General features: G+C 38.4%; 4 protein-coding genes across 33 annotated transcripts in view; 1 reads left to right on the top strand and 3 right to left on the bottom strand.

Annotated features, from left to right (window-relative positions):
* The window catches only part of ERC1 (ELKS/RAB6-interacting/CAST family member 1), a 519222-nt gene extending 498288 nt beyond the window's left edge, over positions 1–20934 (bottom strand). For 9 of the 11 annotated variants that reach the window (XM_046661678.1, XM_046661716.1, XM_046661704.1 and 6 more), the window contains exon 1: positions 20683–20934. The gene's annotated coding sequence lies outside the window, so the exon portion shown is untranslated. Of the gene's footprint in view, positions 1–9583; positions 9698–20455; positions 20539–20682 lie in introns of those variants that run through there. The other 2 variants (XM_046661687.1, XM_046661697.1) reach the window with 2 other exon arrangements.
* A 56807-nt stretch (positions 20935–77741) lies between these two features.
* RAD52 (RAD52 homolog, DNA repair protein) lies at positions 77742–101565 on the top strand. Of its 6 annotated transcripts, none has more exons than XM_046657064.1 (12): positions 77742–77881; positions 88002–88106; positions 89435–89536; positions 89940–90033; positions 90202–90269; positions 91738–91856; positions 92756–92831; positions 95908–96104; positions 96274–96416; positions 98437–98517; positions 98905–99129; positions 99808–101565. In XM_046657064.1, exons 2-12 carry the CDS (start codon positions 88020–88022, stop codon positions 99867–99869), a joined length of 1254 nt encoding a protein of 417 aa, XP_046513020.1. In that variant the 5' UTR covers positions 77742–77881; positions 88002–88019; the 3' UTR covers positions 99870–101565. The 6 variants fall into 6 exon arrangements, with proteins under 6 accessions (XP_046513020.1, XP_046513028.1, XP_046513014.1 ...); XM_046657072.1 differs by having other exon boundaries at positions 77742–77885; positions 92759–92831; XM_046657058.1 differs by having other exon boundaries at positions 77742–77885.
* WNK1 (WNK lysine deficient protein kinase 1) lies at positions 94584–257206 on the bottom strand. 15 transcript variants are annotated; one of them, XM_046656975.1, is made up of 30 exons: positions 256314–257206; positions 189770–189942; positions 180640–180860; positions 178339–178496; positions 149127–149215; positions 147319–147538; positions 145697–146030; positions 144717–144904; positions 136446–136529; positions 130548–130697; positions 128891–129349; positions 127889–128167; positions 127106–127203; positions 126832–126994; positions 126294–126410; positions 125795–125968; positions 125530–125587; positions 125268–125390; positions 123294–124741; positions 122048–122131; positions 119822–119905; positions 119142–119202; positions 115437–115510; positions 113792–114453; positions 112917–113119; positions 111016–111210; positions 110022–110114; positions 107678–107719; positions 104607–104794; positions 94584–95497 (listed from the first exon to the last, which is right to left on the bottom strand). In XM_046656975.1, exons 1-30 carry the CDS (start codon positions 257067–257069, stop codon positions 95465–95467), a joined length of 7011 nt encoding a protein of 2336 aa, XP_046512931.1. In that variant the 5' UTR covers positions 257070–257206; the 3' UTR covers positions 94584–95464. The 15 variants fall into 15 exon arrangements, with proteins under 15 accessions (XP_046512931.1, XP_046512880.1, XP_046512892.1 ...); XM_046656924.1 differs by lacking the exon at positions 94584–95497 and adding an exon at positions 101117–104100; XM_046656936.1 differs by lacking the exon at positions 94584–95497 and adding an exon at positions 101117–104100 and having other exon boundaries at positions 110043–110114.
* LOC124237426 (uncharacterized) lies at positions 136541–141738 on the bottom strand. The gene has a single exon (XM_046657049.1). The coding sequence runs from the start codon at positions 139989–139991 to the stop codon at positions 138690–138692; it is 1302 nt and encodes a 433-aa protein (XP_046513005.1). The 5' UTR covers positions 139992–141738; the 3' UTR covers positions 136541–138689.
* Positions 257207–288358: the final 31152 nt, after the last annotated feature.

Raw genomic sequence — 288358 nt, 5'->3', positions numbered from 1 at the left:
GCACCAGGAGACCAGAGAACAGAACTGATCCGAATCCGGATCAGTGCGTGAGAAAAACAGCCCCTCCCCCCCAGCAAAGTACACTGGGTGCCGCCATCTTGCCCGAAGGCGGAGAGCTCAGAACGTGCAGCTCTCGACCCCCATCTAGTGGCGACAGGCTGTAACTGCAACCAAATTCTACCATCATGCGAAAAAACCGCTCCTCTACCATCCAGCAATTTATAAAAGCCCCAGACCAGAAGGAAAACAATAAAAACACAGAATTAAGTCCTGAGGACTTGGAATTAGGTAAACTAAGTGAAAATGAGTTCAGAGCAGCTACAATCAAAAAACTCAATGAGGTAGAGAGAAAGATAGAGAAACAAGCCAATGAGTTCTGGAGTTACTTCACAAAAGAGATTGAAATTATAAAGAACAATCAAACAGAATTACTAGAGATGAAAAACACAATGGACCAGATAAAACAGAATACGGATTCCCTGAATGCCGATGTAGACAACATAGAGGAACAAATTAGCATAATCGAGGACAGACAGGCTGAATGGCGCCAGACAGAGGAAGAAAGAGAACTAAGGATTTTAAAAAATGAGGAAAATCTCCGAGAGACAGTGGATTCAATGAGGAGAAAGAATGTAAGGATCATAGGAATTCCCGAGAACGTGGAAAAGGAAAATGGAGCAGAAAGTGTGCTTAATGAAATTATAGAAGAGAACTTCCCAAATCTAGGGATTGAGGGAGAAATGTGTGTAGAGGAAGCTTTCAGATCTCCTAGATTTGTCAATGTAAAAAGACCTACTGCAAGGCATATAGTAGTAAAAACGGCAAAAATGAATGACAAAGAAAGAATACTCAGGGCAGCAAGACAGAAGAAAATAACCTACAAAGGAACTCCTATCAGACTTTCAGCAGATTTCTCTACAGAAACCTTACAAGCTAGGAGAGAACGGAGTGACATACTCAAAACTTTAAAACATAAAAATCTTCAGCCAAGAATACTCTATCCAGCAAGAATATCCTTCAGATATGAGGGAGAAATTAAATCTTTTCCAGACAAACCAAAGTTAAGGGAATTTGTAACCAAAAGTCCTCCACCACAAGAAATCCTCAAGAAGGCTCTCATACCTGAAAAAAGAAAAAAGGGAGAAAGGGGTCACAAACCACAGAGTAGGGAAATAGATAAATAGAACGAGAATAGGATAGCAAATATTCAACTATATTATTAGGATAAAGGGAAGGAAACTACCAATGCAAAGACGATCTTATCACCCTAACTACAAACTAGTAACACGAGCTGGAATAAGAAATGAAAATAATAATTTAGGAGGGGAAGAGCAAAGGGACTAAATCAGTCTAGGCCAAGTAAGCAAGAGACCACCAGAGAATAGACTATGTTATACACGAGATTCTAAATACAAACTTCAGGGCAGCCACTAAACTAAAAAACAGAACAGAGCCACAAAACATAAATAAGGAAAAATCTAAGAAACCCAGCATAAGAAATTGCAGTATTAAATGGGTAGGCTAAAGCACACAGGACGAGAAATGCAGGAAAACCAGATAACGAGCGACAGATTGCCAGCATTAAGTCCACATGCATCAATAATCACTGTCAATGTAAACGGACTGAACTCTCCAATAAAAAGACACAGAGTGGCAAAATGGATTAAAGAACAAGATCCAACAATTTGTTGCCTCCAGGAAACACACCTCAGCCCCAAGGACAAACACAGGCTCAGGGTGAAGGGGTGGAGGACAATACTTCAAGCTGATAGCAAGAAAAAAAAGGCAGGTGTTGTAATTCTTATATCAGACAAAGTGGATTTCAAAATAAGACAGGTAAAGAGAGACACAGAGGGACAATATATAATGATCAAAGGGACACTTCATCAAGAAGAAATAACGCTTATAAAGATCTATGCACCCAACACAGGAGCACCAAGGTTCATAAAGCAACTATTAACAGACCTAAAGGAAGATGTTAAAAACAACACAATAATAGTAGGGGACCTCAACACCCCACTCACATCAATGGACAGATCATCCAGACAGAAAATCAACAAGGAAATAGTGGAGCTAAACGAAAAACTAAAACAATTGGACTTAATAGACATATATAGATCACTTCATCCTAAAACAGCAGAATACACATTCTTCTCAAGTGCACATGGAACATTCTCAAGGATAGACCATATGCTGGGAAACAAGGCAAGCCTCTACAAATTTAAAAAAATGGAAATAATAACAAGCATCTTCTCCGATCGTAATGCTATAAGGCTAGAAATTAATTACAAGAAAAAAGCTGAGAAACGCACAAAGATGTGGAGACTAAACAATACACTACTGAACAAGCAATGGATCATTGAAGAAATTAAAGAAGAAATCAGATATAATGGGCAAGATGGGACTTGAGGAAAAGACTTGGAAAAAGAATTTGTGGAGCCATTAAAAATCATAATTCTCTTCTCCTTCAACCTGGGAGATTCCATTTTTCTCCTCTCTGTTACCATGCTTCTCTGAATAAACTCTACCAAAGCATTTTTTAAAAATAATTCTTTACATGTATATACCCAAATGAAGAATTACAGACTCTTAAATTCTATAGATTTAGCCCAGAATACTATAAAATCATAAATGTAAGAGTATCCAAAGAGATTCAAGCAGAATTCAGTGGTTTCTGGAATAACTAAGAAAGAGACCATAATATATTTCAAAGTTCCAGAATTAAAACAGATTTTGTATTGCAAAGTTTACCTAAGTGAAACTCTACAAGAGAAATACCATGTTACATAGGAAATTTTTTAAAAAACCTTTTACGTCATCATATAAAGCATTTAACACAGTATGTGGATCATAATGAGCACTCATCAGTATGAACAATAAGCATATTTCCTCTATTTTAAGATATACTTCTTTTCATAATTTAAAGTTTCTGAAATTGAGATTCAGCTTATAACAATATATATATAATTAAAATAGGTTTCTTTTTTTCCTAAAAAAGAATTATTAAATTGATGGTACACTCCACAATAAAGAAATGGCAACTCAGAAATAAGGAAACATGTATTATACATGTTAAATATTCGCCATGAATACTTCCTTTAATCCTTCCAGCAAACTTTTCAAGGAGAAAGATTTTATTATCCCATTTCTAGATGAGCAAACCAGGGCTTAGAAAGGCTCCATAGCTGACCAAGATCATACATCTGACTCTAAAGTCAGACTCTTAACCACAATATGCTGCATCCTCATCAAAAATTTTACTCTCACCATTTTTATATATGTATATTTTATGAAACACAGAGAAGTTAATATTGGTTTGTCCAAAATCACATCCACATTCCTCACAGTCCTTGCTATCTAGCTGTCTGTTTCTACACCTCTCTGCTGAGCTCCAGACATGAATTTCCAACCATCAAGAGAATGCACTTCGTTATTCCAGAGCTGCACTGTCCAACATGGCAGCCACTAGCCACATGTACCTGTTGAGACCTGAATTGAGGCCTGAGACTTGAGTGATTGAATTTTTAATTTTATTTCATTGCAATTAAAAGTTAAATTTAAAAGTGATACTCAATTCAGTTACTGGAAAACTTTTAAACATGTTTGGAACAAGTGGGGTATGTGAATCCACTTTTTCAACTGTAAATTTTATGAAATCTAAATACAGATCAAGTATTTCTGGTCAAAATTTAACATGTGAATTAAGATATGCTGTAAAAGAAAAGTATACAATCAATTTAAAAGACTTAGTATGAAAAAACGTAAAATTGCTCATTAGTAATTTTCTAAATATGTTTCAACATGTTGAGATAATATTTGGGATGCACTGGGTTAAATATAACTTATTACAAAAACTACAAAATCTAATAGTTTCTTTTTACTCTATAATGTGGCTATTAAAATTTAACTGCCAATTAATTTAATTCAGTTGGTCTAGTGCTTAAGATTCCACGCTCCACCTGCCACAGCCTGGATTCACTTCCCATTCAGGGAACCACACCACCCAAATTGTTGGATTTTCATACAGTGGTGTGTTGCTGTGATGCTGAAAGCTGTGCCACCGGGATTTCAAATACCAGCAGGGTCACCCATGCTAAGACAGACTAGGAAGAAGGTCCTGGCCACCTACTTCTGAAAAAACTGGCGATGAAAACCCTATGGATAGCAGCAGAGCATTGTCTGATGTGGCGACGGAAGGTGAGAGGAGGGCTCAAAAAGATCACGCAGGGTTCCGCTCTGCTGCACACAGGGTCACTAGGAGTCAGAATCAACTAGATGGCACTAACAACAAAAAAATTTAAATTACTGTGGTTCACATTATATTGCTGGTGAACAGTACTTTCTAGAGGTTCCTGTTGCCCCCACCACAGCCATTAATAGGTCAATGAATGACATCACTATCCCTCTAGCTCAGTGCTGTCCAACAGAACTTTCTCTCATCATGGAAGTGTTCTATACTGTTGCCTGGATGGTGGTGGTGGTGGCAGTGATGATCATGTCTGACTCATAGAACCTCTTAGGATACTGTGAAGTCAGAGTTCTCAGGACACTGAAGAATAACCTGTTATTTTGACTTTCCTCTGGAGGAAAAGGTAGTAGGTACCAAAAACTGCAGACCAGTGCTGTACAACAAAACGTTCTGCGACAAAGGAAATGTTCTATATCTGCACTGCCCAATACAGAGGCCACTAGCCCCCACTACTGAGCACATGAAGAATGGCTAGTGCAACTAAAAACTGAATTTTAAATCTTATTTCATTTAAATTAGTTTAAATTTAAATAGCCATATATGGCTAGTGGCTACTATATTGGACAGCACTGCTTCCGGCCTACTTGATCCACATGAAAGTCTGGGAGTCACCTTAGTCTCCTGTCAACTGTCCTTTCCCTACAAAAGTAAACACACACACACACACAGATACTGAACAGCCCAGTCCTATGCTCTTCAAAGTCTTCAGTTCTGTGCACTTCCCTATCCTCACTGTCACTCCTTTAGCTTTCAGGCTTTCACAAGATGAAGGCCAGTCTCCTTGTTGGTCTCCTCACTTAGCCTCCTCCTATCCACTCTTTGTAAAATGTAAATACAAACTTATTTCCTTTACTCAAAAGTCTTGCCACATCGCCCCAAGGTAAAATTCCAGATTCTAATATAATTTACAAAGCCCTTCATGATCTAAACCCAATCTCCAACCTCATCTTTTACCACTCCCTTCCACCTTCTAGTTCTTGCCCCTGTCATTAACACTCCCACGCTCTATGAAAATTGCCTGTTTACTTGTCTCCCTTCCCAGTCACTAGCATCCTGAGGGCAGAGACAGTGTCTCAAACGTTATATTGCTAAGACGGAGCACAAGAGAGTCACAGTACATGAAGGAAGTATACTAGATTTTCCATAAATACTTTTGAATGAAGGAAGAAAGGGGAAAAAAGAAAAAAGGAAATAGATGTGTACTCTTGGACAATTATGAAAATAAAAATTTTGTAAAGCAGATATTTTGCTATTCTATTTAAAAGAATTGTAATTTGGGGCTGGTGCCATAGCCAAGTGGTTAAGTTTGCATGCTGCGCTTTGGCGGCCTGGGGTTGCACTGGTTCAGATACCAGGCATGGATATGGCACCGCTCATCAGGCCATGCTGAGGCAGCATCCCACATAGCACAACCATAGGAACTTACAACTAGAATATACAACTACATACCAGGGGGCTTTGGCAAGAAGAAGGAAAACAAAAAAGGACTGGCAACAGATGTTAGCTCAGGAGCCAATCTTGGGGGAAAAAAAAGAATTGTAAGATGAATTTGTTAAGAATCAACTCCTAATTCTGAACTTTTCAAGGAAATCCTAATTCATGCTTTAAAAAAATTTTTTTAAATACACCTACAGGGGCCGGCCCCATGGTGTAGCAGTTACAGTCAGTGTGCTCCACTTCAGCAGGCCAGGTTCTTGGGTTCGGATCCCAGGCGCAGACCTACAATACTCGTTAGCCATGCTATGGTGGCGACCCACATTTAAAATACAGGAAGACTGGCACAGATGTTAGCTCAGGGCAAATCTTCCTTAGCAAAAAAAAAAAAAAAAAAGTACATACTTGCTATATAGAAATATATATTTACACATTATTACACATTACCTGCATTTGTGAATTTAAACCTAAAGAATTTATATCCATTTTCGATTAACTCTTTTTTTTTTCTTTTTGGTGAGGAAGATTAGCCCTGAGCTAACATCCGCCACCAATTCTTCTCTTTTTGCTGAGGAAAACTGGCCCTGAGCTAACATCTGTTCCCATCTTCCTCTATTTTATATGTAGGACATCTCCCACAGCATGGCTTGATGAGCGGTGCACAGGTCTGCACTCAGGATCCAAACCAGTGAACCCCAGGCCACCGAGCATGCAAACTTAAACACTACACCATCGGGCCAACCCCAACAATTAACTTATTTTTAATAACAACCAGGGAAACAGATAAAACTGCTACTCTATTAAAATTAAGAAATATCAAGCCCTAAGCATAAGAATAAATAATCAAATTATTTCAGAATGGATTCAGAAACTTAACAATACTATAAAATTAACTACCAGCAAACCACTAGAAAAGCCACCAGAAAAATCAAGTGAAATGGCCAATAACTCTACTTTCAATAACTCTTTCTACTTATGCAGAGGAGAAAAACATCAAGCAAAGGTTCAGCCTAAATTTAGTATAGCAGTTTAGAAAAGGGATGCAAACTATTTGAAATATTCAAAATTACCAGCTACTGATGAAAGTGAATGAACATTCCCATGAAGGCGGAAGTCACCTGTGTGGCATCTGAAGGGATGTATGCTAAATGATCAGAAGGGATGTACTCAAAAAGATGTAAGACATAGGGGGCTGGCCCCGTGGCCGAGTGGTTAGGTTCGCGCGCTCCGCTGTAGGCGGCCCAGTGTTTCGTTGGTTCGAATCCTGGGCGCGGACATGGCACTGCTCATCAAGCCACGCTGAGGCAGCGTCCCACATACCACAACTAGAAGAATCCACAACGAAGAATATACAACTATGTACCGGGGGGCTTTGGGGAGAAAAAGGAAATAATAAAATCTTAAAAAAAAAAAAAAAAAAAGATGTAAGACACAGCTACTTCTTGTTTCAGAAGAAATCCTGTGAGTCTCTTAGATCTTTAATAACTTCATATTGATTAATCTTAAATTCAAATTAGTCTTCTTCTTTGGAAGGGTCAGCAACAGTAAATTCTGTATGTACAAGGAGAAAAGTATATATATATATATACACAGTGAAAAAAAGGCAGGCAGCCAGAGAGAAGAAAGTCTCTATCAATTTTTTTCAAATAAGTGAAAGCTTTTAAAAGAAAAAAAATGCTAAGAACTTCTTTAACCAGTAGAAATGATTTTAAAAATCCATGTAGTTAGCCAGATTAACAGGTCAAAAGAAAAAAAATTATTTTCTCAACGGACATGAAAATGCATCAGGTATAGTTTAACATTTATTACTGATTAAAAATCTTAACAAATTAGGAATAAAAGGAAACTTTGTTAATCTAATAAAGGATATGTGCAAAAGCAAATAACAAGGATCTGTAGGGGAACAGCTCTGCTGTTCCACCCGTAGTGACCTGCAGTTATCTGACTCTTGGTAGAATGCCTTGTGATCCCCCTAGAACAGGACAGGATGCGAGGCCTACAGGATCCGCCAGCAGGCCATTTCCCACCACTTCCCTCTCTCCCCTAGAGGGTGTCATGAATACATTGCTGTCTGGACTCTAAGGAAGCATCAGATTCAGCCCTGCTCATCTCAGAACAGAGGTGTAGAATACAAAACCCCTTAGGAGAAAATCAGAACGGGCTCCTCATCAAAAGGGCATCTCACAGCTCACACTGTAGTTGTCGGCAATGTTTTTGTTTTGGCGTCATCCTTTTGAGTTACGGGTCACAGGGAGCTGCCACCTTTGGCTTATTTATGTTTCCATTGCCCATCTAAGTGATAAACTGCCTAAGTCTAAAGGGCCCACTGTATCTATACCAGTCAAATTAGTCAGGCCTTGGCCTTTGCCTTGCCTTGTCTTGTGTGTGTGTGTGCTTAGCAATATCATACTTAATAGTGAAAAGTGCAACAATTTCTCTTTGAGATGGGAAAATAACAAGGACGTCTCCTATCACCACTCTGTTCAACCACATGCCAGAGATCCTAGCCAAAAGGCAAGAAAAAGGTGTAAGAATTGCAAGACACAAAACAGTAATTACGCACAAATAACATGATTATATAAGTAGGAATCCAAGAGAATCTACAGATAAATCATTAGAATTCATAAGATTCTGGGAAAACACAAAGTCAATATTCAAATTCAATTTTATTCCATATACCAACAACAGAAAATAAAATTTATTTTAAAATCCCATTTATAATACCATCAAATACCTAGGACTAAATCTACAAAAGATGTGTAAGAATACTGCACAGAAAACTACAAATCATTACTGAGAGATCTGAAAAACATAAATAAATGGAAATACTATATTCAATGACTGAAAGACTCCATATTATAAAGAAGTAATTTTACCCAATTAATCTACAAACACAACATAATTTCAATCAGGATCCTGACATAATTTCTTTTTAACTTGACAAACTGATTCTAAAATTTATATGGAAATACAACAGACCAGGAATAACCAAAACATTCTTCTCTTAAAACAGCTTTATTGTCATAATTTACATACCATAAAACTCATCCATTTTAAATGTATAGTTGGATGAGTTTTACTAAATTTACATAGTTGTGCCACCATCACCACAACCCAGTTTCAGATCACTTCCATCACCTCAGTAAGTTCCCTTATGCCCATCTGCAGTTAATCCTCACTCCCACCCTAGCGCCAGAACTACTGATTTGCCTTTTCTAGAAATTCCATGTAAATAAAATTATAAACTGGCAGGGGCCAGCCCCATGGCCTAGTGGTTAAGTTGGCACACTCCACTTCAGCGGCCCAGGGTTTCGCAGGTTTGGATCCTGGGCGAGGACATGGCATCGCTCATCAGGCCATGCTGAGGTGGCATCCCACATGCCACAACTAAAAGGACCCACAACTAGAATACACAGCTATGTTCTGGGGGGCTTTGGGGAGAAGAAGGAAAGATAAAAAATAAAAACAAAAAAAAACCTACTTTTGTAAAAAAAATAAATAAATAAACTGGCAGTTTTTTCACTTACCAAAACATTTTTTTTTAAAGATTGGCCCTGAGCTAACATCTGTTGCCAATCTTTTTTTAAAAATCTTCTTCTCCACAAAGCCCCCCAGTCCATAGTTGTATATTCTAGTTGTATGTCCTTCTGGTTCTGCTATGTGGGACGCCGCCTCAGCATGGCTTGATGAGCAGTGCTAGGTCAGTGCCCAGGATCCGAATCAGCTTGAAACCCTGGGCCGCTGAAGTGGAGCACGTGAACTTAACCACTCAGTGACAGGGCCAGCCCCAGCAAAACATCTCTGAGGTTCATTTACATTGTTAAACTTATCAGTAGTTCCTTTTTATTGTTCAGTAGCATTCCATTATATGAATATACTATATTTTGTTTATAAACTCACCAGCTATGGACATTCAGAATGGTTCCAGTTTTTGCTATTATGAATAATGCTGCTATGAACATCTGCATACAAGTCTTGTGTGAACATATGTTTTCTTTTCTCTTGGGTATACATCTAAAAGTCAAATAGTTGAGGACATACAGTAAATATATATTTAACTTAAGAAACTACCAAACTGTTTTCCAAAATGGCTGTAACATTTAACATTCCCACTAACAATGTACTAGAGTCCCAGTTTCTCCACATCCTTGCAAACATTTGGTAATTCAAGCTTTCGATTTTAGCCATTCTAGTGGGTGTGTACTGATATCACACTGTGGTTTTAATTTGCACTTCCCTATTGATTGATGATGGTGAGTATCTTTTACAAGTGCTTATTACCGTAAGTACATCTTTGGTGAAGGGTCTATTCAAATCTTTTGCCCATTTTGGGGGAAGCTGTTTGTCTTACTATTTAGTTGTAAGAGTTCTTTAGATATTCTGGATGCAAGTCCTTTATCAGATATATCATTTGCAAATATTTTCTCCCATTCTGTGGTTTGTCTCTTTTTTTCTTAATGGATTCTTTTAAAAAGCAAAACTTTTGGGGCCAGCCCTTTGGCCGAGTGGTTAAGTTCTCACGCTCTACTTCAGCGGCCCAGGGTTTCACCGGTTCGAGTCCTGGGTGCGGACACGGCACCACTCGTCAGGCCACGATGGGGCGGCATCCCACATGCCACAACTAGAAGGACCTACAACTAAAAATACACAACTATGTACTGGGGGGCTTTGGGAGAAAAAGGAAAAATAAAATCTTTTAAAAAAAATTTTTTTAAAAAGCAAAACTTTTTAATTTTGATAAAGGCCAACTTACCAATATTTTTCTTTTATGAGTCATACTTTCAGTGCCATATTAAGAAATCCTTTCCTAACCCAAGGTCTCGAAGATTTTTTCCTATGAGGTAAGGTTTGAAGTTCATTTTTTTGGCATATTGACATCCAATTATTGTAGTACCTTTTGCTGAAAAGACTATCTTTCCCTCCATTGAATTACCATGGCACCTTTGTTGAAAATCAATTAACCATAAATGTGTGGGTTTATTTCTGGACTCTCTATTCTGTTCCACTGATGCATACATCCACCCCTATGCTGATACCACACTGTCTCGATTACTGATCATGACAGTCATTGACAGACATTGAATGTCAAAGAAGACATTCTTGCAAAACAAGGAGGGAAGCACACACTCTATGAGGCATTAAGCTTACTATAAAGCTCCAGTAACTAAGACTGTCTGGCATTGGACCAAGATAGAGAAACCAGAGGAACAGCATAGAGTGCCTTAATTTATTACAAAGCAGTTGAAAAAAAGGAAGGAAGTGTCAATAAATGGTGCTGAGAAATCAGCTAACAACATGGGGAAAAAATAAACCTCAATTTCTACCTCACAGCATACACAAAAATCAATTACAGGCAGATCACAGTGCTATATGAGAAAACTATAGCAACAACACTTCCATAAAATCATAAAAGAAAATAATTTCATGTCCTCAGAGAGGGAAAGCCTTTTTTTTTTTTTTTTTTTTACTGAGGAGGATTTGCCCTGAGCTAACATCCACTGCCAATCTTCCTCTTTTCATATGTGAGCTGCCACCACAGCATGGTCACAGATGAGTGGGGTAGGTCCACACCCAGGAACCAACCTGGGCCGCCAAAGCAGAGCATGCTGAACTTAACCACTGGGCCCCCGGAGCAGGCCAGGGAAAAACTTCTTAAACAGGCCATAAAAAGCACTAACCATAAAGGAAAACATTAATTGGACTACACTAAAATTAAGAATACTGTTCTTCAAAAGACACCATTAAGAGAGCAAAATGGCAAGCCACAGATTAATATTTGCAACATAAATAACCAACAAAGGGCTCGTATCCAAAATATTTAACTCCTATAAGTTAATTAGAATAAGAAAGACAAACAGAAAATTGAGCAAGATATTTGAATAATCACTTCACAAAAGGTTTTCCAAATGACCAAGAGATACAAAGGTGTTGAACTTCACTAGTAATCAGTCAATGCAAATTAAAACCAGGAGATACTACTATCAATAGTATAAAGTATACCTGAAGTATAAATAATTTCATTGGAATGGCTGAAATAATGACACTGACAACACCAAGTATTGGCAAGGATATATAATACAAGGAACTCTCAAACATGCTTTGGGGGATTTCAGTTCATACAGTCACCTAAGAATATCGTTTGGCAATTATCAACTGTATGATGCCGCACTTCCACTGCTGGCAACATAGGCATCAAAAATCTATGCACCAAAAGACTTGCACAAGAATGGTCATAGCAGCATAATTCATAATGCCCCCAAAGTGGAAACAATCTACATATCTATCATTAAATTATGGATAAATTGTGGTGTATTTATATAACGGAACGCTACTTAGCAATGAAAATGAACAAACTACAGCTACACACAACAAATCTTAAATCTCACAAACAAAATGTTCAGTCAAAGCAGCAAGACATAAAAAGATCTCTACAATATGATTTCATGTACATAACGCTGGAAAACAGGCAAAACTACACTATAGGTTTATATACAAAGAAAAGCAAGAAAATGATTCTCATAAAAGTCAGGACACTCTAGTTACCCTTCTGGGGGAAGGAGTGTGTTGTGACTGGGAAGGGGCAAAGAAAGTTTCTCGACTGCTGGCAAGGTCCTAGTGTTTGGGATAGATGATCATTATACAAGTGTAAGTTGCTAAGCTATACATTTGTTTTATATACTTTTCTATATGAGTGTTATTCAAGAACAGGTTCAAAGAGGAATTAATTCCTTCAATCAATAAGTTATATAAAATGCTTAAGTCCAAACTTTTATTTCTGGAAATATTTTCACAATTTCAATGATGTTTAACTGAAGTTCAGACAGGTTTTTTCCATTAGTTATCTAATTTCCATACAAGGGCTTTCAAACAAAAAAGAAAAACAAAAAAATAAGGAAAAAATTTAAAATATATATATGTATACACATAAAGGGGCTCTCAGGTGAAAAGCACTGTCTATTCACAGGGCACACCACAATGAAGCAAGTTAAAGGGAACACAAGGTTTAGTTTCATTCTTGATGAACCACTAAAAATAAGACTCATAAAGACTTTGGGTGATGGCATGTTAATGACGGTTCATCATTTATAATAAATGTTCCATTCTAGTGTGGGATGTTGATAATGGGAGAGGCTATGCACGTGTTGGGGCAGGGGGTCTATCAGAAATCTCTGCACCTTCCACTCAATTTTGCTGTGAACCTAAAACTGCTCTAAAAAATAAAGACTTTTTTTTGAATGCCTTCAAGAGTTGCTACAATTCTAAAGCACACCTCTGACAATGTGTCTCCTAAATTACAAACCTTCAATAGCTACCAATACAGTATCTCAAGATTGGAAGGAACCTTCAACTCACCTAGCAAACATTCATTCAATGCTTGGAACGTGACAGGGGATGCACTACCTCATAAAAACATTCACACCATCACTGGACAACAATGACTTTTACAAAATCAACAGGGAACAGTAAAATGGAAGGTGGAGCAGCAGGAGAATTCAAGAATTCACATATTTCTGGCTTGAAGAACTGGTAGTGTCATTTAATGAATTAAGGAACACCAGAGAAGAGCAGGAATCACACATTTAGTTTGGATGTGTTGAGTTTAAGAGGCATCCAAATGAAAATACTGAGTAACAATGGTCCTAAGGGGAGAGGTAAAGGTTGAAGACAGAAAAACGAATGCTCCGCATACAGATGGAAAATCAAATAGGAGATGAGTTCACCCACAGAAATTCAAACATTTAATGAATGGGTATAGAAAGATCAACAAAGGTGACTGAGAAAGAGACCAGAGAACAAGGAAGAAAAACAGGAGGATGATCTGAAGACCCCAAAAGAAGTGAGTTTTACAGGAGGTAGAGAAATCAGCTGTGTCAAATGCTGCTGTGGTAGGCAATGTTGCAAACAGCTCTGAACGATCTCTGCCTCCTAGCAGAATTCACGTTCTTGTGGAAGTCCTCCTTGTGTGTGTTGGACCTAGTGACTCCCTTCTAATGAACAGAATACAGCAAAAGTGACAGAATGTCATTTCTGAGACTAGGTTACAAATAGACTCTGGCTAATATCTCTCTTCCTCCTCCACAGAGCTCTCAATCAAGAAGCAAGGTGCCAGACTGCGAGTAGTCCTACCTTTGCTGTTAGTGCCCGGGGAACCGATTCCAACTCCCAGCGACCCCGTGTGCAGCAGAGGGGAACCCTGCCCAGCCTTTTTGAGCCATCCTCTCACCTTCTGACACTATAGCAGACAATGCTCTGCTACAATTCACTGGGTTTTCATGGCAAAGTTTTTTGGAAGTGGGTGGCCAGGTCCTTCTTCCTAGTCTGTCTTATTCTGGAAGCTCCAGTGAAACCTGCCCACCATGGGTGAGCCTGCTGGTATTTGAAATCCTGGTGGCAGAGCTCTCAGCATCACCGCAGCACACAGCTGCCACAGTATGACACAGACGGGTGGTGTGGTTCCCTGATCAGGAAACAAACCCAGGCCTCGGTGGTGAGAGCATGGAAACTTAACCACTAGCAGAAACCCAAATGGCAAAGAGACTGATTTCTCCAGCAACAACCAACAAGGACCTCAGGCCTGCAACAGCCACATGAGTGAGCTTGGAAGCAGACCCTCCCCTAGTCAAGCTGAGATGACTGCAGTCCTAGTCAACATTTGATTGCAGCCTTATGAGTGACCCTGAATCAGACACGCCAGACTCAGAAGTGTCTGACTTGCAGAAACCGTGAAACAATAAATGTTTGTCGTTTTACGTTTGGGGGTAATTTGTTGCATATCAATAGACATCTAGTACAGCCGCTAAGAGGTTAAAAAAGAGGACAGAAAACTAACCATTGGCTTTAAATACATTACTAACCCCAGCAAAACAGTTTCAGTGAAACTGTGGAAACAGAAACAAGACAGAAATAGGTTGAAAAGAATATTACAAGTGAAGAAATGGAGATGTATAGGAAATGTAGACAAACTCTTTCAAAAAAGTTTGGCTATAAAGCAGAGTGCAAGACTTAGAGAAAGTATGAAGTCGGAAAAGAGTTTTTTGTTAAGATAAGAAAGACTTTTTAAAGTTTAAGTGATGATAATAAGAAGCCTATAGGATGGAAAAACACACTTTCAAGGATTTCAAGGAACTTCACTGTGTTATCAAGAAACTCCTCTAAAAGTTCTTACTACCTCTCTGCCTTGGCTGAAAACTGGCATTCCCAGGACACCTCTTCCCACACAGCCCTTTAAAGGGCAAGCTATTAAGTCTCCCACACTCCACACCCAATGGAGCGAGGTGACATGAGGCTGGTAGCCTTCTTTCTTCCAATGCCACCTTCAGAACATTACTCCCGAACCCTCATGGAAAATCCCTGTTACTCTGATTCTTGTGCTCTTCAACAACACGGTCTTCCACCTCTGCCTCGTCACCATCAGCTAATGACCACCTGGGCATCTTCCACACTCAGTGAGGCTACACTGGCAACTAGTTCACATTGCCACTATCTTCTATGCCACTCCTCCTGGGTCATTTCAATACACACATGGATGAGTCATCTAACACCAGTTCCTCACACCCATCATCCTCAGTAAGCAACTCTCTATTCTCTGCATATAGCCATTCACAACCTGTTGTGAATTCACTTAATCGTATTATTATCCAATCATTCATCAAATATTTATTAGGTATCTCTTATCCGCTCAGTAGAGAACACGTGACAGATAGTCCCTGTTCTCCTAAAACCTAGGACATGTTTTTTCATATTTTCCACGAAGACAGCATAAAAAGATTTGGCTGAAGTCTAGAACGACTACATTTCCTTTATTCATCAGCCTAGGAATCACGTCAATTCTAGGAAACTAGAATTACTGTCTGATGTGACCTAGTGAATCGATGCTGTATCCTAATGATCATATTTTCCTTGACAAGGCTTCTAAAACTACCTCAAATCTATTTTAAAATATTGCCAGAGTTTCATACTAGATTCATCAATCTGTAAATGCATAATTGTGCTGTCCAATACAGTAGCCACTAATCACAGTGGGTATTTAAATTAATTTTAATAAAATTAACAATCCAGTTTCTCAGTCACACCAGCCGCATTTCAAGTGTTCACCAGGCACACACGACTAGTGGCTACTGTACTGGATGGCGAAGATACAGAACATTTCTGCCATCACAGAAAGTTCCACTGGACAGTGCTGGTCTAAGGTTTTTGGTATTCTCTTCCTTCTTCCCAGAAAAAAATTAAAATGATAGACGTCATCTCCCAGTCTCCTGAGAACTCTCTGGGGCATCACAATATCCCAAGGAATTCCGTACATCAGGCATCATCATCACCAACATCATAGTCACCATCACTACTCTACTGTCATCATCAGGGCAGTTGATTTTTATTGAGTACTTAATATATTCTAAGGACTTTATTAAAAGCTTTATGAGTATTATCTCATTTATTCCTCACAACAATCACACGAGGTAGGACTATTATTCCCATTTTATGGATAAAAAAATTAACTGAGTTTTAGACAATAAAATAACTCACCCAAAGTTATACAGCTAGGAAGTGACAGCAATGCGCAGAAAGTTCAAGCAAATTAATAATGTAATTATTTTGCCTTTTTAAGACAACACACTTTTTAACAAAAAGGAATGAGATCAACACCTCACACCAGCACTCAACACTCCAGCCAGACTGAACTATTTTCAGATCACTCAATTTGCCCTACAGCTTTCTTGCCTTTGGGTTCTGTACATGCTGTTCCCTCTGCTTCCATCCTTTTCATTTGGCCAAATCCTACTTATCCTTAAGACCTCAGATCCTCCCACAATCCAGTTTAGGGATGTATCCTGAGCTGATGCAGAAACCCGTATGTTACCTATTAAAGCACTTACCACAGCAGACACAGGCTCCTGTTCACTTTTCCTCTTCTCCCATTAGAATGAAACTCCTTAAGAATTAAGAGACCCTGTCCCTTATTTATCATGGACTCCATCTGGCCTAGCCCAAAACTTGGAACACAAAAGGTACTCAATAAGTACTTGATAAATGAAGGAATACTGAAAATAAGATGCTTAGATAATTAAATCATTTCACAAGTATTCACTAAACCAAATAAAACGCTATCTAATTTGACTTTTACACAAACTTATGCTTCTATTCAATCAGAGAATATTAATAGTACACACTAAATGGCTTCATTACCATTTAGTTGCTAATAAAAGTATTTCACGAACATTTTTCCCACACAATATGCAAAACAAAACTTAAGAACCAAAGATCAGGGGCCAGCCCGGTGGTGCAGTGGTTAAGTGCGCATGTTCCACTTCGGCGGCCCGGGGTTCGATGGTTCGGATCCTGGGTGCAGACATGGGACCGCTTGGCACGCCATGCTGTGGTAGGCGTCCCACATATAAAGCAGAGGAAGATGGGTATGGATGTTAGCTCAGGGCCAGTGTTCCTCAACAAAAAGAGGAGGTTTGGCAGCAGTTAGCTCAGAGCTAATCTTCCCCCCCCCCCAAAAAAAAAGAACCAAAGATCAGGGAGTAACTGCTAATGGGTTTGGGGTTTTGATGAAAATTTTCTAAAACTGATTGTGGTGATGGTTGCACCAAAAAGACTGAATTGTACACTTGAAATGGGTAACTCTTAGGACGTGTGAATTCTCTCTCAATCACGCTGTTACAAAACAAGAAGGATCTGCAGGAACCTAGACTTGAATTATGAAAACAATTATTAAGCAAAAAAATACCTATAAGATAAAATACTTGTTATATTTATACAATTTTAAAATAGCTAAATGCCATATTATTGCACAAAATCTCAATCGTTAAGAAAAACAAGAAAGTGGAAACAGTGTCTTCAGGAATAACCGGATGGGACAGGAGAGACTGACTTTTCCCTGGGTATTCTTTTACACCTTCTGATTCGGTATATGTATTACCTATTTTTACAAAATAAGTATACATAAGGTTAATAACAACAAAGTCAGCTCTCTCTTCAGTACTAGTATGCACTCCCAGGCTGCCTATTTTGTTCTGAAAAGAATAAAGAATGAAATATATTTTAAAAAATCATTCCAGGGAAGTAAAAAACAAAGATTCTTACATTTGTCTCATCTCGCACTGAAAAGCATTTAGTCATTTCTCTGTTACTAGACAGGATAATCAAGCAGAATTCTCTCTTACCCAACACTCTGACACATCTTTAAACAATGACACAGCTGATCGTTCCCTCCTCCTTGAAACTTCCTTTCCTTACTTCTAGTACAGCACACTCCCCTGGTTTTCCTCCGAACTCAAAGACCCCTCATCAATCTCCTTTGCTGGCTTCCTCTTCACCTCCCAGAAGGTATGTAGAAGGTAAGTTCCATGAAGGTGGGGATTTTTTTCAACTTTGCTCACTACTGCATCCCCAATATCTAAAAAAGTACTGAGAACCATAATAAATTACTGTTGAATGAATAAATGAATGAATCAGTGCCCCAAGGCTCAGATGTCGAAGAGCCATAGAAATACATCATATTCCACATAACCTTTATGCTAAGTTTACTTTATTACATTATATTTCTCTAAAAATTGATAATCAATGTACTATCATTATTTGATTAACCAAAATACTTCATTCCCTGGTCTTTCTCCAACAATGTTTTTGATACGGTATGTGTAAAATGCACATTTAACAGCTCTCAGAGAACCTTGCTGTAAGAACCTTCACTTCTGTTTTCAGTATTTTTTTTCCTGAGGAAGATTCGCCCTAACATCTGTGCTAATCTTCCTCTATTTTGTGTGGATGTAGGTCCATGCCCGAAAACCCAACCCAGGCCACCAAAGTGGAATGCCCCAAACTTAACCACTAGGCCACAGTGCCAGCTCGTTTTCAGTATTAATGTCGAATTAACACAGTGACATACTTATCAGAATTTAGTAATGAAAAAAAAAGGAACACCTCAGTAAACTCAACAAGGCTATCAGAGTAACAACTAAAAAGTGACATTTCTTGAAAAATAAAATGCAGGGGGTTTTTTTCAGGCATAAGAAATTCTAAAGAGAAATAGATCACTTCTACCTTACACTTTCCCCCAAATCATATGATTTCATTCCTACAAGGAGAAGGATCACATCCCACAGTCAGCCATGCAAATACCATTTTAGCAATATACAGTTTCACCCAGTGTCTTAGTTCGCATCATCTCCCTGTGTACCCAATTGAATCAAAGTAAAATTTAAAAGCCAAAACTAGATATGTGAACTTTAATTTTTCCATCTAAGTAATCCAAAATCAAAACTTTTCATTGTACCAACGTATAATTTGTTGTCTGAATACAGTCAATTAAACCTTTTATTTATAATTACAAACTGTACCACACCCTTTCTCACTTAATAGCTACTATATCATCTGTTTCCTATAAGTCTTTTCAAGCAGCAGTATTTGCTAAAGATAACAGTCTGCATGTTAAAAAAGGCAATGATCTGCAACTACTGACACTCACATCTGTATTTCTCTCTTGGGTTACAGGAAAGCACTTCTCTGGCTTTGTTCCCAAATAAATTGAGTAAGCCTTGGGAAAGTCATTGCTTAAATTCCATTTCATGATGGTTTCTCTTCCTCCATAAATGAATTATTGAGAGTCATGCCTAGTTCTATCCATTACATAATACATGTCCATTACAGGACCTGTTTTCTGAGCAAGAAATAGCTTAAACAACACTAAGTGATAGGTAAGGTCAATGACTATTAGATAGTGTAATCTAATAGGGAGTAGGAATCCAGAAAAGAAGATTCAGATTTAACGCGCTGTGAAACACTGATGGGAAGAATATTGAACGCTGTTTCCTCTTAGTAACATCTCCCTATGAAGTGACAGACACAGGCCCCCCAAAATGTTATTAAAGAGCATTTTAAAGGCACTTGACTCCAAGAACACTTCTCAGAAATTGAGGGACCTATCAGGAAAAAAAAACACCATTCTACTTCGTTTTTAAAGTGTTTAATAAAGATATCTGGAATTGAGAAATAAAAATAATCTCAAATAAGCGTTGAAGACTTAAAATGTCTAATGTCAAGGCCTACTGAAAAGCAAGCTGTAAAAGACAGCTGTGCTTTAAAACATTTAAGCATTTTTCATATAATTAGCTCCAAAAGAACTGTTCAAATTGTTCATTTATCCGCCCAACGCAGTCAACCACAACCACCTGCAACTATTACTCAGAAATATGTCTTCCAAAGCAACCACCTGATTCTCAGGCCCTCTCCTAAGGGGCCAGGATAAAGCCTGTAAAAGAGGTGGTAAAAAGAGATCTTTCTAGGTACAGAAAAAAGACTGGAAGATAACACCTTTAAGGAACTAAGCGTAATGGGACCTAATCCTTAATGTTGCTGCCAGAATGAAGTTGTCAACCCAAGATCTCACTCTTCTTGAAGGGTGTAAAACTTCAAATCCATCCACGCTCCTAATTGACCCATCCCGAGCCAAAAGCAGAGAGATTCTCCTCACCACCCCAGACCCACCCCAACCCCCCGACAGGATGATAAGAAGAAAAATAACCAAAACCCTAAAGGAGAAACGTGAGATCTAGTGCAATAGCTTCTCCAACTGCCTCAAAGGTAACATCCACAGCTCATCTTCCTTTTGAAATACCACCCTTCATCCCCTATCTCACCATTTCACAGAAAGAAAAAAAAAAAACCCTCATCTCTTTCAACACTTTACATCAGTCACCTAAACCCAGATCCACCCTGACCGCACCCCAAGCTCCTCATGGCTCCCCAATTCCTCCACCTCGCCCCTACCTCGCCCGCAACATCAGCCTCATAAACCGTCCACGCTCGTTTCTCCCGGCGCCCAGATGCCGCGTCTCCCACCTCCAACCTCCCGCCCGGGCTCCCCACAGCCCCCGCCTCAGCGCCCGCCCAGCCCCGAGCCCGGCGGCGGAGCCCGCGGGTGGGCTGGGGCGGGGTCCGCCGCTCCCGGACTTCCCCATCCCCCCGGCCGGAGGGGGAGGGGTCCGAAGCCTCACCTACGGCTCCGCCCCTGCCCGGGGGCGCGCTGCCCTGCCCCGGCCAGGGCCGTGAGGGAGCAGCGGGCGGCGGAAAGGCAAAGCCTCCGCGCCAGCGACAGGCGGGAAGCTCTGGGTCCCGCCTGACTTCCGAGCTGCCGCCACCGCAGCCGCCTCACCCCCCTCGGGGCTGCTGCTGTTGCGGCTGCTACCGCCCGGGCGCCGCCGCCACCGCCGCCGCCGCCGCCGCCGCCACAGCACAGCACGGCCCGGGCGCCCGCGACGTCACCGCGCCCCGCCCCTGCGCGAGACACCTAGCCCCGCCCCCGGGCCCGGCCGCCAGACGCCGCGAGCTCCGCCTCCTCCGGGCGGCCGCCTCGCCCCCCGCTCTCCCGGGAGCGCGGCTCTGCGCCCGCCGGCCTCCGCCGCCCCCCAGGGAACGCGGGGTGGGGTTGGGGAGCGGCGTGGCTCAGGGTCCCGGGGGCGGCCGCGCGCCGAAGCAGAGCAGCGGGCGCGGGGCAGAAACACGCACACCGCCCCCACGCGCGGCCCCCGAGGCCACGGGCGGGCAGAGCTCGGCCGGCTCCGGGGGAGGCGGTAGGTGGGAGCCAGGCCAGGCGGCGCTTGTCTCCTCGTGCTTGCCGTAGGAAGTGGCCGGGCCGGCCGAAGAGCGGCGGCGTCGCCTCCCCAAACCTTGGGGCCGCCCCGCCCCTCCCTCCCGGGGCCGTTACACACACCCCGGGGGCCGCCGCCGCCGCCGTCGAGCTGTCAGGACGTGCCTGGGTGCGCGCCCACGGCCGCGGCCGGCACCCTTTGTCCAGGGAAGTTGGACCTTTCCCCACCCTTAGCTTTTGCGAACGTGGCCGCGGAAGGCAGTAATGCGAGCTGAGACACTCGGGGCCGTCCACACGGCCTTACGGGAGGAATTCGGGCGTCGCGGAGGACCCACGCCAGTGGGCGTCGTTCCTCTGCAGTGGTGGTCGCGGGAGAGGAGAGCGTGGGCGGAAATGACCGTGCACGCTGTGTCCCTGCCATGTGCCAAATGCTGTGCTACAGTGTCTGTCCTGGTCCTCACGACCGCCAGGCGAGTCAGCCAGGCGACTGGGACCTTACTTGAGGCCGCCCAGTTTTCTTCTACTGAATCGCAGTCGCGTTTTCTTTTGTCGGAACCGTGCAAAGAGGGTAACTGCATCCATTAATTTAAGGATGTAGGCAAACTAATAAACCAAGAAAGTAAGAGTGACGTGAATTATATTTATTCCCAACCTTCTAGCGTTCATTAAAATAATTTAAAATGCCCTTGAAATGAGTTGAGTCATCATTTACCACTGCTTACTCTCCACCGCCACAATTAGCCAGTTTACACTCCCTCGTAATCCCACTAACATTTTCTCGCCTCTTGTCAGTATTCACGTTCATTCTTCACCAAATTCTGCTGTTTCGTCCTGCCCAGGCTCTCGAATTGTTCTCTCCCAGGATCACCACACACTTGGATGGTTGCAGTTCCCCATCCTGCTGTACAGTCGCCCCCTTCAGCACATTCAACAGGTGGCTACCAATTGTTACACTGCTGCTAGAGGACACTGACTCTGGCTCCCAAAGAAGCAACCTGAAATATTTCATTTTCTTGAGCATCTGGCTATTTACCCAGGAAAAGGCATCCTTCTTTTACTGTGTTTCAGGATCTTTCTCATCTGACCGCTGGTGTGCTGGTCCTGTTAGTCCCCAGCAGTGTAGTGAGGTAAAAGAAAAAGTAGGAGTTGTTCTATCTTTCCAGTTTCCATTCTGCCACTCTCTACTTGTGCGACCTTGGGAAGATCATTTTACTTCTCAGGCCTACTTTTCTTAACTGTAAAATGAGGTGTGAACCAGATGTCTGAGATCCATCAGATCCCTAAAATGTGTAGATCTGGATAGTTTAAGATGTTATACCCTGTTGTATATACACAGGAATACTGTCAATATCACAGACTCAGATTTTTTTTTTTCATTCCATTGGTTGTTTTTTCTTATTTCCTGCTCTGCCCCAGATAACTTTTTTGTTAACTGAGCACAAGCATTCATTGCCTCTTCTTCCTGAGCCCCCAAGTAAAATGATAAGGAGCCGGCCAGTGGCTTAGTGGTTAAGTTCACGTCCTCTGCTTCAGCAGCTGGCGTTTGTGGGCCCGGATACCCAGCCTGGACCTATGCACTGCTCATCAAGCCACTGTGGCTGCATCCCACATGCAAAATAGAGGAAGATTGGCATAGACGTTAGCTCAGCAACAATCTTCCTCAAGCCAAAAGAGGAGGATTGGCAACAGATGTTAGCTCAAGGCCAATCTTCCTCACACACACAAAAGGTAATAAAGGAATAGAAAATGAGTCAAACCCATACAAAACAGAAAATGGGAAGGGGGACACCAAAAGATAATTTATTTTTAAATTTTACACACAGAAAGTGAGTGCAGTCTGACTAAACAAAATGGAAGGAACCACAGTGTGGAATAGGTGCAGGGGTGCCGCAGCCTATCACGGGGCCTATCAGCCACAGGTGATTTAGAAAGACTGAAATTTGGAGACACAGACAAGAGAGAGAGCAAGAGTGAGAAGCAGGGCTGAAAACAGCGAGACTAAATAAAGGTCTCTATACAAAACAGCAGAACCCTTTCTCTATCTCAGACACAATGGCTGGGCATTTCTCCCAGGCTGAAAGTCAAGAGTTCTCATAATCTCTGGGGAGGACTCAGGCAGCTATTTGAGCATTTAATGACTCAGAGTAAAGCATTCTTCATTCTGGCACAATAGCCAGTTTCCTACCCACTTACCCTAGAGTGAAGTTGTGCAAGTTGGCAAGACCTTCCCAAGTTGACAAGATTCCTAATCAGCATTCCCACTACCTCATCTTAAATATGAACAGACAACCAGGATATTAGATATTTAAGGGAAGTCTCCAACTTGGGGGACAGGAGGAAGATAAACAGAAAATGTAACAGAGGAAACAGAAACTTCAGAGAACTTAAAAAAGCAAATTAGGATGCTCAGAGACTTCTATTACACCTATGAAAGGAGAATACTATATTCAGATGAAGTAACAATCCAAGAATAAAAAGTAGGTCTTGAAATTAGAAATAAGAAATTGCCAAAATTATAAATTCACTTGAAGTGTTGAAAAATAAAGTCAATGAAATTTTAAAGGAAATAGAGGAAATATGCAAAGAGATGGAAATTGCAAGAGGAAATATAGAAGAAATAAAGAGTTAATCCAATAAGACTAATATTATAAGAAAAAGAGAAAACGAACTAAATAAAGAATGGAAAATTATCTCAAAAATAATGGAAGAAAATTTTCCAGAGCTGAAAGCACCCACTACTGCAGAGCAAAAGCAAAGCAAAAACAACTTTGTGAAGTGTTAGAACTCTAAACATAAAGAGAAGGTCCTAAATTTCCAAAGAGAGAAAAAAGTGGCCTATAAAAGAACAGGAATCAAGCTGGCATTAGAATTCTTACCAGCAACACTAGATATGAGGAGATAACAGGCAAAGACCTTCAAGTTTCTGAGGGAAAGATTTCTTGAACTTCAAATTCTAAGAAAAAAAATTTGTTTCAAAAAACTCTCTATACCTAGCTGAATTATCAGGAGAAAGAACAGAATCAAAATATTTTCAGATATGCAGGGACTGTACCTTTTTAAAACTAGAGTTATTTGAGGGGCCAGCCCAGTAGCATAGTGATTAAGTTTGCATGCTCTGCTTTGGTGGCCCAGGGCTAGTGGGTTCAGATCCCAGGCGTGGACCTACACACCACTCATCAAGCTATGCTGTGGTGGCGTCCCACATACAAAGTAGAAGAAGACTGGCACAGATGTTACCTCCGCAACAATCTTCTTCAAGCAAAAAGAGGAAGACTGGGAACAGATGTTAGCTCAGGACCAATCTTCCTCACCAAAAAAAAAAAAAGTTACTTGAAGATGTGTTTGAGGAAAACAAGGTAGAAAAGAGGGTATCTGACAACATCATATCCAGGAATCATTAAATCTAATTCAGGAGAACAGTGAAGAGAAGTCCTAAGAGCAAGGCTGGATTCAAATGGAAGGATAGGAATTCTTGGAGAGAAATCTGAAAAAGACAGAATTCAACTGAATAATTAACTACTATGATAGCATAGAAAATGCTGTTTTCTGGTGTTCAACTTTTAGACTCAACCTATTAATAAATAGTAGATAATCTTTCTATAGTTAAAGCATAGTTTATAAATTATATCAATGTTGACAACATAGAGGTAAAAGTATGGCTGACAGTTTTAGAGTGGAACGTAGGCAGGAAATGTAGAGGTAAAGATAAAAGCATTCAAGAGATTGTCTCTAAAGTTGGCAGAACCAGAAACGGTTGTTGAAATGTATCGTTAGAAGTAGGAAAAGTGCCCAATGGAGGAGCAACCTAATAGGCTACACTGGGAGGAGAGGAAGACAGGAGTGAGGTGTAGGGCTTATAATTAAGCTGACTCATCATCTGTCTAGGTAGTTCAGCAAGAAATAGTAGCAGAAGACTTAATATTGCTAAAATGGTAGCACGCCCCTCTTTGTGCGGTAGACTCTGTGCAACCCTATCAAAATCCAAGCTGCCTTTTTTGGTGTGGAAATTGGCAAGCTGATCGTAAAATTCACATGGAAATGCAAGGGACTCAGAATAGCCAAAGCAATCTTGACAAAGGGCAAAGCTGAAACACTCATTCTTCCCAATTTCAAAACCAACTACAAAACTACACTAATCAAGATAGTGAGTGCTGGAATAAGGATAGATATATATATCTCAGTGGAAAAGAATTAAAAGTTCAGCAATAACCCATAGATTTACAGGCAACTGATTCAATGGCAAAAGGATAGTTTTTTCAACACAGGATGCTGGGACAATTGTATATCCACATGCAAAAGAATTAAATTGGACCCCTGATTCACATATACAAAAATTAATTCAAAATGGATCACAGACCTACATGTAAATGCTAAAGGTATAATACTCAGAGAAAGCATAGGTGTAAATCTTCGTGACCTTGGATTAGGCAATAGTTTCTTATACAAAACTAAAAGCACAAGTGGCAGAAGAAAAAAATAGAAATATTGGACTTCATCAAAATGGAAACCCTGTATTATTTGTATTATTGAAACCAGTGGACAGTTAGTCATTAATAACTAGTAACTAAAGTTTTCTTAGCAGTTATTAATTGTAATCTTTAGTTGTTTGCCTGCTCATTGTTATCTGTGCTGCTTATTTTTAAAAGATAAGTAGACAAGCAACATATTATCCAATTTCCATTAGGTTCCTCATAGATAACCTCTCCCTGACACTTGGGTCACCATGGTAACGGATGCCTAAGTTGTTTTTCAGGAACTAAGAGTCGACCCCTGTCAGGTTTGGGCCAGTCAAGATCACCAATACACCAACTGGGCCTGCACAGGTGTCTGAAAGGTGAACTCCTGGCATCAGGGAGCCAAAAACTCTACCCTCAGATCCTGTTAATGCCACCATTTTGTGAACATGCATGCTATGAAGAGCCATGAAGCTTGACTATGCTTGCACAGATCATCCATTACCTCACTTCTCCTTACCTTGGGAATCATCTATTCCCACACTTTGGACCACTGCACCCCTTTTCCTATAAATATTCCTAGTCATCATTTTTGGGGCAGTGGATTTGAGGTTTCTTCTCCCATCTCCTCACTTGGCTGCCTTGTGAATAAACCCTTTTTCTGCTGCAAACTTGTCATCTTAGTGATTGGCTTTTCATGTGACAGACAAAATGAACCTGGTTTGGTAACATTATTCAGCCTTAAAAAGGAAGGAAATTCTGACTTGCTACAACATGGATAAACCTTGAAGACGTTGTACCAAGTAAAATAACCCAGTCACAAAAACTCTGTATGTTGTATGATTCCATTTACATGAGCTACTTAGAGTGGTCAAATTCATAGAGACAGAAGGTAGAAGGATGGTTGCCAGGGGCTGGGGGACGGCAGATGGCCATCTGCAAGCCAGCCAAACCTGCCAACAACACCTTGATCTTGGACATCCAGACTCCAGAACTGTGAGAAATAAATTTCTGTTTTTTAAGCTGCTCATCTGTATTATATTGTTACGGAAGCCTTACCAGACTAATACAGATTTTAGTACTGAGAAGTGGGGTGCTGCTGTAACAAATTCCCAGAAAATGTGGAAATGGCTTTAGAACTGGGTAATGAGTAAAGGCTGGAAGAGTTTTGAGGTGCATGTTAGAAAAAGCCTAGATTGCCTTGAAGAGAGACTGTCAGTAGAAATATGGATGTTAAAAGTGATTCTGGTGAGATCTCAGACAGAAATGAGGTACATTGTTGGCAACTGGAGGAAAGGTGTCCCTTATCATAAAGTGGCAAACAACGTGGCCAAATTGTGTTCTAGGGTTTTGTGGAAAGTAGAAGTTATAAATGATGAACTTGGATATTTAGCTGAAGTGATTTCTAAGCAAAATGTGAAAGGTGGGGCCTGATTTCTTCTTATCAGTTATAGTAAAATGCAGGAGGACAGAGATAAATTCAAGGAATTGTTAAGCAAAAAGGAACCAGAATTTCAAGATTTGGAAAATTCTTAGCCTATCTGCAATATTGTGATTTATAAGAAATATATATTTGGTCATTCAGATGGCTAAAATATATTTCTCATATATATTTGGTCTTAATCCAAGGTTCTTGGCTCACAGCTCCCAAAACCTCCAGAATTTCCTGAGCCATAAGAGCAATGGGAGCATCTTTTGTTATAATATTTTGTCTCTTGTCCTCAATTCCTGAAATCACTTCAAAACCATAAAGTTGAAATGGGTGTCTTGTTATTCATAACAACCCCCTTTTCACTACAACTGGGTTTATGTTAATGAGGTGACTTTTGGAAAGCACCTAAGAAGGGGGGCTGGTTGCCAGGGGAACCAACTATGACTAGATGGTTGGAACTTTCAGTCCCACCCCCTGACCTCCAGTGAGGGGAGAGGGGCTGGAGGTTGAATTAATTGCCAATGGCCAATGATTTATTCAATCACAACTGTGTAATGAAACTTCCATAAAACCCAAAAGGATGGGCTTTGGAGAACTTCTGGGTTGGTGAACAGGTGGAGTTGTGGGGACAGCGGTGTCCCTGGAAAGGGCATGGAAGCTCCATACCCTTTCCCCATAATTTGCCCTATGTGTCTCTTCCACCTGGCTGTTCCTGAGTTATATATCCTTTTATAATAAACCAGTAACCCAGTTAGTAAAATTTTTCTCTGAGTCTTGTGAGGTGCTCTAGCAAATTATTCGGACCCAAGGAGGGGGTCATGGGAACCTCTGATTTATAGCCAGCCAGTCAGACATATAGGTAACAACCTGGCCTTACAATTGGCATCCTGAGTTTGAGGGAGTTGTTAGAACCTCCAGTGTGTAGCCTGTTGTTCAGAAGAACAGATAACAACTTGGGCTTTCAACTGGTGTCTGAAAGAGGGAGGGTATGGCCGTCTGTAGGACTGAGCCCTTAGTCTGTGGGATCTGATGGTATCTCCGGGTAGACAGTGTCAGAATTGAGTTAAATTGTAAAACATCCAGCTTGTGTCTGGAGAATTACTCCTTGATGATGTGGGGAAACCCACCTCCCTCCCCACATGTTTGAATGGGGTGCAGAATCCAATTACCATCCATATTACAGAAAAGGAAAAAGTATGTTCTAAAGAGCACACCAAGGGTGTGCTAAAAAATATTTAATAAAGAAATAATGGCTGCAACTCATGGATTTAATCAGCCATCTCAGAAGTAGCCAGGGATAGAGATGGGATCATACCAGCAGAAACTGCCAGCTTGGACTAAAGAGGACAGAGACAATAAAATAAAGAAAAACTGTTTGACTTCCAGGGTTCTACAGGACAGGACAGTAGAGCTATCTGGCTGCCAATTCACATTATACTTCAAGAAAAGGGAAAATGACACCAAAAACGATTCAGAGATCAGCAAAGCTGCCACTCTCACCATGGACCAGAGGGTACAGGTCTGGGGGGCAAGCCTGTCTCCTTGGTTTCAGTGGGCCAGACTGCTACCAACCAGTGCCTCAGGAACAAAGCTGCTGCCCAGAGCTGAGGGAGTGGAGCCACCGCCCAGGCCCAATGGGATGATGCTGCCACCCCCGTGAGCCCGGAGAGCAGAGCATCAAGCCAAAAAGGATTATTCTTGAGCCTTGAAATCTAATGGAATTTGCCTTGCTAGGTTTTGGACTTGCCTTGGACCCATCCTCCTTTCCTCTTTCTGATTTCTCCCTTTTAGAAGGAATGGGAGTGTCTATCCATGCCTGTCTCACCACTGTATTTTGGAAGCACGCAACTTGTCTGGTTTCACAGGCTCACAGCTGGAGAGGAATTTTGCCTCAGGATGAATCATATCTCAAGTTTCAGCCATACCTGATTTAGATGATATTTAGGTGAAACTTTGGACTTAGACTTGATGCTGGAATGATCTCAGGCTTTGGGATGGGGGTTAATGTATTTTGCATATGAGAAGGACATGAATTTTGGGTATCCAGAGGGCAGAGTGTTTTATACTGAACTGTGTTCTCCCAAAATTTGTATGTGGAAGCCATAACCCACAATGTGACTGTATTTGGAGACACGGCCTTTAAAGAGGTGGTTAAATGAGGTCATATCCAATATGTGGTATTTTGTTATGAGAGCCCTAGTAGACTAATTCAGACACTGTCAGGGAAGTGAAAAGACCATACAAAGAATGGGAAAAAATTTTTTAAACCACATGTCTGATATTATATCCAGAATATATAAATAACTCAATACTCAACAATTAAAAAGACAACCCCATTAAAAAATGGGTCCAGGACTTGAATAGATATTTCTTCAAAGAAGATATACAAATAGCCAAAAAGCATATGAAAAGGTGTTCAACATCGTTAGTCATTAGGGAAATGCAAATCAAGACCGCAATGAGATACTCTTTCACATCCGCTAGGATGGCTGTAATAAGAAAGACATATAATAAAAACTGTTAGTGAGGTTGTAGAGAAATCAGAGACCTCACACACCCCTGATGGGATTGTAAAATGGTATAGCCACTTTGAAAAACAGTCTGGCAATTCCTTGAAAAGTTAAACGTAGAGTTACAGTAATACCCAGCAATTCCACTCCTAGGTATATACCCAAGAGAATTTAAAACATATGTCCACACAAAAACACAAAAATTTATATAAGAATGTTACAGCAGCATTATTCATAATAGCTGAACAGTGGAAACTAAATCATGAATAAATTACAAAAAACCATAATTTTTAATAAATTGCTGGCTTGCAAGAAAATAAAAGAATTGACCTCAAAGACTCAGTGGCTTATAGACAACAAATATTTACTTCTCACTTAGCTGGAAATTGACAGCTGGAGGGAGGGGCAGTCAGCTGCTGTGGCTATACTCCAGATGCAAGTCAAATTCAAGTCAGTTCCACGTGTCTCCAATGCAAGGACCCAGAGCAAAGGAGCAGTAGTCACCTGGGTTATATTTTCCTATGATGGAAGGCAAGCACACAAGAGGCTAAACCACTGAAACTCATTTGAAGCTTCTGCTCAGATGTGTCATGTGTCCTGTGTGCTCACATTTCATTAACCAGAGCAAGTCACAATGGTCAAGTCCAATATGACAGTGTGAGAAAGTACTCTTCTCTTGGAGCAGAGGGAGGGAAGAAAAAAGGGAAGGAAAAAGACATGCCCTTACCTGTAAGAAAACTTCCTAGGGGCCAGCCCAGTGGTGTAGTGGTTAAGTTCACGTGCCCCTCCCAGGGTTCACAGTTTCGGATCCCAGGTGTGAACCTAGCACCGCTTGTCAAGCCATGCTGTGGCAGCATCCCACATGAAAGAGAGGAAGATTAGCACAGATGTTAACTCAGCAACAATCTTCCACAAGCAAAGAGGAAGATTGGCAACAGATGTTAGCTCAGGGACAATCTTCCTTGCAAAAAAAAAGAAAAAAGTTATTAGGCATTATCTAACAAAACTACATACACATGTACCCTTTGACTCTGCTATCTCTTTTCAAGGGATTTACCCTAAACAGGCACCTCCACAAAGTGATTAAAACATCAAACAACATGTACATAAGGTTATTCATTCAGGCATTGCTTGTGGTAGTAAAATACTGGAAACAAGAGTTGGATAAACTGTGGTAAATATGTATGATAAAGAAATGCAGTTGTCAAAAAGAGTAAGAAATATTTCTATAGACTGATAAAGAGTAATTTATAGGCTATATTGTTAAGCACAAAAGAGTATATAGTATGCTACCTTTTATGTAAGAAAAAAGGGAATGTTTGCTTATTTTCTCAAAAAGAAACACAGGAAGGATAAATCCTATACTAATTAATAGTTACTGTATTCATCTGCTAAGGATGCCATAAAATACCACAGCCCAGGTGGCTTAAACTACAGAAATTTATTTTCTCACAGTTCTGGAGCTTAGAAGTTCAGGATCAAGGTGCCATGAAATTTGGTTTCTGGTGAGGCATCTCTTCCTGGCTTGTCAACGGACGCCTTCTTGCTGCATCCTCACATGGCCTTTTCTCTGTGCATGTCACAGGAGGAGAGAGAGAGCACTGGAGTCTCTTCCTCTTCTTATAAGGACACTGGTCTTACCTGATTAGGGCCTCACCCTTATGACGTCATTTAACCTTAATTACCTCTGTAAAAGCCCTGTCTCCAAATACAGTTACGTAAGCAGCTAGGACTTCAACACATGAACTTTGGGGGAACTACAATTCAGTCCACAACAGTTATCTTTAGAAGGAGGGTGGAATGGATAGAGATACGAATGAGAGTTCTCTGAACATTCCTTGTTGTAAAGTTTAACATTTTTAATCACATAAGTGGTTTATATATTTTTAAGAAGCAAATTCGAAAATGATGAAACAAATGAACCTAATTATATCAGATTGATACAAAGCCATACTGACAAAAATTTCATTCAAGTCACTTTTGAACATAGTATTCTGACTGTACATCTTTAGTGGTATAAAGTCTAATAACTACAAAGAAATTTTGAAAGTTCCTTAGATTTGTCATTGGTGAAATTAATGGAATAGTAATTCTGGAACTATTTTGTTTTTATTGTAGGAGACAGCAAACAAATAAATATATTGATGTTATTATGGAAGATAGGAAATTCAAATATGGAGTGGGAGAAGATGAAGATGAACCCTGTGGTGCTGGATTTGGAATAAAGGCATCAGTGTGAACTCATGACTTTTCCCCTAGTTCTGTCCAGTGAAAGGGTCTAAAAGCAAATAAATTCCAATAGCAATGAGCATATCTAGATCTTGCTTTCTAAATACTATTCCCCTCTAAAAAAAACAAACAATAACAACAAACAGAGCTCCTAGGAGAAATGACAGACTCCAGGTCTGGGAGAAATAATTAATATGTAATCTGTAGGGTGATATTCTGAGACTATGTGAATGAACTGAATAAACAACTGCAAAAGTGAAAAAATATTTTGACTGGAGAGATCTGGCAGACATCACCTTAACTAAGTGATTAAACTTAGCATCTCTAATAATGGAAGAAACTGACATTATATGCCTTCACATGGGATGACATGGAAGGACACAATATCATCTACTTAGCATTCTTGAGCAAAAATTGTTTAACTTGAATATAATCATGAGGAAGCAATCAATCAAAGCCATTGTAAAGAACTATGAAGGGTCTGAGCCAGCCCCAGTGGCCTAGTGGTTAAGTTCAGCACACTCCACCTGGGCAGCCCAGGTTCAATTCCCAGGCACAGAACCACACCACTTGTCTGTCAGTTGCCATGCAGTGGCAGCGACTCACATAGAAGAACTAGAAGGACTTACCACTAGGATATACAACCGTGTCCTGGAGCTTTGGGGAGAGAAAAAAAAAAAAGAACTATGAGTCAGCATCATGGCAGAGTGAACTTTACCAGTAATCTTCCCCCTCCAACATACAACAAAAAAAAAATCCATACTCCAACAGAGGACATCCAAACATAACACAAATAACATTGGAGAGACACACGCAGCCACACGACAGAGGGCAGAGAGGCTGGAGCTCCCCTCGGAGGAGGTGGAATGGGGTAAGAGAAATCTTCACTCCATCCCCTAAAGAGTGTGGTCCAGGACAGTGGGAGGCCTCCAAGAGGGAAGGAAACAGGCAGGGGTCCTTCATTCATGGGAACATCAAGAATCCCTGAGGGCCCTTGCAGCCTAGAGGGAAGCCCTCTACCAGGGTGAGAGCTTTCCTGGGGGGTGACTTCATCAAGCCAACACCCCAGGAGAGCAGATAGCAAGAGAAGAGTGAGAAAACCCCCAGAGCACACAGCAGAAAGTGCCTGTCCCCCACGCCCAACCACTGTGGCCCCACAGCTGGGGATCTCAGCTGAAGGCAGAAAGCTCAGAATACATGGCTCTTGACCTCCACCCAGTGGTGATAGGGGTAACTGCAACCAAATAATACCAGGATGCATAAAAACAGAGCCACCCCTTGCAGCAATACGAAACATATCAAATCTCCAGACCAGAGAGAAAATGACAAGTACCCAGAATTCAGTCCTGAAGACACAGAAATATGTAATCTAAATGACAATGAATTCAAAATAGCTGTCATCAAAAAAACTCAATGAGGTAAAAGAGAATGTAGAGAAACAATTCAACGAGTTCAGGAGCTACTTCACAAAAGAGGTTGAAACTATAAAGAAGAATCAATCAGAAATATTAGAGATGAGGGGGCTGGCCCCATGGCCAAGTGGTTAAGATTGCATGCTCCACTTTGCCAGCCCAAGGTTTGCCAGTTTGAATCCTGGCAGACAGAGCACCACTCATCAAGTCACGCTGAGGCAGCATCCCACATGCCACAACTAGAAGGACTCACAACTAAGAATACACAACTATATACCAAAGGGCTTTGGAAAGAAAAAGAAAAAATAAAATCTTTAAAAAAAAAAAAAAAGAAAGAAATATTAGAGATGAAAGAAACAATGGAAGAGGTAAAACAAAACACTGATTCAAGGAATGGCTGAGTGGACATCATAGAGGAGTCTATCAGCATAATCAAAGATAGACGTGTTGAAATGCTCCAGACAGAGGAGAGAGAACTAAGACTAAAAAGAAGTGAAGGAAGTCTCCAAGAAATATCCAACTCAATGAGGAAATGCAACATAAGAATTATAGGTGCTCAAGAAGGAGAAGAGAAGGAGAATGAGCAGAAAGCTTGTTCAAAGAAATAATAGCGGAGAACTTCCCACACCTAGGGAAAGAGATGGAAATCCGTGTGGAAGAGGCTTCCATATGTCCTAGATATGTCAATGCAAAAAGACCTACTGCAGGGCATATAGTAGTAAAACTTGCAAAAATGAATGGCAAAGAAAGAATACTCAGGGCAGCAAGGCAGAAGAAAATAACCTGCAAAGGACCTCCTAGCAGACTTTCAGCAGATTTCTCTGTCGAAACCTTACAGACTAGGACAGAATGGAATAACATATTCAAAAAGACAAAAATTTTCAGTCAAGGATACTCTATCCAGCAAAAATATTCTTCAGATATGATGGAGAAATAAAAATTTCCCCAGACAAACAAAAGCTCAGGGACCTCGTAGCCACAAGACACCCCCTGCCACAAGAAATCCTCAAGAAGTCCCTCATACCTGAAAAAAAAAAAAAAAACCACACATGGAGAAAGGGATCACAAAGCATGGAATAAGGAGATAAATAGGTAGACAGAATCAGAATAGGATAGCAAATACTCGAGAATAGCATTAAACATAAAGGGAAGGAAAACACCAAAAACAAAGACAACAAGATAATCTTGTCATTTTAATTTGTTGTCACAAACTCACAACACAAGATGGGATAAGATGTGAGAAAAACAACTTAAGAGGGGAGGAGGAGCGAGACTGAATCAGTTTAGACTAAGGAAATAAGAGGCCATCAGAAAAATGGACTATCTCATACATGAGATTCTGAATACAAACCTCATGGTAACCACTAAACGAAAAAGAAGAACAGAGATATGAATAATAAATAAGAAGAAAACAAAGAAACACATCATAAAAAACCACATAATTCAATGGGTAGACCAAAGCATACAGGACAAGAAATGAAGGAAATGCAGGAGAACTGGAAAACAAGTGACAAAATGGCAGCATCAAGCCCTCACATACGGATAATCACCCCAAACGTAAATGTGTTGAATTCTCCAATAAAAAGACAAAGAGTGGCAAGATAGATTAAAGAACAAGACCCAACAATACGCTGCCTCCAGGAAGCACATCTCAGGTCCAATGATGATAACAGGCTCAGAGCGAAGGGATGGAAGACAATACTCTAAGCTAATGGCAAACAAAAGCAAGCAGACAAATGAGACTTCAAGACAAGACAGGTAAAGAGAGTCAAAGGGGGCAGTATATAATGATCAAAGAGATACTCCATCAAGAAGAAATAACACATAAACATCTATGCACCCAATACAGGAACACCAAGGTTCATAAAGCACCTAATAGCAAAGCTAAAAGAAGATATTAATAGCAACACAATAATAGTAGGAGACCTCAACACTCCACTCACATCAATGGATAGATCATCCAGGCAGAAAATCAACAAGGAAGTGTGGAATTAAATGAAAAGCTAAACCAGTTGGACTTAATAGACATATAGAGAACACTCACCCAAAAACAGCAGAATACACATTCTCCTCAAGTGTGCATGGGACATTCTCAAGGATAAAGCACATATTGGGAAACAAGGCAAGCCTCAATAAATTTAAGGAAATTGGGGGGGCCGGCCTGGTGGCACAGTAGTTAAGTGTGCACATTCTGCTTCGGCAGCCCAGGGTTCATCAGTTCAGATCCTGGGTGCAGACATGGTGCCACTTGGCACACCATGCTGTGGTAGGCGTCCCACATATAAAGTAGAGGAAGATGGGCGTGGATGTTAGCTCAGGGCTAGTCTTCCTTAGTGAAAAAAGGAGGATTGGCAGCAGTTAGCTCAGGGCTAATCTTCATAAAAAAAAAAATTGAAATAACAACAAGCATCATTTCCAATCACAATGCTATAAAGCTAGAAATTAATTACAAGAAAAAAGCTGAGAAAGGGACAAAGATGTGGAGACTAATCAACATGCTATTGAACAACCAATGAATCATTGAAGAAATTAAAGGAGAAATAAAAAAATATCTGGAGACAAAGGAAAATGAAAACACACCATACCAACTCATATGGGATGCAGCAAAAGCTGTATTAAGAGAGAAATTCATTGCAATACAGGCACACCTTAACAAACAGGAAAAATCCCAAATAAGTAACCTCAAATTACACCTAACTGAATTAGAAAAAGAAGAATAAACAAAGCCAAACTCAGCAGGAGAGAAATAAGAAAAATCAGAGCAGAAATAAATGCTATTGAAACAAAAAAGGCAGTAGAAAGGATCAATGAAACAAAGAGCTGGTTCTTTGAGAAGATAAATAAAATTGACAAACCCATAGCCAGACTTAGAAAAAAAGAGAGAAAGCTCAGATAAACAAAGTTAGAAATGAAAGAAGAGAAATAAGAATGGATACCACAGAAATACTATGGATTATAAGAGAATACTATGAAAAACTATATGCCAACAAAATGGATATTCTAGAGGAAATGGATAAATTGTTAGACTTTTACAACCTCCCTAAGCTGAGTCAAGAAGAAACAGATAATCTGAATAGACCAATCACAAGGAAAGAGATTGAAACAGTAATCAAAAGCATCCCAAGGAATAAAAACCCGGGCCCAGACGGCTTCCCTGGGGAATTCTACCAAACTTTCAGAGAGGATTTAATACCTATCCTTCTCAAGCTATTCCAAAAAATTAGGGAAGATGGAACACTTCCTAACACATTTTATAAGGCCAGCATCACTCTGATACCAAAGCCTGACAAGGACAACACGAAAAAGGAAAACTACAGGCCAATACCACTGATGAACATAGATGCAAAAATCCTCAACAAAATATTGGCAACCCAAATACAGCAATACGTCAAAAGGATCATACATCATGATGAAGTGGGATTTATACCAGGGACACAGGGATGGTTCAACATCCACAAATCAATCAATGTGATACATCTCATCAACAAATTGAGGAATGAAAACACATGATGATCTCAATAGACACAGAGAAAGCATTTGACAAGATCCAATAGCCATTTGTGATAAAAACTCTTAACCCAACGGGGATAGAAGGAAATTACCTCAACATAATGAAGGCCATACATAACAAACCCACAGCCAACATCATACTCAATGGGGAAAAACTGAACACCATCCCTCTGAGAACAGGAACAAGACAAGGACGCCAACTATTACCACTCTTATTCAACATAGTACTGGACGTCTTGGCCAGAGCAATTAGGCAAGAGAAAGGAATAAAAGGAATCCAAATAGGGAATGAAGAAGTGAAACTCTCGCTGGTTGCAGATGACCTTATTTTATATATAGAAAACCCTAAAGAATCCATCAGAAAACTATTAGAAATAATTAACAACTACAGTAAATTTGCAGGGTACAAAAATCCAGTTTCATTTTATACTCTAATAACGAACTTGCAGAAAGAGAACTCAAGAATGCAATGCCATTTATAATCACAGCTAAAAGAGTAAAGTACCTAGGAATAAATTTAACCAAGGAGGTGAAGGACTTATGCAATGAAAAGTATAAGACATTACTGAAAGAAATAGATAATGACATAAAGAGATGGAAAGAGATTTCATGGACATGGATTGGAAGAATAAACATAGTTAAAATGTCCATACTACCCAAAGCAATCTACAGGTTCAATGCAATCCCAATCATAATCCCAATGACATTCTTCATGGAAATAGAACAAAGAATCCTAAAATTCATATGGAGCAACCAAAGACCCCGAATTGCCAAAGAAATACTGAGGGGAAAAAAAACAAAGCTGGAGGCATCACAATCCCTATTTCGAAATGTACTACAAAGCCATAGTCATCAAAACAGCATGGCACTGGTACAAAAACAGGCACACAGATCAATGGAACAGAACTGAAAGTCCAGAAATAAAACCACACATCTACGGACAGCTAATCTTCAACAAATGTGCCAAGAACATACAGTGGAGAAAAGATAGTCTCTTCAATAAATGGTGGTGGGAAATCTGGACAGCCACATGCAAAAGAATGAAAGTAAACCATTATCTCATGCCATACAGAAAAATAAACTCAAAATGGATGAAAGACTTGAAGATAAGTCCTAAAACCATAAAATTCCTAGAAGATAATAAAGGCAGTACACTCTTTGACATCAAACTTAAAAGGATATTTTTGAATACCATGTCTTCTCAGACAAGGGAAACATAAGAAAAAATAAACAAGTGGGACTTTGTCAGACTAAATAGCTTCTGCAAGACAAAAGAAACTAGACTCAAACAAAGAGACTACCCACCAACTGGGAGAAAATATTTTCAAATCATATATCCGACAAGGGGTTAATCTCCAGAACATATAAGGAACTCACACAACTGTACAACAAACAAAACAAACAGCCCAATCAAACAATGGGCAGAGGATGTGAACAGACATTTCTCCAAAGAAGATACACAGATGGCCAATAAGCGCAGGAAAAGATGTTCAACATCACCAAACATCAGGGAAATGCAAATCAAAACCACACTAAGATGCCACCTTATGCCTGTTAAAATGGCTGTAATCTCTAAGATTAAAAATAACAAATGTTGGAGAGGGTGTGGAGAAAAGGGAACCCTCACACACTGCTGGTGGGAATGGAAACTGGTGCAGCCGCTATGGAAAACAGTATGGAGATTTCCCAAAAATCTAAAAATAGAAGTACCTTATGACCCAGCCATCCCACCTCTGGGTATCTACCCAGACAACTTGAAATCAACAATCCAAAGTAACATATGCACCTCTATGTTCATTGCAGCACTATTCACAATAGTCAAGACATGGAAGCAACCCAAGTGCCCATCAACCGATGATTGGATAAAGAAGATGTGGTACATATATACAATGGAATACTACTCAGCCATAAAAAAAGACAAATTCATCCCATTTGGAACAACATGGAAGGACCTGGAGGTAATTATGCTAAGCAAAATAAGCCAGACTGAGAAAGACAAACACCAGATGATTTCACTCAAATGTGGAATATGAACAAACACATGGACAAAGAAAACAGTTCAGTGGTTACCAGGGGAAGAGGAGTGGGGAGTGGGCACAGGGGGTGAAGGGGAGCACTTACATGGTGACAGTGAAGAAATAATGTACAACTGAAATTTCACATTGATGTAAACTATTATGAACTAAAAAAAATACTGAAAGACTTACATAGAAAGATGTGTAGTATTATCAGAAGATGAATGTATCTGGTTACGTAAGTATATAAAATGTGCACAACAAAATGATTTGCAAAGGCGTAATTATGTGATAAGTTTGGGGAAAAAAAGAAAAAGAGAACTATGAAGTGTCTGAGGTTTTACCCTACTTGCAAGGTAACAAATTAGCCTGCCACAGTTTCGTGATGGCAGAAGATACAAGAATCCTGGGTGAGTGAGAGACTGAGGACAGTTTATCGCTCATAGCTATAGCACAACCAAAGTATCATTGTTTTCGTACACCAGTTTCCAAAGACCCAGTTCCCAAAAGATGATACAAGAGCCAGGTGATGCCTGCACCTACTGTGGGTTGAGTTACAAGACAGGAATCCCAGGTTTAGGGAGCGCCCCCAATTTTTTCATAATGGGCAGCAAGCAAACATGCTTCACTTTTGCCTTCGAGAGAGACATTACCTTTATTATACTGTTTAATAATAAACAAATCTGTCCTGATGAGAGAGATTCTCTCTAGCTTCCAAGGCTGTTCACTACCCAGTTATCTTTGAAAAGATAATCCAGAACAAAAGGACTGTTAGTACTTCTGCTGACAAGACATGAAGGAACGTGAGACCATGAGAATCATCTCCCAGTAGCCAGTTTGTGGGACATTCTACAAAACAACTGGCCTGGAATTGTTTAAAAAGTTAATGTCCTTGGAAATGTTGTCAGTGTCCTGACCATATTCCCTCACTGTCCAACTTCAATGTGCTTCAGCTGATGTCTCACTCCCAGGTTTTTCACTTCTTTGTCTGAGGGCTTTTTTCCTAAACCTCTGCCTAAGGCAGGGTGTGGGGAATTAGTTCCCCAGGAGCAGCCCTCAACCAATGACTGATAAAAGTTAGCATAGAAAGGTGACAGCCCCGTGGCCTAGTGGTTAAGTTCAGTGTGCTCTACTTTGGCAGCTGGGGTTCGCTTCCCAGGTGTGGACTTAACACCTGTCATCAGCGGCCATGCTGTGGCAGCAACCCACAGACAAAATAGAGGAAGATTGGCACAGATGTTAGCTCAGGGAGAATCCCCCTCAGCAAAAAAAAAAAAAAAAAGTTAGCATACAAATATTTCAGTTCTCTTGCCCTCTGAGTGGGGTAACTCTGAGGTACATGTTTTACACTAATTCCCTGAGTTCCCCAACAGTATAAGGCAGTTTTCTTCAGTGGTAACTGACTTGATAACACACCCTTTACTGTCTGCTTTCTTTCCCTGTCTCACTTCCCCACTACTCTACTGCTGTTTCCTCGGATCACCTCTCAAATAAGCTACTTGCACCTGAGTCTTTGTCTTGGAGTCTGCTTCTGGTAGAGGCCAAAATAAGACTTGTCCATGTGGAAATGTCAGATATGTGGTTAGATACAAATCTGGAATTCAGAGGAGAGGTTCAGGAAATTTGTGAGTCATCAGCAAAGATATGGTATTTCTTATAGTTATCTGCTGCAGCAAGAGAGATCACACTAAAATTTAGTGGCTGAAAACCTTTTTTTTTTTTTTGTAACTCACAGTTTTGTGGATCAGAAATGTGAACCTGTCTCAGCTGCACAATCTTTCTGTTCCACACAGCATTACCTGAGGTCACTCACTGCATGGTATTCATCTGAATCTGCTGCAGCGTGTAAAACTATGAGCCACGATGAGAACACCAAAGGTGTGGATGGGATGGAGTCCAAGCACTGAAACTTCCAATGTTGAGACGAGCAAACTGAGAAAGAACCAGAAGCAGAGATTGAGTACTATGTCATATGTTGCCGAGAAATCAATAAGATGAGAATTAAAAATTGACATTGGATTTAGTAATGTAAACCTCATTAGGCACCTTGACAAGAACAGTTTATTCAGATGTCAAGTCAAAAGTTTGATTTATTGGTTCAAGAGACAATGGAGTGGGTGGAAATATAAGTTGTGAGTAATAGCAATTCTTTAGCGAATTTCTGTTATAAACAGGAGCAGGGGATGCATTAGGAGCTGGTGGGGAAAGTGAGGTCAACATTATGTTGCCATGTGCTTTTCTCCTATTCCCCGAATTCTGTTTGACATCATCCACTGCTGGTCACTTCTGGTTTGAGGCTTGTAGGTGAAGGAGATGTATTGGTTGGTATAATAATTTGGGATCCTCCTTTATTACCTATTTTATTTGCATAATAGGAAGATAAATAAACTTGCTTTAAGTATCTCCTAAAGCATTTTAAATCCAAAATTGCAGGGAGGAATATGAGAATGGTTTTTGGTCACTGTTTAGCCATACACAATATTATCTAAATTTACCCTCTGTATTTGAAGTTTTTTATACCTGATAAATGTCCACATTGTGTAGGTGAAAAAGAATTTGCCACAGTAAGATTTATAGTTGTAGTTTTATGTCAAATTACATAACCACAAATATTGAAAGGCAGTATAGCAGAGTAGTTATAAGCAAAGACTCTGGAATCAGACTTCCTAGTTTCGCATTAATGGTTTCACTTCATGCCTCAATTTCCTTATCTAAAGTGGAGACAATAATAGTAACTACCTCGTAAAGTTATTATAAGGATTAAATGAGAAAATATATGTAAATACTTAGACCAGTAAGCACTTACTTAGTATGTAGTAAGTACCTGACAAGGTTGCTACTATTGTTCTGAGCAGTGAATCAGGCAGGAATGCTTTCACTGCAAGTAGAGAATACCTGGACTTTCCCTGATAGTTGAAACACCACCAAGCATCGCACTCTCAAACAAAGGTGTTCAAAGGCTGAAAGCAGGGGCAAGGAAACACAGAGAATTTCCCCTCCTGTGCTTTTCTCTTATTAGAGAGGAAACCACCCCTCTGTGTGTCGTGTTATGTTTTTGTTTTTCAAGATTGTTAGTTTGAGAAAGCCCCTAGCCAAGAAATGGAGGTGCTGGCAGTTGGAGGTAAGCGTCCTGATGAGCTACAGTCAAAGGGTGTGGGTGAGGCACCAATTTGCTGCTACAGCTGTCTGAAAGGCATCTGAAATCTGACATGCTCAAAAATAAACTTCTGATTTCTATCCCAAATCTGCTCCTCCCACATCTTCCCCATCTCAGTAGATGGCAAGTCCATCCTTCCAGTCATTCAGACCAAATGTTGGAGTCCTCCTTAATTCCCCTCTCTTACACTTCACATTCAATTAGTTAATAAATCCTGTTAGGTCTACCTTCAGATTATGTCCAAAATCCAACCCCTTTCATCACCCCTATCATTGCCACACTGACCCGACCCACCATTGGTTGTTGCCTGGATTATTTCAATAGTTTCCTGACTGACTCCTGATCCCCATATTAAGTTGATGTTTGCATCTGGATGTCTAACAAACAAGACATCAACACATTCAAAATAGAACTCTCGACTTCCTCTTGAACCTGCTCCTTCCTCTGTCTTCCCCATTTCAGTACATCGTACCACTAACTACTCAGTTCTTCAAGCCAAGAACCAGGTATTATCCTCGATTCCTTTCTTATTTTATCTCCATTACCCAAACTATGGTCAAGTCCTAAGATTCTCATTTCCCAGATCTGTTATCTTTTCTCCAACTTCACCAAACCAATCCCCCTGCATCTCCACTCGTTCCCAACAAAGCATTTGCCACACGACAACTGGAATGATGTTTTCACCCAGGTCGGATCATTCATGTGCTTAGATTCTCTAAAGGGCTTCTCATAACACTTAGAATAAAACCCCAAATCTTCACTTGTAAAGCTGACATAATCTGACCTCTATGCCCTCCCTTCCCACGCCTTGTACTGATCTCCCTTTGGCCCATTCCCCAAACTCCTTCCCACTCCCTTACCTTTGTGTTTGCTGTTCCCAGAGCCAGAATTGCTCTTCCCCCAAATTAGCCACATCTGCCTCCTTCTTGTTACTCATAAAGTCATCATCAGACTTCACCCTCATTTACTGTCATCATAACATTACCTTGATGTGTTATCATTGTTCTTTCCCCACTAGAAGTAAGTTCCATGACAGTGTAGACTTTGTCTGCTTTTTTCACAGGTGTGGTCTTAGTACCCAGAACAATACTAAGTTATCATAGAGCCTAATAAATGCATTAAATGAATAAAATTATATATTTAAATATAATAGGGCAGCACAGTAAAGAGGCACTGGAATCAGATTGGGTTTGAGTTCCTACTCTGTTAACTCCCGAACTTTGCCAACTACCTCACTTCCCTAAAATGCACTTTCCTTACCTGAAAAGTTTTGAGTAGTTTTGAAAATTAAATGAAATAATGCATATTAGACACTTAGACTGTTGAATAAACCATAATGTTAATGTTATTTTTATTTCTTCAGGATTTCTCTGTGAAAGTATTAAATCACATGCCTAAATGCATCTTTCCCTGGTGAGTAGAGTGGCAATGACTTGATAAGCGGTACAGCTGCCATCACACAATAGAGAAGGACAGGAAACAAAAAGAATACTCTATCCCCTGGGGATCGCAGGCAAATCAAAGAAACAGAATGTTATTACTAGATTTGGAACCCGGCCGACGTACTAATACTAACATAGTGATGCCTGAGGGAAATGCCACCCAATCTCCCGAAGCCAGACTCTATCCTATTACTGAAGCACCCCGCCCACTTCCATTTTATGTACAATAAAAGGACCTCTGAATCACCACGTCCATTCTACACCACCCTTCCAATTCGGCCTGCATTAAATGTGAAGTACATAATAGGCTTGGCAACCACGTCATGTCCTGGCCCAAATCATTAGTATTCTGTGGTAGACGTTATTTTCCAAAAATGCCTGTCACGGTGTCTTCCATTTCACATATTCTTACACTGTGACTTTGCCACTCTCCCACTGAGAGGTGAGGTTATGTTTTCTCCCCTTGAAGCTAGGTGTGCTTATGGCTAGGGTGGATGTTATGTGACTTCTAAAGCTAGGTCATAAAAGGCAATGCATCTTTCTGCTGTTCTGAAATGCCCACTCTTAGAGCCCAGTCACGTGCCATGAAAAATCCCAAGCAGTCTGTCGAAAGCCCATATGGAGAGGAACTGAGACCCCCAGCCCCTATCCACAGCTGAAATCGGAGCTGAGAGCCTGCACTTGCTTGCCAGGCGTGTGAGTGAGCCATCTTGAAAAGCAGATCCTGCAGCCCTGGTGAGCCACCCCCGCTGATGCCACAGGAGCAGAGATGAAGCTGCCTTGCCGAGCACTGCCCAAAATGAGCAAAATAAATGATGTTTTCCTCTCCAGATAAACATTGTTTATAACAAAAGAGAAAATGAATATGGGTAATGCCCATTTTTGCCAATGTCTACACCAAAATGGTAATTCTTAATAAGTAAAAATTTTATTTCCTTTTTCAGATTATTTTAATTCTTCAACTTAAACATTGTTTATTTGTTGCTCTCTGAAATATTTGTTTGCTGTTCTTTTTTTTTTTTTTTACTGAGAGCAGAAGATAGTTTGTCCAAATTAGGACATTTGTCTGAGTGGAATTCTTATGCTTCTCTCCTTTTCCCAGGTGGCCTTATTGCAAGGTGTGGGATTGAGAATGAATGCAGCAGAGATTACTGAACACCTTTTAAGTATCAGATTTTAAGCTGTGTGCTTTACACATTAACTCATTTAATCCTCCCGCAATTCCGACTACTAGATATTATTTATTCTCATTTTAAGAAAAAGGAGCCTGTGGTTCAGAGACTTAAAGCAAAATGCTCAAGTTATAGAGCTGCCTAAATCCACAATTCATGCTTTTCTACTGTTTCAGTCTTTATCTCTCTGAGGTGAGAACCAGTGATTTTATAGGAAACACTTTTATAGGTGAATCTTGCCTCAAGTTTAAATACTGTATCAGAATGTGTTTAGCTACAAGTACTGGAAAGCCCAACCAACAGTGTTCTCATTCAGAAGCATATTAATTGTTAACAAGAGGTTTGGAAATAGGAGATTCCAGAATCTGACTGTCACTCTAATCAGAACTTGCTACATAATTTGTGAGGCCCAGTGCAAAATGAGAATTCCAGGCCCCTTGTTAAAAATTATCAATAACTTCTGGACAGAGACAGCAAAGTGTTAAACCAAGAGCAGAGTCATTCTGAGCGCTGAAGCCTGTGCGACTGGGCCCAAGAAGCCAAATCTGGTTCTAACGATGTCAAGACTCTGGGTAGGCACCTGAAATTTTCTTGTCCTTTCCCATTTGACACAAGGTGGTTGCTGTAGTGTCAGGAGATGTCCACTTGCATCGTGTGGGACAGAACTGAGCCCCATGGCCGCCTCTTGCTGAAGGGGTTCAGGGACACTGAGTCACAGGCAAAGGGGAACTGGATTGCCACAGCAGACAGATCAATCGAGATTAACTCTCTGAAGAAGAGTGCGCTGCTGTCTGAAGTCAGGGTTCTATCAGTAAAGGGGAAGGGTTGGGGTAGTAGCCATTGGGCAAGCAATCACCCTGTCTTCTACAAGGACATTTTCAGAGTGTCAGAGCACACTAAACTTTTTATATCCTATGGTTCAGCCGGATTAGACAAAACTTGTCCAATTTGGACACAGTCCTAATTTCCTATCCCTGCATTTCTACTGACACTTTTCCCTCTACTTACAAGTCACCACATGGTGAGCACAATGCAGTCTATACAGAAACTGATAAATAATAATGTACACCTGAAATTATGCAATGTTATAAACCATTATGACTTCAATAAAATAATTGGAAAAAAGTCACTACGCATGTAGTTTCTTATGTATCTAAACCTTACACATTAGTCTATTGAAAAATGTCATTTCTGTCATGAAGAATTATCTGGTTCCCCCAATAGGGTGAAGTTGTTCCCCCATCAAAACCCTTAAGAACTTTTACTTTTAAATTCTGATTAATAGGTGTATTTATCTTATCACGTCTATAGGGACTATTGTTTTGTCTGCCTAGCACTTGGTAATGCATCTTGCTAATCAAGCCATAATAATGAGCATGTGACCCAAGCCAGACAACCTTTCTCTATAATTTTTCAAATTGTATCTAGGATAAAGAACCCCTTTTCCTCATTGGTCAGAGAATTAAGAAGTTGCAAATACGGAATGCATCAGTCACATTCCTTGTGGATCCTTAACCAATGACACACTTAAGGGAAAATTCTAGATTAAAGACCTAAGTATGAAAAATCTTACAATCAAGATTTAATTTAGAATTTTTTAAAAAATAAATCAAATAATTTAGGTGGCCTTGTGGTTTCACTTTTTTTTTTTTTGCTGGGAAAGATTTGGCCTGAGCTAACATCTGTTGCCAATCTTCCTCTTTTTTTTTTAATCCTGCCGAAAGCCTCAGTGCATGGTTGTATATTTTAGTTGTTAGTCATTCTACTTCTTCTATGTGAGCTGCTGCCACAGCATGGCTACTGACAGATGAGTGGTGTGGTCCCACACTCAGGAACGGGACCTGGGCTGCCAAAGCAATGAGAGCACCAAACTTTAACCACTAGGCCATCAGGCTGGCTCTTAACTTAGAATTTCAATAGAAGATGTAAAAGAATATTTTTGTGATCTCTAGCCAGAAAGGGACTTTTAAATACAGTTTTAAAAGCACAAACCAATAAGGAAAAGTATCTATGAATGTCATTATATAAAATTTAAGAATTTCTGCTCAAGAAATGACACAATAGACAAAGCCAATAGGCAGCTAACAGAAAAAGAGAAGATATTCACAAAGTCAAAATCTGACAAGAGATTAATGTCTAGAATCTCAAATAATATACGTAAATCAACAAGAAAAAGGTAATGACCACATAGAAAAAGACCATATTGACAGAAGAATGACATAAACAGCCAATTTAAAGAATAGAAAACCAAAAAACTTAGCCTGCACAGGAAGAAATGCTTAAAATCTCTATTAACAGAAATGTAACTTAAAACAAAAATAAGGTAGATATTTCTATCTATTAGATTGCCAAAAATTAGAAAGCTCCATAATGTCCAGTGTTGGCAGGATATAAAATATAGGAACTCTCATGCACTGCAGCTATTGCAGAGCACAATCTGCCATTACTCAGGCAAATGAAGCACATGTCTATGACCAAACAATTCCAGTCCTGTGTGTATTTTCCAAAGAAGTTCTCACATAGGTTTATACAGGGAAGTGTATGAATATGTTCCCCATAGTATTATTCATGGTCACGGTGAGTTGGAAGCAACATGGATGCCCATGGTGGGGAAAGGAAAGTAGATAGGTGAAATGTGGGGGATGTTACACCATGGAAAATTTTGTGGCAGGTAGACACAATGGATTAGATATAACAGTGTATTAATTTTCTAGAATCACCGTAACAGGTTACCCTAAACTGAGTGGCTTAAAACAAGAGAGATTTATTCTCTCACAGCCAGGATGTTAGAAGTCCAAAGTCAAGTTACCTGCAGAGCCACTCTCTCTCCAAAGCCTACAAGGGAGGATCTTTCTTTGCCTCTTTGAGCTTCTGGTAGTGTTAAGTGTTTTTTGGCTTGTGACATCATAACTCCAATCTCTGCCTCTGTCTTCACATGACTGTCTGCTCTCCGTGTCTGGGTCTCTGTTTTCTTTTCTTATAAGGACACCAATTACATTGGATTAGGACCCACCCTTAATTGAGTAGGACCTCGTCTTAGTTTGATTACCTTGGCAAAGACCCAATTTCCAATCAAGGTCACCGTCACAGGTACAGGTGGGGTTAGGACTTCAACATGTCTTTTTAGAGGACACAATTCAACCCACAAAAAACATCACTAGGAACAGCCTTAAAAACATGATTCTTAGCAAAAAAAGAAACAGAATGAGATATTATACTCAATAGCGTTTAGATGACTTTAAAAATACACATAGTCAAACATTTATAGAATACACCTAAAGCAGTTCTTAGGAGGAAAATTATAGCTTTAAATGCTTATAATAGAAAAGAAGAAAGCTTTAAATCAAAGTCTTAGCTTCTAGCATAAGAAACTAGAAAAGTAAACGTAAATTAAACCTAAAGCAAGCAGAAGAAAGGAAATAACAAAGATAACCGTGAAATCCATGAAATTAAAAAATGGAAAAATAATTATAATAATTAATAAAACCATGAGTTGTTTCTTTGAAAAGATCAGTAAAACTGACAAATGTCTAGCTAATTAGGAAAAAAAGAGAAGACACAAATCACCAAAATCAGGAGTGAAAGGAGACATTACAACAGATACTATAGACATTAAAAGTATGATTGGGGGTCTGGCCCTGGGGCCGAGTGCTTAAGTTCGCGAGCTCTGCTTCGGCGGCCCAGGGTTTCACTGGTTCAGATCCTGGGAGCAGACCCACCACCACTAATCAAGCCACGCTGAGGTGGCATCCCACATGCCACAACTAGAAGAACCTACAGCTAAAATATACAACTAAGTACTGGGGGGCTTTGGGGAGAAGAAGAAAAAGAAAAGATTGGCCATAGATGTTAGCTCAGGGCCAATCTTTAAAAAATAAATGAATGAATGAATGAATAAAAGGATAATTAGGGAATACTACCAACCATTTTATGCCAATGAATTCAACAACTTAAAATGAAAAGATTCCTTGGAAGGCAACCTACCAAAGCTCACTCAAGAATTAATAGAGAAAGCAATATTTGCATATCTCTAAAAGGATTTGAATTTGTAATTAAAAACTTTTCCAGAGGGGCCACCCCGTGGCTGAGTGGTTAAGTTCACACACTCTGCTTTGGTGGCCCAGGGTTTCACCAGTTTGGATCCTGGACGTGGACCTAGCACTGCTTGTCAGGCCACACTGAGGTGGCATCCCACATGCCGCAACTAGAAGGACCCACAACTAAAATATACAACTATGTACTAGTGGGATTCGGGGGGGGGGGGGAATATCAGGGAAAAAAATTATGAAAAACTTTTCCAGGAAGAAAATTCTAGGTCCAGACGATTTCACTAGTGAATCCTACCAAACATTTAATAATGAAATAATATCAATTCTATAGAAACCTTTCCAGAAAATCAAAGCTGAGGGAGCACGTCTCAGCTAATTTTATGGAGACAAGCTTTAGTCTAATACTAAAACCAGACAAAGAAAGAAAACTACAGACCAATATCTCTCATGAACATAGATGCAAAAACCTTTAACAAATTTTAGCAAATCAAATTCGGCAATATAAAAACCATCATGATCAAGTGAAGTTTTTCCCTCCAAATGCAAGATTGATTTATCAGAAAATCAATCAGTGTAATTCGTGTTAACAGACTAAAAAAAAAAAATCATACGATCATCTCAATAGCTGCAGAAAAAGTCTTTGACAAAATTCAAAACCAGTTCGTGATTAAAACTCTCAGCAAAGTAGTAATAGAAAGGAACTTTCTCCATCTGATAAAAAACAACCAACCAACAGCTAATTTCATGTTATTTATTTATTTTAAATTATTTTATTGAGGTCATATTGGCTTATAATATTGTGTAAATTTCAGATGTACATTATTATCTTTCAGCTTCTGTATAGACTGCATCGTGCCCATTACCAATAGTCTAGTTTTAATCTGTCACCATACATGTGCCCTTTTGCCCTTCCCCCATCCCCTTCCTCTCTGGTAACCACCAATCTGATCTCCTTATTTATGTGCTGGTTTGTTTGTTTATCTTCCACATATGAGTGAAATCATATGATATTTATCTTTCTCTGTCTGTCTCATTTTTCTTACCATAATACCTTCAAAGTCCATCCATGTTGTCACAAATGGCACACTTTTGTCTTTTTTATGGCTGAGTAGCATTCCATGTTTACATACACCACATCTTCTTTATCCATTCTTCCACTGATGGGCACTTGGGCTGCTTGCAAGTCTTGGCTATTGTGAATAATGCTACTATGAACACAGGGGTGCATACATTTTTTTTGAATTTATGATTTCATGTTCCTTAGTTAAATACCCAGAAGTGGACTAGCTGGATCGTGTGGTATTTCTATTTTTAATTTTTTGAGAAATCTCCTACTGTTTTCCACTGTGGTTACACCAATTTGCATTCCCACCAGCAGTGTATGAGGGTTCCCTTTTCTCTGCATCCTTTCCAGTACTTATTTCTTATTTTGTTAATTATAGACATTCTGATGGGTGTGAGGTGATATCTTGTTGCCATTTTGATTTGCATTTCCCTAATAATTAGTAATGTTGACATCTTTTCATGTGCCTGTTGCCCATCTGTATCTTCTTTGGAAAAATGACTGTTCAGATCCTCTGCCCATTTTTGGATCAGGTTGTTCATTTTTTTGTTGTTGAGATGTATGAGTTCTTTATGTATTTTGGAAATTAACCCCTTGTTGGATAAGATTTGCAAATATTTTCTCCTAGTTGGTGAGTTGTTTTCTCATTTTGTTGACAGTTTCCTTGGCCTTGCAGAAGCTTTTCAGTCAGACATAGTCCCATTTGTTTATTTTTTCTTTTGGTTCTCTTTCCTGAGGAGACATAGTATTCAAAAAAGTACTGCTAAGACTGATGTCAAAAAACATAAATACGCATGTTTTCTTCTAGGAGCTTTATGGTTTCAGGTCTTACATTCAAGTCTTTAGTCCATTTTATGTTAATTTTTATGTATGTTGTAATATAATGGTCCACTTTCATTCTTTTGCATGTGGCTGTCCAGTTTTCCCAACACCATTTATTGAAGAGACTTTCCTTTCTCTACTGTATGTTCTTGGCTCCTTTGTCAAAGATTAACTGTCCATAGATGTGTGGTTTTAATTCCAGGCTCTCAATTCTGTTCCATTTATCGGTGTGTCTGTTTTTGTGCCAGTATCATGCTGTTTTGATTACTACAGCTTTGTAGAGTATTTTGAATTCAGAGAGTGTAATGCCTCAAGCTTTGCTCTTTTTCCTCAGGATTGCTTTGGCTATATGGGGTCTTTTGTTGTTAAAATTGATAAATTTTAGGGTTCTTTGTTTGATTTCTGTGAAGAATGCCATTGGGATTCTGATTGGGATTGCATTGAATCTGTAGATTGCTTTAGGTAATATGGACATTTTCACTGTGTTTATTCTCCCAATCCATGTGCATGGCATGTCTTTGCATCTCTGTATGTCTTCTTCAACTTCTTTCAATAATGTCTTATGGTTTTTATTGTGTAAGTCTTTCACCTCCTTGGTTAAATTTATTCCTAGGTATTTTGTTCTCTTTGTTGCAATTGTAAATGAGATTGTTTTCTTGATTTCTTTTCCTTCTAGTTTGTTATTAGTGTATAGAAATGAAACTGACTTTTTTTTTTTTTTTGCTGAGGAAGATATGTCCTAAGCTAACATCTGTTGCCAATCTTCTTCTTTTTGCTTGAGAAAGACTGTTCCTGAGCCAACATCTATGCCAATCTTCCTCTATCTTGTATGTAGGTCACTGCCACAACATGGCTGCCAATGAGTAGTGTGGTTCTGTGCCTGGGAACTGAACCCAGGCCGCCAAAGCAGAGCTTCCTGAACTTAACCACTAGGCCATGGGGTTGGCCCCAAAATGCAACTGACTTTTGTATGTTGATTTTGTACCCTGAAACTTTACTGTATTCATTAATTATTTCTAATCGTTTTTGGTGGATTCTTTAAGGTCTTCTATATATAGAATCATGTCATCTGTAAATAGTGGCAGTTTTACTTCTTCTTTTCCAACTCGGAAGCCTTTTTTTTTTTTCTCGCCTAATTGCTCTGGCTAAAACTTCCAGCACTATGTTGAATAAGAGTGGTAAGAGTGGGCACGCTTGTCTGGCTCCTGTTCTTAGAGGGATGGCTTTAGTTTTTCACCATTGAGTATGATGTTGGCTGTGGATTTGTCATTTATGGCCTTTATTAGGTTGAGGTTCTTTCCTTCTATGTCCATTTTATTGAGAGTTTTTTTCATAAATGGGTTTCAGATCTTGTCAAATGCTTTCTCTGCATCTTTTGAGATGATCATGTGATTTTCATTGTTCGTTTTGTTGATGTGGCATATCACATTGATTGATTTTCGGATGTTGAACTATGTCTATATCCCTCAGATGAATCCCACTTAATCCTGGTGTACGATACTTTTAATGTATTGTTATATTTGATTTGCTAATATTTTGTTGAGGATTTTTGCATCTATGTTCATCAGCGATATTGGCCTATAATTTTCTTTTTTTGTGTTGTCCTTGTCTGATTTTACTATCAGAGTAATTATGGCCTCATGACATGAGTTAAAAAGTGTCCCACCCTCTTCAATTTTTCAGAATAATTTGAAAAGGATAGGTATTAAATCTTATTTGAATCTTGGGTAGAATTCACCAGAGAAGCTGTCTGGCCCTGGAATTTTGTTTTTTGGGGAGGTTTTTGATTACTCTTTCAATCTCTCTGCTGGTGATTGGTTATTCAGATTCTCTATTTCTTCTTGATTCAGTTTTGGGAGGTTGTGTCATTCTAAGAATTTATCCATCTCCTCTAGGTTATCTGATTTGTTGGTGTATAGCTTTTGTTAGTATGCTCTTATAATCCTTTGTATTTATGTGATGTCCATTGTAATTTCTCCTCTTTTGTTTCTGATTTTATTGACTTGAGACTTCTCTCTTTTTTTCTTAGTGAGTCTGGCTAATGGTTTATCAGTTTTGTTTATCTTTTCAAAGAACCAGCTCTTGGTTCCATTGATCCTTTCTATTATTTTTTAGTCTCTATTTCATTTATTTCTGCTCTGATTTTTGTTATTTCCTTCATTCTACTTACTTTGGGCTTTGTTCTTTTTCTAGTTCGTTTAGGTATAGTGTTAGATTACTTATTTGAGAGTTTTCTTGTTTCTTAAAGTAGGCTTATATCACTATAAAATTCCCTCTTAGTACTGGTTTTTGCTGCATCCCGTAAGTTTTGGTATTTTGTGTTTTCTTTTTCATTTGTGCCCAGGTAACTTTTGATTTCTCTTTTGATTTCTTCATTGATCTAGTAGTTGTTCGGTAGCATGTTGTTTAGTTTCCACATATTTGTGACTCTTCCAGTTTTTTTCTTGTAGTTGATTTTTTGTTTCATAGCATTGTGGTCAGAAAAGATGTGTGATGTGATTTCCATCTTCTTAAATTTATTGAGGCTTCTCAACATATGGTCTTTCTTTAACAATGCTGCATGTTCATTTGACAAGAATGTGTATTCTGGGGGCCAGCTGGTGTAATGGTTAAGTTCAGAGTGTTCTGCTTCTGCAGCCCAGGTTTGAGGGTTCGGATCCTGGGTGTGGACCTACACCACTCATCAAGCCATGCTGTGGCAGTGTCCCACATACAAAATATAGGAAGATGGGCACAGATGTTAGCTCAGGGCTACTCTTCCCCAGGCAAAAAGAGGAAGATTGGCAACAGATATTAGCTCAGGGCCAATCTTCCTCACCAAGAAAACAACAACAAAAAGAATGTGTATCCTGCTGTTTTTGGATGGAATGTTCTGTATATATCTAACTTCCATGTAGTTTAGTGTTTCATTTAAGGCCATTGTTTCCTTGTTGACTTTCTGTCTGGATGATCTATCTGTTGTTGTTAGTGGGGTGTTAAAGGCCCTACTATTATTGTGTTGCTGTCAATTTCTCCCTTTAGGTCTGTTAACAGTTGCTTTATATACTTTGGTGCTCCTATGTTAGGTGCATATACATTAATAAGTGTTATGTCTTCTTGGTGGATTGTCCTCTTTATCATTATATAATGTTCATCTTTGTCTCTAGTTATCTTTTTTGGCTTGAAGTCTATTTTGTCTGACATGAGTATGGCTACTCTCACTTTCTTTTGGTTGCCATTTGCTTGGTTATCATCTTCCATCCCTTCGTTCTGAGCCTATGTTTGTCTTTAGAGCTGAGATGGGTCTCCTGGAGGCAGCATATTATTGGGTCTTTTTTTTTAATCCACTCAGACACTCTGTGTCTTTTGACTGGTGAATCTAATCCATTTACATTTAGAGTGATTATTGATAAATTAGAGTTTAATGCTGCCATTTTATCCCCCTTTTTCTGGTTGTTCTGTATTTCCCTTGTTTCTTTTTCCTCATATTTCTGTCTGCCATTTCTGTTTGGTGGTTTTCTGTTCATCAGTTTTCTCTTTATGGTTTTTGACTCTTCTCTGATTGTTCTGTGATTACCCTGAGGTTTCTAATTTCACATTTAATGATGAAGGACTGAATGCTTTCTCTCTAGGTTTGGGAAAAACTTAAGGATGTCTGCTCTTATAATATCTGTTCAAGAGTCTATTGGAATCCTAACCAGTGCGAGAAGGCCAAACAAACAAACAAAGAAAAAAGCATGCTAATTGAAAAGGAAGATATAAAACAGTCTTTACTCACAGGTGTGACATAATTGCCTATATATAAAATCTTAAGGAAACTACAAAAAAGCTACTAATAAGTAAGCTAAGCAAGGACATAGGACAAAAAATTCAATTACATATATGCAGACTAGTAACAAATAATTGGAAACTATAAAAATACCATTTCAATAGCATCAAAAATATGAAATACTCAGGGATAAATTTAACAAACTGCAAATATTGCTGAGAGACATTAACGAATACCTAAATAAGTGGAGAGATACACTGTATTTATCAACCAGAAGACTCAATATTGTTAAGATATCAATTCTCCCTCAATTTGATCTGTAAATTCACTATCATCCAAAGAGAATTTTCAGCAGAATTTTCTGTAGAAATTGACATGCTTATCCTAAAATTTATATGAAAATGCAAAGGATCTTTAACAGGCAAAACAATTTAGAAAAAGAACAAAGTTGGAGAATTTAAGCTACGAGGACTCACCATAAAGCTACAGTAATCAACACAGTGTGGTATTGGTGTAAAGATAGGCATATAGATGAAAAGAACAGAATAGAAAGTCCAGAAACAGTCTCATGTATTTAGCCAGTTGTTTTGTTTTTTGATAAAGGTGCCAAGGCAATTCAATGGGGAAAAGATAATCTGTTCAGTAAATGGTGCTGGAACAATTAAATATCTTCATACAAAAAAATGAATCTTCACATTTGCATCACACTATGTACAAAAATTAACTGGAAAAGAAATGTAGACCTAAACATAAGAGCTAACACTAAAAGATTTCTTGAAGAAAACTTTAGGAGGAAATCCTTCTGACACTGAGTTAGCCAACAATTTTTAAAATAGACGTTAAAAGGGAACCGCCCCATGGCACAGTGGTTAAGTTCACATGCTCTCCTTCAGCAGCCTGGGTTCTCAGGTTTGGATCCTAGGCTTGGACCTATGCCACTTGTCAGCCATGCTGTGGCAGCAACCCACATATAAAGTGGAGGAAGATTGGGACAGATGTGAGCTCAGGGCTAATCTTCCTCAGCAAAAATAAAATTAAAAAAAATTAAAAAATAGACATTAAAATCACAAACTATTAAAAAATTGATAACTTGGACTTCAAAATTAAAAATTATTGCTCTTCAAAAGACACTGTTGAAAAATAAAAGACAAACCACAGCCTAGCAGAAAATATTAAAAAAGCATATATCTGATCAAGGAGTTGTATCCGGAATATATAAAGAACTCTTACAACTCAATAAAAAGAAGATAATCTGATTTTTAAAAAATGGACAGATAGGGGCCGGCCCTGTGGCCAAATGGTTAAGTTCCTGTGCTCTGCTTTGGAGGCCCAGGGTTTCGCCAGTTTGAATCCTGGGTGCAGACATGACACTGCTCATCAGGCCATGCTGAGGCAACATCCCACCTGCCACAACTAGAAGGACCCACAACTAAAAATATACGACTATGTACTGGGGGGCTTTGGCGAGAAAAAGGAAAAATAAAATCTTTAAAAAAAAAAAAAAGGACAAATAGGGGCTGGTCCAGGGGCATAGTGGTTAAATTCTCACTCTGCATTAGAGGCCCAGGGTTCACTAGTTCAGAACACACCGCTTATCAAACCACGCTGTGGCAGGTGTCCCACATATAAAATAGAGAAAAATGGGCACGGATGTTAGCTCAGGGCCAATCTTCCTCAGCAGAAAGAGGAGGATTGGCAGTGGATGCTAGCTAAGGGCTAACCTTCCTCAAAAAAAAAAAAAAAAGGACAAATAATTTTACTGACACTTCACCACTGAATATATAAGCATGGCAAATAGGCACATGAAAAGATGACCACTATCATCAATCCTTAAGGAAAAACAAGTCAAAATCACAATAAGGTACAACAAATACATACCTACTAGGATGGCTAAACTTAAATTGATTGATAATGACCAGTGTTTGCGAAGATGTGGAACAAGAGTAATTCCCATACATTGCTAGTAGGAAATCAAAATAGGATAGCCACTCTGGAAAAGTAATTTGGCAGTTTCTTATAATGTTACCCTCAACATAGCCAATCCATTCCTAGGTACTTATCCAAGATTAATGAAAAATAAGTCTACACAAAGACTTGTTTTGGGCTGTCGATGGCAGTCATATTTATAATAGTCAACTATTATAAAAAAATGGATAAACAAATTGGGATGCATTCATACAATGGAATGTTGCTCAATAGTGTAAGGGAACAAACCCCAGATGCCTGCGACAACATGGGTGCCTCTCAAAAACACGTGCGTGAAGGAAGCCCGACACAAAAGACTGTGTTATTCTACTTATACGAAATTCTAGAAAGAGCAAAACTAGTGATAAAAGCAGATTAATAGTTACCAGGAGCTAAAGGGTGAAGGAGAATATAGGGAACTTTTAGGGGTGCTGCCTGCAAAGGGCACAAAGTAAGTTTTGTGGTGATAAAAATTTTCTATATTTTGATTGTGGTGGTGGTTGCATACAATTTGTCAAAATTGAAATGAATACTTTTGAATTAATTGAAAATTAGTATTTAAAATTGGTGAATTTTATTGTATACAAATTACACCTCAATATAGCTGATTAAATAAGAAAATTAAAAATATGCAATTTGCGAGAATTTACAAAAAAGTGATATACACTAAACACATCAAAATGATTGCTGTGAGAGGGGAGGGAAAGGAGGGTGGTTTATGGAGATTAACGGGAATAAACAAACAATTAAATAACAAGAAAAAAGGAGACTTACACAGACCAATGCCGATAATGTGTCATGAATCGTAGAGTGTGATGAACTCAACCTTCTACATCCAAGTGTAAGGGAAAGAAAAAGAACAAAAGACAATTCCTACAGAGACATCCTAGATAATTCTGGCGGGCACTTCTAGATGCATGGTCCAAAGTCTATTCTGGCCTTCTCCCTTACTGCCAGAATCCTGACCTTGCTCAGGATGGTATTACCCTTGGATGAAAATACCTTCCCAGGTAGGGGTGTCCATCTGACCTTGTTTTGACCGCTGTGATGTAAGTGGAATGCTTGATGGCAGTATATAATGCTTGTTTCCACAGAAGTTCCTAAAATTTGTCAGACTCAGCTAACACATCCTTTTCGTCTTTTTCCTCTCTAGAACATGGCTGTGAGGCTGACGTGGCGCAGCCGTATAACGATAAGGAGGCGAAAAACATGTGGAGGAAAGCCACGTGTTAAGATGGTGAATCCAAAAGATGGAAGGAGCCTAAGGCATTAATGACTTTATGAAGCTGCTGTACCAGCTTTAGGTTAGATCTCTAGACTACTTATTATGTGAGAAAAATCTACTTCCACTTTGGTTAAACCACTGTAGTAGGGTTTGTGATACATACAAATGGATGCATTCTTAATTGCTCTAATAGTCAGAGAACTTCAGTGACAAAAAGCAGGTTGATTCTTTTTTTTTTACTGAGGTATAATTGACATACAACATTGTGTAAGTTTAAGGTGTACAGCATGCTGATTTGATACATTTATATCTTTCAATGTGATTACCATTGTAGCATTAGCTAACACCTCCATCACCTAATTATGATTTCTTTTTTGGGGTGAGAACACTAAGATTGAGTCTCTCAGCAACTTTCAAGTATGTAATATAGTATTATTAGCTATAATCACAACACGGTGTATTAGAGCCCCAGAACTTATTCATTTTCTAACTGCAAGTTAATATCCTTTGACTAACGTCTCCCCAGTTCCTCCACCCTGCAGGCCCTGGTAACTACCTTTCTGTTGTCTGTTTCTACAAATTCAGGCTTTTTAGATTCCACATATAAGTGACATCATACAGTATTTGTTGTTCTCTGACTTATCTCACTTAGCATAATGCCCTCAAGGTCCATCCATATTGTCACAAATGGCAGGATTTCCTTCTTTTTTATGGCAGAATAATATTCAATTGTGTATATATGTATACACACACACACACATCATATCTTCTTTATGCATTCATCTCTAGACGAACACTTGGGTGGTTTCCATGTCTTGGCTATAGTGAATAACGCTGCAATAAACATGAGAGTGCAGGTATCTTTTCCATAGCCTGATTTCATTTCCCTTGGATATACATCCAGGAGTGGAATTGCTGGATCATATGGTGGCTCTATTTTTAATTTTTTGAGGAACCTCCATACTGTTTTCCATAGTGGTTGAACCAATTTGCACTCCCACCAACAGTGCACAAGGGTCCCCTTTTCTTCACATCCTTGCCAACACATTTCTTATCTCTTTGATGATAGTCATTCTAACAGCTGTGAGGTGATATCTCACTGTGGTTTTGACTTGCATTTCCCTGACGATTAGTGATGCTGAGCATCTTTTCATGTACCTGTTGGCCATTTGTAAGTCTTCTTTTGAAAATGTCTATTCAGTTCCTCTGCCTATTTTTAAATTAGATTATTTATTTTTTTGCCACTAGGTTATATGACTTCTTTATAATTTTGAATAGTAAGCCTTTATCAGATATATGGTATGCAAATATTTTCTCTCATTCTGTAGATTGCCTTTTCATTTTTTGATTGTTTCTTTTTGCTGTGCAGAAGCTTTTTCATTTAATGGGTCCCACTTCTTTATTTTTGCTTTTATTGCTTGAGCTTTTGGAATTTGATTCTTTTAAATGAAACATAAAAACTAAGGCATAAAAAGGACAATTTATGAAGGCTATCTTTAAGATTGGGACTGAGAGAGAAAAGTATTTCTATTAGGGGTCGGCCCAGTGGCCAAGTGGTTAAGTTCATGTGCTGTGCTTTGGCAGCTGAGGTTTCACCGGTTTGGATCCCAGGCATGGATGTGGCACTGCTCATCAGGCCTTGCTGAAGCAGTGTTCCACACAGCACAACCAGAGGCACTCATAACTAGAATATACAATTATGTACTGGGGGGCTTTGGGGAGAAGAAGAAGAAGGAAAACAAAGAAGATTGGCAACAGTTGTTAGCTCAGGTGCCAATCTTCAAAAAAATAAAAATATTTATATTAAGTCATTTATTCTCACCTCCTCTCCCCCTCCACATTAGGCATTTAGGCTAGGCTCTGTGCCTAGCACCATATAAGATTTCTACCAGGAATTCACAGTCTTAAGGAGAATATAAACAAATAAACAGAGAAATTACAGCAGACACAGCAAAAGCCTTACATAGACAAGGAATTTGTCAACAAGAAAGACTGAAATGATACCAGGGTAAAGCCCAGATTCTTGCAGAAGATTTCTTTCAGAACTTAAACAATGGCGCCTAAGGTTTTCTTTCTGTCACTGACATGCAAATTCTTTTCTTTGATCTTTCCTTAGCTTAAGAGCAATCGAGTTACAACCAACTCTTGATTTTGCTTGGGGCAATGAAGGGAACTGATATTTTGTCAAAATTGACTTTAGTGGAGCCATTTTAAAACGGAGTGAGAGCTGCCTTTCCAGAGAGACTACTTTGCTGTCTTGAACCTTGGACTGGGCCAAAACAGCAATTGTTTTACAAGCAACTGTTTGAGAAGTCGGCAGGACAATGGACATCCTGATCACAAAGACTGAGGATTGTGGACTTTCTGAAGATGTATCAATGTTTAGCCAAGACCAGCTCTGTGCTTCCAACTCCAATTAAAATTCTTTGTAATATGAACCTATCTTCTTTGCCTTTAAAAGTCCCTGACTGTTACTCTGTAGTGGGACATTATTTGGGTTTCTACCTGAATCTGTACACCCTGAAATGCAACTCTTTGATCTCAAATAAACACTTTACCTCTTGAACTTGTTTCTGATTTTTATAGGTTAACATATCTACCTGGAAACAGGTGAGAAACAGGTAAGATGCCTACATGAGTCCCCTGTGCTCACGCTTCCACCGACTGCCAATGCCTCCAGTTGTGAGTTCTCTCAGGCTCTGACCCCTCCCTTTTGGTTGAGGTCATTGCCTTTCTTTGGGATTTGGGGGGCAATAGCCCAATTTGGGGTCCATAGATCTGGAGACGCTTGTCTCAAAATTGGGTTATGGCTATTGCCGCTTGGAAGGGTTTTTATTCCCTCTTTGGTGAGTACTCACATTCTGTCTTTTGTGTTATTTGTCCAAGCAGCTGTGGCCTGTTGGTCAGAAGCACAGGTAATGACCAGGGGCATCCTTTGTCTGGCCATGCTTTAACATGGGAATTTCATCTTCTGAAAGTTCCTGAGAAACTCCTCCCTTAGGAACTCCCACTGGGTTTGTTTAAGAACCATGGTTCTTCCTCCTGTACATTTTTTCCTGGTGGACTCATAATACAAAAGATGATTTAAAATTACAGCGGCCACTTTGGGGCTCCTTTGAGCTTCCAAAACTTGTCTTTTTACACAGACCAGACAAATTGAATGCAATCTTTAATTTCTAAACGGTCAAGCTTGCCACCTTCTGGCACATCTTCTTAAAAACCATGGTCCCGGAAGCTGCAGATATTTACAAAAAACAGCAAAATCTTACTAAACTTGTTTCATGTCCTGACAGCTTGGCTTGGTAACTGTCAGGTTGGGGGCACCAAAATTTGACTGGACAGAAATGTGGGTTGCGGGGCCAGCCCCATTGCCGAGTGGTTAAGTTCGTGCACTCTGCTTCAGCAGCCCAGGGTTTCGCCGGTTCGGATCCCGGGCGCAGAGGCGGCACCACTCATCAGACCATGCTGAGGCGGCATCCCACATGCCACAACTGGAGGGACCCACAACTAAAAATACACAGCTATGTACCATAGGGCTTTGGGGAGAAAAAAAGGAAAAATAAAATCTTTAAAAACAAAAAAAGAAATGTGGGTTGCACTCCATTTGTAGCTAGGGTCCTACCAAACTGCTGCCAACCCTCAGGGAAATAACAATGGCCATTAGGAGGACTGTTCCATTTAGATAAGATCACTTAAGAAGTGCATTTAAAAGCAAAAGCTTCAAATTCCAAAATAGCTTCCTTGAAAGTTTCATTGCAAAAAGCTAATGAAAAATTAAAGATATAAGAGGTGCCTAAAAGAAAAGACCATATAACTGTAAACAAAAGTCTGCTAAATTAATGGCCTTACAGACATCCCACATCTACCTTCAAAGGAGGGCGCCTTGTATAGATTACGGCACACATGGATGAAATCCACTATGCTTCTGCAAAGAATCGCCCCTCATTGCCAGACTTCTGCCATCCTGATGTCCTTGTAATGTGGCAAAAGTCTGCTCCTGAATCAGAGAAATTAAGATGAGTAAACAATGCTCGCAAATTAAATGAACAATCAGGGCTATGGGAAACCCAGGACAGCTGCTCGGCTGTTCCTGGCTCCCTGGCAAACCCCACTTTTCAGTTTTTCCATTCCTTGACCCACCATTATCCATTAGAAAAAACAACTAGAGGCCTAGAGGCCTCAGATCTCCTCTCTCTGGACCCTTTGAGCATCTGCAGCTGGATTTCATTCTACTGCTTCTTAGCATGGAGCATCAATAAGTTCTTGTTATTGTATGTATGTTTTTTGGATGGGTTCAGGCTTTCTTTTGCTGCAAGGTCGATGCCCTCACAGTGGCAAAGAAACTATTAGAAAATGTATTTCCCACTTAGGGTATACCTTCCACAATCTCCCGTCATCGAGGCACCCACTTCACTGGACAGATCACGCAAGACTTAACAAAAACCGTGCAAATTTCTTGGAATTATCGCTGTCCCTATCACCCTCAATCATCAGGCGAAGTCAAGAAAACTAATGGAAAAACCGGATTCAAACAGAACGAGTATTAACCAGATGAGACTACATGAACTAAGGAGGATGCTCTGATGTTTGTTTTTCCAGATTTAAAGAAACCTTTTGGGGCCGGCCTCACGGCTAAGTGGTTGGGTTGGTGTGCTCTGCTTCGGCGGCCTGGGGTTTCACTGTTTCGGATGCTGAGTGTGGACCGAGGTCCGCTCATCAAGCCATGCTGAGGCAGCGTCCCACATGGCAGAACTAGAAGGACCTACAACTAGAATATACAACTGTGTACTAGGGGGTTTTGGGGAGAAGGAGAAGAAGAAGAAAAAAAAGAAGATTGGCAACGGATGTTAGCTCAGGGCCAATCTTTAAAAAAAAAAGAAAGAAAATATTCACAAGCCACTTATCCGACAAAGTGTTAATCTCCATAATATACAAAGAACTCACACTGCTTAACAACAAAAAAACAAACAACCCGATCAAAAAACGGGCAGAGGACATGAACAGACATTTCTCAAAAGAAGATATGAATATGGCCAATAGACACATGAAAAGATGTTCATCATTGCTAATCATCAGGGAAATGCAAATCAAAACTACACTAAGATATCACCTTACACCCGTTAGATTGGCAAAAACATCCAAAACCAAGAGCGACAAATGTTGGAGAGGTTGTGGAGAAAAAGGAACCCTCATACACTGTTGGTGGGAATGCAAACCGGTACAGCCACTATGGAAAACAGTATGGAGATTTCTCAAAAAGTTAAAAATAGAAATACCCTATGACCCAGCCATCCCATTATTGGGTATCTATCCTAAGAACCTGAAATCAGAAATCCCAAGAGTCCCTTGCACCCCTATGTTCATCGCAGCATTATTCACAATAGCCAAGACGTGGAACCAACCTACATGCCCAGAAACTGATGATTGGATAAAGAAGATATGGTATATATACACAATGGAATACTACTCAGCCATAAAAAAAGACAAAATTGGCCCATTCACAACAACGTGGATGGACCTCGAGGGTATTATGTTAAGCGAAATAAGCCAGTCAGAGAAAGACGAACTCTATATGACTCCACTCATAGGTGGAATTTAGTATATTGATAAGGAGATCTGATCGGTGGTTACCAGGGAAAAGGGGGGGTGGGGGGAGGGCACAGAGGGGGAAGTGGTGTACCCACAACATGACTAACAAAAATGTACAACTGAAATCTCACAAGGTTGTAATCTATTATAACATTAATAAAAAAAAATTTAAAAAAAAAGAAAGAAATATTTTCTCTTAAGCTATCAACAATTTGGTAAGATATAACTCTGTGAACAAAGATGAAACATTTACTTTTTCTCCCTGCCTGATCCTTCCTGAATTCATAAATTCTCAGTGGATGTTCTTATTTTCGCTTAACCAGACCAAGTTTTCAATATAAACAAATTAGTTTTACTGTGATTATTTTTGGTTAAAAAAAAAAAGAGTGTAATTGTAGACAGAAAAATTATGTTTTCACTTTTGTAGATATTAGATTCCAGTTCTGTTAATTGTCTTTGAGGCTTTGTTACATACCTGGAGACGGGGTTCCCCTGGCCTAAGGTATTGCTTTTGGTCTTACAAACCATTCACGGTATCCCTTTTTGGAAACATAAACTCACTCCACATGAGATAGTCACCAGCAGTTCAGTGTCTATTGGTATACAACCTTCTGATGATCCTTTGTTGTTTTATGCTAGTATGACCAGCTACTGTAAGTCTCTAATGTCTTATGCTCAAGCCTATCATGAACAGGTTAAAGAAACTTTCCTGGACCCCGATTTAAAGGATCCTGTTGGTCATAGTCTAGAGCCTGGTGTCTGGATATTCTGGAAGCATCATCAAAAGAAAACGGCCCTCGAGTCCCGTTGGAAAGAACCTTACCAAGTGCACCTGACCACTGACAGTCCTGCAGAACTAGAAGGCATTGAACCTCAGACATGCATCTCACAGCTAAAGAAGGCCCCACCTGACCTCTGCCATCCAAATCGAATTGACTAGGAAGAGAACCAGCCAACATTTGAGGCAGACAGCTTTCTCAAGATGGTTGGGCCAGGCCTGGACACTTTTTACTTGCTGTTGCTTCTTACCTTATTTTCTCCCTCTCTTTTTTGGAAAGAGAATGCTCTTATACACATCTCCCAATTACAAAAGGGGGACATCTTTCTGTTGAGTTTGTCATCAGAAGCCTTCTTCTGTAAATGAATCTACAGATTCTTTAATACATTTAATTACCAATCTCTCCACTATTCCTCCCTGAAACTCCTTGTGCTCAGTGTCTAGAACTTCTTGCTTATCCAATGCAAGGACTTGAAGGGTAATATTTATGAAAATGAAAAATTAAGAAAACTGAAATTTCTACCAATTTAATCATACTCTACCTGCAGATAACTTTCTTAATTGCTCGCACTCTTCAGATCCTTGGTTTAGTCAATTTTATTGTCATGACTCCATGATTTGTGCTCCCCTAGGGTATATTTTCACTTGTACTTGGCAGAAAGACCTATGGGGAGCAAACTATTTAAATGCCTATCAAACTAAGGTCATCATGCAGTTGGGTTACTGGTTACAGCTATTTCGTTAGGTGACCAATCAGAAACTCAGCGTGGGCATCACCTTTGAGTCTACTTCACAGACTAACGTGGGAAACTGGTTGCACACGTAGTCAAGGGTGTTCAATGCCTGGCAACATCAACCCCAGCAAAGCTACCAGATTTGGAAAAATATTTTTTCGTAGGGTAGGCACTGCCATGAATGAGTATACGATCAGAAATTTATCTAAAACCCTGGGGAATATTGCTTAATCTGTTGCTAAAGCCATAGCCACCCAAGAAAAGTATAGATCCCTTGCATGAGTTGTATCAGAGATTAGAATTGCTCTTTATTACCTTGTAGCTGAATAAGATGGGGTTGTTCTGTGATAACGCCTCTTGTTGAGATTGGGTAAACACCTCTGGTGAAGTAGAAGCTGAACTAGACAAAATCTGAGCACAGGCTGAATGGTTAACTGCTGTGCCCATCGACACCCCATGGTTCTTTGATCTTTTAGCTAGTTACCCCTGGGAATTTCCTCCTGGTTCAGGTCTGTTCTCCAATTCAGACTTAGCATTTTGTTCATTATTATAGGCATTCTTGCTGTTGTAAAACTTTGTCTCTTCTGCATGTTATAAAAACATGACTTGGATAATGGTCGCTCAGGGCTTTGAAATGACGCTAAGGCTTATGAGCCTTCACCTGAGAAACTTCAAGGGCCTGCAGACAACGTTTGCTCTTAAAGGAACCTGACAGTAAGGATTTTCTCTGCTATGGTGCTCTTGTTGCTCAAATGCGGCCTAAGGCTGCCAAGGAAATCACCTTCCTTTCTATGTGGGACATGACCTACCAAGAATGAGCCTTCCTGGCAGTGAGGGATCCTTGATGTTTTTCTAATAATGGACCAGTGATGCTTTCTAACAGCTGATCAGTGATGCTTTCAAAGAAACATGTTGATCAAAAGGGGAAAATGTCAAAATTTACTTTAGTGGAGACATTTAAAAATGGAGTCAGGACTGCTTTCCAGAGAAACTGCCTTGCTATCTTGAACCTTGGACTGGCCCAAACTTTTGGACTGGCCCAAATTGTTTTTACAAGCAATGTTGAGAAGTCAGCAGGAGAACAGACATCCTGATCACAAAGATTGAGGATTGTGGACTTTCTGAAGGGAGAATCAGTACTCAATAAATGTTTAGCCAAGCCTAGTTCTCTGTGTCCAAGTCCAATTAAAATTATTTGTAATATGAACCTCTCTTCTTTGCCTGTAAAAGCCCCTGACTTTTGCTCCCTAGCAGGACACTGCTTGGGTTTCTACCTAACTCTGGGCTCCCTGAATTTCAATTCTTTGATCCTAAATAAGAATCTTACTTCTTAACTGGTTTCTGATTTTCATAGGTTGACAATTTCATGGACAATTAACATATGCAGAAGTTCGCAGATCACATTGAAGGCAGTAATGTCATTCTAATCTAACCAGAACTGTTGCAGCCAAACAGGTTGCAGTTCTTTCCCACTTTCTGGTAGAGGTATTAATGGGTTGTGAAAGGACAAAAGTGTAGACATTCAGAGGGAAAGGGAAGCAAGCAGCCTGAATAACCCAACACTACACTATTAGTGTCAAAATAAATAGATAAGGAACACCTCCTAAAATATGCAATGGATTAGCTCAACTATAGGTTCAAACATAAGAAATTGTAACTACTCAACCATTTTTGACCTGAAAAAAAATGGCTATTCCTTATGATTCAAACTTATATGTCAAGCAAAAGAAGAACCACGTCAGAAATAGGGAGAAAAAAGTGGCTAGATCAAATTTGCATGAGTCCTGAACTCTACCTTCTAAGGTTCATTTATTTGATAAATTTTATTGAGCACCCCACTGTGTGCCAGCCTACTGTACTTCAGTCATTTAGCAGCTAGTGTTGAAATTAATTTCTGGCCCAAGATGGAGCCCCTCCTGCCTGGGTACCATGTCAGTAAACAGAAATCAACATAACTTTGTGTCCTTGTAAATGCCCCCCTTGCCCAGAAACGCAGTATATCTGGTCAGCCAATCCCCAAACACCAAGCCAACTCTGGACTCTATACTTATTTCCTTGTTCCTTATTCATTTTCCAGTTTTCTCTTCCTTGTTCCTTATTTTTTATCCTATAAAAGCTTCCTGCCTTCTGCCCCATTTTGCAGTTCTCTGGACCCTTGGGAACGGAGACTGCCAGCTTCACGAAGTATTAAGTAAAGTTTGCTTGTATCAGCTAAATTGTTGTTTGGTTTTTTTTTGAAGATTGGCCCTGAGCTAACATCTGTTGCCAATCTTTTTCATTTTCTTCTTCCTCTCCCCAAAGCCCCCCACTACATAGTTGTATTATTCTAGTTGTAGGTCCTTCTAGTTCTTCTGTGTGGGATGATGCCTCAGCATGGGTTGATGAGCGGGGCCATGTCTGCGCCCAGGATCTGAACTGGCAAAACCCTGGGCCGCCCAAGCGGAACATGCAAACTTAACTCGGCTATGGGGCGGCCCCGTAAATTGTCTTCTTTAATCATTTTTAACAATAGTATCAAAGAAAAGAGCACAACGGATCAGCCGTGGAATGATGCAGGGATGAGGAGCACTAGTCCTTCCACAGATAGCTTTTCTCAACTGCTTTTGTTTAATCATGAAGTTGCACTGTTGAAACGGGACTTGGAGGCCATGTCGTCTCAAGCAGTCGATACAGAACAAGAGGCAATTTTTCAGGATATAGATTTTCTGCAATAAGTGGGGTGATAAAGTTACTATTGATCCCTGACCCTCCTCAAACAACGAAACCAAAGGGCCATCCTTTTTGACCATAAAAATTCTTCTCTCAAGGGAACGATCATTGAGTTAATGGATACAGAACTAGACTTATTCTCTGCAGGAGCTACAAAAATGCAGTAAAAATAATTGTTTTACATGTGTAGACAGCCCTATAGTCTACGAAGCTCTTTTCAGTGATAATAATTATGTTTTACATTTGTAGGGAGACACAGTTTACAAAACTCTTTCATTCACAAGATTTTACTTGATCTTCCCCAAAATTCCGTGACGTGGATAAGACAGGTACTACCACCTCCATTTTAAAAGCATTTCATTTTAACATAATTTCAGCCTTAAAGAAAAGTTGTAATAGTACGAAGAATTTCCAGATACCTTACACTCAGATCCTCCAACCGTGAATATTTTACCACCTTTGCTTTATATCTATTTCCCCACAACATTGTGAGGTCCTTCAGAGTAGGTACGTTTCGTTCTCTTTGTATTCTTTACAGTTTCTTGCAGTATTTACAGTATTTTGCACATAGTAAGTGCTCAGTAAATACTTCTTGAATGAATTCAATACAATCAGCCCCTCACCATTTGGGAAACTATAACTAAAACACCGTCATATGAAAGAGGCATTCACCTTGTTCTGTGTGGTCCCAAAAGATGGATTAAGTGCAAAATTTTACTATACAAGCACTTTTTTCCAATTAGAGCTGTCCAAAAATAGATTTGCTGGTTTGTGAGGTGAGGACTCCTATCTTGCATGGTTTCCACCAGCAGAAATGGGGTGACTGTTGAAGACGCATAGCGTAGAATCTTATTCCACTCTGAAAAACCATGAACTCTGAGGCCAAATCACCTGAGTTCAAAGTCTGGCTAAGGGGATTTTTGGCAAACCACTAAATCTCTCTATGCTACAGTTTCTGTATCTGCAAAACGAGGATAATTTCTTTGATTCTAAGATACAATTATTTTAACATTTCTGAAATCAGGATGTTTAATACAATTATTGTCAGCCAGATGGCAGCTGTGACATAATTGTCAGTTTGTATTCTTTATAGTTGAAATGAGCTATGTGTACCACGCGTGTTGAGTTTGACTTCTAAAACGTCTTTCAAAAGATTACAGTATACGGGGCTGCCCCGCCGAGTGGTGAACTTCACGCGGTCCACTTTGGCAGCCCAGGGTTTCACCAGTTCCAATGTTGGGTCTGGACCTAGCACCGCTCATCAAGCCATGCTGAGGCGGCGTCCCACACAGCAGAACTGGAAGGACATACAACTAGAATATGCAACTAGGTACTGGGGGGCTTTGGGGAGAAGAAGAGAAAAAAAGATTGGCAACAGATGTTAGCTCAGGGCCAATCTTTAAAAAAAAAAAGATTACAGTATAAATTGGCACTGAAACTAAACATTTTTGACTATCCCAAAAGGCAAGGAAATAGAGCAGTGGGTGTAAATTTCAGATTAGTAAACAAGTATTTATTGTTGCTTCAAAGTTTTTTTTTCTTTCTTAATAATAAGTAAAATAATGGTAAATCTTAAACCTGACAACATCTTAGATTTGGTGAATCTGGTATCTCACTGGTTACCTCACGGGGTCATTGTAAAGACTGTAAGGATTAAATGAGTCAATATTTGTAAACTGCTTGGAAGAGCACCTGGCCCCAAGTTAGCTCCACATAAGCACTACTGTCATCATATTTTTATATCTTTAGTCACCATTAATTTCAACAGTTGCTCCCTCTAATCTAGCTTCTAATAGGGTGTCATACACAGTAAGGTCATGGAGATTGCAAGAGGAAAATTAGGGGTTTCTCCGCAGTGAAAATATAGCTTTAGAAATTAGGAACTGATGTGATCAAAGTAGAGGAAAGGCTCTGACAACACAGTAAGTTCTTGTAGAACCAGACTCTTTAACCTCTTTGCAATGAAACTGAATGCAAATAAAAAGACTCTGGAAATAAAAACATCAAGATTCTGGTGGCAGCATTGGCCTTATCTCTCTCTCACTTTCAACAGTTTCTGTGTTCACCCACATTTCTGTTCTGCCACTTCACTGTCTGGCAGGGGTTCACCGTTTTGAAGGGAAATCTCTTGTGAAAGACTCACTTCCTTCTGAGCACGGATGCTGCAGCAACGGGAGGAGAGCCAGTGCTGCCCCAAACTTCCTGGCTGCCATGGCCTCAAATGCAGCTAAAATAACTTTTCCCAGGGAGTAGATTATTTGGGAAAAGATGTTTTCACTGAGGCAGTGTGGTTCTGAACCCAGCTGGCTGCATCTCAGGACCACTTGTTTGGATACTCAGCCCAGGGTAGCTTTTGGAATGGTGTTTATTGAGAGAACACAGTATGGTGGTTTCCCCTTGACAATTGCTACTTTGACTTCTCAAAACCTCTTCTTTCTTCTTAAGGAGCAAGCAGTAGAATGCCTGGGAAGTTGAGGGCTAATTTGGTATGCTGCTTCGGCTGAGGCCCACCCCTATGTTTGAAATGTCTCCTAATATGTCAGCTCCTGCTTTCCAACAAACAGTAGTTAGCAAATCACATATTAAGATTTCACTAGTCTTGAGCCAGCCCTGGTGGCCTAATGATTAGGCTCAGTGCACTCCGCTTCAGTGGCCCAGGTTCGGTTCCTGGGTGTGGCACAGACCTACACCTCCCGTTAGCAGCCACGCTGTGCTGGCGGCCCACATACTAAAAAATAGTGGAAGATTGGCACAGATGTTAGCTCAGGGTGAATCTTCCTCAGGAAAAAAAAAATTCACTAGTCTTATTCCAGGCATTAAGTTCATTTCTGCCATAATTTTAGTTGGGTCAAGCAATGGAGGAAGAGCGGTAGGATGGGAGGAAGGAGTTGAGGGGCTAAAGAGAGATTTTGCAGTCTCTGTTGCTCCAGGGTTCCAATAGGCTACAGAAATGAAGGATCTACTGATCCTCTGGAAATATTTTAGATTGATATTTTAAATTGATAGATTGTCAATTTTAGATTGATCTGTCTTCTCCACATCCCTGAAAGACTAAAGATTCAGTCCTTGTTACACTGGGTTGACAACCCAGGTAGGAAAGATCAGTTTTCAACATGGCTGTGTGTGTGCTTGAAAGCAGATTCACAAAAGCAATCAGCAGCATGGGAAGAGGGTCGAATTTTCACAGCCCACAGGGCTGTGCTCTAAGGTGATGGAACAATGCCCCCGTCATGAGGTATGACTCAACCTGTCCTGTCTCCACCTCAAAGAAATATGCTCAGGGTAAAGCATAATTTTAAAATCCTGGAGCATGTTAGAAGGAAGTCGTTTGATAAACATCAGCTGTTTCAATCCGGCTATTTCAATTATCGTGAGGCACCTGGAGGAAGCACCAGGATGTCAGACTGCTCTGAAGTTGCATAGGAGGCATTGAAGGCATCTACCAGGAGAAGCAAAGAATGCCTCAGCCACCATTTAAACTCAAGCTTTCTTTCTGGTTCTAAGAAATAATACCTGCTTATTGTGGATGGAATACAGAAATGTGTACGTTTACAGAAAAAATAAAATCACCTAATAGTCCCATTGCCCAGAATAATCTGATGTTTCCTTTTTGTCTTTGTAAAAAATGAATACATACATAATACATATGGTACAAAATTAGTGTCATATTGCATATACAGTGTTTTTAAACTTTTTATTTGGAAATAGTTTCAAACTCACACAAGCTACAAAAATAAAAATAGCACACAGAATATTTGTATACCCTTTATCCAGATATGCTCCAAGGCTAACATTTTACTCCATCTGCTTTATCGTTTGTTTTCTCTCTCTCTCTAAAATTTAAGGGTGAGTTACATACATCATGGGTCTTTTACCCCTAAATGCTTTAGTGTGTATTTCCTCAGAAAAGGCATTTTTCTCTAACATAACCACAATTGTCAGCTTTATAAATTCATAAATGTACATTGATTTAAGAATTTTATCTAATCTACCATCCATATACCAATGTTATCAACTGAGCCCAAAATGTCCTTTATGGAACTTCCCCCTTCAGCACAGGATCCAGTCTAGGGTCAGGTATTACATGTGGTTGTCAAATCTCTTTAACCTCCTTTATTCTGGGATGTTTTCATAGCCTTTATCTTTTCTGCCATTGACATTTTTTTTTAAAGACTTTATTTTTTCCTTTTTCTCCCCAAAGCCCCCCGCTACATAGTTGTATATTCTTCGTTGTGGGTCCTTCTAGCTGTGGCACGTGGGACGCTGCCTCACCATGGTCTGATGAGCAGTGCCATGTCCGTGCCCAGGATTCGAACCAATGAAACACTGGGCCGCCTGCAGCGGAGCTTGCGAACTTAACCACTTGGCCACGGGGCCAGCCCCTCTGCCATTGACATTTTGAAGAATTCAGTGCCTCCCACCCCTGCCCCTAACACATACCTTTTTTCTTTCTTTTCTTTTTTTTTTTTTTGAGGAAGATTAGCCCTGAGCTAACTATTGCCAATCCTCCTCTTTTTGCTGAGGAAGACTGGCCCTAAGCTAACATCCATGCCCATCTTCCTCTATTTTTTTCTTTAAACGTGGGACGCCTACCACAGCATGGCTTTTGCCAAGCAGTGCCATGTCCACACCCAGGATCCAAACCTGCAAACCCGGGCGGCCGAGAAGCAGAACGTGGGAACTTAACTGCTGCGCCACCCAGCCGGCCCCCATACCTTTTTTCTTGTAATTGAATGCTCCTCATTTGGGGTTAGTCTGATGTTTCTTTGTGATTAGATTGAGGTTATGCATTCTCTGTTGGAACACCACATAGGGCATTCTGTCCTTCTCAGTTTATCACATCTGAAGACACAGCATCCTGCTATCCTTCATCGGTAGGGTTAATCTTGATCACCTAGTCAGGGTTTGCTTAGTTTCTTCACTCCATTATCACTGTTTCTTTTTCTTTTTCCTCCTTTGCGATTTATAAGTCTACGGAGACACAATTTAGGATCACGTGAATGTTCTGCTCATCAAATTTCCCCTTAAACTTAGCATCCATTGATGATGCTTGCCTGATTCAATCTTTACCATCATGGTTGCCAAATGATAATTTTCCAACTCCAGCATTTCCTCAACATTTGCTAGTTGGCCCTTGTAATTCTGATGTTAACAAAAGACCTTACCTTCCCCCAGTTATTTATCATTTTTTTTTTCATTGAGAAGGACTCATTAATAATTCTCAACACAACTTTTCCCCATGTCTAAAAAGTCAGATAATTTATCAGCACCATTTTTTCACCCCAGTAGATGTTCCATCTGGAGCTCTGCATCCTTCTCTCCACTCCAGACTGATGGTCCTCTGGCCTGCTGCATAGCTGCCTTCCTGAGGTTTTTACTTCCTATCATCTCAGGAATTCCATGAGCTTTCTTCTGTGTTGGATCCTGTTTCCTGAATCCTGAGCCTCCCTCTTTCTTAGTTTCTTTTTACCTTTGGATAAAGACATTCTTCTCTAACCTTTAGAGAAAAGGTGGCAAACAAGTTATATATTTTTGAGGATATGTGTATGTAAATATATCTTTACTTTTTCTCACTCTTTTTGATAGTTTGGGTATTGAAATCTAGGTTGGGTGTTATTTTCGGCCAGAATTTTGAAGGCATTGCTTTAGTGTCTTTTAGCTTCTATTTCTGCACTGGAGAAGTCCAATGTCATTTTGATTCCTGATACTTTTGATGTAACCTGATACTTTGTATGTAATGACACCTTTTTTGTTTTCTTTTTTTTTTAAGATTTTATTTTTCCTTTTTCTCCCCAAAGTCCCCTGGTACATAGTTGTATGTTTTAGTTGTGGGTCCTTCCAGTTGTGGCATGTGGGACGTCGCCTCAGCGTGGCCTGATGAGCAGTGCTATGTCCATGCCCAGGATCCAAGCTGGTGAAACCCTGGGCCACTGAAGCAGAGCAGTTGAATTCAACCACTCTGCCATGGGGCTGGTCCCAGTCTAGCGCTTTTTAAATTCATCATATTGAGCCCTGGGGTGGGACCTTTCAACATGAAGCACCCTTCTTTCAGTTCTGAAGCTTTTTTGATTTCTTTTTGTTAATTTCTTCCTGGTGTTTTCTTATTTTTTCTTTCCAGAACACCCATTTGTCAGATATTGGATTTCCTTGATTGATGCTTTAATTTTCTCATTGTTTCTCTTTTATTTTTTTTAGTTTTTTTTTTTTTGCTGAGGAAGATTTGCCCTGAGGAACACCCATGCTGATCTTCCTCTATTTTTTAGTATGTGGGTTGCTGGCACAGCTTGGCTGCTAACAGAGCAATGTAGGTCTGCACCGCACCCAGGAACCAAACCTGGGTCACTGAAGTGGAGCACACTGAACTTAACCACTAGGCCACCAGAGCTGGCCCCTGTTTCTCTTTCTTTTCTTTCTTTTTTTCTTTGGTGAGGAAGATTGGTCCTGAGCTAACATTTGTGCCAGTCTTCCTCTATTTTATACATGGGATGCTGCCGCAGCATGGCTTGATAAGGGCTGTGTAGGTCCATGCCCAGGATCGGAACCCATGAACCCTGGGCTGCCAAAAGGGAGTGTGTGAACTTAACCATTATGCCACTGGACTGGTCCCCGGTTTCTCTTTTATTACCCATCTTTTTGATCAACTTTATGGAAGATTTCCTTAACTTTATTTTCCAAACTTAAAAGTGAAATTTTCCTGTTATCATATTTTTAATTTCTAAGAACTTTATTTAATACGTTTTTCTTTTTCCTTAGAACGTACTGTTCTATTTATGAACAAGAATATCTTCTTACCTGAGAATATTATTTATATTTCCTTTGAAAAAATTTTTTTTCTGTTTGCCTTGTCTCTTGGGTTTCTTTTTCATTTGTTTTTATAGCTTTTATGTCAAAGATATTCACTGTGATCCTTTACTGTCCTCATGTTTAAGAATGAGGTATTAATCAGTTCATTGGAAGATTTCTGAGGGTATGAAAGCTCTCTGATTTGTTTAATTATAGGCAAGCTTTTAAGAATTATTTTAATTTAAATTTTTTAAATTGTGGCAAAATACACACAATATAAGATTTACCATCTTAACCATTTTTAAGTGTACAGCTTGGTAGTGTTAAGCACATTCACATTGTTGTGCAACCAATCTCCAGAACTCTGTTCCTCCTGCAAAACTGAACTCACTTTCCATTAAACAACAGGTCTCCATTTCCCCTTCCCCCAGCACCTGGCAACCACTCCACTTTCTCTCGTTACGAATTTCACTACTTCAGGTATCTCTTGTAAGTAGAGTCACACAGTTTGTGTCTTTTTGTGATGTGGTTAATTTCCTTAGCATGATGTCCTCAAGATTCATCCATATTGCAGCATACGTCAGAATTTACCTCCTTTTTAAGGCTAAATCATATTCCATTGTATGTTTTTACCACATCTTGTTTATCCATTCCTCTGTCAATGGACACTGGGGTTGCTTTCTCCTTTTGGCTATTGTGACTAATGGTGCTATGAACATGGGTATGCAAATATCTCTTCAAGACTCTTCTTTCAATTCTTTTGGTATGTACCCAGAAGTGGAATTGCTGGGTCATATGATAATTCTGTTTGTAACTTTTCGAAGAACCACCATACTGTTTTCCATAGTGTTTCACCATTTTACATTCCTACCAACAGTGCACAAGGGTTCTGATCTTTCTACATCCTTGCTAACACTTGGTATTTTCTTTTTTTTAAATAGTAGCCATCCTAATGGATGTGGGAAAGCTGTTTTATGTATATAGCTTTGGACTCTGTTTTTCTAAAGAAAATGATCTTCAACATTTTTCCATGTCAATAGACATTTTCCTGATCATGACTTCTAATGGTTGTATTATTTAACAGATTCCGTAATGTAGTATTTTAACTTGTTTCAGTAATTTTTCAGGTATAAATAATGTTGAGCAGAATATTCTTATAAGAAATCTTTGTGTCCGTCTTTGATATTTTCCTTAGTTGATAAGGTCCTGGAGGTTGCATCCCTGAATCAGAGGGTATATATTCTTAATGTAAATTGCCAGATTGCTTTCCTGAAAGGTTGCATCAGTTTCTATTCCTACTAGCCGTGTGAGAGTATCATCTACACTGAATATTATCAGACAAAATTATTTCAGTGTCTAATCATAAATACAAGAATATACATAGAGCAAGAATATACATCAACTGACAACCATGGCTAACTCTGAAAATAGGACTGGTTTTGCTGTGAGTGCTCAAAAAGTTGGTTTATTTTTATCATTTGTATTTTTCACTAAAAATGTGCCTATGTAATACATGTATAAAAATAAGTGTTTTAATTTCCTAATTTAAAATGCAAGTGGGTGAAATGATACTTATTTTAATAAATATGCTTTTAGCTTTTATTAAAGTTAAACCTTTTTTTGTATTTATTATATTTTTTCTTTTGTGAAATATCTACTCATTTCATTTGTCTATTTTTTGTGATTTGTTAGAACTTTTTCTATATGAATTCTCTTTACCATACATGTTAATGTTTCCCCCTTTTCCTTGTGTACTTTTAAAGTTTTATTTTCTATTTCACTAAGTTTAAAAAGTTTTATGTAGGTAGTTACATTTATCCATCTTTTACTTAATGATTTATTTCTCAATTTTTACATAATCCCTGACTTACGATGGTTGGACTCAGGATTTTTCGACTTTATGGTGGTTTGAAAGTGATATGCATTCAGTAGACACTGGGCTTTGAATTTTGAGTTTTGATCTTTCCCAGGGCTAGCAACATGCTGGAGGATACTCTCTCTCCGGATGCTGGCAGTGGCAGCAGAGCCACGGCTCCCAGTCAGCCACGCGATCAAGAAGATGAACCACGGATTTGCCTACAACCATTCTGTACCCAGACAACCATTCTGTTTTTCGCTTTCAGTACAGTATGCAATAAATCACATAAGATAGTCAACACTTTATTATAAAATGGACTTTGTGTTAGACAATTTTGCCCGACTGTAGGCTAATGTATGTGTTCTAAGCATGCTTAAGGTGGGCGAGGCTAAGCCGTGATGTTCAGTAGGTTAGGTGTATTAAATGCTTTTTCTACCTATATTTTCAGCTTACCAGGGGTTTATCTTGATGTAACCCACCCTAAGTGGAGGAAGATCTGTACTTAGAAAGCCCTTCTCCATCCTGAGGTCAGATATTCATCTGTATAGTTTTTGCTCTTGTTTTATGTGTAGCTAGCTGTGTGTGTTTAACATTTCACCCTTGAATTCCATTTTAATTTACTTTAGTGGGCTTTTTCCCCTCTGAGGGAGATTGCCCTGAGCTAACATCTGTTGTCCATCTTCTTTTTTCTGTATGTGAGCCGCTGCCACAGCATGGCCACCAACAGTGTAGTGCCCGGACTGGGAACCAGGCTGCTGAAACGGAGCCCACTGAACCACTGGGCCACCAAGGCTGGCTCTATTTTAGCGTACATTTTGATAAGGAATCTAATTCAAATACTTAACTAATTATCCTAGCACCATTTTACAAGTAAGCATTCTTTTCTTGGTTGATTTGAAATGCCACGTTTATCAAATAATTTGTGCATTGGGTCTGATTCTAGGCTTTTTACTCAGCTTCCGATGGTGTTACCAGGAAAGTGAGAAGTCATCCCGGAAATGACTTGCCCTGCAGTATTACTGCTCAGATAATGAACCGTCTGGTTAAAATGGGTTTATTGAAACAACCAATTTGAAAACGTAAGAAAATGACTGTTGGAGTCCTTAGTACTTAATTTGGGTTTGTGATGACTAAATTAATCCTGTTTTTTGAGCATTGGTAATAGGACATGCAGTCATCACCCAGTAACAAGGCACGGTTCCAAGGGACATTCTGAACTCCCTTCCAAGGCGGCACACTTCCCTCCGGTCGGTCGTAGCTAATGTAAGAAGCCATCCGACGCCGGGCAGGGGACGCGGCACCGGCGGGAGAGGAAGGCTAACGAACGAGTTTGTCCACACTGCCTTGGTTTGCCGTGCCCGTCTGGGGTGGGAACTATGAAGGGCTCTGACAACCACTCTTAATAAGACTTAGCTTGGTTTTCCTTTCCTGCAACTTCCCTGGTTGTGCACCGATAGCACCGGGAAGTTCCTCCCCAACCCTATCACCGCATTCTAATTGGGGATTGGGTTATGGGGTCGTGTGCGAAGGCGCGAGGCGAGTGGACCCCACGGGGCCTTACATTAAGCCACATGTCCCAGGCGGGCTGGCCGGACCCACCCCGGGGGCACCAGAGAGCCGGGCGGCCGCAGAACAAGAGCACGCGTTCCGCGAGTTAGAGGAACACAAGGCGACGCAGAGAGCGCGGCTCGGCTCCGAGAGGTCAACATCACCCTTCCAGCTTGCTTTACGGCTTTCCAAAGATTGCTTTGCGGCTTTTCTCCCCTTCCGACTTGATTTACGGCTCCTCCTCCTGTCTTTCCTGCCCCACCCTGGTCGCTCTCGATTCGGACCTTCTTCCCAGGGTCTCCTTGCACTTCCTTCCCAGTCTCCTCTGCGCGGCCCTGCCAAACCGCCGTCTGCTCGCGCTTGGTCTCGCCGAGCTCCGTGCGCGCCCGCGCGCTGCCCGAGGCGCGTAAGTGGGGAGGGAGGCGGCCGCGCTGGGGCTTCGGGCCCGTGGCCGCGGCGCGGGGCGGCGGCGGGGCTCGCCTGCGGTCCCGGCGTGGTGGCCCGGAGACTGCAGCGCCGTTCTGATTGATTAGTGCAGTGGGGGCTCAGGGCCGGGCCTTCCTGGGCGGGGAGTGGGGGGACCCCGCGTGCCGCGCCTTGACGGGAGTCTTGCGGCAGGAGCCGCTTCGCGTTGGACTGGGCGGCTGCGATTGGGCAGGAATTACTCATTTAAAAGGAATTTGACACTCAGTGTAGCCGCGGATTCAGCCTTTCTAGACCTTTAAAAAGAGATGGAGATACAGTTCATGTAATAGTCATCCTTTTAAAGTGAACAATTCAGTGGTTTTTAGTATATTCACAAGGTTGTGCAACCAACACCATTATCTAGTTCCAGAACGTTTTCGTCACCCCGAGAAGCAGCCCCAAACTCATCAGCAGACTCTTCTCATTTACCTCTACCCCCAGCCGCACTGATCTGCTTTTTGTCTCTGCGAATTTGCCAATTCTAGAAATTGCACATGAGCGGAATCCCACGGTGTTTGTCGTGGTGTGTGGCTGATTTCGCTTGGCTGCTTTGGCGCTTCGTCCGTGTCGTGGCGTGTGTCAGCGCTTCATTCCTTTTGATGCCTGAAGAGCAATAGTCCCTTGTTGGGATATACTCCATTTTGTTTCTCCACTAATTGATGGTAGTTTGGGTTGTTCCTACTTTTTGACTTCATAGACCCTTTAAGGTGTATACTCACAGATAGATTGGATTACATCAGAATGTAAAACTTCCCGTCAAAGACGACTCTAGGAAAATGAAGAGGCGAGCGCTGACCCCTGTCTGACGGAGGACTGATGTCCAGGGCACGTGAGGAACCGCAGGGGTTCCAGGCCTGGGCAGGCTCTGGCCTGCTGCTCCCCCCTGCACCTGTGGCTTCCTCTTCCACTCGTTCTTCCTTTTGCACGAAGAGCAGCACGAGTTTACAGCTGGGTAGTTCTCTCAGCCTATCTCCTACCAACAGTGTATGAGAATTCTGGTTACTTAACATCCTTGCTGACTTTTGGTGTTGTCAGTCTTTATTTTTAGCCATTCTAGTGGGTGTAAAGTAGTATGTCATTACGGTTTTAATTTTAGTCCTTGATGACTCATGATGTTGAGCTTTCCTGTGCTTATTGACATTTTTGTATCTTCCTTTGTGAAGTGCCTGACCAACTCTTTTGCCCATTTTAAATTGGCTTGTCCATTTTAAATTGGGTTGTCTTTTTATTTTTTTAAAGATTTTATTTTTCCTTTTTCTTCCCAAAGCCCCCTGGTACATATTTGTGTATTTTTAGTTGTGGGTCCTTCTAGTTGTGGCATGTGGGATGCTGCTTCAGCATGGCCTGATGAGCAGTGCCCTGTCTCCGCGCCCAGGATCCAAACTGGAGAAACCCCGGGCCCCTGAGGTGGAGCTCAGGAACTCAACCACTCGGCCACGGGGCCGGCCTGGGGTTGCCTTTTTATTACTGAGTTGTATATATATCCTTTTTATATCCTGGATATCAGTGCTTTGTGGTTGCCTGTTGTGGTTGCCTGTTCATTTTCTAAGAGTTGTTTTTGATAAGCAAAGTTTTACATTTTGATGTTGTCATATTTATCATTTTTTTCTTTTATAGTTATTGCTTTCTGAGTCCTGTCTAAGAAATCTCAGCCACTTTCAGTTTGTGAAAATACACTTCAGTATTTTCTTCTAGAAATGTTATAGTTTTAGGTTTTATGTTTAGGCCTATGATCCATCTCTAGTTTTTGCGAATGGTGTGAAATTTATTTTGTGAAAAACATTAAATTCTTTTCCCACATAGATATCTAGTTGTTCCATCATCATTTGTTGAGAATACCACTGTGTTTGATAGCATTGAAATTCAGATGTCTATATAAATGGCAGTTGATTTCTGGACTCTCCTCTGTTCCATTGATCAGTCCTTATGTCAGTAACACACTGTTTTAGATATTATAGCTTTATAGTATGTCTTGAAGTCACATAGTGTAGGCCAACAACTTTGTAGTTGTTTTTCAGATTTGATTTGGATAGTTTAGATCCTTTGCATTTTCTGTATAAATGCTAGAATCATCTTATCAATTTCTACAAAAAAGTTTGGTAGGATTGTGATTGGGATGGCATTGAATCTTTAGATCGATTTGGGAAGAATTAACATCTTAACAGTATCAACTCCTCAAATGGATGAACATGTGGGTCTCCCTTTTTATTTAGATCTTCTTTAATTTCTTTTGGTACTGTTTTGTAGTTTTCAGTGCAGGGGTCTTACACATCTTTTGTTAAATTTACTCCTAAGTATGTTTTTTTAAACTCTATTATAAGCTGCAGTCATCATTTGCATTGTTACTCTGTATATAATGTGCTGTTTTTCTCTGACTGCTTTCAAGATATTCTCTTGATTTTTGGTTTTAGAAGTTGGCCTATGGTGTGTCTTGGTGTAATTTTCTTTGTATTTATCCTGCTTTGGGGTTTGCTGAGCTTCTTACATTTGTAAATTCTGCCTGTCACCCAGTTAGGAAATTTCACGCCATTATATTTTTAAATATTGTTTTCCCATTCTCCTTAACCTCTTCTTTTGGAACTTCAATTACATATGTGTTAACCATTTTGATATTATCTCGCAGGACCCTGAGGCACTTTCCTTATTTTCAGTCTTTTTTTCCTCTTCTTCAGGTTGTATACATTCTGTTGAGCTGCCTTCAGGTTCCCAGACTCTTCTTTATCTCTAATTTTGCATTTTGTGAACAGGATTGGCAGTGGGGATGATTTTCGAGATTCCTAGTTCAAGAGTAGCTCCTATTTTGTAAGGGCAGTGAGTATGGTTGCTTTATTAGAAGGCTTTTTAAGAGAGATGGTCGTATGTCCCTTTTACATTTTCTCGTCTTACAGGATCCTAAATTTCCCCTCTTTTGCCCCTCACAGAACAGTTTCAAAGGGCGTGTCTCATTCTTTATCACCCTCTTCTCCCCAGAACATTGACTTTCCAAGGCCGTCTCACTGAGTTCTGTGCACACTTGTCTCTCTCTTCCTGCGCCGCCCTGACCTGCCGGAGCTCTTTGTCATGGTCTTCATACTTAGCATGGGTGTTCTCTTTCCAGGCGTGATTTTACTTGTATCTTAGACTCTCCATCCTCCTCTTCTCTCTTCTATGCATTTCCCTTCCCATCTAGGTCCCACCTTGCTCTCCTTAAAAAGTTGGGATGAGAATTCAAAAAATATCTCCACCAGAAATTGATGTTTATTTTTTCGACTTCCAGGTAATTTGAAGCTGTAGTGTGCTCAGTCTTCTCCTTATGTTAGAAGATGTGGGATAGCCGTGGTTTTATTGGTCCTTCTCGGTGGCCTGGATAGATTTTGGAGGACGTTTTGGGATATTCGGATTTACGTACCTGCCGTAATGTTGGCTATTTTATTTTATTTTATTTTTATTATTATTATTGCTTTGGTGAGGAAGATTGGCCCTGAGCTAACATCTGTTGCCAATTTTCCTCATTTCTCCCCCAAAGTCCCTGTACATAGCTGTGTATCCTAGTTATAAGTCATTCTAGTTCTTCTGTGTGGGACGCCGCCGCAAGCTGGCCTGAGGAGTGGTGTGTAGGTCGGCACCCAGGATCCGAACTGGCGAACCCAGGGCTGCCGAAGCGGAGCACGTGAACCTAACCACTCAACCAAGGCGCCGGCCCTCTAACATTATATTTTGAAAAATTTGAAGCTTTCAGAAAAGTTACATAATGAATGCCTGCATATCCTTCACCTAGATTCGTAAATTTGTTACTTTGCTTTATCTCTTCCCCTCCCTCTCTTTACACACACACTTTCTTGGTTGAATGATTTGAGTAAGTTGCAGAAAACAAGACAGTTTATTCTAATACTTCATATATATCTCCTGATAACAAGATCATTTTCCTGTATAGCCATAACATAATTATCACACTTAATAAGTTTAACAACAATACAATACCATCATCTAATATGCTCTCCATCATCAGATTTCCTCACTCTCTCAAGAATGTCCTTTATAGCTTTTTTTTTTTATCTAAAATCCTATCAGGGATCACAAAGTGCATTTTAGTTGTCATGTCTCTTTAGCTTGCTTTAATCTAGAAGAGTTCACTAGCCTTTTTGTTTTCCTTTGTTTTATTTTTTGAGACGTTGGCATTTTTGAAGAGTCCAGGCCTTGTAGAGTTGAACCTGTCTGCTTATCTCCTCGTGGTTAGAGTTATGCTTAGATTGGTAGAAATGCTACCTAAGTGATGCTGTGACTTCCGTGCATCCATCAGGAAGCACGTGATGTGAGCATTATTGGTAACGTTGTGTTTGATTACCTGCCAGATTTCTCCATTGTAAAGGTCTCTTTTGTTCCCTCCCTTTTTCCTCTAAGTGCAAGTGGCTTGTTTGGGAGATGACACCAGGACATACTGGTAGAGGAGAGAAGTGCAAGGGGAAAAATAAGGCAGTCAACAAGGGTGCGTTGTCCAGCGTGTTACTACGTGGGCAAGCAGACCTGACCTCACTGGCCAACTCCAGAGCCAGCGCACAACTCCCGGCTCAGCGTCATCTCACAGAGGGCTAAGAAATCCGGGCCTTTACACACCAGCTCCTGTCATCACTGTTTGAGGACTGCTCCAGGGGCGTCTGTTCGCTGGCACCTCCAGCTTCCATGGACCTGGATGCCAAAGCAAGCCGTCAGGGAGAGATGCAGATGTTGGCATTTGGGAGTTAGGCCAGGGTGCACTGTTGTGGTAGGAGCTGAGGGATGATTAGCTGCGCATCCACTAGGTGCCCCAGAACCTAGAGCTGGAGGCAAAGGCTCATGTGCTGTTATCTTTTTAGGAAATGCAATTCCAGGAAGCAGAAGCAAGGGAAAAGGGGATTGAGGAGAGATGGAAGACTAAGTCAGTTCACGGGTATGTTTTCTAGCTGGCCACCCCTTGGTAACAAGTACAACTTGATTGCTTACTCTCCTAAAGCTGTCTCCTAGGAACCTCTATAAAGAACTGCATCCCAGGACAATCCACCCACAGGAAGGAAGGGGGATTTACTCCTCACCTCTCTCTCATTGGTGAAATCTTTGCCCCGTGGTTCACTGACTTCCCAAACTTCAGGGTTCTGCATGTGTGGGCATCGGCTGGGTCCCACAGGCTCTCACACCTCAAAGGCAAGAGGGAATCAAAAGGTGGGAGGTGAGAGGTATCCAGCATGAGCAGGAAGTGAGGGCCATAGGGTTGTGCCTGTGCAGTTGGTTAGAACCCATTTATATTTGGTCCGCCTAATGGCAGCCAGGGTGGAAAAAGTCGGCAAGGGCCTCAGAGACAGGCCAGGCCAAGATTTGTGGGGCTGCATAAGATATGCCTGATACATTTGGATTCTACTTTTGTTTGACAAATATGTACATATATTCACACACACTACACTCATACACAAACACAATCAGATATGAAAAAAGACAACAGCCATCTCTTGCTGGTGGGGATCCAGCCACATTTTACTTACTCTCATATCTATTTTTAAGTTAATTTTTATTGAGTTAATGATAGGTTACAATCTTGTGAAATTTCAGTTGTACTTTATTGTTTGTCAGTCGTGTTGTAGGTGCACCCCTTCACCCTTTGTGCCCACCCCCCACCCCACCTTTACCCTGGTAGCCACTAATCTGTTCTCTTTGTCTACGTTTTTAAATTCCTCACATGAGTGGAGTCATACAGAGATTGTCCTTCTCTATCTGTCTTATTTCACTTAACATGATTCCCTCAAGGTCCATCCATGTGGTTGCAAATGGGATGATTTTATTCTTTTTTACGGCCGAGTAGTATTCCATTGTATGTATATACCACATCTTCTTTATCCATTCATCTGTTGATGGGCACTTAGGTTGCTTCCCCGTCTTGGCTATTGTAAACAGTGCTGCAATGAACACAGGGGTGCATGGGACTTTTGGAATTGCTGATTTCAGGTTCTTTGGATAGATACCCAGTAGTGGGATGGCTGGGTCATATGATATTTCTATTTTTAATTTTTTGAGGAGTCTCCATACTGTTTTCCATAGTGGCTGCACCAGTTTGCATTCCCCCCAGCAGTGTATGAGGGTTCCTTTTTCTCCACACCCTCTCCAACATTTGTTACTATTTGTTTTGGTTATTTTTGTCATTCTAATGGGTATAAGGTGATATATTAATGTAGTTTTGATTTGCATTTCCCTGATGATCAGTGATGATGAACATCTTTTCATGTGCCTATTGGCCATCCGTATATCTTCTTTGGAGAAATGTCTGTTCATGTCTCCTGCCCATTTTTTGATCGGGTTGTTTGAGTTGTTTGTTGTTGAGTTGTATGAGTTCTTTATATATTATGGATATTAATCCTTTGTCAGATGTATGACTTGCAAATATTTTTTCCCAGTTGGTGGGTTGTTTTTTTGTTTCAATCCTGTTTTCCCTTGCCTTGAAGAAGCTCTTTAGTCTGATAAAGTCCCATTTGTTTATTCTATTGTTTCCCTTGTCTGAGAAAACATGGTGTCTGAAAAGATCTTTTTAATACTGATGTCAAAGAGTGTACTGCCTACATTGTCTTCTAGAAACCTTATGGTTTCAGGTCTTATCTTTAGGTCTTTGATCCATGTTGAGTATATTATTTTGGTGAATGGTGAAAAAGAATAGTCAATTTTCATTCTTTTACATGTGGCTGTCCAGTTTTCCCAGCACCATTTGTTGAAAAGACTTTTCTCCATTGTAGGCCCTCAGCTCCTTTGTCAAAGATTAGCTGTCCATAGATGTGTGGTTTTATTTCTGGACTTTCAAGTCTGTTCCATTGATCTGTGCACCTGTTTTTGTACCAGTACATGCTGTTTTGATTACTGTAGCTTTGTAGTATGTTTTCACTCAGGGGTTGTGATGCCTCGAGCTTTGTTCTTTTTTCTCAGGATCGCTTTAGCATTTGGGGTCTTTTGTTGCCCCATGTGAATTTTAGGATTCTTTGTTCTATTTCTGTAAAGAATGTCATTGGAATTCTGATTGGGATAGCGTTGAATCTGTAGATTGCTTTAGGTAGTACAGACATTTTAACTATGTTTATTCTTCCAATACATGTGCATGGAATGTCTTTCCATCTCTTTATGTCGTCATCCATTTCTTTCAGGAAAGCCTTGTAGTTTTCGTTGTATAGGTCTTTCACTTCCTTAGTTAAATTCATCCCAAGGTATTGTATTCTTTTTGTTGTGATTGGGAACGGTATTGTGTTCTTGAGTTCTTTTTCTTCCCATATTTTTTGATGTATGTTTAAAACTTTCTACAGACACAGATATTTTAAATTCATAATGGGAAAATGGTTGTGGACAGTTTTAGAAAGGAAGACAGAGCAGTAAACATTTTTTTCAAAATAGGAACTAGCAAAAAACCAAATGATGCTGCGTTTTATCTTAGGGGCAGCGATAAGGTCCTTTTCTTCAATAAAAGGTTGAATCTTTTAAGCTATTGTTTAGAAAATTAGCAACAAGTTGCTTTTTAAATGTGAGAAGTGTAACTCTTGCCTTATAAAATCAGTTTCTAAAGAATTACGAAATATACTTTGTTTATATAGCTTGCATTATTTCATTCATTCATTCACTCATCTATTCATTCATTTACTTACTAAACATTTGCCTTCCTGACCCCCTAACATGGCACTGAGCTGGTCACTGAGGGTGCCAGGAAGAATCAGGAGGATCCCTCACCTTCTAGGGGCTCCTGTTGGAGTGGGGAAAATGGATATGGCAGAGAGTACTCAGCTAATATTCCGATGCCGTCTCATGTTTCCCAGCCTCCACTGCAGTTAAGTTGGGGCCATGTGACAAGTTCTGTCCAGTGAACTTGCCTAAGGCAGTTAGGAACTGGTGCGACTCCTCCAGCTCTCTCTACTTCTGCAGCGATGACCTTGGAGGTCACATGTGCTAGATGACACAGCTACAAGATGGACAAGGCCACCTGACTGCATTAGATCTTGCATGAATGATAGAAAAAACTCATTGTGTTAAGGTAGTCCCCCTCCTTTTTTTTATTATTGTGGTAAAATAGACATAACATCAAATTTATCATTTTAATTATTTTTTTTTTAAGATTTTATTTTTCCTTTTTCTCCCCAAAGCCCCTATAGTTTATAGTATAAACTGTACATAGTTGTATAGTTTAGTTGCGGGTCCTTCTAGTTGTGGCATGTGGGACGCCACCTCAGCATGGCTTGATGAGAGGTGCCATGTCCACGCCCAGGATCCAAACCAGCAAAACCCCCGGCTGCTGAAGTGGAGTGTGTGAACCCAACCACTGGGCCACGGGGCCAGCCCCCATTTTAACTATTTTAAGCATGCAATTCTGTGGCATTAAGTACATTCACAATGTATACCCGTTTTTTTTTTTTTTTTTTAATGAATAACCAGACAGGTGCTCATTTGAAACTTTGTGAATATCCTGTTCCCCAACAACTTTTTAGTTTCTAATGATGATTCTTCCTGGATGCTATAATTATCACATCCTTTTTTTTTTTTTTTTCTCCCCGAAGTCCCCCAGTACATAGTTGTATATTCTTCGTTGTGGGTCCTTCTAGTTGTGGCATGTGGGACATTGCCTCAGCGTGGTCTGACGAGCAGTGCCATGTCCGCGCCCAGGATTCGAACCGACGAAACACTGGGCCGCCTGCAGCGGAGCATGCAAACTTAACCACTCAGCCACGGGGCCAGCCCCTATCACATCCTTTTAATATGATAAATTTATGAGGTTGGTCTTGTTAACACAGTCATGTGCTGCATAATGACATTTTGGTTAACATTGGACTGCATGTAGGATGGTGGTCCCATAACATTAGTACCAGACAGCCTACGTGTGTAGTAGGCTCTACCATCTAGATTTGTGTAAGTGCTGTAGGAGAGGAAGTCATTTTCCTCCACCCTCTAGGTTCTTCTGGCTGGTCTAAGAATTAAATTGACATGAGACCTTAACAGGAGAAAGACAAACAAAAGTTTAATTACGTGTACATGAGAGAAACCCAGGAAAACCTAGTAACTTGTCAAAATGGTTGAAGCCCTGACCTTGAATACCCTCCTCAGCCAAAGACAAAAGATGTTGGCAGGTGGCGAGAATCAGAGACTTCAGAGGAAAGGAAGGCAATTCACAGGTTGGTGAAAGGGAGCCAGTGTCTGGCCACACAGAAACAGAAGTGCACAGAGGGGAACTCAGCCAACAGGCTTTTCTAGGTTCCTCCCTGCCTGAGGCAGACACAGGTAGGGGCCGTGGGGTGGTGGGTGAGGCAGTTGCAGACGCTTTTGCTGAGGGCGGTTCTTATCGTCTAATGGACCGCACGTTCGCATGTGCTCAGTCTAGCGCGTGGGCACTCAGACTTGAGCTTGTGCCGGGATGGCCTGGTGGGCTTGGTAAAGCACTAATTCCTGGGCCTCACCTCTAGTTTCTGATTCAGCAGTCTGGGGTGGGGCCTGAGAATTTGCATTTCTAACAAGTTCCCAGGTGATGCTCATGCTGCAGGGGCCCAAACTGCTCTAATGCTGTGGTCCTCTTGGACGGCAGGGGCTTCTGTGTTGCCTTCTCTTGTTTTTCATTGTTTCGTGTCCATTAGTCTTCTCCCACCACTGAGCTCGTTAGCTCCTGGAGAGCAGTTCAGTGACTGTGACTTAGATTTCTTTTTTAACCCCACCGACGCCAGGGTCATGTTGCTCATACAGTAGATAGTAATATGTGGATTGTTTGCTCTCCCATAGAGTGTTTTTGTAATTTTGACTTTTTCAATTATAAACTTTATGTCATTATAATACATTCTTATTGTAAAAATCACCTTTCATAGCACCACCGCCCTAGGAAAAATTTTAGCAGGAAAGTAGAAGACCCTAAAGGATTTTCAGTGGCTTCTTAGACTATAGCTCGGCACTGAGGAACTTAGTCCTTGATTGGGGTGGTGTTGAGAAGTACGTAAATAAAGTGACTTGTAGCTGCTTTATCTGATTTTTAGTAGAGGCTCTTGCCTTTTATTGAGATCTTTACATTCTTTGAGATCTTTTTTTAAATCTTCTGTTTATACAGAGGTCAACCAGAATCAACATGTCTGGGACTGAGGAAGCAATTCTTGGACGCCGTGACAGCCATCCTTCTTCTGCTGGTGGCAGCTCTGTATTATGCTTTGGTCAGGTAACTGGCTGTTTCATACCTGGAAAGAATGAGGTCAAGTGAAAGAGGATGAGGAAGCAATTTGGGGAGCAGTGTTGCTCTTTCTTGTTAGTAGTTTTTTCCTTTAGATGCATTATTTGGGAGTCTTTAATGAACTCTGAGGTTCATTGAAACTTTAACATCAAAAGACTAATAATACTGGCGATTACATTTACATTGACATTTTATTTATTTTTTGGATAGATTACATATTCATAGGATATAACATTCAAATTAGACAAAGACCCTGTGTGAAAAGTCTCACTATTTTGCCATCACCGCTGTCCATGGCTCACCCAGGTCTCTTTTTTGGAGGCATCCAACGTTCCTTGTGTCCTATTCTTTGTGGAGATATTGTATACATATAAGAGATTCTTGCTTTGTCCACCCAAATTCTGTCTTTGTCTTTGCTAGAGATCTGTTTGTGAGTATTTACTTTATTTGAATAGGGAAAAGGGAAAACTACCCGGGGACAAAAATCAAAACAAGCAGTCATGTGTTTATCTGTGAGTAGGATGGAAATGGCTGAGGTAAAGGAGAGTATAAACCTTTGGAGAGGACAGATGGGAGCAAGACTTCCTGTCACCTCTTCTCTCCCCACCTGCTTGCCTGCATAAACATCATATCCAGACTATGAGGTGAGAAGTTTTAGTTTCCCAATTCTGGCTTGAGAAATTGGTAAGGATGGTAGTAACATCTAAGGCAGAGGTTCTCAAAATGTAGTGCAGTGACCCCTGGGGGTCCACAAGACCTTCTCAGAGTCCGTGAGGTCAAAATGATTCTCATAATACCAAAATACTATTTGCCTTTTCCACTCTCATTCTCTCATGAGTAAGTGGTGGAGTTTTCCAGAGACTACATAGTATGTGATGATATCATTGCTCTGATGACTAATGTAATGTGTGCCTTAAAAGTTTCTCAGTTTTCGGGGCCGGCCCCGTGGCTGAGTGGTTAAGTTCGCGAGCTGTGCTCTGGTGGCCCAGGGTTTCGCTGGTTTGGATCCTGGGCGCGGACATGGCACCACTCGACAAGCCACGCTGAGGCGGCGTCCCACATGCCACAACTAGAAGGACCCACAACTAAAATAGACAGCTATGTACTGGGGGGATTTGGGGAGAAAAAGCAAAAAAACCCAGTTTTCTCAGTTTTAGTTCCCAATATTGATAGATATAATCTACCTCAGCAGAAGCTCTTAGGGTCCTCAGTACCTTTTTAATAGTGTAAAGGGGATTGGACACCAAAAATTTGGAGACTTGCTGATGTAAGGAATGGTGGAAATCTGAATTTAATTTTCCCTTTTTGGATTGTAGTACCAGTACACAGCAGAAGAGTACCAGGCCATCCAGAATGCTCTGAGGCAGAGGCTGGGCCCGGAATACATAAGTAGACGCATGGCTGGAGGAGGCCAGAAGGTAGGAGAGTTTATATGCCTGAAAAGTGCGTGCCCATATTGCTGGCTGCTCAGATGATCTTGCCGACTCCCACTCTGAGCCCTCATGGATTCAGAAGGTGTCTTGTTCATTGTTATTAGATGTTTCCTAGTGTCTTTGGGAGGGGATGGGCTCCAGCCGTCATTGTCATCTGAAGTGACCCAAGCATTGTCTTGAGACTCCCTTCCCTAAGACAGAACATTAGTTCTAACTGCCTCCTTCTGGAAGATCTTTGACATAAGTTCACTGAGAATTTCCCTGGAATGTTTAAGGGCAGTTTTGCCAAAATAGCTGGTAAGGAATAAATTAAGTAAATTTTGATCCATATTTAAATATGGCAAGGAATTTAACAAGCTTTTTTTTCTTTAACATTTTTTTTTTCCAGGTGTGTTACATTGAGGGTCACAGGGTAATTAATCTAGCCAATGAGATGTTTGGTTATAACGGCTGGGCGCACTCTATCACACAGCAGAATGTGGGTGAGTATGCCTCCTGGCAGTCGACTTCTTCGTTTCCCTTTGTTTGGCGTTGTCCGGTTTCTGATAAGGGCGCTTCGTGGCTGAGGATGTGGGGAGCTGTCGTCGACTACCAGCAGGAGGAACGTGGGAGCCGTATCTTCTTCAGCTGGTTCTCTTTCCCACTCCTAGATTTTGTTGACCTTAACAACGGCAAGTTCTACGTGGGAGTCTGTGCATTTGTGAGAGTCCAGCTGAAGGTGAGGGTGATGGAGCAGACTGCTGCCTGCCAGGATCGGGGCTGGGGTGAGAGAGTGAGCAGGGAGGGAGTCTCTGGACTGTGGCACAGCCAAGCCAGAGAGCTGGATCCCAGAGCTGTGTCTCGGCCAGCGTTCCTTTGGTTGGGGTATTCAAACATCTTACTCACATGTCCCCTAAAGAATTTTGAAAAACTGTGCTCTTGCACATTTTAAAATTGACCCCTAGAAGTTTTCACCATAAATATAAATAGGTGCAAGGGTATATTTTTTGGCATATTGTAAAATTTGACATTCTAAAATAAATCTGTTACATCTTTTTTAAATGTACCAATGGATTCTAAGTAACCATAGAGGATTAAATACTGTCATCCACTTAGAAAAATACATGAGCAAGCTATTCTTCAATCAGAAATTTTACATTGTTTCTTCTTGAGCTCATATTTCCATTCCATTTCCCCGTTGGCTTTTATGCTAATATAATATATATTTATGATTGAAAAGCTTTTATTAATAACCTTATACTTCTCTGCCTGTGTGTGTGTGTGTGTATATGAAGATAATTTTGGTGGGTAAATTTCCAGTGACCTTAAGGCTCTAAATATGAAACAGTTTCTTCTGGATTGAGTTAGTATCATAGGTATTATTAACACACAATTGATTAGTCAATTGTGTTTATGTTGAGACAACATACTATATCAAAATTTTTATGCTTAATAAAAATAACATTTATGGAAGCTGCATTTCTTAATGAGGTGGGCGAAACTGTTCTTCTTTTCAGTAGATAGTTTATAATCCATAGTTTCATACTGCTCATTCCTAGACTAAACAGTCAGCAGTAGTTCTATTCTGACTTCTTATTTTTATAAATAGTACTGAAAAACATTATTCACATAAATGAACTGGGAATGGAGAGAGTTTTGGTATGGTGTCCTTCATTTCTGTGAATACTCTCAGTTATATTTCAAAAATTACAGTGCTATCATCAAAAATTATGTTCTTTATCAGCTAACAACTTGATCAGGTCCACCTTCAGTTTTGGTGAAAGCCAAGAAATGGATACCACCTGACTTGCAAAAGGATTTGCTATTCAATCATTAGAGTCTGTTAAATGCAGTATTTCAAATTTTCCTTTTGTTTGGTGTCCCAGAGGTTTTTATACCTTGAGGTAATCCACCTTAGTAAGATTTGAGGTGGGTTAGATATGTGCCTTTTTTATGAAAAGAGGAGGTGAGAAAGGAGAATTGTCTGGACACTTTGACCACAGGCACATTTCCAGGCAGATCAGGTCTTGGAAATAGTACTGAAAATGGATTCTTTTACAACTCCTGTGCCCATGTGCCCTTTGACAAGTCCCCTGGGTTCTTTATGCCCACTCTGAACACTGCTGCCTGAGGAAAAGAAGAGTTATGGAGCCAGGGGTATGACTGCAGCTTTTCACGTAGGTTTTGAATTCCTTTTCTACCCCCAGGATGGCTCATATCATGAAGATGTGGGCTATGGTGTTAGTGAGGGCCTCAAGTCCAAAGCCTTGTCTTTGGAGAAGGCAAGGAAGGAGGCAGTGACAGATGGGCTGAAGCGAGCATTGAGGTAAGCAAAAAGGGTTGGAATCTAACCTGCTTCATTTCAGCTCTTATTTCAGAGGAGTCTCTTTTTTTTGAAAAGGTAATACATTCACAGGATTCAAAAAGTCTTGCTCTCCCCTTGTCCCTGTCTGCCCTGTTTTTCTACTCTTTTCTATTTTCCAAGGTCTTCTTTATGCTTAGTCTCCCCTTTTTGGGAGTTTGTAATAGATTACTATATTTTCTATCCTGTACTTTGCCTTCCTCCCTCCTCTACTCGTTACTGTGTCTTGGAGACCTTTCCCCATGAGTACGTAGACAGCTTCCTCATTCTCTTTAAGACACCTAAGCAGTTCTTCATCAGGTACATATAACATGGTTAACTTAGTTACATACAGCATGGTTTTTAACCTTTTTTTCAGGTCAGAGATGCCTTTGAGAATTGAAGTGAATTGAATCACCAGAAAAATACATGTATAAACATGTACTAAGAATTTGCAATACCATAACCTGAGGGGAGCCTGCATATCCCAAGTAAAGAACTTTAGGAGGATTGTGCCCCTCAGTGTGTGTAGCTCACTGTTACTGGGGAATTGGAGCAGTCCAGAAAAAGTCTCTGCTCTGAAATGTTCGCTCCATGTCCGGAGGTGGCTAATGGGATTTGTGTAATGGGTTCTTAAGTCTTTTCCTACTCATTGCGGCTCCTAGAGGGCGGGGATTACTGACTGCTGTGCTCACTGCTGTGTTCTCAGAGCCCAGTACAGTCAGGGCCACGGCAGATGCTCAGTAAACGTTTTTGAATGAACATTAGTGTCCATTTCCTCTGCTGCAGTTGAGAAGCAACTTGCACAAAGGTGGTAACTCTGTTCTCTGATATTTACATGTAACAATTCTCAACCCTGTTTCATTTGTTTTTCTTACCCTTAGAAGTTTTGGGAATGCACTTGGAAATTGTATTCTGGACAAAGACTATCTGAGGTCACTACAAAAGCTTCCATGCCAGGTATGTTAGAAATGGATGAATGGAACGCATTGCAGTAAAACTAGAACTAATTCCCGTGTGTCACAGGTTGAATATTTGGGGATGGAGAGGGAAGTGAAGACTCAACTATTTAGAGGGTCTGGAATGTGTATTTCAGACTTCTTTGAATATTGGCGCTAGCATGAACCAATCGCCTTATTTTACAGATGAAGAATTTGAAGCCTACAGAATTTACGTTAACTTGTCTCTTGTATAGAGAGCACTGTGGTTGGGAATGGTCTGTGAAACCTCGAAAGGAGCCCACAGTCCTCTGCCGCATCGCTGTCATTTCTTAGAAGCAGTCAGAACTCCCCACCTGTTCAACCTTCTTGCTTTTCCTTAGCTCCCGTGTCTTTAAGGTTCAGATCTTCCTTGTTTCTGTCAAGGCCTATCACGCGGTCTGAGTGTTGGGTTTTGGAGAATAGGGCCTGGACTTCAGCATCGCTGGAGGCACAGTTGACCTGGGCTGAGTCTGGCTCTAGAGTGTTCCCTTTGCCTGGTGGAGTGTGGCTGCGTCCTCTGTGGCATTCTCCGACATCCCTACAGTGCTGCAGTCCCTATCTTGTCCTTGAGGGGTTCTTTTTCTTGTGGAGCTCCTAATTGAGGTGTCTGTCAGTTGGCATCTGTCAAAACTCCATTTCTTTCCTTTTTGAAGGCGTTTTTATACATTATTGGACTCAGTTTGCTAATATTTTGTTACGGGTGTTTGCTTCTATGTTTATAAGGGATATTAGTTGGTTTTCTCTTTTTTATTGTGGTAAAAGACACGTAACCTAAAATTTACCATTTTAACCATTTTTATTTTTTTTAAAGATTAGCACTTGAACTAACATCTGTTACCAATCTTCTTCTTCCTTTTTTCTTCTCCCCAAAGCCCCCCAGTACATAGTTGCATATTTTAGTTGTGAGTGCCTCTGGTTGTCCTATGTGGGATGCCGCCTCAGCACGGCCTGATGAGCGGTGCCATGTCCGAGCTCCCCAGAATTTGAACCGGTGAAACCCTGGGCTGCCGAAGCGGAGCGCGTGAACTTAACAACTTGGCCACAGGGCCGGCCCCCATCTTAACCATTTTTAAGTGCACAGTTTAGTAGTGAAACAGACCTCCAGAACTTTTATCTTGCAATACTGAAACTCTATACCTGTAAAATGACTCCCCTGTTCCCCCTTTCAGCTGCTGGTAACCACCATCCTACTTTGTTTCTATGCATTTCACTACTCTAGGTACCTCACATAAGCGGAATCATAGTTTTTGTCTTTTTTGTGACTGGCTAATTCCACTTAGCATAATGTCCTCAAGGTTTATGTACATTGTAGCATGTGTCAAAATTTCCTTCCTTTTTAAGGCTGAATAATATTCTATTGTATGTATCTACTGCATTTTCCTTATCCGTTCGTCCGCCGATGGGCATCTGGGTGGGTTCCTTCCCTTGGCTGTCGTGAATAGTGCTATTGTGAAGGTGAATGTGCACGCACCTCTTCAAGACCCTGCTTTCAATTACTTTGGATATATACCCAGAAGTGGGGTTGCTGGATTATATGGTAGTTATATTTTTTACTTTTTGAGGAACTTCCATACTGTGTTCTATAACGGATGCACCATTTTGCAGTTCAACCAATAGTGCACAAGAGTTCCAATTTCCCCACATCCTTGCCAACAATTGTTATTTTCTATTTTTTGATAGTAGCAATCCTGATGGGTGTGAGGTGATATCGTATTGTGATTTTGATTTGCATTTCTCTGATGGTTAGTGATGCTGAGCATCTTTTCATATGCTTTTTGGCCATTTGTATATTGTCTTTGGAGAAATGTCTATTCAAGTCTCTTGCCCCCTTTTTAGTGGGGCTATTTGATTTTTTATTGTTGAGTTGTAGGAGTTTATCTTGGGAATTATTGGGTCAGGTCAGAGGTAAGCATATGCTTAATTTTGTAGATTCTTACAGTTTTCTAGTATGGTTGTACTAATCCACACTCCAATGGAGCAGTCTCTGAGAGTTCCAATTGTTCCATATCCTTGACAGTACTTAGCCTTGTCAGTCTTGCTCATTTTTTTCCCCACTGTTGCTCCCATCTCCCTACAGCCACTGGCAACCACAGTTCTACTTTCTGTCTCTCTGATTTTGACCACTCTCAGTACCTCATATAAACGGCATCATACATATTTATTCCTTTGTGACTGGCCTTTTTCTCTTAGCATAATCAAGGTTCATTCATGTTGTAGCATAAGCTCATTTCTTTTTAACTGTCTCATTTATTTTCTAATATAGATAAATTTCATAGTGTAATTTTCATTTTCAGGTTATCTTTATCAAAATAGTCATTTAAATCCTTCATATTCAGTTATTCTGTCAGTACCAATATTATGAATTGAGAACGAAGTTTTCCCAAATGAAAATGTCTGGTTTTTGTAGTGCTCGTGGCCTGGAAGTAACACAGTTTCCTTTATGCCGGGAAGCACACGATCATGACTTCTCACATTTGGTGACATGCAGGAATGATCCCAAGTTGGGAGACTTCTTGCAGCTTTGGCCTGCTGCCTATGTTAGTGCTTTCCCAGTTGTCGTCTTCCTGTCGTTTCAAGGACACATTCTTGTGCCACAGCATACCTGAGGCTTCTTCAGTGAGGAGTGTCGTATCTGCAGGGCAAGTCCTGTAGAAAGAGCAGAGGTGTAGGCCTCCACAAACAGTGTGTGACCGTTTCCACAGAAGAGAGAAAAGGTAGACAGCGTCAGACAGATCCAGTTGCCAAGGAAAGATTCAAATTAGATTTGACAGACCATTTGCCCTACATCAAAACTAAAGTAAGATTCCTTTTTCTGAAAACTTGATTAATACAGAGTGGTATAAAGTAGAAAATGAAATTGTTTTACTCCTCATGTAATTACAAATATTATTTGAAGTTGTGGATCCTTTGTCTCAGCTTCTCAGGACCTAGGAGGAATGATGCATAGAGGATTGTCAAATGGCATTTTTCAGGAATCTTTAAGGCGGGGAGAAGAAAGGAAGGGGAGGAGCAGTTGGAGGACGTTATTCTCCCCCTCCTCTTTCTTCCCTTATTAGTTGCCTCTTGAAGTGGATTTAACTAAAGCAAAGAGACAAGATTTTGAACCATCTGTGGAACATGCGAGATACAGCAGCTACCGACAGAACAAGGCTCTGGGACCCCCAGGACCACAGGAGGTGACCTCCCCTTGCAGAACAAACCACTCAGATGATCTCCACGTTGTGATCCGGGGGGATGAAGACAGCAGATCCCGGTATAGGCCTGAGTTCCCTCCCTTTCCTCTGCTCCTCATGTGGTCTAAGTCACCTCCATTTCTACCTTCAGAGCCAGCAAGTTGGTTCACGCGCTCCCTCAGGAACCGTGTACTGTCACTTAGGCAGTTAACTCGGGAACTCACTGCACCTTGTGCTCCTCTGATGCAGAAGCCTGGCCTCTGCTGTGGAGAGGGACGCCACATACCAGCGCAAGCTCCGGCAAAAACAGTTGCAGCAGCAGTTCCGGGAGCAAATGGAGAAACAGCAGCAACTTCAGCTACCTGCTCCCTCAGTTGAAAAGAAGGATGAGGGTGTGTGAGGAGGACGGGAGCAGAGGCTCTGGGGAGGGGCGCTCTGGAGCAGGAAGACTAGTCACACAGGAACCTGATCCTCTGCCAGTTAGGTCCCAACCGGCTCTCAGTAGGACGCTCTCCAGTTACACACAGGGTAGATGAGTCTAAGAAATTAAGATAGTGAAATCTTGCCAGGTATTTCCCCATGTCTAAAGACAGTGATCTTTTTTTGGGGGAAGGCAATGGGCCTTGACATAATCTGGAACTAGAAATTTCAGGGTACAGAATTTCTTTTGCTTCAGTTACTTTGGCTATCTCTGCATTAGAAAGTCTTTCTGGGCTATCCTTGAATATAATGCAGAATTGGGTTTGAAGATAATGGGGGCTTGGGGCAATTATTTATCCATGAACTTTAGTTTGTAGGCATACCTCAGAGATACTGCAGGTTTCGTTCTAGACCATTGCAATAAGGTGCATATTTGCAATAAAGCAAGTCACACAACTTTTTTGGTTTCCCAGTGCATATGAAAGTTATACTTACACTGTACTGTCATCTGTTAAGTGTGCAATAGCATTATGTCTAAAAAAATAATGTACATACCTTAATTTAAAAATACTTTATTGCTAAAAAATGCTACCCATCATCTGAACCTTCAGGGAGCGAGTCAGAATATTTTTGCTTGTGGAGGGTCTTGTCAAAATTTCGGTATCTGTGAAGTGCAGTGAAGCGAAGCACAATAAAATGAGGCATGCCTGTATTTCAGAGTCTAGATTCAGTGGGAGAAATAGATACATATTTTTTTTGGAGTCTTTCCCAGAGAGTAGAAACAAATGGCTTGTCCCAAACCAGCTGGACTTTTGCCCACCTTCTCCTTAAGAATTCTGAAGAAGATTCAGAGGACTTGCCTCATGCTCTGTTCATTAATATTCCCCTCAGTACTGACAGACTGAAATTAATGTAGGAAAAACCCAAAACAACTTAGTCTGCCGGGAATGTTCTAGATCTTTAGCTTCAAAATCACTGCAGAGGCTCCTGGAGGGTGAGGGATAGAGTGTGTTCTCCAGGACTTTCCCCCACCCCTAATCAGACAACCAGTCACTGTTGATACTGGTTTTACAGTCGTCCCCCTCATCTGCAGGAGCTGTCCCAAGATCCCCAGTGGATGCCTGAACCGGTGGCTAGTACTGAACCTTACAGATACTATGTTTATTCCTGTACATACGCACCTATGATAAAGTTTAGTTTATAAATTAGGCACAGTAAGAGATTAACAATAACCAATAAACAAACAGAACAATTATAATATATTGTAGTAAAAGTTAGTTATGTGCATGTGGTCTCTCTCTCAAAATCCCTTGTACTGTGCTCACCCTTCCTGTGATGTGGGATGAGACAGCGCCTGCGTGGTGAGATGGCGTGAGATGAACGATGTAGGCGTCTGACGTACCAATGAGCTACTACTGACCTTCTGGCCATATGTCAGAAGGAAGATCCCTGAGCCATGACGATGTTGATGGCTGGGGAGCCAACAAGGGGACGATTCACATCCTCGGATAGAGGAAGCCAGACCGTGCGGGATTTCATCACACTACTCAGAATGGCATGCAACTTAAAACTTAGGAATTGTTAATTTCTGGGATTTTCCATGTAACATGTCAGACTGGTTGACCATGGGTAACTAAAATTGTAGACAAGGAGGAACTACTGTACATATTGAATTTCTGCTTAAGATTTTGTTTGAACAAGGGTTATAAGCTTTAAAAAGTAAAAACTGGACCAGGTGGCTTCTAATAACCCTATTTTTGCTGCTAAAGGAGAAACAAACTTGTTTTTCTTCCCAATTTGGTGAGAAGAACGAAGAATACAGTATTTCTAACTTCATAGAGATCTGTAGGTAGGACTGGGACTCAGGAATCTTGAGTTCCACTACTGGCTGTGCTAGGAACCAGTGTAACTCTAGGCAGCTTTGCACCTCTGAGGCTGTTCCCTCTGTCACCTGATTCTCTGATTTTGTCTTTCGTCTTGTGTGAACTGTAGCGGCGCTGCCGGTGCCTCCTTTGAAGCACAGCACTCCTGTAGCTGCGGTTTCAGAGCCACTCACTGAGGACCTCCTTGCAGGTCAGCAGGGGCTAAAGGAATGACTGAAGTCTTGATCAGTACCTCGGAAGCGTGTGGATGCTACTGGGCTGTATACTTTTGTTAGTCATAAATACACCATAAGAGAGGCATAAAAATCCTCATTTCTATCCATGTTAGAGCCACAGGAAGTTTTAGGAAAAAAGGGGACCCAAAATGGACTGATGGCAGTTCTGACTGATAGCACGTGTTCAGCTCCTCTATTGTCCTAACCTAAGAGAAGCCTCAGTGTACTTTCAGGGCTGGGGGAAGAAGAAATTCCAGAAACATCATAGGGTACTTGCGATGTGAAATGTGTTAGGACCTAGTTTCCCACAACTTTATGTGAGAACACTTGTTAGTTGATGCTACATTTTCCTGTGATCTCAGCCCTTGCAGACAATCTTGAAATGTGGGATATGGCTCCAGAAGCAGGGGACAGTGTTGTCAAGCCCTTGGCTAAACCAGAACCACCCCAAACTGCTGCCACACCAGTCCCGAAGAATCAGATGGTGACCCGAAGCAGGACCCCACAAAGCCTTTGCCATGAGAATCCACGAGTAAAACCTGGACCCTGGCACCTCCAAGCTCACAATGTTAACCAACACACAACAGGTAGCAACTGTTTTAGGAACGAAAATTGAAGGGAGAACCTGGGTTTAATTCTATGAATTCTAAAGGACGAATGACATTTGAATTTAAGAAGTTGGATAGAATCATGCCAGAGGAATAAAGTGTAAGAAAATGGAAGATAGGGGCTGGCCCGGTGGCGTAGCGGTTAAGCGTGCACGTTCTGCTTTGGTGGCCTGGGGTTTGCCGGTGGGATATGGCACCACTTGGCAAGCCATGCTGTGGTAGGTGTCCCACATATAAAGTAGAGGAAGATGGGCATGGATGTTAGCTCAGGGCCGGTCTTCCTCAGCAAAAAGAGCAGGATTGGCAGCAGATGTTAGCTCAGGGCTAATCTTCCTCAAAAAAAAAAAAGAAAGAAAGAAAGAACATGGAAGATAATTGGTTTAAGAGTGAGAACTTTCCCTTTGGGGTCCTGACTTGGGCTGTAACCCTTTTAGCTGTTGATTGTAGTAGGAAGCTTGAGCATGACTGCATGAAGAGCTTCCGCTATTAAAAGTAGGCCCCTCGTGATTATTACTGCACTTGGTCTAGTGTTAACAGAGGATCTGTCCTCCTTCTATCAATCAATTGTCATTCTTGGGTTTTTAGTTTAAATTAGGTTAACAGCTGCCAGTTTATTCCGTATTTTAAAATAAATATAACCATTTTTTCTTTCCACAGCAAACTCTGATTCCTATAAGCAGAACCAGGACATGAAGAAAAGGAAACTGGATCCATCTTAACTGAGGCTCAGGTCCCATCATTGGACTGTCACAAAGGGACTTTCAAAAACCCCTTTTTAGTCATGAAATTCTTCATCATTCCTAGGGGATGAGCTTTATTTCCAAGGGTTTACCTTGCTTCATTCTGAACTCCACCAGAGGATTTGCCTGTTGGAACTGCAGATGCAGCTGAGCAGCTGGAAAACAAGCTCTTAAAAAAGCTAGTCACACACTGCAGTGGGGAGGCTCCAGGAAGATCACATACCTTTTCTTTGGCTCTTTTGAGGCTCTTCACTATTTATTTATTCCTAAACTATTATGTTAATAAAGAGAGAAATTTTAGGAATCACCTGTGGCTGCCTGCTCTCAAGCAATATAAGCCATACTACTAAGCACCAACTTTAACAACAGTCCACATTAAATTATTGTGAGTAATCTCTGTCTTCGTTCACTTTTGGGCTCATGTTTTTAACGTTGCTTACATGAGTGCTGTGAACAAAGGCTATAGTGGTATTTTACTACTTTGCATCAGTCCAGGCTACAATCTTCATCTGTGGTAATCTGTCATTTACAGGTCTGTGTCACTATCCTGCATTTTTTCCTAATCAAGGAAAGAATTATCTCACATGAAAGAAAAGGCATTTGAAGAAAGCAAAATAAATCCTTTACTTTACTTTGTAACCAAATAGAAAATATAAGTAGCTGTTTATATTTCCCCATTTCAGATGTGAGATATAACCCACCTTAACATAAATTATTTTTTCATTGTGTTCAGATGTTTCATAATTCCTTCTCCCAAATAATGAGTTTGCAATTTTACTTGTTAAGATGGATTTTGGGTCGTGCCTTTTATCTAATCATGAAACAGTGGCTTTTATCATTTTCTGGATCACAGGCCCATCTGTGGGAAGCTGTGATCCCGAGGCAGGTCCTAGCCGATGCTAAAGGGACTGGCACTGAAGTGCAGCAAGGCAGTCAGCCTTTCTGTTCCTTTGGAAGACGAATGGCAGGAGCTAACCCTCATCGCCCTTTTACCTTATCTGTTGTTGCATGGATTTGGCCATATATTCATCTTTTGATTTTGATATCCTTACCATTTTCTTCAGAAAAAATATCATCTTCCTTGTCTGCAGCATAATCTTAGTTCAGGTCAGAAGTGCCACTAAAAATAGTTCCTGGAATTGGGAATCTAGTTATAAATTGCACACAACTCAAAACAGCTAATGAGATCATGAAAAAGGAATTTGCTAGAAATGAAACCTCACAGCTCAACAAAAGCAAGTTTGGTTTATTTGAATGGTTTCATTAAATAAGTCTACAAAGGTAACAAACTGAAGCATAAGCGCAATCTTACAAGAAGCGCAACACCCAGAGTTAGTGCAAAATGTACAATTCACGGCTGCTGAGGAACCCCCAAGGTTTGAATTCAGTTTATTTGTTTTTTTAAACAGTGTACACTGTTAAATAATGTAAGGAAAACATTTATAATTCAGAAAGATTTTTTTTAATGTGGAAAAAGATACTCAAAGTGTACTATTAACACAAAAATAATTTAAACAGTTCAGTAGCACTAGTTCATTTCTCTAGGCTTCAGTTATTTCATCCACAGGAGGGGAAAAAAAAATCAACAGTAAATAAAACCAGTTCTTACTTTTTGTGTGTGAGTGAAGAGACCTCAAAATTATATTAAACCAAAATAAAACAATAATGTACTGCATTTGGTTCCCTCGTTCCTCTTGCAGAAAATATTGTTTCATTCGTCTCGGGTGGTCCATTTCTCATTTACTTGGCACCTTCTTTGTTCTATCCTTACTCTTACCATCTCCCCAAGAATTATAAGCAGAGAATAAATACGTAAACAATTTTGAAGCAGAGCTTGGAACCCCTGCCCTTTATTTCCCTACCTTCTTAAAACCTTCCACTTTCATTTGCATTTTTGGGACCTAGGCTGACAAAGAAAACAGGGCCCATGAAGGAATGATGTCAGATAGGATAGCCAGCCTGGCTCTTCATATTGTGTTGATTCCTGGGACGTACTGTTGAGGTGGGTAATAGGTCGGAAATATGTCAATTTCCCAACTCCAGAGTCAAGAGAAGCACCACCCAAAAAATGAAGGGTCCTAGCTTCTTTCCCCATCTTCAGAGATAAAAGGAGATCCCAAACATAGCCAATTAGGAGAGTATTTCCTGAAAGCTCTGAAAATAACAGAACTGCCAACGAGGCATTGCAACTAAATAATACTGGTTGGTTGCAGTTATTACTTAAGGGGAATATTTGTTTATATGAAAATGTGAGATCACTTGCAATTCTAGAAATAAAGGTGGCACAATAGATTATGATTCTGCAACCATCTGGACATCATATAGGAAAAAGTAGGAATCAGCGTTCTTTTCTACAATGCCTAATTTAGGTGTGGGTCCACTTTCCACAAAATATTGTACCCCAAGCTGAGAAATGGATTTGCAACAAGAGGAAAGCAATCCAAACAGTTTTTCTTAGAGCAACTTTCTCCATCTGTGACTTTTCCCAATCATGTTTCCCAACTTAAAAACTAGCCCCCAACCCCCTTCCCTTTATATTGAGCCATTTCTTCTAGGTCTCCTCTGTTCAAGCCCAGCTCGAGTAAGTAAGGCTTATGGCATCCACTGGCCAGGCATCACATATCTTCCAAACAAGCTTGTTCTCCCACTCTTTACTCTTTCTTTTGCCTTTACTTATCACACACTACCCTTAATCTTTTAAATTGCCCAATTTTATTACAACATCCCGCCTCACTGTTCCTGAAACAGAACTTTCTGCTTTCAACCACTGATGTCAACTTAACTTCTCACCCTGTTCATCTTACACCTGCTCTAGACAAAATTGTTGAATAACTTAAAAAAAATACTCTTTCAATTTCCCTTTGGCATAGTCTACTGCTGGGGTCAACTGGACCTTAGGTTTTCTTCCATATGCCCTTTGCTGATGTGGGGTCTGATAAGTTGATGCTACCGGCAGAAGCAATAGAAGTCCAAGGCACTAAAATATCCAGCAAGCAATACTGGGAAAACAGAAGTCTTCAAGTACAGTAATTTATACAATTTTACATTCACATTTATTTATCTAATACAATGGAAATGCAAAGGAAAAAGTTAAAGTGTCTCAATAAGTAAAGGACAGAGCTAGCTTTTTTTCAACTTTTTAAACCTTTCATATTTTACTCTTAAAACTACTGTTGTCCAACAACATTTATATATCACAGTGTTTCCACATCAAAACTGATGGCAAAGTTACATGTCCGCAGGGAACTTATTTTTTTTTCCTAATTGCTAATGCTGCAGTCCAAGCTGCTATTATCATTTGCTGAAAGCACTAATGACCTATCATAAGAAAGGGTTGAAACCTCAGTCCCCTGGTGTTTTTCACTGGGTTCTAAAGAGAAAAAAAAGAAGAAAAAAAAAAAAGAAAGGAAAAAAAAAAAAAGGAAGCGTGGGGACAGAGTAGGAGAGAGCCCCCAAGTGTTTTTTTTTGTCTTGTGGCTTAGATTCTTGAGGGAATGAGGGATTCGCAGTGGGTACCAAGATTAAGAGCTCCACCCACTTGAAAGTACAGATGGGGTGTGGTTTTCCATGGAGCTCTCCAGTAGCTTTCTGATAGACACAATTCCCTTTCCCAGCCCTCACTGTTACACATAAGCAGGAAAGCATAGTTTGAAGCTGCCCCATCACAAGAAAGCTGTTCTTTCCTTCCCACTCCAATAAATGGTGAAGGTGGAGGGAGATTCTCCATTCTGAGGGCTCTAAGCGGTATTAAAAACATTCCTTTCTGGCAAGAAATTACCAGTTAAATGCAGCACTAGTAGTTAGTATATAGGCTACTTTCCAATCCCCCCTCCCACCCACACTCAGCATTCCATCTCCTTCCCCCAAATATACTCAGTTAATGTCTCTAGGTCTAAGTGGTCCGCAGGTTGGAACCTGGGGGGTTGCTGATGGATTTCTGCAAATTGCTGATGTTGAAATTCTGTAAGGAGGCAGTTCCCACAGGCTGGAACTGGCCAAGTGGCTGTGGTGCTGGGCCACCCGTTCCACTCCACTGAGTGCCAAAGGGGGGGGCTGGAAAACCATACTGCTGTGGGGGGCACATAGACTTGGTGAAGTGACCTAGAGAGGTAGCTGATGCTGCAGAGATGGGGGCAGAGCCACCCAAGTTTGAGGTCATGGAGATGCACAGCTGACCAGGTGCAGAGAACTTCCTTGCCATTCCAGGGCCCTGAAAACAAAACGACTATACGTAAAGTCTGGTGTGGGTATAACACCCAAGGATGTGAAAGGAGTGGTACTAAAATATAATTCTGGAACTGGGACTGTTCTCATCTTACAGGGTATAGTGAAACAAAAACCAAAACAAAACCCTTCATGCTAATTATTGACCCTTTCCACTTACCAAACAGGGGTGAGAGTATCTACTCTGACTGGAAATGGGCAGAATCATGTGTATGTGCATGCATGGGCATGCAGTTCAGGATGGTGACGGAAGAGAGAAGAAAAAACTGAGTTGACAGATAGGGAGCTAGGGATTCATGGAAGGAAAAATGAAAGTGTACCTGGGTGATTTTTGTCTTGTTTTTCTCAAAGTGTTAAAATTCATGAGGTACTAAAGACGGTCATGGCATGAAATGTTAAGCACTAGCCTAGGTAGTTTCTATTGTCTCTGATTCAGATATGTGCTGAGTGATACTCTGATAAACTAGGAACATGGCAAAAGGGAAGACTCACCTCATAATTCATGTGTCCTTTGCTTCCTCTCCTGCCCGAAAGATTCATGGCATCTCGGGCCCAATTATCTACCAACTTGTGCAGGTCATCTGTGAATGTGCCCTTCCTGCTGGACGTCATGGCAGGAGGCTGAGCTTGGGCAGCCTGGCTGTTTACCGTGCCCCCCACGGTATTTGTGCTGCTGGTCCCTAGAGTTAGAAGAAGCAACAGAATACAATCCATTAAAAAGAGGTTGGGTAATAATTTTAAGAGGAGGAAAAACTTCACAGGATGATGAATGGCAAGCCAGAATGGGGAGAGGATGAACTGGGAAGCCATGCAAGAAAGGAAGGTTCCAAGGTTTTATTTAACCAAATGTTTTGGCCTAACAGGGTAATGAAAACAGATTCTCTTCAGGAGCTACAGATGAGGCTAAACAACTCAGGATGATGGTAGGCACAAAAGGCAGGGACCTCTTTCAGCCCATTCACATGGTAACTGAGAGTACTGAAACTTACTGCCAGTACTCTATTCCCAGCATCACATTGATGAGGGAGGTGGAGCATGGTCAACGAGCCTAGTTGCTCTAGAATATTGCAGAATGCAGGGCAAAAGAAGAGGATTTCTTGAGCATTGAGGCAGGGTTAAAGGAATGCAAAGACAGGTGCTTGGCCCACGAAAAGACGGGGTTCCCAATCCATGTAGACATTGCCACAGTTTTTAGCCATTCTTTAATAGGAAGAAGTAATAAGAGAAATAGCACTCTTTTTTCCAAAAACTTTTTCACCTGGACCCATAAACACAAATTGGTAAACATAAATCTGGGAGGAATTAAGGCTTCAACCTCTCCCAATTTCCCATGAGTAAAGAACCAAGATTACCCACAAGGATGGTTCTCTATGGTGTGCCTGAATCTTTCAACTCCAGGAAGACATGGTTTTCCTGAAGATGACCCCAGTTTCAATTGGTTCCAGGATTCTCACCCCCTTTCCCCTCTCTTCCCAGAAGAGCAAGCACTTTCCTGTGGAAGCAACAGGAACATTCAGCTGAGGTAGGGGTGCAAAGGGCAGGAGGAAGCTTTGAGGTTATGATGAAGGAATTCTATTTCTATGGTTTGATGACAAAGAAAGGAGTCTGTGTCCTGCCTGATTTCGGCTCTGCTGGAGGGCACACTGAAGATTATTCGAAGAGGCAAGTTTTAGGGAAGAGGGAAAGAAGAGTCACGGTCTTGTTTTTTCCCCTCACCCCCCATTTTCTTACCAGATCTCACATTTGCTGCAGAATAAATAAAAGCTACTAAAGTAAGCTGTGAGCCAGTAGGACTTAAGATATCCAAGTAAGGCTGGGGGCCAACTAAATAAATGCATACATTTTCCTGTTTTCAAGGTCAAAGCAGCACCAGAGCACAGCAACACACCTGAAGCAACTCTGCCATTTAAAAATCCTTTATAATCCATCACTGGTCTCAAGTCAAGTTTATAACCTACCACCCAGGGAACGGCACACACAAGCATGTCTGTGCTAGAATGACAGCTAATTCTGAGGTGAAGCTGCAGAGTGAGCGAAGTCACATGCTTCTTACCACCACGGCAAGACATGGAACTACTGCACTGTGTGTATTAGCTCACTTCTTAGTGCCCGCTGGAGCCACTAGGGGATTGCTGTTGCACATACAGTGTAAAGAAGAGTTAAGTTCCCCTAGAGGACAGGAAACCCAAGTGGAAAATTATAAAAGCACAGGAAACAGCCTTCCTCGAATAGCAAGAGTGAGACAGTAGTGGAGTGGGAGGCACAGGCAAAAGGACGGCAGTCATAATAATGATGACATCCAGAACAAGCGTATCACATGCATGAGGACTGTTGTCCTGTTTGAATGATTACTGCTTGGTGAGCTTGATGATGAGTGAGACAATCAAAACAAAAACCGGAAACAATCACAAGTGAGCAGAGCGGTCAAAAGCCAAATACAAGCAGCTTAGTCGAGGTGAACACTGCTTATTCACAAAGAGCTCATGCTGGGAGTCACACCTCTCTAGTCTCCTCCTGGTCACCTTTGATGCTGTGAGGCCCCTTTATAATCAAATTTCACTTTTCATTTGAATATATATTATACAATACTGCATTCTCAAAGTGGCGTTTATAGCACGAGGGAGAGTCAATCATACAGTTAACCTTCCTTTTCTAGCTTCTGAAAACAGGCTTTCCCATTGAAGAGGGAAACAAACAAACACATCCCTTCTGACCACAAATTAACTCCTGGGAAAGGTGACTTGACTACAAAAGCTCTGAGAACAGGTAGTGCATTTAGTCCATTTTAGTAGTAAAGTGTTTAACAACACTTGTAATACAGATATTTCTGAGAACGCTGCTTGCTTTCCAGAGATTATACTAACCTTTAAAAGCTCTAAAAAGCACTGTATGCTTTACCACCAAAAATCTGTTTTTGATTTTCTCTCCCCATAATACATTTCCCCCATCCCCATTCCCAAGCCACCAGATCCTGGTAACAATAACCTATCATGGGCCATAACTTACTGCTTAGCATCCCAAGTATGCAGTTTTCTGGTTGACCTCTGGTGGCCTGTTGGGTTGTTGAACTGTCTGCATTTTCACGAGGAGCCACCAGTTTAAGAGGCTGAACTCTACAACGCAGTGTTTCTCTCCTCACTGATCTAGCAGACATCTCCCACTATGATGTGAGGGTATGGACTTTTGTATGCTTTGATCACTGCTGATTTTCCAATGGGTAGAACGGTACATATTTGCTGACTAAATGGCTCCTCTTCCTAAAGGAGCCAGGTATCCCTGATCTCTCTACACAGATCACGAGCATTATCAATCTATAATCGTCACAGCTAGGTTCACAGGGGGTCATCACTGAGAGCATTTATTATGAGGTCATTTCTTAATCTGGAAGGATAGCTAATGGTCAGCAATTAAGCTCATTAAGGAGCCTATTAGAAAGGGGCGCAAACTAGACAGATGGAAGTTGGGAAATCAGGGAGTCACGAGGCTTCAGGGTTCAAAGAACTCATAGATAACAGGCTTTGCAATCAAGGACCAAAAGTAACAGAAAAAAAAAAGATAATTACTACAGAGCTGGTTGCAAGGACAGACTTTTTTCACCATCTTCCCTGAAGCACAAAGAGAGAGCAATGTGTTAAGATAAAGAAACATCAGTGTAAAATATTTAGAATCTCCAAACAGCACACAAAATCCCAGCAAGAAAAAGCAGGAGGGGAGACAGATTGGTAGGACCTGGGAGCCCTTGCCATAGATGTCGTTCGATGGGATGTATCTTACTGGCCTGTCAGCCTTAACATGGTTATCTAAGGGACTGTGGTACTACCTGGAAGACAGAAGTTGAGTTTCCATACCCAAGGTTTGTATCTAAAAGAGTAATGCCCTGCATCGAAATTCCGGGATGGAGGAGGAACACCATCTCTCAGGTCTCACTGCTTGAATTTCAAATAACCAAGCAGTCTTTCACTGATCTTGTCCCACTTTCTGTTTCTCCTGCTGGGTTGTTAAAAAGCACTCAATTAAATGCATTAGCAATTCTACCACAGTAGACTGATAGTACCATTGTTACAATTTTAAGTCAATTTAAATTGGCTAATATATTTCCACATCCTAGACATACATACTAACCCTTTCCCATCTCAAAAAATCTTTAAAATTATGTGGAAAACGAGCAACTTTTGAACATAAATAAAGCATTAAGCCAAGCCGTGCTTCCAAACCATTATCTATTTTGAGAGCATAGAATAATGCATCCAAAACTAAGACCCCCATGCCTATAAGCACCTGTTTTCTTTCCATATTTGCTTTACATTTGCCTCTTGCAATTTGTTCACCAAGGCTTATACGATGTATACTGATATGCTATCAAAAGATGAAAGGTCTCTCATCTTAGACTCAAAATGAAGTGACAAGATTTAAGATTTCTAACCACTTTCAATTGAGCAACAGTGTAATACCACCTACCTTTAGAGTGTGATGAGAACTTATTGAATTAATTAATTTTAAGTGGTACCTGTCACATTATACTACACAAAAAAGCAATAGTTGTCTTTCTTCCCTCTTAGACATTTCAGGCTGAATAACACAGGCCTGACATGTCACATTCTACTTCAAAACACTTGTCTCCTACTAAAGATGAAAAGATGCCTTTTCATCTTTCTAGCTGGACATATAAATTACATGCTTATATATGTGTCAAGGTGCTAATATGCTTGGTCCAGTCTAGTCTAACCAGAGAAGTTATTGATCTGAGTACTCAAAAATCATACATGCTTGGAAAACTACTAAATTGGGTAATGCCTTCCACCTTATTCTTTGTTAAACAGCCGTGGACCGGTGACATGTGAGGCCCAAGGACCTCTGAACTACACTCAGAAACAGTGACGGTCTTAGCACATGCATTTTTAAAGCACTTTAATAACCACATCAGAAGTTTGAGGCCTTAACAGAGAAGATCTTTATCCAAACTAACAAAGGTTTTCTACTTGAGCCTTATTTTCGTTTTTAAAATTTTTATTTGAACGTACATTTACTGAATACCTACTATGTGCCAGGTAAGCACTGGCTAATCAGAGGGAAATGATGTGTGTTTCTCAAGTGCTACCTGCTTTTGTGTACATGATCCAATTTGATTTGTACAACAACCCTAAGAGTTAGATGTCATCTTCGTTTCACATATGGGGAAGATGGGCTGGAGAGGTTGGGTGACTTGCTATTGAGCGGTGTTTTTAAGAAGAAAGCTGAGAAATCTCAGCAATCATGTTAAAAGACCATTTTCACTTGCGGGTGCTGGGCTGTGGTCTTTAATAGAATAAATGCTTTATCAGAATAACCACACTGAAACCCTTTCTGAACTACTCATTTTGTGGAGTTACAGGGTAGTGCTGGTGAAAGGATCCAGTGAAGAGATTCTACCATCTTTTCAACTACTAGATGGTTAGGCTTAATTGAGGAGAGAAAAAGATTTCAACCTACTCTGGAAAAAAAAAAAAAAGAAAAATAGGGTTTAACTTTTACCTGATGCCAAGATCTAAAGGCATCAGTGGTCAAGATGCTGTCTCTTCTAATGCCAGAACAAGGGGTAGTACTGAATAAGACTGTGGAGCTCAGTCTTCATTATCTGCAATGACCCAGCAGTCTATATAGCCTTGATACCATATCTACCCTCTGTCACAGATCTACGAAGAAGCAATTCTACCAGGAAGTTATTTTGAAGTTTATAGAAACCTATTATTATTTCTATATATTTTAACATAATTAACAAAGCGACCCAAACTTCTGAGGGTAACAGTAGTTCAGCCAAGCCACTGACTAGATGATTTTACAAAGAGACAAATGAAAATGGACTGCATGATACATCAAATCCAAGCAGCAGAAAAACAAGGACGAGGAAGGAGTAAAGGTGTTACACACAAAGAGCCAAGCAGGGCGTACTCAGAAATCGGGTCCTCCTGCCACCAGGTTTGAATGTCACCTGCTCAGATGCACAGTTAAACTTCGCACAGCCTGTGAGAGGGGAAAAACAGGGAAGAACAGAGAGAGAAGAGACAGAACACAACTGCAGGATGTTAGAAACTGGAGGCTGGAGTGGTGAGATGCGCTAAGACGGCACACAGAAGAACGAGCCTCCAGGGAGAGGTCAGATATGCAGGGCAGGAGACACTAGGCCTCCATTCCCTCTATCTGCGAGATGCTGAAGCTTTCCCAGTGGGAATAATGCTGGCTAGTTTGAGCTCCTACCAACAAGTACATTCATCTTGTGAAGAGACAATCTGATCTTTAATTTCTGTGATATTGTGGCAAAAGCACCTATGCTAGTTATATTTTTTTTCAATCTTTTCCACTCAGACACCCAACTCCTTTCAATTCTTGTTCTAATGTTACTAGAAGCTCTTTCCTCTATAGGAATGTTTTGAGTGATCATTAATAAACAAAACTATATTAAGTATACTATGGATAAAATTTGAATTGCAGGGCTATTCATCTCAGTATGCTACTCTCATACTTAGAAGTTGAAAAAGTCTACAGTGGCTAAGCAAATGCATTAGCTTCCAGACACATTTGGTCCAGGGAATCTCCAGTCTAGTATTAAAATATAAGTTCCAAATACCAAATGAATCATTCAATTGGTCAAGTCCTCATATAGGCCGCAGATGTAATTTGTTGCTGTAATCCCTTGAAAAAAGCTATTTCACTTGATGGGAGCAACAAGTCCACCTAACCTAATCATCACCCAACTTCCCCTTTCGAACCAAAGATCCCTAAATGTACAATACACAGGCTGTGTTCTGGTCAGCTGGTCTTCTAACCCACCTTAACAACAGGTTACTCATCAGCCTTTTGTCCCAGATATGGCAATATCTCCATTTTAATGTTTTGGAAGATGATGGTTGCTTTCATCTCTTACCTTGACCTGGAGCAGAAAGGCTTGGTACTGAAATGGCACCATCACTGGTGAAGGCTGAATAGAGGTTGTCACTGGAGGGAGATGGCTTAAGGGGCTGTAACAGCTGATTCTGCCCACTCTCTGGCATGTGGCCAGGAGGGTGGAGGGTCTGCTGGGGGTGCAAGACTGAGGCTGAACTCTGACCAGACAGGTTACCTGCCAAAAGATAAAATGGCATGAGGAAACGTGTACAGCTTTCCCAATGCACTTTATAGGCACTGCTCTTATTCCTCCAATTTGTCCCACTGAGTGACTAATAGTGGGTCAAAAGCTGTAACTGATGAAAGAATAAAAGGCTCACTAACAGGAGGGGAAGTGAGGAATGACATGAGAATCAGGGCTATAGGAAACTATCCCAAAAGGTTTTTAGCTTTAGATAACTGAGATGGTTCACAAGTCTGAGTTGAGCAGGGAGACTAGAACACGTAGTGGATACGAGAGAATTCCATTTTCTAATTCCATGATGGCTTTTTGTACCCTATTATAAAACACTGAGTTGGATCATGATAGAAATAGGTTTGGTAGGCAGTCTCTGCTTAGTCTTTCTTGTATGCATATGTCAAATCAAGTAATAAGAAGTTTCAAAAAGTGACGCAGGTGACTACAGAGCAATGCATATTTAAAATTGTTCTTGGAAGGTGGCTTTCAATAACTAGTCAAGTGTCTTGAAATTGACTGACTTCTCTGTTCCCTAGTAACTAGTGGAACAGAAGTCCATTCAAAAAGTACGTCAAGAGCCAGCCCTGATGGTCTAGCAGTTAAAGTTGGGCATGCTCTGCTTCAGTGGCCCGGGTTTGGTTCCCAGGCATGGAGCCATACCACTCGTCTTTCAGCAGCAATGCTGGAGTGGTGGCTCACATAGAAGAACCAGAAGGGCTTACAACTAAAATATACAACTATGTATTGGGGCTTTGGGGAGGAAAAAAATAGGGAGGAAGATAGGCAACCGATGTCAGCTCAGAGCAAATCTTTCCCAGCAAAAACGAAAGTTATGCCAAAATTGGGAACAGAAGCTAAATTAGCTGATATCTCTTGTAATCACATCTCTACTAATGAATTGATGTGCTAGAGATTAGAGATCAATGTGCTAGAGAAAAGGTTTGGGTCTCTGAAAACTTCTGGGAGATGGAAAGCTGCTATGAAGTTTGCAACTACTCTCCAACATGTTAATATTAGACCTGGAGGGCAAATATGAGGTATAAACTTATTTCAGTCCTTTTCACTTTTCCACTAATTATCTGTTAACATTACCATAATTTCACCAAAATGTAAAATCTATCACAATTAAGACAAACAATCATTTATTACAAGTGATTATGATTTAACTATTTTTCTGATTACAACCACTAGCAAGTTTTTTATTTCAATACACATAAATGAAATAAAAACTTTAATCAAGGAAATTACCACTTAAGACATACCCAAATAGCTATATGAAATTTACATTCATCCCAGTTGCAATTATGACCAATTCATTCACAAAAACGAGGCATTTACCTGAAGTTTTACTAAATAGAGAACAATGTTATTTTCTTCCAGCTGCTCAAGACTTCGGTGAGGTGTGAGTTATATGAGTTACCACGCAAAGCTACATGTTTTATCCTTAAGAACAGCTATAAATGAAGACTACCAGTAGATAGCAATATGAGTTACAATGGAATAAGCCATTGCACTAACACATTCTACTTCCATACACGCAAAAAGAGGTACTATAAACATGGGGAGTAGGAAGTAAGAATATTAAGACATTCAAACTCCTTTGACATTTAACAAAAACAGCACATGTTCAATAGGTTATATACAAATGGAGACAGAAACAAAAGATGGGACAGCCATGGCTGACCTGGTCCAGGGCTTTTTACCTGAAAGCTGGGGGCTTTTATTTCCCAAGGAACTGCTGCGACTAGATTTGCTGCCTTTGCTCTTAGTGGGTCGCCTTCTTCTCCCTGAAAGGGGGGCAGCTGGAGGAATAATGACAGCAGGGGGAACCTTGCCCAGTTTGGTATACAAAGATTCAATTTCATGCTTCTGGCGACTCTGCAGGTCTTGAATCTCTTTAAGATGTCTATGAAAGATAACCAAACATAACTCAAAAATATTATAATCACCTTTGTTTAAACAAGAATTAACAACATATTCTTTAACCTCCAATTCAAGTATTTACTTACTCATGAATCTTTTCCCCAAACATATTTAATCTTGAGATTCTAGTTTGTCAACTTATCTTGCTGGCCTTCATTACGTAAGCCAAATTCTAACAAGCTCCTAGCCAACAACAAATGGTTGCTGATGTGTTACGAGAAAAAGATTTCCTGATTTTAGAGGCTATATGCAGGAGTCCAGGATTTGCTACTCTGATCCAGTTTGTCAAATATGACCAAAAAACCCGCCAACATCATCTACATTTCAGTGCCATTACCAGATTCATTTGGTAGACTAGTAAACAACTAAGGTTAGGTTAATAATGATAAAAAGTGCTATTAATAAAAACAATAATATAGTAACCATAATACATGGGTGCTGAAAGAGTTCCATAACTAGAGATGCTATGGGTTCTTATGAGCACAAGAGACTCAGTGAGAACTACATTCAGATAACTAGTTTTTGCGTATCACCCTCTCTTTAAAAGAAACAAAACATAAGCATATTGCAGTGAAAAGAATACTAATCTAGGCATCAGGAGCTAGCTCTTAATAGGATCGTGCCATTATTCTCTCACAGGAGAAAATATACGTACTTTTCTCGTAGTCGCCGCAGCTCTAACTTTAAGTCTTCATCTTCAATATCTGACTCATTGTCACTACTCATGTAAGAGGAGTTGAATGAATTACTAAGGCTTTGACTTAGATTTTGGACAGGAAGACTCTTTGAGCTCAGCTGATGGGGGGAGTGTGGACTACCTGAACCATCATCCACATCCCTACTTAGGAAGGCAGCCTCCAGGTCAGAAGATGGCCCGTTAAGATGTGAAGGCTCTGACAGTTCAGGCTTTTCTTTCTTTGGTATCACAGCAGGAAGAGTAGCTTGTTCCAAATCCATAAAAGGAGGAGACGCCATTGGTCCTTCTTTCTTTGCTTCAGCGATCTTGTCTTCAGTTCTTGATACAGAGAAACGACCTACTTTGTTTGCTGTAGTTGTCACCTGAAAACGTCCAACCTTGGTAGACTGCCCAGTTTCTGACTTTGCTGCTGAGAGAGGAGTTTTGTGGGCACTATCTGGCACATCTGAAGAGATGCCATGAATGGTTACGCTATTAGGCTCTGGCTTCACCAGGGTACTCTCTGGACTACTACTTGATAGCACTGAGGACTCTGAAGTGCTGGATTCAAAATGAACAGACTTTGCATCTTCTGACTTACTTTGACCCTCTTTCTGGGCATCATCCATTGCTACTGAAACCTGATGGGAAGAGACCAAAGTGAGATTAAAAAACAAAGTCTCCAATGCTCAGTTTTTAAAATAGACCATAAAAAAACTGAATCACTTTATTTCCCAGTCAGTGAGTAGGCTGATTATTTGTTTCATAGTCCCTCCATCTTTGACTGTGAAAACACAGAAATCAACAGGTCATGGAATCTTGAAGGTTGCTTACAAATAAGAAAAACTACAAAGATGAAATCCAATAAATGTTAAATGCCAGTTAAGCTTCAAGAATCAACACAACTAACTGCTACTAAAAGGAGGATCCAGATCCTTGTCCTAGTTTGTCCATGTATTTTAACTACAAACTCAGCCCAGCTATCAACTCTCAGAACCTCAGTTTACAAATGAGAAAAATATCACCTACTATCCCCAACTCCAAGTGCTATCACAAGAATAATCAGAAAGTCATTGTGAAAGCAGTAAAAAAAAAAAAAAAAAAAAAAAAGAAAAAACGATTTTTCAAAGCTTGTTTGGCACTATGTACTAAAAGCCAGAAAATGTGCAATTGTTGGGCCAGCTGGGAAAATAAAGGGAATATAGTATCACTCGATGCTGACTCAGTATTTTCACTTCAGAAATTAATCCCAAGAAAATCATCTTACAAAGGGGAAAATGTTTTTATATACAAAGATGTTAAGTGTTACTTTACTTATTATGCTGGAAAAGTAAGAAACAACCTAGTGACTAACAATAAGAGAATGGTTAGGGAAAGCAGCTACTAGATGGGGAAAAAGCCACAAAACACATTCAGAGGAGAAGCAGGGTCAATTTTAGATATACACATGTTTATCTGAGGAATGGAATGGAAGGAAATATATCCCAAAAGAGTAATCCTGGGGGGGTTGGAGGAAGGGCAGATAGCATGACTATCTGCCCCATGTCCCAAAAGGTAGGTAAGCATTTTATTATATACATACTCCCTCCAAAGAGGCAATCAAGGCAAGAAGTGATTGTCTTACCTGAAATCGCCCCATCTTAAAAACACCAGTTCCTGAAGTAGTTGCTAGGACGGGACCTTCTGTGACTTGAGAAACTGAAACAAATACATGGAGAAGGAAAAGAACTTAAACGGCACCTCTTTTTCGTTAACTTCTTTTCCCTTTGGCCAGAAATACAGCAAAATGAAACTACTTAACAGATGAGGAAACTTTTTAGAGGCAAGGAAAATCTCCTTATCCTCCTTTCTCCTTAGGCTTTGTCCAACAAGGGGAAACAGTTATTGTTTGCTCTCCTACTAGACACCTTTAGTATGAAAGATTACATTGTTTGTGAAAAACTGTCAAAGTCTGAAAATACATCATTAACCTTCTACCTGTCCTTGTACACATGTACAAAGGATATGTTATTGCTTGAGGGAATAAAAGTTACATTAAGCAAAGCAGCTTCACAGTTTAACTACAACATTAACGGATACTATAAAAACTAAGGATAACAAGCAGTAAAAACTCAATTATTCATTCTTTAACTCAAAGATATAAATAAATGAAGTGAACAATGAAATTTTAAAAGGATATTAAAGATAGGATGTTAGGATATTATAGGATACTAGGATATTAAAGACCCATTTTTAAATGAAAATCGGCTATGGCAACTGGTTAAGGCACTTGGGCAAAATCCCAGAACAGGACAATACAGGTGTCAGAAGCATTGATAAGTAGTTTTGAGCAACTTGAAAGCCATCTAGGTCCTATTTTCTAGGGACAATCACTTGTTCGAGTTTCTTTTTAGAGAAATGTAGATACATACCAGAATTTCTTTATTTTATACAATGAGTAGAATACTGATTTTGATATTTTCACTTAATGATATAACAGAGATAATTTCATAACAATGTCTCACTCTTTTTAATGACTGCATAGTATTGTACTGTATGTATACATCACATATATGTATACTTTTTTTATGTCCCATATTTTTTTTTTTTTGAAGATTTTCTTTTCCTTTTTCTCCCCAAAGACCTCCGGTACATAGTTGTATATTCTTCGTTGTAGGTCCTTCTAGTTGTGGTATGTGGGATGCTGCCTCAGCGTGGTTTGATGAGCAGTGCCATGTCCACGCCCAGGATTCGAACCAACGAAACACTGGGCCCGCCTGCAGCGGAGCGCGCGAACTTAACCACTCAGCCAAGGGGCCAGCCCTCTTTATGTCCCATATTTTAACTGCGCTTCTGATGGACATTTAAGTTATTCAGAACTTCTTGCTATTATAAACGTGCACTAATAAATTTTTTTATAGATCTGTGGAATAAATACCTAAGAATGGAAATGCTGAATCATTTCCATTTACAACTTTGACAGGGGCTGGCCCTGTGGCCAAGTGGTTAAGTTTCCGCGTTCAGCTTCAGCGGCCTGGGGTTTCACTGGTTCAGATCCTAGATGTGGACCTAGCACCACTCATCAAGCCACGCTGAGGCAGCGTCCCACATAGCAGAGCCAGAAGGACCTACAATTAGAATCTACAACTATGTACTGGGGGGCTTTGGGGAGAAGAAAAAAAAAAACAACTTTGATAGACTTTACTAAACTGATCTTCAAAGAGGCTATACCAAGGCACTGGTGGCTGTTAAACTTCTGAGTTTACCAATTAGAGGTAAGAAATGAAAGCACTTCTAGTTTTACTTTGCATTTCTGTTATCTTGAAGGAACTTAAATATTTTTATGCCTAAATTTCTTTTTTCTCTGTCTTTTGATTATTTTTTGGTCCATGTTGAATTTATAGAACTCTTCTTTTTTTTTTCTGCAGGGAAAGTTTTCCCGTGAGTTAACATCTGTTGCCAATCGTTCTTTCTTTTTTCCCCACTCCCCAAAGCCCCAGTACATGGCTGTATATCCTAGTTGTAAGTCCTTCTAGTTCTCTGATGTGAGCCACCTCTACAGCATGGCAAGTGACAGATGGGTGGTGTGGTTCTGTACCCAGGAACCAAAGCCAGGCTGCCAAAGCAGAGCATGCTGAACTTGAACCACTAGGCCATGAGGGCTGGCTCTAGAACTCTTTATATTAGCAAAACGAGTCCTTTTTGTGATATGAACACACACACACATTTCCCAGCTTTTCATTTACCTTTGGACCAAATGGCATTTTTTTTTCCCCATGAAGAAAATTTCAGATTTATTACTGCTTCTAGGTAGGGTATTAAACATACTAACACCTTTCTATATATCAAGGATCAGCAAACTATGATCCATGGACCAAATTCAGCCCACTACTTGTCTTTGTAGGTAAATTTTATTGAAAAACAGCCAAACTCACTCATTTACGTATTATTTATTGCTTTTGGGCTACAACAGGAGATTTGAGTAGTTGCAACAGAGACAATACGGCCAGTAAAGCCTAAATTATTTACTTTCTTGCCTTTTACAGAAAAAGTTCATCGATCCTGCTCTAAACAGTTAAAAAAACGCAAAATATTCCTTTTATATCTCCTCACAGTACTATTTTATGATGTCACATTTCATCTTTGATCCATTTGGAATTTATTTTGGTCTAGGCTAGCAATCTATCTTTGCTTTTTTCCCAGATGGCTGTCCAGTTGTCCAAACCATTTACTGAAATATCCTTTCTCTCACTAATTTGAAAGGCCTTTTTCATATTCTACATTCCCTTTTAGTTTGTCAATTTCTAGACTTTCTAGTCTGTTCCACTGATTTTTAAGTTACTTCTCTTAAAATAAGAGAGCCAATTCAGAATGTAGTTGCCTTGAAAATAACCTAATTTAGAGAGGTTTTAAGTGAAATTTAGCACTTAAGGAAGGAAGACAAGAAGTAGTAAGAGCATTCAGGCAATCTTATTAATAGGTATACAGGGAAGTAGATTTATGTCAGGTGGTGCTGAGGAGAATGGATATACTGTAAAAAGGGAAAATTAATATTAAGCATGTGCTATACAAAATCACGTAAATATAGTATAGCTCATATTTAATAATTTTAACTTTTGAATACAAATGATTCTGAAGGAAAAGGTGACCAAAAATAGAAACTTGAAAATTCCTAGGTTCTGTGGGACTGATGATGTGGTGACGAGATTCACAACAAAACTTTAGAACAGTAGTAGCTGATATGAACTTATGACTAAGCACATGGTGACAAAAGTTTCAATAAAATATTTAAGCTGTTGGTATGAATAATTTTTACAAAATTAAGTTCGAAATATGCCTCTCTAAAGAGATTATATTTATGGACATGGAATTCTAAAGACATCAGAAATAGATAAAAATAATGTTTAAACTGATGAACTGAAATCTTACATTTGTATTTCTACTATCTATGCTATTCAAGCTTATCTCTCTCTATATATAGCCAGTGTCACAGAATGCAAGAGGTCACTAGTAAATTAATTTTTATAAATATGCTTGAATTTCCTTATCTATCTTACCAAGAATCAAAGGGTGTTATGCTAGGAAACTATCATTATCCCTTGCATGTCCCCTCACCCCCCAAAAATAACAATGTAAACGATTCATTAATTTGCTAATACCACCTGTTCTCGATATTAGTATCAATGCTCCTTGGTCACGAAATAAATAAAAGTGTTCTTTAAAATAATCTCAAATACACTTACATTCTCAAGAATGTGTCTTTCTTGACTATATTGACTATTTAGTCAATATAATCAATTATAGGGAGGTCTGGAAGTGGTAATATAGGAGGAAGAAGGCTGATTCTCACCATCCTTCTGGGGCTGTGCTGCTGCTTCCGTAACGGCCGTTGGAGCCACCACAGACACCGGCTGCAAAACACACACACAGATACCACAAAATCTTTAGCTTACGGGACTCAAACTCCTGTCATGCTGCTTTGCTTCTGGTTTTTATAAAAGGCAGAAAGAAAGACAGTATACATGAAGACACACTTATGTCTGACGCAATTTGCTATTTTTTTACAGCCTAAACATAAGTCTGATGTAAAGAAAGAAAGATTTTTAAGAAGAAATTTTGAGTCTTAATCCTTCTATATTGCTTTCTTAATTTTTCTCAAGGGATACTTAAAATTATAACTTTGATAATCATAGAAAAGTAGTAATTAGAACAGTATTGTGTCACAAGCCTAAAAGGAAGAAGGTAAAACTTTAAAGTACAACCTCCTCCAAAGTATAAATACAAAATCCACAGGATTGGTCTGTGGTATAATTCTAACCAGAGGTAAGACAAGAAAAGTATCTTTCAAATCAAATCTTTTCCATAGTTACACTGGGTCGGTATTAATCTTTCCTTAATCCATCTCATTTCGGTTGGCTGAAACAAGGAATAGGTGTTAAAGGTATTAATAGCGGTCTAGGTTACAGTTTATGTTCCGGGAATATAATATTAGAGTTATGGGAAGATTTTACTAAGATTTTCAAAACTTACACCAACTGCAGATGTCACTGCAACAGTCTCTGGACTAAGCGTTCTTCTCAACTGAGCATCAAGATCTTCCAGAGGTTGCTGTGACTAAACGAAAACCACCACAGTAAGTAAAGGTCTTTGGCATATTCAGAGCTGCTATTTATAGCCAATTTATATAGGATATACTGTTTTATGCTTTAGATTGACACACTATAACATGTGTCTATTCAGTGAATATAAAACTCAATATAGTGAGTTTAACTTAGTTATACTGCTTGAATGATTTACCAGTCTCTCAAAATTTTACGTCAATCTCCCAAGCCTTAGAGAAACTCAGTTACATTTATGTTTTTAGTTTTGAAGTCTTCTTTCTTAACTTCTACGTTTGACGCTAAAGTGACAGAAAAGCTGTATATCTGTCCTCTCCTTAAAAGTACATTCTGAAAACGTATCAAGATCTATTGGTAGATTAATTGTATCACATGTCCCCTATTTTCTCTTTCAGTTTGGTACCTCTGAGAACTTACCCTTATGAATAAAGATAGCATTAACGTATTCTGTCACTATCAAGGAATATTATTCTTTTCCTCAGGTCTTAACAATCTACACTCTTCTATCCTGCAGACGGCAGCAAGGAGGAACTGAAGGTGTGGGCATTCCAACTTGTTAACCCGGCCTTACAAGCATCCACCCCAAGGCTGTAACTTTTATCCTTCGCCATAGTCTCTAATCCTACATCTATTTTGGCTTCTATAATCCTATTCTTCTGAGGCCTTCATTTACGCTTCTCACTCTACGTGCAGGCACTATCCACTTACTCTCCCTGTCCACATGTCTTATTTGCTGTTTCTCATCACATTTGGAGCCTTCTTAGGAATTTGAATACAAGCTTCTAATGAGAAAATAGGTTTAAAATTCCTAATTTACAGATTGTCACAATGCAATTTTCTCAAAATTTGGCAGTTGATGGACTGGGTTCTCTGCTGGAGTTACTACTTTATTATGGCAAATTCCTTAAATCATGTTCCGTTGTACATCTGGGATTAAAGAAGCAGGGATAAATTCACACTTCTCAAGTTAGCAATTTACCAAGTTTTTTTAATATATGATTCTAAAATAAATTCCTAATTTAGTTTCAACGTTTACTAGTTTGTCCCATGTCAGAAGCTTTTTCATGGTTATAATGGGTTCATAATGAGTACTTTCCTTACGGGAATTCAACTAAATCTGTGGGGTAGGGTGGGAAAAGGAAACAAGAATTTAAATATTGCAGGCAATTCTGACCACCAATGAGCAGAACTGAGTGTGAGATGGGAATCTCACATTCATGTCACTGGTCTCAGTTCCTCTATAAGAAATCTCACGTTAGCTGAGCTGTGTGGTTTTTGTATTTAAAGATATAATACATATTTTTCATGAAATATAACCTGTAAACTCACCTACATGTAACTCAATTACTTCATTAGGTGGTCACTGAAAGAAATGTCAAACATTCAAGAAAAAATTGGTAGCACTGAACTCATAGAAAAAGGGTATTATCAGTTATCAGTGTGGTACACTTTCCTAAGGAACTTTCAAAGTTTATTATTATTATTTTTTTTTTTGGTGAGGAAGATTGGCCCTGAGCTAATATCTGTTGCCAATCTTCCTCTTTTTATTTGAAGAAGATTGCCCTTGAACTAACATCCATGCCAATCTTCCTCTATTTTCTATGTGGAATGCCACCACAGCATGGCTTCATGAGCAGTGTGTAGGTCTGCACCTGGGATCTGAACCAGTGAACACAGTGAGCTGCCGAAAGCGAAACGTGAATTTAACCACTATACCACCAGGCCGGCCCTCAAAGTTAATTTTGATTACATATAATTTTTTACTTCCACAATGGTCTAGAACCTAATCTCATACTTAAGATGTAATTTCACTATTTTACAAAGGTGTGAATGATAGAAGGAGTTATAATTGTCTAGCAAAATGTCAACTTTGCTATTTTCTTTCTTTGTAAAATATGAAAAAATATTAGTATCAAATGTTTTCTAGATGACTTGAAGCAACATTACAGACAAAAGAACTATGAAGCTTCTTACTTTAAGTAGGGCCTGGGTCACTGGCTACACTTTTTCAAAAGAAAGTTCTTACTAAGTCAAAATCAAAGAGGAGCCAGAAGCCAAGATCACGCAATGGAGAACTTAAATAGGCTCTCTGAAAGAAAGTAGGGAGTAACAAGAAATTTGCCAAGTTTTGGTGCACCTGAGTTAGTGAAGGTCCTGGAAAAGGTGGCAGCTGATCGCTGGGTAGAGTACCAGCTGGAAGTTCAGTCCCCACTGGCAACACCTATAGACAATGAAGAGAAATTCAACATGAGACTCTAAGAGTAAAGACTGCATACTGAAGAGCAAATAAACTAATTTGAATGCAGAAGCATAAGAATAAAATGTATCTGGTTATGGCAGGCTTGTCATCTGGGTTACATTCTGGTATCTATCTTAAATAAAGGACGTTATAACCAAGATACTATTATAGGAGTTACTACGACATAATAAAATGAATAGTAAAATTTAATAAAAGGTTGTTAAGTATGGAAAACAGAGAACAAAGGCTGTATGGACATGAGAGACACAGTCCAGATATTCTTGAGCCACTTATTTAGTAAAGTATTATCAGGTTTTTCCTAAAACAAACAAGACTTCTCTGAGAAAACAAGACAGCTCAGAAAGAACCAACAGGCAGGTCTGATTAACAAAAGGTACCAGAAATCTACTACTATGAAACAATTTTCATTTTGTCTGAGTGAATCCACTATATTACCTTACTATAAAAGGAATCTCACATCAATGGCAATGCAGAAAGATGAGTGAAGCATACAATACAGTAGAAAAAGTACAGCCTTATTATTTGGAGAAGATCAGAGAGACTGAAGATGGCAGAATGAGAGGAAATCCACCATAGCAGAGTTAGAAAACTTTTTCTAGTTATTTTATTCCTAGGATAAGATTCTTTTCTCCTCCTCTGTATCAAATTCATCACCAACTTCCAATTTTTTATAAACCCCATATTGTACATCTGTGGAACCTAAGCAAAGCAGAAAATTTGCTTCATTCTCATTGAAACAAAGATTGTAAACTGCTGTTACTATGCATATTTGCCAGCAGAAGCATTCAGATCCCTTTTGGGATACAGATTTCTTCAGCTTGTACCAATTAGGAAGAAATGGCTATATTTTACCTGATTATTACACATTCTTAGAAAATCAGGCAGTATAATTAACCCCCAAATCCTGCCATATTTCAAAAGAAAAAGCATCTCATGTTTAATGTACATATAGCCTAAAATCACCTTCAATCAATTTATTTAATAAATACCAGGTGCTGACTATAAGCCAGGCATCTTTATAACTACATTTCTAATCGGTAAGGCCGAGCTGAAAAAATACACTTACTAGGGAGAAAAAAAAAGTGATCATATTTATCAAATTATTTCAAAACAAGAAACTTACTGGAGCCTTAGTTAAAGATGGCTTTGATGGAGCAGTTCCGGGTTTCACTCCTGGTGTACTGCTGACTGGGGCTGAAACATAGCTGACTGGGGTAGAAACCTGGCCAGGTGTGACCACTGGTATAACTGACAAACCAGTTGTTCCTAATGGCAAACTAGTTGGTGGTAAGCAAGTACTTGTAGTGGATGTCATGAGTTTGCTTGGTGCAACAGCAGTGGTTGGGATGCCTGGTGTGACAGTGGTCTCTACTACTAGTGACGTCTCCAGTGAGACAGAGGCATGTTGAGCTCCAGATGAACTATGTTCACTAAAGAGAGAGCGTAGTTTTTCCTCTAAAGTCTTTATGTCATCAATCCCAGGAGCTTTGGGTTGGGTATCAGCATCTATTTCAGGACAGTGAGTATGGGGCTGATTGGGAAGCAAAGCTGGCTGAGGCTGACTATGAATTAGTGTCTGCTGTACAGCAGGCACACTGGCAACAGGTTGCACCAAGGGTGGGATACTAGGTACTTGTGGCAATAAAGGTGTAGAAGTAGGTCCTGCTGCTTGGGGAAGGACAGGAGTAGAAGCTACAGCTGACTGGATGACCAAAGGATGCACCCCACTGGGCTGAGAAATAGAACTAGATACTCCTGCTCCAGGGGAAGAAGATGATGCAGAGAGGGACAAAGCCAATCCAGTTGCACTGCTATGAGATGTTTTATCTAGTGAGTGTGCACTAATCACCACTGTTTCAGCTAGAGTAGGAGCAGAGGTGCTGCTGCTAAGCTGAAGAGCAGGCTGTGAAGCTATGCTTGGGAATGGAGTGGTGGTAGAAACTGATGTTAACGTGGCTATCCCAGTAGTACTGCCTGCTGCCTGCTGAGATAATACAGGTGGAGGCTTAGCACCCGGGGCAGCAGCACTGCCCACTGTAGAGGCTGAAGTTGTTGAAACTGGTACAGAGGGCAAAGTGCCTATACTAGAAACAATGCTCCCAGATGTGGGAGCCTGAACTGACTGGGATGTTGTTGATATTGAGACAACCGCAGGTATTGTGATGCTTGAAACCACACTGGAAAGTACTGGTGATTCAGATGCAGGTGGTACAGGGAGACCACTTGAAGTTATTACACCTGTGCAAGTGGCAACTCCGGCAATCCCCTTTTCAGTGGGCACTGTAATCTCAGACTGAATTACTGATATGGAAATGTCATTAAGAGGGCAGCTAGTTGCAGAGACGGATACTGAAGGTGTGGCTGCTGCTGTAGTTGGGACTCCAGCAATGCTAGTCATGGAAGGAGGTACCACTGGAAATGTTGGTCCTGTATGACTAAAGTTGGGAGGTGCTGTACTGGGTCCTTCTGTCATTTGGGTATGTCTAAGTTCAGAAAAGGCCTGCTGTAGACTAAGGGATGAAGCAGAGTGAGACAAGTTCATTCCAGTGCCATGAGACGTAGAGGCAGCAACTGCAAAGGAAAATAAAAATTTCAGAATCAGTCCATTTTAAAAGGGTAGTTTTAAAAGATCATCCTAACAATCTATTTTTGGATTACCAACAACGCCACATACCAACAAGGTTTAAAACCTTTCCCTGGGAAATGATAGGTTGTAAAACAGTAAGTTTGATCAAGGTAAGTTAGCTTGTATGAATATCTGTTTCTGAAGAAAACACGGAGTAACCTCAAAGTATACACAATAGTACTAAATAGAGAAATAAACACATACTACTATTATCAACACAGAACCTATTACATGGGTTATATTTAGTATAGTGGTCCTTTCGGGTTCTTTTTCTTTAATCCTCTCTATTCAACATCTATTTCCCTCCTCCATATGTTTGTCTGTTGATTATAGTCTCAATTTCCTACTCTTCTTTACTGTCTATGTCATCATTTGAACTACTGCTTGATAATCAAGCTTCCAAAATAGCAGAGATGCTGTAGAACTGATGTAAAATTCTACATAAGGCATATGGTAGAAGCAATTCCTTACCTGTATCTGATGTTTCACTGGTGAAAACTTTTGATTCTCGCAATCGACTCTCTGGCACAGGACTCACGATAAAACGTCTTCCGGCAGAATGAACGACTTGAGTTAAAGAACTGGTAGGAATGCCTGGTTAAAAAGAAACAAACCACTTAATTACATTATTATTATATACACTGTCACCAACATGAAGCTTCAAGATTTCATTATTAGCATACAACTTCTTAGGTCAAAGGTAAGAACAAACATGAAAAGAAAAGAAATTCACCTATTTGCTGTGGCATAGAAGATGAAGGAATCGGTTGTTTGAATTCTCCTTCCAATTTCTACAACAAACAAAAGTGATTAAATTCATTCTCAAATGCAATCTTAATGATTAGGAAAAGCAAATCGTCACATGAAAAGAACATAAATGTCTGATCATCTCAGTCACATGTGTAATGTGATATCAGTAGACATTCTGCATGGCAAATTTGCTCTAGAGAAATATTTTAAATAAACAAAAAGCTTCACTATGGGAATGGAGAACCTACCTGAGAACCTGAAAAGCCATAGTCATCCTTTCCCTGCAGACTCTCCAATCCCTGCTCACCCTCTGGTTCCACACTGACATCCTCACTGAGCATTTCATCAGCTTTTTCAATAATTTCCCTCACTTGATCCACAAATGACTCTCTTTCTATTGCTAGAATAAAGTCATTGTTCACCTGTGAAAGAAATATGATTTCAGTCCGATTAGTGCAGTGTTTCTTAAGCTTTAAGAAATTCAATTACCACTTTCAAGACTTTTGCCCTATTTGCATACCACTTATATTATTATTTACTTGATATACAAGTTAGTTCTTTAATACTTAGTTAGACATGTCCTAGACAAAAACATCCTAAATCATACGTGTGGTGTGCTGGTTATATTCTTATTGAAACATATACAATTTGTCAAAATAGATAACAAAATATTGCATATGTGCTTAGGGCAGTGGATAGTAAGATCAAGCACTGAGGTAAAATTTGGAACTTTAAATGCAGACATACCATAATTGTTGCTATCTCCTCGGGGTTGTCACCATCTAAATCAAATTTGAATGTAACCATTTTCCGATTGTGAGTCTCTAATTGACATTCTACTACTCGGTCTCCTTTATTTGAAACCTAAAAACAAAAAAGAAAAGGTACTTCATATCTCAGAAGACCATATTTAGCTTTGCTACTGAATTTGAGAAAGTAATGTAGATTATCACTTGAACTTAAGCCTGATGTTACCAGTACTCCTTAAAGCACTGGTACTTTGCCTCTTAAACTGGTAAAAAGAAAACCTTAAAAAAATATCAGCCTTTGAGCTGCTTACTCATTTTCCACCGAATAGTCTGGAAGGAATATAAAGTCTTTGTTCTACAAATTAAAACTCCATTCTTTTTCTAAAAGGTAAATAATACCTCTCATAGAAATATGAAATTTAACAATATCATTTAGGTGATGAGAAGATCCCAAACTTTCATCAATACATCTAAGCCCTAGAAACATTTAAATGATATTAACTAACTATATGAAACCCAGAAATCAGAGTACTTACATTCAAAATTCTCAATTTTGGGCGTGAAGTCTTTTCATGACGAGAACGACTTCTTACAGATTTTCGATAATGCCGTTTCGTGGTTCTCCCTTCATGTCTTCCACTGGATGATGGCACATTCTCATTGCCATCACTCATACCTGAAGCAACATCTGAATGTGCACTTGAAAAAATAAAAGCTCAGTTTACAATATGAGATTTAAATATCTAACATTTTAAAGTTTCACACCATCCTACCTACCAGTCAAGAAAGGAGAATTCTACTTTTACATACCTGTCTATAGAAGAGACCAAAGTGGTAGGCTGGGTGGGTTGTGGCTGTGCTACTGGAATTGGCTCTGGAGGAGCAACCTGAGCAACTCCCTGAGTACTCTGTGAATAGAGAGGATAATTCAAATCTTGGCAGTAATATATTTTATTATTCACCATTCCCAATAAGCTACTCTTTTTTTTCTTATCCCTCCCCTAAGTCCTAGAAGCACTAAATTTACTAGTAATTCTCAATATTCAGCATCTAGAGACAGTGGTCTTAAAATGCCAAAGGAAGTTTCTAAAGCTAGTCTCTGGTATAGACTGCACGGTGTGACATCAGCCAACATAGTTGCTAGGTAGTGAGAAACTACAACTTGCCATGCAGCCAGCATCTTACCAGAAGTGTGCAATAGGGCAGGCGGAGCAAAGTGCAAAGATGATTCAGATCTTTCTCCTAGCAGGGCAAAAATGATTACTGGGAGCACAGCGGGATAAGATACTCTTACGATTGCCAATGGCAAGAATTTGTGAAAGGATAAGAATAATGGCTAAAGTACTAGCTAAAGAAGTGGAGTGCTAATAGGGTTAATCTTCTCCAAGGCACACTCACTTCCCAACAGAACAGCCAGTGGCAACAAGGCCCCCACTTTGGCATTTCATTCTGCTGTAAGAAAAAGTCATTCAGAAGTTAGTTCGAAATAGTTTCCAAATGAATTCTAAACCAGGGGAACCTATGTTGCTCCTTTGTCATTTTAATCCCATTATATATATTTTTTAGATATAAACATGCAGAAATTCCATTTACCTCCAGAGCTGCCTGCTGGGAGGATGTAGGGAGGGCTTGTGCTAAACTCACTGCTGGCTGGGACACTTGAACCTGTCCTCCTATACTGCCCACAGGAACCAAAATATTTGATTCCACATAAGGCTGCACCACTGTAGGAAAGTAACCTGGTGTAGCCAATGCTTCTGTCGGCATGGGAGGGGATAGGACTGTAGAAGGGATGCAAACAGAAGCCACGCTGGAAGAGGGAGCAATATTTGAATCTCCTGGGTATTGTGGTGGCAGTCGAGGTGGGAAGCCCTGTGACAGAAATGAGGAAGGTGAGTTAGTGCAGGTCGAGTCATCAAATTAGCAAAACAGCAAGACATGCAAACAAAAAAAGAAAAAAAAAAAGCACATAGCAAAGAAGAATAGTAGCCCAATCTCTTTCTAATCATTTAAAGAATATTTAAAGATGATTTTTGAAATGAAATGACAGACTGGTTTCAATTTAAAGGATAGGACTCTACAACTGTACTTTAAATTGCTGGGTTTTTTCCCCTCCTGGAAATATTTAAACAGGACGAATAGACATAATCCCTTCTAGAAAAATATCTACTTTGTAGCCAATGTTATATAAAAGAATGCAAAAACTCTTTAAGGTTATTAGTCATATTATGACACGCTGATCTTCTAAATCCAAACTCTGACACTTTTTATTGATACTATTTAGGCTACTCTACCAAAAAAAAAAGTAGCCTGATGTACTCTATTATTAGCCATATCTGGCATTCAATCAGTTTATGTTGAATACTTAAGAGAACTATTTCTCTCCCGAGAGGTTCTTGAGAAAAATGGAAATGAATTATCAGACATCATCACCTATCCTTTCTCAGAATTTTACTATTTTAGCTTCTCTAGTTGAAATCAGCAACTTTCGTTGCTGCTAGTTATTCTGATACTCAACTATTAGATTTTCAAGTTCCTGATGGTTTTAGAACCGAAACCCTCTGGCGCCCTCCTTTTTGCTAGCCAAGACAATACCTGGTATAGAACATCTCCAGAGGGAAGTGGAACCTCAGCAGCTTGTCCAAGGTTAGCTGGTATTCCCATGGACTGCACTGCTGGTTGCAGGAGCTGTGGGTGAACCTGACTCGGCAGCTGAGTCACAGGCTGCAGAAGGGTTGGAAGCTGACTAGGAACCACAGTTGATCCCCCTGGGATCGTAGCTGCTGTAGCAGATGAAGCCAAGGTGAGCAGAGGCTGATTAATGCCAGCTGCCATTGTGATGGGAAGGGATGAGAAACCTGTCTGAGCCGCAGACACATGAGGAGTTGATATGGGGATTTGAGAGACAGGGTACTGAGGAAGTAAGGAAGTAGGGAGTGGCTGTCCCATTGGGAGGAAATGAGCACCAGAATGGACTGGAACAACTGAGGGTTGTGTCGCAACTGGGATGTGAGGTTCGCCTTGGACAGTTGGTACTGGCTGGGAAACTGGAAGCTGGGAAGGTAAAGAAAAACAAAATAGACAGACTTAAAAAAAAAAAAAAAAAAGCAAGGCTGCCAAAAGCAAGATTCACATATTAGCAAAAAAACAAAAACAACAACAAAAAAAACATCCTGTGTACATTAGTGTAAGTTAATATGCCACATAAGAATAGGGACAGGATGGCAGGAGACAAAGATGCTGATAGAAAGGCTACTGTTCCACATCTTCTCTTGTAGAAAATTGTGCTAATTTTGCATTGTTCAACAATAAAAAGAGGACCCTTCTATAGGCAAGGTTTTTTGTTTTTTATAGCTTACTGAGATATATTTCACATACCATAATTCACTGGCACGTTTGCTGTCACTAAACCTACGACTGTTTTTATACATAGTTACTGAAAGTCAAATGAATTCCATCCCAGTGGAATTAGATTTCATTCATATTGCTTCTACAATTCTTAAGTCTAACACAGGCCTATATAAGTAGGTATAATTTCCATATTTCAGTGATTCTAGAATGTAATCATCCCTCTCCACCATCTGGTCATTTTAACATTTGTGAAACTGAGATATATCTTACAATGGTGTGTCAGTATTCAAGTGTTACCTAAAATAATGGTGCATTTTACAGTTGATAGTACCTCAGATGCAATGAAATATTATGGAAACAATATAACGTGCCAAGATACAAGCACAACAAGCCCCAATGTTAAAGCTGAAAAAAGGTCATTCAGAAAAGCATCCCTTCTATAGGGTACTTTTCAAGTGATTAGAAGGACAACTTAGAAAAAACATCATTCCATATAAGGGGTTTTATGACTTACTGTCAGTAGGCAGTGAGAGAGGAAACAATGTATAAATACAGCATAGATGTAAACCTACAATATTAAATATAGCTGACACAATTCTAGAAAACGTCATAGCTTCAGTTACCAACATACCTTTATTTAACCCATCAGTTCTAATACCCGTCAAACTGATTTTAGACTGATAAATCGAGAAGTTAAATATTTTTGGATTGTTACTGCTGTATGTGCCCATTTACATTAACCAATACATATGCACAAAAGGAGCAATTTTCACTTCATTTTTGCAGTGAAAATAAACAACTTCAATATTTCACCATAAGAGAAGGTTAGAAGCCCATCCACATGAAAGGACAAGGTACACAGAGATCCCTTTTAGCATCCTTTTAGAAATTAGGAGTTTACCTGTTTTCCAGCTGATACTTGAGGCAAGACCTGTGGAGCTTGAGGTTGACTCACTGGCTGTGCAGTAGTGGTCTCACTGGAGGTTGATGTCTGTGGAAGGGAATACTGCACTGTCTGTTGAGGAGGGGCTGTCTGCTGTATTCCTTGCTGCTGAGGATAAAACATAATCATTCAGTTGTATTTCAAGTCCTTAATAGCATGTTTCTAAGGAAACGTGTTTGCCTAAAGCCGTTAAGTGTCTGTAAACGATGACAATTTTAGTAATCAAGATATGCACAAACCCAAATTCATCAATTCCCCTTTACATTTCTCTTTTCCCGCTGGTGGTCTTTATTTGTGATGGTAACACCGAGAACAACTAATCAGTGTTTCTAAACTTGAGTTACCCCAACAGTAGGTTACCTAGAAAGACCTTTAGATAGCATATCCAAATAGATCCTCTCTCCTCCTCCCTTTTTTCTATTTCTTGGTATCAGTTCTATTTTCTATTTTTTGATATCAGCTCTCATTTTGGTCCTATGCTAAACTAATCCAATATCCTCCTTTAATCTCTTTCCCTTAATCTGTTTTATCAACTGTACAATTAATTTGCTTGAAGAATGCCTCTAACTATAGCTACAAAACAGTGAAGAAAGCATGGAACTTGGAATTTTAGCTTTGCCATTTACTGGCTGTAGTAACTTAGAGACTGCTCATTTTACTGCCAAAATGAGGTTTCCTTCTTTGAAAACAAGGATGCTATCATTCAACTCAAAGTAGGGCAAAAGGAATGACATTTGGGAATCAACCATACGCTAGGCATTCTGGTATAACACACCTAAACTTAACGCATGGCACATAATTGTACCCAAACACTAAATATTGTAATAAATTAATGGCTCCCTCTTGCCTCACAAAAATCTGAACTTCATAATTGACTTTCAAGTCTCTAATACCTATAACTAATTTAAAATTAATTTTTAATACTAAACAATACCTGTTTGTAATAAAAATTTTAACCAATATATCAGATTATAAAGTTAAATGAAAATACCCCACCCCCATTTCTCCAGAGGCAATCACTATTAGTGGTTTGATGGATCACCTTTACAGATTTTTTTTCTATGCATAAGTGGTCATTTACACACAAGTATATTTTTCTTTGTTAAAACAAAACATAAACATGCCCATTCTATAAATACTGTTTTCTAACATGCTATTTTCATTTATCAATGGCATCAATATCCTAATGATGAACATTTTCTTTTCTTGACTTTTTTTTGCTACTTAAAATAATGCTATAATCAATAATCTTTTACGTATGTCTTGGTCCATACAACTAATTGGTTACTGATGGTATAAGATAAGCTATTTGTTTGTGTGTGTGTATATTTTTTTAAATGGACATATAACTGACACATAACATAATGAATTGATATATGTATATATTACAAAATGATCATCACAATAAGTCTAGTTAACATTCCATCACTACACAGTTACAAATTTTTTTCTTGTGATGAGAACTTTTAAAATCTACTCTCTTAGCAACTTTCAAATATATAATACAGTATTATTAACTATAGTCAGCATGCTGTACAGTGCATTCCCAGGACTTATTTATTTTTGTTTGTATATTTATTATGTATCTAGTTACTTTAAGGAGTATCCCAGATTTTGTTAGCTGATAATCTGCAAATAATATTTTTTGCTCTCCTGATATTTATTCCTTACTTCTTTCTTATTATAGCAATTAAAGTCACAAATAGAATCCTGAAATATAATGGTGACAGTAGTCATGTTTGTTTTACTTTTATTTAATTATTTCTAATAATGTACTCATTTTAACTCAAAAAAATCAGGAACACATGGCTGTTGAGTTACCTAAAATTTATTTCAGCAACTAAGATATATCATATGTCTCCAACCAGAAGGCAACTGTGAACATAAGACAATTTCCCCATTTTCCTACTGAGAAAGAACTAAAAGCTAGAAAACCTTTTTCGTTAACTTGAATATATTTAAACTTCAGGAAATTCACACGGAAATATCTACAATTATCTGTCACTAATTTACATAATTAAATAAGACTGCATATTACATAAATATATTAATTTAGAAATACTGCTCCTCCTCCCTCATTCAAACTCTTCACATGCAATACACCAGTGTCTTTATCTTCACTGGAGCTACACTATGAATGCTCTAGTTTTCTGGAGCATAATATAAGACTTTCCTTTTAAGTTCTGTCTTGAGGTAAGATTTGCAGTGACAAGCATCTGTTTGAATAATATTAGGATATCTGGATTTTTTTGCATTTGTCTTATAGGTTTATATTCATATAATCTTTGCATTAACGCCTAAAAGTGATCTTTAAATAAGCTGTTTACAGTGACGTACAGAACCTGGAATAGTGAAGTTGTTCCCCTAATAAAAGGACCAAGTCTATGTTTAATTTCTTGGCTTTTATTTTAAAAACAATTCTGTCAAATATTGTCTATAAAAGTTTCCAACTACATACACTATTTAAGGTCCTTACAGACACATTTGTTCTCATCAGTTTCATTTTATTCCAGTAACTTTTTTTTTTATTATTGTTCAAAATGAAAGACAGTGAGAGCCCTGAAATATGAAAGTATGATAAAGGTTTGAATATGGTGATTCCCTTCTTTACTAAGGGAAAGGGATAAATTTGAGAAAAATCCTCACCTTATATTTGGGCATACAATTACCTCACCCCAACCCCCATTAATGTGGAACCATGCTTACATCAAGACTCAGATTCAACCAGCTCTTTCCTGAACGTCTACCTTGACTTATTTGTGTTCTAGCTAAACTGAACTAAAAGTTTGTTTCTGACTCACATTTTTCTACCTTTGTGCCTTCTACCTTGCTTAACATTGCCCTTTTTAAAAATTTTGGCCTAGAATAGTCTTTTATTCTTACCTCTGAGTCTAACTTATAATTATAATCAGAGACCAGCTCAAATGCTCCTTCTTTCATAACGCCTTCCTGATATCACCCACCCTGCTCGGACGAGATGTAATTTCTCTCCGTCTATGACATAATTGTATAGCAGTTAAATGGTGAGTTGTGGAGTCAAGCGACTTGGATTTAGATTCTCTTTTAAGCTGTGTAAGCTTGGGTAAACTACTCAGCTTCTTTAGATCTTATCTCAGCTTTCCCGTCTATACAACAGAAAGAATGATAATATCTATACTTATAGGGCTCATATAAGGATTAAATAAAAGGTAAATATAGGTAAAGTGGTTTGAAATTGTATATAATGTTAACTGTTATTATTGTTTTGTAGGAGTTGACATATATGTTTACTAGATTATTTAGGTTCCTTGAAAGTAGTCCTATCTAGTCCATCTTGGCAGACCCTCAGTGCCTAGAACATGGCCCTTGAGAGGACAAACTCATTTAAGGAAAAAACTGTTTAATTAGTTGTAGGGGGTGAGGACTGTCAAAAATGAGCAGTTTTATAGACCTAATCCTTTACTCTGCTAAAATAATTGAGAGGCATGTATGCCAGTTATTCCTTAGAGTATTCAGGGAGAAGTGGCACCTCTGTGTGGGCCAGGAGTATATAGTGATTTTTTTGTGCACAATTTACATTGGTTAATAGTCAACACTTCAGCCAAACAGGTATTATTTAGCATAGCAGCTGGCATCATATTTTGCATAAACTTGTCTCATGAAACCAGTTCAAACAGCCTACGCTGACTGTGTACTATCTGTGGGACACGGGTGCTTGATGAAAAAAATGTTTACGAGCCTCACTGAACAGAAAGTAAAAAATACCTGAAGACTCTAGATGTGCCCTATGGAAGAAATTATTAAGTAAGAAAGGTAGCTCGTGACTTTGCTTCCGGCTTCCTCCTGCTGGAAAAAAAGTTTTCCAGGAGGAGGAAGCTATTTTTGGTACCTTACTAAGATACAGCAACCACTAGAAGGCACTCTTGATAAAAACATAAAAAAGGAATCTTTTATTCATTATATTCCAGAAACCCATGAAATAAAGTAAATTTCAGCTAAAGTACATTTCTTTCCTCACTGTAATAAAACTAGAAATATGGTTCCCTAAGGAGGGCTTTGGGACCTGACAGTATGTAAAACAAAAATCACATCTAAAAATAGACAGACTCTACCCATATAGTATAGAAGGTTTACAACTTTTCTTTTTTCTATATGAAACCCCAGTAGCTAAAACAAATAAATGCAGGTTCTTGGGTACCTTTTTAGAATATAAGTCCCTGTAGAACTTTAATACAGAAAAAAGAACACTATTCTAGAAATCTCGAATTTTTAGTTCTATCCACTTACTGGCTATGTGACTCTGGAAAAGTTATTATTCTAGATGGCATAAATTGAAAATAAGTCACAAAATAAACTGTATCAAAAAAAAAGCATCACTGAAACAAATTAATTTTTGTTTGTAATGTAGAGATCACCATTTAGCCACATTTTCCCTCAGAAGGGTCAACTACCTAATTCTTTTAACTTGACATTTATGGAATTGCCCTCCCTTGCTCCCACACACTTTTCTCACTACTGAACTCAGTGACTTATTTCACTATCTTCTTCACTTGGTAGTAAGTATACATATATATGCTCAAATACTAGACATATAACAAATTCCTTTGGAAAAGGAAAAACAAAGCACACACTTAAATTTGCTCAGTTTATTGGTGTTGGCCTGTGTCCAAAGAAAAGCAAATCAGGAGACTAGTACCCAAGATAGTGCTTCTGTTCTCAATTAGCTTTATGTTAACTTTTAATTTGTATTCTTATTTGGGGTTGTTAATTTAATTAAAATAGAATTTGTTAAGGTTGGCAAAAATGTGACTATTTGAACTTAACTATAATTATATATAGATTCAGATACTTATGTGGAAGAAAGGGCAGGACCAAGACAAGTACATAATTCCCAGCCCTTAAATTCTATAACATAGAGGTGTTTGTCACAGAGTAAATGTATATATAACCAAATTAATCTTATAGAATGAACATCTTAATCTTAGTAGTATCAAATGACTACCTGATCACACACTGGACTGGAAGCAGACCATCTGTATTAAGAATTAAAAGTTTTGTTTCAAAAATTAATAGAAACAGAAGCCAATTCATAATTTGGTGGTTCAAAAACACATTTCGTAGAGAACTATCAATGAAATAGTTCATTGGGAAGTTTTTATGACCTGTGTAGTGGCTACAAATTTTATTTGAAACAGCGAATAAATATTCAATTGTGCCCAAAAAAGCATTATTCTCACGCAAATAATTACTATTAACTAATATGAGTGATGAACCATAGATATTTAATTTTAGAATTACCAGTTTTGCTGTTGAATACATCAGCATTGTATTAACCTCTTGAGTTCCTTGAACTTTTGAAAACAAATTCCCCAAATCAGAAGTTTAAAATAAATTTTAAAAGTTCATGAAGTAGTTGTTCTTAGGCTTTCATTCAGTGCCTCTTAGCATAAAATCTGATACTCCATCCCACAGATTAGAAATAATTACAAAGGAGTGTAGTACTGTCAGAGTCAAGCAGAATGAAGGTGATGGCAAAATGCTCATAAAAAGTTATGAAAGTAGAAAGAAAATTGGTATTCTTTGTACTATTAAATTATGTGTAGAATCATCTGTTTAAGAAGGCAGATAAGTTATAACATATCAGTAACAATGCTTCTTTTGAATTTCAATATATGTCTAATCTAGCAGATTGTTCAAAAATACATTAAACAAAAGAGATTCTCTAAAATGGTACTGGACACAAGGAATGTTATTTCTCTTTATTTTCCTTTCAAAAATTTAGCAGGCTATTTACATCAGGAATCTAAATCGTGAAAGATATAAAACAGTGTTTTGGCTACTGCTAATCCATAAAATGTAGCAATGAGTTGTTCTCACCTGCTGAGAATGTTGTATGGGCTGGGAGGATGGAATGCCTGTTAAGCTACTTGAGGATGGCTGACCCTGGCTCTGCCCCTGTGCCTGGAGGAAAGAAGTGAATACAACAAATCAGAGAAGCCCTAAGGTAAATGCACAGAGAGATCAGGCTTTTGCAATAGATATTTAAACTCCTGAGAGTGTGCTTGAGCAAAATGAAACATTAGCTTGATTAAGGATGTATGGGAGACACTGTTGGGGCACCTCTTGTAAGGAAAGGTTAGAGAAGCATCCTATCACAGAACATATTCTGATCCCATTCAAAAACCACTGATGCTTAAAAGCTAACCTACCACTGCTGCTCAGGCTACAACTTTAGCTGGCTAAAATATTATAAGATTTGTAATAAAATTATTACTGAAAATATAATAACCAGGAAAAAAGTAATAAGACTATCAATGTGAAAAAACTCTGTATCTGAACAATTAGAGAAAAAAGGGTATTTGATAATGCTTATTTGATTCTTTTTGCTACTTCTTGTAGTACTATGATGACTTTTATGAAAAAGGTAAAAAATCTGTTATCATCATTAACTGCCAAGTACAGAGAGCAATGGTTCTCAACCAGGAGTGATTTTGCCCCCCTCCCTTAAGGGGACATTTGGCAATATGAAGACATTTTTGGATGTCACAACTGGGGGAGGTGGCTGCTACTGGCATGTGGTAGGGAGAGGCCAAGGATGCTGGTAAACATCCTACAAGGCATAGAACAGACACCCACAATGAAGAATTATCCAACCTAAAACATCAGTAGTGTTGAATTTGGGAAACCCTAACCTAGAAGAAGTCTAAGTTAAAATAAGTGAGAAATAAATGCAGGAAAGATAGGTAAATTAAGGAAATGAAAAGGCCCACCTTTGCTGTTCCATTTCAGTTTAGAGGGGTTTCCTTGAAGCTAGCTTGGATATGACATCCCATTCCACTGCATCTTAACCACTGTAAGTATTCATTCTTTCTGCAATATGTCTGTAAATTAACTACCTGATATTTGAAATTTTACTTCAGAAAATCTGAAGGAGAATGGCTGGTAGTACGTTAAGATTTACAGCACAGGCTGACAACTAGTGTATCAATGTGAATATACTGCATGCTTCTGCAGTATACTTCTCAAGTTTCTAGATCTCCCTGTTTCTTGGTACTATTCTGATACTTTCTGTACATTTTCAGAGTTGGTTATGCCCCTGATGGGGGAAGAACATAGGAAGAAAGTACAAAGAAGAACATATATTACTTTACAAAAGAGTGGAATATTTAAAAGATCCAAATGATGTCTTGAATATATAACTGCAAAGTCTCCTATATAGATTTTATAAGACTTACACATTTAATAAAATATATCAAAGGAATATAGGAAATAGTTAATACTGACTCCACTTCGTGAATCCTATTATGTCCATTAGTCTTTTTGTGCGAGAGTACATATGCTCATAGACATAAATAACAAGATTTAAGTTTGAGGAAAAAACCAAGGCCTAAGATATCTAATATTCTTTAGCTTGCAACATATATGACAAATTCTTAAAACAAAACAAAACCCTACCACCCACTCTAGATTATAACTTAGCTGCTAAAAATTACAATCAGTCAATTTCATGGATTAACATTTTACTTGGACATATAATACAGTGGCTCGTTTGACTAAATTCCATTTTAAAAAGACCTCTTCATTTGTTAAGACAAATTCCTAAGATGTTTTCTTTTTCTGTCTTTTAAGATGTTTCCACACTAATGAAAATTTTGTGTATTCTTAATACTACCAGGGGAAAAAAAAGTATTCCCTATCTTCCATTCTTTTCATTTTACAGAAAAAAAATGCTAACCTTTCTATTTTTATCAAAAACTAACCATATTTGTCTCTAGGGAGAAAGAAATATTTCACATTAGTATTTGTAAATAATCAATGATGAGTCAACTTTACATTACAGACATGTGCATTTTCATTACTAATTGAAAATAATCTACATATGAATAGAATTATGACAAGTGACTAAAATTCTAGTTTTTGTGTTCTCTTTTCCAAGGGTTTGCACATATTATAGGTAAGCTTCTCTCTGTACATATTAGGCAGCTTCTCTCTCCTGTTTGGTTCTTAAATACAAGCAGTTTATAATCCCCCCAAATGGAGAAACTCTACTAATAAAATTAAATAATATTCCTCATAAATGGAAAGGAGGGATAGAAAAATTAAATGTAATGGTAAGGCAGTTTAAAAGAATCGTGGAAGTTTTCCTATAACCTGTGGATGGAGTGCGGATCCTCCTGAAGAAACTGAGGCAGATAAAACCTGCTGAGATGTGGTTCCTTGGGGAAAACAGAAGAAAAGTGGGGATTCTTGTAACACTGTCTGAGGCAGACGGATATAGGGTAATGAGACGTCAGAGCCAAAAGGTGCAGCTGCTCCCCCTGTAGGGGGAGGTGATTGAAAATCACTGGGGTCTGAAGAAGTAATTTGTGAGGAATCACTGGAATATTCTGGGCTTCCTATTGGCCAGTTCTGTCCGATAGGCTCTACCACAGAAACGGTCAATTCTGGGGCATGGTAATTATGCTGTTCTTCAGTCACAGGCTGCAGGCCGCCATGTAATCCAACTGATTGAGGAGGTGGTTCTTCCTGATTCAAGTCCACTGCAACCTGCAGATTTCGGTAAACACGCTGAGGTAAAACTCCTCCTTCTCCTGAAGAGGAGCTTGGAGTGTGAACGTGAAACTCAAAAACACAATTGCTTCTGCTCTCATTGTTATGAGTTAACACAGCGGGCGCGGAATGAGGAACAAAGATAGGGTGAAATTTCAAACGTGTAGCATCTGTACTGATAGGTGCAGAAATACTAGAGAGGGGAGATCCTGGACTCAATCCAGAATCTAATCTTAAATTCTGAAGGTGTCCTACCAGGAAAGCCTGTCCAGATGGAAATTCAAAGACAGAACTTGAGGTAGGGCCCCCTTGTACTGGCTTCTGTTCAGGTATCTGTTTCATATGACTTGACAGTACTGGTGAGTTGTATGGAATACCCTCATACTGTTCTGCCACCTGGGTCTGGTAATGTGCCCCAGCTAGATACACTGCTTCCTGAGGAATAAAATAATGAGCTTCTTCTGATAGTACTAGTCCAGGTCTATAGTCACTGTAAACTTGAGTTGGTTCAAACATAGGATGGACCTGTATCTCACATGGCTCTCCAGTTATTCTATTGGCTGTAGTACCCAACATAACTATGGCCTCTGGTGTCCAGTTAGTTGAGCTGCCACCAGGTGGAAGAAGATTTTGGCCAACAGTCCTCAGCAAGGGTTGGAAGTGGTGAGTTTGGGCTTCCAGGAAGGAGGTGCTCTTACGTCGCTGGGAAATGGCCACCTTCGGTGGACAGGTGGGAGGTGGTGAAAAAGAAACTGGACGTTCATGAATAGTTGGGAAAAATATCTGTGATTCTGGGTATGTTGGGGTCCCCCCACACGGATGCGCCATGGACTGAGGCTGTATCAACATGAATAAGACAAGTAATTCATACATTCATATGTGAAATTACATTAGACATGCACAACTGGGTAGCTAGCTCTGTGTAACCCTATGAAATGGTTACACCAAATTTATAATTAATAAAGAAATAACAATGCTTTTTGGAAATTATGTGCATAGTAAAAATCCATTAAATACATCCAGGGTCAATAAAATTATTTTGTGAGACTCTTTGCATTAGATAAGAGCTGCTTTTTCACAACTTTCCTCTTTCAAAGGAAATGGAAGAATTTAACTAAGTAGTTATTCTGTTTTCACCCACAATTAATATGCTCATTCTTAAGACAATGTAAATTACATCAGTGGAAAAAGAGTTAAAGGAAGAGTAAGAGTTAAAGAAAGACAGTAAGTCCAACAATTTTCATACCATAAGAAATGTGCTTCAATTTAAGTTATTGTATAAAGTCTTTCTATATTCTGTATTCTTATTATGCTGTGCTGTGTTAGGGGCTTCAGTGTTACTTTCTTATCAACTAAGAGCATGCCTTCTAACTAGAATCAAAAGAGATTTTTGGTGGATAGTAAAACACACAACTTGACAAGTGATAGAAATGTCTTTCCTGTCTATTCCAAACCAGATGCAGTTAATTTTACCACACGAAACATATTCCAGATGCCAAATCAATGAATGCCCACTTTTCTGATCCTAGTTAAGCGTTGAATAATTTGGTGTTCAAATTAGGTGAAAAGGATAATATAAATAATAGCTGACTTGATTTAACAGCACTTTTTGTTCACAGAAGGAGTTCTAGATTTAAGACTCTAAATTTAGAATCATACCTTGCCAAAAGCAGTGTACACTGCAATAGCTCACTTTCATGGACCCTTTTTTAAAAGAGTAGATCAGTCTCATTTTTTCAATAGGCTAGACCCCATCAAGTGAGCAAACGGCTCAACTGTTACTTCCTCACAACAACTAAAAGGTTTCTATTTTGAATCAAAATGCTCTATTTTACTGTTGTTTATTTGAGTAGCCCAAAGCCATAAAGCAGTATATAGTTAATCATTCTCCTGGGTAAAAATCTGAAGATTTTGGGATCGCTAGATCAAAATGTTAACTATATTCTCTATCTGGAGAAGCAGCAGCAAGGTCCCACAGTATTTAAAACAACCTTAAAAGATAAGTCATTTATAGACATGAATGGGGCCAAAGAAAATCATACGTACTATATGTGTATTTAATGTATTCATTAGCGTTAAGGTCCCACCTTACTCTAAGAAGAAAAACTTCCATGAAGGAACATCATGTGGCCTTTTAGTTTGCTGACACAGCGTTTTAAACAGCTAGCAAATTAAAACCAATTTTCACTCTTCAGTTATTCTTCACTGACTATGGGAAAAAATGGATTCATCCAGCTTCATCAGTGTCTCTTTAGAATAAAGTGAGAGAAAACGTGTTTGAGTAATGTCTGATAAAGCGAAAATTTGCTTTTGATTAAGCTAATAAGTTTAAAACTAAATAATACACATATTCTTTACTAGGATATGAAAATGCAAAGATTTGTATATGTCACTGGGGGATAGGAGAATATTTTATTATAGTTAAATTTTACTGTGCACACACTGATATGTGCCAAGGGTGTTACAAGCATTCTTTCTCATTACCTCCTTGCTGTTTTTTCTCTTTAAAGCCTTATAACAAAAAACTGTCCTACAGGAAGAACTGGTATCCTAAAAGCATAACATATTACTAAGTTCTGTTCTTTATATAATTTTTATTAAAATTCTTGATGCCTGGATGTATTCATTGGTAATAAATTTTCATTTGTCAGGAAGTTTGTTACATACAGTACTGACAAAGAGGGAAGGCAGGCTGGAGCGTCGGTGCTTGCGCTGAGAGGCAGAGTGCATAGGCAGGACACTCTCCAATGCTTTAGAAAGCTTTTCGGCAAAAGTTTCCTCAGGGGCAGTCCGAAGGAGGGAAGGACAAAGAGGTGCAGACAGCACTGGTGGTGGGGTGGAAGGAGCACTGGGAGAGATGCGGGACAGAAAGGGAACAGCAGAAAGATGGGGAACACAAACCGACATGCTACGGCCGCGACGAGGCTAAACAGAAAACAAACACACACATGAAAAACACAGTACCTTGAAAACAAAATAACCAAATGTACAATGATAACAGGGTATAGTTGACATAAAAATGTTTCATCCTCCCCCAATTCCACAAAGCCAACTTTTTTGAGGCGAGATATAATTCCACAAAGCACACCTCGCAGATCACCACTACTCTCTCTAGACTGTTGGTCAAGCACAGGTTTTTTTAATGAACAATCACGATAATGATCAACTATTGTCCTAAGTATTCTGAAATAAGATCAATTGTTATGAGTGCCTGAATAAGAAAGACTGACCAACTGAGGTAGCAGAACACACAGGGAAAACAATGACTATTGGCTTGTAGTTTCCATAAACTTATTAAGATCAAACAAGAATGAATTCTATTAGTTTAATGTACCTTAAAAGATGTAGAAGATTTTCAGACTAGGTTACTTTGCAGGAGCTCTGGAAACATCAGAAAAAGGTTCTCAATTCTATTTTAGAAGGCTTCAGACTAAAAAAGCTGTTGGCTTACAGTATTTTATCTCACTTGCCTATCTTTATCTGTACAGGTAAAAAGTAACTTCTACTAGGAAAAGCATTAGCTTTCTAGAAGTAACTCACAATAGATACAGGAAACAGTCTGTATTTCTATTAAAGTAGTCAAGAGAAAAATATTTTAAATGTGAATCTCTAAAGGATAACTTAAAAATTTTTTCAGGCATATCAGAGATTCAACTTAGGTTAACAAAATTTGAGGGATCTTAACATAAAGGTTTTAATACAGCTACAAAGCAGTACATCTAACACTGAAGGCTGTCGTGAGAAAGTCTGTTATTTCCTTTTAGGTACTGTGAATTGTGTAACTAATTACATCTTCTTTTCCCAAACTGGCTGCATAGAATGCTTTGAGTCAAATTTGTGGCCTACTGGTAGCAAGTATATAAGTATCATCATATCATTACTTAGCTTCATTCCTGGTTCTGTTTTTCTTCACCCTTGTTTCTCCTTTATCCTAATTTTTAAAATTCCACTTATAATTGATACATTACTGTAAGCCACAGTAAATTCCTTCTAGAATACGAAAGGAACAGAATTATAAAATTTCAAAAAACCCTCAATGTTTAGTAACTCTTCATGATACCGCCACAAAATATTATCATTACAAGGCAAGACTGTCATTAACAGTCTGCTTTTAGAGCATCAATAAACATAGCTATGCTTGTGGCTCAAATATTTATAATCTTCATAAATGATCATTCCATTTCCTTTTCTAAAATAGAGACCCAAGGTTCATAACCCTGTGATGAGGAAAGCCAAGAGATTAAAAATAGTTTTTAAAAAATCTAGTTATGATGATCCAGAAAACAATCAATCAGAACAACAGTAGAAACTGACAAGAAATGCCAACAAATAATAATCGTCAGATCAGAGAAATATCTCTATATAGTCTTTATAAAGTTCTTCTACCCTACCTAATTATTTTAAAGGTCAAAAAGTAGACTGTTAAAACATCAGTGCATTAGCAGTTTTCCTAGTGTTACTGTGGCCAATTATCTTGAGACCTAGCCAACGCAGGACTGATGAATGGACTCAAATAAATGTCTTTTACTCTAAGCTGTAGAATAAAAGACAAGAGCAAGTAGAAGTATTTTCTTAACAGAGAAAGATTTTCATTTAATGAAGAGCAAGAATTCCACAAAATTCAGATTATAAGCTTTCTGAGAGAGAGGGAATATCTTTCTGCCTAAAGATCTCACTAAACAAGTGCTATACAGTGACCAGTTACTCTCTGATTGCTTCCTGAGGCAGCTCATGTATTTTATTTACCTCTGAAGACTTATGGAGGGTCAACAAAAGAAATGTGGCATTATCTGATGATCTACTTTAACATTTTCTATATGAGAAGCAAGAGTGGCTAATATAAAACATGGAGTAAGAATTGTGTGTATGTGCATGTGTATGTGTGTGTATGTATACATATATATTAAAAATACATAAAATAATTCAGTCAATAATCTCCATAAGTTGATTCAGAAAATAAATCAGTAATAAAACACATACCAAATAAAGGGAAAAAGCAAATGAACATATACTGGGGAAGGAACTTGTGTCCAACACAGACTTTAAGGCAGGAACACGCATAGCAACTGATGATTAAACACAAGCGCTAAATTAAACGGTCATACAAATAAAGGATTTCTTCACTCTAGAGTACTCACATGCAGCATTCTATAATCATTTGAAGGTCTTACCTGTGTTTTATACAATAAAAAAATCTTACAGAAAATACTTAGTAATGCTTTTAATAAGTAAGCTTTTGAAAAACTCTTCTCATCCCCACTCCCAAACCATTTTCATGTCCAACTTATGCTGCTTTGAATAGTCTCAACAAGTGCTAAAGAGAGCATTATCTTTAATTGAATGCAGATTAGTCTAATCTTGTACATAGTTTCTCCACATAGGAAGTTCAGCTGATTCCCACACATTACTGCATAGATTCTATTCTGTGTGAACCACTCCAATTATACTCTATAATAAACCTAATTCCTTTAGAAATACACCATTTATATTTTCTGCTTCATACTCATGCTGTTCCTTGGATAGTAGGAAGAATTTGCATTTAACACATTATCTATTGGCTCTCATTTCAGGCTTACACGCTCCTATGCAGTTACTTACCATACTTGAGGGTGGATATACCCCATGGGGCTGAGACTGTGCTTGGACAACAGAAGCTGTATGCCCTGGGAGAGTGCCAGTAGAATGTGCCTGTTCATGTTGGGAACCATAAGAAACAGTCTGTTGGCTGCTCACTCGAGATTCTGTGAAGACAGAAGATCCCTGACCACTGTCAATGGTCCCATCAGCTGAAGGAGAAATGAATTGCCAAAAAACAGAGAGAGAGAGACAAATTACAAAAAGGAGATTCACATTTTCCCATCACAAAACCATGACTTCAGGGTTAATTAGTTTTATCTTTGCACAGATCTGAACTAAATAAAAAGTGACTATTACTTACTTTACTGAGTAGATTTCTATGTTTAAATGAGGGATCCATTGGAAAAAAGTTTTAATGTCTTTTAAAAAAAATCCCCTGGCTATCGCATACTCATTACTTGAAGATTAAGGGAAAGACAATGGAATGGTGTTAGTCAGCTTTAAGTTTGACACAGCTTTCAAAATCTTAACTTTGGAGACCAACGGGTTCTTAGTATTAAGCAGGTAGTTCAATTAATAACTAATGGTCTCATTAGTTTCTAGCTTATAAGCTAGAAACTAGTAAAGTTATTCAGCTTTACTAAGAGTTGAACCAAATTAACGGGTTCAATTATAAGTGGCTAAGATAAACTTGCTCATTTTTCATTATTAATTACATTTTCTTTTAAGGAATTGTGAAAAGTAGAAATCTACAAATCGGAACTTCTAAGATATTAGAACCTATAGAATTACTCTATTTACTAATGACGTTTCCTCATTGTCCAACCCTTCTATTTGGTTAGTCATGGACCTTAGAATGAAAAGGTAGAAGGCAACCATTTCAAACTTCTGATATGTTGGATTCATAATTCAAAACCAAGAGGCCAGTGTAAAATGAGGAATAAGAAGATAAGTCAATGAGGAGTATCATTAGCATACTTGTTCACGTCCCAAATACTTACATAACACAGATATACTAGGCTGTTGGTACTGTAGTTGTTGATGTTGATCTGCCTCAGGTTCTTCAGGTTCTACTTGTGTAGAAACTGAAGCTGAAGTGGTTGAGGCAGCAGGGACGCTGGTGCTAGCAGAAGGGAGCTGCTTGATTCCTGCTTGGGAAGCACTTGACTGTTGTTCCACCTGCTGTTTGAGACTGCTCTCTTCCTGCTTTCTTTTTTCTTGCTCTTCCCGCACCAACTGCCGCTGCTCTCGTTTTCTCTTAATTAATGACACTCTATCCTTGATGGCTTTCGCCATGGTCTTGTGATCACCTTCACAGACATACCCAGACTCTACCTACAGTATAAAAGGGTGCATATTAGGAAGCAGTGGAATATTAAAAGAAAACAAAGCAAATATAAAACAAAAAAGGTACTTTTGGAGACAAAAGTAGAGAAGAAAGAGAAGAAAGAATTCTCTAAAGACTGGTCTTAACCAAACTGTGAAAGTACTGGTTTGCGTTATGCATTTCCCCATCATCTTTGTAGAGACTCACAGGATGGATGTATCTTTATTCTTTACAATAACAAAACAGTGAGGAACCTAAAAATCAAAGTTGTTAAACCAAATAAGGCTCCTTCTATTCTATTTATGCAATTTCCTGCTTATATGTAACCATTAACTTCTGTTGCTTTTACTTCCTTTCACTAGGCAACCACTTAACTAGATAAAACAACTGTGGTAAAAGTAAGAAGGTTAAAAAAAAAAAAAAAAAACACAGCCAGCCCTGATGGCCTAGTGGTTAAAGTTCGGTGCACTCTACTTTGGCAGCCCAGGTGTGGTTCCTGGGCGTGGAACCACACCACTCATCTGTCAGTAGCCATGCTGTGGCGGTGGCTCACATAGAAGAACTAGAAGAACTTAAAACTAGAATACACAACTAGGTACTAGGTCTTTGGGAGGGGGGAAAAAGGAACCTCTCAAACAGTTATAAAAAACTAAAAATTAAAAATAAGAATCTCTTTCATACCTGACTACTTCTCAGAGGCAACTACTACTAAATGGTTCTTATAAATTCTAATAGAGATAGTCTGTATCTTTGCATAGTAATGGCTATTTTAGGTACTATAGCAAGCCCAAAATTGGTGAAGTACTTCCTTCTTGAAAAGTAGTCTTTTAGACATCCTTCAAAAAATGATTCACCAAAGGCTGCCAACTAAAAATTGATCTTGAAAACTCCCTTCAAAGTAAAAATAATTTACGATCTATTTATACAGTTTATCCAGATGACTGATCAAAGGCTAATGTATTAATATTTAGAAAACATAATTTGTCATTCTAACTAAATAGGCTTATATAAATCAGGAATCATTCAACCTTACCCACTTTCAAAATTACTTCAGAATGCATTATAGTTTGTTCTATCTATCTATCTATCTAATCCACTCATGTATCCATACTTATACATATCTATGTCTGTAGATCTTTTCCTTAAATAAAAATAATTTGGGGCCCATTAATCAACACAATTTTATATCAGTGGGATATGCCATACATACTGCCTCATAAACTGCTTTTTTACTAAACAATATCAATGTATATAAATCTGCAACAATTTTTAAACAGCTGATTAGTGTTAATTTACCATTTCTTGAGCAACATCTTCTGGCACATCTCTCTCCAAGTCAAAGGAAAACTCAATGGCTTCATTGTCTTTGTATTTTCCCTTTAATTTCTTAATATCTTCGATACGTAGCCATAATTTAATGGCTATCTTTTCTCCATCATCTTCTTCTGCTAATTCTACCCGCACCCCTGTTTCCTCCTGGAAGAAGGCATGGTTCAAAAGGTCTTTGATAGAATATCTTCCAAAGAGAGGGAAAAGAAACAAAAACAAAATCCTATTAGATTGAAAAGATAATTTTCAAGTGTGACTAATATTTGTTATGCTTGGAATAATGAAAAAAGACTGTGAAAAGAAAAATGAGGGAAATTTTATAACTCATTTCTACATTGCTCCATTTGAATAGTGATTATAGAGTTTCACTCTAAGTTACAGAACATCATAACAATCTCATTTATGAATAAAGCTGAAATGATCCTTTTTTAATCTAATGATCTAATCTCATATTAGTTAAGTGTACTAATAACAGCAATACATAGAATATCATAGCTTCAAAATGCCACGTAATCATTTATATAGTTTATATATATATTTATTTATAGTTAACAAAAATAGTTAACATTTATAGGTAACAAAAATCCTCCTATGTATATGATCTCATCTGATCCTTGACCAATATCCAATTAGCTATCTTTCAATACCTTCTACTATAGCAAACTTTATTTACCCCAATAAATTCTCTCAATTCCTTGTTCAACAATTTGTGTACTAGGCAAGCAGAAGTCTGATTGTGGAATAATCTTCTTTAGATAAATGGTTTCAAAATACCAGTAATCTGGTAAACTTTCATCCAGAAAAGAAACAGACTAATAGGTACTAAGACTCAAAACAAATATTCCTTTGTTTATAGTGAAAAAAAAAAACAAAAAAGAAAGAAAGGTCTTAAGGACTCTCCTTTCCAATCAGGGTATATAAAACTAGAAACCCAAATTAAATTTCTACTAAAAAGCTCTTCCAAATAACAAGGTTATGAAAAGAATGAGACTGGAGAAGTGAAGATATGGAATTCTTTAATTTGGTTGATATACCTGATTGCTTACATTCTTCAGGAGGTAGATTATGCTCAATTTACAATTTTTATTTGTACTGGCTGGTCTAATTTGTTCTTTTTTGGAGGCTGAGGGGTTATGGTGAAGGTAGATTATTTTTCAAAAACAGACACTGGACCTTTGCCATACCTAATGGGTGATGAATCAGCTATATGGCAGATCAGATACTTGCTACTCCTCTGAGAAAAGTCTTCTGTTAGTACAAACGACCAAGCCAGATCTCCTAAGCTTTGGACGAAGTCGTCTCTTTTAACTCAAAGGAATTTTGATGTTTTGCTCTTCTTCAATTCTGGCGTAATGACAGCAAATCAAGACTTGTATAGTTGACTTGATTTTAAATAGCCAAGATTTTATTTCACCTTTTAGAATTCAATGAGTAGAAGACTAAGGAACAGATCTGCTGTGTTAGAGACTGAACGCTACTGAGTATTATAAAACACGCTGACGCTACAAGTAGTTTTCCCTGACTGTAGTAGCTATGTTTAAGGTGGTTCTGGTTTACTCAAACTCTACTACACCACATTATACATAATTTCAGCATATCAAATATGAATACTACCTTCAATGGAAAGAATTCTACTTTTAAAGATATTATGTGACATAAATGGAGAAACTAATCACAACTAACATTAAATATACCTTAGACTGAGTGTTGTAGTCAGAGCATATTACATTTTAGGTTTTGCTTAAGCAATACCCAGGACAAAAGAGGCAACTTACCTTTCATCTTTGTTTTGCCGTATGCATCCTTCAATAATTTCCTTCACTTCAGGAATTGCTACTTTGTCAAAACTGGCTGGCTTCACCCCCTGAAAATCATAAAAATAGCAACAGATACACATTAACGGATGCAGGGCCTTTGAACTTTCATTTTTATTGCCTCTTAAGGTTCTACTAGATTGCCTTCTTACCATCCTTTTTTCTGATTTGCCTGCAGGAGCTGATTTATGCAGTCAGAGCTGGGTAGGGCAATTTAGCTCCCATAAGAAAACAACAAGGAATGGTTAGACAGTGGGGTGACTTAACTTCCACGGCCTCTATAGGTGGCTAGGGAAAAATTTAGGCTGTTGTCAATATCTTCTGCTGTTTCAGGTAAAGGAAGTTATTGGTTAAAAAGAAGGCCAAATATTCTAATTGGTTAGAAGATCTTTTTTCCCCCTTCCCTTTTTTTGAGGAAGATTAGCCCTGAGCTAACATCTGCTGCCAATCCTCCTCTTTTTGCTGAGGAAGACTGGCCCTGAGCTAACATCCGTGCCCATCTTCCTCTGCTTTTTATATGTGGGACACCTATCACGGCATGGCTTGCCAAGTGGTGCCATGTCCGCATCTGGGATCCGAACCGGCGAACCCCAGGCTGCCGAAGCGGAACATGCGAACTTAACCGCTGCACCACCGGGGTCAGCCCCGGTTAGAAGATTTTTTGTTCAATCTTGTTCTCTAACACATTAATCAACACAGCATTTAACTATTTTGAACAGTCAACCCATGTGTGAGCATAAATTCACACGCTTAGATTGGCAGGTATTCTATTATTATACAAAGTACCCTTTAATAAAGTCAAAAGTACAGAAGGAGTTAAGGATTTGGATTGGTTTGGCATGATAACTGAAGAGCCAATTGTCTTGTACATATGAAACATAAAATGGAAAGACATATATCAGACCTATATGAAAGACAAGTTTTCTAATCAATTTCAGAAGAAAACTCACTATCACTACTACATGTTATACTAAATAGCATCACAGTGATATTTTAGAATCTTCACAAAGTGCAAATTCTTTGCAAATAAAAATTTCAACAATGTATGAAAAATATACATAAGACATAAAAGCAACAAAACACTCCTATCTGAGAGGTGGTGTGGAAAAAATATCTCATTACCTATTCCCACCTCATCTAATGATACGGATTGAGCTGAAGTAGCTACACTGGCGTACTGTCCAAGTGGCACTATAAATTCATATACAAAGATCGCAGGGAATGGGAAATAGGGGGGAGGGAGCAGAAAAGTTAAAATAACTTCTAATCATCTACAGTCTCAGTGACAACATACACAATCACGTACCGCATAATGACATTTTGATCAAGGATGGACCTGCATATACAATGGTAGTCTCATGTAGCCTAGGTATGTAGTAGGCTATACCATCTAGGTTTGTTTAAGTACACTCTGATACTCACACAATGACAAAATCACCTAACAACACATTTCTCAAAACATACCCCCATCACTAAGCAATGCATGACTGTATTAAAACAAAATTAATGATGATAATTTGATAAGTCACAGAAATGTGTAACCTCTCATAGATCAAAATGAAATACATCAAATGGTTAGCTCTAGAAAGTCAGAGTTGTGTGGGATAATTCTCATTATAATTACTCACTGCATTCTTCAAAAGTTCTGATTTGGAGGATTCTACCTCTAGGGCTAAGTTCCCACAGCAAGGAGCTGTCTAGTAGGGCCGACACTAAAGTTAAATCCATGTAATTAAAAGGTTCGTTTCTGAGCAATGACTACAAAGACTACTATTTGTATTTTTCTCAGTCTTAGTTTTCAAATCCAGCTAAGTTTTCTCAACTGGTCTTTGTCTTCACATAGTAATTCTAATGAAAACAAGAAAATAAGGCTGCTGAAGGAAAAGGCTGCTTTAATTGAGCAAGCAGAACTAAGAACTATTTTAAGAAAAAAATAAATCATGCACACTCAAAGTTCTCTGGTAGTAGAAACAATGGAGATTGTTTTGTATTTGTTTTTAATTTTCCACAATAAACATGAAAAACTGTGTAAAAGCAAACTTTTAAAATGCTATTTATAAATATAATGGGAAGAGCAATCTATATTAAGTTGTAGAACATTCACTATTGGCAGAAAATTATCTGAAAGACTGTTCTTTGCAACACACAGTTGGCCTTTGCATGCAGAGACATTCCAAATGTTACAGGAAAGTAGGTAGAGAGAATATAGAGTATGATTAGGAAATATGTTCCTTCTTCCATAAACACATGCATTTTAGGGGAATGTAGTTTGGCCTTCTCGCAGTAAAACTGTACATATTAAGTTAATAAAAGCACACACATACTGACTATATGAAAATACTCTTCTGTTTCAATTTAGCATAGTCATATTCGAAAGATGAAGGGATGGAACAGAATACTTGAATTCAGTGTGAAATGGATAAGAAGAAGCTATGAGCTTCAGATTCCCTGTCTAGCAAATGGGGAATCTGTCCAACTTACCTACCTATACTCATGGTAGCTAGAATCAAATGTAGTATCTAGGTTGAAAGCTCTTTGAATTATTGAGTTTGCTGACCTAAGGCCATCTTTGACTTCAAAGACAATCACCAAAGATAATAAAGCTTAGGGTTAAAAGGAAGTGAAGAATTCTCTTGAAAAATAATCACCAAGATCCATGGTAAACCTGCTCTCATCCTTGGTTAGCCTTAAAAATAAATAATCCTCTTATTAATCCTACCCATGCAAACCTATACAACACTCATGACTTTACAAATAGGAATTCCTATTTACAAATAGAAATACTAGTTGAACAAATGAGATATAAGGTCATAATAGCAAAATCCGTAACTGTGCATCATATACCACCCTGAATCTACTAGGTTAAGCTGCTTTCTCAAGGTATAACCAAGATTTAGGTATAGAAAATTCCACACCAATGCTATACAACATATTGAGATGCCACTGCTGCCTTAAAAAACGTATTGCAGGTACCAAGGTATCCAATAAAACTGAGATACACCTTACCAGGCCACCAGCTAGTTTTAAAAGATTAAGGCTGCTTACTGTTACCCACTTAAGATAACGAGAAAGGTAAGAAGAAATTTTACCGGTTAGCTACCATCAAGAAGCCAGGATTATCAAAATATCTAGCAGAGGTATTCTGAATCATTTCGGAAGACGCAAGAATATGTAAGGATTGTAGGGGCCAGCCTAGTGGTGCTGTGGTTAAGTTAGCACATTCTGCTTCAGTGACCCGGGGTTCATTGCTGGTTTGGATCCCGGGTGCAGACCTCTACACCGCTTGTCAAGCCATGCTGTGGCAGGCGTCCCACATAAAATAGAGGAAGACGGGCACAAATGATAGCTCAGGGCTAATCTTCCTCAAAAAAAAAAAAAAAAAAAGAATATACAAGGATTGTATATTAAAAATGACCCAAAAAACATAAAAATGAGTACGCAACTTCACTGACCCTGAGAGTGATCTACAAAAAAGTCATCTGGGACATATAACACAAATCTGCTTAAAAATAAACAAGTACAGCTTGTGATATACTTCTCATACTCATAGGCTTCTTGTGCTTAAGACATGAGAGAAATCAATGTATTTTTTAATAACTGATATTTTTCTTAAAAACAAGTTGGTCTAAATTATTCTAAAACATGATTTTAAGGACCTAACAGAACAAAGTAATGATGAGAGAATGTTTTAACAATAAAAGACTACCTTTTTTCCTTTTAGTTCATATACTTCAACAAACAATAACTAGAGCCTAAAAATTCTCCAAATGTCACCCCTTTCCTTTATTCTCTGATTTAGCCACATGCAGACCTATTTCAGTCTTGTTCTGACTGCTGGAAAAGCAGTTTTCTTCATCTATTCTGAATGAGGTTCAAAAACACAAAACAGAAAAGAATACTAAGGTAGATAAATTGGGCTAATATTTTACATACAAGAAAACAAGAAAAATTAAGTTAATGAAAAACACATCCTCTCACTCCATTCTTCCAGAGCCAGCAACTCACAGGCTCTAGAAATATTCTCTCTTTCTTTGGTAATTCACAGGATCTCTCTTTAGGCAGTAGTGCCATATTATGCTTTTTGACATGGGACAATAGCATGTTTCTCTGCATTAAACAAAAGTACTTCTTGAACATCTAATGTATATCCATTTAAGATACTTTTGGGGTTACAAAAAATTATGTATTCTCTTAAAACAAAAAACAAAGGCCACTTTTGTGCAATCTTAAACGGACTATTAAAAAAAAAGCAATTGTGACTCCCCAAGGGCACATCAAGAGTTGATACAAGATAAAAAATGTTGCTTTATTTAAATTAAGAAAAACTAAAAACATACACATGCATTTTATAGACGCTGACTTTTTCTTTGAATTCTATATACTTATGGTTTACCAACTAATCAGCTGGAAAAGTGAGTTGTAATATGGTATTCTCTCGTTCAATGTTCTAGTTCTTAAAAACTGTCAGCACTTGCTTCTTAAAAGCTTAAGTTTCAAATGTGTTACGGTAACACTTAACTATCCTTTCACGAAATAAAACTTTTCCTAACCACACAGAATTGAGAAAAGCCTCCTTCCTCCTCACACAAAATATACTTCAACTAAACTACAAAACTTCAAATATCTTAAAAAGCATTCTGAAGTAAACAATTTCAATACTTGAACTGAAACTTTCTATACCTATCATCAAATGACTACAATATACCTTCTGTATATACTGGAAATTTTTACCCACCTCATTTACACAATCCTTTTGAGGGCAGCAGCAGCAATGAGAATTTACGATGACAAACACTGAGCAAAAATCTTTCTTTGTAAAATCCATTAGAAAAGGCAAGATAGACTTGTTACAGTTAGAGGGAAAAGGATAAGACGTAAATTAACAGAGTACATTAACCCACAGCATAAGCAAAACAGACATCAAAATCAGACTGAAGCAAAGTTTCTTGTTTACCACTAGCCATTTTTCCTCAACTTTCAGACAAGAATTTGCTCTGCTCAGACAACAATCTTCTTATTCTAGATCGGCTCTTTAAACAACACTAAATGCTGAACGGCAGGGAAACTCTTCTACTAATCCTCCTGCTTCTCCGCCAACAGCAACAGACCTCTGGACAAGCAAAATGTGATTTTTACTTATTCAAAGCTCCACCCACTATATCCACAGGTTCTGCCTCCTTGACATCAAAATCTACACTAGAAATCTATTTATCTAAACACTCCCTTCCCCATAATTATGTTGAAACTGTGCTTTTAAGAGCAAATGGGGACTGAGTTCAACAACCAAAAGGTAAACTCAGAATCTGTAGCTGAAAGAACACTGGACAAGGAAATCACAACACTGGCGTTGGGTTCTCAGTTCAATCTCTCATATAGCAAATCTGTGTGACCTGGGCCATATCCCTTAAACCCACTTGAAAAGTATGGATAATAGTTCCTCTGTTTACCTAATTTAAAAAGTAGTGATATTAAGGTAAACTGCCTTACCCTCTCTTATGGTACATTAAAAAAAAAATAAACAGCTGTAAACAGAAGTGGTAAGAATTTATTCTTCTTGCTTACTGAGACTTATTATTAAAAGCCTCAATATGCACATCTACCTAAAGACATTTCTATTTGCCAGGAAGATCTCAATGAACCCAAATAACTACTACTTTGATTTTAGGGATTAAGGAAAGGTTTTTCTTCATGGCATTAACAAAGATGGCAGAAAAGAACACTGTTCATTGCATTGTTATAATGGGTAACAGAATAAAGTCCTATCCCTTGTAATTTGGTAAGCTTGAATCCCCATCAAGACAGCAGGTACTAACGCTTCAATTACTCAACAAAAGTGGCGTAAGATAAGGGCTTGGAAACTTTGGGAGGAATATTTCTGCTCTAAAGGCTATAGAAATGACTACTGATTCTAAGGAGCTATCTCAAAGTAGTTGCCACTGATACCTGGCTCAATACAATTCATCACTACTAAGTAGGCGGTCTATGATGTCAGGAATTGGTCAGAAATACAGTAATGGGGTTGAACATTACCTTTAACTTAAGTGTTTGAGCAAGCCTGCTTAGGACTATGCTTAGCTAAATGAAAATGGAAGAGCTAGAAAACAGGTACCTTGTTCCCTGCTTCAGAGGTTTATCAGACATAAAGATGTGGCTAAGTTTTTAAACTCTACGGGGCAACAAACAAAACCAAAATGAGATAGTTTTTTTTGGACAAAGGTATAATGTAGGCAAAAAAATCTAGATCTATAAAAACCAGCCTTTTCTATATATCAAAATAAGAGTTTTCAGTATATACAATAAAAACACCATTCACATACAGACAACAGTTCACATGTCTAAACTCCAATTCCTCTTTTTTTTTTTTTTTTGAGGAAGATTAGCCCTGAGCTAACTGCTGCCAATCCTCCTCTGACCCTGAGCTAATATCCGTGCCCATCTTCCTCTACTTTGTATGTGGGACGCCTACCACAGCATGGCTTGCCAAGCGGTGCCACGTCCACACCCGGGATCGGAACCGGCGAACCCCGGGCCGCCAAAGCAGAATGTGCACACTTAACCGCTGCGCCACCAGGTCGGCCCCTAATTCTGCTTTCTCTTAAAGTCAGTGCTTTTCTCTGGATTTCCCTATTTCTTTCAATGGTATCATCATTATTTCCACAATCCAGAACAGAAACCATAGTCATTCTTGGATGCTTCTAGCCCCACAATACTTAAGTACTATTATTCTCTATGAGCTCTTTAAACAAAGATAAATGTTTAGAACAGCTGGTAAACACTTCTAACTCCTACTGCCCCTCCAACAGCCAAAGATCTCTGGCCAGGCAAAATGAGATTTTTACTGGCTTCTTTGTTACCTCTCAGAATCACTGCTTCTCTTGCATAACAATTATGACAACTGAGTCCACATTATCAATACCTCACCTCTTCAAACTTAGACCAATTTAAGATGGGCCTCACTAATCCCATTCTCTCCATCTCTAAGTTGTATTTCACACTGAGGCCAGCTCAACCACCTGGCTTTATTTAATCATCTGACCTTCAACCATTTCCAATCACCTGACATCATTTAACTCACATCACACTGCTCAAAAATGGTAATGGGCTGGCCCCGTGGCCAAGTGGTTAAGTTCACAAGCTCTGCTTCGGTGGCGTAGGGTTTTGCTGGTTTGGATCCTGGGTGCAGACATGGCACCGCTCATCAGGCCATGCTGAGGAGGCCTCCCACATGCCACAGCTAGAAGGACCCACAACTAAAAAATATACAACTATGTACTGGGAAGATTTGGGGAGAAAAAGCAATAAAAAAAATTTTTTTTTTAAATGGTAACAGTTCTCTAGATCTGGAAGATGGCCATAGGATCACAGATCTACAAAGAACCTGAGTGAGAGTCCCTTTTTGTTCAAATGAGAAAATTGTGGGCCAGAGAGATTAATGCCAGGTCAAAGTTGGAATTAACTCATTAATTCTAATTAATTCAACTGCCATCTATGGAGTATCTAGTTTAATAGGTATCAGATACCTACTAGATAACACATTATCTTCAGCACCTAGAATAAAACAGAGTCTATATTTCAGTGTGTAAGGGCCTAGTAAATGATGAAGCAAAAACTGGAATCCAGATTCTACAATGTATAGTTCAACATTACTTCTAGTCTATGTTACAGTGCTTTTAATTTCCTTAATCTGGTGTGAAAAGCCCTCACAATCTAACTTCTACCTACTTCTCTACTCCTAACTCCCCAAAATAAGTCAAACTGGTTACTTGATCACTGAATACTTCATGTACATTTTTACTGACAAGAATACTCTCTACTCCTCCCTTTTTTAGCCAACTGAGTCCTATACTTCTTTCCAGATATACCTCAAAGCATATATACTATAATGAGAAAACAGCAATTACAAACTATCTATATGAATCTTTCGGCATATAAATTATTTACAAGATACCAAGAAACTCAATACTGTCATAATGTACTTAAATATAGAAACCATCTTTCGATATCCTACCAGTTTTTATCCTGTAGTGTAATAACTTGTGAATTATGCATCAACATTCAGCGTAGATAAGTAAAACTAGCTTTTCTGAGAAATTCTGAAATAAGAATTTCACAACTGTCCTTTAGTACCTAAGACCCAGAATTGTTTAGTTTAACGGTCTGATTAAGAGCCTTTAATCTTAATCAATTCACAGTAGAGTAATGGAATGACTCTGAAAATCATGCAAAATGTTCCCAAGATACAGCCCATGATATACAGAGTTTTCTTTTACATGTACAATCCAAATTTATTGGATGGAAACAGTTGTAAGATTTATAAAGGAACCGTTTCAGCTAATTCCAGTGGATTTAGGTCTCTGGGATAGCACAAAAAATTCCAGTTGCTAAAGAAAAAAATACCAAGTTTTCCTCAACTTTTCAAACTCTAATCAGGAATCAACCTCATTTGTTTCTGTAAAAAAGTAAGGTGAACTGCAATCTGTTATATAAAAACTAAACGGAATTTCACCCTAACTGCTTTAATTCTGTTTTTCCCAGACAGAATGGTCAAACCTGGCAATTCAAAGGCTAATGAAATCAGTGACAAAGTCAAATTACACAAACAAAGTAATTAAAAATCCCCATTATTTCTACCTTGGTTGTTACAAAGCTGGATCCAGCCAGATTCTTACTGGTATGAACCATTAGTTTACAGGAATTTGAACATACCTTATGATCCCATTGGAAAATAAACCTCTTCAAACTCCCTACCAAATCCAGCTAGCTCTATCAAAGGAAATTAGTTTACCTCATGATTCTCCAAGGCTCATTACTCTCTGGATACATGAAAGCTTGTGTACTGCTCCATCCTTCATATAAAAAATGTACTATCCTTCATCTAAAAAACTGATCCCATTGCTTATTGTAGTTTCTATTCTTTTAATAGCAGACAAAAATTGCTTTAAGGACATTACTACTCTTATTTGGATATTCTCATTACCAATGACAGATTTTGAAGGTAACTGAAATTTTTCTCCCTTCAACAGGGATCATGAACCCTCACACAAGGCTCAAACCTGCGATTCCAGTCTTATGCTACCCATGTACCTAAATTTCTTACTCAGATTTTTTCCCCTTGAGGTCTAGAAAAAAAAAGTTACCAAAAAAATAGGTAAAGAAAAAAATTTTAAGGTTTGTATTAATGTCATGTTAGAGATGCTTGGTTTCTGACCTTATTATTATTTCTCCTGCATGTCCTTGGGCAAAATACTTAACCTCTCAATCTATTTTCTTACCTGTGAAATGAAGATATAATCTATTTGCCAGGATACAAACGATTAAAATAATAGTAAAAGTAAAGCACTTTGCAAGGTGATTGGCAAGAAGCAAGATTACAAATAGCTCATTCACTCTCATTTAAAACTGGACATTATTTTAAATTCATTAAATACATTTTAATCACTGCAATGTGCTGACTATCTCTGCATAAAAGTATAGGACAAGAGACAACTTATTTCACTACTAAGCATGTCAATGTTAATGATAATAACCATACCTAGTAAGTATTGATTGATAACTGCATGTCAGGCACTTTGCTACATTCTATATGCATTTCTCACTTAATCCTCATAAACACCTTAGGCTCAGAGAGGTTAAATAACCTGTCCATGGTATCACAGCTAGGAAACAAGGTTGCTGGGATTTGAACTCAAGCAGACCCAACTCCAGAGCCCATTTCCTCCACCAGCAACATAAAATTTTGTTTTGCTTCTTAGTTCTGTATTCATTTCACAAACACTGACTGACTGCCTATGACTTGCCAGACTCTAAGCACTTGGAATACAGCAAATAACAAGTCAAATAACACTCCTGACCCAAAGAATTTGTATTCTGATCGGGGCTTTAGATAAACACTATAAGGCTGGGATAAAAGCCATGAAGAAAAATAAACCATAAGGGGTTAGAAGTGAAGTGTGTACACTTAAGAACATTTTAGATAGAATGAGCAGGGAAGGCCTCTCTGAGCAAGTAAAACTTAAGAGAACTGAATGAACTGCATGTACAGAACAACATATAACAGTTTATTATGAGTGCACTATAGAGTGTAATTATTAAATCATAATCTACATTTACGCCCTTCATATCGGCACTTACACAGACAGGTTTAGAAGCCCTCAGGTCACAGACTGACACCGGAATAGACATTTATGAATTCAGTATAGGATTTTGATATGAGCAGGGGATCCAGGATCAGAACTCTGTTATTTTCTAGGTACGTAATTTTGGGCTAGCCATCCTGGTGAATTGCAGACTGTTTATTTTTATAAAGTGTTGATACTAATAGTACTTATCCCTCCCAGGATTGTTGGAATAATTAACTACATAATATATGCAAAGTGTTTAATGCAATGTCTGGCACAGAGGATGTGTATTTATTAACATACTGCTATCATTTGCTATTTACATGGTGGTGTACCACTGCAGGGTCAGACATGTAGTAGTAAATTGATCTACAGAGTAAAAAAGAAACCTGTCCTGAGAGGTTCAGTTCTAATGGGGGGGACAATAGTTAATATCAATTTAATTATATTAACAAAACAGAGGTAGAGTATGGTGGGAACATAGAAGAGAGAACAATATTGGCATGACTTTATTCTAAGAATCCTAGAAAAATTTCTGATAAAGAGTGCCAGAGGACTGTGACTACTGGCTCATTCCTTCAAACAGATTTGCCTCAACATCCTCATTACTGCAGGTCAATAAAGTTCTCAATTCAAACGTACTTTTGCAGGAACACTGTCTTTCACCCTCTCAAGGAGATCAAAACCCCCTACTTCACTACGTCCATAAAATTCATCTGTTTTACTGTAGTTACTACTTCAATGTTTACCTTCCCTACTAGAAGGTGGGAGAAGATGAAACACTGTTGTATTCCCAACCTGGCACATAGAAGATGCCTAGTTAATAGCTGTTAAGTAAGTGAATAATTGTTAAAATATATTTAAAAGAAACTGAAAACTAGAGCTTATGGTTCAACTGACTAGAGTTCCATGGTCATCAGACCTAGAAAGGTAATCTTGAACTGTTCAAAACAGACTGCTCTCTGTATCCCTTTTCTAAGTTAGTGCCAAACCTAGAGAACACCTTGTGTATTTAGGAGGGCGTGGTTTGCTGATTGCTAACAGGGTATACATAGTAGCTCTGAAACCCGAAATCTGGAGTGGTAGGGAGGGGGAGGGAGGGAGTAGCATGGGAGAGTTTGCACTAGGGAGCCCTGTGATCTCTCAATGGATAACCAACCATATTTCCTTAATAAATCTGCAATGGTTAGAAAGGTTGATGGTAACATATACTTTAAAATATTAAATTTATATCCAAAGCAGACTTAAGAGAGAGTACAACACTTCACGGTGTATTTCAACAGTCATCACTATTGCTTATATAAATGATAGTATAATCTAGGCACTTACTTAAATTCCCCACATTTACCTCATACCCAAAACCCGAGAAAAACTTTTGAAAATTACAAAAAGATATAACCCTTTTTTATTCTTCATTGGATGCCAGAAGATGGGAACGGAGGTTGGTGAAATCAAGACAGCATTTCCCAGATAAGAAATTCAATAACTGACAGTACAGAATAATGGATTGTAGATAATACAAAACTACATTTTCACAGCTAAGAGGAAAAACAAAGCACTGCCTGCAGTACCCTCAGAAACTAAGAATCCTAACACATTACCAACTGACTTAAAGAACTCAAACTTTTTATTCCATCTTTCCTTCCTTCCTCCCCGCCTTCCTTTCTTCCTTTCTTTTTTTGTCGGTGAGGAAGATTGGTGCTAAGCTAACATCTGTGCCAGTCTTCCTCTACTTTGTATGTAGGCCGCTGCCACAGCATGGCTTGAGGACCAGTGTGTAGGTCTGCACCCAGGATCTGAACTCATGAACCCCAAGCCACTGAAGTGGAGCATGTGAACTTAACCACTACACCACCAGTCAGTCCCAATTCCATCTTTTCAACAGCTTATTATTTTGCTTTTTTAAAAAGCAACCTGTGAATAAGGAAGGAAAAAATGCAATTAAATAGAGTTAAATTTCTAAGTCAATTTGGTTACTTATAATGCTAGTAAAAAGGTTCCATGAATGACGGAATGATAATTTATTCAAATAATATTTTAGTATTACATTATTTAGCCTACCTTTTTTTGTTTTTTTGTTTTTTGTTTTTTTTGAGGAAGATTAGCCCTGAGCTAACTGCTGCCAATCCTCCTCTTTTTGCCGAGGAAGACTGGCCCTGAGCTAACATCCGTGCCCATCTTCCTCTACTCTATATGTGGGATGCCTACCACAGCATGGCTTGCCAAGCGGTGCCATGTCTGCACCTGGGATCTGAACTGGCGAACCCCGGGTCACTGAAGCACTTAACTGCTGTTCCACTGGGCTGGCCCCTAGCCTACTTTTTATTTATTTAACCAAAAATAAGGTATACAGAACTGGAAGGGACCTCAAGTGCACTGTTTTGGCTCAAACTTCTCCAATTTTAATGTACACATGAATCATATCTGGATATTGTAAAATGCAGGTTTTGATTTAATCTGTCTGGGATAGGGTGAAAATTTTCCATTTTTAACAAGTGCCCTAGGATGCTGATTCTGCTGGTCTTGGGACTGCACTTTGTATAGCAAAGATCTAAACAGTGGATGCTCAAAGGGTACGAAGGGTATGAAGACCCCTGAGGATTCCCAAGACCCTTTCAGAGGGCCTGCAAGGTACTTCCTTTTCCAATGACATATCTCTGTGAGGCCAGATTTTCTTTAAACACTTCAACTCAAACAATATAATCCAATAGACTGAATGGAAAAACAGGTATGAGAATCTGGTTGTCTTCTTTCTGACCTGACATTAAAGAGATGTGCAAAAAGGTAAAAATGGTGCTCTTTTCACTAAATTTTTAAAATTAGTTATGGAAAAAGCTACTTTTTGTAAAAATATTACTGATGTCAGCATATATTGGGCTTATTGCTATATATATATTTTTAAAGATTTTATTTTTCCATTTTCTCCCCAAAGCCCCCAGTACACAGTTGTATATATTTTAATTGTGGGTCCTTCTAGCTGTGGCATGTGGGATGCCGCCTAGCATGGCCTGATGAGCAGTGCCATGTCTGCACGCAGGAGTCGAACCGGTGAAACCCCGTGCCGCTGAAGCGGAGCGTGCAAACTTAACCACTCGGTCACCGGGCCAGCCCCAGTTATTCTTAAATTAATAAATACATTATAAAATTCTGTGCTAATTTCTAATATGGTAAATAGATATAACACAAGTAAACAAAAGCTCTTTGGGACCCTCAATAATGAGTATAAAGGGGTCCCGATACAAAAGAGTTTGAGAGCCACTGAGCTAATAAATCACTCAAGTCTGGTGGCTGCTACCTTGACAAAAGATCTCAATGGACAGAACCTCAAACCTCTACCTGTAGGCCTTTGCAATGTCTTATAATCTTGCCAAGTTCTTTATGTCTAATTATGATTTTTCTGCCCTCATTTAGTCTCTTCCAGGTCAAGAAAACAATTGCTGAGCATCTCCCTCTTCCAATTATGCACATAAGCCTCTTCCCTCAAGAAATTAAAAGGAAGAGCTCTAAAAATTGAAAATGATGGGTCTCAATCAGAAAGGACTCATGACATCAGGAATTGTCTTGAAACATTTAAGGGACTAACAAGTGAAATTATGATTTGGTTTTCCGTATGACATCTCAGAGAACAAACTGAAAGTAATTATAGGGTAAAAATTATGGGGACACATTTTTCAACCAAGTAAAATACAGATCTAGTCCCATAATGGAAAGAGTTAAATTAGTTGCTTAGAAATTACAACTATGAGATTGGAGAATCGATGGAAGAGCATGTGAACAGATGACTTTTTCAAAAGTCTTTCTAATCCTGGAATTTTGACTCTTTCTAACTATTAAAGTTATTAGTTTCTGTTTTATTTGTACAAAATATTTTTCCTATCTTATAAAATGTATTGCTTTTATATGTTTAGCAGTTTCTACTTGCTACTATTCAATTTCATTTTAGAAAGATATTTTGTTAATATTTCAAAGGTCACCTGAAGTTTCATTCCTCTGTTGCTGGGTAAATTCAATTCTCCCAAACTCACACAGTGTCTGATTGACTATATTTGAGATTCCTTTAATTGAGTCACTTATCCTTCAAATTATCACTGAGTGCCTACAAGGTGCCATATGCGATGCTAAGAATACAGTATGTATAAACAGATTTAATATATCAGGTTCTAGGACAATATCTTTTTAAAAAAATTAATTAAGCAATTTTTATTGTGGTCATAATAGTCTATAACATTGTGAAATTTCAGTTGTACATTAATATTCGTCAGACACCACATAAGTGTGCCCCTTCATCGCTTGTGCCCACACTCCACCCCTCTTCCCCCGGTAACCACTAAATTGTTCTTTTAGGACAATACTTTTCAATACACTGTATATTTCATCCTTCCTGTTCCCAATCTCTCTCTAGAGGTTAGGGTGGCCACAGGTTCAAACAGTTTAACAATGAAAACACGAGGAAGAAACTACAGAACTAAGGGGAAACAAAACCTGTTGAATATAACAAATGTGGTACATCCATACAATGCAGTATTACTCAGCCACAAAAAGGAATGAAGTACTGATTCATACTACAACATGGATAAACCCTGAAAACATCATGCTAAGTCAAAGCATAACACAAAAACAAAGTATAATACAAAAGGCCATATTTTGTATGATTTCATTTGTATGAAGTGTCTACTGTAGGCAAATCAAATCCACAGAGACAGAAAGTAGATTATCGGTTGCCAGGGATTGGGCGGAAGGGAATGGGGAATACTGCTAATGAATATGGGGTTTCTTTTATGGGGTGATGGAAAGGCTCTGGCATTAGAGGTGATGACTGCAGAACACTGTGAATATACTAAAAACCACTGAATTGTACACCTTAAAATGATTTAAATGGTGAATTTTATGGTATGTGAATTTTATCTCAAAAGAAAAAACCCTCTGAAAAACTGAAAACCGTAAATACTATACTGAGAATATGGAAACAATAAAATGGGTCTTTCTAGGTTCTATTAAATTAACACCAAAGACTGCTTTCATTTGAGAAGGGGATTTTCTTCTCATATGAACTCAAGTTTGCATTTGTAAATAAAGATGCATTTGTTTATTAGTGGTGTCTCAAATGCCTTTTCTTAAAAATCTAATTTGTTTTTGTTACTTTTATCAAATAATTGCTTACATAAATTTTTATCTGATCTTATGGCAGTGCTGTCCCTGACAGTCTTAAGCCAAAGAATTCTGAAACACACTGCTTTCAGCCCTGAGCCTCTGGTGAGCAACTTTTTTTTTTTTTTTTTTTTTTGAGGAAGATTAGTCCTGAGCTAACATCTGCCACCTATCCTCCTCTCTTTGCTGAGGAAGACTGGCCCTCAGCTAACATCTGTGCCCATCTTCCTCTACTTTATATGTGGGATGCCTGCCACAGCATGGCTTGACGAGTGGGGTGTGTAGGTCCACACCCCGGATCCGAACGGATGAACCCCAGACCGCCGAAGTGGAACATGTACACTTAACTGCTGCACCACTGGGCCGGCCCCCTCAGTCATTAACTTTAACCAGTTCATCATGTTTGCTGGGTTGGGTATGGAACAGTGATAAAATTTAATATAGGTCACCCATAAAATTTGCATTTAAAAAAGTCAGTACTACCATATAACTTGATTTCTTTAAATAGCAGAGTTACTTTTATACTTCATTTTAAATTAAAATAATCTAAAATTCCATGATCTGGGGCTGGCCCCGTGACCGAATGGTTAAGTTCGTGCAGTCTCCTGCAGGCGGCCCAGTGTTTCATTGGTTCGAATCCTGGGCGCGGACATGGCACTGCTCATCAAACCAGGCTGAGGCAGCGTCCCACATGACACAACTGGAAGGACCCACAGCTAAGAATATCCAACTATGTACTGGGGAGCTTTGGGGAGAAAAAGAAAAAAAATAAAATCTTAAAAAATAAATAAATAAAATAAAATTCCATGATCCCCTGAGACACTATTAAGTATCAACCTTTATTTGTTTAGAGAAAAAAATCAGGAACTGAATTCACGAGTTTAGTCAGAGACACATCACTACTAAATAATGGAGACAGCCCAGTCAATGCCTAGTCAGTGTCACTAACAGCAGCCTATGAAACAGTAGAGCCATTTTCTGCTGGTACATAATGAAATCTACCCCAGTTTCAAATTAGAAATACTTCAAGACCAACAAAGGCGGCTGGTGGCTGAGAGAGACAGCAAAGAATGTTTAAATATATGGCTATCTTATGCATACTTCATTCTCCTAGTCTGTTCAGTATCAAAACATTTAGCACTGTTGGTAGGTAAATAAAAAGTAACAGTTCAGAAAACCCTTGTGTTTAAAATCCAGAATGATCAGCTCAAGCAGTAATAGTGGATTTGTTTAAGATGTTATTTATTCTTTGGACAATAGCAAGAATAAGTACGGCCAGTGAAAAATGGTTATTAGATTAAAACCTCTTATGTTTTCATCACAGAATTAAAGTTATAGTTCTACTCTTAACAGAGAGAAAAGACTGCCCAGAAATTTTCAGAGCTAATAATTTAAGTAGCTACTTGCTTGCACTGAAATTCTCATGTCTACTATAAGTACAGAGGCTAACAGCATTGTAACAGAACAGTACCACCACTTTTGCAAATTAGTAATTACTTACAGAATTCTTTAGAGATTTTTTTTTTTTTTTTGCTGAGGAAGATTCACCCTGAGCTAACATCTGTGCCAATCTTCCTCTATGTTGTATGTGGGCTGCCACCACAGCATGGCTGCTGACGAGTGGTATAGGTCTGCGCCCAGGAATCGAACTCGGGCCACTGAAGCAGAAGGCGCCGAACTTAACCACTATGCCATGGGGCTGGCCCCTAGAGGAGAATTTTTTAAGAAAATCTGGCGACATGTGTTTAGAATAGGAGTCAGCAACTTTTTATGTTCAGAGCCAGAGAATACATGTTTTAGGCCTTTTGGACTGTACTGGTCTGTTGTAATTATTCAACTCTGCCATTGTAATGTGTAAAAAGAGGCACAGATAAAACAGAAACAAATGAGTATGGCTGTGTTTTATTACTTTACTTATGGACACTGAAATCTGAATTTCATATAATTTTCACATGTCATGACATAGTATTCTTTTGATTTTCTCCTCAACCATTTAAAAATGTACATGGGCTGTACAAAAATGGGCAGCAGGCTGGATTTGGCCTGAGGATCATAGTTTGCTAATCCCTGGTTTAGAGTATGATGGACTGAAGAAAAGTAACAGATGGAAAGTTAGTAAATAAAACAAACCATTCCATATACAAATTATAAATTTTATAGTCCTAAAATTTAAAGTTACATATTTAACCTCATAATCAGGTTTGACGTTCAGTTTGATCTTCTTAAGAAGGTATGTATTTATAATGAGTATTTATTTTCATATTACTATTTATTTGCATAAATGTTAAGTGGAAAAAACAATTTAGCTTAATTGAATTCTAATTCATAAAGAAAATCAATCTCTCATTCATCCACTTTAGCCATCTCTACCACAACTCCTAAAGTCAGACTATCAATCATTCCTTCAGATTACTGCAATAGCCTCTCAATCGGATTTTCAGCTTTTAGTCTTTCCCCATAAATCTATTCTCCACTCTGCAGTCAGAATAATCTTTACAAAATTTAAAAATTTAAGTCTGATCTTATGACATCTACCCAGTCTTAAAGTGCTGCAATGGTTTCCCCAATGTTCAAGTATAGTCAAAACTTTCCTCTCCTCTCTGATTCCCTACCTCTTCCTTTTCCTACATCCAAACTCTCTAGACATACAAATTATAGATTTCTCACATGCAACACTATCTTAGTCTCCCTATTTCTTTAACATAATTTTCCTAACCTGTCCAAACTCAAATAGGCACCACTCCTAAGTGCTGTCGTTAAGTATGTATCTCTGGAATAACTTTTTATACCACATGGTAACTGGTTTACACGTCTGTTCCCCTTCCCCTAGTACGTTCTTGAGACAAGGATTGTGTTTTACTTCACATTAATATTCAATACCCAGGATCTATAAAAAAGTCTGAAACATAGTAGAGACTTAAAATATTTATTGGATGAACCTACGAACTGCCATGGGATGAACCGTGTCCCCCAAAAAGATATGTTAAAGTTTTAATCCTCAGTATCTCAGAATGTAACCTTATTTGGAAATAGGATCATCGCAGGTGTAATTAGTTAAGATGGGGTCATCCAGAAGTGGGGTGGGCCCTTAATACAATCTAACTGGTGTCTTTATAAGAAAAGGAGACACAGAGACACAGACAAACGAAGGGAGAATACCATATGATGACACAGACAGACAAGCCAAGGAATGGCAAGGATTGCCAGTAAACCATCAGAAGATAAGAGGCAAGGAAGGATTCTCTCCTACGTGTTTCAGAGGGAACATGACTGTTGAAACCTGGATTTTGGACTTCTGCCCTCAGAACTGTGAGACAAATTTCTATTGGTTTAAACCACCCAGTTAAAGTACTTTGTTACTACAGCCCCAGAAAACTAATGCTCAAATAGTTGGTGAACCAATTTAAATTTCAGGTATTTACAATTTCCTGGGTCCCTCTATATCCCCATTCTCAACTCTTCCTTGAAAGTTAGGTAAAAAAATCAATCGATATAAGCAGACTTGGTGAGGTCAGTGATGCAATACAATGTGAGAGAACAAATAATTAAATTCACATATTTGGATTCAAACAAGAATTTGTACTTGATCTACCGAAACAATTGGGTGGTTCAGATTTGTTTTAATTGTCAACCATTCCGTCATTTCTAGCAAAATCAGGATAGTTAATGAAAGGAAATAAAATCCTAACCAACTAAAAGAAAAAAAGGGGCAAATTACCCTTAGGAAAAGTAAAAACATAAAAGTAATTTACTTATGAAATTTTATTTATTACTCTTATAGTTAATTTTTAAAAATAAGAAACTCTTATTGATGATGTCACTAAAAAAGTTGAGAATTCTGTTTTCATCTTCTCTCTCACACACAGCCATTGTAATTATAATGGGAATGGAATCTGACATTATCAAGAGATGCTCTCTTTATTCTCATTAGAAAATTCCCAGAAGTCAAATACCACCCACAGTCTTTTGTTTTTCCAACTTTATCCCCAAACCTCCATTGATTAAACTAAGAGTCAGCCATTTTTTTCAATTCTTTCTCACAGTTAAAGTACACACTCGCCCTTGCCAAGCCTTTTATCTTTTTAAGAACTATCACTATTTGCAGGTGAAATGATCTTGTTCAGAGAAAATCCTAAGGAATCTACTAAAAAACTATTAGAATTAATAAATTAGTTCAGTAAGGTTGTTAGATTCCAGATCAATATAAAAAAACCAATAGTATTTATAATGAACAATCAAAAGTTAAAAGTGAAAAAAAGTTTCATTTACAATAACATCACAAAAAAATACATTACTTAGGAATAAATTTAATAAAAGAAATATATAACTTATACTCTGAAAACTATAAAACATCGTTGAAAGAAATTACAGAAGATCTAAGTAAATGGAAAAACATCCCATGTTCATGAACCAGATGACTTAGTATAGTTAAGATGGCAATACTCCCCAAACTGATCTATAGATTCAATGCAATACCTATCAGGATCCCAGCGGACTTCTTTGTAGAAACTGACAAGCTGATTCTAAAATTTATATGAAATTGCAAAACATCTCGAAGGGCTAAAACTTGAAGAATAAATTGGACTCACACTTCCCAATTCAAAACTTACTACAAAGCAATGGTAATCAAGACATATACCATCATGCATTGCTTAATCATGGAGATACATTTTGAGAAAGGCATCCTTAGGCGATTTCATCATCATGAGATCATCACTGAGTGTACTGAAGGGAAACAAAATTTGCCACCCCAGAATGTGTCTCTTTAACATGAGAATTATTTTAGGCTGATTATTTTTAAGAAACAAAAAGACTCAGAGAGTTTTTCTTGTTACCTACCTAAAAGAATTCAGATAAAAAAACCTGTCTCGGGAAGTGAGCTAGCACCTTAGTGTCACATGACCTAGGCGGTAGGCAGGGAGGAACCTAGAAAAGCCTGTTGGCTGAGTTCCCCTCTGTGCACTTCTGTTTCTGTGTGGCCAGACACTGGCTCCCTTTCACCAACCTGTGAATTGCCTTCCTTTCCTCTGAAGTCTCTGATTCTCGCCACCTGCCAACATCTTTTGTCTTTGGCTAAGGATGGTATTTAAGGTGAAGTCTTCAGCCATTTTGACAAGTTAGTACATTTTCCTGGGTTTCTCTCATGTACACATGTCATTAAACTTTTGTTTGTCTTTCTCCTGTTAAGGTCTCATGTCAATGTAATTCTTAGACCAGCCAGAAGAACCTAGAAGGACAGAGGAAAATTTCTTCCTCCCCTACAGTACTTACACAAACTGAGATGGTATAGCCTACTACATACGTAGGGTATATAGTACTTATCTTATGGGACTACCATCCTATATGCGGTCCATCGTTGACTGAAATGTTATGTGACACGACTGTAGATCCATGGAATAGAACTGAGGGTCCAGAAATAAACTCATGTCCCTATGGTCAACTGATTTTCAGCAAGGGTGCCAAGACTATTCAATGAGGAAAGAACAGGTGTTGGGACAATTGGACAGTCACAAGCAAAAGAACAAAGGTGGATCCTTACTTCACACCATATACAAAAATTAACTTCAAAATGAATCAAAAATCTAATTAGAAGAGTTAAAACTATAAAACTTGTAGAAGAAAACACAGGGGTAAATGTTTCTGACTTTGGATTTGGCAACCGATTCTTAGATGACACCAAAAGCACAAGCAAAAAAAAAAAAGATAAGATAGATAAACTGGACTTCATCAAACTGAAAAACTTTTGTGTTCCAAAGGACACTATCAGGAAAGTGACACTATTAAGAAAAAACAAACCACAGCACAGAATGGGAGAAAATAATTGGAAACCATATATGTGATAAAGGACTTACATCTAGAACATACAAAGAACTCAAATAACTCAATAATAAAAAGATAAATAACCCAGTTAAAAAATGAGCAAAGGAGCTGAATAGGCATTTTTCCTAAGGGTGAGGGGAGACATACAAACAGCCAATCAGCACATGAAAAAGATGTTCAACATCATTAGCAATCAGAGAAACAAAAATCAAAACCACAATAAGAGAGCATTTCAAACCTACTAGGAGGGCTGGAATTTAAAAACTCAGATAATAACAAGGGTTATCAAGGATATGGAGAGATCAAAACCCTCTTACACACTGATGATGGGAATGTAAAATGGGGCAGCCACTTAGAAAACAGTCTGGCAGTTCCTCAAATGGTTAAACACAGAGTTAGCATATGAGCTAGCAATTACACTACCAGGATTATATCCACAAGAATTGAAAACAGATGTTCAAACAAAAACTTGTACACAAATGTCCATAGCAGCTCTATTCACAATAGCTAAAAGGTGCAAACAGCCCAAATGTCCAATGGGTGGATGGATAAACAAATGGTGGTATATACATACAATGGACTATTACTCAGCCTTGAAAAGGAATGAAGTACTGATACATACTACAACATGGATGAACCCTGAAAACATTATGCTAACTGAAAGAAGCCAGTTACAAAAGACCACATATTATATGATTCCATTTATATGAACTGTCCAGAATATTGAAATCTACAGAGACAGGAATAGGTCAGTGGTAGCTTAGGGCTGGGGGGATGCAGGTACAGAGGATGACAGATAAAGGGTACAGGATTTCTTTTTCAGATGATGAAATTATTCTAAAATTGACTGTGGGGATGGTTGTACATATCTGTGAATATACTGAAAACCACTGAATTGTACAATTGTACCTTAAATGGGTGAACTACATGGCATATGAAACATCTCAATAAAGCTGTTTAAAAAACCTAAATGTACATTTCTTTTTTTATTGAGCACACACAATAAAAAAGAAAAATTATTCCTGATCAATACTCTGACCCAGCACATTACGTCACATAGAGAATCAATCAATCAAATCCCCAAAGGGCCTTTAAGAGCCATAAGCACAAAATAACACATTTATAAAAGTCACTGAAGGACAGAAAGCAGACTTTAAGAACTACTGAAAGCCTATGACTTGATTATGTAGTCAGATTCATACTCATAAGTTTCGATAACTTCATATTCAGCTGCCCAAGAAATAATTTGTCTTATATTTCCTATTTAATTGAAAAGCTGAAGGAATAAAAGAAAGTCAAATTCTTTATATAAGCCCCAATAACAGATTTTGGAAATTTATGAAACCAATGCATTTGAGCTTTATCAAGCTAACAAAAGCTCATTATTACTACTATCCTCCCAATCTTTGGTGGCAGAAACTCTTATGTCAAATCATTCTAAAATATCAAGAATCTACTGAGATAGAAGACATTTCAGAGATCATCTACTTACACGTCTAATACAATAAATTTATTTTTAAACTTTTTCAAATGTACCTTCTTACACAATTTCAACACATTGCTCTTCACAACAACCTTAGTAGGCCTGGCAGTTATGATGACCATTACCAGATGTGGAAATTCAGGCTCAGAGGTGATTTGCCTGAAGTGACATAATAAAGACACCTTTTATTCTTTAGTAACATGACTCATACAGCATGCTGACATATAAATTTACTTTGATTCGTAGCAACTTTTATCTTTTCCTCAGCTTTGAATCTATTAGCTTGTATCTCCTCTCTCATTACTTGGTTACTTAACCTACTTTTTAAAAAATCAAACTGGTTTGGTATCTAGTCATAGAGTTGAGGCAAAAAGAAAGAATGACTGAACCTGTGTCACAACACACTTAATTCATCTTCTCAATCTTAATCTCCCATCTATTCTAGACACGAACCTTGTTATCACACTAATAGAGTAATCAACTGTTTTCATGCATGTGAATATAAGCTCCATGAGAGAAGGGACTTTTTAACCTCATTACTTGGTGTATCCTCGGTACACAGTATTAGTGCTTGGTCACAGTTTATAATAAATAAAATATTCACAAACAGATGAAATCTGTCAAGTGGAAAGGATACCAAATAAGATTAATATTTCTCCTATGAAGTCTTACTCATTTGTGTCAACACCTCACCATAATCTACTCTTCAAAGACTGGTAGGAAGAATTCAGAATATAAAAAACTGAGGACTAACAAAGTATTTTAAACTATTATAGCTTATGAGAAGGAATAAATAAGTCATAGATGAGAATCTGCTCTTTTATACTTACATACACAAGTACAAACAATGAATCAAATGTTTACATAGTAGCATGTATCAATGATAAAAAGCAATTCTGGAGGCTTGATGTGTTTCCCAGTTGTTATTTCCTGGTCAGTCCAAAATTCCATAGATGTTATTTTAAGTCTTTACCACATTTAAAGGCTGTCCTTCATTCTACACCTCAGAGAATATGACTTAACTCATATTTCACAGAAAATAACCAGGATCTACTGCTACATTACCAGTACCAGGTACTGTGCTAAATAACCTGTAAAAGGGTATCAGTATCCTTCCTTTACAGAGGAATTAAGTGACTTGCTCAAAATCATATAAGAATAAGAGAAGGGATGTGAATCCAAGACTGTGCCTCCAAAACCCATCTTAATAGCTTATCTCAAGAAAAAAATCTTCCCTCTTAAGGCTTCCCGTATATACCACGCTCCAGATCTCACTGAATCCCGGCTATTACTCTACCAATTATCCCCCCTTCTACTGTAATTTCAATCTTTCTCTTTTCCTCTTGCTACTTCTAAAAGCCTATAATCAAATGGAAGTTTCTTTCCTCTTTAAAAGATAACAATACAGTAAAGGCAAAAAATACTTACAAGGAGACACAAGTTCCTCTTAATTACAGACCCCTAACTCTTTGCTCTGAGATGAGAGGCAGGATTTTGGAGTTTGGGGAAAACCAGTTAGCGATTGATTCTTGTCCCTCCCTTCCAACCACAAAACAACATTCTCACACTATTTGATCAATTTGCCTTTCCTGTGGTTGTACTATGGTGCCTAGCACCTCAGTGTTCACATACATCCTATCTTGGTTTCTTGGAACACTCTCTCACTTCTCCCTTTTTTGCCAGTTCACATGACAGCTCTTTTTGTAAAACCTTCCCTAATGCATAGTAGAGCTGACCACTGTGCCTCCGTTGCTCCTAGCACTTGTCTCCATTATTAATAATACTCATCACACTATAGTTACAATTATTTCCTTACATGTTTATCCTCTAGATTGGAACTAGTTTTCTGAAGACAGGGGATATCTACGTTATTCATCTTTAATCACCTGCTGTCAAGCTCTGGACCTGGCACATAGCAGGGATTCAGAAAATGTTGCAGATATTTGCATTTGAGACTTCTATTTGGGACAGTGCTAGGGATAAGGATGAAGTTAAACAGAAATACTTTACAGAGGTACGATTACAAATTTTAAAGAAGGCTATAAATCAGTAAAAATAAACAGCAAGCACTTATATAGTGCTTATTATACGCTAATAAGCACTATTTTAAATGCTTTACATTAATTCAATTTTTGAACTTATAAGTAAAATAATCAATTACAAATAAAACTCTGTGATTCAGATCAATTGAGAAGCTCACCTCAGAGAAGGCAAAGATCATTACGCAGTGAAGCCAATCAGATAAAATTTCACTGGGGAAGTTAGTTAAGTACAGTATAAGGATTGATTGGATAGCAGAAGAGTACATAGACAAAGACAAAAATAGCATGTACATATGGACAGCAATAAAAGAAAATATGTGGCATATGTGTAGGATAATAAAAAGAGGACTGGCTTGACTAACAAAAGTGTTTAGATGAAGATGAGGAATACCAAAAGATAATATTAAGAATCTGTACATGCTTTGATAAGCAAATTGGTGTCATATAACATAAGTTCCTTATACCGGTAAGAGACAGCAAGAAAATTCAACTAGTTTAAGTGAAGCAGAAAAACAAATTCATAATGCAAACTACTGCTGGAAGATAGTGTAAGGAAGATGTGAAATCAGAGTTCTGACAAGGGGAATAAAGAAAGCTTCATCTAAGAGTTCTTCTGAAGCAAGAACCTGATAAACTGGAAGGAGTGAGTAAAAAAACAAGGAGTCAAATACACTCCTTGAAGTTTCAAGATTTGTAAATAAAATAAAGGGGGAAATCACCCAGTAAATAGCCCACCCTACACCCAAAGAAGAAAAGGGACAATTATCATGTATGGGGGAAGAAATGGGAATAATAATAAAAGACCTGAACTTGGAATACTGATATACAACTCAAAGAGGCAAAACAGGTGAGCTTTCTAAGGGCAAAACGGTAGAATGATTAGGATACTTATCATAATTATCTGAAGGCTAAGCAAACTACATTTCTCCTGACCCCCCCAACCTGAGTTGAGGATCAATGCTTTTAGAGAGGCCTATCATAGATTAGAAACTGGGGTGGGAGGGTATTGAAAAGAGGCTAATAAATATAACACTAAGGCCTCAGGACAGAGACTTGGAGACAACAACAATAACTGACAAAATACCACTGTAGTTAAAACATCAGGAATAACTTAAATAATGCTTTTCTCTAGACAAACAAAAGTTACTGCATTTATTGGGTATGAAGACTCTAATGCTTCTTATCATTCATGCTGAGTTAAATAAATTAACTGTCCAAAGTAGCTCCACACCCATCAACACAGCAGAATCACATACAAACATAGAAAAAAAGACATTAAAAGAATATTCACAGCAATTATAATTAATGAGGTAATCAAAGATTTCTCCCAAGCCTTTGTTTATGAAGATGTAAAGCTAATTCGGTCTACCTAAAGCAAAATGTTTTCCATTTGTTTTTAGAAATACACTAAATTACCACTCTAACCAGCTATCAAAAATATAAAAAAGCAATTTATAATCACATCTTCTAATATACCAAAATTCAATGAAATTGTATCACTAAAACTGGGTTAACTAGGGGCCGGCCCCGTGGCCGAGTGGTTGAGTTCGCGTGCTCCGCTTCATCAGCCCGGGGTTTCACCAGTTCAGATCCTGGGTGTGGAGATGGCACCACTCATCAGGCCACGCTGAGGTGGCATCCAACATATCACAACCAGAGGCACTCACAACTAGAATATACAACTAAGTACTGGGGGGCCTTGAGGAGAAGGAGGAGGGGAGCAAAAAAAAAAAAAGATTTGCAACAGTTGTTAGCTCAGGCGCCAATCTTAAAAAAAAAAAAAAAAACGGATTAACTAGATCCTATGTGCCTCTTGATGTAACATAATATGAAATACACAGCACCACATACTAAGCACTCTTGCAAAAAATTTTAACCTAAATTTTGCCAAATCTGTTTCTCTCAGGACCCCTTCACACTCTTAAAAATTACTGAGGACAACAAAGGGCTTTTGTTTATGTGTAATATCTATTGATATTTACCATGTTAGGAATTAAAACTGACAAAGTTTTAAAATATTTATTAAGTCATTAAAATAATAATAATACATCCATTAATGTTAATAATATACAACCTTTAAAATTAAAAATTCCATATTTTCCAAAACAAAAAAAACTCAGCAAGAAGACTGATTTTGCTTTACATTTTTGCAACCTTTTAATGCATGGCTTAAGAGAAGACAAATGGATTCTCATTATCTGCTTCTGCATTTAATCTGCTACAATATCACACATCATTTAGCCTCTGGAAAACTACAAACATTCTTGTATGAATGAGTGAAAAGATAAAATTATTTTTACATTATTGACATCCTCCCAACAACTTTAAGATAGATTTCTATTTATAGAAATATGGAAGATACGATAGCAAGTTAAATGACATCATAAGGAAGCAAATCAATAAATAGAGAATGTGGAACATTTCTCAAAACATTTCACCTAATTTCTTCAACAAATCAATAGAACACAGAAAAAGAAAGTGGGGGCAATACTTCTAGAGTAAGAGATATAACAAGAAGATATCCCTCGTGGACCCTGATGAGTCCTATTTTGAACACTGACTATAAACAGACATCTCTGAAACAGTAGGGGAACTGTCTGAATAGGTTAGGGTATTAGATGATCCAGAAATCACTGTTAGTTTTTTTCAGGTATGATATAGTTACATAAGAAAAGATCTGCAGGCTGGCCCCGTGGTGGAGTGGTAAAGTTTGCGCACTCTGCTTTGGCGGCCCAGGGTTTCACCGGTTTGGATCCTGGGCCCAGACATGGCACCACTCATCAGGCCATGCTGAGGTGGCGTCCCACATGCCACAACTAGAAGGACCCACAACTAAACATACACAAGTATGTACTGGGGGGTTTTGGGGAGAAAAAGGAAAAATAAAATCTTAAAAAAAAAAAAAAGAAAAGAAAAGATCTGTATTTTTTAGAGAAGTATAATTAAGTATACAGTGGTAAAATGAAACAATGAAATAAAGAGGACAGATAATGCAAGTATAGCAAAAGTGGTTCTAATATTAATGCGGCATTGAACAAATGAGAATTCATTATACTATTCTCACTAGTTTTGTATATGTTTCAACTTCTTCACAATAGAAAAAGCTCCAAAAATATTCAATGGAATTACTTGGCTTAACTTTTAGGTCATTTGTAGAAAGCCTCTACATTCTTACAGTAAATTTCTTTTAGTGCTTTATGATTAGGGACCTAACTAACAACTATGTTTCAGGTTTGAATTGGACAACTCTAGAAAATATCTTTTTTTGGCAGAAATACACTACCATGTATTATTTATTTATTTATTTTTTCGAGGAAGACGAACATCTGCTGCCTATCCTCCTCTTTTTGCCGAGGAAGACTGGTCCTGAGCTAACATCTGTGCCCATCTTCCTCTACTCTATATGTGAGACGCCTACCACAGCATGGCTTGCCAAGTAGTGCCATGTCCACACCCGGGATCCGAACCGGTGATCCCCGGGCCACCAAAGCGGAATGTGTGCACTTAACTGCTGTGCCACCGGGCCAGCCTCTAAGATGTATAATTTAAACTAAAATTTTTTTGATGAGGAAGATTCACCTGAGCTAACATCAGTTGCTAATCTTCCTCTTTTTTCACTTGAGGAAGATTAGCCCTGAGCTAACATCTGTGCTGATCTTCCTCTACTTTGTATGTGGGATCCCTCCATAGCACAGCTGATGAATGGTGTAGGTCTCTGCATGGGATCCGAACCCACAAACCTGGGCCACAGAAGCAGAATGCATGGAACTTTAACCACTTGGCCATGGGGGCAGCCCCTCGAGTAAAGTTTTCATTTATACCTTAAATCTTACAGGTAATTATAAATGATATAATATAATAAATCCATTTTAAGCCATTCAGGGAAAGTCTATAAACAAAGCAGCTTCAGTTAAGAGCATTACTTTCAACTCAGATAATCTTTATGGTGGGAAGGAAAGAGAACTTAGATGAATAAATAGGGGGTTGAAAAGCAGGTAATGAGAGGTTGTGTTTTTGTTTTGTTTTGTTTTGGTTTTTTTGGTGAGGAAGATTGGCCCTGAGCTAACATCTGTTGCCAGTCTTCCTCTTTTTGCTTGAGGAAGATTGTTTCTGAGCTAACATCTGTGCCAATCTTCCTCTATTTCGTATGTGGAATGCCACCACAGCATGGCTTGATGAGTGGTGTGTAGGTCCACACCCAGGCTCCGAACCCACAAACCCCGGGCCACTGAAGTGGAGTGCATCAACTTAACTGCTACGACACCAGGCTGGCCCCATGAGAGTATTTTTAAACACAGTATATCTCATAATAAAGGTTTAAATGAGTACTAGAAGGGTCCAGGATAAACTGATGCTCCTTTGATCTTTATCTCTCACTATATCATGAGCAATAAAATACCTCAATTTCCTCTCCCCTAACACCTCAGTATGCTTTCTACATACTGAAATATATGCTTTCTACACACTACATGCTTTTCCTTTTGCATGGTTTGATGTTATCCAGCATGCGATTCCTTTTTAGATGTGACCTAAACTGACCAATCAGTTAGGGGAAGACTTACGCTGGTCACTCGACGGTAGATCTGTGCAGCATTTTGGCACTCTGAGTAAGGGTATTCAGACGTGGCCATCTCAAGCATGCACATCCCAAAAGCATAAACATCAACTGATTCATCATATTTCTCCTCATACATCTCAGGGGCCATGAACTCTGGGGTACCTTAAATTAAAAGAACAATTCAGACTTAATGTGAGCTGCAGATGTTACTCACCAGTGGGGAGAAGCAGAGGGGGTTGACCTGTATGAGAGAAGAAAGTGGAAGGGAGGAAGAGAAAGAAATTCCGAAAGACAAATGGAAAGAAAGAGAGAAAGAAAATGTGGGGGAGGAAATCTTAAGTCACTTGGATCAAATATCTTATTAGCTCTTCCACTGCAAGGCCTTCATAAGCAACTGGAACAGGGTCAACTGTCTATTTACTATTTCAAATAGATTACTGTTACATAACATCAAAGTAGAGCCTTGGATAAAAGATTAATATAACTCATACTGAAAACATATGGAAGGAAAAAATAAGAGACTAGCAAGGAATAAAGTAGATAAAATGGCATCTACCTGTAAGAAAGGACGATGGATTATTAAAAAACATCAAAATACTTGCCTGCCCCCTACTGTATGGTAGCTGTAAGGTTAACATTTATAGCTAGTCTCTTGCCATTCACATTCTATCTGATCAGTTTCACTTTTAATGAGGCCTTGCGGTAAAAAACTCAATATTCAGGATGTTTTTTAAAATAATGAAGTATAATTATCTATAAAGGGCACTCATCAGAGCCCTTTCCTTCACATACTTACCATCTGACCTGCAGTACACAAATAAGCCTACTGCAGATACAAGAAATATAGTGAGAGACATCCTACAGGCAAAAAACAAATACATACATACACAAATAGAGAACTCAAATATACACTGAATTATGAACAGAGTGCATGATCCCACAGACCAAGTTTTTCAATGTTTCCAAAGAAATTAAGTCTGTATACTTCAAATTATAGGACATTTCCAAGAACATGCTAGCACAACTATGATTTAAACAAAAAAAGAAAGAAAAAGAAAGAAAAAGAAAAAAACAAAAAAAACAAAACTCTCTTGGACCAGAGATTTTTAAGATGCTAAAGACAATCAAAGAAGTGCTTCCTGTAAGGAAAGAAAAAAGGAAATTTAGCTTTACATAACTCTTTTCCCATTCTTCTTCTTAATAGATTTTAAGAAAATGTAAAAACAGCATTCCAAATTCAAGTTACATAATATTCCAAGGAGAGTACTATTTTATAAGGATGTGCAAATTACTGGTGTTCTTTGCTTTTCTTATTAACACAAAGGATTCTAGCCCACTTAAAAATTAATAGTTTCCTTAATGTCATCGTCACCTTTTGGGGAGAGAAGAGTGTTTGTGAAGATATCAAGTTTTCAAATTGTCATACCCTCTTCAGAGAGTGAAAGCTTATCAAAATAATAAGCATTAAATTATTTTTCCAGCTTCAGCTCTCTAACATACAGTTAAAAGTCTAAAAGGACAGCCTTGTTCTTTAGATAGTGATTCTCAACGGGGGTGACTATGCCACCTGAGGGGACATTTAGGAATGTCCAGAGACATTTTTGGTTGTAACAACTATAGGGAGGTGGACAGGGGCTGTGCTACTGGCATCTAGACACTGGCATCTAGTTAGTAGAGGCCAGCGGTGCCACTAAATAACCTTACAATGCACAAGAGGGTCCTTTTTTAACTGTTTAAACCAAAATGTCAATAGTACTGAGGTTGAAAAACCCTGTTTTAGATATATCTTCTGAAGAGTAGGAGTAAGAAAAAAGTTGATAAAACCAAACTTTCAGAATGAACTGTCATATTTTCACACTTTAAAATAAAGTTTTAACAGGCAGATATTTTTAAATATATATATATATATCCAACAAATGCTTTTAGAAACTAAACTACATATAAATTCAATGTCTCTTATAAGGAAAGTAACACCCTGTATTTATTATATAAATAATTACTAATAAATAAACACAAGTATCAAAAGTGTGACCCAATAAGATTGATAGTAACATAAGATTTTGTCAACAAAGTTCACCTTACTTCTCTTCATATAACTTTATAAAACACTACTAGTTTTAAAGATGATTCTAGAAGCATAAATATAGAAAAATCCACATCTCATAAGTAGAACTGATCGTTTCCTGGGTTCAAGCTATGAATTTTTGAAGGTTTACTTCACGTAACAAAAGCTCTGACAGGATCAGGTTTCCAAATAAAAAGAATATCAGAAGCCAGTTGGGCTGCAAGGTAACCTGCAACATACCTATCACGCTCTTGGCAAAAGAAGCTCTCTTCAGGGTCGCCAGACCTAGGTCTCCAATCTTGACGGAGCCTGTGGGGCCAGTGATAAAGATGTTGTCACATTTAAGATCTCGGTGAATAATAGGTGGAGTTCGAGTATGAAGAAACTGAAGTCCTTTAAGGATCTGACGGCACCAGCTTCTTAGAACCTTGATCTTCATCACCTTAAACCTTTTCAGGTACCTAGAAAAGGGAAGGTATACCAAACAGGTTATCAACAATATGAGTTTACTGCTTTGAAGAATTCCATTAAATTCTAACAAATCTGAGATAGGAATATCAAATTTAGAATATTAAGATTCAGTAACTAGAAAGGTTAGTGATACTTTCAGTAAGGTTAAAGGGGATAGGATAATAAGTGGTTGGTAAGTGAATTCTGATAACAAAGCACAAAAAATGAATTCCTTAAAATTAGATCACTACTAAAATGATTTAAAAGTTAAGGGGTAGAGTTTAACTTCTGGCAAATGGTAGGGCAATTCTTACTGGATGCAGATATAAAACTCTAGAAAAAATATATACAAAACAACTACTTGAAAGCTTTGAAGAGCAATCAAAATCAGGCATAAACTGGAAGGGAGTTCACATGAGGAAAAAGGAAAAGCACTGCTTGAGCTTCCTACTTGTTACACCTTTTCAGCTAAGGGAAGGCTCCAGTTTGACTGTGCAGGTAAGCTCAAACCGGGATAGAAACCTGTAGCCTTATTAGCTGAGGAATGTGAGGACAGAGTTTGAGATGACCACAGCATCTAGAACAGTGCTGTCCAATAGAACTTTCTGCAATGACAGTCTGTCCAATACAGTATCCACTAGACAAACATGAATATTTATACTCAAATGTAGATTAATTAAAATAAAAAATTCCATTTCCCACTTGCACTAGCCACATTTCAAGAGCTCAACAGCTGCCCTGTGGCAGGTTATAATTTCTTTATTCATTCACCCAAAGATGGATACTTAGGTTGCTTCCATGTCTTGGCTATTGTAAACAATGCTGCTATGCACACAGCAGTACATATAAATTTTAGAGTTTGTGTTTCGTTTCCTGCAGGATAAATATCCAGAAATGGAATTTAATTTTCATTTTTAATTTTTTGAGGAACCTCCATACTATTTTCCATAGTGGCTGTACCAATTTCCATTCCCACCAACAGTGCACAAGGGTTCTCTTTTCACCACATTCTCACCAACACTTGCTATTTCTTGTCTTTTTGAAAATAGCCATTCTAGCAAGTATGAGGTGGTATCTGATTGTGATTTTGATTTGTGTTTCCCTAATGATTAGTGATGTTGAGCATCTTTTCATGTGTATTGGCCATTTGTCTATCTTCTCTGGAGAAATTACTCAAGTCCTTTGCCTATTTTTGAATTAAGTTGTTTCTATTTATGTGGGTGAGTTTTGGGAGTTCTCTATACATTCTTGATATTAACCCCTTTTGAGTTATATGATTTGCAAATATTTTCTCCCATTCTATGGGCTGCCTTTTTATTCTGTTAATAGTATCTTTTGATGCACAAAAGTTTTCACTTTTCTTGAAGTACAATTTTAAACACACTGGATTTTAAAACATTTGATATGGCATACATTTCAAGCAACGCTAATAACCAAAGTCACTACCACTTTTGGTGAAGAGTATTAAGTTTTCTTTTTATTGATGAGGATAGTGAGACCAATGTCACACAACTATTACAAGACAGAGATGGCAATGAATTTCTTAAGCTTGCACTACTGCTACTGCCTGACTAGCTACTCTATCTCTAAGCTGTTATATATACTACCATCAGATAAGTCTTTCTAAGGGAATGCTAATATAGTCCCTGGCACATAGCAGGTATTCAACTGTTTTCTGAATTATTCAAGGCATTGTGTCACTGCTGGATCATGATCAAAACCTTTCCAGTGGTTCCCTACTATCCTTAAATTAAAGCAGAAACTAATCTTTTGTGTCCTGCATTCAAAAAAATTCTGTAACTATGTATGGTGCCAGACGTTAACTAGACTTACTGTGGTGATCATTTCACAACACATACAAATATGAATCATTATGTTGTACATGTGAAACTAACATAATGTTGTATGTCAATTATACCTCAAAAAAAATTTTTAGAATTAAAATAACACAAAAATTACATATATACTTTGACTCACATTTCATTTTTAGAAACCTATTCTATAGAAAAAAATAAGGACACAGGTATAAGCATGATTACTGTGGCACTGTTTGTAAGAAGAAATCCAATTTGCCCCCTACAACCACAAATGGGACATTTCCAAAGTCAGAGAAGCTAAATATGGTGAGAATAAGAAGTCGTGCTAAAAACATGAATATTAGTTAAAACCACCACAACCAAACAAGAAAAGTGACAACCAGGCACCATCAGTGCAGAAAAAACATAATTAACATATATATTATATATATAAATGAATGAATGATCTCCCTGATACAGCATTTCCAAGTCCTTCATTACAGCTGACTCATGCACAACCACTTTGCAGAAAAGCCTAAGCAGTTGAAAAGCTCCACCACTATAACCATAGCTCTTCATGAGCTTTTCAGTTCTAAAATATTTAATATACACTGACAACCAACTTGTGGTTAAATGGGGGTAATTATGGTACTAGCCCACAAAATTGGAAGACAAATGATAAGAACAAAGGCTGCCCAACATTAGAGTATACGAAATTTTAGCTCAACAGAGAATATCAATAAAGAAATTACAAAAAGGAACCAAACAGAAATTCTGAAGCTGAAAAATAACTGAAATAGAAAATTCGCTGAAAGGTTTCAACAGCAGATTTGAAGAGGCAAAACAAAGAAGCTGCAAACCTGAAGATAGGTCCACTGAAATTATCCAGTCTGAGAAGGAGAAATTAAAACAGAATAAAGAAAAATCAAAAGAGCCTAAGAGACCTGTGAGATATCACCAAGCTGACCAACATATGCATAATGGGAATCCCAAATAAAACAATAGAAAGGAGCAGAAAGAATATTCAATAAAATAAGAACCACAAGCTTTCCAAATTTGATAAAAGACATGAATCTACACATAAAAGAAACTCAACAAACTTCAATAAGAATACATTCAAAGAGATTCACACAATGAGACACATTACATTCAAACTGTTGAAAGCCAAACACAAACAGACAATCTTGAAAGCAGCAAGAGAGAAACAACTCGTTACGACCAAGAGATCCTCAATAAGATCATCAGCCAATTTCTCAGTAGAAATCACAGAGGCCAGAAGGCAGAGGAATGACATATTTAAAGTGTTTTTTAAAGAAAAAACTCTATCAACCAAGAATTTCATATCCAGCAAAATTATCACTCAAAAATCAAGGTGAGGGGTTGGCCCAGTGGCGTAGTGGTTAAGTTTGTGTGCTCTGCTTCAGCGGCCCAGGGTTCACGGGTTTGAATCCTGGGTACGGACCTACACACTGCTCATCAAGCCATACTGTGGTGGCATCCCACATATGAACTAGAGGAAGACTGGCACAGATGTTAGCTCAGAGAGAATCTTCCTCACCAAAAAAAAAAACAAAACATGAAATTAAGACATTCCCAGATAAACAAAAGCTGCGGGAGTTTGTTATTAGTACACTTGCTGTACAAGAAAAGCTAAAGTAAGTTCTTCAGGCTAAAATGAGAGAACACTAGACAGCGACTTGAAGCTATAAGAAGAAATAAAATCTCGGGTAAAGGTAACTATATAGCTAAATATAAAACCAACATTAATGTATCCTTAGTTTGTAGTTTCTCTGTTCATTTCCTATGTGACTTAAAAGACAAATACATAAAGCAATAATTATAAGTCAGTGGTAATGGGAACACGATGTATAAAGATGTAATATGTGACAACAAAAACATGGGGGAGTGGGGCTGGCCCCGTGGCCGAATGGTTAAGTTCGCGTGCTCCACTGCAGGCAGCCCAGTGTTTCGTTGGTTCGAATCCTGGGAGCGGACATGGCACTGCCCATCAAACCACGCTGAGGCAGCGTCCCACATGCCGCAACTAGAAGGACCCACAACAAAGAACATACGACTATGTACTGGGGGGCTTTGGGGAGAAAAAGGAAAAAAATAAAATCTTTAAAAAAAAAAAACAAAAAAAAACATGGGGGAGGCAAAGCTGTATAGAAGCAGATTTTGAATGCCACTGTAGCTAAGTTGGTATCAATCCCAACTAGACTGTTAGAAATTTATGATGTTAATTGTAATCCCCAAGGTAACCACTAAGAAAATATCTAAAAAATATACACAAAGGAAATGAGACAGGTATCAAAACAGTACATTACAAAAAAATCAATTAAATACAAAGGAAGGTGCTGCCCCCATGGCTGAGTGGTTAAGTTTGCATGCTCCGCTTTGGCAGCCTGGGGTTCACGGGTTTGGATCCTGGGCGTGGACCTACACACTGCTCATCAAGCCATGCTGTGTCAGCATCCCACACAGAAGAACTAGAAGGACTTAAAACTAGTATACACAAATATGTACAGGGGCTTTGGGGATGAAAAAGAAAAAGAGGAAGATTGATAACAGATGTTAGCTCATGGATAATCTTTCTTAAAGGTATTGAGGGGCTAGCTTGGTGGCACAGCGGTTAAGTGTACACGTTCCGCTTTGGCAGCCCAGGGTTTGCCAGTTTGGATCCCGGGTGCAGACATGGCACCACTTGGCACACCTTGCTGTGGCAGGCGTCCCACATATAAAAAAAAGTAGAGGAAGATGGGCATGGATGTTAGCTCAGGGCCAGTCTTCCTCAGGGAAAAGAGGAGGATTGGCAGCAGTTAGCTCAGGGCTAATCTTCCTCAAAAAAAAAAAAAAGGTACTGAGAAATACAAAAAACAAATAGCAAAATGTCAGAAGGGCTTCCTTATCACTAATTACCTCAAATATAAATGGATTAAGCTCTCTAATTAAAAGACAGAGATAGAATGGATATATCTATATTTGCTGTCTACAAGAGACTCACTTTAGATCCAAAGACCCACATAGGCTGAAAATGAAAGGATAGAAAAAGACAGTCCACGCAAATAATAACCAGAAGAGGGTGATGTGGCTATATTAATATCAGACAAAACAGACTAAGTCAAAAACTGATAAAAGAGATAAATAATATTATATGTTGATAAAACAGTCAATTCATCGAGAAGATATAACATATAATAACTATAAACATATACGCATCAAACAACCGAGCACCCAAACACATGACACAAAGACTGACAGAACTGAAGGGAGGAATATACGCTTCTGTAGTAGTTGGAGACTTCAATAACCCACTTTCACTAATGGATAGAACATCTAGATAGAAGATAATTAAGGTAACAGAGGATTTGAACACTATAAACCACTTAGACCAGAAATGTATGGAACATAACACCCAACAACAGCTAAATACATATTCTTCTCAAGTGTACATGGAACATTCCCTCAAGAAACCTCCCAACAAAGAAAAATCCAGGACCACATGGCTTCCCTGATGAGTTCTACCAAATATTTAAAGAAGACTTAACACTAATCCTTCTCAAACTCTTCCAAAAAGTAGAAAAGGAGGAAATGCTTTATAAGTCATTCTATGAGGCCAGTATTACCCTGATACCAAAGACACCACACGAAAACCAAACTATATACCAATGTCTTACAAATATAGATGCAGAAATCCTCAACAAAATATTAACTGCCCAACAGCATAGTAAAAGGATTATAAACCATGACCAAGTGGGATTTATCTATGAAAAACGTGAAGTTGTTAAGAAAATCAGTTAACATAATACACCACATTAGTAACACAAAGGGGAAAAACGATCATCTCAATTGATGTAGAAAAAGCATTAGACAAAATCCAACATCTTTCCATGATGAAAACACTCAAACTAGGAATAGTAGAAAATATATTCAGTATGATGAAGAGCATTTATGAAAAAACCACAGCTAACATCATACTCAATGGCAAAACACTGAAAGCTTTCTCATTAAGATTAGGAATACAACAAGAATAACCACTGCTATTCAATACTGTACTAGAAATTCTAGCCAGAGTAATGAGGCAAGAAAAAGAAATTAAGGCATCCAAATTGGAAAGGCAGAAGCAAAATCATCTCTATTTGAAGATGACATGATCCTATATACAGAAAACCTCAAAGAATACAAACATACACACATACACACCCCTAGAGTTAATAAAAGAATTCAGCAAAGTTGCAAGAGTACAAGATCAACACACATAAATCAGTTATGTTGTATACACCAACAATTAATAACTTGAAAAGAAAACTAAAAAAAAAATCCTAGGGGCTGGCCTGGTGGCGCAGCAGTTAAGTGCACATGTTCCGCTTTGGTGGCTAGGGGTTCACTGGTTCAGATCCTGGGTGCAGACATGGCACCGCTTGGCAGACCATGCTGTGGTAGGCATCCCACATATAAAGTAGAGGAAGATGGACATGGATGTTATGTTAGCTCAGGGCCAGTCTTCCTCAGTGAAAAGAGGAGGATTGGCAGCAGTTAGCTCAGGGTTAATCTTCCTGAAAAAAAACCCCAAAAAGCAATTCTATTTGCAATAGCACCCAACAGAATAAAATACCTAGGAATAAATTTAAACAAGGAAGTGAAAGATTTATACATTGAAAACTAGAAAACACTGTTGAAAGAAATCAAAGAAGACAAATGGAAACATCTCATGTTCATGGATTGGAACACAATATAGTTAAGATGGTAAAACTACCTAAAGTGACCTACAGATTCAATGTATCTGTATATTTATTTACAGATACAATCAAAATTCTATCAGCCTTTTTGCAAAAACGCAAAGCTAATCCTCAAATTCATATGGAAGGGGCCCCAAACAGCCAAAACAATATTGAAAAAGAAGAACAAAATTAGTGAACTCACACTTCTCAATTTCAAAACATAGTACAAAGCTACAGTATTCAAAACAGTGTGGTACTGACATAAGGATATGTAGACCAATGGAACAGTATTGAGAGTCCGGAAATAAACTCATACATCTATAATTAAATAATTTTTGACAGGGGTGCGAAGACCATTTAATAGAGAAAGAATAGTCTCTCCAACAAATGGTGCTGGGACAACTGGACATCCACATGCAGCAGAATGAAGTAGATCCCACACCTCGCATGTACACGAAAGTTAACTCAAAATAGAACAACCACCTAAACATAAGAGCTAAACCTATACAACTCTTAGACGGGTAAATGTGCATGACATTGGTTTTGGCAATACATTCTCAGACATAATACCAAAAGCACAAGTATCAAGAAAAAACATAAATTGGACTTCATCAAAAGTTAAAACTGTGTGCATCATAGGACATTATCAAGGAAATGAAAAGACAACCTATATTTGCAAATCACGTATCTGATAAGGGTTTAGCTTAGAGAATATATAAAGAACTCTTACAACCCAACAACAAAAAGACAAACAACGCAATTAAAAAATGGGCAAAGGTTGGGGGCTGGCCCCGTGGCAGAGTGGTTGAGTTCGTGCGCTCCGCTGCAGGCGGCCAGTGTTTCGTTGGTTCGAATCCTGGGCGCGGACATGGCACTGCTCATCAGACCACGCTGAGGCGGCGTCCCACATGCCACAACTAGAAGGATCCACAACTAAAATATACAACTATGGGGGGCTTTGGGGAAAAAAAGGAAAAAATAAAATCTTTAAAAAAAAAAAAAAATGGGCAAAGGACTTGAAGAGACATTTCTCCAGATATATTTGGATAGACTTTTCTCCAAAGATATTTAAATGGCCAATAAGCACGTAACAAGATGTTTAACACCTGGTTGAACTCACTATGATTTCACTAGGGAAATGCAAATCAAAACTACAATAAGATACCATGTCACACCCAGTAGGATGGCTGTTTAAAAAGCAAAAAACAAATAAAAAGCCAAGTCTTGGCAAGGACGTGGAGAAATTGGGACTCTCATACATTCCTGGTGGGAATGTAAAATGGTTTGGCCACTGCGGAAAACAGTTTAGAGGTTCCTCAAAAAGTTACCATTTGACTCAGCAATTCCACTCATAGGTATATATCCAAAAGAAATGAAAACAGATACTCAAACACTTGTACACAAATGTTCATAGCAGCACTATTCACAATAGCCAAAAGGAAACAGCCCAAATGTCTACCAACAAATGGATGGATAAACAAATTGTGGTATATCCATGAAATGAAATACTATTTAATCATAAAAAGGAATGAAGACTGATATATGCTACAACATGAACCTTGAAAATATCATGCTAACTAAAAAAAGACTAACACAAAAAGCCACATATTTTTTTATTCCATTTATATGAAATATCTTGATTAGATAAACCCATAGAGACAGAAAGCAGTTGGTGGTTGCCGAGGGCTGGGACAAGGGGGGACTGGGGACTTGTTTAATGGGTTTTAGTTTTGCAAGATGAAGAGTTTTGGAGATTGTTTACATAGTAATGTGAAAGTTACTCTAAGAGACCTGGGATTTCAAAGGCATGCTTCAACTCTTATCGTAAAACTCTTTATAATAGGGAATGGGGAATTTCTGCATTTGATCTATCTGTATTCCTGAAAAGGACGACAGGTCTAGCTGTTTTGCCTTCAATTTCTGATGCTATTGGAAATGGAATTATCTAGTGATAACTGTTACAATACAATTTGCATTTGATATGACAGCTGCATAGATGTAGCAAAAACTGCCCTATACAAGGTGATAAAATAAATAGGTAAAGCTTCTCAATAAGCTTCAACCTCATTTTAACCACTAGAGGGCTACCTTGTCATTTGAATTCTCATCCCTTAGCTACTCAATTTTCGAACCGCCAAGCACCATGACTTAACTTTAATAACTTAAAATAATTTATTCTGCTATAACTTCTCATTTTAATACTTACCAATAAATAATTATAAAATCATTTTATACACCAGAGGACTTTGTGGGCAGGAAAGTGAGCTAATACACTAACATCTGGAGGGACTGTTCCCTCCTTAGTATGCTGGGCAACAAAAGTAGGACTGGTAAGGCCTAAAATAAGAAAACTTAAATTCTCTCATACTTCTTGGTCAGCTTTTATGATATTGATGGACTTACGTCTTAAGTGTTCCAGATGTCATAAGTTCAGTCACCAAAACAATGCACTTCTTTCCTTTTACTGTGGATTCCCAGGAATCATAGAATCGAACAATATTGGGATGCTGAAGACCCTTTAACATTTCAGCCTCTTCTTTAAATCTCTGCCTCTCAGACTTTGTTAACTTCCGATCCTAAAATCAGAAACCAAAACAAAATGTGGTTTAAAATAATAAAACACCAAGTCACACAGTTAAATCTAGATGCTAAACATGTACTAAACTATAATGAGCAATGGTGTTAAAATAAAACAGAAACGTTCTAAAACTAAAGTTACTAATAACTAGTAACTTCATCAGCCTGTCATATGAGTGAGAACAGGCTAAAGTGTAGTTAAGAAAACTTTGGATTATAAAGTCATGCTTGAAATTATTTTAGTATCATTACTGTTAATGTGTGCCTTGGATACAGTCACATTTCGTAGATGCAGTTAACTTACCACTTCCAAAATAAGCTTCTATTGCTAGAGATACTCAATTTAATAACATGGAACAAGTATGGGCTTTGGCAGAAAGATCAAAATATAAACTCCAGTTCTACTTTTGCTTTGATAAGAATTCCCTTTATGAATATATACTTTCCCCTCAGAGGACTTTGTAAGAATTATATAATCTACCCGGTATGCTTTCATCACACGTTTCAAGTGCCTCCTGGCACATCATAGGTTAACTGACTTCTTATCTGAGATGAACTGGGAAAACCACTTAATTTGTTGTTCTTCCCTTGACAAGGTCTCCTGCATACGAACTCTGAATTGTTCTGTAAATTAAAATTGAAACTATCTCTGTCATATTAATATTCTGTTAAAGCATGTAATACATACTTCAACAAACCATTCCAGGCATACAATAAAGTAATGTGTCCATCATACAGTTAAATGATTAAGCATTAGACATAATTTAAAGCCCCCTATGTAACTAGACTGTCCTTCCCATCACTCCTGCTCACCCTTGAATAGCCACTACCTTGAATTTTAACATACCATTCCCGTATGTGTTTTTTATACTTTATATGAAATGTTAAAATTTCATACAATGATACTATAGAGTGTGCATTCTTTGTAAGCTTACTTTTTCCACTCAATACTGTTTGAGATTTACCCATGATGGTATTCAAGGAGACAGTAAAAAATATCTATCATATTATTGTAACTCAGCTTCATTCATTATCACTGCTATGTACTTATCCTTTGTCTGAATATATCACAATTTATATAATCTCCTACTGACGAATCTTTATGTTGTTTGCCATTTTTTGCTACTAGAGTAACTGTAATGGTGTTGCAATGTTAATCTCTTTTGACATTCATTTGAGGGTGTCTCTAGGACACAAGGTCTTAACTTGGGGTGTACAAACCTCTTTAACACAGGTTTGTGAACTGGTATGAAAACAAATCTTTATTTTTCATTAACCTTGGATTGAAATTTAATATTTTCTTCAATTATGAATGTATACACCTAATAGTATTCAGCAGTTGACCTGTGATTTTTGTCACCAACAGACCTGCATATTTTCATATCACTTAACAGTGAGATAATCTGAAAACATCATTTACGTTAATCATTACTTTTGAAGGTATGATAGCTGTTAGGTCTTCCAGTAGATCTTATTAGTATACACTAATTATGTATACTATAACAAATTAAAAATTTTGATAACCATTTCAGTATAATTTGTTTCCATTATAACCCTATGTATTTTATTATATGGACTAAAACATTATTCTAGACTTCAAAAGAGATCTGAGGCACAAAAAAATATTAAGAATATCGATTAGGATACTATGGCTAGCCGTAGAATTACTGGATCATAGGGTATTAGACATCTTCAATTTTCACCATCAACACATTGCTTTTCAAAGAGACTGTGCCAATTTACTCTTCCAATAGCATTGTATGAATATTCCCATTGCTGCAAATGGTCACCAGCAATTGGTATTATTAGACATTCTAACTTTTGTCAATTTGATAGATGTAGAATCATATCCTGCTGCTTAATCTACATTTTCAGAGTCAATTATAAGACAAACTTTTGTGTTCTTTGCAGACTACTTGAGATTCCTCTTCTGCGAGCTCCCCAATCATATCATTTGTTGCTTTTATCTTATTTGTAGGATTCTTAATATATTCTGGATACTAATCCTTTATTGGTTTTGTGAGTTACAAATATCTTTTCTCAATTTGTGGTTTGTATTTTCACCTTGCTTATGATATCTTTTGATTACAGACGTTTTTATTTCACTGTAGTTCAATTTCTGTCTCTTACTTTGTGGTAGGTGGATTTTATTCTTCAGTAATTCTTTCAGACACTGAGGCCATAATTTTTATTTTTCCTTTTTAAAAATATAAATTTGTTTTGTTGGCTACATTTGGGAATTTATTTGTTGAGGAATTTAATTGGCTGAATAAAAGAAAGACTGGCTGTTACTTTTGTTCTCTGTCAGCCAACAACCCCGATATCATTTGATGAGAAACCCATCCTTTCCATATAAGCGTAGTTCAGTTCTATTTCTGGATTCCATATTCTATTTTAATGGTCTGTCTACCCCTGCACTAATACCACACATTATTTTTATTTATTTATTGTGTGTGCGTGTGTGTGTGTGTGAGAAAGGCTGTCCCTGAGCTATCATCTGTGCCAACCTTCCTCTATTTTACGTGGGATGCCGCCACAGTGTTGCTTGACGAGTGGCGCTAGGTCCGCGCCCAGGATCTGAACCTGTGAACCCAGGGCTGCTGAACAAGAGTGTGTGAACTTAACCACTACACCACCAGGCCAGACCACCACACACTTTATTAAGTGCTATAATTTTAAAATAATTCATACCTATAGGACCACTTACTGCAACATTCTCCCATCTTCTAAATTATTTAGGCTATTTTTTTCCCAATCAGAAGACTTATTTTTATAACGTAGAAATTGTAGCATAAGTCAACTAAAACTATCAGAATATTATCAAGAATTTTAACTAAAAGCATATTACTTGGAATGACACTGAAGCTGTATAAATATTCTGTTCTCCAATAAACCTTTTCCCCAAGTAGCACATATTAATTTTTTAAACTTCACTAAGGTAAGTGTTTACCATAAAAAAAAAAAAAATCATGGGGCTGGCCCCATGGCCGAGTGGTTACGTTCGCGCGCTCCGCTGCAGGCGGCCCAGTGTTTCGTCGGTTCGAATCCTGGGCGCGGACATGGCACTGCTCGTCAGACCATGCTGAGGCAGCGTCCCACATGCCACAACTAGAGGAACCCACAACGAAGAATACACAACTATGTACCGGGGGGCTTTGGGGAGAAAAAGGAAAAAATAAAATCTTTAAAAAAAAAAAAAAATCACTACTCTATTCACCCCTCACCCCTCCCATCTTATACATTATTTACCCTAATATTTTAGTTCCATCTAATATCCTATTACTTGTTAAGCAGACACCATTATAATTAATTAAATGGTATATGCTTACTTATATTTACTCATCTCTCTCTCTTTCTTTTTTTTGATGAGGAAGACTGGCCCCAAGCTAACATCTGCTGCCAATTTTCCTCTTTTTGCTTGAGGAAGACCGGCCCAGAGCTAACTCTGTACCTATCCTCCTCTGTTTTATATGTGGGATGCCACCACAGCATGGTTTGATGAGTGATGTGTGGGTACATGTCCAGGATCTGAACCCCCAAACTCTGGGCTGCCAAAGCAGGGTGCGAGAACTTATCGTCATTGGGCCCGCCCTTTAGTCACATACCTTTGTTCACCATTCCATTTTGCTCCTTACTCCCTTCTCTAGGTTCAATTTTCTTCATTTTTGAAATACATTTTTCAAAATTCTTTCAGTGAACATCCATTAGTGGTATAAACCTAGGTTGTTTGAAATGTTTATTTCATCATCATTCTTAAATGATACTTTAGATGCATGGAGAATTCTACGTTGGTTTATTTTTCTTTCAGGACTTTCAAGATACTGTTTCATGGTGTTCTGGTATCTATTGTAGCTGTCAGTATAAATGTCCTCCTTTGTAGTTTATCTGTGTTTTCTCTCTGGTTGCTCTAAAGACTTTCTTAAAAAAATTGTGCTCTGCACATTCACTACGATGCATCTAGTTTTATTTATACATAACGGGGCTAATTGTGCTTTTTAAGACTCAAGTTTCAAGTATTTGTCTTCAAGTCAGGGAAAATTCTTAACTATTATCTCTTTGAATACTGCCTCCTCCCATTCTCTATTCTCTTCTCTGTAAGATTTTTATATGTGTGTTTCTATGTGTTGTGTGTGTGGAACCTTACTTGATATCCTTCATATCTTCTAATTTCTCTCTCACTTTCCATTTCTTTCTCTCTGCTACCTTCTGGGCAAGGTTCTCAGATCTACCTTCTGGTTCACTGTTTCCCTTGAGTTATTATAACTAACCTGCTTATTATCTCCCTTTAAAATTTTTTAAAAAATTAATAAAACTTTAAAGTCTAAAGGAGGCAGGGATGCAAAGGGGACATGGCAAGGTCTCAGTCTCTATTACAGAAATAAGAGAGAAACATAAACCAGACACTTCCAACTGACCATACAAGTATGGAGGACTCGGTACATAGGTGAGAGGGGCATATATTTGGATATCCATAAAGAAAATAAAACATAAAGTCAAGCAGTCTGTCTGTCACCAAAAGTATCCACTGAGGGGTTTGATGAAGGGAACTAAGTCACCACTCCAGTCGCTATTCTCCTCATTAGCATCACAAACAAAGCTAGGAGGGAAGAAAAAGGCACTTACTGGAGGCTTCAGCTGGGAAGGAATTCTGCCACTTCACCAGGCCCAATGCCTGGGGGAGGGATTTGGTCCTCTCCACTCAGTGGTAGCCCTAAACATGGGGTTTTGAGTAAGACAAGATAACTGGCAGCTCCCTTTGCAATGATCCCATCCTATCTCCACCCTATCCCTGCAGCACAGACAGACAAGTTTTCCCAGCTTCTTCCTTGGAATTTCCTCCCTCTCAGCGTGCTGGCTCTGTCTCCAACTTATCACTACACCATTGGCCTCTCTCAAAGTTCCACAAAAGCCCCCTTTCACAGCCCTCTATCATTTTTATTCCCACTCCCAATCAGAGGCTGCAACTATCCACAAAGGCACAGACCCTGTCCACTGAGACAGATCCATGGTAGCAGAGCTGTTTCATGCTGGGTTATTTTCCTAAAACGTTCCTTTCTCAGAGAACAGCCAGCCAACCTACAAGTGAAAGTATCTGGGGCCAGAAGACTGAGGAAGGTGCTACTTGTCACTTAGTTTTTAACTGCAATGCATTTTCATTTCTTGAAGCTCTCTTTGAGTCTTTATCAAATCAGTCATTCACTACTCCCCCAACAGCATCTTGATGCTTTTGTTGTTTTAGTTTTTAGTCCTTTAAGTCTTTTAAAATAACTTACTTTAGAAGCTCAATTCAAAATCACTTTAATCTGAGTTACTGAAGATCTAATTTTGCCTATTGTTTTGGCTGCTGACATTCACTCATGGTGGTTTGTTTCTTCATGTAATTTACAACATTGTATCCAATATGGTTATCTTAAACTGCGATTCATCTGTTGGAATATCCTCAGTTGTGGGTGTATCCCTGTAGACAGGCTCCAAGTTTGATGGACAGGCCCAGCCAGGCCTAGTGCCCCAGAGATATTACTAGTCTCAGCCATGACTCCATGCAATCAGTTCAAATTTGAATCTTATACATGTATGAATATAGGTCCTTGATTATGAATTCTCAGGGTAAATTTTCTTCAGCTGACCTGGAGAAGCCTGTCTTATCCCTGTTTCAGAAACTGAACTTTTCTCTAGTCTGTCTTTTCCTTAAAGGTATAGCTTTTCAAGGAATAACTATTGGATCTCAGTTCCAATACCTGCTTGGGCTTGACATTTCATCTATCTTCATATAGATGGTAAAACCATGCCTCTTAGTTAAGATTGGGAACTGTCCCAGAAAAGCCCTAGTGTCAATTCATACTTTTCCCACTCTGATTTTTAGTTTCTTCTTAGTTTTTAGACCTTGGAGATCATCCTTACAGTCTTACAAGGTTAGCTATCCATTTAAAAGGATAGGTTTTTGTAGTTCTTCTAACCAAAATGTTCAAAATATCTGGTGTTTTATAGTGGGAAGAGCTTTTAGTTTGTTTGGTTTTCCATTTATTGACAATAGGATTTCCCAATCTTTTTTTTTTAAATCTTGTTTACCATATATTCTTAAATGTTCTTCACTTAAGTAAAATTTATATAGAAAACAGAAGAAAACTCTAGATCACTTGTTGACTCCCTTATACCTTACCAAACCTTACTACTACAGTCAAATTAAGAAAACTTATTTTAAAGAAATTGTGAAAGGTGAATCCAGTCAAGATAATCAGAAAACTGTAATCACATGAACCAAGTCAATTATAATATTCTATCTACCATTAAGTGATATTTAATTTTTATATTTTAATATATAGTCTACCTACTTGACGGTCTTGATAAGCGCTCTATATTCTGTGGCATGCAACATTCATTTTAGTTTTAGACATCATTGTACATCTTCATAAATGTTTGCTTAAATTTTAACAATATTTGGGTACCCTCCGTCAGACAACAGGATATGGTGAACATGAGAGACAAAGAGTTCCTCCTATCCTAGACTTTACTTATTAAGTATAATAAAGAGAAAAAAATTGGGTGCTTTGAGAGTATATCATAAAAGATTCAATTCTGTGTGCACAAGCTACAGTCATCCATGTAAGAAGAGAAGAACCCATATCAGCAGATTACCCTACGGATTAAGTGAGATCATGGGCAAAAAAGTACTCACAGCTCTAGTCATATAATACTAAAAATGCTTAGGACCACAAGAATCTGTAAAAAGTGCTAAAGACAAACTTGGAAATATAGGATATAGATTAGAGGTGAGGAGACTCAAAATCTTAATAAAGGTGAGCTATGAAATTTAAATTTATTAATTTAGATTTGTTTATTGACCCAAAGTTTAGAACTGCTGGAAAATACATCGCTACAGTACACCACCGTAGCTGAAACTTGGAATATACCTTATACAGGATAAGGTAATACAGTGTTTAATAGCAATAACTTAAATATAACTTATGTAAATAAAATCACTATTGTACAAATAGAAAGTTAACTTTAGCTCTGAATAATTTTCTGTACAGGGCTTTCACAAAATCCTTATATAGTTTAAAAGACATATAGAACCTGAATTGTGAAATGTTTTCTCTTAACTGATAACTCCAGCTGGAAACTGTCACTAGATGTGAACTAAGATTATAGCATAAATCATTCTACACTGTTAAATTTTAATTATAATTTAAAACCTACTTAAAGATTGTTTCTACCAAATCTACAATTCCAAGTTTTCAATATGTTTAAGTGTACAAGGCCTGTAAATTCTTTCTGCTGAAAACTCATTCAAAGTAATTTATTTATGTCTTTCTCTACTACCACCATCTTATTTCAAGCCATCACAATCTCTTCTGGATTCCTACAATAATCTACTAAGTCATCTCCACACATCTAATCTTACCCTCGTACAACATGTTTTCCACTTTATCCATATACAGCCAGAACATTTTTAATGCCAATTTAATCAATTCTAAGGTATGCCTACTTAATTAATTCTAAGAAATACCATTTTCCACATTTTTAACATCTCTGAAATTAGAATGTGTACAATTGAAGTTTCAGATACAATGAAATATTGTATGTCATAAGCCTGTTTAAAACTCTTTAATAGCTTTCTTTCTACAGCCTTTAGAATAAAGGTGAAAATCACTGTGAACTATATCAGGTCCCACTTATATGGTCCTTCTCCACTCTTTGAGCCTAACTTTTTGTCACTCTAATCTTTTTTTTTTTTTTTTTTGAGGAAGATTAGCCCTGAGCTAACATCTGCCACCAATCCTCCTCTTTTTGCTGAGGAAGACTGGCCCTGAGCTAACATCCGTGCCCATCTTCCTCTACTTTATATGTGGGACGCCTGCCACAGCATGGCTTGACAAGTGGTGAGTAAGTCCACACCCAGGATCTGAACCATCGAACCCTGGCTACCAAAGTAGAACATGTGAACTTAACTGCTGTGTCACCAGGCTGGCCCCCTTTTCCACTAATCTTTTCCATTCTCAAACATGCCATGCTTCTTCTCACTCAGGTCCTTTATACATGCTGTTCCCTCTATCTAGGATGCCCTTCTATCAAACCTTTTTTGCCTAGTTAATGCCCAGTCATCCTTCAAAAATCAATTCACTTCCTCAGGGACACTTTCCCTGACTGCCTCTTACTCTAGGTTAAATCATCCCCCCTCCATATTTATATATGTTTTTATGAACTATGTATATGCCTCTTTAATAGCACTTGATCACAAGTAATATTGAGAGTTATTCTAAAAGCAGTGACAAAATGCTTTTCCAGTGTTCTATCTTTAGCATCTGACAACCTAGCATAACGATTTGCTTAATAGCTATGTGTTGAATGGATCCATGAAGACACTTTGCCCCCAAAAAGGTGTGTGTATATATCCTTAACAAGCAGCTAACATTTCCCCAGGAATAAAAGAAATCTCAATGACTTAAAACAAAGGTGAGGGGCCGGCCCTGTGGCCGAGTGGTTAAGTTTGCGCACTCTGCTTCGGTTGCCCAGGGTTTCACCGGTTCGAATCTTGGGCTCATCAAGCCATGCTGAGGCGGCATCCCATATGCCACAACTAGAAGGACCCACAACTAAAAATGCACAACTATGTACCGGGGGGTTTTGGGAGAAAAAGGAAAAACAAAATCTTTAAAAATAATAATAATAACAATAATAAAATTAAATAAATAAATAAAACAAAGGTAAGAATTGAAATTGGGCCTCTGAATCTCAGAAAGTCTAACACAACTCAAACACAACCAACTTGGAAAGGTCAGAGCTGCTACCATTTTAATTTAAAAAAATAATTTGTAAAAGCTCACTGTAAAAAAGCTGCCAACTTATTTACAGCAAAGTATAAATAAAGACGGGGAAAAAAATACCAAATAGCACCTTCTTCTTCACCAAAACTCTACAACCGATTTTCCTTGAGAATACACTGAATGGCAAGCTTAAAATTCTATGGGAATGTTAAGATTAACTTTCATCTAATTTTAACTGTAAGTCATCTATACTGTAAATAAAGGCTATTTTACATATATATTGTAGATTTTTATCTTCCCTGAAAAAAAAATTTTTTTTTTTGAGGACAATTACCCCTGAGCTAACATCCATGCCCATCTTCCTCTACTTTATATGTGGGATGCCTACCACAGCATGGCTTGCCACGCAGTGCCATGTCTGCACCCGGGATCCGAACCAGCAAACTCTGGGCCACTGAAGCAGAACGTGTGTACTCAACTGCTGCACCACCAGACCAGCCCCCAACCCTGAAAATTTTTGATGATTTATTTTAAGGGGTCTGAGAACCTAGCTTAAATCTTTAAAATTAGAAATGTAGTTGCATGAGTACAGATTATCAACCAAGTGAGAAAAAACCCCAAATAATTTGTGCTTCTTTCAATAATCTGTCAACTTGTTCTATATATAACTAAGTCTTGTATTTTCTTTATCTAGGAGCATTTCATAAAATCTCTCAGAGAACTACATTTTTTCACTTCAAAGAATTTTTAAGACAAAAGTAAAATAGATAAAAACTAACATAAGCATGCAGACCAGTAAGAACACCTGGGGTTTTAAAAATAGTATTTGCCAAGTGTTGGCTATTTACTAGCTGGTTGTTTTCTTCTTTTCTCATTAATTCTCAGAAAAACCCTATGAGATATTAGGTAATATTACCTTAACAGATTCAGAAAATTTTCTATTTCCTTCAAATTCACATGAAAACAGAACCAAGAATTAAATAAAGATTTGATTCAAAGCTCATGTTCCACTCACTAGACAAACATATCTTAACAATTTTGTAAAGCTTCTAAAACAATTTTCTTCTCAGAAAAGCCATGTTGGTATTTCTGTTATTAACTAGGGATCATTCGAAAGGACTAGGTACTTTTATAAAATTATAATTGAAGGTAAAATAAGAGGAACATATATTGTTTAAATGTTACCAGCTGTCAATCAAATTATCATGAAGACTGATAAAATTTTAAAATAAAGTATTAACTGAGATTTAGAACAAATTAGCCACTGTCGCTTTTTACTACCTTCTCTTCAGCATCATCAAGCTAGATATTCCTGGGGACTTGATACACTAACCCAACTGCAGCATTCATTACACCTTCAGTGTAAACTAGAGCTGATGCAGCTAACCCACTCTGTTCATTTCATTCATTTCTTTACATCTACATAAAATTGTTTTGACAGGCTAAAGGAACAAAACCAAGGACACTGTCACATGACCTCCCATAACATGCACAGTTCCAGGCTGCTGAGGGTGGAGATGGGGAGCCAGGGAACAAGTAAAACAATTGTTCATCTCAGTAGCATCCAAATAACAGTGCTCAATAGATTATTTGCTGATGTAATTTATTCCTGGGTAAGAATCACAAGGCTAATATTTGGTACAATGGCCTTAGCCTTACAGCAATTTGCACATCTTCAGTTCATTGCTTTTAAGAAGTTATTTTATTTTAAATATCCTCTGGAGTCATTTTCTCCTTATCCCTAAATTTCAGTATTTCCTAAAGTCGCAATCCTATGCATTCCTATTATATTATTTTGTTAGCCCCAGAAGCAAATGTTCCAAATGAATTCTGCAACTCAGACAGTGAAAATGGTTTTCATTAATTATGTTAAGTGAAATAAGCCAGACTGAGAAAGACAAACACCATATGACTTCATTTGCAAGTGGAAGATAAACACACGGACAAAGAGAACAGTTCAGTGGTTACCAGGGGTAAGGGGGTGGGGAGTGGGCACAGGGGGTGAAGGCGATCACTTTTATGGGAATGGACAAGAAATAATGTACAACCGAAACTTCACAATGATGTAAAGTATTATGAACTCAATAAAAAAAATCCCTGAAATATTCACTTTATTAGCTAACATCTGCATCCCAAAAATATCTGGCCCTCAAGTCTTATTTATTAACATTTAAACTTCTGTAGCATTTTATTTTTAGCAGTATTCAAAGTTTTACTGCTAAATTAAGACCACATATGATAATCTACTTATCAAAATATGGGTGGAGAGAACTGTCTGGAATTCCTTGATTAAAATATTTTAGGTCAACATTGGAGCCCTCCCTCTTTATCATTTTCTGCACTGCACTGACTTAGCAAAGACCTGGGCATCTATGCCAAGTTTTAAAGTGATATTAATTGTTGGGCGTTGGGATATAGAAATAAAAACTTGTTTCAGGCAGAGAGAACAGCAATGTGAAACATTGCTTTCCCACACAGCATGGGTTTCAGTTACCATTTACGGAAAAAACTTTTTTAAAGAATTATTCTGTTATTTTGAAAGAAAGAAATCATAAATTATTAAGAGTGGCATCTCCCTCTCTCTCTCTTTCTCATAGGCCTACATGGTCTAATAATAATTCAAAGATGACAGAAGTATTTTGTACCTTTAAATACATCTATGTACTAAATACTTTGCCTTTTTAACTATAAATAACTTTTCTTCTTAAGAACTCCAGAATGATTAGAGATTGAAGGCCTGGGGAAAGGTGGAAAATAACAGAAGCAAAATGATGATTCTCATGCAAAAACTCTTAACTGTTAACAATAACAAAAAATATTAATAGGGCTTTTAAAAGTGTTTTGAGGGGCTGGCCACAGGGCCGAGTGGTTAAGTTCCCACTTTCCACTTTGGAAGACCCAGGTTTCCCCAGTTCGGATCCTGGGCACAGACACGGCACCACTCATCAAGCCATGCTGAGGTGTCGTCCCACATGGCACAAGTGGAGGGACCTACAACTAGAACCTGGCACATACAGAAAGCTTTATGTTAATGTTACAAACATAGCAGATATTGGGGCTGGCTGGTGGCTAGTTGTTAAGTTCGCACACTCTGCTTTAGTGGCCGGGGGTCCGCAGGTTCAGATCCTCAGAGGACCTACACGCCACTCGTTAAGACACGCAGTGGCAGTGTCCCACATATAAAATAGAGGAAGACAGGCACAGATGTTAGTTCAGCGCCAATCTTCCTCACCAAAAAAAAAGACAGAGAGAGAGAGACATTCTCATAAGATTGACTTATTTATAAAGGAAGACTGGTAAGGAAACATTAATTTGATTTTAGTTGGTTTTAATTTGAATTTAAACTGAAAGTCTTTTGATTTTATATTTGTATGCAATCTATAAAGAACAAGAGGTATAATATTTTGTTTTCTACTTACCGGTGTAAAATTTTAATAATTTAAGTCATGTTAAGGGTCCATAATTTTTTTTCCTCTAAAACATGTCTAACAATGAGATACCATTTCAAATCCATTAGGATAGCTATTACTAAAAATAACAAAAACAAAAAAATCTAGAAACTAACAAGTGATAGCAAGGATGCAGAGAAATTGGAACTCTTGTGTATTACTGGTAGGAATGTAAAATGGTACAGCCATTGTGGAAAACAGTATGGCGTTTCCTCAAAAAGCTAAACAGAATCACCAAATGACCCAGCAATTCTACTCTTAGGTATATACCCAAAAGAACTGAAAGTAGGGACTCAAAACAGATATTTGTACATCAGTGTTCCTAGCAGCATTATTCCCAATATCCAAAGGGTGGAAAAAACCCAAGTGCCCATCAACAGATGAATAGAAAACAAAATGTGGTAAATATGCACAATGGAATACTATTCAGCCTTAAAAAGAAAATTCTGATACATGCTACAACATGGATCAACCATGAGGACATTATGCTAAGTGAAATAATCCAGACGCAAAAGGACAAAATAATATATGATTCCACTTCTATGAGGTATCTAGAATAGGCAAATTCCTAGAGACATAAAGTACACAAGAGGGTACCAGAGGTTGGGGGAGGGGAGAATGGGGAGTATGTGTCTAATGAGTTCAGAGTTTCAGTTTGGGATGATGAAAAATTTTTGCATATGGATGGTGGTGATGATTGTACAATACTGTGATACACAATACTGAGACACAATACAATACTCAGCACACTGAGAACTTTAAAGGTATAATATTCAACTTCTTACACTAGGTAAGTACTTGATGTACATGTTGAAATATATGAGATATTGTATGTAATTCTTTTACACTTGGGAAAAAATGCCACTGATCATCTATCAACTCCCTAAATAAGAGAAAAAATAAGTCACAAATTTCACATTTTCTTCTTTTCAAAGCAAGTAAATAATTCTACTACAACACTGACCTCTTGAAAGTTTAGAAACTAGAAGGTTTGCACTGATATTATCACAATTTAATCCAACTGCCATTTCACCCAATTAACTGGTTTTAATATATCTCTTTTGAAAAAGATCACTGTTAACAACATGCTAAGTGAGTATATGGAGAATTTAAAAATTTTTAAACTTTACATGAATTTTTTCAAGCATACAGAAATGTGGAACGTACATACACCTATGTATGCACCTTCTGTATTTGTCACATCTTAATGTTTGTCAATTTGCTTTAGATTATTTTCTAGGAGATAAAAATAATACTATTCCTCTCTCCCTCTCCCAATAGCTAGCCACTGTCTGGAAGATGACATTTATCATGCCTGTGTATATTTTTATAGTTTTACAACATATGTACACATGCATGAATGCTATATTGTACTGTTTTATATATTTTGATTTTTATATAAATGCTATCTGAATTTTTTCCAAGTCTTACTTTTTTGCTTGTTTTTTTTAATGAACTAATTCCCCAACCCAACAGAGAAGGCCATCATCAGAGCGTACCTGACTAAATAAAACATCTTTGTCAAATCAGCAGCAATAACTATGGATTTTCAAAGTAACCATTATTTATCTAAGTATAGTTTGCAATAGATAAAACTTAATTAGCATACTTTTAGAAGCTGCTTGTCAATCAGGGGAAAAAATACCCACATTTTCTTTTAGCTAAATCTTGTTCATCATTTTCAAAATAGGGACATTATAGAGTAAAGCCTTTTACTGAATATATCCACCTAATTTTACAAAATTAGATCTAAATGCATTTTATGTATGGGCTCAGGTTGGCTGGAGAGTTTCTGACAAAAAGGAAATCAGTTGCTGCTTCAAAAGTATCTTGTTTACTACCCATCTTGACAATGAAGTTTTAGTTTATGTAGAATAATACTTTCATTTAGAAACAAACATAATTCCCCAGTCTTAACATTTAAACTCTGACGTAAGAGATCAGTTCCAAGCCCCTACACTTCCAGACTTATATTCAAGAGTAACTGAAAATTAAGTAAGGGTTTTTTCCATTGCCTTCTTTCATTTCTAGAAGGGAAAAAAGATTGAAACAAAATCAGATTTGTTTAGTATCATGGCTTTAGCATCAAGTTAAAGGCATATCTATAATCATTCATAATAGAACTCTATATTATCAACTTATATGTTATTTGTCTTAAGGTCAGCTCTACAAAACCAAATTCTTACTGAAAGTATATATAGGGTCATTAAGTACCATGCTAAAGCACAAAACAATTCAAAGTATAAAAAGGGTGTGGCACTTGTACCTGAGAAACTCAAAGGGAGGTGTGGGTGTGGGAGCTTTAGGATTAAAAAAATGCAGAAATACAATTAACCATATTATCAGGTTGAACCAAACAAAACTGTCATTTTTGTCAGTCATAATGCTTGAATATAGGCTATATCATATGATTCAACCTAACATATAACTGAATTATCTTCCTTTTCATTTCTTCTCTCAGACATTTGGAAGATACCTTATTTAATTCTATCAGTGTTTACTTTTAAGTTGTCCAACAATATTCTTTAACTTATATCTAGTATCGGGATCTTTGGAGTACCTTGCATTTGAATTCAAAACACGTTTACCACCTTCCCTACCTACTTCTTAGTTCTTAATGTAACCTGGAGATTGATCTTTGCATGCATGCATGCATGCATGCATTCATTCATTCATTTTTGAGGAAGATTAGCCCTGTGCTAACTACTGCCAGTCCTCCTCCTTTTGCTGAGGAAGACTGGTCCTGAGCTAACATCCGTGCCCATCTTCCTCTACTTTATATGTGGGATGCCTACCACAGCATGGCTTGCCAAGTGGTGCCGTGTCCACGCCTGGGATTTGAACCAGCGAACTACGCGCCGCCGAGAATCAGAATGTGCGCATTTAACGGCTGCGCCACCGGGCCAGCCCCTGCTTCCTTTTTGATGCCATAGATTGCTGGTCACAAATAACATGACATTTATATTCCTTTACAGCCATGTTTACAATTTTAACCATTTCATATATATTGTCAATCATTATAAAATGACTTCAATTCTTGATGCCTTAATCTTTGTTTCAATACTCTAGTCCCTTGAAACAACACAGTAGATGCCATGGTCTTCTGGCATCTAATACTGGAGTGAAGAGTCTGATTTTAGATCTTTAGTAAATAACAGTATTTCTCTACCTACATATTTATAACATGCCCTTCCTCCAATCTTTGAAGTTCAATTATTTTGCTAGAATGTGTCTAAGATGTGAGTCCCTTTTCTTGGTTTTTGACTAGAATGAAGTGAGTTCTTGCAGTTTATATATAAAGAACTATTTTTAACTCAGAAAAGTTTTCTTCTAGTCTATCAATTATTGGTCCTTTAAAAATATCAATTACCCATATTTTGTTTCTCTCTTCTCTAAACTCACTTATCTCATCATTATCATCTTTCTTTCTGAAAGTATCCTCCTCGTCACTAATTTGCTTTCCTATGGCATCAGCTCTTTTCTTACTAAGTTAAATGTGGATTTAAATTCTGCTATTGTTCTCTTGAATTGTCTTCTTTATCTCTCCTTAAAATATTCTAGTTTTCTTTCTCACAATGCCAAGTCTTCATGCATCTTACTGAATATGGTGGCATTTTAATTTATATTTTTAGATCCTGCATCATTCTTCTGGATTCTCTTCTTAAGACTCATGCTTCTATTTTTTGGCTCTTTCTTGAACAAGGATAATCTTCTAAACTTAGTGTTTATGGCTCCACTATCTGCCACACATGTTGGAGTCAAATTCCCTTCTCATATTTACAACTGTGATATGCATAAATAGCAGTATTATTGCCAGTTTCTAGCAAGCTTTTATCTAGTGCAGATGTTTCTCAAACTTTTGTTGTTTGCCTAGCATTTTCACAATTTTTTGCCAAAACAAATACCAGCTACAATAATATGTACTTGACATTTTTATTTACAACACATCACTATACTTAATACCTATTTTAGCATCCTCTTGACCAATTACTATTGCTGGTTATTAAAACATTTACAAGTATTAAAATGGCCATTCATATATGACCTAAAAATATCTTTTCTCTCTAGCAGTATATGTACCATATTTTGGATAACAATGCCCAAGTACACTATACACACAGTATCAGTTACTACCTACACAGCCTTTTCTTCCTACTACCTCACTTACTTTTATGCTTACACACAGAAAATTTGTGAGGGGTACACACTTAGAGGCATGGAAAAAGGACATCTGGTTCATCTCACATAAGAGTGGGTAAAGGGCCTGCCCGGTGGCACAGTGGTTAAGTTTGCATGCTCTGCCTCAGCAGCCCCAGGTTTGAGGGTTCGGATCCTGGGCAGCGATCTACACACGGCTTGTTGGGCCACGCTGTGGCAGGGTCCCACATATAAAGTAGAGGAAGACTGGCACAGATGTTAGCTCAGGGACAATCTTCCTGAAGCAAAAAGAAGAAGATTTGCAACATATGTTAGCTCAGGGCCAATATTCCTCACCAAAAAAAAAATGGATGAAGATGATGGCTGCTCAACTTTCTGGTTAGCATGGACCCCTGGTCTGATTTTGGGGGGGATGAATAATGGAGACAGATAAGGATTTTTTTTTCCTACTGGTGGTCTCCATTTCAAAAAACAAAGTTGATATATATTCTATGTGCTGAAATCTACACAGTGTTTCTCTGTCTGGCTTAATCTGTCTCATCATTAGTACCACTTACTCCCAGTTCAGTCTTTGTATCTATCAATTTTCATTTGTAGTAATGTTAGTTTTCATTCATTTCTAACTTCATAATTATTTTAGTGAGAAAAATAAGAAATGCTGTATTTGGAGTTGCTAGTCAGCCACTATCTTGAAGCGCCCATCCCCCTCAATCCAATTTTCAGCTCTGCTAAGCAAACAACCAAAGAGCTATAGAACTGACACCACGGCACAAGCTTGTCATTCCATATAGAAAGGTGATTCAGCATCATTAACATCATTCAAGAAGTTTGCAGAAGATTCCAGCTCAAGATGGTAGTATCAACATCTTACTCTACTGTTACCTACTTTCCCTCCAGACTCCATTAACATGATAACTCAAGAAAGTTACAGAAATAAATACTAAATGCAAAACAATAAAGAAGATGGGAGAGGAGCCTTCAGTAGATAAGAGATGTCTGCAAATGGTGACATTCTGGCCCAAGAAGTAATAGACTAAAGTTGGAGGGTACCTAAGAAGGTAGTCAATCCTTTCCTCAAAAACACTGAGAGAGCCAGTAAAGCAGAAATGAAACATGGGATTAAAAATAGAAATTAAAAATCTGTAGGGTAGACTAATCAATGCCCCTTCCTTTCCTTGCGTACAGCAAAATGCTCAGCCAAGAGTTTACCCTTGGGTGGGAGAGAAAAAATTAAGTTTCTACTCTAAAGAAATCAAAGCAACTAGTGGAGCAACAAGAGTAGAAGTCTGCATCTGAAACAAAACTCCTCGTCCTTCTGTCATTTAGGGACTCCCTGACTACTCATGGGAGAGAGAAGTCTGACACTTAACAAGTCCACCTATATTCAGAGCTCAAAGTAAGCCTCATTCTTAAATATCAGCATGCAATCACCACACTTGAGGAGCACCTGCAAAGATAAAATTCCCTATCCCACCAAAAAAAGAAGAGGGAAGGGAGGATTTCCTCAGAGAAACAAAAGTCTCAGGAACTAAAATATACTTACAAAAAGACCCCCGACACCCTTTTGTTTAATGAGTATAGAGTTTCTGTTTGGGATGATGAAAATTTATGGAAATAGACAGTGGTAACGGTGACAAAATATTGTGAATGTACTTTAAATACCACTGAATTGTACACATAAAAATGATTAAAATGGTAAATTTTGTTAGATTTTTACCAAAAAAATATTGTGGTGACTGAAATGAAAAAGAAAAATTGACCGCCATGTGGCAAGAAACCTGAATGCTAAAGGAAAGCTGAATGATATTATTCTTTCTCTATAAAATATCACAAACTCACTGTCTAACGAAAAGGTGATCAAAGAGGATGAAGCCAAAAAATGCAGAGAAAAAAAAAAGAGCTATGTTTATTTAGAGTTAATAAAAAATTTTTTTCTGGATTTTGTGCTATTTTGATATTAAGTTTGCAATTTGTTGTGATTTCTTCCCTCTTTCTATATATTCATTTTCATAGTTTCTTTAAAAACATTTTTAGAGTACAATTAAAAATATGGTGACTATAAACAATAACAAGAAATGATGAGGGGGGAAAACCAGAAGGAATTCTTAGAAATTAAAGATATGTTCACCATAATAAAAATTCAATGAAAGCTTGCAAAAATAATGCCAAACAAAACGGCAGACAGGGGGCTGAGGGAGAGGTAGGGAGGCAGGAGGAGGGGAGGAGCAGAGTCATTACAAGAGTTTTAACATGCAAATAAATACACCCCAGAAAAAGAGGACAGAAGAAAATAGAGTGGAAGTTATGCAATAATTAGAATATTTCCCAAAGCAGAAAAACATATTTACGAGCGTCCGTTAACAACCCAATCCAATGGATGGTGGAGAAAAAGTAAAAACAAAAACAAAAAGAAAGAAGCCCCTCCATTCCTGTAAGACAAGTTTCCAAACCAAATAATATCCAGGGGATGGGGAGGAATATCAGCAGTACCATGGAGAAAAAATGAGAGTAACAGAATCCTAAACAAACCAAGAATTTAAAAAAGAAAGTACTTTCAGATGTGGAAGCATTCCAGTTTACCATACAGGCATACTTTCTTATTGACAAGATACTTAAAACATGTATTCACAAATTACACAAAAAAGAGAGAGGAACACAAGGAATTCAGGAAACACGAATTCAATCCAGGTTTCAATCCATGAAAGAAAAAAAGGACAGCTGGCAACATACTTGACAGCAGCAAGTCCATAACAAGAGTATAGAAAACCCTGAAAGAATTATCTGGGAAGTCAGAAGACTCAATACATTGGACAGGATGATGAAAAGACTTTGAAAATGTGCTAAGAAAACCACCAAGGCAATTGGAAACTACAAGAAAAACAAAAAGCAGTACAAAAAGGAACTGTATCCATACTACTTGGCTCAGAGATAAATATGGACATTCATAAATACTTGATTTTCACCTTTAGACATTTTCAAAGCACAGAAGACAGGATGTTAATATTAGTCATCTTGATCTTTTAAAACACATATAATTGAGGTTAGAGAGTAGAAGTGAAGAAGGTAAGGGTGGTATTATCTTCATCTTACAAAGCAGAGAACAGAAACTGCCTATCTTTGATGGTACAATAAATAAAGGTATGGCAAGGGTAGATTATCTAAAGTTGCAAGTGAATCCAATTAAACTCTGATCGTTTCCGTAACACCCTTAGGATTGCTTCTGTATTACCACAATCTTTTTTTTTTAACCTAATTTTCCCTCAAAAATTCATCTTTTTTTATAAAACATAAATTTATGGTTAAAAGGAAATTTTATATTACTACTCTGAATGAAAACCAATGATCTGATGGTTGCATTATATAGAAGGTAATCATAAAAATGGGAAAATGTTATTAAATTCTTGGTAAACTCTTTTCAACCTTTACTGGACATGTGTGTATCTAAAGATGAAAATCACAGCCTTAAAGAATCCATTGTAGGGGCGAGCCTGGTGGCACAGTAGTTAAGTTCACGTGTTCCACTTTGGCGGCCTGGGGTTTGTGGGTTCAGATCCTGGGTGCAGACCTACACACTGCTCATCAAGCCACGCTGTGGCAGCATTCCATATACAAAATAGAGGAAGACTGGCATGGATGTTAGCTCAGGGCCAGTCTTCCTCACCAAAAAAAGATTTAGACCATTAGATGAGACCATTTTTGGTGACAAGTGCATTAATACAAAAGAGGCAAAACCAAGATGACATGGTTGTTGATTAGAAATGGGAAGTGAGGGATTGGCCTGGTGACGCAGCGGTTAAGTTCGCATGTTCTGCTTCGGCAGCCCAGGGTTTGCTGGTTTGGATCCTGGGTGCGGACATGACACCGCTTGGCAAGCCATGCTGTGGTAGGTGTCCCACATATAAAGCAGAGAAAGATGGGCATGGATGTTAGCTCAGGGCCAGTCTTTCTCAAAAAACCCCCCAAAAAACAAGAAACAGGAAGTGAAGAAGATATAAAGGAGGAAGAGCTGTCTAAGATGATTCTCAGGGTTTTTCAGTTTTATTTTTTACAAGCAGGAAAAGGGTTAACCAAGGAAGCTTCTTGAAATAGATGAATACATAATCATAAGGAAATTTAAGCTATCCCAAATTGATAATTCAATTTTAGTTTGAGATTTCAAATTAAGAATTCTGATTACACCCTTTCTTAATCTCTCAAATGTTCCCTTTACCCTTTCCAATTATTAAGTTCCTTAGTGCAGAATTCAGGAGAATATATATTTCCCGCTCCTCTCTCTTATATTTTCACTAGTCCTATAATTCAGAAAAATTTATGACAAAAACAGCACAAAAGATAGGATGGAGGAACTGGGAATATACTATTGTAAGGTCCCTACTCTACTCTTAAAGGGTAGAGTATTATTTGAAGATAGATTCTAATTTTAAAAGTTAATTATAAACTCTAGAGAAACCATTTGAAAAACACTAAAAGCAAAACACATATTAAGCCAATGGTAGAGATAAAATAGAAGTGCTCAATTAATCCAAAGGCAGAAAGTAAGATTTAAAAAAATGAATAGGTGGAACAAAGAGAAAACAACTATCAACAGTATCAGTAATCCAATTAAATTTAAATGACCTGTTAAAAGGGATACTATGAAAAACTGTATGGCAACAGATTAGATAATCTAGATGAAATGGGAAAAATTCCTAGAAACATATCAACTATGGAAATTGACTCAAGAAGAAACAAAAAATCCGACTAATCTCTAATAAGAAGATTGAATTAGTAATTTTAAAAAACGTCCACAATGAAAAGCCTAGACACAGATGGCTTCACTGGCGAATGCTATCAAAGGTTTAAAAAATAACACTATTCCTTCAAAAACTCCTCCAAAAAACAGAAGAGAAATTCTGTGAGGCCAATATTAACCGAATACCAAAACCAGATAAAGACATCACAGGGAAACTACAGAACAGTATCCTTTATGAATACAGACACAAGTCTTCACCAAAATACAAGCAAGCCAAATTGAGCAACAAATAAGGATTCTATCCGATGGCCAAATGGAATTTATCCCAGGAATGCAAGGTTGATCTAACATCTGAAAATCAATCAGTGTAATACACCACATTAACAGAGTACAAAGCCCACATGATCATCTCAGTAGACACAGAAAAAGCAGTGAACAAAATCCAATGCCCTTTCATGATAAAAACACTCAACAACCTAGGAGTAGAAGGGAACTTCCTCAATCTGATAGAGGGCATCTATGAAAAACCCACAGTTAACATTACACTTAATCTTAATGGTGAAAGACTGAATGCTTTCCCCCAAGATCAGGTACAAGACAAGCATGTCTGCTCCTACCACTTCTATTTAATATTGTTCTGAAGATTCTAGGTAGGACAATTAAGGGAGAGAAAAAAAGAATTAAAAGATATCTAGCTTGGAAAGGAAGAAGTAAAACTGTCTTTATTTGCAGATGACATAATCTTGTATACAAAAAGTCTGAAGGAATCCACAAAACACTACTAGAGCTAATAAATGAGTTCAGCAAGGATGTAGCATATAAGATCAATATATAAAATCACCTGTATATCTCTAGACTTGCAGTGTTTCTACACACAAACAATTCAAAACTGAAATTAAAAAAAAAATCCATTCACAACAGCATAAAAAGGAGACAATACTTAGGAATCAATTTAACAAAAGAAGGGTAAGACTCACACGCTGAAAAAAATCACAAAACACTGCTGAAAGAAATTAAAGACGACCTAAATGGATGGAAAGACATCCATGCACATGGTTCAGAAAACTTAATACTGTTAAGATAATAATACACATCGAACTGAGCCCCTAAAAATCTGCCCTTTCTGGCAAAAACTGACTAGCTGATCATATGTAAATGCAAAGCATCCAGTAAGTCAAAACAATCTTGAAAAAGAAGAACAAGGTTGGAGAACTCACATTTTCTAATTTCAGAACTTAGTACAAAGTACTACTAGAGTAATCAAAACAATGTGGTATTGGCATAAGGAGAGACATGGAGTTATCTCCTGGTATCCACAGAGGACTGGTTCCAGGAACCCCCGAAGATATCAAAATCCACGGATGCTCAAGTCCCTTATAAAAAATGGTGTAGTACAATGAATATAGTTGGCCCTCCCTATGGTGGGTTTCACATCCACAGATTCAACCAACCACAGAATAAAACTGATCCTCGGTTGGTTGAACCCAAGGATATGAAACCCCAAAATACAAAGGTCCAATGTATAGATCAACAGAATGGAAGAGAGAGTCCAGAAATAACCCCTAACATCTATGGTGAATTGGTTTTCAACAAGGATATAAGAAAACTATCCTTGGATAAGGAGTAAATCTTTGTGACCTTCAGTTTGACATGATTTCTTAGATATGAAACCAAAAATACAAGTGACAAAATAAAAATCAACTGGACTCCATCGAAATTAAAGCCTCTTGTGCTTAAAGGTCACTATCAAGAAAGTGAAGAGACAATGCACACAATGGGAGAAAGTGTTTGCAAATCTTATCTCTGAGAGAGAACTTATAGCCAGCCTACAAAGTGAACTCTTACAACTTAATAAAAAGACAACCCAATTAAAAAATGTGCAAAGGTTCTGAATAGATCTACAAATGGCCACAAAGATATTCAACACCATTAATCATTACGGAAATGCAATCAAAATCACAATAAAAGAGCTACTTCACCTGCACACTCACTCAAGGCTAAATTTAAACAGATACATAAAAACAAGTGTTGAAAAGGATGCTAAGCAACCGGAACCCTTATTCGTTGCTGAGGGAAATGTAAAATGGTGTGGTCACTTTGGAAAACAGATTGGCAGCTCCTCAAGATTCAATATCAAGTTAACATATGACTTAGCAATTCCAATCTTGACTATCTGCCCAAGAGAAATGAAAGTCTATGTCCATACCAAAAGTAGTGCATTAATGTTCATGGCAGCATTATTCAAATAAACAAAAAAGTGGACGCAACTCAAATGTCAACCAACTGATGACTGGATAAACAAAATGAGGTATATCCATACAATGAAATATTATTCAACCATAGAAAGAATGAAGTACTGATACATGCTACAACATGGAGGAATCTTGAAAACATTATGCTGAGTAAAAGAAGTCAGTCAAAAAGACCATATATTTTATTATTTCATTTATATAAAATGTCTAGAATAGGCATATCTATAGAGACAGAAAGTACGTGAGTGGTTTCCCACACCTGGAGGGGTTGGGAGAAATGGGATTTCTTTTGGGGGTGATGAAAATGTTGTAAAATTGATTGTTATGATGGTTGTACAACTGTGAATACATTAAAAACCACTGAACTGTATACTTTAAATTGGTGATTATATGGTATGTGAATTATCTCAACGCAGCTGTTTTTAAAAAATGCAAATGTAATGTTACAATAAAATAATACAAACTATTATCAAATGGATTTAAGAACTGCTGTAATTATACTGGTACAAAAAGAGGCACACAGATCAATGGAACAGAATTGAAAGCCCAGAAATAAAACCACACATCTATGGACAGCTAATCTTCAAGAAAGGAGTTGAGAACATACAATGGAGAAAAGAAAGTCTCTTCAACAAATGGTGCTGGGAAAACTGGACAGCCACATGTAAAAGAATGAAAATTGACCATTCTTTTACAGCATTCACAAAAACTTAAAGGTAAGACCTGAAATCATAAGACTTCTGGAAGAAAACATAGGCAGTACACTCTTTGACATCAGTCTTACGAGGATCTTTTCAGACACCATGTCTTCTCAGACAAGGTAAGCAATAGAAAGAATAAACAAACGGGACTTCATCAGACTACAGAGCTTCTACAAGGCAAGAGAAAACAGGAATGAAACAAAAACACAACCCACCGATTGGGAAAAAATATTTGCAAACCATATATCCGACAAATATATATATACATATAATATATAAAGAACTCACACAACTCAACAACAAAAAATCAAAACAATCTGATCAAAAAATGGGCAGGGGATATGAACAGACATTTTTCCAAAGAAGATATATGGATGGCTAATAGGTACACGAAAAGATGCTCACCATCACTGATCATCAGGGAAATGCAAATCAAAACTACACTAAGAGATCACCTTACACCCATTAGAATGGCAAAAATAACCAGAACAAAATGACAAATGTTGGAGAGGTTGCTGGTGGGAATGCAAACTGGTGCAGCCACTATGGAAAACAGATGGAGATTTCTAAAAAAATTAAAAATAGAAATACCATATGACCCAGCCATCCCACTATTGGGTATCTATCCAAAGAACTTGAAATCAGCAATTCAAAGAGACACACGCACGCTTATGTTCATTGCAGCATTATTCACAATACCCAAGACGTGGAAGCAACCTAAGTGCCCACCAACTGATGACTGGATAAAGAAGATATGGTGTATACACACACACACACACACAATGGAATACTACTCAGCCATAAAAAGGATAAAATCGTCACATTCACAAAAAAATGGATGGACCTTGAGGATATTATGTTAAGCGAAATAAGCCAGACAGAGAAAGACGATCTCTATATGACTCTACTCATACGTGGAAGATAAACATAACACATGGACAAAGAGAACAGATTAGTGGTTACCAGGGGAAGGGGGGCAGGTGCAAGGGTGAAGTGGTGCACTTATAATATGACTGACAAATAATAATGTACAACCGAAACTTCACAAGGTTGTCAACTATCATAACCTCAATAAAAAAAAATAGGAAAAAAAAAAGAATTGCTGTAATTAATCAAACCTGTGGTCCCTGTAATCCAGTGTTCTTTCTCAGACAGTGCCAGAAAAGAACATACATACAGTGAGAAGAAGTGGTCCATTTCCTTTAGAAAGGGTTGTGGAGAGAGTCCTAAAACCATATTGTCACTCAATATGAAGCTCTACTATCTAAATCCTTTTAAAAATTGATATCATTCTCTCTTTTTACTTGGAATAATTAGTTCCAATGTTTACTAACCACTGAATAGAGAAATATTACCCTTATTTTTGTCCTAAATTTACCATTTAGCTCTTTTGTGGGTATCTCCCTATTTTAACATATGACAGTTAGGAAGACCAGTATGTTTTCTCCCTTATGATTTTATAGACTTTCCAGATCATCCAACTTTGGTAAGCTCTGTTTTATAAAGCTGTTCAATAAAAAGCTAACAGTTTGGTATCTCAATGGTTCTAAAAATCATAGAGAAAAGGTCTGATTCGTTCTTCACGAAATAGCCCTTTAATCATTTGGTAACAGTGATCAGTGCTGTCATTGCTAGGCCCCATTAAGGTTTTATTCTCTAGATTTAAAGGTTGGCTGATTGTATTCTATTGCTGCAAGTTTATTTCTTAGGTATAGGAGGATGATACAGAAGTACCTTGGCCTTATTTATTAATGATAGCAGTAGCTACCACGTGTTAGTTTACCAAGAACTAGTTACCGTACTAAGGAGTCCATATGTAGTCTCATTTAATCTTTCTAATAACCATAAAAGGTAGATGCTATCATTATCCTCATTTTACAAATGAAGAAAACAGAGGCTTAATGGCTAGCTGGTACTTGAATCCAAATTGTCTCTTCCTCAGAGTTCCACAGGACCTGATAAGATCTCCATCAGTTATAGTTAAGGATAAAAAGTCACAGAACAACATATTTAAAACGTGAATATATATTTGTGTAAATGTGTGGAGAACTGGAAGCACAAGCAAACACATGGTTGTCTCTGGGCAAACGGATGAAAGCAGGAGGGTAGGAACAAGAAGGAACTTTCAGGTTCTGCTATAAACATTTACATATGGCTTTAATATTAAACAATGTAAATGCATTCCTATTTTTATGTTTTTTTCCTTACAAGAGTAACAGTATCACAAAAATGGAAAAATAGTGGGGGTTGGCCTGGTAGTGTAGTGGTTAAGTTTGTGTGCTCCGCTTCAGTGGCCTGGGGTTCGCAGGTTTGGATCCTGGGTGTGGACCTAGCACCACCTGTCAAGCCATGCTGTGGTGGCATCCCACATAAAATAGAGGAAGACTGGCACAGATGTTAGCTCAGAAAGATTCTTCCTCAGCAAAAAGATGAAGACTGGCAACAGATGTGAGCTCAGGGCCAAACTTCCTCACACAAAAAAAGAAAAGAAAAAAGTGGAAAAATAGTTTTATTAATCAGAACTAATACATACACTGCCGTATTTCTGTGCCAAGCTCTCTCACCTTCAGACTGTTGTTCTTCCTCAGCCTACAACATACATTATTTCCCTCCCCTGTTCCATGTGGCTAATTTTTTCCTCCAGAAAACATCCTTGACTACTCTCTCACTTTTGGGGGGCTGGGGGTAAGAGAGTAGTAGAGTTTAGCTATTGCCATGATAACTAAGAAAGTTCCTGTCGCTAGGTGTAGGTGGGGAAAAAGGCAGGTAGGCAGACAGTTTGGTGTAATGGGAAATCCCATACAGAGTGCCTTCCTCCATTGTGTGAATAAAACTGCTATTCCCAATTGAAGCCTTGAGGTGGGAGGGGGAGTATTATGAAGTGCTTTAAACCTAGACTAATAGGGGGGCCGGCCCCAGGGCCGAGTGGTTAAGTTCTCACGCTCCGCTTCGGCAGTCCGGGGTTTCGCAGGTTCAGATCCTGGGCGGAGACATGACACCGCTCATCAGGCCATGCTGAGGCGGCGTGCCAGATGCCACAACTAAAAATATACAACCATGTATGGGGGGCTTTGGGGAGAAAAAGGAAAAAGATTTTAAAAAATCTTTAAAAACAAAACAAAAACGTAGACTAATAAATTACTCATATCGCCATATGTACCCTAAAAAAGACTAAAAAAAGCAAACATCCCCCCCAATTCAAGATGAGAAATGGACAGAAAATGATCAGGAAAGGATACACCAATCATATTAATAATTTATAATTAATAATGTTATATACTCTAAGTACAATGACCTGTGCTCAGTAAGCTGTAAACACAGACAATTTTATCTATCCTCCTCAATATCTTTCACAAAGTAAATCATTAATAAATACCTGATGAACTAAAATGGTTTACCATGTTAGGGTGGCAGATTACGTATGAAATGTAACCTGTTTAAAAAGAGAAGCTCTCTCAAAGTACCTCTTGAGTCAAGCATAAACTTAAACCAAGAATTACAGAAAAGCACAGATCTAGGTTTTAGGTAAGTTAAGTTGCAGAAAAAGTTCTTATCACATTAAGTGTCACAAAGAACCAGTATTTATAACAGCATTCTGATATCACTGAAATTTTGTGTAGACACGTGAAAATTTCCAGATGGGTCTCACTAATAGTGTAGTAATTATCTCTTTGTCCCCTAGATACAAGAAAGAGCTTTTTTATATGTTCATAATTTTTTTAAAAAACATAGTGAAACTCTGTCACCAACATTTCTAGATTTCTTTTCCAAGTTCGCTACTTCATTAGTATATACTGTGGTACTATGACATCCACAAAATTTACAATAACCTACCAACTCTAACAAAAACAGTTTTATACCCCTTTTTAAAATATCATGCTCTCTTGAGTCTAAAAAGATCTTAAGACAATTGTCTATAGAATCTTCACATAGCACATTTCCCTCAGTTTCCACTACTGCTACAATTCATCTCCCTGAACAACCTGACTTCTAGATCTAGATCTACTAGCCAAATGACCTCAAGCAAAATCATATCATCTTTTTGGACTTCTACATCTTCATCTCTAAAATTAGAAGGATGAGATCAGGCAGAGAGAACCAAAAAATGTACTTAAGTTCCATTCCAAAAAAAGAGAAAGGAAGAAAATGAAGATAAGGAAGAGAAGGGAAGAGACGGGAGGGAGGGAAGGAGGGAAGAAGCGGGAAGGAAGGAAAGGAAGGAACGGAGAGAGACAGAGAATCAACACTGAACAAAATAACACAAACACTGAACAAAATAAAAATAACACTTAGGTTGTAAACTCATAATATCTCCCAGAGTTAAAAAGAAAAAAAAAGTTAACACTAATGTATGGGACATCAAAAGATTTTTTTGTAGGGGCCGGCCCAGTGACCGAGTGGTTAAGTTCACGAGCTCTGCTTTGGTGGCCCAGGCTTTCGCTGGTTTGGATCCTGGGCACGGCCATGGCACCGCTCGTCAGGCCATGCTGAGGCGGCGTCCTACATGCCACAGCTAGAAGGACCCACAACTAAAATATACAACTATGTACCAGGGGGCTTTCGGGAGAAAAAGGAAAAATAAAATCTTAAAAAAAAAGACTTTTTTTGTCATTTGAAAACAGTGATTAGCAGTTTCCTATAAGGCCCTTATCACACAGAAGATGTTTCATTCAACTAAACCGGTTGCTACATGTTCCTTTTAAATAAGTCCATGACACAGCTTTTGCACACACATACATAGAAGGTCAAGATAGATTCCTAGGGGAATATGTTAAACGTGTTTACTATTCTTAAAAAAGAAAACACAAGCAACAATGAGGATAACTTAGAAGGATAAGGAAGAGTCTCCTTGTCCACTAACCTCCCTGTCTACAAAGCTCAGCTTAGACATTACTTTATCCAGAAAGTTGTTTCCTTCTACTCTATTCCCTCTCCATCCCTCAAGACTGAGTTAAGTAGCAGGCATTGTCTGTTGTCTACCAGCCATTCCCAAAACACCTTTTCCTTGCTAACCATAATCACTTATTTGGTTCAAGTATCTATCCTGTGCTAGAAGAAAGTAGGCCCCATCTCTATTCCAAGGGAATGAATCATGATTCCCCTAAGATAATCATGGAGGTCTCATTTGCAGTACTTGATTTAGGCCTGGGCATGTGACCACAACTCTGGCCAGTGAGGTATGAGACAATCCAAAAGGAACTGTTTCTTCTGCTGCTGAATGCTGTCCGGGATGCATGTGATGCTTGGGAATGGGACTATAATGGGATTAGTCTGAAATACATGCTGAGAACAGCAAAGAGATCTCTGATGGCATAATTCAATCAACCTACCTGGAAATGCCTTACCTCTTATGAAAGATTATAAATCTTTATTGATTAAAGTTTGATTTTCTGCTACTTGCACCCAAAAATATCCTGAAAACTCTCAGTGCTTTCAGAAGACACTTTATCAAAGCAGAAGCATCAAAGAATATACCATCAAAGGACTTTTCACTAAGACTACTTGCAACTGCAAGGCAAAAATGGCTTCTCGGATCTTTGCAGTCTCTAAGCTGCGAGTATATCCTTAATATGTGTTCCTTGAAAAACCGCTAGCGTATGTGTGTGAGGTAAGAAGGAGATGAAACTAAAAATATTGGTTGGAGCAAGACTAAAAACCTGACCGAGCTAAGGAATTTGGACTTCATCTTGTAAATTGGACTTCATCTTGTAAACAGGCCAGGGTTTCCCAAAATGGTATCACACAGAACAGTTTTCTGGCATGTTAAAAGACATACCAAGAGTATCAAACGCATTTATAAAATGTTGGTAAAAGTAAGTTAAATAGGTTTCTCCAGGTAAAAACACGTTAAATAGATTTCTTCATTGCAAGACTCCTTATGAACCTATACTATGCAATATGCATTTTCAACTCCCAAATTCTAGTCAAGAAAATGCAATTTTAGGCAATGGGAAGTAATGTGAAACATGAAATTTTGTTTCATAAAAATTAGTCTGGTGGCAGTATAGGAAATGAAATGTATATATGATTGCCCGGGGTAGTGTGGGTACATGCAGAGGGGTAATGCAGCTGGATGGTGAACAGTCAGATTATCAAAACATCAGGATGAGATGATGGCCTAAATTAAGGCAATGGAGATGGAAAGAGAACAGAAAAGAGCAACATTCCTGAGATAGAACAGATAGGGTTTAATGAAATGGGAACAGAGTTGAGATATAACCAGAGAGTTTCTACCTCAGAGAAAGGGAAGGCAAAAGTCATACAATTAATCTCAGCATTGAATAGAGAAAGAAGGACTAATATGGGCAGTGGTACTGGGGACGGAATCTAAATTTTATGCATGGTAGGGCGCATTGTTTACAACACCATTCTATATTGGTTAAAAGTTATGCTTTAATTTTAACCACAGAACATTATGTGGCCTTTTTAAATGTTATCTATACACTGTGCAATAGTACACTGTCATGCTTCTCATTTAACAACTAGAATGGAAAACCACTGGGGTTTTGTGCTACAGCTTTTTCCAGATTTATGATTCTTATCATAAATCAGCAGCCCTGTTTGGTGCCATCAACAAAAAAGTACCCTCTTCTCAAAGTTATGGGCTGCCTATGAATCTTACCTCCTCACCTCCCAATCTATTTCTATTTCAGTTTTCCTACACTATCCTTCACCCTTGATTTCACCAACAAAGATGTATTGCAAGCTCAGTATCATCTTTCACTATTATGCCTTAAGTGAAGGAAGCATGTCGTTTTCATATCTGAACATTCAACTAATAAGTATTCCCACAGAAAGTGTTATAAACAAAGGTAAAGTCTAAACAACTATTAACATTACTGGCACCAAATAGATGGACAGCATTTAACATTGTTCTCTTCCATTTTAAAACATGTTTCTTTTACATACGTAATATGCTTCAGATACTGCGTGGGTATCAGCGTTTGCTGCCTTTTCTACAAACAATCATTTCTAGTAGTGGCATTATAGGCCTTTTTCACTTAAGCCAACAAATGACCCACAAACTTATAGAATATGATCTATGTATGCATAAGCTGACCTCATGTTAGCAAGGTAAAACTATAAATTATACTTTACTAAAAATCTAGATAACGTTTAATTCCCATGTAGTATTACAGACAGTAAGATTTTTTTTAATTTCAAGAGGCTGATGGGCAAGGACAATCTACCCTGAAACAGTATGTCCACCCATGATGGTTTCATGTGTCAACTTGGATATAGTAATCACTTATTCAATCAAACACTAATCTAGATGTTGCTGTAAAGGTATTTTGTAGATGTGGCTAATACCTACAATCAGTTGACTTTAAGTAAAGGAGACCATCCTCAGTAATATGGGTGGGTCTCATCCAATTATTTGAAAGTCAGTAAGAGCAAAACTGAGCTTTCCTGAGGAAGAAGAAATTCTGCCTCAAGACTGCAGTATCAGGTCCTGCAAGAGAGTTTCCAACTGGTGGCCTGCCCTGCCCTGCAGATTTTGGACTTGCCAGCCCCAATGATCCTACGAACTAATTCCCTGAAATGAAATAAATCTACAATATGTGATATTGTGATTTATAACAAGAAATATATATTTGGTCTTCATCTCCATTCCTGGCACAGTGCTCCTAAAACCCTTGGAACTTCCTAAGTGATAAAAGCAATTTTTTTAATTGTCTTTTGTTATGTTAATGAGGTGACGTTTTAGACAGCCTAAGGATGAGGGCTGATTGCTAGGGGAACCACCCATGTGATCAGAAGGTTGGAACTTTCAGTGCCACCTCTAATCTCTTGGGGAGGGGACAGAGGCTGAGACTGGATTCAATTACCAATGGTCAATGATTTAATCAATCATGCCTATGTAATGAAGCCTCCATAGAGCCCCAAAAAGACAGGTTTTGGAGAGCTTCCAGGCTGATGAACTCGTGGAGATGTGGGGAGAGTGGTATGCTTGGAGAGGGCATGGAACCTCGGAGGCCCTTCCCACATACCTTGTCTATGTACCTCTTCCATCTGGCTGTTCCTTAGTTGTATCCTTTTATAAGAAACTGGTAATGTAGTAACTAAAATGTTTTCCTGAGTTCTGTACACTGTTCTGGCAAATTAATCAAACCAGAGGAGGGGGTCATTGGAACCTCTCATCTACAGCTAGCTGGTCAGAAGTACAAGTAACAACCTGGAAACGTGAATGGCATCTGAAGTAGAAGTGGAGAGGAGTTTTGTAGGTCTGAGCCTTTAACTGTGGAATCTGACACTAACTCTAGGGAGATGTCAGAATTGAGTTGAATTATAGGACCCTCAGCCGGCGTCGAAGAATTGCTTGGTGGTGTGGAAAAAACACACACATACTATCTCCCACTAGTTCTGTTTCTCTGGAGAACCCTGACTGATACACTCTTTCACACCCAAATTACACACACATACACAAATGTGTAATGAAAGTATTCAGCTATCTCTAACACCATCCAAGATGTTAACATTTTTTGGTTGAACCTGTCCAGAAGGTGAAGGAGGGGATGGAAGGAAAAAGAGAGGGAATACACAGACAAAGGTCAAAATAAAAGCAGAAAACTCAGCTGAACAGAAGACAGACTTGAGTCTTTACTAACAGAGCAGCCCACACACATTACAGAATAATGAAAACAGAATTGTATGGGACAGACCCCATAGCCTAGTGATTAAAGTTCCACAGCGGCCTGAGTCAGTCAGCGGCCTGAGTTCCCGGATTCAGATCTCAGGCGTGGACCTGCTCCACTCATCAGCCATGCTGTGGAAGCATCCCATGTACAAATGAGAGGAGGACTGTCACAGGTGTTAGCTCAGGGCCAGCCTTCCTCAGAAAAAAGAGGAGGATTGGCAGTAGTTAGCTCAGGGCTAAGCTTCCTCAAAAAAAAAAAAAAAAAAAAAGATAATGTTGAAAAATGAAAAACCAAGAAGCTACAGTATAAGTATTACATATATAGAGGTAAATACCAAAAGAAACAACTAAAAAAAACTGAAAGTAGGTTCCTCTGGGGAATAAGAAAAGGAAGGTGAAAAGAGAACAGAGGGACTGTTATTTTTTTTTTTTCTGCTTTATCTCCCCAAACCCCCCTGTACACGGTTGTATATCTTAGTTGTGGGTCCTTCTAGTTGTGGGGGGACTGTTATTTTTTGTAATAAGCTTCATAAAACTATTTACCTTTTCAAATTATGTGAGTATACACCTACTATAAAATTAAAAACTTAATTAATGAATGCATACCTAATTACCTAACAATTCCACTATGGGGATCCATACTACACAAATGCGTTTGCACTAAGCAAGGATGCCTAATATATTGTTTATACTGTTTACTAAGGTATAAATCTGAATATATAGCCTAAATGTCCCCTCAAAAATGATTAATTTAGCGGCCGGCCCCATGGCCGAGTGTTTAAGTTCGAGCGCTCTGCTCCAGTGGCCCAGGGTTTCACCAGTTCGAATCCTGGGCGCGGACGTGGCACCACTCATTAAGCCACGCTGAGGTGGCGTCCCACATGCCACAACTAGAAGGACTCACAACTAAAAATACACAACTATGTATTGGGGGGCTTTGGGAGAAAAATAAAATCTTTAAAAAAAAGGATTATTTTATGATATAATTATACTAAAAGAGCTATGAAACTGTCAAAGAGAGTAATATCAGTGTGATACAGAATATTATCAAAGCTCAAAATTTGGGCAGGGAGGGGCAAGGATAGTAACATCAACATTTCAACTTTTGCAAAAAGTTGTCAATTTATGTAAAGTTCATTAGTGACTGCTAATGTGTACAGGGTTTCTTTTTGGGGGTGATGAAAATGTTCTAAAATTGATTGTGGTATTAGTTGCACAACTCGGGGAACGTACTAAAAGCCAAGCTAATGAGTTTTATGTTTTGGACGGGTGAATTTTATGGTATGTAAATATTGCCCAATACAGCTAACCAAAAAGTGAATGAGGGACAACTGATTTTTTGATATAGGTACAAAAACAATTCAGTGAAGGATAGTCTTTTCAACAAATGGTGCTGTAATAATTAGATATCCACATGTAAAAATAAGGAAATTCACTCTATACCTCATGCCATATTCAAATATTAATTCACAGACCTAAACGCAAAATCTAAAACTACAAAGCTTTTAGAAAATTGCTGTGATGTTAAATGAAGCTTTCTTAGATCTGTCCACCAAAAGGATGATCTATAAAAGAACAAACTGATAAACTAGACTTTCTCAAGATTAAAAACTACTGCTCTTTCTCTTCAACAAAGGAGCTGAGGGCATACAATGGAGAAAAGAAAGACTTTTCAACAAATGGTGCTGGGAAAACTGGAAAGCCACATGTAAAAGAATGAAAATTGACTATTCTTTTTCACCATTCACCAAAATAAACTCAAAATGGATCAAAGACCTAAAGGTGAGACCTGAAACCATAAGGCTTCTAGAAGAAAACGTAGGCAGTACACTCTTTGACATCACTATTAAAAGGATCTTTTCGGACACCGTGTCTTCTCAGAGAAGGGAAACAATAGAAAGAATAAACAAACAGGACTTCATCAGACTAAAGAGCTTCTTCAAGGCAAATGAAAACAGGATCGAAACAAAACAACAACCCACTAACTGGGAAAAAATATTTGCAAGTCATATATCTGACAAAGGCTTAATATCCATAATATATAAAGAACTCTCACAACTCAACAATAAAAAATCAAACAACCCAATCAAAAAATGGGCTGGAGACATGAACAGACATTTCTCCAAAGAAGATATGCGGATGGCCAATAGGCACATGAAAAGATGCTCATCATCGCTGATCATCAGGGAAATGCAAATCAAAATTACACTAAGATATCACCTTACACCCATTAGAATGACAAAAATATCTAAACTAATAGTAACAAATGTTGGAGAGGTTGTGGAGAAAAAGGAACCCTCATACACTGCTGGTGGGAATGCAAAGTGGTGCAGCCACTATGGAAAACAGTATGGAGATTCCTCAAAAAATTAAAAATAGAACTACATACGATCCAGCCATCCCACTACTGGGTATTTATCCAAAGAGCTTGAAGTCAGCAATCCCAAAAGTCCTATGTACCCCAATGTTCACTGCAGCATTATTTACAATAGCCGAGACGTGGAAGCAACCTAAGTGCCCATCAACAGATGAATGGATAAAGAAGATGTGGTACATATATACAATGGAATACTACTCAGCTGCAAAACAGAACAAAATCATTCCATTTGCAATAACATGGATGGACCTTGAGGGAATTATGTTAAGTGAAATAAGCCAGTTAGAGAAGGACAATCTGTGTATGACTCCACTCATATGAGGAATTTAAAAATGTGGACTAAGAGAACAGTTTAGTGGATACCAGGGGAAAGGTGGTGTGGGGGGTGGGCACAAAGGGTAAAGTGGTGCACCTACAACACGAATGACAAACATTAATGTACAACTGAAATTTCACAAGATTGTAACCTATCATTAACTCAATAAAAAAACAAACAAAAAGAACTACTGCTCTTTGAAAGACATCTTAAGAAAATTAAGACAAGCTAAGACCATAAGAAAATATTTACAAATTCATATACCTGTTAAAGGACTTGTATCCAGAATATCTGGATACAAGAATTTGTAAAATTCAATAATAAAACAAATCAATCAAAAAAAAAGTTGGACAAAATATCTGAAGAGACACTTCACCAAAGATATCCAGATGGTAAAAAAGCACACAAAACGATGCTCAACTGTGTAAGTCATTAGGGAAATGCAAATTAAAACCACAATGGCACACCACTACACACATATTAGAATGTCTAAAATTAAAGACTGACCATACCATGTACCAGTGAGGATGTCTATCAACTGGATTCTCATACACTGCATGTAGAAATGTAAAATGGTACAACACTGTAGCAATATCTCAAAAAATTAAACATATACCTAACATATGATCCCACCTTTCCACTAATAGTATTTACCCAAGAGAAATGAAAGCACATACCTATACAAAGATCTGTAACACACACACACACATATATATGAGCTTTATTTAACCCAATTGCCCATCAGTAAGTGAATGGATAAACAAATTGCAGGACATCCATTCAACAGAATACTACTCAGTCATGAAAAAGAATGAACTATTAGGGCCAGCCCAAAAAAATAGTGGTGCAGTGGTTAAGTTCACACATTCTGCTTCAGCAGCCCAGGGTTCGCCAGTTCGGATCCTGGGTGCGGACCTGCGCACTGCTTGTCAAGCCATGCTGTGGCAGGCATCCCATATATAAAATGGAGGATGATGGGCACTGATGTTAGCTCAGGGCCAACCTTCCTCAGCAAAAAGAGGAGGATTGGCAGCAGATGTGAGCTCAGGGCTGGTCTTCCTCGAAAAAAAAAACAGAAAAAAGAAAGAACTATTCTTACACGCTACAACATGGATGATACTCTAAATAACCATACTGAGTGAAAAAAGCCAAAAAAGAGGGCACAAAGAAACTTTTAGAGACAATGAATATGTTCGTTACCTTGATTGTGGTAATGGTTTCATGGATTTATACACATGTCAAAACTTATAAAAGTGTACCCTTTAAATACATGCAGTTTATTCTATGTCAGTTATACCTCAATAAATCTTTAAAAATTAAAATTAAAAATGTCATAACAAGGGGCCAGCCCAGTGCCGTTGTGGTTAAGTTCGCATACTTCACTTTGGCTGCCCAGGGTTCACAGGTTCAGATCCCAGGATTGGAACTAGCACCACTCGCCAAGTCACGCTGTGGCAGCACCCACATAAAAGAGAGAAAGATGAGCACAAATGTTAGCTCAGTGACAATCTTCGTAAAGTAGAAAGAGGAAGATTGGCAAGAGATGTTAGCTCAGTGCCAATCTTCCTCACACATACACAAAAATGTCATAAAAATATTCATTTTAAATGCTAAATTATACATTATAAAACAAGACGCTTATAATCACATGAACAGCAAAAATAAACAAAACCATAAGAAAAACCTATATATAGACAACATCTGTCATCGTTAGTGCCATCCAGTTGATTCTGACTCCTAGGGACCCTGTGTACGGTACAGCAGAGCAGAAGCCTGTCCAGTCTTTTTGCATCATCCGCTCACCTTCCGATGGTGTATCAGACAATGCTCCACTGCTATTCACACGGTTTCCATCGCCAATTTTTTCAGAAATGGGTGGCCAGGTCCTTCTTCCCAGTCTGTCTTAATCTGGAAGCTCCACTGAAACCTGTCCACCGTGGGTGACCCTGCTGGTATTTGAAATCCCGGTGGCATAGCTTTCAGCATTACAGCAACACACAGCTGCTGCAATATGACAACTCAAAGATGCATGGTGTGGTTCCCTGCCTGGGAAATGAACCTGGGTGGCTGCTGTGAGAGCACCAAATCTTAACCACCAGACCACCATAATAGACAACATATCAGAAGAAAATTCACTAAAATATTAACAGTATTATTTTTGGATGGTGGAAACACAGGTAATTTAGTTTTTTTTTTAATTGAGGTATAATGGACACATAACATTATATTAGTTTCAGGTTTACAACATGATTTACTATTTGTATATATTGTGAAATGATCACCACAGTAAGTCTAGTTAACATCTGTCACCACATAGTTACAAAATATTTTCTTCTTGTGATAAGAACTTTTAAGATGTACTCTCTTAGCAACTTTCAAATATGCAATGTATTCACTAAATATTCCCCCCTTATCCACAAAGGATATGTTCTAAGACCCCCAGTGGATGCCTGAAACCATGGATAGTACTGAACTCTACATATATTATGTTTTTTCCTATATCTACATACCTATAATAAAGTTTAATTTATAAATTAGGCACAGTAAGAGACAACTAATAATAAAATAGAATTACAACTATATTATAATAAAGTTTATTGTAGATCTCAGCAATCTCAGCATATGATTTTTTTTTCTTTCCTTATTAAGTTGAGAACTTTCACCTTTTCACATAAAGGAAGCACTTTACAGCTTCCCTTTGGCATATCCGACTTGCCAGCATCACTACTCTTGCGTTTTGGGGCCATTATCAAGTAAAATAAGGGTTACATGAACACAAGCACTGCGATTCCACCACAGTCGATCTGATAACCCAGATGGCTACTACGTGACTAATGTGTAGGTTAGTGTATACAGCATGGATACAGTGGACAAAGAGATGATTCACATCCTTAACGGAATGGAGCGAGATTTCATCGTGCTACTCAGAATGGTGCATAATTTAAAATTTATGAATTGTTTACTTCTGGAATCTTTCATTTAGTATTTTCTGACTACGGTTGACCAGAGGCAACTGAAACCCTGGAGGGCAAGACCGCAGATAAGGGGGGACTACTGTATAGTCACCATGCTGTATGTGAAATCTCCATGATTTATTTACAAGTGGAAGTTTGTACCTTTTGAACCCTTTTATGCACCCCTGCCTCTGGCAACCACCAACCTGTTCTCTGTATCCATGAGCTTGTTTTTTGGGGGTTTTGGCTTTTAAGATTCTACATATAAATGAGATCAGAAGGTATCTGTCTTTCTCTGTCTGACTTATTTCACTTAGCATAATGTCCTCGAGGTCTATCCATGTTGCAAATGGCAAGATTTCATTCTTTATGGCTGAGTAATATTTCATTCTATCTAAGAAACATGGGTAGTTTTTCTTTCCGTCTCTAGATCTTCCAAAATGTGCATAATGAGCAAGTATTAATACTCTAATAAGGAACACGTTTAAATTAAATACATTTTCTTCAACTTACAAACAAGGAAAACTTAAGAGAATGCGATTTCACCTATGCTTACAACCATAGTCTCACTACTGATATGGCATAATTTAAAACTTTTATCACCAACTTCTTGAGATGGTGGGAAAAGGTTGCTAAAGAACAGTCTAGCAGGTGGTCCTCAGCATACGGAAGTTAAAAAACTGGAAACCTCCGAACTCAGGTGTGCAGTAATGGTAGCCAGTAGCCAAATATGGCTATTGGGTACTTCACTAAAATGTTGCTGGTGTAAATATACACTGAATTTTGAAGATTTAATAGGAAAAAAGGAATATAAAATAACTTTGTAATTTTTATACCGATCACGTTGAAATGATACTTAGATATAATGGGTTATATAAAATAAATTATTAAGATTAATTCCACCTGTTTCTTACTTTTTTTAATGTGGCTAGTAGAAAATTTAAACTACATATGTGGTACACATATTTCCATCGGACAGTGCTGATTTAGGACATTTATTTTTTAATCTACTTAATTTGTCATAGATAAATATAGTTAAGATCAAGTCTCTCACTACAATTTTATTTCCATCATGTTTTCCTTGGATTTTAATCCGATTTCTAAATTCTAATTAATTTCATAGACTTAGGAACCCCAAAGTGATATATTCAATGACACACAACTAAGCCCCTGGGAGGATCCCCAATTTTAGAAACATCATCCCAACCAAACGGTTCCCTTGGTTTTCTCATCTACAGAATAGGAATGACAACATACTATGTATGGGGTTATTGAGAGAATTGAATGAGATGATAGCATACAGAACAACTCAAAGTGGCACTGTTACAGACTTGCTAGATTAAATAGTCAGCTACATGGCTGCTTCTACACTATTTTCCCTCAGAATTCAGGATACAAATTCAAGCCTCAATGAAACGATAATTAGTTCATGAACTTTCAGGGTCACTTTAGCCCAAAAACCTCAGAAGTTAATTCCCAAAGCCAAGTCTATGATAATGACTTAGAAAATTTCACACAATACTGTGAGTGTACTGTATTTTTTGCTTATTTGTTATTTCAAATACTCCAGTCAAGCACACAAATTACTATTTTCAGATGAGGAAAAAAGGCTCGGAATTTAAGAAAGTGAGATGTCCAGGGTCACACAAATATTAAGTAATATTCCCAGAAAATGTTATTTTAATGTTTAGATTAAAAAAGTAAGCCACAAATCCCATAAGAACTCCATTATGGAAGGAGGGGAGGAGCTAAAGTAATCTCACAGAACAAGAAGATTGGCAAATTTAAAAAAAAACATGCATCTTGATGGCTGGAACACAAAAGCAAAAAACTTATTTAAAATAACAGCACAAGTATGCCTTAAAAACAAATTTGTATTCTCCACAAAATACCTTTCAAAAACTCAAATGCAAAAAAGATGCCGCAAATTTTTAGTGCCATTGGTTTGCATTATAACTAATACAGTATTGTCCCTATTAATAAGGGACTAAATAAAAAGCAGAAATAAAACTAAGAGATCATTAAATTATCTACATCAAAGACCAGCAACTGTAGAACTTTATGTGCATCTAACTTCAGCTGTTATGCAAAATCATCACCATTTGTTGCTTCCTAAGAATGAACACTGTGTTCAGAGCTTGTGTTACGAATAGCAAACAACAGCAGGAACTAAAATTCATACAGCCAATTTATTTTCATTTTGTGGCAAATATTTATCAACAACTTACTGCTTGATTTACCTGGTTAACTTAAAAAAAGGATCTAGCTTCAAGTTTATACTCAAGTGTTTTTCAAAGAGTAGACTATAAATATTCCTTTTTTAAAAAATGAAATAAAACAGAAAACATAACTCATTACTAGTAAGGTAAATATCTTGTGAAACTTTCTGTCTTTTTATGTGTGTATATGTTGGGTCATAATGCAAAATGTATTTCTTAGAATGGGTCTCAGGAAAAAAGTTTGAAAGCCGCTGCAAAGGAATCTATCTAGTTTAGCAAATCTAGTATATATTTAGTAATTGGAAGAGTATTTGAAGAAATCAGACTGAATCAAACTAAAAAATCCTCCTTTCTGATTTTTCAAGAAGTGATAAGAAGCATATTTAAGGCAACAGCCTAAAGCTGAAAGAATTCTTAAACAATTCTACCACTCACTTTACTATTACTAATAAGACAACATACTTACCCAAGGGCATTCTTCTATAGTTAGCATTAGAACCAAGTCTCCCATTCTACTGCTCTTTGCACTAAATTAGACAGAAAGCCACTTAAAACACACACACACACACACACACACACACACACACACGTACACACATTTAAATGCTAATTCTGAATTTCCTATTTTGGTTTCTAATAACCAAAAGAAACTGCAGCTTAACACATATAACCATTTTCTCAAATACTATTCTACCAGATTAATGACCATGCCAGCTTTCCCATTAAAAGCTTTTTCCTGCTAGTTACCTGGTACTTAGCTTTTTATAGCACTTTTCTTTTCCCATTATGCTCAGTAGTGCATGCAATACACTATGTTTAGGAATGCAAAACACTGCTTTTGAAAATGCATGGCTGGGGCCCTAATATAACTGAAATTTTCCTAAATTTCTATATTCTGTCCAAATCTTAGAAACCAAGTACTACAAAATTGAATTCAATCAGACCATATTTTTTTGTGATCTGTGTACCTCACTCAGTATAAAACACTATAAATATTTTAAGAAGTCTCATTCTGAACAGTAAAACCTTGAAGTAAATGCAAAATACTTCATTCCTATTTCCTGACAAGTAAATCTTCACCAACAGCTGAGTCAGTAAGAGAAGAAACATGTAAGCACTGAAGTCTAAACAAAGGCAATCTTTCTACAAAGATCTGAAAGGATTCAACATTACAAGTGAGGGTGCTGATTATCACTTCATACTACAAGCAAAGATTTATTTCTACATCCTCTCTCCTAATATCCATAATAAAGTTATATTACTTGCAAAGAATCCAAAAGAGGTGCCTCAAATTATTTCCATAAAGAACATTAATTGTTCACCCTTAAACAATTCTGTTAATGATTACAGACAAAATTCCAAATTAAAAACACTGCTAAACATAGGGAATGGCAGAGATACAAAGTTATTTCTTCTGAGCCTTACAATGACTAGTCAAACCAGTGAAGTACACAGAAATTTCAAAAAAAAATGTAGGGAAGAGGAAGAGGAAACGGAAGCTGACTGAGGTACAGTGACCTTCACACCCAAAAAAAAGAAGAAAAAATGTCTCATTCTTTTCTCTCAAAACTGCAGTATAGTGGTGGAGAAACTTAAAAATTCAATATTTTTATTCCATAGTCCAGTCAATTCACAAATGTATGCATTTTTTTTCATAGAAGATCAAGGGAGAGGGAATTTATAAATAAATATATGTGTGTATATTTTGAAATTATACTTACAGCAACATAACCTAGATTATTTTCCCAACAGAGAATTCTAAATCTGAAAGCAAGTACCACTCACATGCCAAATATGAGACCTGCCAAAGTTCACTCACTAATTTTTCTAAAATATAATGAAAATAAGTAAATTATTCAACTATTTAGAGAGGGAGTAGACAATATGATCATCACTCTAGGAGAAATACATAATCAGTGGCAGTTTTAACAGAAGAAAATGCTGTCCTCCTGAACTTAAGCGGGGGAAGAAATCAGACCATCTATTTTCCATTTTAGAGTAGTAAAATAAGCAAAACTTCTGCAAATTTCTCAGACAGTACTCCCCATTGCTAGTTACTCCTCTCATAATCTTTATTCCTTCTTCAGCTTGAAGATTTCCCTAAATTTTGAATTTCCTGACAATACTTGATTTTTGTTAATGTTTTTAGAACCCCACCCTGACCCTGTGGTGGAGTTCACCAAGTTACCAGGACGAAGTCATACCTGTGTTATTAGACTACTTACTAAGAAGAATTAAAAATTTTTGTTCTAGACGTTAAAATATATATACCTAGTGGTTTTTTCATAAAATCTTTCATTTTCCCATAGCCTGGTTATGCCAATCTCTTTAAAAAGTGGACGAGTTCTAACCCATATTATTTTATTAAGTCATTCATAATCTCAAAACCCTAATCGCAATGAGTGTTAGCACAATGAGTGTTTCCTTCCAATTTCCACGAATCACTTTTTAATAACAAATTACTCACCTAGTATGATAATCAAGTAGTCACAATGTTAACTTTTTTCTAGGTTTCTTATATTTAATATTTCATTAAGTATCTCATGAATATCTCATTAAAATATCTTACCATTAGCATATCAATACAAATTTTAACACTTTATAAGATTGTTCAGAGACTTAAGCATCAAAGCATAATCAAAGGTATGAAAAACCTAAACATTAAATACTCTAAGACTATAAGCTCTCTTCTGGTTTCCCACAACTCATGTAAATGGTTTAAACAAAACTTAACCCTAATTACAGGCAAAGATGTGAAATAACTTAGGTTAGAAGATAATTCCTCTTAGGTAAAAGTACTATAATTTAAATCATTAGGAAATCATGAGCCAGCTACTACTTACAAATTTCCAGCTAAGGCACTAAATAAGAAGTGAGGCTTGAAATTCTTCTAAAGCAACTAACAAAGTATCTATCATCAAAAGTTTTGAATTATGTTTGATTCATATTTACTTGTGGCTACAACTCAAAATTAAATACCACTCAAAGCTTAGGTTTATTAATACAATTCTGCCTTATCTCAATGGGACACAAAGGCAGATGAAAAACACTTCAAATTTTTGGAAGCCAAATGTCCTAAAGTGCTCGAGTCTGTGGTAAATTGTTTTTTTAAAATAGCTACCATATAATATTAATATCTGTTTCACTATGCAACTACAATGAACTTTAATACTAAATATTTACCATGTGTCATTTAAAAAGAAATACTACATTTATAGCAAGATTTGTTTTCACTGTTTCTCTTCAAATGCTTCTCAGCTCATAGTATCATAATACTTGAGAAATTACACAGCTAGGTAATAGTTCCATGGTAGACCAGACCTAGTTCTATCTCAAAATTCTAGCAGACTATGTTTGGCCCAAAGTAACACAAGCATCTAACTCCATAACAAAATCTTGTCTTTCACACAGAAACAAATCTAACTCCTTAGCTATTTAAAAACCGCAAATGAAAAGCACAGATGCTAACTGATATTATCCAGTGATAACACACAGTAACTAAAAGTAATGTTGTACATCATGGAATGAGTTTAACATATGCACATAATTCTAAATAAATCACAGAACAGTAGTCATAAAAGGGACCAAGATCATTTAGTCCAATCCTTTACCTTCAACATTTCTGAATGAGCACCTACGCTGTGTAAATAGGTCTTTGCAAACATCCTAGTCAATGATTACGACTCAAACACAGGAATACTGGTTAATTTTCTGCAGTTCGCATTCTTACCTAGATCCCCATTTTCTTTTATTGCCTCTTGGAAGTCCTTGGGAAACCCCACAACTTCTCTCCCAAAGCACCAGCCCAGTTACAAAAGCCATACAAAGGAAGAGCACATTGAGATCCAATTTTAACTTCATATACTTAAGATATAACATCAAACACCAGACTAAAAACTGAAAAATTATCAATTTGGTCTTTGCATCACACACAGAAAACCTGAACCATTCATTTTAGTGTGCAGTAAAAGGTAACTATAAAGTTTGAAGAGAAGCATGCTAGCTTATAAAACAAGACTGAAAGGGGAAGAAAAGAAACAAGAATGATCTGGGTTCAACTCCCACTTCTACCATTTGTTAGTTGTGATCTTGGCAAATTACTTAATTTCAGCCTCCTCATCTGAAAAACAGCGCTTCTCTATGCGTCACAAAAATTAAATGAGACTATATATAAAACACAGTAACTGGTCCATAAATAGTATATCCTCTCCCAAGTCCTTTAAACATAAACACACACACTTCAAACTTTTGATCGAACTTCATATTAAGCCCTAGACGGAGTTACTAATGAAAATACAACTTGTCATAAGACAGAAATTTAAAGACAACCGAGTTAAAAATTATTCTGTGTCACAAGAAATAGTATTACTTGATGTGTCATTCACCTCATCACACTAAGTAATGTCTGAATTTACTCCCTAAATACTAATAAAGAACACAGAAATGAAGGAACAAGCACTAAGGTAACCGCAAAAGTAAAATTTTAAACACTAATGAGGGGGCTGGCCCTGTGGCCAAGTGGTTAAGTTCTCGCGCTCGGCTTCGGCGGCCCAGGGTTTCGTTGGTTCTAATCCTGGGTGCAGACATGGCAGCGCTCATCAGGTCATGTTAAGGCAGAGTCCCACAGGCCACAACTAGAAGGACCCACAACTAAAAATACACAACTATGTACCGGGGGCTTTGGGGAGAAAAAGGAAAAATAAAATCTTAAAAAACAAAACAAAACACTAATGAGGAGCTAGTATAAACATTTTTTAAAAATCTATTTCTCTGCATACTAAGCTAAAATATGGATCTTAAGACTATAGCATAAATATGCCCTTAGGGGCAAATCAATTTTTTAATATCAAGATCAGAAAGATAAGAAATTAGAAATTCACTTATCAACTTCAGAGGGAAGACTCACTATAACTAAAAACAATAAAACAGAATCAGTGGGGCTGGCCTGGTAGCGCAGTGGTTAAGTGCGCACGCTGCGCTTTGGCGGCCAGGGTTCGCCGGTTCGGGTCACAGGTGCTGACATGGCACCGCTAAGCAAGCCATGCTGTGGTAGGCGTCCCACATATAAAATAGTGGAAGATGGGCATGGATGTTAGCTCAGGGCCAGTCTTCCTCAGCGAAAAGGAGGAGGACTGGCAGGAGGTGTTAGCTCAAGGCTAATCTTCCTCAAAAATGAATAAATAAATAAAATAAAATAGAACCAAGGACAATACAAAAGAACTAGACAAATACAAAAGAATTAGAAGACAAGCCACAGACTGAGAGAAAATATTTGCAGAAGATACATCTAATAAAGGACTGCCATCCAAAATATACAAAGAACTCTTAAAACTCAACAATAAGAAAACCACCAACCTGATTTTAAAAATGGACCAAAGACTTAACATAAACCTCAGCAAAGAAGATATACAGCTGGCAAACAAGCATACGAAAAGTTGCTCCACATGTCATCAGAGAAATGCTAAGTAAAACAAAAGATATCACTATACACTTATTAGAATGACCAAAATCTGGATCACCAACACCACCAAATGCTGACAAGGATGTGGTGCAAAAGGAACTCTCATTCACTGCCAGTAGGAATGCAAAATGGTACAACCACTTTGGAAGACAGTTTGGCAGTTTCTTACAAAACTAAACATACTCAACATCCGATCTAGCAATCGTGCTCCTTGGTATTTACCCAAAGGAGCTGAAAACTTATGTCCACACAAAAACATGCACACAGATGTTTATAGCACTTTTCTCATAACTGCCAAAACTTGAAAGCAACCAAGATGTCCTTTAGTAAATGAATGGGTAAATAAACTGGTATATCCAGACAATAAAATATTATTCAGCATTAAAATAAAATGAGTTACCAAGTCACGGTAAGACATGGACGAACCTTAAGCGCATATTACTAAATGAAAGAAAATCTGAAAAGGCTACATGCACTCTATGATTCAAACTATATAACATTCTAGAAAAGGCAAACTATGAAGAGAATAAAATGACTGGTGGTTGCCAGGGGTGAGGGTGGGAGAGAGATGAATAGGCAGAGCACAGAGGATTTTTAGGGCAGTGAAAATACTCTGTATATTATAATGATGGATACACCTAACTGTACACGTGTCCAAACCTACAGAATATACAACACCATGAGTGAACCCTAAAGAAAACTATGGACTTTGGGTGATGATGATGTGTCAATGTAGGTTCATCCTTGGTAAAGTGTATCAGAAAAGGTACTGTTCTGGTGAGTGATGTTGATAATAGGAGAGACTATGCATATGTGGGGGCAGGGGCTATATGAGAAATCTCTGTACCTCCCTCTCAAGTATGTTGCAAATCTAAAACTGGTCCCAAAAAATTAAGTCTTATGGAGAAAAAAAAAGAATATTGTTCTGTTGGCATTCAATCCCTAGCACTGAAAAACATTTGCCAAAAATATAAGAAACAATTATTAATTTTGATTTGAAGAATTTATGAAAATTGATTAGGGGAGAAAAGCACCTGAAAGTAAGCAAAACATATCAAAAGACAAAAGAGGAAATACAATTTATTATCACATATACAAAGAAAAGTTCTGAAGGAATAAAATATAAAGCAATGAGAAAATTTTAAGTTAATAATATTGATAAATGGGCAGTTAAATAAGAACTCTCACTTGGGTCACTGAAAATATACATAAGCATCTATCTTTTGGAAAACTATCTGATGATATGTAGAAAGTATTTAAATGTTCATACCCTTAGAACCAATAATTCCATTTCTGAAATTCAATCCTAAGAAAATAGTTCTAAACAGTAAAATCTGAGGTATTAATTCCTGTTTTGTTCACAAGGCACTGGGTAAATTCCTCTCTCCTATTCCAAACCTTTGCGGTCCCTAGCCTTGGAGTCTTTTGTGTTATTTTAGAACCAAGAATTAGAAGACAATCCCCTCAACTGGCTTCTGTTTGAGAAAGCCAGGCCCAAAGAGAGGAGTTCAGCTGGACTGTACCAGTCAGAGGCGATGGAAGGAATAAAGAAGTTTGAAGAGATAGAAATCCGGAGAAAAATAAGAGGACCAGAGAATTTGCCCAGATCAAGATCAATATCCTCACCCCCAGTGGGAGCTGTGTGGGGGGCAGGGATGAAGGAAGGGAGGTGTTGGAGAGACAACAATGAAAGAACTGTTTCAGAAAATTCTGCAAAAGATCCTATTATCCAAGATTCTCTGTAATTTGGCCTTCAAAAGAACCTTCCAGGCTCACATAAATGAGCATGTCAATGACAAGTAGTGTTGGAGGAAGACTGGAAAGCCCTCTCTTGATAAGGTTCTAAAGCATATGAAGCTACCCAAGGACTGGGGAGAGGAAGAGTTGTGCAGGGGAATAATAACTGATTAAATTTGATGAGGCCACAACACAGATTAAATTTTAGTAAAATAGGAATATCTTTCATAGTTACCACCTTATAGGACTCATACCTACTGTACTTGGGAAAAATAACACAACAACACTGGGGGTAAATTATGGTGTTTCTGCATAAGGAACTATCACAGACCTGTTAAAAATATTTATATTAACTCTGATGTTACAACGAATTATAAAATCATCATGATATAAAATTATACAGACACACACACCTATGATCCCAGCGGAACATAAGTTCCATGAGGGCAGGATTTTTTCTCTATTTGCCAACTAAGACAGTACCTGGCACATAGGAGTTGCAGAAATATTTGTTGAATAAATACAAAAACTACCTTGAGGCAGAGGAAGAGATAAAAGGAAAATATTCCAAAATGATATACTGGCATTGTCTTTTCATGATGGAATTTCAGTGGGGTTATTTTGGTTTTTATTTTTCCCTGTCTTCTAACATATCTCCGAGTATGTATTATTTCTATAATGGAAAAAAACCAATTGGGAGGTAGTTCCCTTTAAATGCATTAAGAATTTCCTATTACTTTCAAAACATCTTTGGTATGCTCTAGAGTAGACAATTGAAAATTTAAGTAAAGGAAGCAGATTTAAGTTATCTTGAGTGGGTGGGAAGTAGAAAAAGCACACTAAGGCTTTTGTCCCCCTGTAGTTTAGTCAATATACAAAACTAAACTTCCTCCAAGAAGTTTCGATGTACTGGTACTAAAGCCCCTAAGACACGACTTTTATAAACTTCTCAACCACAGTAACACTGTTCTAAAAGCAAAAGATTTAAAATAATTTGACCATGCCCAAAATTACGAGAGGCAGTGAATGAACTTTCTGCAAATCTCTGAGCAAAGGCTGAAAGTGAAGAAAAAAACTGGATTTGCAATATATCAACCACGACTTTCAAACCTCTGTTCAGAGTGATCAAACACATCAGTGATCAATTTCCTAGATTAGTTGTAACTAAATGTTGGCATTTGTAGGTCAAACATTCTAACTGATTTTCTCTTAAAGAGAATTAAAAAGAAATAATACATACTCAAGTACGAATTTAAGTGTTGCTGTAAATTCTAACAAGATTAAAACATTAGTTCTGAAACTGATGTCACAACTGCATCTTCAGTAGTACAAAGTATCAAAGACAATTATGATAACAGTCTGGATACATTAGTTTGTATCTAAAATTTCAAATTTTCAACATAAGAAATGTCTATTTATATGAAGTAAATCAGGCAAATTATGCCACCATATAGCATAATCACAACTATTTAAACATAATACCAATTATGATTACAGTATGCAAAGAATATTTTGGGTTTTTTAAATCTAAAAACCTCACATTTTTAAATGGGAAAATGCTTTTGCTATGCAGTAAAACAGGGAACCTGTACCACTATACAGTTACTGATCACAACTGTAAAAGCAAAAATCAAACACACAGAAATTCGAACTGTTACAAATAGTAACAGTGATTATCTCTAGATGAAGGGATCGACTGCAGGTGATTTCCTTTTCTTCTCTAATTTCCCAACTTTTCTAATGAGACTATTACGTCTACAAAATTTTTTCTTAAAAAATCTCTTTTGCAGGGCCTGCCTGCAGCGTAGCGGTTAAGTTAGCACACTGTGCTTTGGTAGCCAGGGGTTCGCAGGTTCAGATCCTGGGCACAGACCTGAACACCACTCATCAAGCAGCCATGCTGTGGGGGCATCCCACATACAAAATAGAGGAAGACGAGCACAGATGTTAGCTCAGGGCCAATCTTCCCCAACAAAAAAAAAAAAAAAAAGGAAGAAAAAAATCATTTTTGTGTGTGATTTAAGGATGGTTACAAAAACTAACATGGAAAAAAATGAAGCTCATAACTCAGATAGATAATTGAGTCAAAAATCAAATTAGCATGTACCTGTAAACAATGACTCTCAAAAGACCCTTATACAAAAGAAAAGTAGGCTTCTGTGGTCATTAAATTACCATTTAGATTTGAAAAGTATTATCTTGGCATCTCAAATATTTTATAAGTTTATTAAAATAAAGCAGTTAGCTATATTTTCACTAATCTTTTCATCCTTATCTATTGTACAGGAACAATTAGTCAAAGAATTAACTATTTTGTAAAAACAATACAAATAAGTAGCTGAACTACAAACAGTGTCTCTTTTATAAGCAAAAGATACCAAAAATCAATTTAACCTTCTTCTCAACATCATTAAAATATGAATGTGGGCAATACATTGGTTAACAAATTTAAGTAGCCACAATAGTCAAAAGTTATTAAGGAATATAAATCAAGTTTACACATTCAATATACACGCAAACATGCATTAGCAGTTTATCTAAATAGACAAAAATAATTCAAGATATCTTCAGTAAAAACTGGCATATTCTCTTGGTCACAACTAAAGTCCTCAAAGAATAAGACCATAAGAAATGTCATTTCTGATACAGAAATGCTAGTAATTAAAAGACAAGATAAAATTTTAAAGGACTAAAGGGTGATTTTGTTAATAATCAGGTATTAAAAGCACCACAAACCCAAAAGAAAAGACTTTAAAAACCCAAATTTCTACATTCAGCAACAGCAAAGGAATTATGGTTTGTAAAGGGTACTTATGAAAGAAACCACAAAAAGGAAGGTGCTAAGATATTTTTTAAAAGGAAGTAGAAAACTTCATTTACCGCAGCATCAGGTCTTTCACAGTATTTTATTTTAACAGAATAGTCTAGGTCGGTGATGGCCAACAGAAATATAATGAAAACTATACATGCAATTTTAAATTTTCGAGTAGCCACATTTAAAAAAGTAAAAAGAAGCAGATGAAGTTAATATTTACCCAATATATGCAAGTTTCATCATTTCAATATGTAATCAATTTTTTTAAAAAACAGAGTATTTAAAATTTTTAATACAAGTCTTCAAAATCCAGTGTGTATTGTACACAGCACATCTCAATTTGGATGCTAAATTTTCATCAGAAAGACCTTAGAAAACAATTAAATATTGAATTTCATACTAAGACTCACAGAAGTTATCTGTATTTATAGAGAATGGTTTTGAATGTGGGTGAGGGAAAAACTCTCCCTGATGACCGCAATCTTCACCTGGAATTACGAAGTAAATTCAGGGCAGCTTATATCATGTTTTCTCGTAAGGCTAAAAAGCTGCATCGCATCCCCAATTGTAGCAACGGAAAGAATGTAAAAAGACAGACAGCAAATTAATTATAAAAGAGTACTGCTGCCAGAGAGGAACGTATTAGAGGAAGAAGCGATGGCAGCCCTGCTGCAGTGAGAAGGTCTGAGGGGACAATGGCGCAGAGGAGCTACAAGATTGGCTACTCTGAACTGTTTTTACTCTCAATACTTCTGACACTAAATGCATTGTTTTTCACACCATGCATTTTTCAATTCTCTAGACACCAACTGGATGTCCTAAAGTTCAATTCATTTCTGACACCACCTGAAGTTAGCGCAGCCCCCACGGGTTAAGGGCTAAATCCCACAAGACTGCCCCACTTGAGATGCTAGCTTTGAGTTCCAGTTCACCACCTACACTTCTGACCAAGAGGCTGTAAATCGGGGATTCCCATGACCCCTTCCCTCAGGTTTGATAATTTACTAGAAAGGTTCACAGAACTCGGGAAGAGTTTACTTACTATTACCAGTTTATTCTAAAGGATACAAGCAGGAACGGCCAAATGGAAGAGATGCCTACACAGGGCAAGGTATGGGAGGAGGGTCATAGAGCTTCCATGCCGTCTCTGGTGCACCAATTTCCCAGCACCTTGATGTGTTCATCAATCTAGAAATTCTCTGAACTCCACTGTTTGGAGGTTTTTATGGACATTTCATTACATAGGCATGATTGATTAAATCATTAGCCATTAGCGATTAACTCAATCTCCAGCTTCCCTTCCCCTCCCCAGAGATGCAGGTGGGAATAGGGCTGAAAAGTTCCAAAATTCTAATCATGCTAAGTTCTTTCTGGTGACCAGCTGCTATCCTGAAGCTATCTAGGGGACAGCCAAGAGCCACCCCATTAGAACAAAAGATACTCCTATCACTCTGGAAATTCCAAGGGATTCAGGAGCTCTGTATCAGAAATTGGGGGCAAAGATCACATACATATTTCTTATCATGCCACCGCTACATATAGGGGGATTATGCAAATACACACATATATATAGGAAGATGAGAACCAGGTTTCTCACTCATGGAGAAGGGAGGTGTACATACATATGAAAAAGAGAAAAGATAGAATGAACTCTACATTGAATTCAAATTGGAGATATCAATGTGAACTCATGGGTTTCAATATAGATAGATACAGATATAAATATAGATGAACATATACACACACAGAAGCACAAACACACATGCATACACAGAAATATTTCCTAACTCTTCACTGAAAGAGTCTGGAAACAGCAATCCTCAGATCTTGTTTTCTGAATTCCATTCTACACTAAAAGGAAACAGGCTCCTTGGAGAAATGACTGCTCCAGGGCTGGAGTGGGAAAAGAATAAGATGAACCTGGAATATCTTGTGGAGAAAGTAAGGATATTATCAAAAAATGACAGGGATATCTTAATAAAAAGGACACAGAAGGCAGCCTAGCTTCTGGCCAAATCTGGGACAACTTGAAAGTATTTCGCAGTAAAAAAATTTTTTAAAAATATTACTGTATCCATCATATGGAAAGATATTCCATGCACATGGATTGGAAGAATAAACATAGTTAAAATGTCCATACTACCTAAAGCAATATACAGATTCAACACTATCCCAATCAGAATTCCAATGTCATTCTTTACAGAAATCGAACAAAGAATCCAAAAATTCATATGGGGCAACAAAAGACCCCGAATTGCTAAAGCAATCCTGAGAAAGAAGAACAAAGCTGGAGGCATCACAATCCCTGACTTCAAAACATACTACAAAACCACAGTAATCAAAACAGCATGGTACTGGTACAAAAACAGATGCACAGATCAATGGAACAGAATTGAAAGCCCAGAAATAAAACCACACATCTATGGACAGCTAATCTTTGACAAAGGAGCTGAGGGCCTACAATGCAGGAAAGAAACTCTCTTCAACAAATGGTGCTGGGAAAACTGGACAACCACATGTAAAAGAATGAAAATCAACCATTCTTTTTCACCATTTACTAAAATAAACTCAAAATGGATCAAAGACCTAAAGATTAGGCCTGAAACAATAAGTCTGCTAGAAGAGAATATCGGCAGCACACTCTTTGACATGAGCTTCAAAAGAATTTTTTCGGACACCATAACCCCTCACCTGAGGGAAACAATAGAAAGGATAAACAAATGGGACTTCACCAGGCTAAAGAGCTTCTTCAAGGCAAGGGAAAACAGGATTGAAACAAAAAAACAGCCCACTAAGTGGGAAAAAATATTCACAAGTTATTTATCCGACAAAGGGTTAATCTCCATAATATACAAAGAACTCACACAACTCAATAATAAAAAATCAAATAACCCAATTACGAAATGGGCAGGGGACATGAACAGACATTTCTCCAAAGAAGATATACGGATGGCCAATAGACACATGAAAAGGTGCTCATTATCACTAATCATCAGGGAAATGCAAATCAAAACTACACTAAGATGTCACCTTACACCTGTTAGAATGGCAAAAATATCCAAAACCAAGAGTGACAAATGTTGGAGAGGCTGTGGAGAAAAGGGAACTCTCATACACTGTTGGTGGGAATGCAAACTGGTGCAGCCACTATGGAAAACAGTATGGAGATTCCTCAAAAAGTTAAGAATAGAAATACCTTATGACCCAGCCATCCCACTACTGGGTATATATCCTAAGAACCTGAAATCAGCAATTTCAGAAGCTCTATGCACCCCTATCTTCATTGCAGCATTATTCACAATAGCCAAGTCATGGAACCAATCTCAGTGCCCAGCAACTGATGATTGGATAAAGAAGTTGTGGTATATTTATACAATGGAATACTACTCAGCCATAAAAAAGGACAAAGTTGTCCCATTCACAACAACATGGATAGACCTTGAGAGTATTATGTTGAGTGAAATAAGCCAGACAGAGAAAGACGAACTCGGCATGACTCCACTCATAGGTGGTAGTTAACGTATGGACAAAGAGAATTGATCGGTGGTTGCCAGGGGAAAGGGGGGTGGGGGGAGGGCACTAGGGGTGAAGTGGTGTACCTACAACATGACTAATAATGTACAACTGTAATTTCACAAGGATGTTAACTTTTATAATCTTAATAAAAAAAATATTACTGTATCCATCACAGAAGATAAGAGGGGAAAAATTATATTGTATATCATTTAGCTAAGTACTGGTTGTTAAAAAAAATCATCTTAACCCTCAGGAAGAGGGTGAAGGATGACAGATGTTTAAAACTTTAATAATGTATTCACACTGAGTACATACTCTGTAAGATCTGTGACAACTTGTAATAGTGGTATTTATGGGAAATAAGGCAGTTTTACTTCTGTCCTTAGGGACAGAAAACAGTGAAGATTCTTATCATGGAAATCAAAGCTATGCTTTAGCCATAAGATCCTGGCCAGCAAAATATCACTATATCCCCCCCACTTACGTCCAAGAGAAAAAAGAAATCTGTGGAGACATAAAGAAACTGGTACAAATACAACATAGACAATTTGTCCACCAAAGGTAAAATCTAAACTAGCACCTCTATGTAGCAGGGTACTTGATTAGGCAGAACAAATATTTAAATTGACAGTCTACCATTTAAAAATTCCTGGTGGCTTTTTTTGTGCAGGCAGAAAAGAGCAATGCACCCAAGAGTCACTTTCTTTGTTCTGGGAAAAACCACTTGACTGGCCCTTCACAGTTATGTAACTGAAGCAAACAGATATCTCCTGCCCTAGAGAAAGGGTACATAGCAGGCTCCATTTCTGAATTGATGCAAGTTATCCCTACCAAAAATATTAAATAGTACCGAGCTAAAAGAAAGTATGTAGAAGTATGCAAAAAAGGCCAGAAAGTCTTCTGGTAAGCAACTGAGACTCCAAGGTCTTCCCTTTTAGGTTTACGGTTATTAGAAATTCTCTGGGGGGCCGGCCCTGGGGCCAAGTGCTTAAGTTCGTACACTGCAGCAGCCCAGAGTTTTGCTGGTTCGGATCCTGGGCACCAACATGGCACCGCTCATCAAGCCACGCTGAGGCAGGGTCCTACATACCACAACTAGAAGGACCCACAACTAAAAAAAAATTATACAACTATGTACCGTGGGGGTTTTGGGGAGAAAAAGGAAAAATAAAATCTTTAAAAAAAAACAAAACATAGAAAAAAGAAATTCTCTGATAGACTTAAATGGCCCTGAATGAGGTCCACTGACAGGAAAGTTTCCCCCATCCTGCACACAAAATAATGCAACTTAGCTTGAAAGAAGGGAGAATGAAAGTTTAAACCTACGCAGCGAGATGAAAGAAGGGGAGGTGATTTGTACTGTGTGTAGCTGAAAGTGAAAATTCCTACAGACCCAGCTACTTTACCCACAACAGGAATATTTTGAAAAATCTGCCATATTTTCAGGTGAGAACTTCTGTGCCCCAGTATGGATTACTCCTGGTGTACCAGGGTATGGGACTGTCTGACTTCAAAGAACCATTTTAGTCTAAAGAACATCCAGGAATCCAGGCCTATGGGATGATATGCTTATTAGCCTGTGCTGGTAGATATGTAGGCAAACAATACCAACTGATACACTTTAAGAGTTTACCAAATTGTTAATATAAAGTCTTGTTACTTCGAGAGGAAAACTTCATTTATCTGTAAATTTTACTGGAGGTGAGGTAACAACTTATTCCCATAACAATGCTGAATAAATTAAACATTCCAGAGGATTTCAAAACATAATTATGCAAGTTAAATGAGATTTCTACTTGGAGCTCATACAAACAAGAGAGCCAAATCCTTCTCAACAGCATATATAATGTCAAAGTAAACAGTGAAGAGAAGAAAAAAGTAAGAAGAAAAAAAAACAAGGGAAAAAGGTCAATTCATATTGTCAGTATCAAGAAGTAAACTAACAAACTATAATCTCAATCTCCAAAGTAGATAAAACTAAGTCCTATGGAAATTATACAGTAACAATTAACATGTCAATCTATTCATTGGTACTCCAATATCCTTAATTCTGCTTTCCTGGTGAGTAAAAACAGCATTGATATCTAACAATTTTAGGAATTCAGAAGTCCAATTAATTCTTACCAACAACGTAAAACTTGAAAATGAATAATCTTTATACACAGAAGTTGTCTAAAGACCACTGACAAAAATCCTACTAATACTGTAGCCATTCAATTTGTCCCTATTAGATAGAAATTCGATACAGAAAGACTGCTAGAAATATTCCTTCTCCTTAAATACTTACTTCTAAACAGAACATTCTCTGCAATGATCAATGTAAATAGCATTTAAAAAATTCTCAACACACCAAGAAGTTAATAAAACAAATCTGCCATCTCCCTCCTTACAGAATCTACATATGTATACTGGCTAAAAGGCTATTTAAGTGGAGATATATTTCATCAAGTGAAAGTATAAAAGGTGTAAGATGCTCAATGAGAAATTATTAATTGCTAAATGTAGCAAAAGGACTTAGAATTCCACTAGAATTCAAACTCTTTTCACTGATTATTAACTAAAGTATTTTGCAGTGAAAATAACAAGGACTCAGATATGCCATGTGATCTTAAACAAGTTATTAAACCTGAGTTAGTTTCCTCAAATATAAAGTTAAGAAAATATCTGCCTTTTACTGTTGTGAGAATTACAAATAATATGCTGTGGGCATAGAACTGTGCTGTCACAAAAAAGGGTTCTTATTAGGTAGGTAAGTATTAGTAATTATTAATACCTTTCCAGATTAATTAGCAAGGAACTCTGCAAAAAGTCAAGGCATAAAGTACACGCAGTATTTAGGTTTTTTTGTTGTTGAAAAACCCATTTTGATTACATCCGAGAAACAGTATAGTAACTCAGAATCTTTCCTGTAATGGGATTTTATTTGAAATCTGGCTGTTTCCTCAAGAGAGACACAAAGATGGTCATTTCAGAGAGATGCTCCACTCATAAAGCATATATCACCATATAAATATGCAAATATAGCATGAATGTGAAGATTATAAGAAGAGAAACAAACTAAGAATAAGCATATTACTCTCAATGCTTGAGTATTCTGTAAAATAGTTGATAAACGGCATGAAGTATGAAAACTTATTTGGATTGAATTTACCCACAAAGGATAACCAAAACTAAAACAGTAATGGGCTTAGCATAGACTCTTAGAATAGATACTGAGGCAGAGAAAGGAGATATGCTTCAACTTTTAAAGATCTTTCCTTGCTTATCTATCCATCTTTTTTTAAAATTTTTTTTCAAGATTGGCCCCAAGCTAACATCTGTTGCCAATCTCTTTTCTTCTTCTTCTTCTTCTCCCCAAAGCCCCCCAGTACATAGTTGTTTATTCTAGTTGTAGGTCCTTCTAGTTCTGCTATGTGGGACGCCGCCTTAGCATGGCTTGATGAGTGGTGCTAGGCCCGTGCCCCAGGATCCGAACCAGTGAAACCCTGGGCTGCCAAAGCAGAGCAGGCAAACTTAACCACTCGGCCATGACACCGGCCCTATCCATCTTTTTTTTTTTTTTTTCAGGGAAAGATTCACCCTGAGCTAATATCTGATGCCAATCTTCCTCTTTTTTTTTTTTCTTTCTCCCCAAAGCCCCAGTACATGGTTGTTCTAGTCCTAGCACAACCATACTAGGTTGTTTTATATCCTAGTTCTAAGTCCTTCTAGTTCTTCTTTGTGAGCCACCTCCACAGCATGGCAATTGACAGACATGTGGTGTGGTTCCACAACTGGCAAGTGAACCAGCCACCAAAGCAGTGAGAGTACCGAATTTTAACCACTAGGCCATCGGGGCTGGCTCTATCCATCTTATTCTTAATTATGCCTTCTACTTATCCAACCTTTCTTGCCCCATATTTGTTCTAACTTATCTAAAGAAATGGCCTACTCTTACTGTCTCTATTTCTTAACCTTTCTTAGCCACTCCTTAAACCCACTGCAAATTTCCCACTCTTCTGAAAACCCTAAGATCACCAAATAGCTGAAGCAAATGTGACATAATGTTAATCTTCATTAATTCTGCATGTATATGCGAGTTTGTGATAGTATCCTTTGTACATCTTTCCCAAAAACGAAAAGACTATTTTTTCTTTATTATTAAGAGGATACATTTTTTAAATGTGTAACAAGTTACAGAAGCACCACACTGTATATTCTTTATGGTGTGTGAATTATATCTCAATAAAGCTATTTAAAAAAAAAAGCACAATTCAACCCAAGATCTAGATACAGCACATTCAACAGAACTTTCTGCAATGAAGGAAATGTTCCACATCTGTGCCATCCAATATGGCAGCCACACATGGCTTCTGAGCACAACTGAAGGACTGAGTTTTTACAGTTTATTTCATTTTAATTTATTTAAATTTAAAAAGCCACACGAGGCTAGTGAACAGTGCAGAAATCTAGGATATTACCAGTGACTTAATCTACTTATGTTCTCCTCCCTTACTCAACCACCACTCCCACTTAGATAATCCTCAATTTTGTTCTCAATGACTTCTTAATAGCCAAATGCAACAAGTAATTTCAGCAGCTTAACTATTCTACACTTCTTTTCTACTCCTTCTAAAATCCATTATTTACAATCACTACTACGCAAATTGTACTTCTATGCTATATCCTTTTCTTGAAATTTTATTCCCTTGATATTACCATTCTCCAAGTGTCCTATTTAGTCTAACCTCCGGGCTCTTTTTTCCTTTGCCCACCTATTAATTATTCCTAATTTGCCCTAGGACCACTATTCTCCCCGTCCATTCCTCTATTTCTCTCTCTGTATATATTCTCTTCCTAGATGACTTCATTTACTTTCATTATTTCAGCTATATAGCCATTTGGGAATCATCAACCTCTACCTCTACCTCCGACCTCTTCTTTCAGCTTCAGTAATATACCCTACTACCTACTGAACTACTTCCTGGAGGTTTCATAAGTACCTCAAACTCAACATGTCATATTGCAGACATCTTCATACCCCTTCCCCTCTCAAAAAAACAAAATTCCTATTCTTTCTTATTCCCTCCCTCAGTTGACAGCCCCATCATCTATCCCCACTCTCTTATCTATGCTTCATTTTTCCTCAGAATGTGAATTAATCACTAAACCCTGCATATTTTATCTTGCCTAAATATTTAAAGATTCCACTCCTCTATTACTGCCCTAGTTCAGGCCCTAGAAATCTCATACTCATACCCTCACCAAACTCTACACATCCCTTGTGCTCCTTAAATCCATTCTCCACAATTACTACCATGCAAATCTAACCAATTAACTTCTTTGCTTAAAGTTCATTGGTTACTCTCCACTGTCTATAGCCAAGTATTTGTGTGGGAAGGGCATGCTAAAGAGATGATCTGTTACATTTCCCAAATTTACCTTAATTCACAATGATTTACCAGTCCAATTAAGGGGAATATCCACATACAGATGGATATATGAGGTTATTCAGCTAAAAACTATTAGCCATGGAGAGGATCTTGTTATGATCCCAAGAAATCTGTTTACCTCTATCTACTTACAGAGAAAATGTGCACATCAATAATGATTTGACTCACTAATTAGTTTCATCTCTATATGGTTTATATATCAGTTTGTGTTTGATTAACACAAGACCATTCACCACGCACATACTGACGAAAACAGATCATCTGCCTCTGAGAAGCTGAATCTTGGCTGCACAAAAGGCATCTACAGAAATAGCGTGTTTTGTCTCAGCTAACCTGACTATGATGAGTATACCAAATAGATATCCAAACACTCTTTCTTAAATTATTCTTAAAATTTTTTAAATTCCTGGGAAAAATGTATTTGCTTGTGATGACAAACAGCTTATCTGAGGATTCTCTTCTAAAAATCATTAAGCACATTAATTTAGCATACCACATTTAATATGTCAATCTTGTGGAATATTACTCAGCCAAAAGTGAAGACAAAATCGTGCCATTTACAACAACATGGATGGACCCTGAGAGTATTATATTAAGTGAAATAAGCCACAGAGAAAGACAAACACTGTATGATTTCACTCATAGATAAGGAGAACACATTAGTGGTTACCAGAGGGGAAGGGGGTCAGGGGGAGGGCAAAAGGGGTAAAGAGGAACATATGCATGGTGACAGATAAAAACTAGACTACTGAGGTGAGCACAAGGCAGTCTATATAGTAACTGATATATAATAACGTACACCTGATATTACACGTTATAAACCAACATGACCTCAGTAAAATAATAAAATAAAAAAATAAAATGTCAATCTTGCAAGTGTAATTGCAAAATTGCAATTGCAATCTTGCAATACCAAGATTCAAGTCACAACATCAAAAAAGAAATTATTTATGAAAGCCCATCTGAAAAATCTTAATTAATATAAATTAAGGGAGATATATCATCAGTTAAGACAACCACAAAAGCAAGCAAATTACTGACATTTTTCTTCTCATGTAGAAAGTATCAATAATCAATCTTTTTAATACCACATACAAAATTAAGTCTGCCACTTGTCAAAGGCACAATCCTCTTCCAAATAAATACTCTTAAGAAGAGCTTCTTGCAATTTCTCTTTAGTCTGAAAAGTTGTTCCCCTCATCTTAAGATTTGATAAAATTCCTAAATTGACAAAGCAAAAAGTTCCTAAAACCCAACTTCAACTTATAAGTTTAAAATATTCAGTTTGTAACAAGTGACAACTTAATGACCTTCAAAATGGTTCTTTTAAAGCATGATCGTTCTTTTATTATATTGTTTATAACACTTTATATTGTTCAAAGTTCCTTCAGATAGTATTTCAGTTGATCCTCAATAATCCTGTCAAGTCAGTAAGACATGTTACTAATAAATCAGCATTATAGATTAATTTCCTTACCCAGGGTCAGATAATTGGGTAATGTAGAACTGAAGTGTTCTGCCTTAGAGCTCTTTTCCATTATACTTTCAGTATTGTATTATACCATAGTAAACCTCCAAAGACAAGATTAGAGAATCTGCTGTGGACCAAAGAAAGACAAGGAATATGGATGTAACCACCCAAGATCTACAACTATTGCTAACTTGATAATAGAAAAAAATTAATATTTATTAAAGTATAGCATTGAGCATCTACTTATATCTTCAAAGAGCTCAAAGACTAGTGGAGTGTACAAAAAATGTAAATGATTTTGAATCAATTTGAAAAATATTATTAAGAATGATCCCAAAAGGAAAAAGATCTTAGCAAATTCTGACAACTAGTAATTCAGAAAGGCTGGCATTTGGGAAAGTGACAGGTTATGAAATTAGAAGTTAGGCAAAGGACAGGCGAAGCTAAAGAATCTGAAAGCACTGATGACACCATGTTCAACTCCAAAGTTCCTCCTATAGGAATGGTAGCAATAGCAAAAGTTCTGCTACATGATTTTTCAAGAATAAATGTAAACAAAACAAACAACATCTTCATCGATACTCCCAAAAAGACAGCCTAAAAAAGATGCCGTATCATCACAGTTAATATTTATGTGCTGGGTCCTGTCCTAAATTTATATATAAATTCATTTAATCATCACAACTCTATAAAATAGATACTCTTATTACATTCCATTTTACAGACAGGAAACTAGCATGGAAGTTGCCCAAGGTGACACAATTATTAGCTGAGCCAGGATTTGAATCCAGGCCATTTAGTTCTTAATTACTATGCTATACTGCAGAAAAATAGTACCCCTTTCAAATCGAAATTCAGGTCACACTAAGTCTCACCTACTCCTGCAGACTAGATTCGTTTCATGTATAAAAAAAAAAAAACCTCAAAATGCAAGATGTTAAAAATAAATAAATACAAAGAACTGGAACAGCAAAATCTAATAACTGTAATTATTCTGAATTTTTTTCATGATATACTAACATTTTCAGGAATTATAATTTGAGCATAACCACTCTTGCTGCTTTTACAGCGTTATCTAAAAAATTTTAAAGCTACTAGAAAACCCAAATAACAGGTTTAGGATGGTTTCTGAAAATGAGAGTCAAGTTTTCATTGAATGTTTCCATAGAGATTAACTAGGATGATTTTCAAATGACTAGGATCTTGCACTAGAATCTGAATGTCAAGAAATGAACTCAATCACCAGGGAACAATAGATTCCCAATTTGTTTTACACGAAAATAACCTCTCTTTCCAAGGAGACTAGGAACAACTGTGATAGTAAAGGTCAGAAAAAAGGTAAACGAGAAAAGGAAAACATTTCAAACTCTAAGAACTAACTATATCATTAAAAATCAACCTAAATATAATTTACTTCTCAATTCCTGTACCACAAGTTACTTCCTACAGCAATAAATCTACATATATTTTAAATCGAATCTTACCTAACCAAAATTATCCTGTCTTTAATTCTATTCTGTCCTGTTTAGAAAAGACAAAGGATTATTTCAAATGAGTCAGCAATCATTCTTTAATTGGCATACCAGTTACCCTTGAGTTATCTGAATTTTGTCCATACTCCTAATCATCAATTCTGAGAATTAAAAACAAAGAAACAAACAAAAAACTCCAAAAATTATTCCCTGAAAACTAGTTCCTAGGACTGAAAGTTACTGCAGATTCTCATCCCAAAGAAAAGGAATATGGCACAAATTTTAAAAGTAAAGGTTAAAAGAAATCCTCAACATGCAAATGGGAAGATTCTGTTCAATGAATTATTTTAAGAACTACAGCAAAGAAATAATTATGGTTTCTTAATCACAGAACCACATCCCATTTCTGCAGTATTGCTAAACGATTTATAAAACATTAATATCATATACTCATAATGAGACATGAGCCTAACCTACTAAAAACCCGAGAAAAGCAAACACTAAGTAGACTAGAGCTTAAACAAAATTTATGATTTGACCTCTCTTTTCACACAGATCTGGAAACAATCTCATCAATATAACACGTGAACTCAGTATTTAAAAGCAACCTGGGGAGAAAAAAGTGCTTAAAGTAAATCATTCCTAAATCTGTGTAAAAATACATTTTCTTAAAATAAATTATGCTATGCTTCTTAAAAAAAAAAAGAAAAAACTCCCTCCCCAGAAAAGCAATGTAAACTCCAGCAATGACATTTTCTGACCAAGGCAAGAGAATATCATTTGCCTAATAAAACCAGGTAGATATCTGCATCTTAAAAGATCTCAGTTATCACTTAGGATCCAGTGGTACCAGAGTATTACCTACACACTATTTTATTAAGAATAGCTACTCGTTTTAATAGATAGCTATGCATACTGAGACTAAAAATAAGCTTGATGGAAACAAGTTTGATTTGTATACCACATTCACCCATTCTCCATCCTAAAAAGTCTATTTCGTTCTCCATTTGAAGTGATAAAATCAATACCGGAATCAGAAGTCTGGGATCTGCCATGGTTACACGATCAGATCTCTCCAGAAACCTGACAGCGAATTTCACACCAAAATAGAATTGCCTCACTTGAGATTTACTAACTAGCCATCTACTAGACTACAAATGCTTTAACATTTCCCAAATTATTAGACCCTAATCAGTTTAATTTTTGTTCTTTACCAACCCAAGCAAGTCATTTACCTGCTCTATGATTTCAGGCTCTTTATTTATCAAATAAGTAGTTGGGTAGAATAACCTAAGATTTCTTCCAGTTTTAATACATTGAGTTGTTTTTTTTTTAAAGATTGGCACCTGAGCTAACAACTGTTGCCAATCTTCTTTTTCTCTTTTCCTTCTTCTCTTCCCCAAAGCCCCTCAGCACATAGCTGTATATACACTGAGATTTTTAACTCCGCAACTGAACACAATATTTCTCCTGTCTTCCTAGAGAAAAATATGTAAATTAGAAGCATATATTTAGTGAAAAAAGCTTTCTTTTCTTCCCAATGCTTTAGTAATCCTTGGCTTGTCTTTTAATTTGGATCCAAAGACAAAAACTCAAACACTAACCTACTGAATACGTTATTAGGCAAATGTCCTGGTCAAAACCCCCCAAATCAAAATGAAAAATTGTAGAAGCAGGGTCAAATGACATACGGAAGTTTCTAAACCACAGTACCACGCGATGAGTTAGGGTTCATTTGGTTCTGCAGCCAAATTCTGAACTGGCTTAAAAATAATATGGCAACTATATATAAGGACATCAGACAGTCTTTAGTTTGACCATGCCCATGCCTAGACAGAGAAGAAAAGTCCAAAAAGTCATGAGTTCTGAGAAAAACTGAGAAGCATAGAGAAAATTCTTACTCTGACAGTAGACAAACTGAGTTTTTTCCACTGTATCATTAACTCCAAGATAATAAACAGAAAAATTCAGGTGATAAAGGAAAACATACATTACATTCTGACAAGTCTTAAAAGTTAAATAATTGAAACTAACAAAATTAACCCACAGGCGCTGGCCTGGTAGTGTAGCAGTTAAATTTGTGCAATCTGCTTCGGTGGTCCAGGGCCCGCGCGGGTTTGGATCCAGGGTGCAGACCTACACACCACTCATCAAGCCATGCTGAGGCAGCATCCCACATACAAAACAGAGGAAGACTGTCACAGATGTTAAACTCAGGGATCAAGCAAAAAGGGGAAGATTGGCAAAGGATGTTAGCTCAGGGCCAATATTCCTCACACACAAAAAACTAATCCATAAAGTGCTCAACATTTACTTGGGTCCAGTCTTAAGATAAAGGTAACAAATTAAGAAAAAAAAACTGTTAAAAAAAACTTTTTCAAATATGAAACAGTATAACAGAAGAATAAAATCCAGGATCAGCAGCAATAGGCACTCTTGGTACAAAAAAGAAATAGGTGTCTGCCTGTAAACTAAATTTTTGCCTGTAAACCAAAAGAAATCAGACCTAAGTTTTTGAGTATGACTAACCAATAGGAATAAAGTTAATGTTAGACAAGTTTTTTAAAAAAAGATGTCCCATCTTTCCTACTTTAAACCACTAAAAAATTGAGTAGTTTTCACTTTACAATGCCTTAGAAGTTCTGTCAACTGTAAAACTTAATAAATTACTATATTTCTAAAGAACTTGTCAGTTTTTAAGTTTACTTCCTTCCACATGTTGAGTTCATTTCCCTTCACATTTGATATGGCCTTGGTCATCTGGAAGGTGACATTCTAAGGGTTAAGCGTTAACATATTAGTTTATGGATGAAATAAATTCCTAGATCATTCAGTTACTTGCCTATCCTATTTTAGCTTGGTCCATCTTCTTGGCAAGAAAAATAAGGATAATGGCATTTTTCACGTATAATGTGGATGATTTTTACATTCAGAGTAACTCTGTTGCTTCAATAAGCCACGTTCACTTCCTGGTGAGGGCAACATTCAATCAAGCTGCTCTAAGTCAAGCAACAAGTAGCCCAAATCCAGCTATTTAAGCCTAGAATATACTCATCAACCAGAATGAAACACCATTATCTACACCATGAAAACCTCCCTGAGAGGTTAAAAAGGAAGCTTTATGACTCCTTTGGACCCTTGGGAAAGTTCAGTTAAAAAAACCTTTCACAACAAGATTAAAACAACAATAACAACATATGACTCTCAAAGCACTTACACAATTTTACATGGGCTCTTGTACTATTCGCTGTCTAGTGAACCGGCTGAAGACAGACTAGATTGAATTAATAATGTCAGATCACTGCTAGCTACCCAAAGGCTTAGCATCATTAGCTGGAACAATATCAAACACTTGCTAGTCCCAAGGCATTTATCTAGAGAAGAAAACTCTTTTTTAGAGTTTATGTTAAATGCCTGTGCAACTACCAACTGAAATATATCCAAAAGAAGGTCACTCGTGAACAACGTCGTTCTTATTTAAAAGAAGAGCATGATCTCAGGGATGGAAACATGCATCTAACACACCAGTAGCTCATACTGCAGAGCCTCTGATGAGACTGAAATGCACAAGGAAAGAAGACTGTCCTTTCCTAAATTAAAAAATTATTCCCCACTAATTCCAAGTTTCCTGCCAGACACTAAAACAATAACAAGTAGGCAATGGGTTTGTACTAAGATGACTTTCACCACTCCTTCCCTAGTAGCAGATCTCTGGCTACCAATAATTCTTATCCCTTCCAAACACCTAGGTACATGCCCCAAATTCCAGTTTCAAAAGTTGGCCTCCCCCGACTCAGAGCGAACAGTTAGAGAATGACACGTAAAGGGGACTCAATTAACTGGCTTAACCGAGCCAAATCTGGGATCCAAACCGCCACGAAATAAAGAAGTAGGTGGGGCTATACCTGCAGTTCACACCAGGCGACCTCCACAGTGGTCTCAGTGTCCAGACCTTTGTAGACCGTCTTAAAGGAGCCTCTGCCAATTTCGATGTCAAACTTGAGGAAGCGGCCGTCATTGGACATTCCCACGGCCTTGGTCTCCAGCTCTTCGATATCATCCTGTTGCTGGCTCCGCTCCTCTTGCGGTTCCTTGGCGCTGGCGCCGCCGCTGCCGCTTCTCGCCGGCGGAGGCTCCTCTTTGCTCCCCTCATGGCTGGGCTGGGCACCTGGGCGGTCTCTGCTGGTACCGCTGGGCGCAGGCGCGGCGACAGGGGCCGCGGCGGGTGGCTCCCCAGGGCCCGCAGCGGCGGGAGGCTCCTGGGCTCCCGGGGCCGCGGCGGCGGCGGTCGAGATCTCCTCACGGTGCGGCTCCGGTGGAGCACTCTGCGGAACGGGCGCGGCGACGCTGGGCGGGGGGAGGGGCAGGGGGAGGCCGGGCAGTTCCAACGCGGTGGCGTTGGAGTCGCAGATGACGCTGCGGCGGAAGAAGCGGTGCTCAGTGGTGGTCGTGGTGGCGGCCGCCCCGCGGCTGTCCTTGTCCATAGTGTGGCGGCGACGCCGGTACTCCTCAGTCCTGCCGGTCCCGGCGTCGGTCCCCACGGAGCCTAGTTTCTCCCCCACCGAGGAGTCGGAGCTGGAGCCATTCTTGGGGGCAGGCGCCGGCGGCGAGAGGAACAGCGCGCTCGGGGTGCTGCCCTGCTTCTCCGCCGCGCCAGACATGGTGGTCCGCGGGAGCGAGGCGAGCCGGCTCGGATTCGCGAAGGACAGAGGGCGAGGGCCGCCCCGAGGAGCGGGCGTCCGCCGCCGGCGGGTTCGGCCCGGGCCGGCGACTCCGCACTCAGCACCGACCGGCCGCCCCGGAGGAGAGGCGGGACGCTGGGCCCCGGCGCGGCGGCTGCTGCGGCTCAGAAGGCGGGCTCGTCGGCGGGCGATCGGGGAGCTGGGCCGCGGGGGTCAGCGCCTCCCGGTCCGCATCCATCCTGCGGCGGGCGGCGGCGGGGAAGGCTGTGGCGGCCGCGGCGCCGCAGTCATGAGGGCAGGGCCAGGGGCCGGCGAGGCGAGGCGGTGCGGCGGATGCGGCGGCGGCGCCGCTCCCGCGCCGCGCTTCCCGGGCTGGGCGGGCTAGGCCCTGAGGGCGGCGGCAACGCGCGCAGAGACGAGCACGGGCTCCCGAGCGGCGGCGGCTGCGGGGCCAGAAAGAGTGGGAGGGGCCGAGCAGGCGGGGCGGCAGGGGCTCCGGGTCGGTCAGTCAGCGGCCGCCGCCTCCCACACGCTCCCCCACCAGGGGGACCAGTCTCACAGAACGCCCATCGCCAAGAGGAAGGGCCGGAGCCTCGAAGCCTCGGAGCCTGAGGAGCGGGCCCCCCCTTCCCCGAGGCCTCCCCGCCGCCCCGGGTCTGGCAAACCCCGTCCCCTCCCGGGCCAGTGCCGGGGGCTGACGGAGGGAGGGAACGGTGGGGAGGGGAGGGCCGCTCACCGCGGGGCCCGGCTCCGCTGCTTCTCTGGGCCAAGAGTAGAGGAGACCGAGAGGACTGGGTGAAGAGGGTTAGGGAGAGAAGAGTAGTCTCCCCCGCCAGTCGCCTTCTGCCACCGAAGCTGGGGGCGCAGAGCGGCCGACGGAGAACAGTCGCGTCCGCCGGGGAAACTCTCCGCGCTAAATGGCGCCCGGAGTCTAAAGCCTCCACACAGCCCGCTCGGACCCCGCCCCCCGCCGCCCGGGGCAGCCCCACCCCCACCGCACTCTTGGGGCTCTCGCGCAGGCGTGCCAGTACCGAGGCTCCCTGGGACTTGTAGTTTTCGCATTTGAGGAATGATAGGGACTGAGGAGGAAGAAGCCTACGACTTCCGTGATGCCCTGCGGTTGCTTTAGCCTGATGCCTCATGGGAGTTGTAGTTTTCTCTGGAAACCGCCCCTTCTGGAAGGCTGAGGGGAGCGTCACCGTGGGTAGCTAAACCCCATCCTTAAGTCCGCACCAGCTAGGAAAATCACTATTTAGGGATTAATTGTGGAAGAAGCGAAGCAAGAAAAAAAGAAGAGGGAGGCAGGACGAGAAGAGGGACTCCCATCAGGCTCTGCTGAGGCGAGAGCGAGCTCTTAGGGTTGCCATGCAATGAAAAATGATCTGTTGTTCATCTTTAATGGAGCGCAGTAGCGTTCAGTGACTGTAGGGGTGTGGGGGTGGAGGGGAACGGCAAAGCAGGAGAACCAGAGCCTGAGCTCATAGAGCCAGAAGGCTAAAGATTCCTTCTGTAAGGTAAAAGAAGCTTTGACAAGACTGAGCATGAGATTAATATTGATTAAATGGATTGGGAAAGGAGACAGGAAGAATTATCTTCTATCCTCCTCCTTCCATAACAGTTAAGGCCACATTCTCAACTCCAGCCCAGACAGATACTCTGGCTCTCAAATATGGGCTGCCGTACTGACATCCAGGATCATACCAAACTCTTTGCTTTGCCAGAAAAAAATGAAGTATGCGGGAGAGGGAGGAATAAAGAAAAGATAAGGTCTACATATCTTTGGTTTTTTCACCACAAACTTGAGAGCTAACTTGACTTTTGCCTATGTAGTTGGTTGAAACTTAATTTCGATCTTTCTTTTGCTTGGTGGCTTAGTCATACAACATCTCCTCTTTCTCTAGAGGCTCAGGAATGTACGTACAGATGTAGTTTATACCATGGCTTTGGATGTAGGGGAAATCTGGATCCATACAGTTCACAGAAATGGAATGCTTTTCTTGAAAACATCCTTGCACACCCTGGACCCCTTTACTCCTTGCAACTTACTCAAGATTGTACAGGCGGTGAGCACCAGGGGGCACCACACAGAGAAAAGGAAGCCAGACCTGGGAACCAGATGGCAGTTAAGTCCCAGCCCAACGAGTAAGAGCGGGAAGCCCTTAAACGTACGCAACCGCATCAGAGCGTCCACACGCTCCTGTCTCTCGCCAGCGCCAGCTATGGAACGAACTCAGAAGCGCACGTCCTAGCCAAGGACCACGCTAAGTGTGAGTAGTTTGGAAGCAAGTTGACAGAAGATTCCCTAGTACTGCTTTCCAAGAAGATGCCCACAACTTATCTGGATGGGCTCTACTTAGAAAGGTTTTGCCCTACAGTCATATTAATTCATCTGATACGTAAAATAGTTACACTAGTTCTCAATTTTTTCTTTCTCAAAAGTTGTACTTTCAGGTTTACAAAAAGTTGGTTTTAAAACAAAGGTTTGTTAGGTTTTGTGAGGCTAACAAATTATGAACATTTTACAGTATAAATTCAGTGGGGGCAAGTAGCGCACACTCTGCGTTTGATACAAGTCCCTTGGCAATCGCTATGCCCTATCAACATGTTTTTTCAACCAGGAACAACTAAATTCGTTGTAAATAATTTAACAGTTGACTTAAAGCCATGCTTGCCCACGTAACAGCTTTTCCTACTTGTGCAGCCCTTAGCTTTACTATGAAAACAGGTACAACTTTAAGTTGAGTATAACTGTATTGTGTACAATGGTTAGATTTAAAGGTTAAACTGTTTAGTGTGAATATTTTACTTTGTTGTTAGTGCCATCAAGTTTCTTCCGACTCCTCGTGACCCTGTGTATGGCAGAGAGGAACCCTACCCAGTCTTTTTGTGCCATCCTCTGATCTTCCTGTGCTATATCAAACAATATTCGCTGCTATTCACAGGGTTTTCATAGACAATTTTTTCAGAAGTGGGTGGCCAGGTCTTTCTTCCTTGTCTGTCTTAATCTGGAAGCTCTGCTGAAACCTGTCCACCATGGCTGTTAGTTGAAATTCCGGTGGCAGAGCTTTCAGCATCACAGCAACACACAGCTGCCGCAGTATGACAATGGACAGGCAGGTGGTATGGTTCTCTGACCCGGAAACAAACCCTAGACAGAGGTGGTAAGAGCTCTGAATCTTCACCGCTAGAGTGCCGAATATTAACCACTAGACGACCGGATATTTTACTATAGACACTTACTTGCTCAGTTCCCTTTTAATGCTTACCATCTTCCAATTAACGTGATATTTTCTGCTACTCAATACTGTAATATCCCTAATTGTACTTTTACTTTCTCTGCCATTTCGATTATCAAGAACTGGCCCCTCTATAATCCATATAAAATATCAAGTGATGTGAGTAGAGGTGGCAGCAAGAACCCAGGACGCAATGCATGCACTAAGCTCAGAGACTTCTTGACTGGTGGGTCTATAAGAAGAATACAAGTATTTTATTGTCTTTCACCGTATTCTTTGTTCACTTTAGTCCTTGCTCATTTTCTCACATTGATTCATATTTTTCTATTTCTCGTCTATTCACATTTTATGTTTACATGGTCCCTGCCATTGGTAACTGGCTAGCAATGAAAGCCAGAGGCGACTTTGATTTAGACATGGCTGAACATACAAAATCTATCTTATTTTGTATGTGGCATAATTTTTATGTCACTTCTTGAAGTGTAGGGGGAAAAATACCATCTTAAGAGCATTTCTCTTTTTTTGTCTCCTTTTCCTCATTTTCCATGCTCCTTTGTCTTGCCTATGGATAATTTTTATCTCCTTGTCATGTGGAACTCATGGAAGAAGGGAGAGTCAGGTAGTTAAACAATGAAGAATAGATTTTTTAAAAAGCCTTATTTATTATAAATGAAATAAAGTGGAGTGGCACTTGCCCTATATCAAAGCATATTATAAAACCATAGATTAGGGGTTGGCCCTGTGGTCAAGTGGTTAAGTTCTTGCGCTCCGCTTCAGTGGCCCAGGGTTTCACCAGTTCGGACATGGTGCTGCTCATCGGGCCATGCTGGGGCGGCATCCCACATGCCACAACTAGAAGGACCCACAACTAAAAATATGCAACTATGTACTGGGGGAGTTTGGGAAGAAAAAGGAAAAATAAAATCTTTATAATGTATAATGTGCACAACCTTTGACCCAGCAGTTTCCCTTTTTGGTACCTACGTTCAAGAAATACTTGCACATATGTGCTAAAAATATATCTACAAGATGATCCACTGCAGCTTTGTCTATAACAAAAAATGGAAACAATCTGCAAGTACATCTATACGAAAACAATTAAACTATGGTATATCTCATTTTGGGAACACCATGCCACAATACAAGAGAAGGAGGTATATATATATGTGGTGGCATAAAAATAGTAAGTGAAAAACTCTAGTTGCAGAATAATATGTACTAGATCATATGTTGTATTAAAAAATTATGTTTCTATATGTATTTCAATGGACAGAAAAAAGTCTGAGCAGTCTACATCAAAATGAAAGTAGGAGGGTACTTCTGGGGAGTACTACCTATATTGTGTGATTTTCTTAGTACATTCTTGCTTATTGCAGACAATTTGAAAAATACAAAATATAATATGAAAGTAAAAATCCCCAGCAACTCTACCAGCCAGAGATATGAGCCTTTGATATTTCAGTGTCTTTCTTTCTGCACTGATTAAAACATTTATAATTATGTTATAAGCATTTCCAATGTCATTAAATATTCTTCAGAAACATCATTTTTAATGGCTGCATAGTATTCCATCGTATGATACTACAAAGTATAAATGTATTATATCATCTAGAAAGATCATGGGGGAAAATATTTTAAAATGTCAATCCATATCATGTTCTAGGCCTTAACAAGCTCCCATAGGAAGAAATTCATCAGAATCACCTAGGAAACTATTACAAAATACATCTCTTGGAGTGTTTCACCACCACCACCCCACCCAACCTAGGTGTATTTTTGGTAAAAGGATTCATTGCAAGCAGACCTGTGCTACAAGAAATGTTTAAAAAAAGAAATGTTCTTCAGGAAAAGAAAATAATAGTAGATGGATTAGTAAATTAGGATTTAAACAAGGAATGAGAAACACTGGAAACAATAAATATGTTGGGGTAGAAAAGGCATTTTTAGTCACATTAAAAGAAAAATATCAATCTAAAGCAAACATAATGATAATGTATTATATATACATATATACTAGTAAATGGTTAACAGTTACAGCATGAATGACAGAAGGGGGAATAGAAGAATACTATTGTAAGATTCTTAACACTATATATGAAATGGCATAATATTATTTGAAAGTAAACTGTAATAAGTTAAAGATATATAAAATAAACACTACAGCAATCATTAAAATTGCAAAATAAAATAAAGAGGTATAATTAATAAGCCAGTAGTAGAGACAAAATTGAATTATTAAAAAATACTTAAATCTTTCAATAGGAGGCAGGAGAAGAAGAAAAAGACATAACATAGGGCATCTAGAAAACAAAGCAACAGGAAGATTTCAACCCAACCATATTGACAATCACAATAAATGTAAATGGTTTAAACTCTTTAAACTCTCCAATTAAAAGGGAGACATTGATAGATTGGATGAAAAAGTAACATCCTACTACATGCTGCCTATTTTTTAAAAAACCACTTAAATAAGTGGGGTTTTTTTAAGTTTTTTTTTTTAAGACATAGGTTAAGACATAGGTTAAAAGTAAAGGGATGAAAACAAAGAAATACCATGCAAATAGTAATCAAAAGAAAACATGAGTGGCCATATTAATACAAAAGAAAAACTATTAACAGGGATAGAGAAGGGTATTTCATAATGGTAAAGGGGTCAATTCATCAAGAAGATATTTCAATCCTAAATAAGTATGCACCTGTAACAGAACTTCAAAATACATGAAGCAAAAACTCTGAAAAGAAAAGATAGACAAAATCCACAATTATAGTTGGATGTTTCAAAATTCCTCATTCATTATTTGATAGAGCAAGTAGACAAAAAAGTCATTAAGGATGTAGGGTAGAACATATGAAAATTTGCAGGATGAAGCTAAAGCAGTGCCTAGAGGGAAATATATAACATTAAATGCTTATATCGGAAAAGAAGAAACATCTAAAACCAATTATTTAAGATTCTACTCTAAAATGTTAGAAAGATAATGGGAAACTAACCCACAGTAAGCAGAAAGAAGAAAATAATAAATCAAGAGTGGCAATCAGTAAAATTGAAAGTGGAAAAACAATAGATTAAATCAATGAAATCATGAGCTATTTCTTTGAAAAGATAAATAAAATTGATAAACCTGTGGCCAGAATAATCAAAAGTAGAGAAGATTCAACTTACCAATATCAGCAACAAGAGAGTGGACATCATGACAGATCCTACAGATGGTAAAAGGATAATTGGAGGACCGGCCCCGTGGCCAAGTGGTTAAGTTCTTGCGCTCTGCTTTGGCAGCCCAGGGTTTTGCCAGTTCGAATCCTGGGCATAGACATGGCACCATTCATTAAGACATGCTGAGGCGGCATCCCACATGCCACAACTTGAAGGACCCACAACTAAAAATACACAGCTGTGTACCAGGGGGCTTTGGGATAAAAAGGAAAAATAAAATCTTTAAAAAAAAAAAAAAGGATAATTGGAGAATATGATGAACAACTTTATGAGAATATATTTGACAACTAAGGTGAAATAACAAATACCTTGAAACACAAACTATCAAAGTTCACTCATAAGAAAAAAACCTAATGGCCTTGTATCAAATAAACTGAATTTATAGTTAATCTTCTCACAAAACTCTAGGCCCAGATGGCTTCATCAGGGAATTATATGAAGCATGTAGGGGAGAAATAATACCAATTCTGCACAAACTTTTCAGAAAGGAGAAGAGTAGGAAGCAATTTCCAATTTGTACTGTAAGGCCAGCATTACAGTTACCAAAACCAGACAAAGATATTACACAAAAAGAAAACTACAGACCAATATCTATCATGAACATGATGCAAAAGTCCTGAACAAAATTTTAGTAAATCAAATCCAGCAATATTCTTTAAAATGACAATACATGTCCAAGTTGGGTTTATCTCAAGATATAACAATCAATATAATGCAAAAAAACAGTGTAATTTGCCATATCAACAAACAAAGAAAAATCATATGATCATCTCAATAGATGCAGAAAAATCATTTGACAAAACTCAACAAATATTCATGATAAACTCTTCAGCTGTCTATAAATAAAAGGGAACTTTCTCAATGTGATAAAGTACATCTACAAAAAACCTAGTGCTAACATCATACTTAATAGTGAAAGAACAAATGCTTTCTCTCTAAGATGGCAGTCAAGGTAAAAATATTCACTCTTGCCACTTTACATAACATGATACTGGCAGTCCTACCCAATGGAATAAGAGAAGAAAAAGATGAGAGGCATAGACTATAAAGAAAGAAGTAAAACTGCCTTTATTCACATATATGATTATATACATAGAATATCTAAGGGATCTAAAAAACAGTAGAACTAATAAGTTATTTAACAAGGACAGTGGATACAATGTCAATATATAAAAATCAATTGCAGGGCCAGCCCAGTAGCGCAGCGGTTAAGTTCACACGTTCTGCTTCAGTGGCCTGGGGTTCGCTGGTTCAGATCCTGGGTGTGGGCATGACACTGCTTGGCAAGCCATGCTTTGGCAGGCGTCCCACATAGAAAGTAGAGGAAGATGGGCACAGATGTTAGCTCAGGGCCAGTCTTCCTCAACAAAAAGAGGAGGATTGGCAGCAGATGTTAGCTCAGGGCTAATCTTCCTCAAAAAATTTTTTTAAAAAATCAATTGCATTTCTATGCAAATCAAAACTACGCTAAGATATCACCCTGCACACATTAGAATGACAAAAATATCTAAAACTAATAGTAACAAATGTTGGAGAGGTTGTGGAGAAAAAGGAACCCTCATACACTGCTGGTGGGAATGCAAACTGGTGCAGCCACTATGGAAAACAGTATGGAGATTCCTCAAAAAATTAAAAATAGAACTACCGTACGATCCAGCTATTCCACTACTGGGTATCTATCCAAAGAGCTTGAAGTCAGCAATTTCAAAAGTCCTATGCACCCCAATGTTTATTGCAGCATTATTTACAATAGCCAAGACGTGGAAGCAACCTAAGTGCCCATCAACAGATGAATGGATAAAGAAGATGTGGTATATATATATACAATGGAATACTACTCAGCTGCAAAACAGAACAAAATCATCCCATTTGCAACAACATGGATGGACCTTGAGGGAATTATGTTAAGTGAAATAAGCCAGTTAGAGAAGGACAATCTGTGTATGACTCCACTCATATGAGGAATTTAAAAATGTGGACTAAGAGAACAGTTTAGTGGATACCAGGGGAAAGGTGGGGTGGGGGGTGGGCACAAAGGGTAAAGTGGTGCCCCTACAACACGAATGACGAACGTTAATGTACAACTGAAATTTCACAAGATTGTAACCTATCAACTCAATTTAAAAAAAAGTGAAATGATGGCTAGTTACCCTAAAAATAATGAGATGAAAATAAAATTTAAAAAAACACTTGGGTAAGAATTAAAAAAAAAAATCAATTGCATTTCTATATACAAGCAATAGACAATTGAAAATTAAAATTTAAAAGTATATCATTTGGCTTTCAGATATCAGCAAGTTTCCAGTGGTCATCCCCTCACAGAAACATCAATTTGAACAAATATCCACACATGAAAATACCTTCACAGGAGCTAAGGATTCCAGGTGGAGATTATAGGACCTGGTTGTATCACAGAAATAAGAAAAGATGCATTGAAGAGGGTAGTAAAGACAGTTTTTCATTACCCCTGTCACCCCTTCCCCAAGCCTGGGCAGCCCAGTGTAGAGAGAGATACCCTCCCAGTGGGATAAGGAGAGTGGAATGAACACACAGCTTTGTTGCAGACCCCAGGACCAAGCCTACCCCACTGCCAGACTGATCCCTGTGGTCCCAGGCTCCAGCAGAACCAGGGTCCAGGCCTGCCCTAGTAGACTTTGGCACTGGGCTAGCCCCCACAGACCCAGGCTTCAGCCCAACACAACAGTCCTAGACACTAGGCCCACTCCCTGGACTCAGGTCCCAGGCCTACTGCCACGGACTTAGGCACCAGGACTGTCCTGTGGATCCAAGTGCCAGGCCCAACACAATGGACCAAGGCTCCAAATCCACTTGCCACTAGCCTGGTCCCTTTTGACCCAAGCACCAGGCTTGCCCACCTGCTGATCCAGGAACCAGGTCTGCCTGGATTCCAGCAGCAAGCCCACCCATGGACACCATCAGATGATCCACTCAGAATCTCTGGATAGATAGGCTGACTGGTGAAGGGCTTTCCCTGCCAAAACCAGTCTGGAAAGACGAGAAGAGGTGCCTACTTCTTCAAGTGCACATAAACCAACACAGGCCACAAGGATCACGAAAAATCAAGGAAACGTGATGCCACCAAAGTAAACTGATAAAGCTCCAATAAATGACCCTAACGAAATGGAGATCTATGAACTGTCTGATAAGGAACTGAGAATAATCCTGTTAAAGAAATTGAGTGAACTACAAGAAAACACAAATAGACAACACAATTAGCAATTTCCTGCTTATGACACCAAAAACACAAGCAACAAAAGCAAAAATAAACAAGTGGGACTACATCAAACCAAAAACCTTCTGCACAGCAAAGCAAACAATCAGCAAAATGAAAAGGCAACCCAAAGAATGGGAAAAAATATTTGTAAACTATATGGCTGATAAGGGGTTAATATCCAAAACACAAAAGGAACACCTACAACTCAATAGCAAAAAGCCAAATAACTCGATTAAAAAATGGGCAAATGAATAAAAAAAGACGAAATCATCCATTTGCAACCACATGGATGAACCTTGAGGGCATTATGTTAGGTGAAGTAAGCCAGACAGAGAAAGACAAACACCGTAAGATTTCACTCATATGTGGAATATAAACAAACTTATGGACAAAGAGAACAAATTAGTGGTTACCAGGGGAAGCGGGGTGGAGGGTGGGCAACAAAGGGTGAAGGGGCATAGTTATATGGTGTATGACAAATAATAATGTACAATTGAAACTTCACAACGCTATAAGCTATTATGATCACAATAAAAAAAAAATGGGCAAAGGACCTAAATAGATATTTTTCAAAAGAAGACGTCCAAATGGCCAATAGGTACATGAAAAGGTGATCAACATCACTAATCATCAGGCAAATGCAAATCAATGAAATAACACCTCACACCTGTTAGAATAGCTATTATCAAAAAGACAAAGGATAACATGTTGGTGAAGGTGTGGAGAAAAGGGAAACCTTGTGCATTGTTGGTGGAAATGTAAATTAGTACAGCCACTATGGCAAACAGTATGGAGATTCCTCAAAAAATTAAAAATAGAACTACCATATAATCCAGCAAGCCCACTTCTGAAAAAGAAATGAAATCCAAAGGAAAGGAAAACAGGATCTCGAAGAGATATTTGCACTCCCATGCTCATCGCAGCATTACTCACAATAGCCAAGATATGGAAAGAACCTAAGTGTCCACTGAAAAATGAATGGATAAAGAAGATGTGATATATATAAACAATGAATATTATTCAACCATGAGATAGAAGGAAATTCTGCCATTTGTAACAACACGGCTGAACCTTGAAAACATTATGCTAAGTGAAATAAGCCAGACAGAGAAAGACAAATAATGTATGATCCCACTTATATATGGAATCTAAAAAAAAGTTGAACTCAGAGAAGCAGAGAATAGAATGGTGGTTACCAGGGCCTGGGGGGTGGGGGAAGGTGGCAGTGGGGGAAATAAGAAGAGGTTGGTCAAAGGGTACAAAGTTGCAGTTATGTCGGATAAAAAAATCTAGAGATTGAGGGGACCGGCCTCGTGGCCGAGCGGTTAAGTTTGTGCGCTCCGTTTCGGTGGCCCAGGGTTTCGCTGTTTCAAATCCTGGGTGCAGATATGGCACCGCTCATCAAGCCATGCTTAGGCGGCGTCCCACATGCCACAACTAGAAGGACTCACAACTATGTACCAAGAGGCTTTGGGGAGAAAAAGGAAAAATAAAATCTTAAAAAAAAAAAAATTTAGAGATTGAATGCACAGGCATGATGCCCTTACTTAATGATACTGTAGTGGACACTGGAAATATACTAAGAGAGTAGATCTCAGGTGCACTGATCACACACACAAAAATGATAATTATGTGAGGAAATTATGTGTCAATTAGCTTGACTGTACTAATCATTGCACTATGGCTATATATATCAAATCATTATGTTGTACATCTTAAATATATACAATTTTTATTTTTAAAAATATAAATAAAAAATTTTAAATATTTAAAATAGTGTCAAAAACATGATATACTTAGGAATAAATTTAACAAACTATGTACAAGATTTATACTCAAAAGACGCAAAATATTGCTGAGAGAAATTAAAGACTTAAATAAATGGAGAGATATACCCATATTAAGATGTCAGTTCTCTGGGGCCGGCCCTGTGGCCAAGTGGTTAAGTTCCCGAGCTCCACTTCAGTGGCCCAGGGTTTCACAGGTTCAGATCCTGGGTGCAGACACGGCACTGCTCATCAGGCCACACTGAGGCGGCATCCCACATGCCACAACTAGAAGGACCTGCAACTAAAATATACAACTATGTACTGGGGGGATTTGGGGAGAAAAAGCAATAAAAAAAAAAAAAAAAGATGGTTCTCCTCAGACTGATCTATAGATTCAATATAATTCCAGTCAAAATCCCAACAGATTTTTTTAAAATGGAAATTGATAAGTTGACTCTAAATTTAAATAGAAATACAAAGAATGTGGTATAGCCAAAACAATTTGAAAAAGAAGAACAAAATTGAAAGACTTATGCTACCTGGTTTCAATATTTACTTTAAAGCTGCAGTCATCAAGACTGTGTGGTACTGACATAAAGATCAATAAATGACCAGTGGACCAGAATAGAGAGTGCCAAGACACCAATAGACAAAGATGCCAAAGTAATTCAATGGTGAAATGATAGCCTTTACAACATATAATGCTAGAACAATTGGATGGCCATATGGGAAAAAAGTGAACCTTGATCCTTTCCTCATACTATACACAAAAATTAACTTCAGATGGATCATACACTTAAATATGAGTTAAAACTATAATATTTCCAGAAGAAAATATAGGAGGAAATTGTTGTGACCTTGGTTAAAGCAAAGAATTTTTAGGACACAAGAAGCAGAAACCACAAAAGAAAAAATTGTTAAACTGGACTTCATCAAAATTAAAAAATTTTGTTCTTTAAAAGATAATGTTACAAAAATGAAAAGGCCACAGATTGGAAGTAAATATTGCAAAACAAATATCTGGGTAATGTTTGTAAACAGAATATGTAGAGAAGTCTTACAATTCGACATTAAGATAAACAATGCAATACAAAGTATGCAGAAGATATGAGATACATTACCAAAGAAGATAAATGAATGACAAATAAGCACATAAAAATTGTGCAACGTCACTAGTTATTAAGGAAGGGAAAATTAAAACCACAGTGAAATATTACTACATACTCACTAGAATGACTAAAATAAAAAGACGGAGAACAGCAATTGTTGATGAGGATGTGGAGCACCTGGTTCTCTGGTGGGAACACAGTGGTACAGCCAGTTTGGAAAATAGTTTGACTTTCTAATAAAGTTGAACATATACTTACCATATGACCCAGCAAATTCAATGCTAGGTATTTACTCAAGAGAAATGGAAATATATGTCCACACAAAGACTTACATGGAAAATTTCATAGCAATTTTATTCATAATTTTATTCATAGCTCCAAACTGGAAACAAACCAAATGTCTATCAACAAGTGAAGGGTAAGTAAATTGTAATAGTTGCATATAATGGAATACTACTCAACAATCAAAAGAGACAAACTACTGATGTGTACAATAATGTGGAGGAAGCTCAAAAGCATTGTGCCAAGTGAAAGAAGCCAGACACAAAACAGTACTGATTTCATTTGTATGTCAATCTAGAAAAGGCAGAACTACAGTTGATAGAAAGATCAATTCCAGGGTTAGGGGATGAGGGGAGTGCAAGGGAACTTTCTGAGTGATGGAAATGTTTCTGTCTTGATTTTGGTGATGGTTACATGACTGTATTCATTCAAAATTCATTGAACAGTATAGTTTAAGTGGGCAACTTTTATTGTCCATAAGTTATAGCTCAATAAAGCAGATTTTTTAAATGGCATGTAATTCTGCCAAAATTATTGAAACATAATATAGTTTACAAAGCATCCTATTCTGTTTACAATTATTTGTCTTAATACCCAAGAGATGTAAAACATAATACTTAAAAAGTCTGCAGAAACTCTATGGGTGAAAATGAAAAAATGAAATTACTAGTTCAGTTAGATAAACCCCTGAGCAGTGGTCATTTTCATCCATTTATGCTTTGGAGGGATAGGGATAACTGTGAAAAAAAACTGGAAAGAATTCTGAGCATAGTCACTGCTCATCTTGTGAGTACCTTCTTACCAATAAATAGAAAGATGAGCTTTCTAACTTCTGATCTCTCTCAAGCATTTGCTTACGTTATTTAGTCATTTATGTTATTTAGTCATGATCAAGGAAAATTCTATGGGCGACTTCAATATTCATAATTTAATATTCAATGATAACTTTCTGAATCTTAAAACGATTTTTACCGAACATATTTTCCTAATTAACCTCCACAGTCAGGTTTACTCTGCAACTAGAAAGAGTATTTTCAAATTCAATAACAGCAATAATATTATCGTCTTCCAAATGCCTGTATGTGTTTGAAACGATGAATATATTGTTCTACACTGGATAATACTCCACAGTAGAGAGAAGGGTATATTCTTTTAAGATGGTAAAAGTAGTCCTTAAATAGTATTCTCATTTTTCTCCATCTTAATCACACAGCTCATAAAATTATACATAATACAAGGAAACAGTAGGAAGAAGATGAAGAAAAAGGAATCCCTCCGTCTAGGTCAGCAGTGGGTGAGACCTTAGCAGATTTGCCTTTGCAGAGCTGGACCCTTCGTTGAATTGAATTAATAATAAGTTGGTATTTCATTGTCAGAATGGCAAGTTACCTCAACCTACTCCCTTTCTGACTTCTGTGAAGTTTCTTTATACTTTCTCTAGGAAAATCCTAAAGTGATTATTTCTTTCCCCCTCCACTGCTTTCCCTCCCTCACCCTCTCCTAAGATATTTCTACATTTTTTGTGTGTACATATCTAGATTAGGTTCCCACTGGGAGGAAGCATGTCTAATTTCACATTTTGTATGCAGTGTAATTTTGTGTGTATGTGTGAGGAAGATTGGCCCTGAGCTAACACGTGTGCCAATCTTCCTCTATTTTATGTGGGATGCCACCACAGTGCGGCTTTACAAGCGGTGCTAGGTCTGTGCCTGGGATCCAACCCTGTGAACCCTGGGCCGCTGAAGCAGAGCATGCGAAATTAACAACTATGTCACCAGGCTGGCCCTATATGCAGTGTAATTTTTATTCTTCAATAAAGATGCTAAGCAATAATAACAGTCATGATGATGATAGGGGGCCAGGTTAGGGATATGCATGTGGAATCTAAATTTGGAATGTGGGGGTTTCCTAGGGAAAGACAAGGTAATGTTGCCTCATACATGTTAGGAGTAGCTTCTCAAAGTAGACCTTTTCAACTGCCAGGCTGATTGTAGCTCTCCATCTGTGCATCTTTATAGCTTTTATCACCAAGTTTTGACAGAGGTCTTAAGCTATGACAGAATAGGACTGGGGAATCTTATCACTTGTCTCTGCCTGTACAAATCAGGACAGGTTGAAGTGTTGGATTAGCTACCAAAAAGAATCAGGTGACAAGTGCTGGCTTTGATTAGAAAAAATAAAGTCATGGGTATTCATTAGAAGGAGCCCCAAAAGGCTGAACACTGGCCCAAAGAGGGACTTAAAACCCTTGTAAGGTCTTAGCGCCTATCTTATTGCCAAATCAATTTCAATTCAATTTTTTAAATGAAAAGCAATGTCTTACATTTTCAGATTCCTGTGATACATGGTTATTACCTAAAGACAGATAGCATTCCAAAAAAGGACTAAGATGTTTTCAAGTGTACAGGTCCTCTCAAGAAGCATCTTCTGGTCATCAAGTTGCAGGAATGAAACATCATGTGATGACTTGTGGAAAAGAATATCATCTGGCCATGGGGATTGTTACTGACCTTTCCACATGTTTAAGCCTTATTTCCACAATCAGACGTAAGCCTTCTGTAAACAAATTCTGTGCCTCCTAATGATGGTATCCTCTCCAGTATCTATGAGGAGGCCCTGGTCATGGCACGTGTGAATTATCTGATTAATTTAAAAAGTTACATTTAACTTTATGTATCCAAGACCACCCCCTACACACATTCACACGCGCTCACACACACACAAACTAAGTTTTTAATAAATTCTTTTCATCATAACAGTAAAAGACATACTTTTTTTTTCCTTTTTCTCCCAAATCCCCCCAGTGCATAGTTGTATATTTTTTTAGTTGTGGATCCTTCTAGTTGTGGCATGTGGGACGCCGCTTCAACATGACTTGATGAGCGATGCCACGTCCGCACCCCGGATTCAAAACAGCGAAACCCTGGGCCATTGAGCGGAGCGCGCGAACCCAACTACTCAGACACAGGGCCAGCCCCCAAAAGACATACTTTCAAAAATTATGTTATTTTATCTCTTCAAAGGCCATGAAGACTTTTTATTTATTTGTTCCACTCTTTAAAATTAACTTTCATTGTTTCATTGCTCTATCAGTATACACATTTTTTTTTGAAAATTTAGAAAATAAAGATAAGCCCAAAAAAGGTAAAAACTTGGGCTGACCCTGTGGCCCAGTGGTTAACTTCTCTCGCTCCGCTTCAGTGGCCCAGGGTTTCACCAGTTCGGATCCTGGGCACAGACATGGCTCGGCTCATCGGCCACATTGAGGCGGCGTCCCACATGCCACAACTAGAAGGACCTGCAACTAAGATATACAACTATGTACCAGGGGGATTTGGGGAGATAAAGCAGGAAAAAAAAAAAAGTAAAAACTCTTCATAATTCTACCACAGAGAGATAACCACAATAATATTTTGATATATTTCTCTCCAATATTTTTTATATGCTTTTATATGTGGGTATATGTTTCTTCTTTTCTTTTTTTTCACTGTACATGATTTATATATTCTTTTTATCTAACAATATAATCATATTTCCAGTTTTCCATTAAAATTATCTCTAATTTTTATTTACAATATCATTTTTTTTTAAAGATTGGCACCTGAGCGAACAACTGTTGCCAATCTTTTTTTTTTCTTTTCTGCTTTTTCTCCCCAAATCCCCCCAACACAGAGTTGTATCTTATTAGGTGTGGGTCCCTCTAGTTGTGGCATGTGGGACACCACCTCAACATGGCCTGACGAGCAGTGCCATGTCCGCACTGGGATCCCTGGGCCAGCGAAGCAGAGCAAGGGAACATAACCACTGGGCCACAGGGCCGGCCCCTACAATATCATTTTAAATGACAGCATAGTCTTTCATCACATGGTTGAACCAAAACTTATTTCTGGGGCTGGTCCTGTGGCCGAGTGGTTGCCTTCATGGGCTCTGCCTCAGGGGCCCAAGGTTTCACTGGTTTGGATCCTGGGCGAGGACATGGCACCACTCATCAAGCCATGCTGAGATGGCGTCCCACATGCCACAACTAGAAGGATCCACAACTGAAATATACAATCATGTACTGGGGGGATTTAAACACTACCTCAGTTTTGGACTTTTAAGTTATTACTAATATTTTACTATTATATATAAGATTCGTTTGGAAGGTCTGTCTCTATCCCCAGGTCTAAAAGGGGAAGTTATATGCAGCGGGGAATAGAGATAGGGCAGAAATGTGATCTATCTCCACTTCACAGAGACCTCCTTCCTCTCTCCCAGGTTTTGGCACATCAATAGATATCGTTCAAGAAAGATTTAAAAAATTATTTAAGTGCTAAATATAAGATACAGAGCTTCATTTTCTTTACCTCTCCATACTAGCTTTACTCACCCAGTCATCCAGTTTTTCCTAACTCATCTTTATATTCATTCCTCCTTTCCCAAAATTGGTTTCTCTTTTAACATGAATGCTAATGACAATTTACTTCATTAAAAAACAAAGACCACTTCAAAGTTTATGCAATCTACTGATCGTGTTGCATTTTAATTACATGTAGACAACCTATAATTGGACTGGATATTGTCACTAGGGCATTGCCCTGAGGAGCTGGCGGGAAGACCAAAATGGAATTCTTAGTGAGAGTCTGTTTGTTGGTACAAGTTTTGTATTAAAGGCCTTTATTCTTACTTTTAGCGGCTCTGTGATGAGCCCAGTTGGAAATAGTTCAGTAAATGGATGGTAACTAGACTCATGCTGGTGATCATTTCACAATATATACAAATAGCGAATCATGTTGTGCACCTGAAACTAATACAATGTTGTGTGTCAATTATACCTTAATGAAAAAAAAACAGTTCAGTAAGGAGGAGAGATGACCTGCCAGTCTGTGTTGTTTTGGTCACATGAAGGCCCTCAAACTAACTTATTTTTTTTTCCATGATCACTAAGAATAACAAGGGCTGACAATGGGGAAAAGGTGGGGAAGGAAACAAGTAGGAAATTGTGACAAATAGATATGGGAGCCGAGCTCCATTTAAAGGTCAACAAATCCATTTAGATGTTGTGATAACTTGTCAGCTTCTAGCACACCGTAAGCTTTTAGTATTTATTTAATATTAACTGAGTTTTTTAAAGTTTCCCAGTCAGGTTTTTTTTTTTTTTTTTCAGGTAAAAATAAAGGCACCAGGGACAGTCAATGTTGTGTCCAATAAAGTCTGACCTGCCTAATCTGACAAGAGTCCACTCCACAGATAAAACCCCTCATCAACAATAGTCCCCGAATTTTAAGCTGGCAATTTATGTGACTCTTAATTAAATGAGGCCAGCAGTCCTAATCCTCATATTTAATTTAGGATGAAATAGTTTTCTGGCTGGGTGTGCATGTCTGAGTTTTGAAAAGGTGATGCAATGGCATGCTCAAACTGGTTATTTTGCTGTAGTTTTAATTCTTAAAGTGTGTTAACTGGTCTTTAACAGGTTATTGTTCAGGACAGATCAATTCTAATAGCATCTTGTATTTTCCTAGTATCTTTCAAACTCAAAGCTCTTCACATAGTCATTCTTTTATTTTCATTTTCCCACAATTCTTCTGAGGAAGGGAGGAGAGTGGGATAAAACAGATGGAAAACTGTGACCCAGAAAGGAGAAGAGGTTGGCCCTGGTCACCCAGCCAGTGACTAAACTTGACTAGTAGGTTCTCTTATGTCCAAATAGAACTTTCATCTAGACCAAGGCATTGGATCTTAGTGAATCTTAGGATTTTTTTCCCCTTGTGTTTACTGGTTAGAAAGAAACTTGCCCATCTTAAAAATATACTTTTCTGGGCAAATAGCAAGTGCTAGGTTGCTCTATTCATTCTCTTTGATTGATATGTAATGTGGAACCAGAGTAGAAATCCTGAGAGAGAAAACTAAAGTTGCAGATGACTATCCAAGAGTTTCCCATCTGCTGAATCTGGGATTTTTAAAATACAATGCTGTATAAACATGTGAATTCTCTAGACAAACTATCTGGGTTCAAACCCTGACAGTCACTTAATAGCTATTTAACTTGTGCAAGTGCTTACCTCCCTCAGCTTCTTTCCTTATCTGTAAAATGGGGATAATACCACCTCATAGGGTTCTCAGGTTAAATAAATAAGTGGATATAAGAAATTTAGAACAGTCCTTGACTGTTAGTAAGCTCTGTGTAAGTGTTAGTTATTATTCATACGTTATTATTTGCACAAATCTTCTTAGGAGTGCAACTGTTACATAAAACAATAAATATCTATCAACCCTAAAACTATTTCCTTGTAATAATCCTCATTTCCTTTTCTGATAAGAGTTCTAACTTGGTAAATCAAGGAAATGTCATAAGACATAGTGTCTTTATTTTTTCGAGACTTATTACAAAGTCCCTTCGGTTATTTTTATGGACAAGATGGAGAAATGTGAGCTGAAAGACAGCAAAATAGTATGGCTGTTATGTTGGAGGGAGGGTGTCTGGCAAATGCCACAAAACTCTGTCCTTGACCTGTGCCATTCAACATTTTAATCGACGTCTTCGGCAAACATTAAAAGAAAACCACGGAGTTTTCAGATGACATGAGTCTTGGAGGGATTGCTGATTGAGTATCAAATCAAGCTTTTAAAAGATCTTAACAGGCTTGGATAATGAGCCAAAATGATTAAAATAAAATTTTAGGGAGGTAAATATAACAGTTCTAAACTTACATTTAAATAATCATCTGCACAAGTAAGCTTTGGAGATATTTCTTAACAACAACGAAAAAGGAAGGAAGGCAGGAAGGAAGGAAGGGAGGGAGAGAAGAAGGGAAGAGGGGAGGCAGGCAGGCCACCACTTGCCAAAATTAACAAGCTATATACTCAAATGAACAAACCTGGGATAAAAGAAACCTTAGGCTTTATCACATATTCAATTAAGGAAAGTGGTAGGCCTATTGTGCTCCACTAATACTATTTAATAACTGGGGTCTATGGGCAGACACTAGACAATTCTTGAACTCCCTTAATGGGCTATGCAAATGAAGATTTTTTTTTTCTGAGGAAGATTTGCCCTGAGCTAACATCTGTTACCAATCTTTCTCTTTTATTGCTTGAGAAAGATTAGCCCTGACCTAACATCTGTGCCCATCTTCCTCCATTTTACATGTGGACATGGCACCGCTTGGCACGCCATGCTGTGGTAGGCGTCCCACATATAAAGTAGAGGAAGATGGGCACAGATGTTAGCTCAGGGCCAGGCTTCCTCAGCAAAAAGAGAGGACTGGCAGTAGTTAGCTCAGGGCTAATCTTCCTCATAAAAAAAAAAAAGTAGACAAAGAGGGGCTGTCCTGGTGGCATAGTGGTTAAGTTCGAGTACTCTGCTTCAGCAGTCTAGGGTTCACAGGTTTGGATCCTGGGTGCAGACCTACTCACTGCTCATCAAGCCATGCTGTGGGGGCATCCCACATACAAAATGGAGGAAGATTGGCACAGATGTTAGCTCAGGGCCAATCTTCCTCAGCAAAAAATAAATAAATAAAAATAAATAAAAATAGGCAAAGAAACTATGCCCTAAGAAAACAATTATTTGTTCCAAGATTCTACATTCTTCTACTAGACGGGCATGTTAAATCTACAATATTACTTTTTTTTTTTTTGCTGAATAAGATTTGCCCCAAGGTAACATCTGTTGCCAATCTTCCTCTTTTTTAAAAAAATGATTTATAGAACATTTATTTTATTTCATTTTATTTATTATTTTTTTAAGATTTTATTTTTCCTTTTTCTCCCCAAAGCCCCCTGGTACATAGTTGTGCATTTTTAGCTGTGGGTCCTTCCGGTTCTGGCATGTGGGATGCCGCCTCAGCATGGCCTGACGAGTGGTGCCATGTCCACACCCAGGATTCGAACTGGTGAAACCCTGGGCCGCCGAAGCAGAGCACGCAAACTTAACCACTCAGCCATGGGGCCAGCCCCAATCTTCCTCTTATTTTACTTAAGGAAGATTCGCCCTGAGCTAACATCCATGCCAGCCTTCCTCTATTTTATATGTGGGTTGCAACCACAGCATGGCTGATGAGTGATGTAAGTCCGTGCCTGGGATCTGAACCTGCAAACCCAGGCTGCTAAAGTGGAGCACACAGAATTTAACCTCTATGCCATGGGACTGGCCCCTACAATATTACTTTTTAAACTGGCCAATGTTTGTTAAGTGAAAAAGCCTTTCTGGTCCCAATGGGGAATTAATTTTCCTGATTATAAGGATTTGTCATAAAATCAATTATATACCAACTCCTTTTCATAATTCAGGTTCAAATTAGACTGTGGAATATTCATACCTTTCTCCTCTCTTCTCAGCCTGCCTATCTTTTAGGCTACTTATATATTTGATAGCAGAGACAAAAAGGTAAAGAAGCTTAGGGAAAAAATTGAGGGAGAGGGATGCTGGGATAAAAATTTCTGGCTAAAATTTGAATTTTGGATTATCTTTAGATTTTATTTTTCCATGTTATCCTGTCTTCCATTATCAATTAATCCACAACAATATATCACATATTTGTTGAGAGCCTACTGGATGCAAGGCATTGTGACCATCCAGATAGCCATTGAAAGGATTATAAAAATTATACTATGTCTCCACCAAATTTGCATTAAGCTTAATATACCCTTGCAGAAGGTTAATGTTATGGCCAGCATATCTTTTTTCTTTGTTGCTGCCAGCATGAAATGGAGACAAACTTGTAGTTGGTTCAGGTGTTTGTGCATCACGTCCAGAGGATAGAACCAGCTCCATTCAGAACAGTGAGGCCAGCATCATGGCAGAGTGACTTGCTCCCTTTGCCTCTCCTCTCTAAGTTATAACCAGGAAAACATCCGCAGACCAACAAAGGACTCTGCACAGCACACCAGACAACCTGAGAGATCCATACATCTATACCTCTGAAGGTGGGTGGTGGAACCAGGGGAGCAGTGGCAACAGCTCACGAGACTGGAGGTTCTGGGAACTGCAGCTTTGCTTCCAACCAGAGAGCTCAGGAACTGAAGTAATGCCCATGAATGGAGGCCCCAGGAATTGAGGCAGCCCAAGCTCCCAGAGATGCCAGGAATCACTGCAGGCCATGACTGGAGGCTCTGGGAACCTCGATGATATCTGTAACCAAGCCCCTTTCCCCCCCTGCCCCGGTGGTGGTACCTTTGACCCTGGCCCTTCCAGCAGTGGGAGCTTCATCCAAGACATCAATACCCCTGGTGGCAGCAGCGGTGCCAGTGACCTGAGTTTCCAGGAATCATACAGGTGCTGGAGACTAGAGGCTGCAGGAACTACAGCAGCACTCAGGGCTCAGGCCATCCCCCTCTCCCTGCAGTGATGGGTGGGGCCTATGACCTGAGGCTTCACGAACTACAGTGCCTGCAACTCAGCCTCCAGCCACGGCACCCCTGACATTAGCCTTGCCAGCAATGGGGGCTTTATAAAAGACCTTGGGCCCCTGGCAGCAGCAGGGGTGTCAAGGACCTGAGTTTCCAGGAACCACACAAGTGGCAGAGACCAGAGGCTTCAGGAACCCTGGCACTGGCAACCCAGGTACCCTTCCTCTCATGGTGGTGGTGGTGTCATTCATGACACCAGCCTACCTGGAAGCAGCAGTGACATCCTTGAACCCAGTGCCCCCGGCAGCAGCATTGCCAGCATACCCAGATGGCCTGGAAGCAGCAGCACAAGAGAGCCCTGAGTCCATGAAGAACCCATGGAGAGCTTAGGTAACAGCAAGAGCAGAGCCCATGACCCTGGTCCCCCCTAGCTACCTTGGCACCCGCAACTTCGGCTCCCCCACCTATTTCAGCAGCACCTGCAGACTCAACAAACCCAGATGTAGCAGAGGTACCTGTGACCCTGGCTTCCATCCCATTTTCTCCCCTCCCACTAAGTTGGGGCAATCCACATCCCAGGTGACTCTGGAAGCAGCAGAGGTGCTCACCAGCCTGCTGGCCCTGGTGGTGACACCTGTGACTTCGGCAACATGGTAAGCAGCAAGGCACCAGCCACCTCAGAGGCACAAGCAGCACAATGACAACACCTCCAGCAGAGGCAGTGGAGGGTGGAAAGGCAGGATCTCAAATACAATCAGAAGCAGCTCAGAATCAAAGTAAACAAAGCCTTACCCAAATAGGAAAAGTGTTTGCTACCACAAATGCACCAGCAGAGGAACAACTCATCAAGCACCATAAAGAACTGCCGTAACACAGTATCACAAAAAGAAAATGACAACTCTCCAGAAACCAAACTTGAAGTCATGGCAGACTGATCGAATTGATAGACAATTCAAAATAGCTGTCATGAAGAAACTTAACGAGTTACAAGAAAACTCAAAAAGACAGTTCAGTGAGCTCAGGAATAAAATAATGAACAGGAGGAGCACTTCACCAAAGAGGTTGAAACAAACAGAAATTCTGGAGCTGAAGAACACAATAAATGAGATGAAGAATAAAGAAGAAAGCATTGTAAGTAGAGCAGACCATATGGAAGAAAGAATTAGTGAGCTTCAAGATAGAAACCTAGAAATGATTCAGGTGGAAGCAGAGACAGAACTAAAATTTTAAAAAATAGAGAAATTCTATTAGGAAAAATAGCATAAGGATAACAGGTATCCCAGAAAGAGAAGAGAGGGAGAAGGGAGCAGAGAGCTTATTTAAAGAAATAATAACTGGGAACTTCCCAAACTTGGGGAAAGAACTGGATATACAAGTACATAAAGCTAATAGAACACCTAATTGTCTTACCACAAAAGATCTTCAAGGCACATTATCTTAAAACTGTCAAAAGTCAATGACAAAGAAAGACTATTAAGGGCAGCCAGAAAGAAGAAAATAATAACTTGCAAGGGAACTCCCATTAGGCTATCAGTAGATTTCTCAGCAGAAACTCTACAGGCCAGGAGAAAGTGGAATGATATGTTCAAAATATTGAAAGATTAAAAACTGTCAGCCAAGAATCCTCTATCCAGCGAAATTATCCTTCACATATGAAGGAGAAATAAAAGCTTTCCCAGACAAAGAAAAGCTGAGGGAGTTCACTGTCACTAGACCTGCCTTACAAGAAATGTTGAAAGGAGCCTTCCCGGAAGCAACAGGCAGAGGTATACAAAGCTTTGAGCAAGGTGATAAACATACAAACAGAATCAGAAGATGGCAACTCTATATCAAAATAGGTTAGAAAACAATTATAACATAAAGGCTAAAGGGAAAGAAAGCATTAAAATAACTATAAAAACTTCAATTTGGTAACAAACTCCCAATACAAAAGGGGATAATTTGTGACAACAAAAATATAGACGCGGAAGAGAAAAAGGATGGAAGCTGCATAGGCAAATGGAGACAAGATGCTATCAGCAGAAAAAGGACTATCTAATCTATGAGCTCTTTTATACAACCCCATGGTAACCACAAAATAAAAATTCAGAGCAGAGTCACAAAACATAAAAAAGAGGACACTGGGAAACACATCACAGAAAACCACCAAACTGAAATGGCAGACAGAAACACAAGGGAAAAGAAACAGTGGAAATATAGAACAATCAGAAAACAAAACCTGATCAAAAAATGGGTAGAGGGTATGAACAGACATTTTTCAAAGAAGGTATACAGATAGACAACAGGCACATGAAAAGATGTTCAAAATAGCTGAATTCACTAATTATTAAGGAAATGCAAATCAAAACTACAATGAGATATCACCTCATACCCAACAGAATAGCTATTATTAAAAAGACAAAAAATAGGGGCCAGCCCAGTAGTGCAGCAGTTAAGTGTGCATGTTCTGCTTCAGCAACCTGGGGTTCACCGGTTCAGATCCTGGGTGCAGACATGGCACCGTTTGGCAAGCCATGCTGTGGCAGGAATCCTGCATATAAAGTAGAGGAAGATGGGCACGGATGTTAGCTTAGGGCCAGCCGTCCTCAGCAAAAAGAGGAGGATTGGCAGCAGTTAGCTCAGGGCTAATCTTCCTCAAAAAAAAAAAAAAAAAGGCAAAAAATAACAAGCGTTGGAAAGGACGTGGAGAAAAAGGAACCCTTGTACACTGCTGATAGGCAGGAAATTGGTACAGCCACTATGGAAAACAGTATGGAGAGTCCTCAAAAAATTAAAAATGGAAGGGCTGGCCTGGTAGCCTAGTGGTTAAGTTTGCATGCTCCACTTTAGTGGCCTGGGGTTTGCGGGTTTGGATCCCAGGTGCAGACCTATACATCACTCATCAAACCATGCTGTGGCAGTGTCCCACATACAAAATAAAGGAAGATTGGCACAGACGTTAGCTTAGGGACAATCTTCCTCAAGCAAAAAGAGGAAGATTGGCAACAGATGTTAGCTCAGGGCCAATCTTCCTCACATACACACAAAAAAATTACCAACAGAAATACCATGTGATCCAGCTATTCTACTTCTGGGTATTTATCCAAAGAATGCAAAAACACTAATGGAAAAGATCTATGTACCCTCGTGTTCACTGCAGCATTATTCACAATAGCCAAGACTTAAAAGCAGCCTAAGTGCCCATCAACGGATGAATGGATAAAGAAGATGTGGTCCATATATACAGTGGGATACTACTCAGCCATATAAAAGAGGAAATCTTGCCATTTGCAACAAATTGGATGGACCTCGAGGATATTATGCTAAGTGAAATAAGTCAGCTGGAGAAAGACAATTACCATATGACTTTACACATATGTGGAAGATAAACAAACAAGCAAACTCATAGATACAGAGAATAGATTGGTAGTTACCAGACGGACAGGGGGTTGGAGGAGAGCAAAAGGGGTAAAGGGGCACATGGGTACTCTAATGGATGGAAACTGGACTTTTGGTAGTGAACACAATACAGTCTATACAGAAGTAGAAATGTAATGATGTACACTTGAAATTTATATAATGTTATAAACCAATGTGACCTCAATAAAAAGAAAAGAAATACACCAACACTTAAATTTTTGTGGAGAAAGTGTTTTTCAGAGCAAAATGCAATAGACATTTTAATTTCTTGATCAATTTTTTTTTTAAAAGATTTTATTTTTTTCCTTTTTCTCCCCAAAGCCCCCCGGTACATAGTTGTATATTCTTTGTTGTGGGTCCTTCTAGTGGTGGCATGTGGGATGCTGCCTCAGCATGGTTTGATGAGCAGTGCCATGTCCGTGCCCAGGATTCGAACCAACGAAACACTGGGCCGCCTGCAGCAGAGTGCACGAACTTAACCACTCGGCCACAGGGCCAGCCCCTCTTGATCAATTTTTTAAATATACCTCTGTATACCAATTCCAGTTTATCCACATTTATTTTTAATTCATTAAATTATTTTTATCAGGATCAATTATTTTTCACGTAAATGACTTGATTTTGTATCCACACAATAATATGTTAAGTATAGGTTCTGCTATTTCAAGCCTTGAAGACGGAAACCACATACTAAGATGTTGGAGTAAAAAGACAAATAACATGTGAACTTCCATGGTGGACAATCCATGGTCAGTTATAGACCGGCCACCCCAGAGTTCATTTATATGAAAAAGAGAGAAATCTCTTTCCTGTTTCTGCCACCAAAACAAAGACAAAAACAAAACCAAACAAAAAACTAGCTCTGTTCATTCTGAACACTCAATAGGTGATTGAGAGATTAGTAAATTTCAACACTATCTGTAAAATATTGGTGAAAGACCAGAATGAATTTAGCAAAATGCTTAATTTAAAAACATAAACATAAGGCAAACCCACAGCTTCCATCATACTTAATGGAGAGAGACTGAATGTTTCCAAGATCTAGAACAAGACAAAAATGTCTGCTCTCGCCAGTTCTGTTCAACATTGTACTGGAGGTTCAAGCCAGGGCAATTAAACAAGGATGGATTAAAAAGGAAGAAGTGAAACTATGTCTATCTGCAGATGACATGATCTTGTATATAGAAAATCCTAAGGAACCTACTGAAAAACTATTAGAACTAGTATCAAGTTCAGCAAGTTTACAGAAATCAACTGTAGTTCTGAACAGTAGCAATGAAAACACAAAATGAAATTCAGAAAACAATTCCATTTACAATAACATCAAAAATAAGATAACACAACTAGAAGGACCCACAACTAAAAAATATAAACTATGTACTGGGGTGATTTGGGGAGAAAAAGCAGGAAAAAAAAAGATTGACAACAGTTGTTAGCTCAGGTGCCAATCTTTTAAAAAATAATAATAATAATTAGGAATAAATTTAGCAAAAGAAGTGTAAAACTTATGCTCTAAAAATTGCAAAACGTTGTGAAAAGAAATTAAGGAAGACCTAAGTAAACAGAAAGACATCGTATGTTCGTTGATTGGAAGCCTTCATATTGTTATGATGGCAATCCTCTCCGGTCAAACTGCACATTCACCGCAATCCTTGTCATAATCCCAGCTGGCTTCTTTGTAAAAATCAACAAGCTGATCCTAAAATTTGTATGGAATTTCAAGGGAATAGCAAATACAATCTTGAAGAAGAGGAGCAAAGTTAAAGCACTCACACTGCCTGATTTCAAAAGCACACTACAAAACAACAATAATCAAGATGGAGTGGCATTGGCATACAGATAAACATACGGATCAGTGGAATAGAATTGAGAGCCCAGAAATAATCCCTTACATTTAGGATCAGTTGGCTTTCAACAAGAATGCCAAGACCACTCAGTGGGGAAGAATAGTCTTTTCAACAAATGGTGCTGAGATAACTGCATAGCCACAGGCCAAAGAAGGAAATTGAATACCTACTTTATACCATACACAAAAATTGACTCAAACTGAATCATGCACCCAAATTTAAGAGCTAAACCTACGAAACACTTAGAAGAAACGTAGGAGTGAATCTTTGTGAGCTTTAGTTAGGCAAAGTTTTCTTAGGTATGAGACCAAATGCACAAACTGTACAGCAAAAAATAGATGTTTTGGACTTCACCATTAGCAGGAATGTAAAGGGGTAGAGCTGCTTTGGAAAACAACCTGGCACTTTCTCAAAGGTTCTACACAGAGTTACTATGCCATTCCAGCTGGAATTAGGTTATTTATGTTTGATAACTGGAGATAAGAGGATAAAGAAGCTTAGAAAAATTCCACTCCAAGGTACATGCCCAAGAGAAATAAAACATATGTCCACACAAAAACTTGTACATGAATGTTCATAGCAACATTATTCATAATAGCCAAAAAGTAGGAACAACCCAAATGTCCATTAACTAATGAATGGATAAATGAAATGTAGTATATCCATACAATGGAATATTATTCAAGCATAAAAAAGAATGGAGTACTAATATATGCTACAACATGGCTGAACTCTGAAAATATTATGGATAATCTGCCACTAATCTCATCCAGTATAGTCATCATCTTGGACATTTTCATTTCTAAAAGTTCAATTTGGGTAGTTTAAAATATCTTCCATGTCTCTACTTAACATATTCAATCTTACCTCTAGCCTTTTGAACCTACGGAAGAGTTATAACTATTCTAATGTCCTTGCCTGCTAATTCTAATATCTGCATCAGTTCTGGGTCAGTTTGATTAATTTTTTTTTTTAAAGATTGGTACCTGAGCTAACATCTGTTGCCAATCTTTTTTTTTCTTTCTCCTCAAAGTACCCCGGCACATAGTTGTATATTTTTAGTTGTGGGTCCTTCTAGTTGTGGCATGCAGGATGCCACCTCAGCATGGCCTGATGAGCGGTGCCATGTCCATGCCCAGGATCTGAACCGCCAAAACCCCGGGCCGCCAAAGCAGAGCTTGGGAGCTTAACCACTGGGCCATGGGGTCGGCCCCTCAGTTGGATTAATTGCTTCCTCATTATGGGTCATATTTTCCTGTTTCTTTGTATGCCAGTAATTTTTTATTAATGCCTTTCGTTGTGAATTTACCTTGTTGAGAGCTGGATATTTTTGTAGTCCCATAAATATTCTTGAGTTTATTCTGGGCCACAGTTATTTGGAAACAGTTTGATCAAGTCTTGCTTTAAGAATCTTTTAGGCAGAACCAGAGCAGCATGTAGTCTAGGGCCGATTTTGTTCTACAACTGAGGCAGGACCCTTCTAAGTACTTTATTTCACGCCCCGTGAATGAGATTTCCAGTCCGGCTGGTGGGGACAGGCACTATCCTGTTCCTGGGTGAGTTCTGCTCACATACCGCTCCCACAATACTTCCAGGTGGTTCCTTCCCTTGCCTTGAACAGTTTTCTCATGTTCACGTGCTGGTGAGTATTTTGCTGAATACTTGAGGTGGACCCTCTAAATGTCTCTCAATTTCTCTTGTTGTTGTCAGTCGTTTTTCTCTCTGTGTGTAGGGCTCTCCTTTATGGTATTCGACCTTGCAAACTCTAGCTGTCTTGGTCTCCCTGGACTCTCAGCTCCATCTCCTCACCTCAAGGAATCTGCCAGGTTCTACCTAAATTCCACCTTTCTGTGCCACCATCCGGAAATTCTCTCAGGGCAGCAAACTGAGCAATCATAGGGCTTACCTCATTTGTTTCCCATCTCTTGGGGATCATTGTTTTTCATGGCCTGATGTCCAGGGCCTTGAAAACGGTTTTTCTTTGTTTGTTTTTTGTTTTTTTGTGAGGAAGATTGGCTCTGAGCTAACATCTGTTGCCAGTCTCTTTCTTTTTGCCTGAGGAAGATTGTTGCTGAGCTAACATCTCTGCCAATCTTCCTCTATTTTATGTGGGACACCACCACAGTGGCTCGACAAGTGGTGCTAGGTCCACACCCAGGAGCCAAACTCATGAACCCTGGGCCGCCAAAGTGGAGTATGAGAACTTAACCACTATGCCACCAGGCTGGCCCCCAAAATGGTTATTTTTTAAAAATATTTTGTCTAGGTTTTTAGTTGTTTCAGGTGGGAGGGTAAATATTGTCCCTATTATTCCATTTGATAGGAGGTAGAAGTCCAAGCTCATGCTATGTTTAGCAAAAAGGTAGAATGAGGGGCTGGCCCAGAGGCATAGAGATTAAGATTGTGTGCTCCACTTGGGTGGCCTGGGATTTGCCTGATCAGATCCCCAACATGGACCTACACACTGCTTATCAAGCCACGCTGTGGCAGGGGTCCCACATATAAAGTAGAGGAAGATGGGTATGAATATTAGCTCAGGGCCAGTCTTCCTCAGCAAAAAGAGGAGGATTGGCAGCAGATGTCAGCTCAAAAAAAAAAAAAAGTAGAATTAATTAGGTCACATAATCCAAACACAGAAAAGAAGAAAGTATACTTGCCTCAGGATTGACTGGATCTGTTGAGTCAAATTACACCAGAAGTCTTTCTCTTTCTCTCTCCCTCTGTCTTTCCATCTCATTTCTACTTCTTTATGTTGGCCACATTCTAGTGGAGGACATGGCCACTGCCAACTCTAGAGCCCGCCCTGACAGCCAGCATGCTGAAGATAAAGAAAGAACTCCTTTCCCGTCTCCAACTTGGCTACTTTTCTGGAACGAATGGCCTGACTTGGATGTATCCTGCATCTGTGTACCAACCACTAAGGCCTGGAGGGCACGTTACACAGATTGCCCCAACAGACAACAGCAAAAATTGTATATTGTCTACCTTACCATTGTACACACAGGTTTGGGCATTTGTAAGTATTTTCTTGGAATAACTTCCTAGAAATTGCTGTGTCAAAGGTTTTAGACAAAGCTTTTTTCATATTGTCGACTTTCCCACCGAAAAGTTTAATACCACTTTACCCTCCCATCAACAGTGGCACATTTCCCCTCACCATTACCAACACTGGGTATTATTTTTTGTCATTGTTGCAAAGCTGACAGGTGAAAATAATATTTCACTGTTATTTTAATTAGGGATTCTTTGGTTAGTCCTGAAATCAAACATTTTTTCACGGACGTTCATTCATACAGTGGATATTTACTAATTGCCAACTATGTGACAGGCACTATTCTAGACACTAAATGTTTATCAGCCTTTTTTATTTTTTGTTTTGTGACTTGCTTATCCTTTGGTCATTTTTCTACTGAGGCATTTATCTTTTTCTTACTGATCTGTAAGAATTTCTCATATATTAATGATATCAGCTCTGTCACATATGCAGCAATATTTTAAAATTTGTCACCTGTCTTAAATTTTGTTTTTTATAATTTCTTGATGTAAAACTTTTTAATATGTTTGTGTCAAATAGTTTATGATTTCTGCCTTTGATGTTGATACTTCTCAGCTGGTCATATTTGGCATGTTAGCCTGTTTCTGTTTAAGACTCACCAAGTCATATGTGAAAATCAGTTTTTGGCATATTTCTCTTCTAGAGGTTAATCTACTCCTGCTTCTTAGAAGATTCCCAGAGCTACAAGCAGCGGTTCAAAACTTGGTGTCTCCCCAAAGGCTAATTAAGAGAGGGCGTAATTCTGCCGTGTTTACCAAGTTCGTCACTGACTTGGGTTACAAACATATT

This window comes from Equus quagga, chromosome 1 (genome assembly GCF_021613505.1).
Source record: "Equus quagga isolate Etosha38 chromosome 1, UCLA_HA_Equagga_1.0, whole genome shotgun sequence".
Taxonomy (NCBI): domain Eukaryota; kingdom Metazoa; phylum Chordata; class Mammalia; order Perissodactyla; family Equidae; genus Equus; species Equus quagga.
The sequence above is the reverse complement of the archived record's forward strand: the minus strand, read 5'-3'. Positions and strand labels throughout refer to the sequence as shown.

Bases quoted from the DNA above. Each gene is read 5' to 3' on its own strand.
- WNK1 (XM_046656924.1), bottom strand. From the start codon at position 257,069: ATGTCTGGCGCGGCGGAGAAGCAGGGCAGCACCCCGAGCGCGCTGTTC. The intron at 125,969-126,293 runs GTATGTCTGCAT...TTTCTTTCACAG, and splicing joins AGGAGATAGCAACAATTATG to GTGAACAATGACTTTATTCT. The intron at 124,742-125,267 runs GTAAGGAATTGC...TTTCCTTTGCAG, and splicing joins CAGTGAAACATCAGATACAG to TTGCTGCCTCTACGTCTCAT.
- LOC124237426 (XM_046657049.1), bottom strand. From the start codon at position 139,991: ATGTATGAATTACTTGTCTTATTCATGTTGATACAGCCTCAGTCCATG.
- RAD52 (XM_046657064.1), top strand. From the start codon at position 88,020: ATGTCTGGGACTGAGGAAGCAATTCTTGGACGCCGTGACAGCCATCCT. The intron at 88,107-89,434 runs GTAACTGGCTGT...TTTGGATTGTAG, and splicing joins CTGTATTATGCTTTGGTCAG to TACCAGTACACAGCAGAAGA. The intron at 99,130-99,807 runs GTAGCAACTGTT...TTCTTTCCACAG, and splicing joins TGTTAACCAACACACAACAG to CAAACTCTGATTCCTATAAG.